General features: G+C 48.0%; 8 protein-coding genes across 12 annotated transcripts; 4 read left to right on the top strand and 4 right to left on the bottom strand.

Annotated features, from left to right (window-relative positions):
• Positions 1-12,807: 12,807 nt before the first annotated feature.
• On the bottom strand, positions 12,808-62,262 carry MED20 (mediator complex subunit 20). 2 transcript variants are annotated; one of them, XR_014326532.1, is made up of 6 exons: positions 62,181-62,262; positions 58,968-59,122; positions 54,941-55,194; positions 52,933-53,203; positions 19,166-19,239; positions 12,808-12,849 (listed from the first exon to the last, which is right to left on the bottom strand). XR_014326532.1 is itself a non-coding variant. In XM_082848640.1 (4 exons), the coding sequence occupies exons 1-4, from the start codon at positions 62,192-62,194 to the stop codon at positions 52,988-52,990; spliced, it is 639 nt and encodes a 212-aa protein (XP_082704766.1). In that variant the 5' UTR covers positions 62,195-62,262; the 3' UTR covers positions 51,321-52,987. The 2 variants fall into 2 exon arrangements, 1 of the variants encoding a protein (XP_082704766.1); XM_082848640.1 differs by lacking the exons at positions 12,808-12,849; positions 19,166-19,239 and having other exon boundaries at positions 51,321-53,203.
• Positions 62,263-62,706: 444 nt separating this feature from the next.
• Positions 62,707-72,273, top strand: BYSL (bystin like). The gene is made up of 7 exons (XM_082847346.1): positions 62,707-63,004; positions 66,225-66,375; positions 68,971-69,109; positions 69,437-69,570; positions 70,161-70,321; positions 70,427-70,529; positions 71,028-72,273. Exons 1-7 carry the CDS (start codon positions 62,737-62,739, stop codon positions 71,371-71,373), a joined length of 1,302 nt encoding a protein of 433 aa, XP_082703472.1. The 5' UTR covers positions 62,707-62,736; the 3' UTR covers positions 71,374-72,273.
• A 758-nt stretch (positions 72,274-73,031) lies between these two features.
• CCND3 (cyclin D3) lies at positions 73,032-154,777 on the bottom strand. Of its 3 annotated transcripts, none has more exons than XM_082849164.1 (5): positions 154,717-154,777; positions 78,914-79,129; positions 75,434-75,593; positions 74,702-74,838; positions 73,032-74,240 (listed from the first exon to the last, which is right to left on the bottom strand). In XM_082849164.1, exons 2-5 carry the CDS (start codon positions 79,082-79,084, stop codon positions 74,073-74,075), a joined length of 636 nt encoding a protein of 211 aa, XP_082705290.1. In that variant the 5' UTR covers positions 79,085-79,129; positions 154,717-154,777; the 3' UTR covers positions 73,032-74,072. The 3 variants fall into 3 exon arrangements, with proteins under 3 accessions (XP_082705290.1, XP_082705289.1, XP_082705291.1); XM_082849163.1 differs by lacking the exon at positions 154,717-154,777 and adding an exon at positions 79,997-80,276; XM_082849165.1 differs by lacking the exons at positions 78,914-79,129; positions 154,717-154,777 and adding an exon at positions 87,876-87,950.
• Positions 154,778-156,102: 1,325 nt separating this feature from the next.
• TAF8 (TATA-box binding protein associated factor 8) lies at positions 156,103-173,637 on the top strand (the record flags this gene model as incomplete). The annotated part of the gene is made up of 9 exons (XM_082847302.1): positions 156,103-156,147; positions 156,924-157,080; positions 159,415-159,513; positions 159,866-159,928; positions 161,304-161,428; positions 163,690-163,837; positions 165,280-165,422; positions 172,334-172,473; positions 172,778-173,637. The coding sequence occupies 9 exons, from the start codon at positions 156,103-156,105 to the stop codon at positions 172,788-172,790; spliced, it is 933 nt and encodes a 310-aa protein (XP_082703428.1). The 3' UTR covers positions 172,791-173,637.
• Positions 173,638-191,213: 17,576 nt separating this feature from the next.
• LOC309967787 (uncharacterized protein C6orf132) lies at positions 191,214-214,786 on the bottom strand (the record flags this gene model as incomplete). 2 transcript variants are annotated; one of them, XM_082848642.1, is made up of 6 exons in its annotated part: positions 214,562-214,786; positions 204,835-204,941; positions 197,255-197,330; positions 193,650-195,194; positions 191,963-193,454; positions 191,214-191,331 (listed from the first exon to the last, which is right to left on the bottom strand). In XM_082848642.1, exons 1-6 carry the CDS (start codon positions 214,704-214,706, stop codon positions 191,214-191,216), a joined length of 3,483 nt encoding a protein of 1,160 aa, XP_082704768.1. In that variant the 5' UTR covers positions 214,707-214,786. The 2 variants fall into 2 exon arrangements, with proteins under 2 accessions (XP_082704768.1, XP_082704767.1); XM_082848641.1 differs by having other exon boundaries at positions 191,963-195,194.
• Positions 214,787-214,808: 22 nt separating this feature from the next.
• CIMIP3 (ciliary microtubule inner protein 3) lies at positions 214,809-232,239 on the top strand (the record flags this gene model as incomplete). The annotated part of the gene is made up of 2 exons (XM_082848408.1): positions 214,809-214,898; positions 231,910-232,239. The coding sequence occupies 2 exons, from the start codon at positions 214,809-214,811 to the stop codon at positions 232,237-232,239; spliced, it is 420 nt and encodes a 139-aa protein (XP_082704534.1).
• Positions 232,240-239,744: 7,505 nt separating this feature from the next.
• Positions 239,745-245,760, top strand: LOC309966838 (guanylyl cyclase-activating protein 1; the record flags this gene model as incomplete). The annotated part of the gene is made up of 4 exons (XM_082847161.1): positions 239,745-239,945; positions 244,669-244,818; positions 245,180-245,273; positions 245,588-245,760. The coding sequence occupies 4 exons, from the start codon at positions 239,745-239,747 to the stop codon at positions 245,758-245,760; spliced, it is 618 nt and encodes a 205-aa protein (XP_082703287.1).
• Positions 245,761-249,124: 3,364 nt separating this feature from the next.
• GUCA1B (guanylate cyclase activator 1B) lies at positions 249,125-258,409 on the bottom strand (the record flags this gene model as incomplete). Its single annotated transcript, XM_082847717.1, has 4 exons — positions 249,125-249,252; positions 249,961-250,081; positions 251,467-251,616; positions 258,203-258,409. 4 exons carry the CDS (start codon positions 258,407-258,409, stop codon positions 249,125-249,127), a joined length of 606 nt encoding a protein of 201 aa, XP_082703843.1.
• Positions 258,410-263,736: the final 5,327 nt, after the last annotated feature.

Here is a 263,736-nt window from a genome sequence, read left to right on the forward strand (position 1 = left end):
GTGTGGTTCTTATTTAGATCCTGATTTGAACAAACCAAATATAAAAATACATTTTTGAGAAAACTGGGAGAAATGTTTTAAAATACTGTTTGCCTCTAGCTATACCACTATATTTTTTAACAGTTTCGTTGAGGTAGAATTGACATACAGTGAACTGCACATATTTAAAGTGTACAACTTGATACATTTTGCATATACTTGTGAAATCAACACAACCAAAATAATGAACACATTGATCACCCCCAAAAGTTTCATGCCCCTTTGTAATCCTTTCCCCCAGCCTCCCTCCCTTAAACCCCCAGTCCAAAACTTGAGAAATTTAAACACAGACTAGGACTGCCCTGGTGGCGCAGTGGTTAAGAATCCGCCTGCCAATGCAGGGGACACGGGTTCGATCCCTGGTCCGGGAAGATCCCACATGCCATGGAGCAACTAAGCCCGTGTGCCACAACTACTGAACCTATGTGCTGCAACTACTGAAGCCCGCATGCCTAGAGCCCGTGCTCCGCAACGAGAAGCCACTGCAATGAGATGCCTGCGCACCGCAACAAAGAGTAGCCCCCGCTCGCTGCAACTAGAGAAAGTCCACGCACAGCAACAAAGACCCAACGCAGCCAAAAAAATAAACACAGACTAAGCATTAGCTAATATTAATAATTATTAGTTTAATGTGACAATAGTACTGTGGCTGTATTTTTTCAGTCTTCATATGTTAGAGATACCTCTGAAGTATTTACAGCTGAAATATTACGACGCATGGAATTTGCTTTAAAATACTCTAGTGGCAGGAAGATAGATGAAACAAGATTGTCAAAACGTTCATAATTGTTGAAGCTGATTGATGGGTGCATGGAGTTCATTATACTATTCCCTTTATTTTTGTGTGTGCTTGAAAAGTTCCCAAAAAAATTTTTTAAAGACAAAAAGCAAACAATATACTCTCTGATAGCAAAAGAAAACCTTGAGATATGAACCATTCACAAATCAGACAAATTATGAGACACCTTTCATCTGTCATTTTACCATCATATCTAGTCTTACCTTGAGATGCACCCTCCCTACCCCTCAAGACACACCCAACCAAAGCAGTGCAGTTTTTCTTGGCAGTGTTAGTCACAGAGATTGCTTGCATAGTCCTTTGGTCTGGGCCTCAAGTATACCCTTTAGACTCAGGTAGCAACTTCTTTGCAGCCCCCCAAACTTTCTTTCAAAAACTTCACCAGAATTTTGCCCACAAAAATTTCCTGAGGATGTTTCTCTTTTGGGGGCACAAAGCCACTTTAGTTGATCTGTTGAAATGTTCGTGCTTAGTGTAATGTTTTCTCTCTTTCTGAAACTTCCTCCTTTATTGGGAAGGAAAATCTCTTTAATTTTTTTTTTTTTGGCAATTCTGCTTCTTCCTCACTAACTCTGATTATCCAGGTGGCAAGGAGCTCATCCTATGCCTTTCTGAATTTCACTGTAGTCACAGCAAAAAACAGTAGCACAAAAATTATATTAAAAAAAAAATTCCTGGGGCTTCCCTGGCGCAGTGGTTGAGAGTCCGCCTGCCGATGCAGGGGACGTGGGTTCGTGCCCCGGTCCGGGAGGATCCCACATGCTGCGGAGCGGCTGGGCCCGTGAGCCATGGCCGCTGAGCCTGCACGTCCGGAGCCTGTGCTCCGCAACAGGAGAGGGCCACAACAGTGAGAGGGCCGCATACCGCAAAAAAAAAAAAAAAAAAAATTTCTGTTTCTCTGACTCCAGTCAGATAAAGGTCACTCCCAGTCCATGTGATGTCTGGGGAAGCGAAATTTGGCCACAAAGATCCAATACAATATTCACAAACATCAACCAACAGGTTGTTTTCAGCTGAGACTTTGGAATATATTTTCTCATAGAAGCAATGCTACAAATAGCACTTGGTCCAGTTAAAAAGCTATTGAGCCCATCATGTATCCTTGGTGTCGTAACAGAATACTAGTGCTACCACTACGGAAGCTAACTATCAAATGCATTATTCTGAGAAAATTAATGCAAAGTTTCAACTTAAAATGCCAAGAACTGCTTTCCCAGCTGCAGCCCAGGCAGTGAAATTGGGAATCTCCCTCCTCCCGCTTTCCCCACATGGCTAAAGAGGGCTTTCCACACATGGCCATTTGTATGGAAGACACATATATATGTTAGGAACTGCCTGCAGAGGAAAAGAAGGAACAATTTCTGTGGACAGAAAATAAATCTGACTAGAATTTACAAATGGATCGTCAGGATTAGTTGGTGATTTCAGTGGCTGCTCTAAGGAAAGGAAACCCCATCTTCCTGATGTCCTGTTTCTTAAAAGGATAGTAGTATATTTAATCCTGTGCCTTCCCCAATAATATACCAAAGCACATCTGTCAGGATGGAGGTCCATCATATTTTGCATAAATGGAGACACAACTTTTAAAAAAATGTATGTATGTATTTATTTATTTTTGGCTGTGTTGGGTCTTTGATGCTGCGCCTGGGTTTTCTCTAGTTGCGGCGAGTGGGGGCTACTCTTCATCGCGGGGCGCAGGCTTCTCATTGCAGTGGTTTCTCTTGTTGCGGAGCTCGGGCTCTAGGCGCACGGGCTTCGGTAGTTGTGGCATGCGGGCTCAGTAGTTGTGGCTCGCAGGCTCTAGAGCACAGGTTCAGCCCAGGCTTAGTTGCTCTGTGGTATGTGGGATCTTCCCGGAGCAGGGCTTGAACCCATGTCCCCTGCATTGGCAGGTGGATCCTTAACCACTGCGCCACCAGGGAAGTCCCAAGACACAACTTTTCAGCACTTTATTTCAAGAGCAAAGAAGACAGATGTCCAAAGAGAAGGGGCCAAATACAAAGCGGTATTTGTTACATACATACAAAAGGAGAAAACCTGAAGCTACAAAGAAAACACTCAGGCACTTTAATTGAGAACAGGTTAAATAAATTATAAATTGGCCATATAACCTGTAGTTTTTTGTTTTGTTTTCTAAAGAGGCAGGCCTCTGTGTACAACAATTCAAAATACAGTATGTGAAAAAGAAAAGGGGTAAAATAGTGTATATAATATGCATCAAGACTAAAAAAACTACACATGCAGAACCTCTCTCTCATATGCAATTAAGAAGATAAACAAGAAACGGGTAACACCACATGCCCTGTAGTGGCAAACAGGGGGTGTAGATGAAAATGAGAGAGTCATCAACATTTGTACCTTTTGGGGAAAAAAAATCATGTATTATCTATTTTCAAAAAGGATACAGCACTGAGGAAACTGTTTCAATAATCTTAAAAATTCAGGCATCAGCAAGATGGCTGAAGATAAGTGCAGGGCATATATGATTTACTATGCTTTTATTAGAAAATAATATTTAGGGACAGGCAGTCTGATGATATTTATGGCATATGGAGAACCCAAGGAATTATATTCTAGTAGCACTAATCACTGCAAAAAGAACCCCCCACTTGTTTTTCCACAAGCTTATGACCAGCAAAGTGCAGACCTCTTTGGCTTATTGCAGAGGGGCTTATATAGCACAGCCTCAGTCGGTCGTGTCAATCATTTGAAATTTCATATCAGCCAAGGTACCAAGGTAATTTCTACTCTGCTTCCCCAGAGGCCACTACCGAAAATTGTCAGTAGAAGGGAATCCTGTAAGCAGACCCTTCCAACTCTCAAGAGATCTTCATTTCCTTCATGGACAGCTCCTAACACTATTCCAGTGTACCGGGCAGCAAAATCTCTCTCTCAACACACAACCAACCTCTCTGAAGGAGCGTGGGTGTGAGAGTGTGGGTGTGTTTTGGGATGGTGAAGGCAATCAGCTGAATGATGGAGGACCACCCCACACACAAATCATTCCAAGTATAAAAGTATACTATAAGCCTCAGTTTCTCAAATCTATAAAACCGGAGAACAATAATACCTACACTTCAAAGAATTGTTCTGAGGGAGACTCAAATGAGATGGCCACGTAACTGCGTTCTGAAAGTGACTGACTCTAAACAAAGTACTGGCTGACTTGGCCACCTTGTCACTCATTCCCAAAAAGTTATTTTTACTTCCACAGGGCTTAGAGTCAGGCTGGCTAATTGAGCAGCTTACAGTAACTGACTACCTGGTCTTGACTTTACCCAGATAGCTTCATCTAATAAGGCCTTCATACTAAAATATTCTTAAATGAGAAATTAAAGGATACTTTTATATTAAAAATGAGAAAAATCACTATCTTTCCAAAACAAATTAAAAGGTTTTATTATTTATTATCTATTTTTCTTAGGTCTTTAAAAATTGTGTTTAATAGCAACACAGAGCAAGGCTAGTAAAAGCCCAATTAAGATGCTAAAAACAAACCCAGAGCACCATAAAATGCTGTTGAATTAAAGAAGCAGAATCAGGCTCAGCTCACACTCGCCAACAGGGGTATGCCCATTGAATACTTACAGGTCCAACAGAATGTGCTGCGTGGCAAAAATATAAAAGGGGCCTTCTTTCAAATAAGGCATAGAAGGCATTTCAAAGACGTGAACTGTGCATGAACCCTCATCTCTCCTTAAGAATAAAGCAGAAGTACTTCTGGGAACTCAACTATAGTGAGCTGGCACAAGAGAATAGAAGGCCAGTGCACACCCAGGCAGCGAACCTCATGTAGTTTAAATCCCACAAGTCCCAGCCACTTCTCCTATTTTAAAGATATCAGCCTCCTGGCCTGCCAGTGAGTCCCACCACTTGGATTAAGGGACTGACACTCTCATTAAAGGCAAACAGAGAATCTTATAAGGGAAACACATAAAGCCAATCAACTGCTAATAATTAAGCGTAGATTAATTTACCATAGCAGGAAGCAGAAAGCTGGGTGCTAAGGGGCAGGATACTGCATAGCTAAATGCAGTGAGGAAGAAACTAAAGAGGGAAAGAAAAATATGAATCACTGACTGAGACCCTGTAGAAGGGAGACTTGAGCCTTAAGGAGTATTGGACAGCAAGGAGGGAGATCCCTAAAAAATGGTATGAGAACAAAAAAATAAGCCTCACTGACTTCATCATTTTTTTCCTGCATCCTTCCCATGTTGCCTGTGGTAACTGTGCTGAACGTTGTCCATACCTATCAAGTTATAATATCAGTGAGGTATAATGAAACAAGGTAAATATGTGATTCATTACGTGTAGCTTTAAATACATATGAATAACTAGAAAAGTAATTATTCTAAAGTTAAACCTTTCGTTTCTGAACATGCACTTCTGAGTCTGACATCTCAGTAAATTTCAGTTTGTTATTTTTAAGTTACTGGTCACTAACAGCCTATAGCCAATGGTAAAGTCCCCATCAAATCACCCAACTCCACTACAGCCAATTTATCAAAACATATACATTATCACTATACCTATCACTCACACAAGAACTTACCAGAATTAATAAGAACTAAACTGCTTTGAAGGAACTATCAGGAAAAAAAATCATATCTAATATTGGCAGAAGCAAAATAATAAACATTACATATTCCAAGAGACCAATCAACAGACTTCTAAGGGACCACTTAATACTTATTCTAGGAGGCCAGCTTATGAGTCTGCCAGTAAAGGAAATATCTCATAGAATTGTTCCAGATATGACCTAGACTTTAGTGGAAAGTGGGGCAGAACCCATTAAGGTGCTGATGTCATTGAACAGGTTTAAGAAATAAGGAATCCTCACTTTGTGTCTGTACATGTCAATGACATAGAATGTCTCTAAAACTGCAGATGAGGCTTTATCTTCTGAGACTGAAGTTCAAAAGAAGAAAAATGTAGTGGACGCAATAATCCATCTGTTAAAAACACCAAAATCCTGAGGTCTGAGTGACTGCAGAGTTCTGGGGACCCCCAAACCCATTTATGAAAAGCGCATGGTTAACATCATACTCAATGATGAAAACTGAAAGCTTTTCCTCTAAGATCAGGAACAAGGCAAGGATGCCTGCTCTCACCACTTCCGTTTAACATAGTATTAAAAGTCCTAGCCAGAGCAAGTAGGCAAGAAAAAAATCAAAAGGCATCTAAACCAGAAAAGAAGAAGTAAAATGACCTCTGTTCATAGATGACATTATCTTATATGTAGAAAACTCTAAAGGTTACAAACACACACACACACACATACACACACAGAACTAATAAATTCAGCAAAGTTGTAGTACACAAAAGCAACATACAAAAGTCAGTGTGTTCCTATACACTAAAAATGAAATCTGAAAAGGAAATTAAGAAAACAATTCCATTTACAATGGAATAAAAAAGAATAAATACTTGGGAATAAACCTTACCAAGGAGGTAAAAGACTTGTATACTGAAAATTACAAAACATTGCTGAAAGAAATTACAGAAAACACAAATACATGAAAAGACATCTCATGTTCATGGATTGGAAAACTTAACGTTGTTAAGATGTCCATACTACCCAAAATGATCTACAGGTTCAGTGAAATCCCCATCAAAATTCCAATGGCATTTTTTGCAGAAATAGGAAAATACACCCTAAAATTCATATGGAATCTCAAGGGACTCCAAAGAGCGAAAACAATTTTGAAAAAAAACACAGAAGAACACACTCATACTTTCCGATTTCAAAACCTACCACAAAGCTATAGTACAAAACAGTATGGTACTGGCATAAAGACAAATAGACAAATGGAATGGAACAGACAGTCCTGAAATAAACTCTTATGTATATGGTCAAATGAACTTTAGCAAGGGTGCCAAGACCACTCAGTGAAGAACTGTCTCTTCAACAAATGGTGTTAGGAAAACTGATATCCACATGTAAAGGAATGAAGCTGGACCCTTAACTTACACCATATACAAAAGTTAACCCAAAATGGATTAAAGACCTGACCATAAGACCTAAAACTATATAATTCCTAGAAGAAAACATAGGGGAAAATCTTCATGACATTGGACTTTGCAATGATTTCTTGAATATTATACCAAAAACACAGGCAACAAAAGCAAAAATAGAGAGGTAGACTACATCAAACTTAAAAACTTTTGTGCATCAAAGGACACAATCAACAGAGTGAAAGGCAACCTACAGAGTGGGAAAAAATATTTTCAAATGTATCTCATAAGGGGTTAATATCCAGAATATATAAATAACTTCTACAACTCAACAACAAAAAAATCAAATAACCCAATTAAAAAATGGGCAAAGGACCTGAACAGACATTTCTCCAAAGATGATATATAAAATGGCTAACATGCATTGAAAAGATGCTCAACATCACTAATCATCAGAGAAATGCCCATCAATGGATGAATAAACAAACTGGTACACACACACACACACACACACACACACACACACACATACACACACACACACACACACTGGAATATTATTCAGCCTTAAAAAGGAAGGAATTCTGACACATGCTATAACATGGATGAACCTTAAGGACATTATGCTAAATGAAATATGCCAGTCACAAAAAAAGACAAACACTGTTATGATCCCATTTACATGAGGTATCTAAAATAGTCAAATTCCTAGAAACATAAAGTATAATGGTGGTTACCAGTAACTGGGGAGAGGAGAAAAAGGGTATAGAGTTTTAGATTTACAAGATGAAAAAGTTCTGGAGATCCGTTTCACAACAATGTCAATATACTCAACACTACTGAATTGTACACTTAAAAATGGTTAAAATGGTATTTTTTTTACCACATTTTTACCAAAACTGGTTAAGATGTTAATTTTACATGACTTTTCCTTTTTTTTTAAAGAAAAAGCATTAAAACATTTGTTCAGCACAAATGAGACCTGTGATCTCAGCATTTTCAATCTCACATGGAAGATGAGAAGTAAACACAGAGAACCTGAGTAGGTAATGGCCTCTTATTAGGCTGCCAAAGCAAACACACTAAAAGCTTTACTAAGAAGCAAGGTAAACTACAGTTCAACTAGTATTTTCCTGAATGTGCTTCCAACTGATATGACTGATGCAATCACTTGGGAGTTCATTCTATCCCAAGGTAATTCCTCCTAACCCAAACAGGATCTAAACCCACCAGTCCAGATGAAGGCATTCCCCAACTACTCTTCAGACTCATAATTCCACTGGCCAGGGTAAGATTCCTATCTGTTTTGTTCTTGGGAAACACTGTTCTTTGTTAAGATATTGTATCTCTCCATGTTCTTGGTGTTAAGTGCCCTTTCTCTTACGGCGATGATAACAGTAGTTTGGGTTGGCATACACGTGTGCACGCAAGTGTGTATTTTGTTTGCTTGTTTTTGTTTTTTTTGCGGTACGCGGGCCTCTCACTGCTGTGGCCTCTCCCGTTACGGAGCACAGGCTCCGGACGCGCAGGCTCAGCAGCCATGGCTCACAGGCCCAGCCGCTCCGCGGCATGTGGGATCTTCCCGGACCGGGGCACGAACCCGTGTCCCCTGCATCGGCAGGCGGACTCTCAACCACTGCGCCACCAGGGAAGTCCTGCAAGTGTGTATTTTATAGATCTATGAAATTAAAAAAAAAAAATCTGGGAACCACTGTTTTAGATAAAGTCCTCTTGGACCAAAGCTTTGGAGAGTCTTTTAACCTTATGAATCTATGATTCTAAAGGTCACAGTCCTCAGGACTTCCCTGGTGGCACAGTGGATAAGACTCCATGCTCCCAATGCAGGGGACCCAGGTTTGATCCCTCGTCAGGGAACCAGATCCCACATGCATGCTGCAACTAAGAGTTTGCATGCTGCAACTAAGAAGCCCATGTGCCACAACTAAGGAGCCCACGAGCCACAAATAAGGAGTCTGCCTGCTGCAACTAAGACCTGGCTCAACCAAATAAATAGATAAATATTTTTAAAAAATAAAAATAAATGTCACAGTCCTCTAGAGAAGGGTTTCTCATGGTAATTGCCAACATTGGTGTTGGCTCTTGGCTACAGTTTTCTTTTGCATAGCATTATTTCCTTATTAAAAGTACTTTTATTATTTTATTTTCTACTTCTTATAACTCTGTAAAATAGTTATGGTACATATTTTTAATGTGTCATTTACAAATAAACTGAGAGGCAGTATAGCATAGTGTGATTAAAAGTTCAAGCCAAGCTGCTGGGTTTGGACTTCTAGCTCTGTCCTTATTAGTTATATATGGTCTTGGGAAAACAATCTCTCTGGGCGTCAGTTTCCTTATCTGTAATATGGGGACAATAATAGTTTTTACCTCATAGCGTTGTTGTGAAAATTAAATGAGTTAACGTATGTAAAACGCTTAGAGCAATGCCCGGCACAAGTCAGAGCTCAAGAAATGATAGTCATTATGTAAAGTGAACCTGTGACTTGCTCCACACCACACACTGACCCTGCCAGCAAAGTTAGGATTATGACGAGGACTATGCTCTCTGCTGAGATCCTTCAACCTGACCCACACAAACTCTTCTTCCCATTGGTCCAATATTATAAAGGTAATGTACAGGTATTTTGGGGCAAATTACTGCTCTGGGCTCTTCTCAGTCACCTTACATTAGGTTCCTGGGCCCAATTCAACATGTGTGCGTATGGAGGCTTCCCCACTCCAACAGGCAATTCCTGGACGCCATCAGGGTGCCTCAGAATTCAACTCAATTCTGACACTACCCAGAGATAGAATCAGATTCCACAGGCTCAGTCCTACAAAACCACCTCCGCTTCAGACACCAGTCACAAGCCCAGTTTGTTACCTGTGCTTCTGACCAACTGGCTATAAACTAGAGGTTCCCATGACTCCCCCTTTGGGTTCAATTAATTTGCTAGAATGGCTCACAGAACTTAGGAAAACCTGTTTACTAACTAGATTACCAATTTATCACAAAGAATATGAATCAACAACCAGACAAAGAGATACATAGGGTGAGCTCCCAAACAAAGGGACCTCTGTTCCCATGGAGCTGGGGGCCCAGCACAGTGGCACATGGAAGCATTCTGGTTCCCCAACGTGGAAGCTCTCTGAACCTCATCCTTTTGGGTTTTTATGGAGGCTTCATTACATAGGCACAGTTGATTAAATCATTGACCACTGGGGGTTGATTCAACCTCCAGCCCTATTCCCAACCCCAGAGGTCAGGGGGCAAACTGAAAGTTCCCACCCTCTAATCACATGGTTGGCTTCATTGGCAACCAGCTCCCATCCTTAGGTGCTTTCCAAAAGTCACCTCATTAACATAACCAAGGACACCTTTATCATTCAGTACTTAGGAAAGTCCACGGGTTTTGGAGGCTGTGAGCCAGGAACTGTGGACAAAGGCCAAATATATATGAGAAATATATTTTGGTCATCTGAATGATCAAATATTATTTCTTATAAAACACAATATGGCACACCTCTACAAGCAGAATCCGACTGTTGAGTCCCTCCCAATCTGACCCTGCCATTTCAATGCTGCAGGTTTGTTTACAATCGAAAACTGCCTTGTTTCAGACATTTTTCAGATGGAAAACGTTTGCACAACTCGAAACTTGACGCACTTAACGCTTTAAGAACTTGTAATATTAATAAAGCTCTACCACTTTCAGTAGCCTCTCTCTCAAGCATGCTTTCTGAAATGCTCAGCTTCGCATTCCCAAGTAGCTGCTGTGTGATGAGCTAAACAGAGATAACCCAAGCAGAATAGGAAAAAGAAACACTTTGAAGACACACTAAAGCAAGACTTAAAATGATACAGCACCACTGGGGACTCAGAGAAATCACAGCGGCAGATAAACCTAGGGAGCATTGATGAGCACCTGGAGTATTTCTTTCTGAAGAGAGGATGGCAGGTGCACACAGTGCCAAACTCAGCACATGGAGGCTGCAGCTGCAAATCACAGGCCAGCGTGCACAGCTGGTGGGGACCCGCTGGCTAGATGGTAATTATTGGTCAGTCATCTTCAGCTACAAAGGCTAAGGTGTAGCTCATTACATCTGTATTCTTCAACCGGTTATTTATCTCGGTGCTAAGGTGACAGTTAGCCTAGAGGCATGTTTACCCATCTGCCTAAAAAATAAAAATAGAAAGAATCATACACAAAGGGCTTAAGAAAATTTGTATTGAGTCCTATGATAGATTGTCTCTTCGCAATCATCTTTGTACCTTACCATAGAAAAGTCCCTTAAAATCTGAGAGCAAGGTTGGATGCGCTTTTATGAAGTCTGGAAGTAGGGGCTGGTCTTTTTGTTTGTTTGCTTTTACCCTGAGCAGCCACTCTTCCTCGATAGGGCCATGTGCTTCGGGAGAAGCACTAGGTCCAGCGGTGGGTCCTGTGAGGTCTCAGCCAGTTTGTGCATGGCACCCCCTGGCAATGGTCACAAGCCCAGCAGCGGGCATGTGGCCTAGGCTTGCCAATCAAATCGAAGGGAAGGGATAATCCATGTGTAGGGGAGAGGTATTATCTTAGTGTTGGCATCTGTTGGTTATCTTTTCCCCGTTAGTTGAGTTTTCCTGTAGGTTGAATCATTTTGTACTGTATCCTGCACATTTTTAATATTACAAGACTATGAGTCTTGCTTAAATCCTAAGGAAAATGTTAATATTTGTTTTGGCCAGCAATCAACCTGGTTGGATTCAAATCACAAGTCCCAACCAAGCCTTCTGTGAGGTATGGTTTAAGTATCAGTTCCACGGTCAAGCCTTTGCAGAGGTATTAGGATCTGTCTGGCATGAGCGCTACCCAGTGGCCAGTCTAGGCCCCGGACAGAGATTTATCTCATAGTCGATTCTAATAGTTTTTGGTATGCTGTTCAGGATCAGATCCATGCATGTGCGGTTGAGGGGTGGACCCAGGAGTTCACAAATAATTCTACGGGGTTGCTTTCCTGAGCTCCTCCTTCTCCACTGTCTCCCAGGTACTTTTCAGTTGCTTGGAGCTTCCCTTTCTGTCTTCTAGCCAGAAAGCTGAGGCTTTTGTTATCCCATTCTATCACATATTTTGAGGGCTAGGCAACAAGAAGACAAAGAGAAAAAAAAAAACTGAGGGATCCTTTTTAGGACTATAGCTTCTCCAACTGGAGAGGAATGTTCCTCTCCCTTAAGAGTTTTAGGCATCTGTGGCTCTCTGCTGTTGTCACTGCCAGCACCAACATCACAAGATTGCCTGGCAGCTGGGGCCTGAGAGAAGGGAGGGAAATTTTTTAAAGGAGGAAGTTTCTATCCCTCTTTCTCTGAGTGTTAGAAGAGTGTTCTCCTCTCCCACTCAAGTCAAAACTGGAGGGTTTCTCCTGGAGCTCTCTCTGTCCATGCCTGGTGCCCACATCCAGGTGTGGGCTACGCTCCGTCCAGGCCAGGGGACACTAATGGCGGTACTTCAAATCCTGGTCTTCTCTAATCCACCTGCTACTATTGACTTTTCAGAGTCCTCAAATTGCTGTTCCACGAGTTCTAACCAGGTTTTTAGCTGCATTCAGTGGGAGACACTGGGCCAAGTGTGCTTACTCTGTCTTATGCAGAAATGGAGCTCTCCAGAGGTAAATATTTTTGAACGTAGTAGTCATATATGATTATAATTGTGTCTTATAGAAGAATAGAAAATCCATAACTCCATAGATATCTTTTAGGGTGAGATTCAAGTAGGCTTTTAGGTTAAAAAAAAAAAAAGTAATCTGGTTCACAGAAAAATATTAAGTAACTCTACAGGTGTTACTGGAATGTGGTAAAAATCATGCAGTGGTATCCAAATGTCAGAAGTTTGAGAAATACTTATCTACAGGATAGAAGCCACTTTATTTTTAGAACTACTTCTATATAGTTCTATTTTTATAATAGCATTATTATTTTTAATTATAAATAAATATAAACTACATATGAACCTGCTTATATTATTTGTTTTATTAACTGACCTTATAGTTTTGTCCTTCCGGCTATTATAGTCTACAGAATCCTGGGAAAGAACAAAGAAGGTCATTCAGGGACCTGTAAACAAAGCCGTCCTAGGGAAGATGGGTCTGAGGGATTCCCAAACGACAGAAGGTAGAAGGGAGTGTTACACACAGATTAGGCAGTAAATGAAGAAGGCATGGATTCAGAAGTTACCTTCTTCTTTTAGAAGTTTGCCGAGGGAGCAGGTGTTGCTCCTAGCCTGTGTTTGGGCCCCAGGCCTCTTAGCCTGGATATTTGTACCTGAGCCCACCTGGCCAATGCTGTGGCCACCAGGATGTCTGGGCAATTCATGGGCATCAGGGAGGGCCATGGTGACAGATGACGGCAAGGAGCCATGCAATCTACCCCAACTCTTTCACAGCTTGACTGTACATTAATTCAACCTCCCTAACAAAGTCTTCCAAAATATGAATGGACTCTCCTGAGACCACATTCTCCTTCACTAATGTTTCACTTGACAAGGTCCTGCTAAGTGTTATCAGAAAATCTACCCAGTTTCACTATTACTATGACATCTGAGGCTGAAGAAAGTGATGAAACTGTCTAGACTATCCTCAAGTTTACATACAGTGAAAAGTACCCAGATGAGGCATCCCTCTAGGAAATATTCTCCCAGAAAAATCTAGAAGATAATGATGTCTCAGACATTAAAAAGAATTATTAGCATTACAGGCAGAAGAAAACCTTGGTATGGTGATGATCTCTACTTTAGTGACAGCTGTGCAAGAAAAATTAAATGAAATGGCAGATCAAATAAAAACTATAAGAGAAGAAGAAAAGAAACAAAAAGAAAAAGAAGCAGAAGCAGCTGAAAAGCAATTATTTCATGGCACTCCTGTTACAATTGAGAATTCCTTAAGCTGGAAGGCCAAGTTTGATGTAGAACTCTTGGAAATTAAAAATGTTAAAATAATCTTTAGGGACAATTTTTGGCCATTCACATTTTGCATGTCAGTTTCTTTTCCCATTAATATTCTAATGGTATTCCCAATCGTCTGCGTTTGGAAATGGCTGAAGTTGTGAGTGATACAAGAGATACCCAGCCGCTGAGCAGGAGTCTGATGGCCACATTTGTTAACCTTCCAGCCATTATTAAATGACTCAATCTAATGAGCCAAGTAATCTGTTTCTGTATAAAAGTCTATTAAACAAATTATAGGGTCTTGGGTGCAACTCACCAGCCAATGAAAATCTCATGCATATATGAACATTTTTCTTCAAATAATAAAAAACAATTAGAATAAATTTAACATCAGTTGGTATTGAATTGTTTTAAAAGTTAAACTTTTTGACAAAAGTGGCACTAACTTTGAAAACAAAATAAGATTAAAACAACCACAACAAGGGTAACTGGATAGGCCCACCTTTATTGCTATATTGGGGTTCCAGGTAAGATTTGAAAAATCCCAGACCATTTGGTGCCCTTAAAAAAAAAAATCACAAAACGTCAAGCAGTTCCCACTCTATCCTCAGCACTTAGCCATTGAGAGACAGCAGTCAGTGTTCAAGCTCCACAGCAGCTACGCTACCATGAACTCTGAGACTCCCCTGAAGAGGGAGCTGTGACTATGGCAAAAGACTCAAAGGCTGGGATGGAAGCTCTGTGAGGGTAGAGGTTTTTTTGCTTTCATTTTGTTCACTGACTTATTTCCAGCCCTAGCCCCTAGAACAGGATTGGAACATCATAGATGCTCAATTAATATTGAAAAATAAAAGGCTGTCCTGAAAGGTCCTTTTGGTCCTCCCAAAGTTGGGAGCAACCGATACAAAGAACATTCTGAATTTGGTATATATCAGTGGGGTCACTGATTGGCAAGGTTGGACAGTCTTCCTCCTTAAAATCAAACCCTCCTTTCACCTTTAAATGCATATTTCCATAGCTCCTTATAATCTGGAACATACCCTCTAGCACAATTAAGAAACATGAACAGAATATTCACTTTTCTAGACTGGGAGACAGCCGCAACCAATCAGGATGTCACTAGAACCTACAAGGAGGCGCTGTGTGGCAGGCACAGTCCGCCCAGTCACTAGAGAGAGCACCATGACTTTCTGGCCCACGTTGGGGTCATTGTAATGTTCTAATGTAGAGATAAACCTCAGTAATTCTCATTGTAAATCTAATGAGAAGAGTGGCCTTATTCTACATTTTTACAAATGTTTTTAGTGTCTGGAATAAGGAAGAGAGTCTGAATTCAGTTGATTGTACATCATGAAGTCTTTGAAAAACTCCACTGCATACTCATACACAAGTATGTTTTAATATTGTTATGAAAATAGCTTTGACTCCCAAAAGGGTCTCAGGGGCTCCTGGGCCATAATTTAAGACATTGTTGTAAAAGACTTTGCCTTCCAATGTGGGTTCCATCCCTGGTCGGGGAGCTAAGTTCCCACATGCCTCGCGGCCAACTCATGGTCAAAAAAACCAAAACATAAAACAGAAGCAGTACTGTAATAAATTCAAAAAAGACTTTAAAAATGTTTCACATCAAAAAAAAAGATATGTACACTAAGAGTACACTAATGTTCATAACTCTGATGAACATTCAGAAGGGATTCTCAAACAAGGAAAGAGAGTTCAAGAAGATGGAGAGAGGAAAACATAACTACCTGTAGCCACACTTTACAGTAAAGCCAAAACATTTTATCAGCATACTCGCTGTTACTTTAAATGATGCTTACTCTTTGTACTTTACCATATTTCAACAGGAAATGAACTGTTATTTGAAGAAAAGAAAAGCCAGTATTTCCCTCTGACAAGACAAACCCCAGAACAAAAACCATGCAGTATAACTCCTTCCAGTTGCTATATAAATGTCGATTGTTAATTTACATTTACTTTTTAGACCATCACTTGTGACATTCTAATTATAAGACCTGTAAGTCACCTTTCTCCTGCTTTTTCTTCTCTTCAACAACTTCCTGCTGACTGTCATTCAAACCAATCAGTTCCAACCTGCTGCACAGTTCAGTCTTCTGTCTGCATGTTTCTACCAATAGAAATTAAATGGTAATCTACAAATCAACTCAGTTCTAAGGATGTACTGTTCCTTAGCTAGATTCAGGTGATTTCTATCTACTACAAACAATTCATAAAGATGTAAAACAGTTGTATTCATTTAAGTACGGTCAAGAAAAAAATAATTATTTATGAATCTCACATCATCTCACATCATTATTTTTCCCAAATTTAAGAAGACACACGATTTCAAATTTTCCTTTCCACAAGCAAGCAGAAACAGTATTATGGTGACTTTTTCAGGCAATATTTGGCTTTATTATCTTATTATTTAAATCCACACCCACCTTAGCAAACCTAAGTTTACTACTAGGCCAGCACCCCACTGATCAACAGCACATGCTCTGGAGCAGAGGACCTGGGTTTGAATCCTGAAGCTGCACTTGCAACGTGACTGAGCAAGTTACTTAATCTGTGCCTCACTTTTCTCAGCTTTTAAAATGAAGATAATAACAGCATCTGCCTCATAGTGGATGACAGGATTAAATGAGATAATGAATAAATGAGTAAAGCACTTAAAACTCTGCCTAACACATAATAAACAGTCAATGTTAACTTCTGTTTTTGTATACTTGTCTTCTAAAATAGTCACAGCAGGGACTTCCTGGTGGTCCAGTGGTTATGAACCCACCTTCCAATGCAGGGGACGCAGGTTTGATCCCTGGTCGGAGTACTAAGATCCTACATGCCGCGGGGCAACTAAGTCCGTGTGCTGCAACTACAGAGCCCACGCGCTCTGGAGCCGGTGCACCACAACAAGAGAGAAGCCCGTGCACTGCAACAAAGAGCCCGTGTGCCACAACGAAAGATCCCGCATGTTGCAACTAAGACCTGATGCAACCAAAAACGAATAAATGAATTTTTTTTTAAAAAAAGAAAGAAAAAAAGTCACAGCAGACAGAATAGTCCATAATAAAGAGCCCCAGAACAATACAGGAGGAAAATATTAAAAAGAGATGGCTGTTTTAGCGTCCTTCTTTTTTTTTAAAAAATAAATAAATTGGGGCTTCCCTGGTGGTGCAGTGGTTGAGAGTCTGCCTGCCGATGCAGGGGACACGGGTTTGTGCTCTGGTCCGGGAGGATCCCACATGCCGCAGAGCGACTGGGCCCGTGAGCCATGGCCGCTGAGCCTGCACGTCCAGAGCCTGTGCTCCGCAATGGGAGAGGCCACAACAGTGAGGGGCCCGCATACCGCAAAAAAAATAAAAAATAAAATAAAAAATTTATTTATTTATTTATTTATTTATGTCTGTGTTGGGTAGTTACTGTGCACAGGCTTTCTCTAGTTGCAGTGAGCAGGGGCTACTCTTCATTGCGGTGCGTGGGCTTCTCATTGTGGTGGCTTCTCTTGTTGTGGAGCATGGGCTCTATGTGCACGGGCTTCAGTAGTTGTGGCACACAGGTTCAGTAGTTGTGGCTCTCGGGCTTAGTTGTTCCACGGCATGTGGGATCCTCCTGGACCAGGGCTCGAAACCACGTCCCCTGCATTGGCAGGCGGATTCTTAACCACTGAGCCACCAGGGAAGTCCCTTTCCTTCTTAAAATAGGTAGTTGTCTGTATTACCTAAGAAAGTGCTGACAAGTCATAGAAAAGATAGCAAAGACATTTTCAAAACTATTATGATTCTATGAAGGAAGAAAAAAAGAAACTCAAGAAGACTTGTCCTTCAAAATAAAGGAATCTTTACAGAAAATGTGACATCACTATCTAGAAACAAGAGAATTGTGCATCCTTTTTGACATAGATATACTTTTATGGGTAAGATGAAACTATCATAGTCCGAAGACAGCTGTTTATTCATACATACCTGTAAGCATCATTTACACCGTAAGATATGTAGTAAGAGTTGAAGGTGTATAACACTATTCTCACACATAGTCTAGCAGCATATTCTGAGAGAAATGAAGCTCAAAGCCAAAAAGAAAATATTCATGAAAAAATTTAAAAATCCTTGCCATCAGGGTTGACCTTATTCAAAATGGTTTAACTCTTGCAGTGTATCAGAAAAAAATTTCATCTGTGGAAGGTTGGTACATAAAAATGCTAACTGGGATACATAAGAAAATTATAGCTAACATTTACTGAACACTCACTATGCTCTGGGCATTATTCCAAGTTTTTATATAGATTAATTAATCTTCAACATCACTATGACATAGGCATTTTATTGTCCCCACTTATACCCAAGGAACTGAGGCACAGAGAAATTAACCTGCCCAAACGTCAAGTTAATAATGGCTAGTCAGGGACTTCCCTGGTGGCACAGTGGTTAAGAATCCGCCTGCCAATGCAGGGGACACAGGTTCGATCCCTGGTCCGGGAAGATTCCACATGCCGTGGAGAAACTAAGTCTTTGCGCCACAACTACTGAGCCTGCGCTCTAGAGCCCACGAGCCACAACTACTGAGCCCACGTGCCACAATTACTGAAGCCTGCTCACCTAGAGCCCGTGCTCTGCAACAAGAGAAGCCACCGCAATGAGAAGCCCCTGCACCACAACGAAGAGTAGCTCCCACTCGCTGCAACTAGAGAAAGCCCACGCACGCAGCAATGAAGACCCAACGCAGCCAAAAATAAATAAATATATTAAAAAAAGAAAAAAATAATGCCTAGTCAAAAACAGTCTGGCTCCTAAGCCCAAGTTTTTAACCAGCAGGCAAAGAAGAAGACATAACATACACTTATATTATCTGGGAGGGGGGGCTAAGTTTCAGATAGGCTTTGGTTATCTATAATGTTTGAATTATTGACAATAAGCATGTATGGACTTATGTAATTTAAAATTTTTATATCTCGTAAATTTAGTTACACCTTTTATTGGATTTTCTGTGGAATTCTATTTGATTATCACCTGACACACAATCTGCACTTGGTTAAATGAACAGGATCCCCAGGGTGAGCCTAACATCACAGCAGCTGGCAATATCTGGAGAGCGAGAAGGGGTTGCTAACACTCTTGAGAGGTCATGACAGACATAATCTCTATCCAACCACCAGTAAGCTTCAAGACCTACCCTAGACTTGTTTCAGTATAGGTGCTGGTCTCCAGGTCCCATCTTTGTCTTCAAATATAGCTGTGTCCCCTCTTAGCTTAAGTAATTCATAGCCCTCAGAAATTCACAAGGGTAAGAAAGGTGGTGAAAGCTCAGAAGGGCAATAAAACAAAGATAGTGACTGATCACTGATCACTCACTCTAATAGTACACCAACCTTGGCCACCTATTACAGACTGGTCATACATAATACTATCCTGAATAGTTTTCATGAGTAACTTTTTATTATAGTTTTATTTCTTACTCATTAAACAAGTTTTTTCCATCTTCTTCCATATTATTCCACAGTCATTGGTTAGGTTTCCTCTTCTCTATTACCTACAGTGGAAAAAAAATCTGTAAGGTCGGGCTGATATATAGTAAGAGAAAAGCAATTTCATGAATTTTATTTATAAATTCTAAAACACGATCAGTGTATTACAATGCCATTTAGTGAAATCCCCACAAGTCCACAAAATTGAGGTAAAAGAGTAAAAAAGTAAAAGAGTAAAAGAGTAAAAAAGAAAAATAGCTGTGATCTTTTTTTCAGCTAAGAGCAACCAGACAGTCATTTATGAAGAGGCTGATGGAAGTACGAAAGGTTTACTTCCTGAGAAATGCACTTCTGCATTTGTTTTAGGTTTTAAAGATTATACACTGTCTTTGCATATAACTTGAAACTGTCAGAAAAACCAAAACAAATTCATGGCAACAAAAATAATTGTGTTTCAAAAGCCAAAATTCTTTTTGTATAAGTGAAATATGTTAATAATGAAAGATGCCAGGAGGTGACATCTTTGTGTTAGACGGGTTCATGGCTTTTAGGTAAGCAGCATGCATTCTATACGCAAGGACACTGCATAAGTCAAAGTTATCTAGAATGTAGAATTTGGACAAATTACATGTATAATCAATTTTTAGGTTTCTGACACTTTATTGAGGAGGCAGGACTCAATAAGCTTGAGATTAATACACCGTCTGCCACCATGTAACAAGGTGAAAAACTCTCTATTTTGCTATCCTAATAACTAACACAAGAATTCCTCTTAGAAGAAGGCTTCTTTGTAAAAATATGTTCCCTCATAGGGTCCCCCACCACTCATGTTCCCTTGGGGTGGACGGTTCCCTGCAGAATGCCTGTCAAGATCCCAGAATGACTGTCAAGAAAGGGAAATTGCTTTACACTAGACAAGGGGAAGAACTTCTTATTTTATTTCTGAAAGAGAGAAGGATGATGAGGAGAGGGAAAGGAAGAGGAGAAAAGAATAGTTAGTACAGTGGAGCAAAGCTGGGGTTACGTGGGGGTGAAGTTCTCCAGTCAAGGGAAGTCTGGAACATTTTCAGAACAGGGATGCCTTAACAGAAGTTGTATTAATGCAATATAGGGCTTACCCACCTCTATTTTGCCTCCTTTCTTCAGTTAGGTGTACTAAAAACACAAATGCCCTCTATGAATAGGGCCTTTCTGAGAATCAGAGAAGGAGCCAAGTATCACATCTGAGGGCACCATGGTGCACATCAGAGGCACAAAGCAAGAAAAATAGGTGCCTAGGAGGCAGAAGCAATTGCAAGATGATAAAACCCAGGAAATGCACAAATATTTTCAGGAAGAGAAGAGCATATAACTTCCACATTCTAGGTTGGGGGTTTGAGGCAACCTCATCCAGGAAGCTAAACTGACATTGTATGGATGGGTGTTTTACATCCATAAAATTTCCCTCTTTACCTTTTTTTTTGGGGGGGGGAGGGGGCGCGCCACGTGGCTTGTGGGATCTTAGTTCCCAAGCAGGGATTGAACCCGCACCCTCGGCAGTGAAAGCACAGAGTCCTAACCACTGGACCGCCAGGGAATACCCCATAAAATTTCCCTCTTTCCTATCCAAACAGCCTTACTTTCAATATGAGAACACCAAACCATTAAAAGTTAACTTAATTACTTTTAAATCCAAGTTATTTGAATTAATTCTGGATGTTCTCCAAAAGCTGACCAAAATAATCAGTTCTATACTGAGCACCTAGGATACATTAACTACACAGAAGTTAGGCTTAAAAGCCCTATGAAATAGCTATTAATTTGAAGAGTAATGACTTCAATAATTATGATGGTGATCTTGAAAACTGGGAAATTATAATAGGTCAGCTTAATTCTGCAAACTTAATAAGACTACACACAAATATTTTCCATCTAGGTCCCACTTATATTATTTATACTACTGTAATATACTTTTGAATGGGGGGGATGGAAATTCAGATATATAAAACAAATCACTGCAGCAGGAACTAAAAATGTGGATGACATCCCTTTAAACCATCATTAGAAATAAAGTCCCTAACAAGCACATTCCAAGTGTACCTATCATGAGTGAAACTTGCTGAACTCTCAGGCTTTGTGGCATGTGCAATGCAAGAGTATAGGATGTAGAGTAACAGAGACCAGTTACCATCACGGTGGCCATACCAGACCTTTTGCAAGTAATTTAACTTCTCTGAGCCTGTTTTCTCATCTACTTCAGAGCACTGGTGTAAGGATTAAATGAAAATGCAGGTAAAATGCTAGCATGATGCCTGGCACGCAGCTGATGACTAAAAACTGTTTAGTTTCCTTCCTTTATCTTTCTACCTTTAGTTTAGAGTAATTTTCAGGGATTGAGGAGAAAATCCATTCCTGAAAGCTTTACTCAACTTACTTTTATTCTGCCAAATAACAATGATGATGATGATGGCTGCTGATAACACTTATATAGCCTTTAATGTGAGCCAGACACTCATCTAAGCACTCTAACATATATTAACTCATTCAATTCTCACAATAACTGTGAGGTAGGTATTATCTTTATTCCCATTTCACAGACACTGAAACGGAGGTACAAATAAGTTTGACAGCTAATAAGTGGCAGAGCTAGGATTCAAACCCAGGTTTCTGCTCTTAAGAAATACTAGCATCGGGACTTCCCTGGTGGCACAGTGGTTAAGAATCTGCCTGCCAATGCAAGGGACACGGGTTTGAGCCCTGGCCTGAGAAGATCCCACATGCCGCGGAGCAACTAAGCCGGTGCGCTGCAACTACTGAGCCCACATGCCACAACTACTGAAGCCTGCACGCTCTAGGGCCCGCCTGCTGCAAATACTGAACCCACATGCCTAGAGCCTGTGGTCCACAACGAGAAGCCACTACAATGAGAAGCCTGAGCATTGCAACGAAGAGTAGCCCCAGCTCACTGCACCTAGAGAAAGCCTGCGTGCAGCAACAAAGACCCATCTCAGCCCCTCCCCCTCAAAAAAGAAAATCTAGCATCAGCGACTAACATCAAGGGGACGGCAGCAATGCCCTTTCTTTAAGAGATCTCTAATATTAATGTAGTCAGGTAGGGAATGTTCAGATGACTTACCAAGTAGAAAAGATCCATATTTTACGTAATTAAGGTTATCTAAAATATATATATTTTATATATAGTTAAAATACAGATTTATATTATATATCTCAAAATATTTTAATATATTACATATTTCATAGTTTTAAAAGTTTAAAAAGTTGAACAAGAGAATATTAATAAATTTAAATCAGATAAAAATTTAACCAAGGGACATCCCTGGTGGTCCAGTGGTTAAGGCTCTGCACTTCTCTGCAGGGGGCACAGGTTCGATCCCTGGTCAGGGAACTAAGATCCCGCATGCCACATGGCAAAAAAAAAAGGAAATTAACCGAGACTGTACCTTTTTCAGCAAGGTCAGCCATGTGGTACATTCCAAAATATAAACATTTATTATCCTTTGTTGTATCTTGTCTGTAACTGCCTTCCCCATAAGCTCCTGGAGGACAGCAGTAGCATCTTATCTAACTAACTGTGAACAACAGTGATGTCTAAAAAAGTGCCTAGTGCTCACTAGGTGTTCAATATTGATGAAAGAATGAAAAGACTGGATATCAAACAAAGAAAAAGTTTTCAAGTCCATCTGTTATTTCCATTTACATTCTAAGGCACTAACACTCTAGGCTTATTTCCCACCACCCATTCACTCCTTAATTTTCCTACCAGCAAGTCCTTGCTGGATTTAAGTGTTTCCCTTGACCCAGTCACATCTTTGCTCATATTCCAATTTATGAGCTCATGTAACAAAATGTCTTATGACAAAAGGTCTCAAGTATACAATTAACCAGAAGACTCATGCATGAATGCATGCACGCAACATATTGTTATGGCACTTTATGGTTTTCAAAGTGCTTCCCCACATATCTCTCAGATGCCTCAAGACAACCCTGAGAGTAGACAAAGCAGGTGTGATAATCCAGGAAGCTACAGCTAATGCTGATTGTTTTGGAGTGAAAACATATTCTCATTGTCTCTGCCAAACAGCCAGTGGCTCAGAACCTGAGTTAGATGCTTTCTCGGTAATTGGGCAGAAAGTCTATGAAATGACATATTTTTAAGTCATAATGTCATAAATAATTTTTTAAATCAAAAACGATCAGTCATATCTAATTAAAGTAAAAACAGGCCAAAAGGCTTGGAAAATACAAAGGCAGAGGAAACTCACACAACTAAATAAGGCAAAAGTTTACATGCATCCACAACTAAATAAAGAGACCTCATATCGAATTTTAAGAAGAACACAATTAAATCTCTCTTGGCCACTGAGTTAGGAAGCTCAGCATAGACTGGTGGGAAGAGAGAGAGTGAGATTAGGTAGCAGGAAGTCTGGGTCTCAGTCCACACTCTGCCACTGAAGAGTTATGTGATCTCCAGTCCCACTCAAATTTAAAATTCTAAAATTGTGTACATATCACCAGGGTAATAATGCAAAAAGAAACATAAAACATTGTGCAGTATGGACAGCATGAACAAGGGCGTAAGATCTGCTGACTTTACTGTTCTGAGATTCTAAGTTATTAGTTTGCCATGGGTTTTACCCATTAATGGCTCTGAATAATGTTTTAAGTTCAAATTCAGGACCTCTGAACAGAAACTGCAAAACAGACAGATTTACGATTTTCTGTGAAACACAAAGGGTGCTAGGACTGCATTTATACACTTTGACCTTGGTTCAGAATAATCTAGGTGGTAAATTCTAAGTTCACTTGCCAAATGAATCTTATAAGCTATTTATTAAAATGCTTTTTCAAAAAAAATGCTTTTTCAGCATTAGACAGAAATGCGGTCCATGGGTTTATTTTTTTTAAATATTTATTTATTTATTTGGTTGCGCTGGGTCTTAACTGTGGCAGACAGGCTCCTTAGTTGCTGCTCACCAGCTCCTTAGTTGCAGCATGTAGGCTCCTTAGTTGCAGCTCCAGGGCTCCTTAGTTGCAGCCCACCGGCTCCTTAGTTGCAGCAGGTGGGCTCCTTAGTTGCTGCTCGCCAGCTCCCTAGTTGCAGCTCACCAGCTCCCTAGTTGCAGCAAATGAGCTCCTTAGTTGTGGCTCACCAACTCCTTAGTTGTAGTAGGCAGGCTCCTTAGTTGCAGCTTGCTGGCTCCTTAGCTGTGGCATGTGAACTCTTAGTTGCGACATGCATGTGGGATCTAGTTCCCTGACCAGGGATCGAACCCGGGCCCCCTGCATTGGGAGCGCAGAGTCTTATCTACTGTGCCACCAGGTAAGTCTCGGTCCATGGGCTTATGAAGCTGTGTTTTACAAGTGTAAAAGTTCCCTATGTGATCCTCCCTCATGTCCCACCCCAGGTTAAACACTGTCCTGATTATTATCAAGAAAGTTAGAAATTTGCTTCTCTTTATTATGTTTCAAATAACATTCTGGTCTTAATTAACTACTTAATACGGAATAAAGAAAATACAACCTTAGCCAGATTGGGAATTCCTCCTCACCAAAAAATAAAATGACCTAAAAGCAACAGCATAATATGCTTACATTCTCACTTATCCACGATAAATATATACAAACAAAAGCAAGACCGAATCCCATTTAGTTTGTAGAGGAGCAGTGTCAGCCACAAAAATGACCTTCCATATAGCATGTGCTGGAGTTGCTATTTCATCACTGTGCTTAAATATAATCCTGTTTTTTATAATCTCCACATACGATTAATATTACTAATTGGTAGAGTTCAGTCTGCCAGCATTCATTCAAGCCATTTTTAAAGCATTAATTTGGTCATTACCAAGCACATTTTATAAATACCATACAACAATTTTGTCAGCACAGAGCAGCAAATTATAATGGGAAGAGAACATTTACAAACATTTATAATACTTTTAGTAGATACCATGCTGTGTGAGGGGTTTTCATATATATTTGCTCAGTTAATTCTCACAATGAGGTAGACATCAGCAGCATTTTACAGATGAAGAATGGATACTCAAATGGTGATTAGATGACTAGTCCAGTATCATACAGCAAGAAAACAGCAGTGCCTAGGCCCAAGATAATCGCTTTAAGTTGCCAGTAACTCCACATCAGCGGCAAACAACATGAGGTTTATTTAAGTAAAGTTTTGTGCCATGGTAAAACTTAGTTGGCAGATAGCAATATTCTAAGGCACTTTATATGCCTTGTTAGGAGCTACTGAGCTGTAAATCTGTACTCCTTCTACAGAAACAGTATCTAATTTTAAAATTGAAACATAAAGACTTGTCACTACAGCTAGCTGTTTTTAGAGAAAACACTGTAAAGGAAACATTAATTCACTAAATAGAGTCAGTAACTGTTGTATAAAGAAGCTATCTCTTGGTGACCATATCTAAACAAGCGCCAAAAATTACTTGTGTCTTACAAACATAAAAGTATATTTTAAAAGAATTTTGAAATATTATATTAGAAAATGCTTCCTATAATCAAAGCTCTTCTTTTAAAATTTTAACTCTAAGTGAAATATCACTATTCATTACACTACAGATGTAAGTGATATTATTGGTTTTCCCTGAAAATTCCCATAAAAAATAACATTTATAAAATAAACATTTTAGGAGTGCTCTGAAATGGACAATACTAAACATATAATAAGGTTTAGATAACTTGATGGACTGTATATCTGTGTCAAGCAATGAGAAGATATTTGGTCAAGATCTAACGCCTGCAGAGCTTTCCAACTCTGTATTGTTCTAGCTTGTGATCTGTAACGTTAGAGTATTCAAAGATACAAAATAGATGCAGATATTAAAAATATAAAATTGCACCAAATAATAAGACAACACCCTAATTAGGTGTAGTTAAGAGAGCAGGTTTAGGACTCAGATTGGCTGGATTAGAATCCCAGGGGGACCAAATTCCTAGCTCCATGACTCGGTTTCCTCACCTATCTCATACAATTATTAGGGAGTTACAATGTGTACAGAATTCAGAAAACTCAGTGGCATGAGGTAAGTGATCAATAAATGTTACCTATTATTTTTCTAGTATTACGTTGTATAAAACATAAAATATACGGGCTTCCCTGGTGGCACAGTGGTTAAGAATCCGCCTGCCAATGCAGGGGACATGGGTTCGAGCCCTGGTCTGGGAAGAACCCACATGCGGCGCAGCAACTAAGCCTGTGTGCCACAACTACTGAGCCTGCGCTCTAGAGCCCGTGAGCCACAAATACTGAGCCCGCGAACCTAGAGCCTGTGTTCTGCAACAAGAGAAACCACCGCAATGAGAAGCCCACTCGCGGCAACTAGAGAAAGCCCGTGTGCAGCAATGAAGACCCAATGCAGCCAAAAAAATAAATTAATTAAAAAAACTATATATATATATATATATATATATATATATATACACATGTAAAAAGACTAAAGGCCTTTCATTACTGGGCTATTTTTCAAGTTTAGAAATTTAAAACATAATAAAGAGAAGCAAATTCCTAACTTTCTTGATAATAGTCAGGACAGTGGTTAACCTGCGGTGGGACATGAGGGAGGATGATGTAGGGAACTTTTACACTTGTAGGATGTTACTCCAGCTTTTGTTTTACTAGTGTTTAAAATGTACATATGTTTTAAAATGTATTTCACGTATGTCATATTTCACAATTTTAAAAAATTGGAAAAGTAAAAGTTAATACATTTCTAAAGAATAATAATGAGAAAGCATTATTTAACCTTAGGAGAGGATGAGAGGAAAAAAACAACAACAACAAGAAAACAATGCTTTATCATTCTAAGTGTTCCAGGTACTTCAGATTATGTATGCAACAGTTTAGCTCAGTCAAGGAAAGATTTCCATTGGATTCCACTCAATCCTAAGAGACATTTTTCTCTGTGGGTCAGTTGTTTTAAAGGGTGTCATTGATTCACTAGGAGCACCTCTTTATAATCATGAAATCTGGAGAATGTAAGGAAGCTCACAGGGCTTCTATTCCAACTTGTTCACTTTCCAGTTAAGGAAACATTAGACTCCTTAGCATCCAAACAGGCTTTCCCCACTCTGCTCCCAGCTGTTATTACTAGTCACCAACGTGACACAAAGCAAGGGGCAAAGCCCATTCTTTCAATCGTCTCCTAATAGTGACTGGAGAAAAGGTGAGTTTTCCCAATCATCAGCACCTGTCAGTGTCCTAACATGTACCCCAAAGATGCTGGGACCTACAGAGGAACCCAATGCCTCAAAGAAGGCACTCCATAAATATGTGTAGAAGTGAATTTATTCAAAAGTATAAAGCAGGGTTTCTGCCCCCAAGAATTTTACATATAAATGAAAATCACCAAAGAATCCTAGTCAACATACAACGAATTCGGTAGTGTTCTGGGGCAAACGGTGCAAAGTACAAAATATAGGAGGGAAAGAGAAATAAGACAAAAGATTTATGTCATGGGGTAAAATGCAGGAAGGGGTCCTGGAAGAGGAGAATTGAAAATTGAGTTTTGAAAAATTGATAGAGAAAGCATTCTAGGATTTCTCCAAAGAAACTTGACATTTTTACAAGAGTTTCCTTTTTCCACATTATTTAAACATTTTAACAGGGATATTAATTTGTTCTAAATAATTTTATCTGCTATAATTACATTCAGGAAAGAGTTTCTGCCCTCCCTGACAAAGAACTTTTGGAGGCCACTGAAAAGTGAATAGTAGGAAGAAAAAGGAAACCTTTTAAATGCTCAATATAAATTCTTCAAAACAGAAACATCTTTAAAAGGGTAAGACACAACTTTTCTTGAGTTTTAAAGTTCACCCCAATAAAACCAGACCCCAATCTTTAACAGGAAGAAGAACATTAAAAAAAAGAAAAATTCCATGACTGCAACCTAAAGCCCACACTAAACTAACAGGACATTTGGGTGACATAAGCCATGATAAAGGGCTCCTATTTCCAGCTACTTTAATGAGAGAAGACAGAACCACATTGGCAAGGAAAAGAACACTGGGGAAGAGACTCAGTTCTAGTTCAGGACAGATAAGTGACCATAGGTAAGCCACCTCTGCCCTCTGGGTCTCAGTTTCCACATCTGAAAAAGGAATATTTAAGTTACTTAATGACCTAAATTTCTATTACACTATCTGCAAACTTCCCGAAGTCATTTAGATGTCATTCTCTTACAGCAAGCTATAGGCTAGGCATTTATCCAAAGGGGTAGCAAAGACCAAATGAATTTATATCTTGTACAATTCTGTTACTGTAGCAAAATTTTTCAACTGCTATAAACCATCTACCTATTAAGTAGTGTTGAAACAGGGCATCAAAGAAATAAATTTGGATCTTCAATGAAAATTGATGCATTGAACACCTTCATTTACCTCTGCTCTCTCCCTAACTCCACTAAAATGGCATTAAAAACATGAAATTCATAAGGACAAAGACTAGGAAAGGAAACAACTACAACAAAGTTTTTGGAAGCTGAAAAGCAGATTGATTAGCTATTTGATTTAGCACAGTAAAGAAAGCAAAAACTAAGAGCATGTTAAGGGGAAGCTCAGAGCAAACTGAATTGTGCTGGGAAACACCAGAAAAGCTCAGAATGATCTAAAAGTGGGAACAGCAGGCAGGGCTGAATAAAGGAGCACAGGGTGAAAGTTCTACTCCAAGGTTCCCACCCTGACTCCAAGCAGCCACTGGTCAGAGGAAGGGAATTTACTCTCTGGAAACTAAAGAGACTCTGGACTTGGGCACAACTAGGGGCAGGCCGACCAGTCTAAAAAGATGGGGATTCAAGGAAGGCTGAGATCCTGAAAGGTAGATATCCCCAGCTCCTTCCCCACTCAGCTCCCCAGATGTTGAAGGCAGGTGTGTAAGCCAATGGTTGGAGCATTCTCTCTGGGGAAAACCTGGCTAAGAGAAAAGAAAAACACCTACAAATACTGACTGCTGGAGGTGACACCCCCCCCACCCCCCCCCACAAAATTGGGTTCCTGGCTAATCACCTTATAATGAAGACCACCATTTAACTTTTAGAAGCCCCCACTCGGGCAAATTCAGCTTTCAGTTTTTCAGTAGCTCATTCTGGAAAACGAGTAAGATGGCCAAGGCCATACATTTAAGGAAATTCCCTAAAAGAAAGACCGAAACAAGTGATCAAGTAAAGGTACTTTAAGGAAAACAGAGATGATACTGGAGGCTGCAGAAAACTTTTAAAAATTGTAACTAATATAAACAGAGAAGAGTTATTCCATCCATGAAACAAAAATAGAAAACAATAAAAAGCAGCATTCAGAGAAAAACCTCTTGAAAATTAAAAATGATAGAGAAAATATAAAATTAGAAGAGTCTGAAGATGAAGTTCAAGACACATTCCAGAAAGTAGAACAGAGACCAAAAAAACGGGAAATAGAAAAGATGGTAAAATTAAAGGACTCATTAGTCCACAAGTTTCAAACACAAATAAGTGTTCCAGAGAGAAAGAATAGGAAAACGGGGGGCAAGGGGGAGGTTGGTTATAATTTAAGAATTCAAGGGACCTGCCTGGTGGTCAAGTGGTAAAGAATTCACCTTGCAATGCAGGGGACACGGGTTCGAGCCCTGGTCAGGGCAACTAAGCCTGCGTGCCACAACTACTGAGCTGGCGCGCCTCAACGAGAGAGCCCGCGTGCCGCAAACTACAGAGCCCATGTGCCCTGGAGCCCGTGTGCCACAACTAGAGAGAGAAAACCTGCATGCCACAACTAGAGAGAAGCCCACGCGCTGCAACGAAGAGCCCATGCCACAAGGAAAAGATCCCGCATGCTGCAACTAAGACCCGACGCAGCCAAAAGAAAAAGAAAAAAGAATTCAAGGAAATCTCCCAGAACGGAAAAAAAATCTGTTTCCAAACTGAAAAGGCTCTCAGTGTGCCCGGCACAACAGATAAAGCAAGTGAGGCAGATTATCACAAAATTTTAGAACATCAGGGACAAAGATCAGATCCTAAAACCAACCAAGGAGGGGGAAAAAAAACAAGAATCAGAACACCACCAGCCTTCTCATAGCAATAATAGAAGCTAGAAATCAATACAGCAATGCCTCTTAAACTCAGAGAAAATATTCTCCAATCTAGAATTCTAGAGCCAGGTAAACTATAAATCAAGTATGAGAGAAAATGAAGACATTTTCATACATGCAGATTTACATCCCATGCACCCTTTTCTTAGAAAACTTCTGGAGGAATTGCTTAATTAAAATATAAACAATGAAGGGGGAAGATATGGGGTCCAGGAAACAGGGAGTTCCAACATAGGGAGGTGAAGAAAATACCTAGGCTATTCAGGAAGGCAGATCCCAGGATGAGAGCTGTTCAGGTCTAGAGAAAACCCTATACAGACTTTTAAAAACAGCAGCTTAACCTACTGTTTAGAAAAAATGGCATTAAATACCAAAAGAACTGCTGGAGGAGTAGAAAATGGAGGTCTCTGGAGAGGCAGAATGTTGGGGAGGAGAAAAGCAGGTAGTACACTTTTTATGCTATATTCAGACTTAGTATTGATAAATATTAAATTTTAAAAGATTCTTGAATAGGTTAAAAAGAACGTTTTAAAATCACATCTAAAAATATAATTTTCCAAGCAAGATTTCTGAGGAAAAAAATAATGAAAGAAAAACAGTAATTTTCAAGGCAGAGCAAAATCAAAGTACTTGGGAAACTCTACATCTTAGCATACAGTGTGGCTTAGTTTGAAAAAAATTAAGAGCAGGAAAAAATGTTTTGCTGATAGAAACTTACTCAAAAGACATAACCACAAAACTAGCAAAAAGAGAAAAAGGAGTAATTTGTTTTAACATATTATGGTATTATTGGGAAAAGTTCATGGTTTATGGCTACGTCAATCATGTCACAAATTAAAATTCCTTTTCCACTCAGTCAGGCAGATGCTAAACCAAAGTCAACATAACGATTTGATTGTATCACATCTTGGTCAGAAATGAAAACACTTAAAAACTGCATTGCTTCCTCAGGAAAGGAAAGTACAAATACTGCGAACCTGTTTGAACAAGGAAAGGGCATTTTAAATCAGTCACTCCTCCTTTCCTGAGACCTGAAATTAACAGGAGTGAGATTCACATGCAAATCTGAAACGGCTGCCCAACTTTCTCGAAGACCCTGAGAAGTGCCATCTCAATTAGGAAATATGCTGTTCTCTATCCACAAACACTTTAAAAACCAAAACATCCATATTTTCTATTGCCCTTTCATAGAAAAATGAGGAGTATAATATGGTATCTGTTCATCATTTTTGATATTATCTGCTTATATTCAATGAGTGCTAAGACGGTTCTCCTCGATCAAGTGCTGGGCTCTTCATGGAAAGGCAAGTTAGAGAAGGTGCTGCCTGGTATTTACTCAGTTTCCTGACATCTAGGGAGACTATAAACAGGGAGAAGCAGCTGGATCTGATTTTTTTGATAATCGTGTACTGGTTTTTGACCAGGGGAGATTTTCTTTTTTTAACTAACACAATGAAGCACTTTCCCACCGAATCTACTCTGGCAAAAACACTTGCTCTCCATGTTTAGCATACATGAAGACACTGCGAATAGATCAGCAAGATGCTTTAACTGTAGCATACTTTATAGCTTTTAAGTTGAACACTTAGAAAAAAGTTTGTTTCATCATCTCTTGGGATCAGGAAGAAAAACAATACTTTAAGATTCTGCATAAGGATGATATTCTTCCCTTTTTGAAGCTTGAGAAAATATACTAATATCTTACAAAATACAATGCATAACCGAAAGTTCCTCCAGCTTGAAAAAAGTTAATAAAATACTACGTTCAATCTTTCATGCTTATTTCACAGAAGGGAAATTGCTAACTTGAATATGAAGAAATGCTCAAACTTACTAGTAATTAGAAAATACAAATTAAAATGAGACATTATTAAATGGCCAAAATTAGAAATGTGAACAATACCACGCATTGGGGAGGTGGGGAATGCAACGCCTGTGGGGTGTAAAGTGATACAACCATTCAGCAGCCTGACAATACTTATGCCACAATGCCACTCCTGAGTCTGTATCCCAAAGAAATTCGCAAACGTGTCCATAATGGACACGGACAAGACTGTTTATTGATAGCATTGTTTGCGGTAGCCTAGGCATCCATCACTATGGGAATGATACACACCACAGAATACCATGCTGAAGTTAGGAGCAATTAGCTAAAAGTACATCCCAATACGCACAAACAGATCTTAAAACAGTGCTGACCAAAAAAGTAAAACCTAGAGTAAGATCTACAGCATTTTTACAGGGAGAATTCTATAGCCAAATTCTATGCCAGCGTGGTATAATGAGCAATTTCAGAATTAAAGATACACACACACACACACACACACACACACACACAAATCACTAAGTATCTTATAAAGATGCATATAGAATCAAGGACATATGTCAAACACATTTGAGAGGGTGCTTGTGGGGTGGGAGAGGAAAATGGGCATGAAAACGGGAGCTGAACAGAAGGCCTTTATACAGCAATGCTAGGCTGTGCCCAAATCACAGAGTATAAAGTCCAAATTCAGAATATTTTTCATTCATACATACATTAATTTATTCAATAAAAACTTATTGAACACCTCTTAAGTGCCAAGTGCTGTGCTTAAATATAAACTTTTGTTATTTCAGCTGAAGATTTTTTTAAAAAACAACAAAAAGATATGTTTTAAGATACGTTTTAACTGAAAGTGGAAGGGGAAAATAATTTACATTAGAATATATACTATAAAATGAGAAATTCACCATTCTTAAAATAGTTTTATCAATATTTTTCATCAAATGTAAATATACCTTGAAGTTCTTTAAATAACAAACTTAAATGAAAAATCGAAATACGAAAAGAACTCACTTTAAAGCCGTAAAAAATTATGTCGTCACATCTTAGCCCACAGGTAAAACAACTTTTCTCGTGGTTCGCAGTAGTGAAACAATTTCTTTTTGGTAGAAAATTTTCTTCTACTTTATTTTCCCCCCAAAGATATTTCCACTGCTCAGGAATACTTCTCGCCAGATTTCTGTTTTCTAAAAGATTTCACAAGCAGACTGCTGGCTGCCAATGAAGGTGCTGTAGCTAATATGCTCATTACATTGCATTGCTAACAAAAACTGATTAACACATTCGGTGCAAAGTGACATATCTATTCCATATCCCATGGGCGCAGAAAATGATGTTTCCCCCCCAAATTACCTGTTCCCCTCTTTTTACAAGCCCCAAATGTTAGCTAGTATACATGCTAATATTGGTAAACAAACCCAATAGCAACTGGTAGGACATCATATGTCTAAAGCTCTAAAATTGTATTCAGATTTCAGTTTTCAGATTTTGATACTAAGTGTTAGTAGGTGGGAGGATCAAAGGTGAAGACTAGGAATGGTTAGGCCAACCACCAATACTACTGGAAAAAAACCCAAACTACATGTCTGTCAGTGGGGTTAGCAGAATCATCACCACACACAATAAAAGACAACGCATTAATTTATTCTGGCTTACAAAAGATAATGTATTTTCACTCAATAATAATAGCTAACATTGAGCACTTACTATGTGTCACTGTTCTAAATATTTTATATGCATTATTTACTTCAGTCCTCACAATAACCCAGTGGACTAGGTATTATTATCATCTCCATTTTATAGATCATTTTTCAAATCAAATGCAAGCTCTTTATCACTGCCTTTAAAATCTCCACCAAATGTTCTCAACTTCCACTATATCCCCTCTTCTTGCCATTCCAGTCCTCATTTCTTACTTAAAAACTTGACTGATATATCTCATATATCCTTTCTCATATGAAACGAGCAGTTTTCTTCTCTAGCCAGCTTCTTTCTCCTCCCTTACTACCACAGAAGTTTCCTTCATGAAAATGTTCTCACTTAACCCCTTCCTCACGTGCTTATTAAAAGTGACCACTATAGAAGTACATATAGTAAAAAGTGAGTACCTACCCCCAAAAAAGGGAACACCTCAACAGCACTCCTTAACATTTTACAAAAATACGAATATTCTATATTTATTGTCCTATAACGTGACTTTAAAAAAAGTTAACAATGGACATCTTTCTACATCAGCAAATAAAGATTCATTGCATTCCTAATAGCTTAATGGTATTCCGTTGTATGGACCCACCATACATTACTTAACCAGTCCCTAACTGACAGACATCATTTTTTTGCAGGAACAAACAATGCTATAATGAAAAACTGTACTCATATTTTTCATGCACGTGTATAAATATATCTATAGGTCAAATTTCTAGAAGTGGAATCTCTGGGTCACTGGGTATGCACATTTAAAATTCCAACAGACATTGCAAATTTACCTTCAAGGGAACTTACGTTCCCATCAGTAGTGTGTGAGAATTCCAATTTCCCCACATCCTCATCACTACTAGCTATCATCAACTTGTTTACTCTCTTCATCTAATAGGTAAAAAAGTGGTACTTATGCTTTATGTTATGTTTATTTAAATGAGTAGAATTAGAATTTATAGCTTAAATAGGTTTGGAACTTATTATTAGCTGTAGGCTAAGCTGAATGGCCTATGGAGAAAAAAAATAATTCAAGAAGCACATTAACAGTATAACTAGGGAGACTGGTAATGTTTAACCAATTTGGGATTTTAGCATGGAGTGGACAATGACGCCATCACAAATGAGTTTGATCTCTTCACTAAAGCACGATCCTTACCTTTCACTTGAAATTCACTGCTATCAGTTCTTCACATTATGCCATATATTTTAGAAATGTTTCTTTTAAAAGAGTATATTCAACTTCCTAGTCATACATTCACTTTCTTATTTTTACTTTCTCACAACACCCCTGTGTGATCAGGCCACTTTGATATTTTACTTTTTCATATGTTGTTTATTAATCTGACCTTTGACCTCTTTTAGATGTTAAAGCACAAGAGTGTAATCAATATCTAACCATGAACATCCAATATAATTAAGACAATTGATACAGGTGGTTAGAACATAGAAAAAGGAGAGTAAAAAAAGTAAATGTTAGCAATGGCCAACCATAGAAACATTCTACATTCTAGATTATGAAAACAAAACACTAACAGAGCCCCACATACTCAGTGAATGCTAACATAAATGAGATGCCCTCTGTTCATGAACGCTGATTCACTGTCAAAGGCTAGATGTCTATGATTACAATGCTACTAGCAACGATGGTTGAACTGAGCTATTCACACATTTTCTCACCTGATTTTCTTTGTGGCCACCTCCAGGTAACAATTTTTGTCAGGGAGACTCTAATTAGCTCTATCAGGGATTTTGACCTTATTATCCCGATAAATTAGTATCCATAACTGAAAAAATAAGTACCACAAATTATCTAGCATTCTAGAAAGGTTTTGGCTCAGAACTGATAAATCAGTAAACCCCTCTCTGCCCTTCAATTCTCAATTTAAATTTATATTCTTCACAGAACAAACTGATACTTAAGACTTTATTTCAAAGTCAAAAGCTCTTGCTACATTAACATGCCCACATGGCCTATCTGAGTGAACACATGACAGATACTACACATCATCTTTTCCATGTCAGAGACTGAAAGACAGAGACAGAGTGGGGACAGGAAAGAGCAGAACACCAATGTGACAAAGTGCTAAAGGCAAGCTGTAAATTGTCTTTTGGTCACTCAGGCTGCATTTTGAAAAAGCTGACGGAAAAGTAGGGCCTATCTTTCCTTTGGAGAGAATCAACTGTCATATAAAAGCATCTTCCTAACTCACTAGCAACAGTGCTGCCCTCCCACCCCTCACATAACTTGCCCAGCAAGAGAAGCGCTGCTGGTTTCTAAAGACAATGACAAAAAGCTCTGTATTCTGTCGATGGGAGGGAGCAGCGAAGACCAGCTTCCTGGGCTCTAAACTATGCCAGACTGCCCTGCTAATCCCCCCTAAATCCCACAGTGTTGGGGTGGGGGTGGGGGTGAGGGTGGGAGACAGAATAGAAAACAATCCAAAGTTGAATCAAGGGCAGTAGCTCTGGATTATAAGAGGTCATAACATTTCTGTTTGAATGAGGGAGGGAGCGGGGGACGGTGTGGCAGGGGAAGGGCAGATACAAAAGCCTGTATGTTTATAAAAATACAACACAAAAATAAATTTTATCCCTGATCCTTCTGATATGCTAACCAACATCTGCCCCTGATCATTTGCCAGCCCAGGCTGCATAGAAGGCACAGAGTAGCAGGCATTTTCACACAGCGAGGCTGAAAGAGATGTTACTAGAGTGTAAATTACTAATTAGCTCAATAGAAGAAAAGAGAGAAAATACCTGTCACAGAATGCTGTTTACAACTTGACACATAATAAAAACAACCCTGAAAATTTCAGAAGAGTGTCTTACTTTTCAGACTTCTATTAACATGTAAATGGCAAAGGAACAGTATTATAGTCTTTAAAAACTGCCCATGTCTCAGGAACAATAACACACGACTGGAAAGAATGCTTTCCAAATAATCTGTAATTTTCTCATCCTATGAGAGCAAAGTGTTTTTCATTATTACAATCAGCTTTAATACAGAGCGATATTTCATAGCTTTGATGATCACCTAACGGAGGAGGGGAGGTGGCTTCAACTGCTGTATTTTACATTTGTCGGAATCCAGTTAATAATCCTTTCACTGAAATCAGACAGGCCTCATTCTGCAGGTCATGCCTTTATCAAACAGACAGGCCACCATTTTAATAAAGACCGAGGATGAGCTGGAGGGGCAATGGGAATGGGGGTCAGTGAAATCTCCTTATATCACGACAACTGAAAAGACTCCACAAATTTCTGTTAATTTTGGGGGGAGGTAACAGAATGTTAAGATATTTATATTCGTCTCCTTACCATAAGGCAAACCTACTTGTATTAATTGCAAGCAATATTCCTCAGGCAGTCTACTTTACACTTAGATCTTTTCCAGTTCCTTGAAGCAACATAAGGATCTTTAGGTAAAATATGTATTTTACCTACATATGTCTCAGTCATGATGTTGAACAGCGCTGTGGCTCCTGTTTTCACATAATAATCACCCATACATCATCAAGAGCTAGCATATACTGAGGACCCACTGTGTGTGACCACATCATGCCAGGCGCTAAGGAGGTCCCCTACAAAAGGGCAGACCACGACAGTTTTTGCTAATGAGGGATGTTTTTCAAAATACAGTGAAGACAACAAACCATAAAATGACAAAATCTACTCCAAATCCAACCTCGAGATTCCTTTGCTTCACATGCGTGACTAAAATCAAACACATACCAACTTGCTGATATACTCAAAACAGTCTTCCCTTCTCTTTTTAAAAGTAAGGCCTTGATATTCATTTTTTTTCAAATTTACTTGTTTAAATATATGCACATGAGAGAAAATGATAAAGCAAATGGGGCAAAATAAAAAGCAATTCGTGAATTTGAAGAAGGGTATATAGAAGTTCCTTGTATCATTTTTGCAACTTTTCTATAAGGTTTGAAACATTGTAAAAAAAATCCAAAGTCAGAAAAAAATTGAGTAGTAACAAAAAAGCTTTCTGCTAGGGTTGTTTTGAGTTTCAAACAATTTACCTACTTAGCTCATGCTGGGCACTTGGAAATCCTAATTATTAGTTATTTTGAAAAATGAGTGGGTCGGGGCTTCTTTGGTGGCACTGTGGTTAAGAACCCACCTGCCAATGCAGGCGAGACGGGTTCAAGCCCTGGTCCAGGAAGATCCCACATGTCGTGGAGCAACTAAGCCCGTGCGCCACAACTACTGAGCCTGCGTGCCACAACTACTGAAGCCCGCACACCTAGAGCCTGTGCTCCGCAACAAGAAGCCACCGCAATGAGAAGCCCGCGCACCGCAACGAAGAGTAGCCCTCACTCTCCGCAACTAGAGAAAGCTTGCGTGCAGCAAAGACGACCCAATGCAGCCAAAAATAAATACATTAAAAAAAAAAAAAAAGAGTAGGTCAATTGTAATAAATGAACCACTTCGATGAGGGATGTTGATAACGGGGCGGGGGGAGGCTATGCATGTGTTGGGGCAGGGAAATCTCTGTACCTTCCCTTCAATTTTACTGTGAACCTAAAACTGCTCTAAAAAAATTAAAGTCTTAAAAAAAAGTGAATCAATTATTTAAGCAAATTAAAGCATGAATAAATAGTATTTAGTATGTTGCTTGCATAGGCACACATAAAGAGAAGATAGAAAAAATCAGCAAGAGTCTGAACAGATTTTGCCTATCGATAGCCACACTGAAATCTGAGTTCCATTTTTTCCTCAATGGGCAATAATCTCTCATCTGCAAACCTGTATGGACTTGTTATATATCATACAGGTTTGCAGATGAGAGACTGTTGCCCACTGAGGAAAAGTCCAGGGCCTTTTTCTAGCTAAAAAGGTAATTCATTAAACTGTGATGCAATTAGGCATTTTATTGATTTGGGGTTGTTTTGTTTTATAAATACAATTTTGCAACAAAAAATTACAAGCATGTAAGAACCGTGATGTAATCTTTGCATGAAATATGGCCCTTATTGGTATCTGTCCCAGGTTCCAATCTAGGAAGGAACTGAGAAACAGTTAATAACAGAACCATAGGGCTAATTTAAGGATTGGCAAACAAAACTGGTCAGGGTTAAAATAATGTGGAGAAAAGCATGGTGGGGGATCATTTCACAACAGTCAAGCAGAGGTAATACAGAAGCAGACTGCCCACAAAATGCCAAGGTTCAAATCCCATCCCCACCAATGTATCATTTAGTTACTACTTGACAAAAAAAAAACAGCATTATCTGTACTATAAGATTATCAACTATCAAACAAGTAGCTGTAGAAAGGTCTGAATATAACCCCGGCCAAGTCATTTAATCTCAAGGAGCCTGTATTTCAACACATGTAAAATGGGAACAGTAATAGTGCTGGCCTCATTGGATTGCTGTAAGAAGTAAGTGAGTTACAATCTGCAAAGAGCTTACAACAGCGTCTGGCACAAAAGCACTATACATGGGTAGCTACTATTACTGAGTTTACAAAGAAATAGGGTCTTCTTAATACTATAGTAAGCAGGTATTTTTACTCAAAAATCGAGAATGGGGCAAGAGAGAACAAACAAATATTGTACTGTGTTATGCTTAGACAGAAGACACTGTCCTTATAGAGAAAATAATTAAATGCTGGAAAACAGTACCTACAAAGGTTGCCACATTACCTGTGAAGATTTACACAAATAGGATACATTTTTATCTACCTGGAATGATTTAAGTGGGATACTGACTGAAGTTGAAGGATAAATTAGAGGTCCTTTCAAGGTCTCTTCCCATCCAAAGAATCTACAATTAACCAGAAAAACATTTAATTATGTACAACCTACTTGTTGAATATATAAACTTAAAAGTTTTTGGCGGGCTTCCCTGGTGGCGCAGTGGTTGGGAGTCCGCCTGCCGATGCAGGGGACACGGGTTCGCGCCCCGGTCCGGGAGGATCCCACATGCCGCGGAGCGGCTGGGCCCGTGAGCCATGGCCGCTGAGCCTGCGCGTCCGGAGCCTGTGCTCTGCAACGGGAGAGGCCACAACAGTGAGAGGCCCGCATACCGCAAAAAAAAAAAAAAAAAAAGTTTTTGGCTTAGGGACTTCTCTGGTGGCGCAGTGGTTGAGAATCTGCCTGCCAACGCAGGGGACACAGGTTCAATCCCTGGTCCCGGAAGATCCCACATGCCGCAGAGCAACTAAGCCCATGCACCACAACTACTGAGCCTGCATGCCACAACTAGTGAAGCCTACAAGCCTTAGGGCTCACATACCGCAACTACTGAGCCTGCGTGCTGCAACTACTGAAGCCCATGCGCCTAGAGCCCATGCTCCGCAACAAGAGAAGCCACCGCAATGAGAAGCCCGCGCACCACAACAAAGAGTAGCCCCCGCTCGCCACAACTTGGGAAAGCCCACGGTCAGCAACGAGGACCCAATGCAGTCAAAAAAAAGTTTTCGGCTTAGCAAATAAGATTGTAGTCAAAATAAAGTAAATTGAGTAGAATTCTACTTGATGAACAAAAGCTTAAATTTATCACTGGATTCCTTATTGATAAATAGCATTATTTGTACTAAAAGACTGTCCATTTTCAATTTTAGAAATATCAACTGAGGGACTTCCCTGGTGGTGCAGTGGTTAAGACTCCACGCTCCCGGGGCTTCCCTGGTGGCGCAGTGGTTAAGAATCCGCCTGCAAATGCAGGGGATACAGGTTTGAGCCCTGGTCCGGAAAGATCCCACATGCCGTGGAGCAAGTGAGCCCGCGCGCCACAGCTACTGAGCCTGCACTCTAGAGCCCGCGTGCCACAACTACTGAAGCCCACATGCCTAGAGCCCGTGCTCCGCAACAAGAGAAGCCACCGCAATGAGAAGCCCACACACCACAACGAAGAGTAGCCCCCACTCACTGCAACTAGAGAAAGCCCACGGGCAGCAACGAAGACCCAATGCAGCCAAAAGTAAATAAATAAAATAAATAAATTTATATATATATATAAAAAGACTCCACGCTCCCAGTGCAGGGGACCCAGGTTCAATCCCTGGTCAGGGAACTAGATCCCACATGCACACTGCAACTAAGGAGCCCATGAGCCACAACTAAGGAGCCCACCTGCCACAACTAAAGACCCAGCCCAACAAAATAAATAAATACATGAATAAATAAATTTTTTTTTTAAAAGAAATATCAACTTAGAAATAACCACTCACAACAAGAAGTGGTGATTTAACACACTATGGCAGCATACAGAAACAACAGATAAGACCCAAATGGACTTTCCCTTTGTTTAGCTTATAGTTTATATTTTCTTCTTCATCATTATCAAATAAGTCTACAATAATTTATGTAAAGATATCAGGTACAAAACAATTACATTATAAAAATGGCGGGACTTCCCTGGTGGTCCAGTGGGTAAGACTCCACGCTCGCAGTGCAGAGGGTCCGGGTTCAATTCCTGGTTGGGGAACTAGATCCCACATGCATGCCACAACTAAGAAGCCTGCATGCCACAACTAAGAGTCTGCATGCTGCAACAAAGACCCGGTGCAGCCAAAATAAATAAATAAATATTTATAAATAAATAAATATGGCAATACCACACACAGAGCACAACCTACTAGCAATGCCAGACATACCTAGAAATGAAGGGAACATGCGCACACATCTCACAGAAACAGATGCCTCATAGCAAAGTTACTCTTCAGCTTGAAAGTTAACATTTCAGACTAATCCTCTTGAAACTTAGAAGGAAAAATAGTAATTTTTTAAAATCCTGTTAAACTGCTAAATCAATCTAGTCACCCTGAACACCTCTCAACAGAATCTAGAATCCATGAACATAGCAGCTGCATCCAGAAAGATTTAAGATCCTAAATTATTAAAATACATTAATAACCAATGTCTCTGATATCCACTAATCAAAATCTAATCTTTGCTAACTATCACAGATGCTATCAACCATTTGATCTTTGCTGTTTATACAAATACCCACAAAACAGCAGCAATCCAAAATTTACACAACTTGGAAGAAAAAGCATCTTTGTGTAACTGAATGTACACTAACGAAATAACCTCAAATATGTCTCGAGAATAGTTTGTATTTTTTCCTTAAGTACATTATATGCTATCTTTACCACCATCAAATGCAAATAATCATTCATATTCTTAGCTAAATGTAAAAGCTTCAGGATAAAAATCATCAAAACAAAATACTTGGTTAAGAATAACCTAAATTTTGTCCCAAATTTCTTATCTTCCTTTTAATTTCTAAAAGTGTCTTAAAAATCAAAAGCTTCTTCTAGAAAATATTAATCTTTTTCATTCACAACTACAAAACAGGAGAGGCAGTGGAGCTGTCCAAGGCTCCAGCTTGCATTATCTTAGAGGTTTTTTCATGATAAAAATTACCCATAAACCCATTATTTAACCTAAAAGGTAAGTCCCACTCTAAAATCCTCTACTATTCTAAACCTCCCTTTCTTTACTCTATTTTTGTTAAATGGGTGAGTTCCCTACTACAGTATAAAGAGTCCCACACAAAGCTAAAGGTAGCTTAGGAACTAGGTGTCCTCACTGCCCCGATTTAAATGTCATCCCCGGCAAACTTCCCTGGTTGGCTATTCGCCCTTCTCTGAAATGATTTCTCAATATTCTCCAGCCATCAAAAACAATTAGGCAGAAATCTGGTTGATCAAACAAAACAAAAAGATTTTCATCTTTCTCTATCTCAACAACAGTGTGTTCCCCAACGAAAATGAAAAGGCTATCGATAAAACACTGCCCAGTGCTTGTCATTTATCACACTGCTACAACACAACACTGTCACACCAGACAGGCACAACCACACTGGAAATACAACCCATTTCCCCATTATCACAACACTGGTGAAATGCAGAGCTTCTCGGCACCCAGTTGATGCTTCATCATTCATACAAGAACAAAATCAAATCAAAATGGGTCTCATCTTTTCAAAGTGGACATGAAAAGTCGATTTAAAAAGCCATGAAAGGTGGAAGCAGATTCAAGATTCCCTGAAGAGAGAAAGAGGTTTCTGGAATATCCTACTTTCATGGACAAAAGGACTTACAGTTTCAACACACTCACAGTTCTCTTCTCAACAAAGAATTCCTTTCCTTCACCCCCTACCTCCACTGTTACTTTTTGGTTTTTGCTCCTATCTCTAGGTCTCTTTGCACTCACCATGGTTCCTCCTCTTCTGCACCAAAGGCTCCCTACACTTGATCCTTCACTACAGCGTCTCTGCCCTGATCCACGAGGACCTTCTGGAGCATCTCCCCCAACTGCACACTTAATTCCCACCCCTGTGCAGTCTACCCCAGCTCTACATCCATCAGGCTTCCCCAAGCTGCCCTTAACCCTGTTCTCTTCCCTCACTCCCCATCTCATCCTTTAAATCCTGGGGCCCACCTCTTCCTTGCTCCTCTGCTGGTCCGCTTTACACCCTGTCTCTTAACCTCCCTGTTTGTACCTTGGATCTTGCTGAACCTCGTCAGTTAACACAATTCCCCAGTTACCCTGTCCCAGACCGTCATCACTTCTCACACCCTCACCCTCTTCTCCTTTCAGCTTTCTGGTCCCCGAATTGTCCTACAAACGCCCCATCTCTCATCTCTATTTCCTTTCACCCTTCCACTCCCACCGCACTTATTCCTAACTCCACCTGGTTCTAGCCCAGTGTCTCATTCCCCCTCCCTCACTTTCAAGAATTTACACCCACTGCCCACCCACTAACCCATACCTTTCTCAGAACCTCGCAGTTCCCACCCACCGCCGGTCCTAGACCTTCAGCTCATCTCGCTCTGCACTAGTTCACACCCTCGTCACGTCTGGCTCTTAATCACTCTCTCTCCTCTACTCCCAACTACTACCCCAGCTCTGCCCGTCCTTGCCTTCCACTTGCAACTCTTACCCCAGTAACCCTCACCCCACTACCATCCCCTTCAGAGCTTTCCCCTCCAAACCCCTGCTCTCACACCTAAGCCGAGGAGCCGTCTTCCTAGGCTCTGTCTTCCTAACCTCACTCCCGGCCCGGCTTCCTTATCACCCACCCTGGGTTTTGCCTCCTTCCAACCTCCTTGGCTGGCTTTTTCTCACTCCTCTCCCTGCCTTCTAACCCTTTCTCCCCTTAATCCTCCTCGTCTCATTCACAGACCCGTCCCCCCAACCGTTCCCAAGCCTTCCTTCCCTTCTCCCCTCAAAGCTTTTACCCCAAACCCAGCGGTCGCCCACCCCGCCAAAATAAAGGGCCGACGCTCCCGGACAGCCGGCTCTCGCCTCCCGCCGGCCCTCGCCCCAGGCGCCCCCACTCGCCGGCGCCGCGGTCCCGCCCCCTGCCGCCGCTCCTCCCGCCCGTGAGGCGCGCGCCGCCTTTGTCGCCCCTCACCCGGTGTGTGAGGTTTTGCTTCTTTAAAGGGGAGGGCCAGTGTGCCGGAGACTCCTGTCCCCGCCTCCGAGTCTCAGAATGGGCTCCCTGGCCGTCGCACCCTCCCCGGTCCTCGTCCCCCCACCCCCTAGAGCTATCCCCTTTGCTGCCTCCCCACCTCCTCCGCCCCCTCCCCTGACCCCCCTCTATTTACCGCCATCATCAGCACGCGCGAGCTGTCACCAGGGCGCGAGACAACCGAACCCGGCCCCGCCCCCTGCCCACCCATTGGCCCGCCCGCCGGAGCCCCGCCCCCGGGCCCCGCATTGCGCCAACGGCGCAGCGCTGGGCCCTGACCCGACACAGACATCCCCTCCGAGGGTTCGCGCCGCGGCTGCCAAGTTTAGGGTTAGCCACCGACGCGCGGCCGATTTGAGCCCGCCGTAAGGGGCGGCGGCGTAGAGGGGCGTTGTGAATCGCGGGTCGAAGTTTGGTTGAAGCACAGGAGGGTAAATAAGGAGGTTTCCAGACAAAGAGACTCTTAAAGGTACAGAGTCTTACGCCTGTCCCTCCTCCTTAAAGGGCCAGAGACTCACCCGAGCCCATCTCCGCCCCCTTCTCCCCAGCCCATTAGCCCGCGGGAACGGTAAAGGAATTTTACGATAGCTCCCCGCACTCCTTTTGGATGGAGCGTCTTTGACATCGCTTCCCAATGCCAAGGGGAAAAGCCTTTCTCATTATCCCGTCTAGGTTTTTGTTTTGTTCTGGTAAAAGACTATTATTTTTCAGTGTCCGAAAGATGCAGCTTCCGAACTGTGGGGTTTCCTGAGGCAGCTTTTGCAAAAGTTACTATTGGCTCCCAGGCGAGTGAGCACGTGTCTGACTTTTGCCACTGATGACCCAGTCGGAATTCAGCTGTTTTATGGAAATCCCCCTAAGAATTTCGCTGCTGTAAACTGAAGTTCGGCAGATCGTGGGGATGGAGACCCCAGGTAAATAGAACAGCGGTTATTTCTACAAATCTTCTCAGTCTAAGAAAAGGCTTCCTTCCCGAGCAGCCTCTTGGGTGCATTGCCCTGACACAGCTTGGGATGGGGGGGGCTTCCTCCAAATAAGACCAACAGTTACATCACCCAACGCAAGGCTAACAAAACAGGTAAAGGCTTACGTTTAAGTACAAGGGCAAGGAAAAGAAATAAACATATGTGTTACCACCTACACTGGCTCAAAGCTACACACCTGTAAATATGAAATAGAGAAACAACAAAAGCCAAAGAACAACAAATAAAATTAAGAAGGGGGAAACAGCATGTGCACGTGTAAGCAAGAATCTACAATGCCCGGAGCCAAACCTGTGAAAACATTTCCAAACTTAGGCTTTTAAGACTTGATGAAAGGAGAAGACCTAGTGGTTGACTGACTGATTTGGTGAGGATTTGCCATGTGGTTCAAGAGCTCAGAGTTAGACCTAAAATTTAGCATTCCCTTTGCTGTCTAACACCTTTAACATAATTTTCTTTAAGGAATTCTTATCTTACATTATAACTCATCTATTTTCTCCTCTTACTCCCCAGCCCCTCGAGAAAATTCTTGGAGAATAAAGATTGGATCTTATTCAATGTTATTTCCCTAACAAAGTACGTGACACCATTATAGGTGCTTTTTTGAGTGAAGTATTTTGGAGCCACTTAAGACTTCTGAAGGAAGGGGTGCTCTCAAAATAGCAATGGGGGTGGTGATTCTCAGTGCTGTGAGTATGTATTAGACCAGTGGTTCTCAAAAGTGTGGCCTGCGGAGCCCTGGTAGCTACAGACTTTTTTCAGGAGGGTCCCTGAAATCAAAACTATTTTCATAGTAATAAGATATTACTTGCCTTTGTCACTGTGATGACATTTGCACTAATGATACAAAAGTCACAATGGGTAAAATTGCTGCTGCCTTATCACAAATCAAGCCAATGGCACTAAATTGTACTAGCAGTCAAGGTATTCTTCACTGCCACCCATTCACAGGAAAAAAATAATATCTGTGTCACTTTAAGGAAGTCCTTGATGAAGCACTAAAATAAAAACTATTTGTTTTATGTAAGAACAAATTTTTTCAATAATACTCCTCTATGTGATTAAGTGGATGTAGGCATAAAGCACTTTTGTTCCTTACAATGTTTTTCTTGAGGAAAAGAACTTGTGCAATTTCTCTGAATTTTGAGCTGAAGTAGCAATTCATGCAATACCATTTTTACTTGGAAGAACAGCTAACAGATAAATTACAGTCATTCAGCCTTGGGTATCCGAAAGATACTTTCTCAAAAATAAACAAATGGAGCCTGTCAGCATTGATCAAACTCAAGCTCTCAGGCAAAACTTAGAATTCTCAAAAACATATCTGCCACTGTGGGCTTAACAGCTTCCCAAGACTTTTCTGATGAGATTGCTGGTGATATTAATAGATATGATTGTTTGATATTGCAAAATGAAATGTGTCAACATTTAAAAGATCTGCAGTATTTCCAAGATGACCAATGCATGATGCTACAAAATTGTGTATGGGTAAAAGATCCCTTCAAAGTGCAAAATAAACCAATGAATGTTAATATAATAGAGTACAAAAAGTTCACTGATAGAATTTGAGATTCCACATTGCAACTAACCTTCAGCAGAGCTGTGATGTAGTATCAAAAAACATCCACAATTATCGGAAGACGGTATCACTATACTTCTCCCTTTTTCCAACTACACATCTGTGTGAGGTTGGATTTTCTTCATATTCTTCAACCAAACAACAAATTTCAACACACTGACTGCAGAAGCAGATATTAGAATCCACTGTCTTCTATTATGTCAGACATTCAAGAGATTTGCAAAAATATAAAACAATGCCACTCTTCTAAATTTTTTCTTTGGAAAAAAAGTTATTTTTCATTAAAATATTTTCCTTATGTTAACATGTGATGTGTTTATTGTTACTTTTAAGTGAATTAATACTTTCATTTTTCATTATAAATGAGTTTTAATAAGGTAAGTACCAACAAAAGCTCTCTGGGGTACTCAGTAATTTTTAAGAGCATCAAGGAACCCTGATACCAAAAAGTTTGAGAATTGTGTATCAGATGGAAGCAGAAAGAATAAGAAGGCTATTTCAGATAATTCAAATATGAAAAGGCTGTGCAAGATAGCTAACAAAAAGGTTTTATTGTAGCTTCAGAGTTAAGAGCTTAGGTGGTTCATCAATGAGGAATGGAAAATAGAATCAGGAACACTGAACTTTCTTTAGACACAACTTTCTTCAGTCACCATATACACTGGCACCCAAAAAGCAGTTCAGAAGCAGGCACAACTAAGGCTTGGGGGTTGAGGGGAGACAGGGATGGATGTGTTACACAAAGAAAATATAGTCATTTCTACCCCACTCTTGTTTTTTTTTTTTTTAAAGCTCAGCTTCTTTTCCGTTAGGTTGTAGGAGAACAAGTAAAATCCCAACACTATGAGTAAATATTAAAAATATATTTCCATGCTCTAGAAATGGTCCCTACAACTGTGCTCACTGATCTCACTGATGACAAAAATACACCTGTATGATAGATACTTTCTCTGGACTCTCTCTCCACATTGCTTCTTCTCTATTACAACTATTTCCTTTGCACTGGAGGAGAATTTTAACCTGCTACCAAGCAGTAATAACCCTATAGCTTCCCATCTCAAACATCCTAACTATACACAATACCTTTAGCACCATTAAAAAGAAGCAAGAGCAGAGACAGCATCACCTTGCCTCCAAAGCACTCTTTACATCTATTCTCCCTTGAGCCTCTCAACAAGCTTATGAAGTACAGAAAGAGGGCATCATTACTCCCACTACACAGATGAGATCCAGAAAGGCCAACGTGATTGAAGTTACCTGGCAAGTTAGGGACAGTACTATGGCTAGCACCCAGACATCTGTCTCCTAAAGCAGTGTTCTCTTCCATTTAGTAGGCTGCCTCGAAACACCTGTCACCTCCACATTCCTAGCCTTGCCTTTCCCACACAACAGATGTCCCATATTGACTTCTGCCTTTGGGACAATCTAGGATATACAAATGTGGTCCCTGAATTCTTTTTTAAAGCCTCCAAAGAAAACTCAGTAGAATTCAGATTAACCTTAAAAACAGGTCTATGCCATCTGATGGGATGGCATAAGGGATGTGTTAGGGAATAAAACAGAGACTACAAGAGAATTAGGAATCTTTGCCCCGAGAGTTCCAAGAATCCTTTTTTTAAACTTGCTAATTTCATCACAGAGGCAAGGAACTATTTCTCTGCCTCATCAATCACACCATCCTGAAAAATGAAAACACGCTCATTAAGCAAAATGCCACTACCACAGGATAATTTTCAGATCCCATGGAGTGTGTCATAATGGAAGAGTAACTCCTGGGGCCACAAAAGAGTAGTATAAAGATTGCTTCACACATATTTGCTCCTACTCATTTCTGAGAGGTTGTGTGTATGTATATGTAGTGACAAGATGAGAAGCAGGAACCTATAGGAAAGAAAAGAGCAGGAACACAGTCCAGCTTCCCAGAAACTGACTGAAAGGCCTGAAGACCTATAAAATGAAGGAGGGAAATCCCGAGATGGGACCCGAGGTGAGGATTCAGAAGTCAGTGGAAGGTCTCGCTTGCAGTAAGTCAGCCGGATGTATGTCACACCTGATTTATCTTTGTCTTCCTGCTCTTTCCCTTCACAATGTACTCCCTTTAGAGATTCTTTTTTTGGGACCACCGATCTTTGAAATACTCTAATGAACCCTATAAATCCTATTCCCAGAAAACTGCACGTATATACAAAGCCGTGTCCACTTTCAAGGCATCTTAGGCCTCCTGAAGCTCCCCTAAGGGGCTGAGAACCCACAGTGCCTTGAAGAGTCATGGCTTGCGCATACTATAGCCCTAACTAATGGTCTACTCCCTCATTAAGTACCACACAGTCTCCACAACCTGCAAGGGAAAGGACAGGTATGCTTTGCTTTGCTTTTTGTCTCAGAGGTAATGACAAAAATGAAATACACGGAGAACAGACTTCCCTAGATGAGGCCAAGTTAATGCGGCATGATCTCTGGGAGGGATGGTGTAAAGATGTGAATACTGAATGATGGTCAAACTGTGTGACCTCAAAGGTCCCTTCTAACCCAAGAGACTGATTTTGGAATGCTCTACACAATGGCAGAGTTCTCACCTTGGGGGAAAATCCCCTCCACAAGTGACTGTTTGAAGGCCAAAGACAGCAACTCCCCAGGAGAGGACCAAACTTGTAACCCAGCCGGTCGCCATTCCGCACAGCAACTGTGACCGGGGACTGCTGCCCAAGGCTCCCAGACAGCAGCAGATATGGAGAGGGAGGCTGTGGTGAGGGAAAGGCCACACATCATCCTGCCTGGCTCTAAATCCACTGTGAATGTTCTCGAAATGTTCAGCCTAGAGCCCTTCCCATATTTTAAGTCTCAACTTTTGACAGCTGGAGGACACGCTTCTGCTCCCCGCACCCTCCCTCCAGGATTCGGAGAGAAAACTTTTCACTCATCCTGAAGCCTGAGGAATGAACACTGGACACAGTGGGTTGGGGCAGAACTGGTGGTGGGGAGGAGTGGCCAGTCCCTGGGTATTCCCTCAGTGGAGCAGTGACACCAATACACAGTGGGGGACATGTGACAACTTGGTATTCAAGACCTGAGGAAGGCAAGCGGGAGGCAGTGTGGAAACAGGTACAGAGAATCAGAACAGCACAGGAGGAAAGAGCAGGAACTATCAATGGATACACGAAGTGGACGAAACTTAGTGTTTCCCCAAATTCTAGCATCCTCCTTCCTCCTCCAGATTTTGCCTTTTGCAGGTATCACCTGCACTATAACTTAACAGTTCCCTTTAAGCGGACTCTTCTTAAAAAACTTATTTACCCTCATCCTAAGACATGAAGTGCCAGTTATACTTTGCTCTGATGTACATTAGAATATACGGCATAAGTACGGAAACAAAAATGTATTCCACATTCCACCTGGCACCACACAGAGGTCCAGGCGCCACCCTCTGTCACACGCTGGGAGCCACGAGTCCTGAGTCTGAAGTTTGGTCCTGACTCCAGCCTCACCTCTCAGCATGACCGCCCTGGGAGCCACCGCCTCCCCATCTTACAGTGAAGGAGAACCAGGTAAACTCTAAAGCTGCCCTGCATGGTTCTGACAGTCAAGGTTGGCAGGTTTCTATGTGACTCTGACAAAGGTACCCACCAAGGTGACATGTTAGCAGAATCCCAGAAGTGTCCTGGTTTCTGCTCTTTTGGGGTAGCTACAGACAGGGAGAGGGGTAAGGCATCCGGAAGCAAAGGAAGGAGTGACAGGAAGACAGTCTAGTGTAAAAGGAGGAATGTCAGATTTGAACCCAAAATACAGCATCTCCATTTACTTAGCTGAGTTTAAGTTTTTTTCATTTTTAGAATGAGGATAACCATGCCTCTTTTCCCTTTATACAAATGCTCCTCAACTTTCATTCAACCTGAACTTTCAAAAACTATACACCGACAACGCTAAACTACTCTTGAAAGCCCCATTCAGACTTACATACAAAAGCTGGATGACATTTGGGCCCTTCCCACTAGTTACCAGTTCAGTTTTGGCAACTTTGCTAGCAGAGTTGAATTTGCTAATTAAAAAATGTATTGCATTACCCGCCTTTTATAGCAATAAGTTTTCTTTAACTGACGCAAAGGACAACGATGGACAAAAAGTGGCAATTCTTAAAGCCTGATCTGGTGTTTACTGGACTTAAATCTTGGTCAAATGTGTGCTCAAAATAAGGGAAAAGAACAAAAGTGAAGTATGCTGGAAATTTATGAGTCAAGATTATGTCTAAAAGGCACAGATAGTTAGGGAGTTGATACTACTTTTTTAGTTTTTAAGGAACCCCTCCTTATAATGCATAAGTCTGGGGTTATATTTACCACACTCAATTTCTATATATTTTCGGGAACACATTATGTTCAAAATGCTATCTCATCTCATAGAAAATTTGAGGCAGCCTACAGAAAAATACAAATAGATTAATCTAGACAAAAGCAAACATAAATCAGAAGGCCAAAAACATAAAAAAACTCTGCATTTTATTATGTGTAAATAATATCTAAAACATACCTCCATTTAAAAAAGTAAAAACAAAGCAAAGAAACAAACAAGAAGCCAGGGGAAGGTTAGAACAAGAAACACAAATGAAAGGTCCTACAGTTAGAAAGTTGAATTGAGCTTCCTGCCAGCCAAAGCTAAAATGGAAACATGACCACTGCATGATTCTTGTTACAGAGGCTTTAGATCTGAGCACTTAGATCTGAAAACAATTTCTCTTTAGGTGCCTTCAATGAGGGACAGTATCCTTGAGGACAATACTGCAGTATGTACATTAATACATTTCCTAAGACCATCTCTGTGTATCTCAATGCTAGCTGGACTGAACATTTCTGCAGCAGGAGTGGGGTAAGGAGACAATGTAGGTCAAATGAGCAGCTTGGAGGCTCAAATGAGATGAGGAGAAAGAGCTCAGGAAAGCATGAAGCACAGTGTGAGTACGAGGTCAACTGTCTAACCCTAAGCTCTGGGCGCATGAGAACTGGAGAGGTCTTGATGCTGAGACTTAGGCAGGGGGCGTGGAAGTGACTTCCCGTGTGACTAATCCAGCTAAAGTGGCTCTCGCATCAGCCCTATCACAGTCCAACTCATAAACGAATGGCTTGCTTACAGGGGTACTCTCTGCAAAGTAACAGCCAAGAACATTCCTGGGCACATCCATTGAGCTCCGTGTAACAGAGGCTACTAACTGGGTCCCCACATCCATTTTCTCCTTCGTCTTTTAGTCACAGAACCCCCAGCGTTTTAACTGGGCACAAGACCACCCAAGTAAGAGGCTCTATGTCCCAGAGTTCCTTTCAGCAAGATGTGGCCAGAGTGATTTAAGCAACTCCAGGTCATGTCCTTTAAAAAAGAAACTGCTTTCTCTCTCTCTTTCCCCAGTGGAATGTGGACATGGAGCCAATGTCTACTTTGACTCACCCAAGGACAACACCCTAGGGGTGGCTAAACAAGACAGAAGGAAACCAAGTTCCTGATGACCCTGTGGAGTTCAATCTGCCCTGGACCATTTGATTACCTCTGTACTATTAGAAAAGAGAAAAATAAACTTCTAAGAGCCACTGTACTTTAGGTTCTCCTGTTACAGCACCTTAGCCTGTGCCTTAATATAATTCACAACAGAATGGAAAGATGTCCAGAGGAAGACTTCAAAGGACTCAGGCAACACCCTAGAAAAGTGAACTCACAATTCACTTCAGCAAACAGGTCAGAAAATGATAACCATCAAGTAAGCTGTGCCTCTTACTCCTTTTCCAGGAGGGGCCCAGCCACATCCTTTGAGCAGAGGGAGAAGCCTTTATTACAGCCCAACCCAAACACAACCTGCAGCCTGTCCACTGTGGGCCTGGACCAAATCCCCAGTAGTTAGCAATACAGACTGCCTTCCCCACCCTCACGAGGCAGGGACACCCCCATCCTATCTTTTCCCCTAAAGCAGGAAAGCTCCAAACTTCTCCACTCTTCGTAATTACTGTTCTTGAGGACAGGCCAAGTCCAGCTGAAACACCTGTCGGGGGGCTGTGTGTGAGGGTCAGGGGAGGGGAGTCCAGAGCCCCAGAACAGAAGCCACAGCTGGGAACTAGAGAGGGAGGAAAACCTTCCCGTTTGCCCTGGGTTTCTGGGGTCCAGAGGCCTGAGGGTGCAGCACCTGCTCCTCCTGTGGAGTCCCCCTGGCGACAGCTCAGCCGGGCAGCTGCCAGCCACTAACGGATCCCCGCCACCGGCACCTGCTGCTGCTTGCGGATCTTGTTGAAGAGTTCCATGTACTGGACCATGGTGTCTGCTGGGCTGTAGACAGCGTCGTGCCTGTTCCCAAACACAGTGGGAGCCCCTGGGGTGTGGCTGCCTAGAAAGCTCTGCAGGAACTCGAGCAGCAGGCTCCAGCAGTCGCTAGCTACCACACAGGGGCCATACTCCACCTGGGGACCAGAAGAACAGAGACGGAGGGTAAGCGAGGGCCAGGACAGGTCGTCTGCTTCTCGTGCGCCTCTTGCCCCCCGTGCCCCTCTTCCCCAACCCTGAGGCAAAGACACACACCTTCTAGCACAGGGCTGCCCCGCAGGAAATATCCAACCCAAACACCAGGGATTCGACACACCCAGCATAGTTCCCTTTAGGCTCAGATAGTCTCATCTTGGGGTTATCAACCCACAGTCCTACGCACAAGACCCAGAAGCAGATTTAGGACCCTTTGAATTATCTCAGAACTATATAGTCCCAGCTATGCTGGATGCAGATTCATGGAGAGCTCAGGAAAATTCTGAGAGAGAAAATGAAGAGCAGGAGACAGAGTGAGTGTGTATGAGTGTGTGTGTGTGTGTGTGTGTGTGTGTGTGTGCGTGCGCGTGCTGGGGGGATTAGTAGGGGGTAAAGTAGACACATGCACTCATAAGTCACTTCAAGACCAAACAATACTCCCTAAGTAGATAAAACCTGGGCTCTGACCCTAAGAAATAATTTCCCAACCCATGTGACAGGGGCCAAAGGACACATATCTTAGGCTTTCTCAGTTTCCTCTCCTAATTTTTCACTGGAGAGATGGCCGGGGAAATTACTGGTAACCATAAGGAGAAACAAGTAAAGAAACAGCCAGGCTGTGTTTGTACTCAAAAGTTGGAAACGTGAAGGATAAACAGACTGGGTTTCCAGTGGGTCTCGGCAAATGCAAGGCGTATCACAAATGAAAAGGGTCAGGAAATCTTGGCTCTAGAGGTCCCTGGAGTGTCATAGCAGTAATGACCACTAACGCCCTTTTCTTTACTTGGGGTGCTCCTTAGGGCTGACCTATCCCCGGTTTCTATATTTTAAGTCCCTCCTTAAATGCTACTCCTGCAGGAGGCATCACAATCCCCAAAGTCAGCAGTGCTCTCTTTGGCCTGAACTCCCAGAGCACTCTGTGCCGCTTTTATGGCATTTCTTATAGACTAACTTCAAAAACAGTTTGTGTGTTTGGGCCTTGCTCTTTTACTAAATCGTCAATTTTCAAAAGGCAGGCCCTGTAGCTTACTTATTATTTTGGGGGGGACCATGGTAGATTGCAGACTCTCACTGGTCCCAAAGCCAGCTACTGACACACTCCGTCTTTGTCATTTTCAGTGCATACGTCAAAGATGAAGTCATCACACACACCATGAGAGTAGACAGCATGTCAAAGGGAAAGGCACATCTTTGCTTCACAACTTTTTTGGCCGTGGCGGCTTGTGGCATCTTAGTTCCCTGACCAGGGATTGAACCCAGGCCCCAGCAGTAAAAGCACCGAGTCCTAACCACTCGACCACCAGGGAATTCCCATGCTGCACAACGTTTCCACCTCCCAAAAGTTAACTGCACTGAAAGTTGCCCTGGTCTGCTCCAGTCCTTGTGATGGGTGACTGGTCCCTCCACATCAGAATTCACCTGCTCCCACCGCACTCTCCGACCATCCCTCCCCTTCTCCAGCAAGTCAGCCTTCCTAAGCTCTCTACCTGCTGAGAACCCAGCTTGGGTTAGAGAGTCCCTGAGTGATTAAAGAAAGGGTAAAAGACGCAGGGAGAGGAAGCGCAGTGGCTCTGTGGACAGGAATCAGGTAGGTAGAAACATCTGTTTGCTCAGGGGCCGTGGAAATCTGCAGAGCCAGCCCCTTCAGCACACATGCTCCTATTTCACTGAGGTCTTACCTCCACGGAGATGCCTCGGGCACTGGGCCCCATTGTAACCGTGCCCACCTTCACTAGGAAGTCACAGTACTGGTAGCGGGTGCCCCGGGTCTCAATCTTGCTGGCCTTGGCACTCTGGAAAAAGCCCTTGAGCTTCACCATGAGCACATCAAAGTTGGTGTCAGCAACAAGGCAAGGGCCGTTCTCAAAGAGGGCGAAGCAGCTCAAAGGGTACTCGGAATTGTGCATCACATACATCAGCTTCCCGGCCTGACCTGCGAGGGACGGAGATGCTACTCAGTATCAAGACCTTCGTCAGCAAACCGCGGAGCAGAGTCCAATGCGCTGAACAAAGCCAGGTGGCAATCGAGCATCACCTCAACGGTCCTGGCGGGCAGTGGAGGGAAGCCCCTCGCCAACAGCCATTTCCAGAGAGGAAGGGAGAGGAAAAGGTGGCATGTGGTATAACCCACCTGCTCTACAGAAAAAGGTGAGGGGCACATGGGGAACTTCGACAGTGGATAATGGTTTAATTCTTAAGTTGAGTAATGGGCTCACAGATGGATGATTAAGGATGATGACTAATACCTCAGAGGATTTACATATGGTCTTTTGTACAGACAGGTATCACATATTAAGGAAAATATAAGTAACAGCATTTGAGCACACCAAACGAAGCAGCTGCTCTCTTTTCTGTCCATCCCTACCTTCCTTGGCCTCCTCCCTCTTTGAAACATAGGAAGTGGCCCCACAGAAGAGTATCTGAGCACGAAGCTGGAAAGGGAGGCCAGAGCCTTCTCTTCCATGCCCAAGTTCATTTAAAAAAAATTTTTTTTTAACATTTAAAAAAATATATTTATTTGGGGCTTCCCTGGTGGCACAGTGGTTGAGAGTCCGCCTGCCGATGCAGGGGACACGGGTTCGTGCCCCGGTCTGGGAGGATCCCGCATGCCGTGGAGCGGCTGGGCCCGTGAGCCATGGCCGCTGAGGCTGCGCTCCGCAGCGGGAGAGGCCACAACAGTTAGAGGCCTGTGTACTGCAAAAAAAAAAAATATATATATATATATATATATTTGTTTTTATTTATTTATTTAGGCTGTGCTGGGTCTTAGTTGAGGCACACGGGATCCAGGATGCGGACTTCTTAGTTGCGGCATGTGGGATCTAGTTCCCCAACCAGGGATCCAACCCACAGCCCCTGCATTGGAAGGCAAAGTCTCAACCACTGGACTGCCAGGGAAGGCCCTGTGCCCAAGTTCAGACTTCACCCTGAAGGCAACGGGGAGCCTTTGGAGTATTTTAAGACATCTAGCCAGCTTGGGAAGCAAGCAGCACAACTACAGCACAAAGAACTCAGGATCTAGAATCACAAGATCCAGTTTCAAATCCCAGCTCACCCATTCCAGTTTCTGAGAAATGAGTTTTCTCACTGATTACTATAGGTTTCCTGCAAGAAGGAAGGGAAGCTGTATAGATTTTTAGTTAAGTAGAAAATGGAAGAAGGCAAAAAATGGGAAGCAAGGTTTGTTCACTACAAGAGTTAATGGACAGACTGCCACAACCCCAAATATTTATTAAGTACTTAAACTATCCCCAAACCCTGTGTGCCAGGGTTTAAGAGGCACACAAGCAGAGGGCTTGGCCCCTGGCCTCAAGAAGCTGACAATCTCACTAAAGATAGGTGGAAAACTCTTTAGAAGACCATAAAATGAAAGTGCTTGCCTGGGAGAGACCAGAAGTCTTGAGAAGGAAGGAAAGACTTCAGAGAAGGAAGTGATCAAAGTGGGCAAGAGTCAGCAGGAAAAACTTTCATGGAAAAACCAGGTTATGAAGAGAGGGTGGGATTCAGGCAGGGATGAGAGCACAGCGATGGGCAAGAGTGAGGAGACAGGTGGGGGCCGCTGTGACCTCTACACAGGCCTCCACTGTGCTGCCACTTCCTGAACACACCAGGCTCCACACCAGCCTCCCCCCACGCCCTCCCCACTGCCTGCTGCAAATTCACACCTTTCATCTGAGAAATCCAGTTCAAAACATTTCAACCCTCCAGTAAAAAGACATCCGAAGCCAAATGGCATTCTGTTCCTGTGCAGACTCACTGTGATTACATGCTTCGTTCATACTACGGGAGTCTGCAAGTGTTCTTACTGTCTCGAAAACAGTCGAAAGGCAACTAAAGATTTGGGTCCCAGATCAGCAGCACCAACCACCACTTGGGAACCTGTTAGAAATGCAAATTCCCCGCCCCACCCCCTACCTACTGGGTCAGAAACTCGTGAGGGGTGGGGGGGTCGATCTGAGGGCCTTCCCACCCTCCAGGTGATGCTAACGCTAGTCAGTGTGAGAACTTCTGACCTAAAGGCACGGAACCAGTAAAGCAGCAGAACTGGAACTCCAATCCAGGCCTTCTGAGCTCCTTCCGTTCTACCCCACTGCCTGCTGAGAATGTGCTGTTTCTCCACCTAGACTGTAGTTCCTTGAAAGTAAAGGTCTGATGAGGAAAACAGAGCCCAGGCCAAAGAGCTTCTCAGAAGTAGCATGCTATCTTATGTCTATATACAAGTGTTTTGTTTTCCAAATGCTTTCACAACCGTTCTCTCTTTTGATTCCTTGTATTCTTCCTATTGCAGTCAAAACAAATGTTAACACTGCAATTTTACTGATGATGAAATTCAGTTCAGTTCTTAGCTACCATTTACTAGACATTTATTCCATGACAACCTTTGTTCTAAGTGCTTTGCATGTATTAACTTATTTAATTAGCACAACAACACTAGGAGGTAAATACTGTGATTATCTTCATTTTGCAGATAAGAGAACTGTATTGGGAAGGGTGCAAAAAACATAGCCCCCACCAGACAGTTTCATTAGAGGGGATTTAATACAGGGAATGAAGTACAGGGGTTGGAATAACTGAAAAATTGAATGGAATGGCGAAGCCACCCAAAGATTAGCAACACAGGGAGCCACTACCATCCCTAAGGCTGGAAGAAAAAAGAGAAGATGTGCTGTTAGGAGAGCCAGGAACAAGGGCTGCTGAACAGGAGCTAGAACCAAGGAAGAAACAACAGCCAGAGACACAGCCCAAGGCAGAGGGAGAGGGAGAGAGAGACTGTGGACTCTCTTTCTTCCATCCTCGAATCTTCCCCCGTGCCTCTCACTGGCCAAAGATAACTTACAGGAGGCCTTGCAAATGTAGTTTGCAGGAGAAGTGCAGGGAATGGATCCCTGGGGAAACAGGCAAGTGACCAGCATAAGAACAGTCACAGGTTGCGGGAATAACCTAAAGTTGCAGTTAGTTGTGGCAGAGCCAGGACTCAGTTGTCCGGTTCCATGACCTAGGCTCTTAGTTACTGTGCTATGGAACCGTCCAAAATCAAGTTACTACAGAGCCAAGACTAAGAGAACCCAGGTTCCCTAATTCCTATCCAAAAATCCTCTTTAAAAAATCCTCCCTAACATCACCAACCACAGCCCATCTCACCCTGAAATGCATTTAAAACAAAAGCTGTTTCACTGATCAAGGTTATGCTAAGGAGGTAGCCAAGGCCACTGGCTAGGTGTGGGAAACAGGAAGCCTTCTACAAAAGTTCCCAAAACTCTAAAGCTCCAAGAGAATCATATGCAAAGCCTTCTGAGCCTCAAAGGAGTCTTTCTCAATTTTAAGGGTGCATGAAGACCATCTGTGGGGCTTATTATAATGTAGATTATGACTGATTACCAGTCAGTCGGTAAGCGGGGGTGGGGTGGGGTGGGGGGGGGTGCGCCAGGAACCTGCACCTTTAACAAGTAACCCAGAGGATTCTGAGGCAATTCGTCGGTGACCAACACTCTGAGAAACACTGTTTTAAAAGTGCAAAGTGCAAAAAGACTACAACACAGGCCCAGTCTAAGAGATGAAGCCAAAAATTAATGAATTCAGAAACTCATCTGCCACATGTCCACGAATACCACCCTCAGCATAAGAGCAGAAAGGTTTCAATGAACATGAATGTCTATTAACTCCACGCCAGGTTCCAGCCATCCCACAGACCAATCTCTCACTGACCTTGGCTGCCAAGGGTAGAGGCAGCCGTGTGGTAGGTCTCACAGTCCACACAAAATGTTCCTTGCTTCTCTGCTCCAAGCATCTCCAATTTCCGGGTGAGGAGCTCCACGGTCTGCTGGACACTCTTGCCCTCGGCCACGGGCATCTGGGACACACTGGAAGGGAGAGGACCAAAATCATCATGCACGTGTACTCACTGAGTCACTCACTCACCCGCAGAATCACAGCTCATCAGGGCCAGTAGTTACCTTAGACACCATCAACCCAGACCTCCTCATTTTAAAGACAGGGAAACAGAGGCCCACAGTCCCTGAGAGCTTTGCTAAGAACCAGAGCAGGTCTCAGGACTCAGGTCTATGGCAACAGCATTTCCCGAGTGTGGTATGTGTGTCAATGTTCAAGAGAAGATTTTAGGTGGCATACAGACTGAGCATGCAGTAACACTGAATTATACGATGAGAAAGGGATTTCCTCTGCGTTTCTTTCAGCTCTGACTACATCAAAGACAAAGCCTCAACTTGGGGTTATTATGTTTTTACCAACTCTCTAACACTTCGCACGTGGGCTGTCCAGCACAGTAGCCACAAGCCACATGCGGCTATTTACACTTAAGTGAATAAAACAAAGTAAAACTTCAACTCCTCAGCTGCACACTACCCACATTTCAAGGGTTCGACAGCCACACATGGCTGGGGGCTAGTGTACTGGGTAGTGCTGACACAGAACATTTCCATTGATGCAGAAAGTTCTAAGGATCCTGGGATCAAAGAGAAAGCAAGCCTCAAGTTTCTAATCTTTGGGAGTGAGAGGCAACAGTACGTACAAGAATTTAACCAAAACAATGAAACAAAAAGTTATTTCCAAGATTTCCTTCTATGGTGAGTGAAACTAGCTTCCCCTTCAAAGCGGTAGGAAACAATCACCAAGCACCAACTATGTGCCAGGCAGTGTCCAAAGGCCTGTAGATAAATTAACTCTTTGAATCTTCACATCAACCTTATAAGATATAATATTATTATCTCTTCATTGTCAATGAGGAAACTGAAGTACAGAGGGGTTGAATAACTCACACAAGGTCACAAAGCTTGGTGTGGGGTGGCGTGACCAAATTTCAAAGCCAGGCGAGCTGGCTCCATATCTGTGCTCTTAACCAGTCTACCAGAATGCTTCCCCAGGAATATAGTTGTCTGTTAAAATACTTCTAAGGAAAAGAAACAGAATCCAAAGAAGACATTAATAAATAATAGTTCAGGGGATTTCCCTGGTGGCACAGTGGTTAAGAATCCGTCTGTCAATGCAGGGGACCCGGGTTCGAGCCCCAGTCCGGGCAGATCCCACATGCCGTGGAGCAACTAAGCCCATGCACCACAACTACTGAGCCTGCGCTCTAGAGCCTGCGAGCCACAATTACTGAGCCCGCGTGCCACAACTACTGAAGCCCGCGTGCCTACTGACGCCCACGTGCCTAGAGCCCGTGCTCTGCAACAAGAGAAGCCACCACAATGAGAAGCCCGCACAAGGCAATGAAGAGCAGCCCCCGCTCATGGCAACTAGCGAAAGCCCACGCGCAGCAACGAAGACCCAACGCAGCCAAAAAATTAAATAAATAAATAATAGTTCAAGTGCTACATGACTAAATAAAAATCATAAATACAGTCATACGTGGCTGAATTTGGGGAGACACTGCATTGCTTTATGATCAATCATAATCAACTAAATGAAGCTATAAAAATAGAGTCCTACTGTTGCTAAAAAACTGTCACTACTCTCCATCAGAAAAAGCACTAACAAGCAATGATGATGATGCTTATGTGCCTGATTTTGAAATAAAAGAGAACCCCTGGGACTTCCCTGGCAGTCCAATGGTTAAGAATCTGCACTTCCAATGCAGGGGGCGAGGGTTCGATCTTAGTTCTTAGGGGAACTAAGATCCCACATGGCACAGCGGAGGCCAAAAAAAAAAAAAAAAAAGAATCCCTAAGGTAATGCTACCGGGGTCAGAAGTCCTAGAAGGCTGAAAAACTTGAGAAGCATCCCAACCGACAGAGAGCCCTTTCCCTCTGTCTGCCTTCTGCACTGAAAGAACAGGGTTCCATGCCTCTGTGCAGCAAACTTTTTTTTTTTGGCTGCGCCCCGCGGCATACCAGATCTTAGTTCCGCGAACGTTCCGCAAACAGGGAGGCGCGGAACTCTTAGTTTCCTGCAGTGGAAGCGTGGAGTCTTAACCACTGGACCGCCAGGGAAGTCCTCAGCAAACTTTTCATTCACGTTCCTCACATCCTTCTTACACTAAAGGACTTCGAAGGAAACTCATGATGTCAACTGCAGGAAGCAAATGTGCAAGTCCCTGACAAACCTGCAAGACCTGGTCTACCAGGAGGACGAGTTCCCACAGGCTCTTATATGAAAAGCCTAGAGCCACTGACTTCAGATACCCTGGCCTCTAGCCCTCTCTGACCAGAAGGATGCTCAAGATATATATATATTTTTAAAGCCCTGAAATCTAGCATTTTGGAACTAATGCCTCTAAGAAAATTAGGCCCATATCTTTCCCTGCCACACTGACTTATAACATGTTAGAGATAATAAGTGCATAGAAACTAAACCAACCATGTAATTAAACATAGTAAGAAACAGGTCCTAAAGACACTGATGTGCCTGGAATCCCAATCTCCTAATTCCCAATAGCTTCTTTTTTTCCTCTAGACCCAAGATCTTAAAAGGGCCAAACTAGGACCATACACAGGCTGGTGTAACCGCATTTAGTGGCTGTAGGGAGGGGCAGGCGAAAACCTTAAAAAGATACTGTCTGCCTGTTGCCTATCCCCCACCATTCAGCCCTGCCTGCAAATGGGTCCTAGTCCCGATATCCTACTTCCGACCCTAAAGTTCCACCCCGGGCAGTACTATGGCCTCACGGGCAGCAAAACGTACCAAGAAAAAGGGAAGGAGGTACACGACAATTGATGGGTTCTTAAGATAAAACCTTTTACCTGCCGCCTTCCAGGAGGAAGGGGCGCATCTCCGAGGGAAAAGTCCCGCAGATTCCGCAGCCCTCACGGTGGCCCCCTCACCCACACAACACGAGGACATCTTGCTCAGCTCCCGGGGGGTGGCGGACCCCGGTCCCGATCCTCCTCCCGGGTACACTGGAGGTTCCGAGGGCCTTCAAGACCGCAAGCCCCGCCCCCACAAAATCCCTTGAAGTCCTACCAAGTCACTCCCATGGTGTCGGGCCAGGATGATGGGAGGATCAAACAACTGAAACGCAGTACTCTCCGGCAGCCCACACGAGGTGAAGCAGCCCAACTAACGCAAGCTCCAGAGCAGGGAGACGCTCCGGAAATAACGTAAAAACAGAACGCCCAGTCGTCTGGCTCACGAGGAAAAGGGGCGTGTCTAGGCGCCCCAGTGACGTCACTGCCTGACACCACCACCACCATTACCCCGGCTTCCCGTTCGGGGAATTTCCGTTCGACTGGGAACACTGCGCCTAGATCCATGAAGCTAGGAAAGCGTGGCTCGGACTGCCACCACTTAGAGAAGCCAACATTAAATGCAATGAGTTTATTCGGGAGTCCAGCTCCAGGACCCGTGAGCTCTTTTAGGCGATAGGGCGGCGCTGGTGGCAGTCCCGGCCTCCCAACGCGAGGGGGCGCTGTGAGCTCCGTGTGGCATCTTGGGCGCTGGGAGGTTACTGCGCAAGCGCATTCAGGGCTTTTTCCTCCATCCACACGTGTGAAACTTCCCGGCAAGGCTCTCGAGAAAAATGCCCAAATTGAAAGCGGCTCGCGGGGCCGGGGGTCAGGAAAAGCATGCGCCCTTGGCCGAGCAAATCCTGGCTAGGGACGCGGTGCGGGCAGGGGCCCGGGAAAAGCGACGGGGTCGTGGAACCGGAGAAGAGGAGGAAGAGTACGTGGGGCCCCGGCTGACCCGACGGATTTTGCAGCAAGCGCGGCAACAGCAAGAGGAGCTCGAGGCCGAGCATGGGACCGGGGGCAGGCCCGCGGCGCCGCGGGAGCGCACCACGCGGCTGGGTGAGTGGCCGGGGTGGGTACGAGGAAGAGGGTGGGTAGCTGGGGTGGATGGCTGAAAGGTTCCGGAAGGGGAATAGCTTGGAATAGAAAAACAGGGGGCCGTATTACACTCTTGCAAAGGTAATGGAATGGGACACCCAGCCCTGAGGCGGAATGAGGGTGGCCAGTGCCCTCCGCTCCCACTCCTAGTTTTAGGCACTCACTTTTAGGCACCCCCAAGGTTAGGCCAACAGGATGTGGTTGCTCACGCCACTAAGTTCTGCTAGTATTTATCCATTTGTTCTCTAAATACTTATGGGATGTCTACTATGTACATTCCACTGTGCTAGGAGTTTAGATGGTTTAGGTAAAAAAGTAAACAAGATAGACGAATACCTGACTTCAGGATCTTACAATCTAGCCCAGGAGAGAGACGATGAAATGGACAATTAGAATAATGCACTCCGTGATAAAGTGTAGTTTCTCTGATAACAATTGCATTAGTCTTGGGGATCAGGCTTCCCAGATTGCTTGGCCTTTGTGCTAAGACCTGAAAAGTGGGGAGTGCTCTGAGCACAAAGAACAATATTGATTAGGGGCTAAAGAGGGAGAGAGATTAATTAAAAGGTGGTCAATTTTTTTCTTATTAGGCTGGGAGTGTTGACCTCCAAGTTGCTTAATCTGTTTCTCAGCTCTCATCTTTCATTTGTCCTGTGAGCAGTATTCACAATGGAACACTAGCCTCCTGACTACAGTATCTTTACTTGACTTCTAAGACATCACATACCTGTTTTACAACTTCCTCACCTCTCAGTAGCCTTTGCTGGCTCCTCTTTTGCCACCAACCTCTTGCAGTGGCATAGGGTTCCATCCTTGGACCTCTTGTCTTCACTTCTGTTCACTGCTCTGGTGCTATCATCAGTTTCCAGGTTTAAATACCATGTATTTGGTAACTGCTTCCCAGTTCATATTCTAGCCCTGATCTTTTCCATGAAACCCAGATTGTTATATTTCAGCTACCTCTTCAGCCTCTCCAGTTTGAAGTCTGAGACATCTCAAATTTCACATGTCCAGAACAGAAATCCTGACCATCTTGCCAAACCTCCACCCACAGTCTACTTCGTCTCAGTTAATGGCATGATGTCCTTCCATTTGCTCCAGACAGAAACCTTGGACTGCTCTCTTCCTCACTCCACGTCTGATCTATTAGGAAGTCCTGTTGACTCTCCCTTAAAAATATATCCAGAATCAGATCACTTCTCACCATCTGGGAACAGCATGCTGTTCAAACCACCATGATCTCTCACCTGGATGGTTGCAGTAGCCTGCTAATTAGTATCCCATACCTGCTACAGTCCACTCAGCTCCACAGCTCGAGGATTACAGTGGTCTACAAAGACCTGTGTGATCTACACCTTTTGTCAGTCTGACCTTTTCTGCTTCCCCTAGGCCTGCTCTGAGCACTCCATTAAAAATTGCAACACCCCCACCCCTGTCTCCACACTCCAGCTTCTCTCTTCTGCTACGTTTCTTTTGTCGTGGCGTTTGTCTTTTTTAAACGTAATATACGTCATATTAGTTCATCGTCTGTTTCCGCCATTAGAATGTAAGCTCCGCCATTAGAATGTAAGCTCTATAAGGGCAGAATGTTTTTGTTTCTCTTGTTCGCTTATATTCCAGCACCCAGAACAGTGCCTCACTTATAGCAGGCACTCGTTTGCTGAATGAATGATGGTGAGGTAGGTCAGAGCGAGAGCTACAAATGACTTGTAGGCTGCCCTGAAGACAATGGGGAGCTACTGGAGACTATGGGGACCAGTTAGGGGATTGTCGAATTAATCCAGGCAACAGGTGATAACTGACCTAGGCTTTGATGGGGGCGTGAAGGCTTTAAGAGGGATTCTGTGAGGTACAATGGAATAGGACTTGGTAATTGATTGGATGTTTTGAGTGAGGGCAGGGGACAAGGCAGGCCTGCTGCCCAGGCTCTGGCTTAGTATTGGCTGGATGGTGGTGCTATTTACTTAGATGTGGAACACAGTGAGTAGTGTAGACCTAGGAGGGAAAGGGAGTGAGTGTGGTTGATGACAGGTGAAGGTTGAAGTGCCTGTGGGTCATCCATGACCCAGCTCTACAGGAGGCAGCTGGAGTTAGGGTCTGGAGCAAAGGGAGGTCCACCTACAGGTACAGATTTGGGAGTTGTGAGCATGTGGAGACAAAAGATCTAGTACGTGTTCCCCTCCCCCCTTATTTAGCTTTTATCACACAGTCTCTGTTCTTAATGACCTGTTCATATGTGGCGTTTTATCTCCCCACTTAGATTATTACCTCCCTTTTCAGACGCCCAGCCAGCTGTAGTCTTCCAATAATCGGTTATTCAGATGGGTTGGTCTGTTGAAATCTGAACTCGCTGCCCGGCCTCACTTTACCCATCTAGCCTTATTTCTTGCAACTGTCTACACTCTTGGGTTTTTTTTTTTTAACCATTGATTATACACTTTTAAAGTTTTATTTATTTATTTATTGGCCGCACCATGCAGCTTGCAAGATCTTAGTTCCCTGATCAGGGATTGAACCCTCGCCCTCGGCAGTGAGAGCGTAGAGTGCTAACCACTGGACCACCAGGGAATTCCCAACAGACACTCTTGTAACGAAGCCCTCTTGCCAGTGTTGTTACCCAGGTCTGGAAAACACGCCTTCATTTCCCATATTGCCTATCCAGCGCCTAACCATCCTCTGCACTCATCATCTTCTGGGTGCCTGTGGTATATCCCATTTCTGCCACTCATTTTGGCACATAATCAAGCCCTACCATGCGTGTAAAAGAGGTGAAGAATGCACAGTCTAGACCTAGATTGCCTGCCTTAGGCAAGTCCCTTACCTTTCCTGCGCTTCAGCATCCGCATCTGAAACTGGGTATAATCATAGTACCTGTTTCGTGGGTTTATGATGGTTACGTACAGTGTTTAGAAGAGTTTGTGCTATATAACTGAGTATAGTGTGTTAACTATTATTTACTACTATCACTGTCTCATTGGTTCATATGTGTACATTTTGTTTCTCAAGCAAGATTGTGCGCCCCCCAGGGACTGGAAGGTAGCATTTGCATCACCTGTTTCACTTTGCACGTCTGTGTCTATTACAAGCCAGCCCTGGACCATATACATGATGGTTAATCTCTGAATTCCTAAGCCATCGCTTACCTTGCTCACCCATTCCATCTCCCCTCTTCTGAGTCCAGGAGTGCCACAGGATGGATCAGATGATGAGGAGTGGCCCACTCTGGAGAAGGCTGCCACCATGACAGGGCCAGACTACCACGCGGAGGTGGTTGTGGACCCCGAGGATGAGCGGGCCATCGAGATGTTCATGAACAAGAACCCTCCTGCCAGGTAGGGCTGGCATGGCCTGGGATTTGGGAGAGTGGGTCCTGGTAGCAACTTTATAGAGAAGAAACTTTATATGCAGAGAAGCGTGTGTCCTGGCAGTGTTTCGATTCCGCACCTTTGGGAAGGGCCTGAGCATTGCGAGTTGTGGGGAACCGCCTTGACAAAAGTGGCCCATCCTCAAAGGACTGTTCTTAATGAGAATGACCCAGACTCAAAATACCTCCTCCCCGCTCTGTCTGCCTGCCTTAGAACTGCCTGGATTACCTGGGCAAACAGTTGCAGGCCTTGTTCTCTCTCTGGGTGATCTGTCTCATTGCATTTGGTCTTGGTATGCTCAGTTTTCTTAGTGGTGAGCTCAGTTTCCTTGGCCACATCTTTTTCATACCCTAAGCTTCATTTTATCCAGGGTTTTCCAGCCCCAGCACTTCTGCATTTTGGGCTGGATAATTCTCTTCTGTGGAGGCTGTCCTGTGCAATTTAGGACGTCTAGCAGCATCCCTGACTTGTATCCACTAGATACCAGTGGTGACCGTCCCCCCAGCTGTAATAACCAAAAATTGTCTCCAGACGTTGCCAGATGTCCCCCAGGGGGCACCCCACAGTTAGAACCACTAACTCATTCTCATCTGTAGTAAATGCTAGGTCCAAAACATGCAGGCTTTTAAGCTCCTGTGTTCAAACTCCGGAGCCCGTGGATTTTGGCCCAGGAGAGGGGAGTCTAGGATAAGGGCCCTCGACCAGTTCATTCTGACCATGTGATGTTAATGTGACATTGTTCTTGGTTCTTCAGGCTCTTGGGTTCGTGCATGTCTCATTGCTAGTAATACTGTGGGAAGGCAGGGAGGCTGAATGACAAGTTCCATGGCCGTGTATTTGAGAGGCAGAATGAAGCCGTGAGCCCCTTTCCCAGTGTGATGCGCAGCAGCTGAGGTGGATGTTACAAAGTGTGTGCTGGTCCCACCAGAGAGCCTCTCAGGTTCCCACCCAGCGGCTGTAACTCCTCTTTCGCAGCCCATTCTGACAAGCTTGGTAAGATGGTTTTCCAGCTTGTTGTCAACAGAAAAGTAAAGCTACTAGGAACAGGGGCTCCTGACAGTCTTGAGGGGTGCCAGCTGGCATCTTCAAAGAGCAGGCTAGATCCATGTGAGCTCAGCAGTCAGAGGCCATGTAGTTTGGGGGCACATATGTACTCTAAGGTGCCTGACCTTCAGAACCTGAAAGACCAGGCTTTGACTCTTTCCCCTACTCGTGAGCTGTGAGACCTTGGGTGAGTTACTAACCCCTCTGCATATCGGTTCCCATGTCTGAGTAATGGGAATAACAATACCTCGCGTGGGTGTCACACGGACAGTGTGAAGGCACATCTGGAAAGTCCTGCCCTTGGAGGACAGGAGCCATGTTTGTTTTGTTTTAATTAATTTTTATTGGAGTATAGTTGCTTTACAAGGTTGTGTTAAATTCTACTGTACAGCAAAGTGAATCAGCTATATGTGTACATATATCCCCTCTTTTTTGCATTTCCTTCCCATTTAGGTCACCACAGAGCATTGAGTAGAGTTCCGTGTGCTATACAGTAGGTTCTCATTAGTTATCTTTTTTTTTTTTTTTTTTTTTTTTTGCGGTACACGGGCCTCTCACTGCTGTGGCCTCTCCTGTTGCGGAGCACAGGCTCCGGACGCGCAGGCTCAGCGGCCATGGCTCACGGGCCCAGCCGCTCCGCGGCATCTGGGATCTTCCCAGACCGGGGCACGAACCCGTGTCCCCTGCATTGGCAGGCAGACTCTCAACCACTGAGCCACCAGGGAAGCCCTAGTTATCTATTTTAAGGAGCCATTTTAAATAGACTTCAGCAGACCCTGAAGACACCTTTATTGCACCAAAGCCCAATGTAATGATAATTCTGAATCATCACGGTCTGATTGTGCTTAAGGAGGCTGGGAAAAAAAGATCTTTCATCTTGGACCTCTTTCCATAAACTTTAATAAATTAAAAGGGGGATAAGTGTGTGCCATCGTCTCTCCCTAATGGTCCCAGCTACCAGAAATCTTGGTGTATAATTGAGGTGTGTCTGGTACTCTGGAGAGGTCAGACCAGGGTTTTCTAACTGGAGAGTCCTCAGCACACTGGCAGCATGTGATGGATGTGTTTGAAATAGGAACACTTGTCACAAACTTATTACTACTATCACTGATAGTTCCAGGTAGAGTACGTACGCTAACTTTTTTACTCCTCATGTTAACTTTGTGAGAGTAGGTACTGTTATTATCCCTGTTTTACAGGGGAGGGAGCTGAGGCATAGAGAGGCAGAGTAGCATGCCCAGGGTCATGCAGGGAGCAGAGGAGCCAGGACCTGAACCCAGGCAGGTTGACTTCAGAGGCTAGGTTCCTCGCCTCCACACACGACTGTCAGCTCCATCCTGAGCTGAATGACTGACTGCCAGGTCTTCTGTGCTGGGTTGTTGGGCCCAGAGGGGACTGAGGTCACGTGTCCCAACAAGATTGCAAGTTTATTGGGGCTCTCAAGGGACTGCGTGGGGAGTCAAGAGCTTCCTGGACTGAGAGCACGGCACTCCCACCCATTCCCTCCCTTTCTCCCAGACGCACCCTAGCTGACATCATCATGGAGAAGTTAACTGAGAAGCAGACGGAAGTCGAGACGGTCATGTCCGAGGTGTCAGGCTTCCCTGTGCCCCAGCTGGACCCCCGGGTCCTGGAGGTCTACAGAGGGGTCCGGGAGGTAAGAGCTGAGAGGAGAGCTGTGATGGGACTCCCTCACAGGGGCTTTGGGTGCCCACATCTCTCGTAGAAATAAGGCCTGGTGGCTGAGAGCGGGCTCAGGGGTCAGAGTGCACGGCTTCAGGGTCCTGCTCTCCTGCTTACTTGACTCTCTGGTCTCAGTTTCCCCACTGGAAAATGAGGATGATAATAGCACCTCCTCACAGGGTGGTTGTGAGGATTAAGTGAGTTAATGTATGAAAGGCACCCAGACAAGTGCCTGGCACCCGGCACCTGGTAAACATCGTGTATGTTAATGACGATGATGATTTTGTTCTCTCATCATCAGGTGTTGTCTAAGTACCGCAGTGGAAAACTGCCCAAGGCATTTAAGATCATCCCTGCCCTCTCCAACTGGGAGCAAATCCTCTACGTCACAGAGCCTGAGGCCTGGACCGCTGCTGCCATGTACCAAGCCACGAGGTAGAGCAGATGGGGGTCAGGGCTGCTTTGGGTCTGTAGGGAAGGGCTGGGTGTGGGAAGGACAGGCTTCTCTTCCCTTTGCCATTACATCCTAGCTTTGCCCCCACAGCGCTGTCTTATGCTTCTTTATGTCATCATTTTCCCAGCTCTTTCTGTTTCCTGTTTTGGAGCCGAGACCCTGTTAAGAATATCCTGTGATGAGTTTCCAGGGGAGAGGCTCAAAACGACAAGGATACAACCCTAGGGTGTCAGGGTGGCCTCAGAAGTCTGTGGCTCCCCAGGCATGCACAAGTCCCTGGTGACAGCAGGACAGAGGGGACCCATGATGGAGAGGGGATGGTGAACAGCTGGGTACCTGTCTGCCTGGGAGAGCTCTGGCTCACCCCAAAGACAGACAGTGTTCACCCTGTTTGGGTACATCTCGTAGCCCCTCCTGTTCCCTCTCTCATCTGACCTGGGTGTTGCATGCACCCAGCTCGCTTCACACACCCTCCGATCTCTTGCATGTACCATCCACATTGATATTTAAAAGGCGAGCTCCAGACTATCAGGTGATCTGGGATCTCCCCACTTTCCTCCAAAAACACTAGGATTTTCGCCTCTAACCTAAAGGAACGTATGGCCCAGCGCTTCTATAACCTGGTCCTGCTCCCCCGGGTGCGAGATGACATTGCTGAGTACAAGCGACTCAACTTCCACCTCTACATGGCACTGAAGAAGGCTCTATTCAAGCCTGGAGCCTGGTTTAAAGGTGGGAACCCAGGAGGCACTTACGAAAGGGAGGGGCTGGAGCTCCTGCAGTACCTCCTTTCTCTCACTCTGGGCTTAGAGTGACTGCCCCTCTGCCCCTCCCCAGGCATCCTGATCCCACTGTGCGAGTCGGGCACCTGTACCCTCCGGGAAGCCATCATCGTGGGCAGCATCATCACCAAGTGCTCCATCCCTGTGTTGCACTCCAGGTAGTGTCGGTGGGGGTGGAGGACCACTGGTTGGCGGATCTCCGCACGGCAGAGTCCCAGGACTGGGGATGGGGGGTGGGCAGAGTGGGGAAGGAGCTAAGCATAGCCCTGGGTTTGCGGCTCATTTAAGCCAGTGGGTGTATCGTTACTCCACAAGAATGTCAGTCCCACAGGAACAAGGTCCCAGGGCCTGGCACATGGTAGGTGCTCAGTAAATAGTTGAATGAATGAAAGAATGGGGAACATGGAAAGAAAGTAAGTTAGGGGTGGAGATCTCAGGACGTTTGGACCTATTCTAGTTGAATACTGAGACAAGCAGTCTGAGCCAGACGTGGGGATTTGGCGTGAGTCAGCGTAGTGCTGGTAACTGGAGTCCAGGGAGTGAGATAGGGGAGGTGAAAAGAATGCCGGAGATTCCCCCTTTAGGGATAGCACAGTGTAAGGGCCAGAAAAGGAGAAGCCTTCCTCCAGCGTTTCCCTACCTCCCTTCCCCAATAGTGCAGCCATGCTGAAAATCGCAGAGATGGAGTACAGCGGTGCCACCAGCATCTTCCTGAGGCTGCTGCTGGATAAGAAGTACGCGTTGCCCTACCGGGTGCTGGACGCCTTGGTCTTCCACTTCCTGGGTTTCCGGACGGAGAAGCGTGAGCTGCCCGTGCTCTGGCACCAGTGCCTCCTGACTTTGGTCCAGCGCTACAAGGCTGACCTGGCCACAGAGCAGAAGGAGGCCCTCCTGGAACTGCTTCGGCTGCAGCCCCATCCCCTGCTGTCCCCCGAGATCAGGCGTGAGCTTCAGAGTGCCATCCCCCGAGATGTAGAAGATGTTCCCATCACCATGGAGTGACGGAGCAGTGCTCGTCCTGGTCTGCAGGGCATGGGAGGACACCAGGATCCCTGCTGCTGACTAAAGGTGACACTGAGCCTTTATAGCTGAAGACCCAGTCCAGGGCCACGAGAGGTCACGGGCCTCTGATTCCCCAGTTCCTGACAGGGCGAACTGAGTCTGGCCGGCTCTCTCTTCCATTCTAGGCCTGCACCCCTGCTCAGTTCTGGGACCTGACTTGAAACTCCACAGCCTAACAGTCCCACTTCCCAGCTGGGGGTTGGAGTGGGTACTTTCTCTCAGGCTGTTGTGTCAGTTCACTGGGAGGTAGATAAAAACAAAAGGCAGGTATTTATTGAACTTCAGTGTTTTGATGTGGTGGATGGAGATCTTTCTGCTTTCCCTCTTTTGTGGAGGTGGGCACTGCATCCCTGCTCCTGTGTAGCAGTGGTTTCTTCCCCGGTTTACATGGGAGCCGTGCCCCCCTCAGACAAGTTTGTTTCTCGAGGCTGTACCCACCCTGCCAGCCCCTAGAGGGCACAGCCTTTGCCTTCCCCTGACACAGGCTACTTTGAGAGAATGCTAGCAACCAGGAGGTTGTTCACAAGATGGTCTCAGCTGTGGTTGGAAGAGCTAGGAGAAAGCACCTAGAGGAAAGTGGAGATACAGAGGCGAGAAAGGCCAAGCTCGGGGTCACCACCAGACCAGTGCCCTAACTTTCTTAGCTAATGAAAGCTTTAGACCAAGGGTTGGCAAACCAGGGTCACATGCCTGTTTCCTTATGGCCCGTGAGCTAAGAAGTTTTACATTTTTGAATGGCTAGGGAAAAAATTGAAAGAAGGGTATTTTGTGATAGGTGAAGATTATATGAAATTCAGATTTCAGTGTCCATAAATAAAGTTTTATTAAGATGCAGCCACACCCATCCATTTCCAGGTTCTCTCTGGCTGCTTTCATGCCACAGCAGCAGAGGCGAGTACAGTCTGGCTAGAACCCTTGTTACGTGCTTTGGAGAATGTGAATTTGTTCCAGCCTAATTACTGTATTTGGGAGGAATTTGATCATAAAGCAAATTTCACATTTATATGCAGTTTTGTCTTTGAGAAACACTAGGTGAAAGCAGAAAACTGTACCCGGCTGAGCTGAGCCAGATGACACACAGAACGCACATACCTCAGACATGTGCGAGCGACCCCAGTTCACCTTGCGGGTTGGTACCACACCCACATCTGGTGTTACAACCCGCCTTCCACATCCTTCCGACCTCCACTTCCACAGCAGACTTCAGGTGTTGTTTTTCAAGATAAAGGGCCATGTTTCTTGCAGTATGTGTTTTTAACCATTTAATGGGTAAAAGCACTATCTTTCCTTTTTTTAAAAGACAAGGATCCCTCATTAAGTATGAGTATAGTGCCTCAAGCCCCATTTTCCCCATAAGCCCTGTGGTTTTTATTGTGCAATTCTGCATGGTGCGGTGATTTTTAGGAATGCATAGATCACATTATGAAGCAAAACTGACTATATCTGGGGCAGAGACCATATGGCCCACAAAACCTAAAGTATTTACTCTGGTCCTTTACAGAAAAGGCTTGGCGACCCCTACTTGAGACACTGATTTCCACCCTCTAGATATTGGCTTTTGCCCACACTGCCATCCAATCCAAGAAGCCAAAGAGAGTTTTATTTCAGAATCTTTATTAAGGTAGCATGATGGTCCTGGGCCACCAGCCTGGACCTTGTGGCCTCGGGAAAGACCTGTGTCAACAGGGCTTGCCTCCCTCTCCAGACAGGGGGCTTGGTCACCTCCAGGTCATCGCTACTTCATCCCCCAGCCTTGCAGGATGGAGCAGAGGGCCAGAGGGAGAGGAGGGCGTGGCCCCACCCCAGGCTGTAGCAGCTCCTCGGCCATGAAGATCCTCTAGCGGTAGGATAGGGGAGGAATGCAGCAACCACCAGGGTCACCACCACTCAGGGTAGATGGGCCCCACCACACCCTCTGACAGCTGTACTCAAAGCAATTAATAAATTAAAACAACCTCTTCCTTCAGCACTGCCCCTCCACCCCCCAATCACATAGGAGAAGCTGAGCAGAAAGCAAAGCGAGGAGGTTGGTTCCTGCCCCTCAGACAGAGGCCAGGGCCCCTCCCTCTAGGAGCAGCTGAGAGCATGGATTGTGCAGGGGCCTCCAAGTGCACCGAGAGGAGATGTCCACTCTTTCTTCTCACATGTGTCTAGAACATGTGAGGGTTCTTCAGAAAGACCCCAATCCAAATGCAGTAACTAGGGAATTCCCTGGCAGTCCAGTGGTTAGGACTCCGCGCTTTCACTGCCGAGGGCCCGGGTTCAACTTTGGCAGTTGAGAACACGAGAGCCCCAGAGATAAGGGGGCCCCCAAAAGGAATGCTGGCACATGTATTCTACAGACTTCAATTTCATCTCTGGCCAGCCTGGCCCGCCCCCAGCTAGGACCGGGATGGGGCTGAGCTGGTCAGATGCAGGGAGGAGGAGGAGCCTGACTGGCCACCTGCCGCAGCTGGCCAGGCCCCTTAGTGCACACTGCAGGGACAGGTAGGACCCGACCCCTTCGGCTTGCGACAGGCAAGTAGGAAGGAGCCCCCTCGGGCTTCAGCTGTGGCATGGTTCGTTCCTGCAGGCAGGGAGGGGGGTGGCAGTGTCCCCTCCTCTGCTGTCGGTGGCCACTCGAGGGGGCCTCGCCAGGGCTACAGGTGGATGGCTGTGACATCTGTGGGAGTGCTGGTCTGGCTGGGCCCCTGGCTGCTGGAGCCCCTGGGGGCTTTGGGCGCTGGGCTGGGGGAGGTCTGGGCGGCTTCCCTGAGGCTCTCCCTGAGGGCAGCTTCAATCTGCTCCTGACAGGCCCGCAGGCAGTCCTGGGAACAAGGGGGAACGGTGAGGAAGGTCCATGTCCCTCCCCCCATAGCATGTGGCAGCAGGTGCTGGAGGACACCTCCCAGCACACAGGGAAGTCTGGGGAGGTTAGGCCACAGCCCAACCCCAGGAATCAGCTTTCAATTCTCAGAAACTGGCAAGAGGATGTGGCAAGAGGGTGTGAGAGCAGCCCAGCATCTGACACCAAATCCCCCACCCCCACTCCTGCACACCGTTTGGCAAGAAAAGGGTACCCAGGGACAGTGCCCTTCAGCCCGCCCAAGACACTTGCTCTTCTCCAGACCAAGGAAGGAGATAAAAGGCCACAGAAGCCCCAAAAGCAGGGCACTCAAAACCAGGAGTGGAGACGGGGCCGGGGGCGACAGCTCCCTCTGCTGGAGGCTCAGGGAATATAGCGCTGCCTCGTGAACTGAGGCCACTTGCCCAGCTGCCCAGCACTCACCACTTCAGTGCCTGTGATCCCTGCCAGCAGCTCTGTGAGCTCATCCCCAGATGTGGAGCAGGCACCCAGGCCTTGCACTGCAGCTCCAATGCTTCCCGTGGCAATCATGGATGGCGGGTACATGGCAAAGGTGTAATCTTGGAAAGAGAGGGGACCATGAGGCAAGGGTGGTTTCAAGGATAACAACCAGCACGCACCCTCTATTACCCAGAAGTGCCAGGCCGTGTGAACAGAACAGGGGTCTTCTTGAAAACCCCAGCAGCGAGTGGTGTCAGATAGCAGCAGGGGAGAAAGGCAGGAAAGGGGCTCTTTCCTGGAGAGGGTCGGGTCCAGGGTGGTCTGTAAGTGATCCTGGCCAGGGACCAGGGAGTGAATGAGTCTCTTCCTGGTGTGGACACAAAATCAGGGTTAAGAGACCTGGTTTCTGCTCGCAACTTAGTCACTGTAAGACCCTGGGCAAGTCACTTCTCTCTGAGCTCTCAGTGACCCACCTACATACTTGGGGGGGGGGGTGGTCTCTTGAGATCCCATACAGCTCTGCTGCTTTTCTGTATTGAGACTGGGGGCTCAGAGGGAACAGAATTTTCACAAATAAATTTTGAGAAGAAATTTAAGAAACCAGAAATCTGTTCCAAGATTTCAGTTCAAGAAACCAGAATCTCCTGGTTACCGCTCACCCTTCCAAGTCTTCTGATTTCCCTGGCTTGGTAAAAATGTGTTTAGGACTCTTACCTGTAGCACAGAGGGCCAGAAAAGTCTGGGCGTGCTTCTTGACCAAGGCCTGTCGGTCACGGGGCAGAGAGAGCCGGTGCAGAATCAGGGCCAGGAAATCATGGGCAATCACGGCAGCCAGGTCCCACTTGAGCTTCCCCAGGACCAGCACCTCCCAGTCCTGGAGGTTGAGGAAGAGGGTAGGGTCAGTGGCTAAGGAAAGGAAGAGGAGGGAGTAAAGCAGAGGTCTCACAGGGAGGGAAGCCCATCACACTTGAAGGTCAGGACCCCAGTTCTGCTTTTGAATGTAAGGACTGGCACTGTGGCAGGGAAGAGGTGGGGGCACTTGCTTTGAGCCCTATTGATCATTTCCTAGATGCCAGAACTACATGCTTTACATGAATTATCTCTTTTAATCCTGCTGGGTTATCTTTTGGGATCCAGTAATCCAGGCCTTCTCCTGACTTCCTGCAAGGCTCTGAGCACTTCTCCAGCCAGGGTTGAAAGAAAAGACTGCAGCAGCAGATAACCACCACCATCACCATGAACTTGAGGCTCCTCTGGCATGAAGCAGAAAGATTCTTCATAATCCCAAGGATCTGTGAAAGGGGAGATCACTAGCCTGCCCCCAACTCAGCATCCCATCCAAGTCCACACCTCTTGAAGCAACTGGGGTGAGCATGAGGCCACACCTCCTGTGACACAGCTGCTGAGCCAACCCTGAGGTTCCTCAAAGTGGAGGTTGCCCAACCCAACCCACATCCCCTTGGTGGGACATTGGGGTGTAGGGCTGAGATAGAGCACCCCACTCTACCTCTTTGGCTGGAACCCATAGTGCCTAGTGCCATTTGAGTCTTAGGAAGAGAAGTGGAGGCCAAACCAAACAGGATGGGTCCAGATGATCCCTGAGGGATCAAACCATCTCTCTGCCTGCCCTAGCCTCTATACCACTGCTAGGTCCTGGAGGGAGGCTGGGAGCCCCACCCCAGTCCACTCATCTGGGGTTCCCAGCCCTGGCCCCATTTCTGAGTTGCACACATGAGGATTTCTTCATTGTTTTATCTCAGGAAGGAACTCATGGGTTTGACCCCTTACTGAGGTAGAAATGGCAACCCCATCCAACCTCTTTTAGGCCCCCAGTCACACTGTCCCTCTCCGGGCCCCCACCTAGGTGTCATCCTCTTGAACCTCTCACAGAGCCCCACAGAAAACAGCCCAGCCTGGAGCGGGAAGAAGTTGGGCAGAGAAGCTAGCATTCTACTCCCGGTGCTTGTCCCAGTGGTCAAACTCCTAACTCAGAAGTGAACAGAGGGACTTGCCTGCTGGCACAGTGATTAAGAATCTGCCTGCCAGTGCCGGGGACACAGGTTTGAGCCCTGGTCCGGGAAGATCCCACATGCCGCGGAGCAACTAAGCCCATGCACCACGACGACTGAGCCTGTGCTCTAGAGCCTGTGAGCCACAACTACTGAGCCCGCGTGCCTAGAGCCTGTGCTTCGCACCAAGAGAAGCCACCGCAATGAGAAGCCTGTGCACCACAAGGAAGAGTATAACTCCTGCTCGCTGCAACCAGAGAAAGCCCACATGTGGCAACGAAGACCCAATGCAGCCTAATTAATTCATTTTTTTTAAAAAAAGAAACCTTTAGGGAAAAAAAAGAAGTGAACAGAAAGCACCTAGCATCCAAGGAAACATCTAGAAGGCAACTTGGAGTGGGGCTTTCCCTGTGGGGAGGCATAGGGTCCTGCGTGAGGGAGGGCAGCCACCTTACCCTGTATCAGGGCAGCCCCTGAGAATCTCAGCCCTCACTTGGCCAAGAACACACCCCTGGCAGCTTCCATCATGTCCCTAACCTCTAAGGCCACCTGAGTGCTAGAACATCCAAATTCTCCTCAGCCTCAGTGCAATGCTGAGGCAGGACCTTTCTTTCCTTCCTTCTCTGGGCCCCAACCTTCTCTGTGGCATGAGGATTTGGACTGACTGGAGCTCTCTGAGGTCCCTTCCAACTCTGACCTTCTAGGAAGTCATTGATCGGCACACTCCACCCCCCAGCTCAGGCATGGGGAGGACTTTTGGCCTGTTCTGAAAAGCTCTCCTCACATAAAGGCACACACCCCATCCTAATCTTTTCACAAAAAGGAAGTCCCCTTCTACCTTCTAGCCTAAATCCCTCCAAACACATCTTGCTCATTAGCCCTGAAAACCAGCTCCACTGGTTTGCCAAAAACTACCAAAAACTAGACTTGCCAAAAACTACCAGATTCATCACAAAGAGCTGTGGGGCCTCCCGGATTCCCAACTCCGGCCTCCTACTCCCATCTCCGAGAGCTACTTGGCAGGAAGAGGAATCCCGTTCCTCGACAAGCAGCACTCGGGGGCCCCAGTACCCTGGCTTCTTGGCCAGCCAATCACAGCAGCCTGCACGCTGCCCTCCTCCCCGGGAGATGGGGCCCAGAGACTCCTCTCCGGGTCAAGAGAAGACTGGGCCGCTGTAGAGCAAGGTGGAGGAAGGTGCCAGCTCACCCGTCTCCCCCCACCCCCGCCCCTCGGGAGATGATCTGCACGCCCTAAATAACCTCTTCCAGATCCAAGCAGCTCCCCCACCTCCTCTCCAGGCTCAGTGAGGAAAGAGAACCGGTGTCTCCCCTGTCCTGCCTCGGGAAGAGCCCAGCCCAAGTTCCCAGCAAGAGGCCCAGGGAGCCACTTCCCAAACCACAGGAGTGACAGCAGCTCCCCACAGTGTTATGAAAGACCTTGGTCAGAGTGGGTGGGCCAGGGGACAGGGCATCATTATCACATCGGAAGCAGCTGCAGCTCAGCCCCAGTCTGTGCCTCAGCTCTGGCCTTTGGCTAAAGAGGAAAAGAAGAGATGATTCCACAGGCCTGAAGCAGCTGCTCAAGTTTCCCAGAGTGAGGCTAGCGAACGGAGAATTAGGAAGAAGCTGTTTCTCCTGGGATATACAAGGAAGGAAAGAAGGTGGGATGAAACGCCTTGGCCCTTCCTTACAGCAACCCTGGCTATAATCTGCTCTGGGAGGCTTTTCGATCACAAAGTCCACACACTGGGATAAAGACTCAACCAGGGCGGCCCCCCTCCCCCACATGAAGCACATTCCACTCCCCCACTCCAGGGGGGGTGCGTAGGCATGTCCTGCTGCTGCCAATAAATAACTCATGGTGGCTGTGTAAACCCAGAGGCAAAGTACTAGTGAGTGTAGACATGCAGTTTGACTTGTTGCTATCTGGGGGAAAGACCAGGAAGGAGTGGCACCCACTGGAGGTCAGGAGAACGGGTTTGGTTCACGCTGGCAGTGCAAGCCTGGGCTTGGGGCTACCCTGACTATCACACCACACTGTCCCATCTCTTATCAAAAAAAAAAAAAAAAAAGGCCTCTGCTACCCTCCCCAGGGACAGAAAGCCTCTTGAGGGTCTTAACTTTCCTTTTCCTGGTAAGTGAGGAGGCAGTGTGTGCTGGGGGGTGGGGAGGATTATGCACGCACCCGCAGCTGGCGGGGAGAGACAGAGTGGTCGGTGTAGATGCACAGTTTTTCGATGGTCAGGGGCGTAGTCTCGCGCAGCTTGGAGGCCAGCAGCATGCAGACCGCACCCAGGAGCTGCAACTGCGCCTTGCGGGTGGGGACGCAGGACAGGTAGCGATCCAGGTAGTTCATGGCCAGGGGGAAGACTTCCTCCTCACAGCGCTGCTCCTCACACACCTGGGGGAGGGCGCACAGTCACTTCTCGGGCAGAAGCAAAGGAAACGCAGCAGCACTAAAGGGGGGGGGGCGGTGCGCTGAAGGGAAGTGGAATAGGGAGCAAGAATCGGGAGGGGGTAGGTGTACTTACAGTGACAAGGACTAATACGCAGGATGCGCCTTCCCCAAGGTGTCGTCCCCCCTCCACTTCCTCTGCGGTGCCTCCTTCCCCCCGGGGGTGGGGGGAAGCGGGGTACGCCAGAGGCTTCCTCCCTTAAGGATTCCAAACTGAGACTGCCCCCCCCCCACCAATACCGAGGGTGAGAGGGGACGGAAGAGTCACCCACGGGAGCCAGAGAACTGGGACCTTAAACCCCATTACCGCCACCCAGTGCACACACCCAAAGGGAAGGGAGGAGACGCCAGCGGCTGCCTCCCGCACTTTTCATTTCCCTGACTGCCGGAACAGCGCGCCACCCCACCGCCTTCCCCGCCAGAACCCCGCGACACACAGGAACCGGCTCTGCGGCGCGGGCGGCCGAGCCCAGGGTTTTCCAGGCGCGCTCTCCCTAGAAGACCGGGCGGGGGAGCGAGGCGGGAGACGCTGAAAGAAGCCGGAGGGGAGAGGGTGGCCCTTGTCCCGCTTTTCCGGCCCGAAGAGAGGGTTACTTGGGGTGCCAAACAACTGGCAGTCAAAGTCAGGGTTGGAGAAGGGAAAGAAAGGGACACCAGGGAGGCAGCCGGGTAGGGTGCACGAGTGAAAGGAGTGAAAGGCCAGGCCCCGAGGATCTGCGCCACAGAAACATCTTGCTGATTGTTGTTGGGACCAGGATGTCCCAAGCCGGGGACGCCGGGGTGGCGGGGGAGGGGAGACCCTCCGGGCGGTACCTCCAGCATCCAGTACGCCAGCATCTTCCGCATGTGCGGCTTGATCTCCCTCTGCACACACTGGAAGTAAGAGGCGCGGGGCACGTAGCGCTCTTCCAGGCGGAGCAAGCTCTGCAGGACACGCTGGTCCCCCAGCAGCCGCGGGTCCGGCCCGGCCCGGGGCGCGTGCCGGGTGCCCTCGCAGCACAGCAGCTCCATACTCGGGCAGCGCACGGGCAGGGCGGGAGTGCGGGCTCGCGAGCCAGAACGCAGGCGGCGGGCCGGAGAGCGCGGGGCGCAGGTCTAGTGCTGGCGCTGGCACTGCGCGGCGGAGCCTCAGCCCGCCCCCGCCGCCGAGCGCGCCGCTTCCCTGACAGGCGCCCCGCCCCTCGCGACCGAGTAGCAACCGTGGAATGCTCGGACGTCGCGACGTTCCAGGGGGCGGGGCCTCCGGCGCCCAGACGGAAAGGGCTGGCGGGCGCTCCCCCTCCCCCCGGGCGACTGCATTGGTCCCCGGGGCGCGGGCCGGCCGGCTTCCGGGCGCTCCGGGTCCTTCTGACCACCCGGTGGAGAGAAGTTCTTTCGAGGTGGGCCTCTTCCCCACCTCCGACCCCTCCCATTTTGCTTCTCTGACTCCAGTCGCCCAGGAAGGACTCCAGAGTTTATTCATTCATTCGTCAAACCGTGCTTCGCCCTTGGCTCTAGGGAATATAAATAATAATAAAACAGCTAGTTCTTAGTGAAGAGTGTTCTAAGCACTTATTAAATCTTCACGAAAAAGCTATGAGTTAAGTCATACTGATTCTGCGGTTGAGAAAACTGAAGTACAGTAACTATGATAATAGTTTGTCTGCAGCAGAGCTAGGATTGGGAAGCTGACGATCTGGCTCTAGAATCTGTGCTCTACACCATTGCTACTTAAACTGATCCCCAGACCAGCAACATCTTCATCGCCTGAGGGCTGGTTAGAAATGCAGACCCTCAGGCCCATCCCTGACCTGCTGGATCAAAATCTGCATTTCAACAAGATCCCTGGTGATTCCTGTGCATATTAAAGTGTGAGAAGAGATAGTCTAAATCAGTACATTTTAGAAATACAACAGGGCGGAAAGGCCATGGCTTCAAGGCCTCACCTTGTCATTAAATTGGCCGTGTAGCCTTGGACAAACCCTGAAGTCGGCCTTAGTTTCTGTTTGAGGAAAACATGGGCAGAGAAACTAGCTCCTTTTTTTTTCAATCTATATATATATATATTTTTTTTTTTTTTTTTACCAGTTTCTTTTTTAAAAAATAAATTTATCTATTTTTGGCTGCGTTGGACCTTCGCTGCTGTGCACGGGCTTTCTCTAGTAGCAGTGAGAGGGGGCTGGCTTCTCACTGTGGTGGCTTCTCTTGTTGCGGAGCACAGGCTCTAGGCATGTGGGCTCAGTAGTTGTGGCTCGCGGGCTTAGTTGCTCCCCAGCACGTTGCATCTTCCTGGACCAGGGCTCGAACCTGTGTCCCCTGCCTGGGCAGGTGGATTCTTAATAACTGCGCCACCATGGAAGTCCAAAACTAGCTCCTTTTTGGAGGAGTTTCTTGCTCAGACTCTATATAAAATCTTCCAGTTGCCATTTCTTCTACCTCCCAAACTTTGGGACTTTGCAGTTTGTCCAAAGCTGGATTCCACATGACCAGGAGGCAAACCACAAGCCTCCAGTAATGCTCCAAATGGGAGGAGGCCTTGGGGATCCCTGCCTCTCCTGGGGTCCTCCAAGGAGAGGAGACGCTAAGGAAGCGAGTTACTAGAGAAATGACACCCTATATAAGAGGCAAGCTCTCGCGTTAAGCATTTTCTCAATGAATTGTTCTTTTTTATATAATAATTTTTTGTTGTTTTCATATCATGGAAATATTCATCTGCATTGTAGAAAACAGAAAATACTGATAAGTCACACAAAAAAGGAAATAATAATTACTCACAATTGCACCATCCTGATAACCCTTTAAAATGTCAATGTTTATTTTTCTAAAATTATTCTCTGAATAAACACATATATTTTTAAAAATGAGATCATTCTGCAAAGTTTTGTAAGCTGTTTTTTCTCACTAAAAAGTATACTGTCAACACATTTTCCATCTCATTAAATATTCTTCAACATATTTTTAATGACTTCCTAGTATGCCATTGAGTGAATAGATCATAATGTATTTCATCAAACCTGTATTGTTGGCAATTTAGATAGTTTCTAGTTCTTCTCTATTAGAAATAATACTGTAAAATATTTTTGTGGTAATATCTTTGTGCACACTCATGATTATTTCTAGAAGTGAATTAATTTCTAGAAGTGGAATTTCTCAATCAGAGGTTATGAAACATTCTAAGGCTTTTGATACAGTTCTTATTACCAAATTTCCCTGCTGAAAGGCTGAACCAATCTAATGAACAAACATTAGATATCTACTTAAAAAAAAAAAAAGCACCTCTACCAACTGGCGAGATGAAAAGTGGTTTATTAGTAATCTGCATAAATTTTAAATTCAACAGCTCTTGTTGTGTCAGCGTGAATGTGTGCTGTGTACCTTGTCTGATCTTGCAAGTCATCTACTCTCTTCAAAAATACAAACAAGAAGTTCCTTTAGTTAACTAATCATTGCATTGCACTCTTTTGTTAAGGAGAACAATGAATCTAAAATTATAAAGATTAGATATGAAGTTATGGGGAGGCAAAGATGTTGAAGTGTAAAGGGCTTTTAGGGGAACAAAAAAATGTAGCTTTTGAAGTTAAATACATAACCAGAAACCAGATCTGTCCTGAAGGAAGATGTTTCTTTACTTTCAGAATTATTGAGTAGGACTGTTCAGTTAAGAAGATTGTGCATCTTTGATGAGACAGTAAATCACCAGTATTTTTTACTTTTTTCAGAAGTATATTATTATTTCCCCACATTTTACAGAAAGGGAAACCTGTACTCAGAGTGGCTAAATAATTTGCCCAAGGTCACAAAGCTAATAAGTGGTAGAGGCATGATTCAACCTAGGGAGTCCGCCTGCAGCATTCATGCTCTTAACTACTTTATTCTACTGCCTCTTGTGCTCCTTCATGAGTGCAAATTGACTTATTAGTTGTTGGTTTACTGAGGAAGGGGAACACCTGCACCCTGTGGAAGGTGGCTCCTGGTGAGCAGGGCCTTTTGAAGGATACCTCTGCCTCGCCCCTAGCTGGGACTGCCATGCCCAGAGCAGAGTCATCCTGGGCCTCCAGGCCAAGGTCAGCTACAAGCCGGCTGTCCTACAAGGAGGCAGGTGAGCTCAACACAGCGCCTAGGCAGAAGAGTTTCTGGAGGGCTGGCTGATCTGCTTGGGAACTTCACCAAGCACCTCCACCTCAAAGAAATAGGGGCTCCCCTTGTATTTTTCATAAAAGAAGAAAAAAAAAGACAAAGCACTGACCAGGGCCAATATGGGGAGGAGTTTCTGCCCAGGTGCATTCAATTAGAAAAAGTTGCTCAATGAAATGGCAAATTAGAGGGGTGGGAATGGAATGTCACAGGCCAGATGAAAAGCCCCAAGGAGGAAGGATGCAATGCTTTCTTCCTCTTCTTCCTTCTCCCACTCCTCCTCCTCTTCAGCATTGAAATGTCCCCATTTGAGAACTGAGGGGGTGGACAAGGTGACGGGTGAGGCCCATCACCCCACAGGCTACATTCTATAGCTGTTACCTTCAGACCCATTGAGATGACAGGTAGAGGCAAGGCAGCCTGGGTGGGGGGCTGGGGCAATGCTGCGGGGTCAGGCTGCTTGTGTTCAAAGCCTGGCTCCACCGTTTGCTCTTTGGTCCAATGAAGATAATAATAGTTTTACCCCACACAGGGGTTCTGAGGACTAACCAGGCAGAAAGCATCTTGCCTGTGCCTGGCCCATATGAGCATTCAAAGATGGTAGTTTTGCTGTTGTCGTTGTTCCCTCTTTCAAGGAGTACCCTTTCTCCTATGAACATACACCCGGAACCCCTCAGAGAAAAGCAAAATTTGAGGACCAGAAGCCCTCCTTCTGGAATGGCAGCTCCAACAAACTTAGATGATCCAGATCACCGTGTGAAGTACATGGTCAGGGGGTTGGTGGTGAACACTGCAGGGCCCGGGGACACACTGCTCTGTCACTCCACCCTCCCTGGCTGTGTGACTTTGGGCAAATTATACCACCTCTCTGTGCCTCAGTTTCCTTTTCTGAAAATGAGAATGATAGTAATGAAACCGTGCTTATGTTGCAGGGTTTTGTTGCTAAGCAAGGCTGCTCGGTTTTGCAACCCTGCTTTCTTAAGTGATTATTAACTTACAGGGGTCTCCCATACTTTTTTCTTTACTTACAATCCCCTAGTGGAATTAACTATCAGTAATACCTCCCCTAAGTGTGGTTGGGAGGATGAAATGCACTCATTCGTGTCAAACACACAGAACAGTGCCTGGCATATGGTGAGCCATTAGAAAAAAAAAGTTCATGGTGATTGTGGAATTTACAGGCACAAATTTCTTTATCTATAGGGACTATTTATGATAATAAATGTAATATGATGGATGTGGAGGCACCTGGAATATATAAAATGCCAGGGATTACTGTAGTGGTGGGAAAGATTTGGCAAATTCTTTGCTTCAGAAGGGATGAAGACGACAAGTGTTCTGGTCAATGAAACAATCCAGTATATGAAAAGCGGTCTAACATGCCTTTATCGGATTCCTAGTTTTCCGAGAACTGGAGAAACTTATATGAATACTATTTCCCCCCAAATTTTTACTTGGAAATATTTCAAAACTACAGGAAAGCTACAAGAATAGCACAGTGACCACTAACACACCCTTCACCTAAATTCCTACGTGTATTTTGCTGAACTATTTGAGACCTAATTACAGACATCATGACTCCTTACCCTTACGTTTTTCAGCCTGTGTCTCCTAAGAATGCAACAGTCTCCCAGTAACCATGAAACAATGATCCCAATTAGAAATTGCATACTAATACAATACCACAGACAATCTACATACAAAGGTCCCCAGTTGTTCCAGTAATAGCCTTTCATAGCTTTTTGCTTTCTCAACCCAAGATCCATTCGAGGATTGTGTTTGCATTGTTACCTCTTTAATCTCCTTTACTCTAGAACAGTTCCTCACCCTTTTTTAAAGTCTTTGATGGACTTCCCTGGTGGTCCAATGGTTAAGACTCTGTGTTTCCACTGCAGGGGGCATGGGTTTGATCCCTGATGAGGGAACTAAGATCCCACATGCCACGCTCTGTGGCCAAAAAAAAAAAAAAAAGTCTCTGATAACACTGGTATTTTGGAAAGCCAATTGTTTTAATTAAGCCTTAAACCAAACTGAACAACATTTTTTTTTTTTTAGGATTCAGGAGACACTTCAGGGCTTACAGTAATCCAGGTCACTATTTTCAGCATCTGTTTTAAAATATTTCAGATCAGTAATCTCCAAAAGTTTTTGTTCATCCATTCCTCAGTAAAAACTAAGCATACTCTTCCAATGGATACAGAATACTTCATTTATAAACTATGTCCAAACCTGCTACTCTAACATATTATGTACATTATAGAACATACAAAGAAAATGTAAAGAGTAAGACAAAAATACACAGAATAGAATTTTTCACATTTTCTTCCCACTCTACAGTGGAATGTCTTACACCCAGTGTTCGCCATTATTTGTCTATCCAGCTCCCAAGACAGGTTTCACTGTTGATCAAGAAACTCTCTCCCACTGAGCCTGAATGGGTCTTAAAAATTTTAACACCGGGGACTTCCCTGGTGGTGAAGTGGTTAAGAATCCGCCTGCCAATGCAGGGGACACAGGTTCGAGCCCTGGTTCCGGAAGATCCCACATGCCACGGAGCAGCTAAGCCCGTGCGCCACAACGACTGAGCCTGTGCTTTAGAGTCTGCGAGCCACAACTACTGAGCCTACGTGCTGCAACTACTGAAGCCCACGCGCCTAGAGCCCGTGTTCCGCAACAAGAGAAGCCACCGCAATGAGAAGCCCGCGCACCGCAACAAAGAGTGGTCCCGCTGGACGCAGCCAGAGAAAACCCGCGCGCAGCAACAAAGACCCAACGCAGCCAAAAATAAATAAACAAATAAATAAATTTATTTTTTTTTTAAAAAGTGTTAACACCGGGACTTCCCTGGTGGTGCAGTGGTTAAGACTCAGCGCTCCAATGCGTGGGGCTCAGGTTTGATCCCTGGCTGGGAACTGGATCCCACATGCATGCCGCAACTAAGGAGCCCATATGTTGCAACTAAGGAGCCCACCTGCCACAACTAAGACCCAGTGCAACCAAATAAATAAATAAATAATTTTTAAAATAATTTTTTTTAAATGTCAACACAGCACTCTGGACAGGGCTACCAAATCAGAGCAGGCACGTGAGTTGACCTGTTTTCTGTTTCTGTTTTACACAGGAGGCTGCCTTCTCGGCAACTCCACACAGATGTCCAATAGGCACTTTCAGACTCAACTTCTCCAAAACGGATATCCTAAGCTTTCCCTCAACAAACCTGCTCCTCGCACCAGCTTCCCCTTATCAGCACATGGTAACTCCATCCTTCCAACTGCTCAGGCCAAAACACTCGGTGTCATTCTTGACTGTGTTCTTTCAAATCCCACATCCATCCATCGGCAGGGCATGGATCATCTACTTTCAAAATATCTCCAGAATCCACCCTCTTTTCTTCTCTTCCTCTGCTACCTCCCTGGTCCAAATTCAATTCTTTGTCCTAACTGGCCTCCCACATCCAACACATCACCCATTTCTGATTGGTTCTATGTCCAAAACACATCTCCAATCTTTGCCTTTTCTCTATTTCTACGGCTACCACCCTGGCCTCAGCGGCATCATCTGTTGCTTGGATTGGGGTGGTGGCCTCCTGACGGGCATCACTGGTCCACCCTTGCCCCATCCAGTCTAGTCTCAACCCCCCAGGGCTCTCCATTCACTCGTGTGATTATCTCTCACTCACTCTGCTCTGGCCACCCTGGTCTCCTTGTTACTCTGGGAACATACCAGGTGTACATGTCCCCTTTGTATTTGCTGTTTCATCTGCCTGCAGTGTTCTGCCCCTTGATGTCCCCAAAGCCCCTCCCTCACTGCCTTTGGGCTTTAACTCAGTCACATTTCTCATATAGCCTTTTCTGGCCATCCTACCCCAACCCTGATTCTCCCTGGGCCCTTTCACCGCTTTATTTTTCTGCTTACCACTAACCACTAACATACACTATACTCTACCTTCATGTTCTGTTTATAGTTTGTCCATTCCCTCACCACCCCACCGAAACCAAATGGTGCCTGGTACACAGTAAGTGTTCAAAACATCTTTTTTGCATGAATGAATGAATGCATGAATGAGACAAGCTGGACGTGAGAAAAACACCAGCACAAGTTGCATGATAAATGGCAACTCACTCGTGGTCAGTGAGGAGCTCTAGAGCACAGGGTCAGTGGGGAGGGGTGGGGCTGGGCCCAGTGGACAGCATGTGTTCCCCCCACAAAGCCAGGAGTCTCTGCTTAGCCCCAGCCTTTTGCTACACCATGGTAAGGAGCCATCCAATTCCTTTAGTTTCCAAGGCACACACATGCTCTATGGGCTGGATCTGATGGGCAGGGAGCAGTTTGCAATCTCTAGTCCATATGTTGCTTGTGAAAAGAAACCTCAGGTACTGGCCTGAACCCGTCAAGTCTCTCCTTATCATAAAATGAGAAGACAACCTATATATTCACACATGTGCTTTTTCTCTCTTGTTCTGGCTGCCAGGGTTCTGAATAAATGAGACCTTCCTGTTTGATATTCCTGTTCCACAGCTAAGGGTGAGGTGAGATCTGGGCCTCAGGTTTGGATGGGTAACTTGCTACAGCAAAATACCTGGCAAAGAGAGACTGGTCTTTGCACTTCCAGCTGGGAAGCAAGGAAGCCAGTATTCTTCATTCTAGGCACGAGATAGCCCTGCACCAGCTTAGCATCACGAAAAGTAAGAGAGGCTCTGGAGTTAGGTTGCTGTTTGCCGGTTGTGTGATCTTGGCCAGGTTACTTAACTTCTCTGTCCTAGGCTTCTCATCTGCAAAATGGGGATAGTAATAGCACATACCTCATAGGGTGGGTGCAAGGATGAATACAGAGAAAGTACCTACAACAGCCCCAGGCTCATAGTAAGTGCTCAATAAAGGTAGCAGTGATGGTTAACAATCCACACTTACTGGAACGTGCTGGACCCGAGTCAGAGATGAGAAGCCTCCGTTTTAAGAGCTTCCAGTCCGGACTGGATGACCGTGGTGATCCTGCATCATGGAGAATCCCAAGATGTCATTAGGACAGAAGACTTATTTACCTGGGCATCTGCAACTCCCATCAGAGGCAGGCAGCGTGATCTGTGTGTGATGGGCAGGGTGGGCTGCAGTGGGAGTGGTAGGGGTGGGGTGATCCTGGGCACCTGAATTCCATGAGGCAGCCTACGGCGGAAGAAGTGGGACTGAAGGAGCTCAGAGGGTAGGTGGGGGCATCAGAGGGGAGAGGCAAGAAGGGGGCACCCAGAGAAAGTTTAGCTCCCAACTGTGGGGCACCTACCCACAGTTGGGAATTTTAGGTAGTAATAATAGTAGTACATCCCACTTGCTAAGCACTTTCTCTTAGCCAGGCACTGAGAGCTTTACCAAGTCACTCTAAGAGGCACAGGTGCTCTTATTACCCTCCTATAACAGATGGGAACAGAGAGACACAGGGAAGTTAGGTAACACCCAACACCAGACAGTGAGCAAGTGGTTGTCTTAGTTTGGGCTCCTCAGAAGCCGACTCTGAGACAAGGATTCAAGTGAAGTAATGTACCTGGGAGGTGATTCCAGGAAGCACCTGAAAGAGTGGGGAAATGAGACCCGAGAGGAAGGAAGCCGGTAAAGAATGCATCATTGGGTCAGTTACCACTGTGGGGTAGTGGCACTCAGTCCTTCTGGGAACTCTGGTAGATGGTGAAAAGCCCCATGCCTTGGGGGACCTGCTCCTGAGGGGCAGGGCGAGGGAACAGGGACACCTGTCCATCAACTCCTAACAGCCATGGTTGAGGGCTGCTGGGGATGGAGGTGGGTCTGGAATTAACCAGCACTTCCAGCTTTCCTGGGTGGTGGTGGGCATGGCAAGGGGGCCGACAGCCAGAACAGCCATCAGGCAAAGTCACAAGGCTGGGGCTTGGAAGGGGGCTGCTGCACCCTAAAATGTGAGGTCCACGGGCATCTGGGTGGAGAGTGTGTGCTACCTCGTCAGAGGTGGGATTCGAACGCAGGCGCCAGGGCAGGAGTTCTAATCCTGAATAAAAATATTTTTAACAGTTTTGCGCTCATTCAAAAGTTGTATGTGTACCAGAACATCAAACCTGGGGCTTTACCACGCTTCCTTTTTTATTTTTTTAAATTTATTTATGTTATTTATTTGTTTTCGGCTGTGTTCAGTCTTCGCTGCTGTGCACGGGCTTTCTCTAGTTGCAGTGAGCGGGGGCTACTCTTCGTTGCGGTGCGCGGGCTTCTCATTGCAGTGGTTTCTCTTGTTGCCGAGCATGGGCGCCAGCGCGCGGGCTTCTGTAGTTGCAGCACGTGGGCTCAGTAGTTGTGGCACGTGGGCTCAGTAGTTGTGGCTCGCAGGCTTTAGAGCACAGGATCAGTAGTTGTGGCGCACAGGTTTAGTTGCTCCGCAGCATGTGGGATCTTCCCGTACCAGGGCTCGAACCCGTGTCCCCTGCATTGGCAGGTGGATTCTTAACCAGTGCTCCACCAGGGAAGTCCTATCAAGCTTCCTTTTAAGATACATTATTTAATGAAAAACTGTTAATTTTGAAAATATGAAGTAGACAATAGCAGAGGAGGCACATGGATGTGGCAGCTGTGAGGACAGCATGTAAATGACAGACAGTTGGGAATTCGTGGAAGAGGAATAAAAGGGCAGAGTTTGGGGAATTCCCTGGCGGTCCCGTGGTTAGGACTCCATGCTTCCACTGCAGAGGGCATGCGTTTGATCCCTGGTCAGGGACTAAGATCATGCATGCCTCGTGATGTGGCCAAAAAAAACCCCAAAAGGCAGAGTTTTGAATCTGAAGACCTCAATTTAAGTCCCAGGACCCAGCTCTGTACCAGCTATAAACACAGAACCAAGCAAGCACCTCAACTCTGGGAGCCTGTTTCCCCATCTATAAAAGAGGATAACAAGAGGCCAAACTGCTTAGACAATGGTTCCGAGACCAGATGTGATGATGCACGAGTTAAAAAGCATGAAGTAAACTGTGAAGTGCTAGGCAAATCTGAGGAGTGATTCCAAGGAATACTGTGGACAACAGTAGGGATGGGGACTCCTACTCTGCCCCTCTTTGTGCCACGCGCAAAGTCCCCACTGTCACCACCCCAACTTCGGCCTCGCAAACAGAACCCAGATTTTGTTGTGGTATCAGATGGTTGTTTCAGGGGAGGCCCGACACTCCCCTGTCTCAGAGGTTGAACCTAAATTCTTCCAAACCAAATCATGATAATTCCACAGCTGGTTTAGGAATGGGCAGTTGTCATATTCTGGCCATAAGGTGTGAAGTAAGTCTAATAAGGGGGCTTCAGTAAGTGGGGTGCAAGAGAAAAATAGATTCATTTCTGCCTCAGGTGAGAATGGAGTAAGATGTGCTAATATTTATTGGATGCTTACTATGTGCACTATTCTAAGAGTTTAAAAAACTAATTCATTTAATCCATATAACATTAAACTTCTGAGGTAAAGCACTACTATCATTCCATCTGACAGAGAGGTTAAGCAATTTACCCAATGTCAGATAGCTATGGGATCTGAAACCAGGTTTGGCTACAGAACCCACACTCTTAACCATGTTGCTGTGATGCCCAGGGTAGCTGCACCCATCTTGCCATAATGAGAGAAGGAGCTGACACCTGAGAATGACAGCTGAACGATCAGAACAAATTTCCCTCCCTGATGTTGTTGAGCGGCTGAATTAACCAATCTTGGAACCACCTACCTCTGGGCTTTTTGTGATGTGTGAGATAGTATATTTTCCTTATTGCTTTCAGCTACTTTCACTCCCCAAACAAAAGTTCCTTTCTCTACTATCCCACGTGATAGGACAGCCTTTGATAGCAAACAGGCAAAGAACTCCACCAGACATTCAAGAAAACAGTAATTTCAATCTTATACAAACTCTTGCAGAGAATGTAAGAAGAGGGTTCACATCTCAACTCATTTTTAGTGTAACTTTGATTCCAAAACCCAACGAATACAAAATGAGAAAAGAAAATTACACTTATGAACATGAATGTAAAATCCTAAGCAAGATATTAGCAAACTGACTCCAGCAATACATAAAAAGGGGAATATGTTATTGACTTTATACCAAACATGCATGGTAGGGGCTTCCCTGGTGGTGCAGTGGTTGAGAGTCCGCCTGCCAATGCAGGGGACACGGGTTCTATCCCTGGTCCGGGAAGATCCCACATGCCGCGGAGCAACTAAGCCCGTGCGCCACAACTACTGAGCCTGCGCTCTAGAGCCTGCGAGCCACAGCCACTGAGCCCATGAGCTTCAGCTACTGAAGGCTGCGCGCCTACAGCCCATGCTCCACAACAAGAGAAGCCACCACGATGAGAAGCCTGCGCACCTCGATGAAGAGTAGTCCCCACTTGCCGCAACTAGAGAAAGCCCTTGTGCAGCAACGAAGACCCAACACAGCCAAACTAAATAAATAAGGTAAATAAACAAATAGAAAAAAATTTCTTTTAATGCATGGTAGTTTATTTTGAAAACATCGATATAATTCATCACACTAAAAGATTAAAGGGGAAAAAAATCATATGATCACATCAACAGAAGCCAAAAAAGTTTTTGATAAAATTCAACATCCATTTACAATATGAAAAAACTCTTGTCAAAGAAGGGATAGATGGAAACTTTCTTAGTCTGATATAGGGCATCTAATAAAATCCTACAGTAAACATCTTATTTAGTAGTGATACACTAAAAATAAACCAGGCAAAGTGCCAAGCATGCCAGGCCACTGGACAGAGCTTTGAGGGCCTTAGCAAAGGCAGGGAAAGACCAAGGGTTACTGCTTCCTCCTCCATGGCCATCCTAACCAGTCCTTTGTTCTCAAGGCCACCTGTGCCCAATGTTCTCAAGGCAGACCATCATTTCCCACCCCTCTCTTAACTTGTACATTTTTTAATGAATAGCATCACCTTTCTTCAGAGTCCTCAGATTTTAAGCCATCTTGGATTTCTTCCTTTCTTGGGTTTCCTATATCCAATTAGTTACCTGGCCCAACAAAACCATTCTCTGAAGCTCACTTAGATCCCACTCTTCCTATTCCTCCAGTAGGCTTTTAACAAATTTCTCAAAATTTTCCACCAAAGTAAACCCCCTTGACAGCAGAGAGAATTCATCTCTCTGAGGAATCTGGTTGCATAATCTAAAATTGCCTTCTGCAAACCTTAAAGTCTAATATTCTGCCTTAAAAATGTATATACATTTCGCATGTGGTCCATCATACAGTCATAACTCTTATAAAAATAATGGTTTAAATTACTTATGGTTAGGAAAATGAAACTCCATGGAACCCATGTGTATCATAAAACTAACCGAAGGAGTCTCAAACCCTCTTTTGAAAGGCTGGGCCTACATTACTATTGCAGAAGCCTCCCTGAGAGGCCCTAGGTCTTCACCCTGCTTCCACACAGATCCAGGATCCGTGGCCCAGAGCCATCAGATTAATCTCTCACAGACATGCCTTTCATCTCCAGTCCAAGGACCTGCTTATCAGGTCAAATTTAAAAGTCAACCAGCCTGGCTTTTAAAGTTCTCCTTCAAGAGGGCCAAGGCACCCCATCCCATTTTATCTTAGCTGGAGCACTCCAGCCCACCTCAGGACCTTATCACCCACCACTGGCATCCTTTCTCCAAATCTAGCTCCTTCCTTCAAGGCCTAGCTCCTGGCCCACCAATTCCAGGAAACTTGCAGGGTTGTAAGATTGAAAGACTCAGGGAAATTTTAAGACAAAAGGATTGTTGATGCCCAAAGAGGGGAACTGACTTGCCCAAGGGCACACAACCAGTGAAAGGTTGTTACAGACTGTTTTCATTGTTTCCCCAAAACCTGGAAACTCCTGGGGGTAGGTACCACATCTTTTTATTCCCCAAATTTGTTAACCTCCTGTAGGATAAAGACATGGCTGTGGTTCTGGACTCCCTGCTCAGGCAACTCCCCTGCTTGGAAGGCCTTTCCTCCACCTCTGTTCAGTCATTCACACTTGCAAAATCCAGTTTAAGATCCCTCTAATTGTCGGTTATTCACTTTTTCCCTTTTAAATTGTCATTAGTGTTGTTAAAACACTGAGCAAAAAAATACATTTTTAGAAAAGATCCACATTTCCCCCAAACTCACAAATCCAAGCCAGGTGACTTTTTCTTTTCTTTTTTTTTTTTAACATTCCCTCCAAGAGTGTTTGAATCATTAATTCTCTCATTCATTTATTCCACAGATCTTCATTGACATGCTATCAAATGCCAAGATCCTCCTGGGGCCATGAATACGAGGACAAATAAGACAGCTCTTTTTTCTTAAAGAAAATATAGTCTCCTGGGGGAAACAAAATGTACTTTGCTTTCCTTTTTTCTTTTTCTTTTTTTTTTTTTGCTTTCCTTCTTAATAATTTACCTTTGCTTGATTCTTCAATTGACTCAAGTATGTGGGTTTTGGGGCTTTGACTCATCCTGTGGCCAGAAAGTTCCCTGAAATCAGGAATTGAAGCTTCTAATCTTTTTGTATCTAAGTAGAATATGTTCCAGTTAATACTGGTTGTCCTGATATAATTATTAATGGTGCACCCTTTCACTCTCAAAAGTGCCCAGTTTGGAATAACACGTGTTGGTGAGGATGTGGAGAAATTGGAGCCCTCCTACACTGCTGATGGGAATGGTGCGGCCACTTTGGAAAACAATTCGGCAGTTCCTCCAAATGTTAAACAGAGGGACTTCCCCGATGGCGCAGTGATTAAGAATCCAGCTGCCAATGCAGGGGACACGGGTTCGAGCCCTGGTCTGGGAAGATCCCATATGCCACGGAGCAACTAGGCCCGTGAGCCACAACTACTGAGCCTGCGCGTCTGGAGCCTGTGCTCCGCAACAAGAGAGGCCACGATAGTGAGAGGCCCGTACACCGCGATGAAGAGTGGCCTCTGCTTGCCACAACTAGAGAAAGCCCTCGCACAGAAACGAAGACCCAACACAGCCAAAAATAAATAAATAAATAAATAAATAAATAATATAAAAAAAAAAAAAGAATCCACCTGCCAATGCAGGGGATACGGGTTCGATCCCTGGTCCGAGAAGATCCCACATGCTGTGGAGCAATGAAGCCTGTGCACTGCAACTACTGAGCCTGCGCTCTAGAGCCCGTGGGTCACAACTACTGAGCCTGTGTGCCACAACTACTGAAGCCCACACGCCTAGAGCCCGTGCTCCCCAACAAGAGAAGCAACGCAGTGAGAAGCCCGCGCACCTCAAAGAAGAGTAGCCCCAGCTCGCCGCAACTGGAGAAAGCCCACGCGCAGCAATGAAGACCCAATGCAGCCAAAAGTAAATAAATAAATTTTAAAAAGCATTCCAGATTGGATTAATAAATTATATGATCACCTTTTACCTAGGGTGGCCTTAGCATGAATGATTGACAGCATAAGGGCTTTTGAGTTAAACTTGGGCTGAATCCCACCTCTGCCACTGACTTCTTGTGTGACCTGGGAGAAATGATCTGATTCCTCGTCTGCAAAATAGGGTAGTAATATCTGCCTCAGAGGCCTGTTGTAATGTAAGTAAGCTTATGCGTGAAAAGTGCTGGGAGCCCCCCAATCCCATATTCAAAGTACTCAACTCTTAGTAGATATTTACACTGGAAAAGTCTGATCCAGAACAGATGGATGGACCAATGGATGGAGCAAGCCTGAAGCAACTCAAGATTCAGGGAGCAGGTTATACCCACTCCACAAAACGATATGTTCTCCTTAAAAAGGTACTCAAGGAGAAGCAGCAGACCAAGTTCCCCGCTGTCATCCATTCTGCTTGGTCATTCAGCACCCACATCCGGTGCCCTACAGGGTGCAAAGCCCTAGGCTGAGCTTCCTGGAGGATAATGGGGAGAGATCAGGATACCCACTTTCAGAAGTTTCCCCTCAACAGCGGGAGGCTGGGCGTGTGCAGAGGAAGAAGGCAGCCGGCACAAAGGCCACGTAAACAAGTCCAGGCTGACCGGAAGCACCCCTGGTCTGAGTGCCTCTGAGCAGATAACCCCGACTAGGTCAACCGTGTGCTCTCCCTGAGATGTGCCCTCCATCACCTACCATCGAATGCTGAGGTGTGTCAAATAGTCCCAGTGATGCCTTAATCAAAACCCTCATCCACAGCTCCCCTCGCTCCTCCAGACTCCATCTGCCTCTAGAACTACAAAAACATCTTCCAGGGCTTAAGCCCAGGCCCTGGTTTTCTCCTTCACGTACACCTCTGAGACCTCACCCTATTCCTTCAGCCTCAGCTTTCATGTTTCTCCAGCTCTAACCTTCATCCCGAACTCCCAGCCCACACCCCCACCTGGATGTCACACAGACACCTTGAACACAAGATGCTCGAAACCTATCTCTCCTTTTTTTTTGCATTCTGTGTTGGTTAACCATGATCCACTGGGTCACCCAAGATGAAAACGTGGACATTAGTCTTTCTCAGCTCCTCTGGATCTGAGTTTCCACATCAATCTATAAGCAGATCCTGTCACCTCTACTTCCAAAATGTCTCTGGACTCTGGTCCCTCCATTCAAGGCTCCGGTACTCCCAGCTAAGCCTAGCACTGCTGCAATACTCTCTTCCCATGGTCTCTCTACCTCCATTCACCCTCTCCAGCCTGTGTTCCCCAGGATTGCCCAACCACTCTTTCAAAACTTCAGGAATGCACACGTGCTCCCTTTGCTTCTTTAAACCTTAAAATCTCTGTGTCTACAGGGCAAAATCCAGACCACTTATCCGAAATGGATGTGTAAAGTCGGCCATTAAAAAAAAAGGCTGCCATGATCTACCCTAAATTCTCCCTCCAGCTTTATCTCCCCTCCAATCCCCCCACCCCTTCCGACCTATACTCCAGGGCCACTGAGTGTCCAACACGGATGCTCCTACTCAGCCCACACATTGCTTTCTGCCTAAACCCCACATCCCCACCACTCTTCAAATGCTCCATGTCCTTCAAGGCCAGCTCATATATCACTTCTGCAGAGACGCTCGCCTCAGTTTCTCTGCTGAAGTCTGAAGGGAGCTGTGGGGTGAGATACAGGGTCCACAGAGGCCACCCTGACTACTGACCAGGCAGGAGGAGTGTGCCTTTGCGAAGTCATCATAATTCAGGGTCAGGTCCTCAGCTTTGCAGGAGAAAGTGTGTTTCTTGAGGCTGCCCGTGGAGTAGACACAATCTAATTGTCTCCAATAAAGGCCGTGGAAAGAAACGGAGAGACAAAACAGAAAAACAGAGCCACAGGTGAAGCTCAATCCCAGCTGATTCGCCCATGCTGTCATTGACACGGGAAGTCAAAGTCCAACCAGAGTGTGGCATGGTGAACAGAGCAGCCTGTCCTCAGCCAAGGCGCCCATTGTTCCCACAAAAGACCGTGTAGGGACTTCCCTGGTGGCACAGTGGTTAAGACTCCGCGCTCCCAATGCAGGGGGCCTGGGTTCGATCCCTGGTCAGGGAACTAGATCCCACATGCATGCTGCAACTAAGAATTTGCATGCCATAACTAAGACCTAGCACAAATAAATAAATAAATAAATAAAAAGACCGTGTAGAGCAACAGTCGACATTGTGAGTCAAGAGTTACAGAACTGGCTGGGGGCTTCCTGGTGGCGCAGTGGTTGAGAGGCCGCCTGCCGATGCAGGGGACACGGGTTCGTGCCCCAGTGCAGGAAGATCCCACGTGCCGTGGAGCGGCTGGGCCCGTGAGCCATGGCCGCTGAGCCTGCGCGTCCGGAGCCTGTGCTCTGCAACAAGAGAGGCCACAGCAGTGAAAGGCCCGCGTACCGCAAAAAAAAAAAAAAAAAAAAAAGAGTTACAGAACTGGGGTTTGAAACCCAGCGTGGCCACTTACTCTGTGACTTTGGATGACTTAACCTAGACTCTTGCCTTCCTCATCTGTCAAATGGGGCTAGTGATTCCCTTTGTCCTGGCTATTCCATCTGCCTGGACCACTCTTCCCCTAGATTCCCACACAGCACCCTTCCCCCTTCTCTCATGCCTCTGCTCACTGGTCACCTTCTCAGAGAGGCTTTCCTGACCTTTTTAGATAAAATGGGAGCCACTTCCCCTACCTCTAGAATTCCCATCCTCCTAACCCTGCCACATCCCCAGTGCCTGGACCAGGGCTTAAGGGAAGTGTTCAACAAATGCAGCAGAATGGATGAGTGAAGCAAACGGATCTCACAGAGGTGTGAGGCTGTAAACTGTACAGAACTGTGCATGGCCCACCCCATGCAATGTTACACTTTATTAGGAGAGCCTCCTACTGAGAGCCTGCCACATACCAGGCACCCAGAGATGCCCAAGGGGAGCTGGGGGCTCAGAGTCCTGTTGGAAAAACAGATGGAAACCTCGGGAGAAGGGCACCTGCTCCAGGCTGTGTGTGTGTGTGTGTGTGTGTGTGTGTGTGTGTGTGTGTGTGTGTGTGTGTGTGTGTGTTTATATGGTTTTTCTCCTAGTGAAGACTTAGTGAGGCTTAGTGAGGTGCAAGGACCAGGAATATTTGGTGTGTGGTTCAGCACTGCCAGCAGGTAGGGCGCAAGACAGGATGGTGGCAAGAACGGAGGCCGGACAGAAGGCAGGGCAGATCATGAAGGACTTTGCGGCTGCAGCAGAATCTGAGCTGTGCCCCAAAGGCAATGGAGAGCTATTAAAGGGTTTTCATCTGCACCAGAACCTGAGTACATAAGCATCTGGAGTTTCAGGAAGAGTAAACTAAGTGAGCAGTTAAGAGGTTCTTGTAATAACTTAGTGAGAAATTCCAAGGGCAGCTTATGATAATAGAAGAAATGCAGGAGACAGAATCACTGGAACTCGGTGGCCGTTTGGATGGTGGTGGGGAGAATAGTCCAGGCCGACTCTCGGGAGTCTGGCTTCGGCAATTTGGAGGAAGGTGTTTCTGTTTCCTAGGATTAGGAATCTAAGTGGAAGAACAGATTTAGGGGAAAAGATTCTCTGTTTCACAGGTTGCCGTTGAAGTGTCCACATTCAAGTGAAGTCCCACACCGGCCAGACATAATAAATAGGTGTCATTTATAGAGTCCTTACCGTGCGCTTGGAATGCCGAGTCTATTTTCATTCTCACAACAATCCTCTAAGGTAGGCATTACTATCCCATTTCACAGGTAAAGAGACTGAGACTAAAAAAATAACCTTTAAGGTCCACAGCCAACATGGGCCCCGCTGGAGTGTGAGCTCTGGCCCTGGCTGCAGACACCCTCCCCTCTCTCGGACCTTGACCTGGATGCCTTGAGCCTGGATGACAGGGGTATGCACGCACCTCTGAAGTCCTCAGCACAGGCAACCCAGCCCCGGACTGGATGCTGCCACCTAGGAAATGTGTGAGAGCAGAATACAGAGATCACCCACATCCAAGGGGTAAGTGGAGAAAGAGGGGCCTCGGAAGGGAACAACAGCCCGAGAGGTGGGGAGAGAAGGGAGAAAGCTGAAGCAAACAGCTGATGCCAGATCACGATGCCGCCAGAGGTCAGCAGCGCCAGGACCCCTCTCTCAGCCCAAGCACCCCCTAGCCCCACTGACGCATTCTTTCTTCAGATACGTTAACAGAGGCCAAGGGTTAAGGTCGAGCCCTCCTTGGCTCTAGAAGCCTCTGTGTCTCTTTAGATCCGTTTGCCTATTTTTACTCTGACCCATTATGTATCGATTTTATAGTTTACCTCAGAGCAGAGGATCTTAATTTCAATTTCTGGGAAGTTTCTTCCAGGCTGACCTCCTGCAGTGTGGAATGTAACAAAAATATTATCTATTAGGCCTGTAGACTCAGATCTAGATTAAAATACAGGCTCTGCTGTGTGACCTTGACCCTCAGCCTTCTCACCTATAAAATGGGGATCATATAAGCTGCTTGTAGGGGTGGTTCTGAGGGAGAGAAATGCACCTCCAACATCCAGTTTACGGTATGTGTTGTAATTATTACGTTGTCTCCATTTACTGCTTGGCTTCATTCCTGATCACTTGGTGAACTGGTGAAGAATCCTTTTTTTTTCAGCGGCGCCACGTGGCTTTCAGGATCTCAGTTCCCCAACCAGGGATTGAACCCGGGCCATGGCAGTGAAAGCCTGGAATCTTGACCACTAGGCCCACTAGGCTACCAGGGAACCGCCGAGCTTATGAAGAATTCTGATGCCCCTACTCCACTCCCAGACCGGGAGACCAGACTCTCCAGGCCTGGGGCCCAGGTTCTGTATGTTTATCCCCAGGTGGTTATGAAACACGTCCAGGGCTGAGCCACAAGTCCCACTCCAGCAAGGAATTACTCCCTCCTTCCTATATATCTTCATGCTGAATTTCTCAGTCTATTCGTAAACTACCTCTTAGAAGGAAGGTCTGTCTCTCCTAAGATCGTACATTCTCAGAGGGCCACCCCCTCCCAGGATGAATGTGGTTATTCCCAAACCAACAATCTATTGAGTCATGTCTCCTATCCATTTACAAGAATTTCATTGTCAAAGGGCAACCAGGAGCTTTCTAATTTATTCATATATTCCCTCATTTGCAGTTGCCCCTTGAAGCTCTCTGCAACATGGATAATTGAGAATTCACACACATTCTGGGGTGAGGTTGGAACAAATGGAAAGAGAAGAAGTTTAGCACAAGTTCATCCAAGTCTCCTCCAGGTATGAATATCTGCTTCATAATTAATGATAACAAGAACAACAGAAACAGTTATATATTCTGTGTGTCAGGCATGGTTCTAAATGTGTTACATAAATTAATTATTTTAATACTCAAATTTATTGTTATCCCCGCTTTACAGAGGAGGAAACTGAGAGGTCCAGGATCTGGATTTAATGATTTAAGGACAAGCTAAGGAGACATGGACTGGGCAAGCCCCCAGCGGCCTCAAACCAGAGACCACTGGAGAAGAAAAACTGACCTTGTCCCCAGGCCTGGGGAGGATGCAGGAGGAGGAGGGCTGAGTCCCAGGAAACCAGACTTGGGGTCACAGCTGACCACAGGCCAAAGGCTTCCTGGATTCCCTAGCAGAGGAATGAGACACATGAAAGGGAAATTCCTCCAGGAAAAGACAGCATTTTTGAGGGTTTTTTGCCCTCATCTCTGATTTCAGACCCATGGTTTCTTTGCTGAGTCATGGAGGACATTTTGAAAGGGGTGGGGCGGTGGCGGAGTATCAAGTCCCGGCTCCCAAGGCCGGAGTCGCTAGGGGCCTCCTGGGCAGCCCAGCTCCCTGCCCCTGGAAGGCTGACACCACCCAGCACCTGTTCTAAAAATAGTTCACCAGGAGGAAGTATATTCTACTCTCTTCTTCCTCATCTTCCCCTGAGTCTCTTCAGTGAATAAATTAAAACACGAATGAATGCTTGAATGAATAATCAAGTCAATAAGTGATGGGACAAACATTTACTGATCCCCTGCTGAAGGCTTTGGAATCAGATACCCCTTGGATTCCAGCTCTGCCACTCATGACACTAGGCAGGCGACGGAGCCTCAGTTTCTTCACGTGCAAAATGGGGGTATTTGTTTCAGTCTACAAGCTTGAGGGGAGGGCCAAGGGAGGTAAGAGAGGCAAAACTCTTGGCACCCAGTGGCATTCCATAAATGGTACCTCCTGTGTGCCAGGCACCGAGAGGGGTTGGATATCAAAGAGGAATACACCTGCTTCTCTAGTTCACAGCCCAGTGGGAGGGGAAATAGAGATACAATGAATCAACACAATGGATGAGTGCTAGAAGACAGGCCAGGTCCCAAGGCAAAGGACACAGAAGGGAAAAAGACCAGCTTCCAAGTTGGGATGGGGCACATCTGGAAGTTTCTGCTAAAGTCTCTGGTCCAGGGCTTCTCAGACAATCACCTGCACAGAACCACCCAGGACTTCGTGAAAATGCAGACTACGATTCAGCGGTTCTGGGTGGGGCCTGAGATTCTGCACTTCTAACTAGCTCCCCCAGCAATTCTGAACCAGGGATCACACTTTGAGTCCACAGCAAGGCAGCTGTCGGCTGTCCTCACACCCACAAATTTCTCTATTACTCTTTGTATCCATTTTAGGACACCTGCTCAAAGTGACTTGCAGAACCTGGTAACTGGGCAGCTACCTGAGCCCCTCCCCAGATCCCAGAATCAAAGTCACAGATACACCCTGGTGACTCTGTTGCCCACTAAGGTTCATGTCCTTGAAGGTAGTTATTTATTTGCTTCCTCCAGCCTTCCCCTTTCTAGGCCAGATCATCCAAATGCTTCAAATATTTTCACATCCGGTATTTTGTAATGAATTCCCTTTAAAAGGTCATATATTTAGGAGAAAGGAGTTTAATTATGAGTCTTTTATTAATGTAAACCATCTTCATTCCATATCAAGGGGTAGGAGAGGGGAAACCACTGGAAAAGATTAGAATTTTTTGCTGATTTTGATAAAACAGTGGTTATCAACAAAGATAACATTGAGCTGACAGCAAACAGGGTAAGATGTGTCACCAATTCAAAGATTATTTTAGATAAATCACTGCACCAGAAAACAGAACTTGCCCTAAAATCTTATGGTTCACATACGGCGGGAACTTTGATGGAGTTTTCCCCAAATTTGACAACTATCCTAATATTTATATTGATATCACCAGTCACTTGTGAAGCTGGAATAAACTTTTCTAAACCATCGATAATTTAAAAAACCTCCAATCAACCATGCTAGATAACACTGGGTTATCTTTTTTATTTTCTCTGTGGAAACTGTCATAAGAAGATACAAAGAGGATGCAGCCAAAAGATGTAGGAAAAAAGTATTATAGAGGAGAATCAAGTAGATAACACAAATATTCTGTTATTTTTCTGGATTTGGTGACATTTGTGATATTTTTCGTGTTTAACATTTTTCTAATATGTCGTGATTTCATTTCAAAATCTAATAAATATTCACTTTTGTACCTTTTATATTTGGGATTTTGCAGTGTTTTTCTTAAAGAGGGCCCCCCCAAAATTGCCTAAGCTTTAGACCCAACAAAATCCGAATCTATCCTGGGGCAGAGCGGAAAGCTCATGGGCTTTGGCGTCAGTCCTGGGCTTAAATCACAGATATATCCCTTGCTGGCTGTGTGCTGTGTGGCCTTAGACAAGTAGCTTAACTTCCCCTGAACCACAGTTTTCTCCTTTATCTAAAATGGGATGTAATATCTATCTCACAGGCTTGTCTCAAGGATTAAACAAGATGCTGCATGTAAAGTGGCTATCATGTGGCCATCTCAATGACCTTGTGGTAAAGAGAGAATTGAGACAGTGAGAGGTTCATTTGAGGTCACACAGCTGAGGACACGTACTTTAGAAAAAGAAGTCTGGATTTCAAGTTTATATTAACAATCCTCCTTCCTCTCTATCTCCCCCACCCCTTTCAAGACAGGAAGTAAAAAGCAATCCCATGTTATCCGTGAGCCCAACTAACTCTAACCCATTCCTCTTCACCAAAGAGAGGTCACAGAGCCATTTCCCACCGCCAGCACAACCCGCCTCCACGTGGGGAATATGGAACGAGCACCCACCCCGACAGCGCCTGTGAGAAATCATGAATCAGATGAAATTAAGAAATACTTGGCCTTTTGTTGAAATCATATATTTGGTTACCAGTTTTATGTTCTCTTTTTTCCACCAACTCAGACAACCCCAAGTTTCTTCTCCTCTTTCCACAAACTTGTGCCAGTTTCTTTACAAGCATTATCTCATTTCTTTCTTACCGTGGCTCCACACGATAAGTAGTTATTACCCCCATTTTGTGGATAAAGAAACTGAGGCTCAGAGAGGTGAAGCACCTTGCCTGGATATGAATCCCAGTCTGTCTAACGGCAGAGGCCAGGCTCCTAGTCATCAGACAACATTGTCTTCCTGCCAACTGCCCCCTCCTGTGTGTCTCAGGACAGTGGAATCGGAACTCAAGTGTGTGCTGGAGTCAAGAGTGGACAGTGAGAGGACCCTCGTGCCTCCATAGCTCCCCTGAACCCCAGCATTACCCAGCGGTGCCAAACTACTCCTACCTCCCCTCAGCTTGCCTACTGACTCATCCTTTTGCTCCCAATCCTCCCTGCAGAGTAGAGCTAAGAGCTGCCTGCCTCTGGAGGAGCTATGGGGTGGGCATCAGAAGACTCTGGTTCTAATCTGGTTGGGCCACCATCTCACCCTTAGGCAAGTTGGTGGATCTCTCTAGACCTCATTTGCCACAATTTAAAAATAAGTTAGGGGGGCTTCCTTGGTGGCGCAGTGGTTGAGAGTCTGCCTGCCGATGCAGGGGACATGGGTTCGTGCCCCAGTCCGGGAAGATCCCACATGCCGCGGAGCGGCTGGGCCCATGAGCCATGGCCGCTGAGCCTGCACGTCCGTCCGGAGCCTGTGCTCTGCAACGGGAGAGGCCACAGCAGTGAGAGGCCCGTGTACCGCAAAAACAAACAAACAAACAAAAATAAATAAAAATAAGTTAGGAAAACAGACTCCCAGGATCCTTGGCAGTTCTGACATTCTCCAAGTGAGCCCCCCTGGAGTACATATATGCAGGTTATTGAACGTGTTCTTGCTGATTTTCTGAAGATTGCCCCCACTCAGAGCTAGAGTGTTCTCTGTTTATAGTGCATCATGAAGGCTGCAAGGTAGATATGGTGGTTAACACGAGGTGGCTGTGGAGTTTAGATTAGCCTTGGCTCTGAATCCTGGCTCGCCCAGACCCTGGCTACATGGTCTTGGGCAAGTCCTTAACCTCCTGAAGCTTCCTTTTCCTCCTCTACAACATGGTGGTCTCATAGTGATCCCCATCCCATAAAGCTGTTGTGAGGATAAGAGAGATGGGGCCTGGAAAGCACTTAGTGCCAGGCTGAGGACTCAACCAAGAAGGCCATTTACGATCATTACCATGTGTGATGTCCTCAGGCTTCCTTGTCTATTTTTGGGGGGGGGTGCTGCATTGGGTCTTCGTTGCTGCGGGCGGGCTTTCTCTAGTTGCAGCGAGTGGGGGCTACTCTTCGTTGTGGTGCGCAATGGCTTCTCTTGTTGAGCAGCACAGGCTCTAGGCACGCGGGCTTCAGTAGTTGTGGCACGCGGGCTCAGTAGTTGTAGCTCGAGGGCTCTAGAGCGCAGGCTCAGTAGTTGTGGCGCACGGGCTTAGTTGCTCCGTGGCATGTGGTCTCTTCCTGGACCAGGGCTCGAACCCATGTCCCCTGCATTGGCAGGCGGATTCTTAACCACTGTGCCACCAGGGAAGCCCTCCTTGTCTATTTTTGACCTGGTATATAGACACTGAAAGGGGTACCCTGGAAGGAAGACTGAGTTGCAGAGGTGCAGAAGAAGCAAGAGACATGGGATGGACAGATGGTGCAACTCCGGATGGCTGCACCTGGCTGATCTGGGAAAGAGAAGGGCCTCACCCTCTGTCCAGCCCCACCCACGTGTGTCTGGGCAACGTCAGTGAGATGTTGGGCTGGAAAATGCTGGAGAACATGAAAATATCCAAAGTGGGAATGACAGATATTTCTGAAATGCATTCCAAATTTTCTATCTCAGCAGGCAATGCCAAATCTCTGGGCTCAAGCATAGAATCTGTTCTTTCCTTCTCTCCACATTGGCACCATTCCTAATCAGAATTTCATTCTCCATTCAAGCAGTCAGCTCGAAGCCTCCAACTCTTCCAGCCTCAGAGAGCTCAGCCCATCTGCTCTAAATCCTTTAAAACAAACAAATAAACTGGTAAAACAAACAACATTCCTACCATTTCTCTCTCTTCAAAAAAAAAAAAATCTTGGCATTTATTTAAAATACTAAAAAATGGAAACAACCTAAATGTCCAACAATAGAGGATTCATTAAATAAATTATAACCTTAAAAATTTTTTTAAAAATTAAAAAAAATAAATTATAACCTTACAATAAAATATTATACTATAATAGAATATTATACTATATTATATATTATGGTTGAATACCATAATATCAACCACGGATGTAGAATAGAGTGGTAGTTATCAGTGTGACCCCTGGAGGTGGACTGACCCCATGTCTGCCACGTACCAGCTGTGTGGCCTTGACAAGTCTCTTTCTGCCGTAGGTGTGCATCTGAAAAATGACAATAATAATAAAAAGAGCTCTAGACTCTGCAGTCAGACTTCCTGCCTGGTTTAAATCCCAATTCTGTCACGTTCTAATAGCTGTACAATCTTGGACAGGTGAATTAAGCCTTCTGTGCCTCAGTTTCTTCTACTGTAAATGAAATCTACCACGGGGATTTTGGGAGGTGCGAATTCAATGAGCTAACACATGTAGAACCCTTAGAACAGCTAATCTGATATTATCTTTCCCCACCGCCACCCTGCCTCTAACCCCCCTCCCCCGCAAGTGATTTCTAAATATAAATGCACATCCAAGTCACTTGGAACGCACCACCTCGAAAAGGAACACCTGAGCTACTCCAGCTGGGCCTGCATCCAGCTCAGGTGGGCGCCTTGGCAGGGGCGTCCGTCATCCGTAAGAGCTGGCTGAGCAGGCGCTAACCCTCATCCCTTCCCCTCTAACGCGAGCAGCTGGGGGTGGCTGGGGCCCACTTTGGTCCGGAAAAACAACAGTCCGAGCTCAGGGTGTGGTGAGCCACGTGATGGGGCGCACTGCCCTTGAGCTGAACTGGAAGCTCGATGGCTGTCTGCAGCGGGCTCCTGATGGGGGGTCCCAAGCGCCCTCGTTACCCTCAACAACAGCCCAACTCGGCCGGCCAGGGTCACAGGGAGGCAGCCACCTGCTGAACCACAGCACGGTTCAGTTCCCACCTTGGCTCTTCCTCTGCGTAAACCCGGGCCCTGTCATCAATTTAACCCTGAAAAGGGGGCGGGGGGTGGGGGCCAATCTGCTATTTCTCTTGAGCTTAACTGTCTATTCCCCACGGTTCTGGGCTCCCAGCAGAATGACGGTAATTCATATGGCATATTATACTTTTTCAGAGTTTACACACACATGATCCCATTTTAAAATGATCGTCGTTTATGTCTGTACAGTGCTTAACCATGTTAGAAAGTGCTTTCTCCTCCACTAACTGATTTCACCCCCTTTTTTTTTTTTTCCGGCCGTGCAGCTTGGCTTGGGGAATCTTAGTTCCTCCACCAGGGATCCAACTCGTACCCCCTGCAGTGGAAGCGCAGAGTCTTAACCACTGGACCGCCAGGGAAGTCTTGATTTCATCTTCACAGGAACACTGGGAGCTGAACTGGAGAAACTAGAGCGGGGGAAGGGACAAGGCATCGCCTGGGGAGGTGGCTTCAGGGCCACCCGGGCAGCGTGACCTTAGCGAAGGCACCTCATGCCAGACCTACCTCCTCAGCCTCTAAAATCTGACCCGCCAACATGTTCAGAAGGGCCCCCACTCCTGGGGGGACTCCAGGTAACCAGCAACCTAAGACAGCTGTGCACCCCACACAGCCAAGTATTAACCGACAGTGCGAGACACAGCTGCTGAGTGGACTGGACAGAGGCACCCAGGGGCCTCCGGTCAGCACATTCTCTCCCAGTAGGCCCTTCCCCAGGAGGGACCAGAGGGGAATCAGAAGGGGGCTAGGTGGGTATGGGGTTGAACTAAGGGAGGGGCCACAGGGTTCCAGTGTTGGGGGCACAGCCCGAGTGGTGACTCTTTTCACAATAGGGAATAATCACTAGGTCAGGCCCCCTCTCCACTCAGTGACCTCTTTCCTCTTTTAAAAAGTATCCAGGGCTGGGAATTCCCTGGCAGTCCAGTGGTTAGGGCTCTGTGTTTTCAGTGCTGCCCCGGGTTCGATCCCCGGTCAGGGAACTAAGATCCCACAAGCTGCGCAGCATGACCAAAAAAAAAAGTATCCAGGGCTAACGGACCTTTCTTAGAAAGTAGATGGATATGTTAGTTTCCTGGTCCAATGACAATTAGGCCTTGTTGGTCTGGAAGCCATTCTAGTAACTCTGCACTCCTGTGCTCCATCCATTCTCTTTTGACCCCATGTCTACCGCTCAGAGTCTGATTCTGCTTTCCAGCTGTGGATGGAGGTGAGGGAAGCAGGGAGAGATACATCACTGAAGCTGTTAGATTGTATTATTATTCCTCTTATTCTGATTTTATATATGAGGAAACTGAGGCTCTGAGAAGTTGTGAAAACAAAGCTGTCTTCTGCACGTGAAAGATATCAGACTATCAGCTCCTTGGGGTGGAGATCCTACTGGACTGACCTGGACAACACCTCCTGGCACCGCAGCACAGCACAGCACAGAGCCTCCCCGCCAGAAGCCTTCCTCTTCCACTTGCCAGTTCAAATGTGAGGCTGTGTGCGGCTGTTCCCTGCTCAGGGGCCACAGGGCAGCTGTCCCTAAAATAGTCTGACTCTCTGCCAGGAGGGTATATTCGAGGAACTAGATGACAGTTGTAGTGGCAGAGCTGTGTGGCTCCAATCACATCTTTACCCAATCCCCCCATCTCAAAGCTCACATTTGCAGAATGACTCACTGACATGAGGGGTCCAGCCTGGGCCCTGAAATGAGAGAATCTTAGGGTCAGAAGGGGAGTCAGGGGCACCTCATTGAGCCTAACCAAATTATTCACTTTCCCCACAACTCTAGTTCCCAGAAATTTACATTTCAGAGACCAATAAAATTTCCCCCAAAATTTTGGAGACCAAAAAGTAAGACTGTTGTCAAGTAAGGTTATCAGGGAAAAAACCTAGTCTATATATACCGTATTTCATAAAATAAAGAATACCTGAACACCAAACCCTTTGAGAGGGCTCAGAATAAAGGACAACACCTTTAATGTAATGAATCTAGTTATGTAAAAAACCCAGTACATCCTCTGATGAAAACTAGTTTGCAGTCATAGTCCTGTACCTGCCCCCTTATGATCTATGCAGCACTTGTGGGAACTTCTTCAATGATGGGAACTCACAATTTCTGAGACAGCCCAATCTATTTTCAAAAAAACTTTAACGGACTTCCCTGGTGGCGCAGTGGTTGAGTCTGCCTGCCGATGCAGGGGACACGGGTTCGTGCCCCGGTCTGGGAAGATCCCACATGCCGCGGAGCGGCTGGGCGCGTGAGCCATGGCCGCTGAGCCTGCGCGTCCGAAAACTTTAACTACTAAGATTTCCTTAAACTGTATAATGTACAAATATATTCTTATAAAAATTATATTCTTGGGACTTCCCTGGTGGTGCAGTGGTTGACAATCCACCTGCCAATGCAAGGGACATGGGTTCGATCCCTGGTCCAGGAGGATCCCATATGCCGCGGAGCAACTAAGCCTGTGTGCCACAGTTACTGAAGCCCGTGCACCTAGAGCCTGTGCTCTGCAACAAGAGAAGCCACCGCAATGAGAAGCCTGCACACTGCAATGAAGAGTAGCCCCCGCTCGCTGCAACTAGAGAAAGCCTACACACAGCAATGAAGACACAACGCGGCCAAAAAATAAATTTAAAAAGTTTTAAAAAAAGTGTAAAGAAGAATTAGATCTAAACTATTAGGAATAATGCTTCAATAACCTTTGTCTACCCACTCCACTCCAATACATATTCTGCACCCACCTTCAGCACCAATTCCACTGAGGCCAGGTCCCTGGGAGTAACAAGAATAATAGCTAATATACTGAGTGCCTACTATGAGCTGAACACTGCTCTCTCTAAGTGGCTAATACATATTCACTCAATTACTTCCTAGAACAACTTTATGTGGTAGGAGGTACAATTGTTATTCCTATTTACAGATTGTAAAAAAGCACAGAGAGTAATTTGCCCAAGTAAGTGGCCAAGTTCGGATTCAAACCCCAGCAGCCTGGCCCCAGGGCACATCCTCTTAACCAGGACACTCGTTTGTGGTAAGGCTTCCTATGTATCCAATTCAAAGGCAAAAAAATACATTTTCCACTTCCCTCCTCTTCCCATGGCCCCTGCCCCAGTTCATCCTCTCCTATCCCTACCTCCATTATCTCCATCCAAAATACCCCTCCAATCCTGGACACGTTTAAGTTGTTAGTTTAAACTTATTCTCACTATAAAATTAGTTATGTTCAATTAAAGAAAATTGGAAAATATAAAGAAGTAGAAAGAAAAGGAAAGAAAACCAATCTATTTATAGTCTTACCAACCACTGAAACCATCTCTATTAAACATTTTGATAATGTTCCTTCCAGTTTCTTTTTTTTTTTATACATGAGCCTTTTGTTTTCAGACATGAGATTAAAAAACAAAACAACTTGTCTCTAATCATCCTATACCTAAAATTTTAGTGAAAATTATCTCATGGGCATTTTTCATGTTGTTAAACATAGAATTGTCAGTGTAAAGTTAAGCTCTGATCCTATCAGTTATTGCTCAAACATTTCCAATAGTTCCCCCCATGCCTAGCAAATAAGTTTCAAATTCCTTAGTTTGGCATTCAAGGCCCTCTATGATCTATTGCAGTGTGTTTTATCTCCTATTTCTTCCATACCCTGGACCCTGCCCCAACACATACTTTTGCCTTTGGGGATCTCCATTGCTTGAACACTTCCTGCACTTTTTCATACCCCCTGGGTCTTCGCTGACACACACGTTCTAGATTTTAGAGGACACCACCCAACGTTGATTGGTCTATGCTTAAATTCAACTCTTTGTTTTGTTTTCGGCTTATAACAATACACATTCATTATCTCATAGTTTCAAGTGAGTCAGGAGATTAGCTGGGCTTTCTGCTCAGGGTTTCACACAACTGCAGCCAAGGTTTTGGCTGGGCTGCATTCTCATGTGGAGACTCTACTGGGGAAGAATTTGCTTCCAAGCTCATTCAAGTTGGCAGGATTCATGTCTTTGGTGATGTATTAGGCCCTGGCTTCTTACTGGCTGTTGGTTAAACTCAAGTCTTATTTTCCTCCCAAACTTATTTCCACTCCCTACCCCAAACCCAGCTCCACATCATTTGCTCAGGACAAAACTCTTGGAGTCATCTTTGACTTTTCTCTTTCTCACGTATCACATCTAGTCCATCAGCAACTCCAAAGGGCTTTGCCTTGGAATATCTGCTGGGAATCCTGACACTTTTCAGTACCTGCCCCATGACATCTCAAATCCAAGCTGCCTGTATCTGTCACCCATGCTAATGTAATAGCCTATATCTAGACCTTTCTGCTGTACTCTGGCCACCATGCAGACTGTTTCCAATGCAGCAGCCAAACTGTCTTTTAAAAAAGTAAATTAAAGCAAACCATTTCTGGCCTTAAAAGTCACCAATGGCTTTCCATCACATTTAGAATAAAATCCAAAATGCTAGGCCCTGACTATCTCTTGGACCTCATCTATTACCACTCCCCCCATCCTCTACTCCCCTCCAGCCACACCTGCCTCCTAGTTGCACCTCAGACTCAAGAATTTTTCGGGTCTTTTGCTCATAAAGCTCTTCCTCTGTGCTGGCTGATACGGTGGCCACAAGTTTCTACTGAGCACTTGCAATGTGGTTGGTCTAAACTGAGATGCGCTTCTGAATGTAAAATACACACCGGATCTCAAAGACTTAGTACAAAAGATGTAAAATATCACACTAATAATGTTTTATATTGGTTACATGATGAAATAATATTTTCGATGTATTAGATAAATTAAAATTATTAAAATTAATGTCACCTGTTTCTTTTTATTTCTTAAATGAAGCTACTAGAATTTTTAAAATTATATATGTGGTTTGAAATGCATTTCTATTGGACAGAGCTTCCCTAAACCACTGGTTCTCTACCCTAGCTGCACATTGGAATCACCCAAGGAACTTAAAAAATACTGGTGCCTGGGTTCCATCTCCAGAGATTCATGTTCAGATGGCCTGGAGTGTGGACTGGGATTCTTTTTTTAAACCTCTCCCAGGTGATTTTATGTCCAGCCAGGACTGAGACTCAGAACGGCTCTAGACTTTCCTATAGCTCCTCACTCAGGTCTCAACTTTAATGTTACTGCCCTCCCTGACCAGCCCAATTCAAATGGCACCAACATGCCCAGGAAGGCACTCTCCATGTCCAGACCCTGTTTTCTTTTTCTTAATTCTTTCACTGTCAGACATATTACATATTCATTTGTTTAGATGCTTATGGTCTGACTGCCCCATCAGAATGTAAGCTCTCTAAGGGCCGGAAGTTTGCCTTCTCCGTGTAGTATGTTCAGCACCTAGAACAATGCAGAGCAAGAGAAGGCGCTCAATCATATTTGTTGAATGAATAAATGAATGTTCAAGCCACGGACCCATAAAGCTGAGGGCGCCAACCTGCTGGAAGGAGCCACCAGCCATCAAGCTGGCCACGTCTCAGCAAAGTCACCATGAATAATGGCCATGTGCTTTTTCCCTCCCTCCTTCCCTCTCACACTCCCTCCCCGCTAAAATATTACCTTTAGAGTGTAAACTTGATATGTTTCTGGAAGACAGTTGGACAATAAGTACCAAACTTTTTTTTTTTTTTTTTTGGTTGCACCATATGGCTTGTGGGATCTTACTTCCCTGACCAGGGATCGAACCCAGGCCCTTGGCAATGAAAGCTCCGAGTCTTAACCACCAGACCGCCAGGGAATTCCCCAAGATTTTTTTTTTTTTTTTTTTGCGGTAAGCGGGCCTCTCACTTGTGGCCTCTCCCGTTGCGGAGCACAGGCTCCGGATGCGCAGGCTCAGCGGCCATGGCTCACGGGCCCAGCCGCTCCGCGGCATGTGGGATCTTCCTGGACCGGGGCACGAACCCGTGTCCCCTGCATCGGCAGGCGGACGCTCAACCACTGCGCCACCAGGGAAGCCCCCCCAAGATATTTTTAAAACACTCATATTCTTCTAGGAATTTGGTCTAAGAAAGCCAGAGAAGGATATAAATATTTACATATACTTGGATAATCATCCCAAGATTATGCAGAATTTTTAAAGATATGGAAAAATATTCACTATATTAAGTCAGAAAAAAAATTGAGTAAAGAAAGAATGTTAAGATGGTTAAAAACAAGAACGAATAAACAAACTTGGCTAGAGAAGATGATTCTGACTATACTAAAGTATCAATGCATGATTGGCGGGGGGGGACTGACATGTTCTATCCCTTGATCTGGTGCACTGTGCTTGTCACATGACATCTGTGATTTGTGCTCCTGTTTTATGCCCAGAGAGGAACATTCTAAAACATTACTATTGGGACTTCCCAGGTGGCACAGTGGTTAAGAATCCACCTGCCGATGCAGGGGACTCCGGTTCAATCCCTGGTCCGGGAAGATTCCACATGCCGTGGAGCAGAGCAACTAAGCCCGTGAGCCACAACTACTGAAGCCCTTGCGCCTAGAGCCCATGCTCTGCAACAAGAGAAGCCACCGCAATGAGAAGCCTGCGCACCGAAAGGAAGAGTAGCCCCCGCTCGCCGCAACTAGAGAAAGCCCGCGCACAGCAACAAAGACCCAAAACGCAGCCCAAAAGAAATAAAATTAAAACATTACTATTGGTCATCTCTACATAGTGGAATTATGGGTGATCTAAATTTTTTCCTTTAAAAATGTTCTTTATTGTCTACAGTAACATGCTCTGTTTCTATACTTAAAAAAAATGAAAAAAAAAATTAAACCTCACTCCAGTTAGAAATGATCACCCCTTATTACAGGTCTTTTAGAAAGCAATTTATCAACAGGTATCAAGGCCTTTCAAAATATTCAAACCAGGCATAGAAAATGTCTGGAAAAATCCACAGCAAGAAATTAATAGTGATCACTTCTGTGGAGTCTTTCTGGTGAAGGGGGTTGTTGGGAAACTTTTACTTCTTTATTTGGTCTATTTCTATCCAGTTTATTTATTTAACAATGAGCATGTACTACTTTCAGAATCACACACACACACACACACACACACACACACACACACACATCAAACCCATGACCAGGAATCCTACCTTTAGAAATATATCCTTAAAAAAATTACTAAAGGACAATCTAAATAGGCCTATGTATATTAAAGAAACCAAATCAATAACAAATAACCTTCCAAAACAGAACACATCAAGCCCAGATGGGTGTTAATTTCTTCTTTCTACCACTTAAAGAAGAAATTAAATTCTCTACAATCTCTTTCAGAAGACAGATACAGAAGGAGTATGTCCTAACTTATTCCGTGAGGCCAGTATTACCCTAATACCAAAACCAGACAAAAGCATTATAAGAAAAGAAAACCACAGCCCAACTCTCTCATGAAGATAGATGCAAAAATCGTCAACAAAATATTAGCAAATTGAATCCAATAATACAGAATTATACACAAATTATACACCACGACCAAGTGAGATTTATCACAGGTATGCAAGGCTGGTTCAACATTCAAAAATCAATTAATATAATCCATCCCATCAACAGGCTAAAGAAGAAAAATCACATAATGATAGCAATAGATGCAGAAAAAGCATTTGACAAAATCCAAAACCCATTCATGATTTTAAAAAATCTCTCAGTAAACTAGGGATAGAGGGGAACTTGATAAAGAACATCTACCAAAAACCTACAGCTAACATCATATTTCATGGTGAGAAGCTTGAAGTTTTCCCCCTAAGATCAGGAAGAAGGCAAGGATGTCCCCTCTCACCACTGTTTTCAACATTGTATTGGAAGTCCTAGCTAATGAAACAAAACAAGAAAATAAAATAAAAGCTATAAAGATTGAGAAAGAAGAAATAAAACTGTATTTGTTCACAGATGACATAATTGTCTATACAGAAAATCTGAACGTGTCAACAACAACAACAAAAACCTCTGGAACTAATAAGTGATTATAGCAAGGCTTCAAGATACAAGGTTAACATACCAAAGCCAACTCCTTTCCTATAAACTAGCAATGAACAAATGGAATTTGAAATTACCATTTACATTAGCACCCCCCCAAAAAAATATTTATTTATTTTGTTAGATGTATACCTAAGTACAAATCTAAATGAGGAAAACTACAAAACTCTGATGAAAGATATCAAAGAAGAACTAAATAGCCAGAGAGATATTCCATGTTTATGGACAGGAATACTCAAGATTATCAAGATGTCTGTCCTTCCCAACTTGATCTAAAGATTGAACACAATTCCAATAAAAATCCCAGCAACTTATTTTGTGGATATTGACAAACTGCTTCTAAAGTTTATATGAAGAGACAAAAGACCCCAACTTGTCAATTCAATATTAAGGAGAAGAACAAAGTCAGAGGACTGAAACTACCCAACTTCAAGACACTGTGGTATTCACAAAAGAATAGACAAATAGGTCAATGGAACAGAACAGAGAGCCCAGAAGTAGACTCAGCATAAATATAATCAACTGATTTGTGACAAAAAAGGAAAGGCAATGCAATGGAGCAAAGATACTCTTTTCAATAAATGGTGCTGGTACAAATGGACATCCATATGCAAATCAATCAATCAATCTAGACATAGACCTACACCCTTCACAAAAATTAACTCAAAATGGATCATAGACCTAAATGTAAAACACAAAACTATAAAACTCCTAGAAGAGAATATAGGAGAGGGACTTCCCTGGTGGCGCGGTGGTTAAGAATCCGCCTGCCAATGCAGGTGACACGGGTTTGAGCCCTGGTCCGGTAAGATCCCACATGCCGCGGAGCAACTAAGCTGGTGAGCCACAACTACTGAGCCTGAGCCTGCACTCTAGAGCCCACGAGCCACAACTACTGAGCCCATGTGCTGCAACTACTGAAGCCCGCGAGCCTAGAGCCCATGCTCCACAACAAAAGAAGCCCCCCTCGCCGCAACTAGAGAAAGCCTGCATGCAGCAACAAAGACCCAATGGAGCCAAAAATAAAATTAATTAATTAATTTTAAAAAAAATAAAAAGAGGGTCTTCCCTGGTGGTTAAGAATCTACCTGCCAATGCAGGGGACATGGGCTCGATACCTGGTCCAAGAAGGTCCCACATGCCATGGAACAACTAAGCCCATGTGCCACAACTACTGAGTCTCTGCTCTAGAGCCCATGTACCACAACTACTGAGCCCGCGTGCCTAGAGACTGTGCTCCGCAACAAGAGAAGCCACCACAATGAGAAGCCTGCGCACCACAATGAAGAGTAGTCCCCACTCGCCACAACTAGAGAATGCCCATGCACAGCAATGAAGACCCAATGCAGCCAAAAATAAATAAATATATTTAAAAATTTTTTTTAAAAAAGAGAGAATATAGGAGAAAACCTAAATGATCTTGGGTATGGTGATGTCTTTGTAGATACAACACCAAAAGCATGATCCATGAAAGAAATGATTAATAAGCTAGACTTCTTTAAAATTAAAACTTCTGCTCTGTGAAAGACAATACGAAGAGAATGAGAAGACAATCTACAGACTGAGATAAAATATTTGCAAAAGATACATCTGATAAAGGACTGTTATCCAAAGTATACAAAGAACTCTTAAAACTCAACAATATGAAAGTTAACAATTTGATCAAAAAGTGGGCAAAAGTCCTGAACAGATACCTTACCATGAGAAGACATACAGACGGCATATAAGTATATGAAAAGATGCCCAACATCGTATGTCCTTAGGGAATGCAAATTACAACAAAAATGAGATACCACTTGTATAAGAAAAACCTTACAGTCCTCCTCCTGTATGTCTTTCTCCTTTACTCTCACACTATCACCACGCCACAACACTTCTGACATGAGATGTGTGTGGGTTTTTTCCCCTAACCCAAGCAATTCTCTGACACCAACTCAGTGTCCTACAATTCAACTCAATTCTGACACTATCTACCTAGAGGTAGCGTCAGATCCCACAGATTAAGGGCTCAGTCTCACAAGACTGCCCCACACTTAAATGCCAGTTGCAAGTAGTAGGTCTCCAGGTTACCCACAACTTCTGTCCAACGTGGCTACAAATCAGAGGTTCCCATGACCTCCTCCCTCCTTGGATTCAATTCATTCACTAGAGCAGCTCACAGAACCCAGGGAAACATTTACTTAAGTTTACCAGTTTATTAAAGGATATGATAAAGGATAACAAATGAACAGCCAGATGAAGAGATACATAGGGTAAGGTCTGAGAGCGTCTCAAGGGGAGGTGGTGTCCATCACCTTCCTGGTACGTGAACATGTTCACCCTCCTGGAAGCTCCCCGCCCCATGCCATTGAGATTTTTAATGGGGGTTTTCTCATGTAGGCATGATCAATTATTAACTGATTTCCAGTCACTCCCTCCTCTCTAGAGAATGGGGGAACGGGGCTGAAAATTCCAAGCTTCTAATCATGGCGTGATCTTTCTGGTGGCCAGCCCATATCCTGAGGCCATCCAGGAGCCCACCCAGAGTTGCCTTATTAGAACAAAAGACTCTCCTATCACCCAGGAAATTCCAAGGGATTTAGGAGCCCTGCATCAGGAACTAGAGTCAAAGACCAAATATTAGAACAAAAGATGCTCCTAGTGCTCTTATCACTTAGGAAATTACAAGGGTTTCCTCTGTGCCAGGAACCCAGGGCAGAAACCAATGTACATTTTTTCTGTTATTTCACACCCTATATACCTATTGGACATCCAGAACACTAACAACACCAAATGCTGGTGAGGATGTGAAGCAACAGGAACTCTCATTCATTGCTGTTGGAAATGCAAAATGGTGCAGCTACATTGAGGACAGTTTGGTGGTTTCTTACAAAACTAAACATACTCTTACCATATGATCTAGCAATTGTGCTCCTTGGTATTTACCTAAATGAACCGAAAACTTATGTCCACATAAAAGTCTGCACATGGATGTGTACAGCAGCTTTATTCATAATTGCCCAAACCTAAAACCAACCAAGATGCCCTTCAGTAGGTGGATAGATAAATAAACTGTGGTACATGCAGACAATGGAATATTATTCAGTGCAAAAAAAAAAAAAAAGGAATTATCAAGCCATGGAAGACATTGAGGAATCTTAGATGCATATTACTAAGTGAAAGAAGCCAATCTGAAAAGGCTACATACTGTGTAATTCCAACTATATGACATCTTGGAAAATGCAAAACTATGGGGACAGTAAAAAGATCAGTGGTCGCCAGGGTTCAGCAGGGAGCGAGGGATGAACAGGCAGAGCACGGAGAACTTTCAGGGCAGTGAAACTACTCTGTATGACACTACAGAGGTGGACACATGTCAAAACCTACAGAATGTACAACACCAAGAGTGAACCCTAATGTAAACTGGACTTTGGGTGAAAATGATGTGACACTGTAGGTTCATTGATGATGACAAATGTACCCTCTGGGGTGTGATGTCAAGAGTGGGGTCGGTAGTGGAGGAGGTTGTATACGTGTGAGGACAGGGGTTATACGAGAACTCCGTGCACTTTCCGTTCAGCCTTGCCGTCAACCTAAAAAATAGTTTATTGGACTTCCCTGGTGGCGCAGTGGTCGAGAGTCCGCCTGCCGATGCAGGGGACACGGGTTCGTGCCCTGGTCCGGGAGGATCCCACATGCCGCAGAGCGGCTGGGCCCGTGAGCCATGGCCGCTGAGCCTGCGCATCCGGAGCCTGTGCTCCGCAACAGGAGAGGCCACAACAGTGAGTGGCCCGCGTACCGCAAAAAAAAATAATAATAATAAAGTTTATTGATTTAAAAAAAGGACTTATGCATAGGAATGTACAAGGGCTATTTAAAATAGCAAATTTTTGTAAACAAGCTTACAGTCCAATGGAAGGAAATGACCATATGAATTATATCCACAATCACTCAGTTATATTTACAAAGCATTTATAACAGCAGGGCAAATGCTGAGAAGTTGAAAAGAGCAGGTATGTATCATTGTATGAATGGAATGAAAAAATTGTATATGGCAAATAACTAAGAGGATAACACACTGAAAGGTTAGCCTGAGTTGTGTTTGGGTTTTAATATTTTGTTTTTATGAATGTATATTTTTAAATTGTAAAACTCATGATAGAAAACTTAAAAATACAGAAATGTAGGGCAAACAAAAATCAACTATAACCCCATTATCTGGAGATAAGAGATGTCGCCTTGAAGAGTGAGACCGGGGATGATTTTCTTTTCTTTCTGTGCTCTAGTATTTGTAGATTTTCTAGCACTGGTAAAAAATTAAATATACTTTAAAAAAATCCTCTTCATGACTCCGTTCTAAGGCTACCATCAGCCTTTTCATGGAATCATCAGGAACCTCCAGTTTAAATGGATCTCTCATCCTTGTCTATACTCTGATTTGTATCTGTGCTAGCATGTGACATAGTTTACTTTGTATGCTTATTAAATGGGTACTTGCGTTTGCCTCACTCCTGGAAGGCAGGGATAAGTCTAACCCATTTTTATATCCTTCCCCACCCACTCCAGCACCTAGCTCTGTGTCTAGAAATCTTGATTAAAGGTCCCTACCATGTTCCCCTGCCAGGTCTCTGCCAGTATCTTCATCTATCCCCTCCCCAGCCAACAGGATGGAAGCTCGGAGAGGATGTCTTCTTTCAGGGAAGGTTGATGGCCTTAAATCTCTCCAACTTCCCAGCTGGAAAGCTGTCCCACCTCTCCCTCCCACCAACCAGGACACAAAGGGTGGGGCATTTTCTCGAGAAGGGCCCCAGTCATAATACACCTTTGTATGAAGCAGCAACCTTTGCACCATCCCCAGTGAGTACTTTCAGAGCAATCCTTTTATCAGATTAACTAGTTGGCACTGATGTGCACCATGCGATCCTGGGACAGAGATCCAGCAGAACTAAGATGGGGTGGTGAGGGGGTGGCTGAGGGAAGATCTGGGTGGTGGGGAAGAGTGTGAGTGTTCTGGGGTAGAAAAGGCAGACTGGGGGCAAAACAGGCAAGGCGGGGCAGGGATTGGGCTGGGGCAGCCTGGACTTAGGAAGCCCTTAAAATAAATGTCACCTGCTTTACCAAATAGCTTAGAGCCATGGTGTGAGCTGAAAACCAGAGGCAGCACAAGAATCCAACTGGACACCAAGAATCACCATGGTGCTGGGGATTAGACACAGTCCCCGCTAAGGGCCCTTCCAGTCTATCATTTTAGGATTTCTTACGACTACTTCTCTTCTGTCCCTAATGATGACAACATCCACAATTACATAGCGCTTACATGGGGCCAGTCACTGGTCTATGCTTTTTATTACATTAACCTGCTTAATCTAAAAACCAGGGGAGGTAGGTATTATTATCTTCATAGTACAGATGAGGAAACTGGCACAAAAAGATTAAGTAACTTGTCCGGGGTCCCACGGATAGAGGTGGCCAACTAGACTGTGAACCCATCAGAGTCTGTGCTCGGCCACGCTCTGCGGGCTCCCAAGTGCCAAGAGGGCACAGTGAAAGCTTCCCTTCCAGCTCCAGTCCCTTGGGGCCTCTGCTCAGCCTCCTCACTTTTCCTTTCTGATTCTACGGAAGGAAGCAGCCACGCTGGAAAGCCTCTAGCACTGAGTTGTTTTCATTTGCCTTCAGGAGCAGTTCAGCTGTGACCAATAAACAACCTCTTAAAAAAAAAAAAAAAAAGGAGGTCCTCCCAGCCCTGATTATGAAGCATTCAAAAGCTCCCTCCTCCTTCCCCTCCCCTGTCCCCCTCACCCCCTCACTCCCTCTCTCTCTCTCTCTCTCTCTCTCTCTCTCTCTCTCTCTCTCTCAGCCCACCCAAGTGCTCAATTTAATTTACACTTTTAAGTAACCTCCAAGCAATTCCTAGAGCTGAGAGAATTCACACACTTAAAAAATACTTCTTGTATACCTACTATGTGCCAAACACTGGTCCGGGTGCCAAAATAACCTTTTCTCAGCTGGAAGGATTACTAAAGTGTACAAGACGGCAGAAAAAAAGTTGTGGGTCTTATCAAGCTGGGACTGAACACCTGGGATTACTGAGGTGATGGCCCTCTGCTCTGTGGCCCAGGCTTTCACAAGAGCAGCAAATGGAGCAACTCAGGAGAGGCTGCTGTCAGAGATGTCTCTGAGGCAGCTATGGCTAAGACCGGTTAGAAGCCCACCAATCGCTTTTCCTCTTCCTGGGTACACAGGGAAACTACAATTCCCAGCTTCCCATGCAGTTAGGCTGCGGCCAGCCACTGGGTCTGACCAATTAATGTGGGCAGCGACGATGATGCCTCTTCAGGCACATAGCACACCTAGCACAGCCCTCACACTCTCTCATTTAGAGTAGGATGCAGAAGCAGCTAATAAAGGACTTCTAGAACATGAACCCTGTGTCATCAAAAGAAGTAAGAGCCTGGATGCCTGAGTCACTGATTGGAAGTTATGAAATGAAAAGAGCTGTTTAATTTTATGAAAACCAGTCTGTTATATGTTGGCAGAATGATAGACAATGGTTCTGGTATGTTTGGTGGAAATGGGGAAATGGGCTTCCCCTGGTCTGGGAAGCTTTCCCCGACTTGGCCACCCTTGTCCCCAAAGGGCTCATCTCTTCTGTAGAGTCTCCTGAAGCACTTTGTATGGATTTCTACAATGGCATTTCTAGCAAATGTTTTAGGGTCAGTCTTCTATTAGGCGGTGAGCTCTTGAAGGATAGGGTTTGACATAAGCCGATCACTTTGGTGCTCAAGAAGCTGAGAAGATTTGGTGGGGATAAAGGATGGAGAATTTAGCTTTAGACAGAATGCTTCAAAAACACAGGTTTGAGCCCTGGTCCGGGAAGATCCCACATGCCGTGGAGCAACTAAGCCCGTGTGCCGCAACTACTGAGCCTGCACTCTAGAGCCCTCGAGCCACAACTACTGAGCCCACATGCCACAACTACTGAAGCCCATGTGCCTAGAGCCCGTGCTCCACAACAAGAGAAGCCACCGCAATGAGAAGCCTGTGCACCGCAACGAAGAGTAGCCCCTGCTCACTGCAACTAGAGAAAAGCCCGCATGCCCAGCAATGAAGACCCAACACAGCCAAAAATTAATTAATTAATTAATTAATTTTAAAAAAAAAGAACTCTAATAGCAGAAGAGATCCTCAAGATCACGGTAACCAGGCACAGTGCCAAGCTCTTTTCATCATCATTTTACATCATTCTCAGAACAACACTATGAAGTAGTTATTATTATTCTAGCTTCAAAGATGAGGAAGCTGAGGCTTAGAGAGGTTAAGGAATTTGCGTATGGTCATACACTGGTAAGTTGAGGAGCTAGAATTCAGGTAAAAGCAAAAGCAACATCATAATCAAAATCATAAAAATATTGAGTTACTATTTATGGAACACTCACTATGCCCCACATAATTTAGTACTTTTAATACATTTAATCTTTTTTGAATTTTTTTTATGCAGTAGGTTCTTATTAGTTATCTATTTTATACATATTAGTGTACACATGTCAATCCCAATCTCCCAATTCATCCCACCACCACCACCACCCCCCAATACATTTAATCTTGCAACTGCCCTATGAAATAGTATTTGCAAATGCAAAAGCATGACTCTGTTAACCAACTAAGCTCTTAACCACTATGGCTTTAAGCAAGCTTTTGAGGACGCTCATTGTTAGGTGGCTAGGACAATAATTTGCAGAATACTTTAAAGTTTGCCAAGTGATTTCACATATCTTATCTCATTTGAATCTCACAACACTGGTGAAGGGGAGTGTGCAATGCAAATATTCTTACACCCAACTGAACGATGAAACTAGAACAGAGGTCTTCTGATTTCTAATCTAGGCCTCATTAAAAGCATTGATAGAAAAGAAATAATATAGAGAGAGGCTGAAAGTTAAATGATGGAAAAAATATACTTAATAAATACTAACTGAAAGGAAGCTGACGCCAAGTAGTAACATGAGATAAAATAGGTGCTAAGGCAAAAAGCATTGTAAGAGATAGTCACTATAGGGTGACTTGAAAATTTGCTACGATAATATTGCTTACTAGAATGATATATAATAATTCTAAATCTGTACATCCCCAATAACAAAGGTTCAAAATATATAAAGCCAAATTTGACAAAGCTATAAGGAGAAATTGATAAATCCACCATTTATCAATTGGGGTAGGAGATTTTAATATCAATACAACTTTTTTAGTAATTGATAGATCAGACAGACAAAAATCAGAAAGGATTTGGAAGATTTGAACAATGCCATTAACAAGCTTGAGACCTCTATCTGTATGTATGTATCTATATATTTGTATATCTATTTATATATGTGTATGTGTGTGTATATATTATCAAACTTGTTAAATAAATGTATATATGTATGTGTGAATTGAAAAATACATATTCTTTTCTTTTAATAGTTATTTATTTATTTGCACTGGGTCTTAGTTGTGGCACACGGGATCTTCATTGTGGCATGCAGGATCTTTAGTTGCAGTGTGCGGGCTCTTAGTTACAGCATGCAAACTCTTAGTTGTGGCATGTGGGCTCTTAGTTGCAGCATGCATGTGGGATCTAGTTCCCTGATCAGTGATCAAACCCAGGCCCCCTGCATTGGGACCGTGGAGCCTTAACCAGTGGACCACCAGGGAAGTTCCCATATTCTTTTTAAGCACAGAAATTTACAACATAAGTCATAAAGCAAGTCTCAAAACACTTCAAAAAATGAGTGTTATAAAGGCAAAATGCAATTAAGTTAGAAATCATCATCAACAACAAAAAGTCCCACACGTGGAAACTTAAAAACACACTTCCAAATAACTTAAAAGTCAAAGAAAAAATCTTAGTGGAAACTTGTTAAGAACCAGAACTAAATGATAATGAAAATATCACACGGTAGAACTTATGGGATGCCTACACTAAGACTCAGCTTCTCTACTTGTAGGTGCCTACCCAAGAGAAAGGAAAGCTTTCTCAGATGAGGGAAATATCCTAGATCTTGATCTGGATGATTGTAACGTGCGTGTTTACTGTGCCCAAACTCATAAAACTGTATACTTAAGATCTGTGCATTTTCTGACAAGTATGGTTAATAAAGAAAAAAACTTACAGGATACAACTTAACACTTATAGGGAAATATATAGCCTTAAGTGCATATATTAGAAAAGAAAAAAGAATTCAAAATTGATAAATCAAGGATAGAAGTTAGGAAGTTAAACAAAGAGTAGCAGAATAAATCCTAAGATTTACTAGCCCAGGCAAACCAGAATGCATATGGTTACTTTACATATAGCCATAAACAAAATTTGAATCAGTACTTTAAGATCTTCCTACAACCCAGAAGGTTTTATAGGAAAGCTCTACCAAACACTGAAAAAAAACGATTCCAATTTTATACCACCTTTTCTTAGAAATTTAAAAAGGAAGAGATATTTTCAACTTATTCAATGAGGTTAGTAAAACCTTAATTCCAAGCTAGACAAATATAATACGAGAAAGAAAAATTACAGCTTAATATCACGTAGGAGCATAGATGCGGATATCTTGTTCAAAATATAAGCAAATCAAACCCAGCAGTATATAAAAAAGATAATATATCATGTTCTGATTGAATTTATCCTGGAAATGCAAAGAAAGTTTAACATAAAAATATTAATGTAATTTATAGCATTTATGATGAAAAAGAAAGCCCATAAGATCATTTCAATAGATGTACAAAAAGCATTTCATAAAAACTTTTTTTTTAATTAATTTATTTTTGGCTGCATTGGGTCTTCGTTGCTGCGCGCGAGCTTTCTCTCGTTGTGGCTAGTGGGGGCTCCTCTTCGTTATGGTGCGCAGGATTCCCATTGCGGTGGCTTCTCTTGTGGAGCGTGGACTCTAGGCACGCAGGCTTCAGTAGTTGCATTACGCAGGCTCAGTAGTTGTAGCTCGCGGGCTCTACAGGGCAGACTCAGTAGTTGTGGTGCACAGGCTTAGTTGCTCCACGGCCATGTGGGATCTTCCCGGACCAGGCCTCAAACCATGTCCCAGGCGTTGGCAGGCGGATTCTTAACCACTGCGCCACCAGGGAAGCCCTCATAAAATTTAACAATAAACTAGAGATAAAAAGAAACTTCCTTAATCTGTTTAAGAGCATCTGCCAAAAACCTACAGCAATCCTTATTATTAGTGGGAAAACATTAGAAGCATTTCCTTTAAATTCAGGAAAAAGTCAAGGATGTCTGCTATTCCTGCTTCTAGTTGACAGTGAATTGGATGTCCTAGCAAAAGCAGACACCAAAGGAAAATAAAGGTATAGAATTGGAAGGAAACAATGTTATTGTAGATAGATGATACGTTTGTCTAGCTATAACCCCTTCAAATTTACAACTTATTAAAATTAATTAGGAGAATGATAAAATAAACAAAATTTGGAGTATCTCAGTGGGGTCTGTTAGACGGATTATGCAAAAAGGGGGACACAGGAAGCATTCATGGAATTGGTGATGCTGTATTTCTGCTTTATAATTTATATATATACACACACATATATTCATATATATGCATTCATGTTCTTTCAAATCACATAATTCATAATTCAATTTAGAAATTTAAAATAAAATGTATTTTTACTTTCTATATTACTCATTTATTAGTGATGTTATTATTTTTACAATGAAAATGTAAAAATGTCTGTATGTGAAAGAAAAAAAGATTAAAGAAAGAAAAAAAACAGGGCTTCCCTGGTGGTGCAGTCCGTCTGCCGATGCAGGGGACACGGGTTCGTGCCCCGGTCCGGAAGGATCCCACATGCCGCGGAGCGGCTGGGCCCGTGAGCCATGGCCGCTGAGCCTGCGCGTGCGGAGCCTGTGCTCCGCAACAGGAGAGGCCACAACAGTGAGAGGCCCGCGTACCGCAAAAAAATAACAAAAGAAAAAAACAAAAGCCAATGAAGGGAGGCTGGAATTTCACGAAGGGTTTGATGGATGGGCTGGTGGGTGGCAGTGAGGATGGTTAACAAGGCCAAGTTCAATTAAAGTCAGGACAAGGACTTAGTCAAGGACTGAGAAGAGGCTGGTAGATCTGGAGGGAAGACTGACAGCAGTGACCTTTAAGAGGGCAGTTTTTATAGGCTGGCAGGAGGCGGGGCCCAAAAGAAGGGGGTTAAATCATGAATGAATAAATAGCAAAAAACTGGAAACCACCCAAAGGCCTAACAATCAGGGCCTGGTTAAACAACCATAGTACCATTCAGAGAAGAAGATGCTGTGCCCATACACAGACAGGCTTACAAAATTAGGTGACGTAAAACAATTTCAGGACACAAAATAGCATTTGTGCAGATTACAATGATGAAAGGACATGCGGGTGCAGTGAGAAGCAGATAGGACTGGACCAGATCGAGTCCTGTTTGTGGACGCTGTTTTAAGGCTATGAGATTTTTTTTTTCTTCTTTGGAATGCTGGCCATCGGCAAACAAAAACATGTAATGTTTCTTTAAAATCAAAAGAATGGCTCTTGAAGAAATGGAGGCAGCAAGTGCAGGCCACTCAGTGGAGAAATCTGACGGTGACAGGAAGGAATGAGACGGCACAGCAGCTGGAGGAGTGTGGAGGGCTTGGGGCAGCAGCTGGCGCAGGCGAGCCAGGGGCTGCCAGAAAAAGGGTGGAGGAGAAGGGGAGGCCATCTATTTCCTTTAATGCCTATGTTTCCTTTTTTAATTAAAAAACTAATAATCCTCCTTTTAACAAATTCGAACAGTCCAGTGTGTGTTTGCGTGTGCAGTGAAAGACCCCTCAGCCCTACCTCCTACTTCCTACTGTTAATAGTTCATAGTACAGCTTTCCAGAGCTGTGCCATTGTCTATTATTTGCAGTTCACTGGCTTTTGAAAAAATATTTTAATGTGATTGGAGTATAGTTGATTTACAATGTTGTGTTAGTTTCAGGTGTACAGCCAAGTGATTCAGTTATACATATACATATACCCATTCTTTTTTAGATTTTCTCATATAGATTATCACAGCATATTGGGTAGAGTTCCCTGTGCTATACAGTAGGTCACTGGCTTTAAATTAGAGTGAGATAGGCTTGTTAAAATACAGGATTAGAGAACATAAACAGTGAGATCTCCCATGTTCCTGAGCTAATTTCTGTTGGCCGTCTGGAAAGGGTCCTTCCAGACTTTATTTTTGTCTGAATGCCTGTAAATACTTATGTATATATTCATTTATAATTTTATGGTAGGTGGTTTTTTACAAAAGCCGGAATATTTTCTACCTAGAGTTGAGCAGTTTCACTCTACACTAACGATGTCATGGTAGATCACCCCTACGTCACCACATAGAGATTAAATTCGTGATTTGAACAGCTGCCTGATATCCCATAGCAGATAGTTGAAGGGTAAGCTTCAGAGAACACAGGGGCATCTCTTTCCCTACAATTGGCAGGGAAGAGGATATGGGAACAAAAGATCCAAGATGGCAGGAGGCATCACTTAGAAGGGGACTGGCCATGGGAGTGAGGAGAAGGCAGACAGACAGGGTCTTCTTTCTGTCCTCTTCTCTTAAGCCACAGTCCCATCCAAATTGAGCTAAATCACACAGAACTGCAAGGGGGGAGGGTTGTGATTTGAGCTTCAGTGATAAGGTCACCGCTGGGGGCCCAACTTCCCTGAGTGACCTGTTCTCCCAGCGGTGGCTAGGCAGAGCCCACTTATCAGAAATCCTAAGGGGAGCCCTAGAACACTGGTTCTCTAAGTGCGGTCCCTGAGCCGGCAGGAGCAGCACCAACTGGGAAACAAATCAGAAATGCAAATTCTCCGGCCCCATCTCAGTCCTGCTGAATCAGAATCTCAGTTTAACTAGCCTTCCAGGGGATGTGGATGTACACTCAACTTCAAGTACCTTTGTTCTAGAATGTGGATATGAGTCTGATTCCCCATCACTACCAGTCTCATTCTTTTAGGAGACAGGGAAGAGTCTGCCCTGAAGGGAACAGGTTGGCCAACTTCAAAATCAGCCTTCTTCAACGCCTTAGAGGCCATAGGTAAAGTCAGCAACCCAGGCCCGGGAACAGCCCTCCCCTCCTTTCCTAAGACACCACTTCCCTCTCTCCACCTTTCCTTCTTAAAAAGACAAAACAAAACCCACCAGAACAGAAAGGGAGGTGGCAGTGCAAACCTACTGCTTTCCACTTTCCCTTAACCATGTCCCCTGCCAGTTAAAGCAACCGCTCCCCAGGGGTTGCTGCCCTTTGATGTATGGAGGGTGGATGCGTAGGGGGAGAAAAGCTTTTGAATGTTGGGGAGGAAACTGGATGTGGCTTCAGGGTGGCTGCGTTGGAGGAGGGAGTTGGAGGGAGAGGAGAAAGGAAAGGAGAGGAAGGCTGTCCTCATTTCACCCAGCTGCTTCTGCCTGCACCTGTTCAGCTAAGGCCAGAGGAAAGACACCAGTAAATGAAACACAGCCCCACCCCGTCTAGAGGGGCCCCTTCCCACACTGCCCTGCGGCCGGGTTAACTGACAGGAAAACTGTGAATGGGTTCAGGTGGCTGAACAGAGGGGCGAGGAAACAGCTGGGCTCCTCTGGGGGTGTGGAGCAACTGTCTCCTGTTACCCCCAGGCTCTTACAGTTTTGGGCAAGGGGTCGGGTGGGGTGGGGTGGGGGGTGGTGATGTTGGAACCAGGTCAGGGACCTGCCGATTTCCCTCTGATTCTGATGGGACACGCTGCAGAGAGGGAAGTTTGAGTAGAAATAGTCCCTGCCCACCATACACTCTGTTTTTCAGTCCTACAACCTTCCACAACATTCTTTAGTTACTCTGTGGGCAATAACGTTCATTAAAAAAAAAAAAAAAAGAATAGACTTTATTTTTAGAGTAGTTTTAGGTGACAGAAAAATAGATCTGTGAAAATTGGCAGGAAAATCTTAAACTTTCCTCTTGGTCTGTGCCCCATAGAAACACACCTCCGCTGTTCATCCAAGCAGTCAGTGGGTCAGTCAATCCATCATTTTATAATCATCCGAAGAGGGCTTTCAACAGCAATTCTCAAACTTGTAAGAATCACTGGGAAGTTTATTAAAGAGGCAGGCTCTGGGTCTCCCCACCAAAGATTTTGATTCAGGAGATCTGGAGAGGGTTCCTGGCTTGTGTATTTTTCACACACCCCACAGATGTTGATAAATTTCGTACAATTTCACACACTGGGCCCCACTCTGAGAAACTCAGGCTTGTTTAAGGTACAAGGGGCCAGAGGCTCCGGTGGGAAGGGAGGAAACAGTGAACATAAAAGACCCGAATCCCATCCCCCAGCCCTACCAGAGAACTGAGGACCCACAGTATGGATCAGTAATATACTGAGGCGGTGGGGGAAGATGGGCACTCTCAGGCCCTGACCATCTCAGAGAGGGAGGCCACTACCTACCTATCAAAAACATTGACGTCATGAAAGACAAAGAAAAATTAAGGAACCATTTCAGGTTAAAGGAAACTTACAGAGACATGACAACTGAATACAACATGTGATCTGGGACTTTTTTGTTTTTCGGCTATAAGCTTATCACTGGGACCCTTGTGACATTTGAATAAGGTCTGTAGATTAGATACTAGTATTGTATCAGTGTTACTATCCTGGATTTTATCATTCCATTCAGGTTATGTAAGAGAAGACCTTGTTTTAAGAATACACACTAAAGTGTTTAGGAGTAAAGGGACATTATGTCTTCAGTTTACAGTCAATGCATGTGTGTGTGTGTGTGTGTGTGTGTGTGTGTGTGTGTGTGTGTGTATGAGTTAGAGAGATAGAATGACAAAACAAATGTAATAAAATGTTAACATCTGGGGAATCTGAGTGGACTATATGAGGATCTTCTGTACAATTCTTGCAACTTTTCTTTATCTGAAATTATCAAAATAAAATGGTGATGGGGGAAAAGTCCACTGACCAGCCCAAGGCCTTCCTGTTGAACTTTTTTTTTTTTTTTTTAACCCTCCGAAGCTTCTGGAGCCCAGATCTGGACACCAAACTAAAGTGATGAGTGAAAGAGTTTTTGGAACTTCTGATTCCTGCATGTTGAGATTCTACTTATACCCTTGGTGGTTGTTGGCTATTGTGGAAATAATATGTGGCTGATGTGGAATTCTCTATGTTACAAGTTATATGCAGACAATCCTTTCTTCTTCTCATGGACAGTATGACCTGGAACTTGAAGGAGCCATATAGATTAAATCCAAGCTTCTACCAGATTCGTTATATCCTCATATATATCCTGAGACAGGTGGATCCAGGCTCTTTTTGAACACTTTTGGAAAGTGGACTCTCATCCTCTCTCACAGCCCATTCCATTACTGGTCAGTTCTGATCACTAGAAAATTCCTCAACCTGCTGAGTTGAAACCTACCCTCTGGAACCTCTACCCACTGATTCTGGTCCTGTCTTCTGGATGGTGTTATAGCACCTCTACTCTCACCCCTCCATGATCTTAGCTATTCTACCCTGAATAAGTTCACGTTTGTCAGTGTCCTACTGGAATGTAAATGCAACACTCCAGTTCCGGCTTGACAATCAGAAGCAGGGGGAACACAGCCTCTCTAGTGCTGGGCATTCTGTTCACACAGCCGCAGATGGAATTAGGCTTTCTGGCAACTGCATCACACAGTTGACTCAATGAATTTAGATTCAACTTAAACCACAGTTCTCTTGTGAACCATGGTTCACGGCTCTTGGTTTCAGCAGTTATCACCACCCAGTATCACATTACGTCTCTGAGTTTGCTCAGTGTCAGTCTCTACCCACTAGATTGTAAGCTTCATGAAGGCAGGGGCTTTGGCTTGTTCTGAATTCCCAACACCTAGGACAAGTCCAGGCCCACAGCGGACATTCAGTAAATACATGCTGAATAAATGAGTATTTATAACATATAAGCCATATCTCACTTATCCTGTACTTGTGTAATTTATCGGTCACACCCAGTCTACTAACAAGAGGGATTTGAGATAACTTGCTTTGCAGAGGCCTTTTTAACCTCAGAGCCAACTTTGTTTTTGTTTATATTTTATTAAATTTGTATCATTAGTTACAGCCTGTTGAGATCTAATTCCTGGCTCTGGAAACCAACATATTGGTTATCCCTCCCAGTGTCCAGCCATTCATTCAAGAATGACTCGCCACTGTGGCCACACTGGTCTTACTATTCCTCAAACACTCTAAGAGGCTCTAGTGCCGGGGTCTTTGCTTTGGCTGTTCCCTCTGCTGTTATACGTCCTCCCCCACCCCAGATAGCTACATTGCCAGTTCTTCACCTTCAAGTCACTGTCTGTTTTTTTGTTTTGTTTAGCTTTTGGCCATGCCACTCGGCATGCAGGATCTTAGTTCCCTGACCGGGGATTGAAACCTTGCCCCCTGCAGTGGAAGCGTGGAGTCTTAAGCACTGGACCGCCAGGGAAGTCCCTTCAATCACTGTTTGAACGCTTCCTTCTCAGTGAGACTGACGCTGTCATCCTATATAAAACTGCAAAATGTCCCCCTCTCCAATACTATCCTCCTTACCCAGCTCCATATTTTTGTTTTGTCCATAATGCTTATCACCTTTTAATGAGCTTTGTAATCTAGCTTATTTATTGCATGTACTGCTTGCTGTCGGCCCTACCAGTCCCACCCCTTGCTATACAAGGGAAGGAATTCTGGCCCGTTTTATTCACTGATGTATCCCAAGTACACAGAACAATGCCTGGCACATAATGGACACGTAATAAATATGTGTGGAATGAATGAATGGACAACTGCTCTGGACCCAGGAATGTATGTGACACCAAGATGAATAAGACACAAAGAGGTCAGCTGATCACATGCCACCTGTGTTATCTCCCAAGTCACTGGTGAAAATATGCAATGGGACAGACCTCCCTCCCTCCAGAACAGTATCAATTTATTAATTAACCTCCTCAGTGCATCGTCTTTCCATCAGTAAAACAAAGTGAAACAAAATACCATTAATAACCCTATTTCAAAAAATATTTTAATGGCGTTTAGAAATGCTCATCTTATATACAATCAGGTCAGTGGAGGATATAGTGTAGCACGTGGTCAGTAATATAGCCCATGGTTCTAATTATAGGAGGATAGCCGTCTACATAGAAACAAGATTGAGGGACTTCCCTGGCGGTCCAGTGGTTAAGAATCCGCCTTCCAATGCAGGGGACGCAGGTTCCATTCCTGGTCGGGGAACTAAGCTCCCACATGCCGAGGGGCAGCTAAGCCGGCACGCTCTAGAGCCCTCGTGCCACAATTAGAGAGCCCACGCACCACAACTAGAGAGAATCCGGTGCATCACGATGCAAGATCCTGCATGCCGCAACTAAGACCCGATGCAGCCAAATAAATAAATAAATTGATTGATTAATTAATTTTTAGAAAAAGAAACAAGACTGAGAACAAATATACCAAAATGTTAACAGTGATTATTTGTGAGTAGTGGGATCATGGTTCATTTTCATTTTTTCCTTATATTTTTCAAAGTTTCTACAATAAACAAGTAGTACTTCTTTTTTTTTTTTTGCGGTACGCGGGCCTCTCACTGCTGTGGCCTCTCGCGTTGCGGAGCACGGGCTCCGGACGCGCAGGCTCAGCGGCCATGGCTCACGGGCCCAGCCGCTCCGCGGCATGTGGGACCCTCCCGGACCGGGGCACGAACCCGTGTTCCCTGTATCGGCAAGCGGACTCTCAACCACTGCGCCACCAGGGAAGCCCAGCAAGTACTTCTTTTATAGGGAGAAGAATACTGACATACGGCTACCTGTTGTCCTTGTTGTCGTACCATTATCTGGACTACTCAGCCACTCGTATCCTCATCAAGGCAGTGAGAACTCAGGTGACACCTTCCTGAAATTGACCTAGCCCTCAGAAAGTTTCCAGTCTAGTTAGTATCAGTACACACACACACACACACACACACACACACACACACGGTACCATTATCATTTCCATATTATAGATGAAGAAACCGTGGATCAGAGAGATTAAAGTGACTTGCTCAACGTCACTTACTGGAGTCCGGTCACGGATCTGAGCCTAGATTTTGAACCCACGCAGTCCAGCTCCAGAATGGATGTTCTTAACCACTCTACCATGTTATATAAACTCAAACTAGCACAAACCGAGGAATGATGGTACAGAATGATGGTGCTGAAGGCTCTAATGGGGAGGGTGGGAGTCAACATTCATTGAATGTACCAGGTGCTTGATACGCATTACCTCATTTCGTTCTTGCAGCTACTCTGGGAAAAAGATATTATTTTCATCTCCGTGTTATAAAGGAGGACACTGAGACTCAGACAGGGTGTGAATTTCTGCTGTGACACTTCGAGCTTATTAACCCCTTTGGCCTTCAGTTTCTTCCTCTACTCCATGGGGATAATAATCCCCACCTCACTGACTGTTGGCAAGTATTAAATGAGAAAATAGATTCAAAACACTCATCATAGTGCTCATTACTGTTAAATGCTTCATACATGGCAGCTACTGCTGCTATGATTCTTGATTCCAAAGTTCACACTCTTTCCACTGCAACAGGCTGACTTGCTAAATGAGCAAAGGAGAGGAATCAGTTCTGAGCGCTGTCATCAGGAAATGTGTGATGAATGAATGAAGACAGAGGAGATGCCATCTGAAGGGGCCTTGACGGAGCAGGGTCTCGCCAAGGGGAGGAGGGCAGGGGCACGCCCTGGAAGCACAGAGGGGCACGGTTTGTTCGTTCCTGTCCTTCGCCCTGGCTCCTCCCTGCCCTGCACCCTCTCCTCTCTGGCGTCCTTCCTTCCAGTTCTCCCTCCCCCTCTGCTCTGGGTCCCTTGCCTCAGCTGTTTCCATAATCAGGGCCCTGCAGCCTCTGCAGCAGGGAGTGGGAGCCCCTGGCCCTGGGATGGCCCCTGATAAACAGCTGAAGCCCTTGTTTGCAGAATCTGTCGTGTCCAAGGGAAAAGTAGGAAGAAACCACCGGGGCTGGGAGGATGGCTGATAATAAGTCACGTCACTGCTGGGGCCCCTCCACTCTGTCCTCCAGCCTCTGCATCTGGGACCTCCCACTTGTCCTTCAAGACCCAGCGTAGCCATGTCTCTTCTCCACAAAGCCCCCCTTGACTGCACCCCCAGCCCCGCACCTCTTGCAAGCTTCTATTGCAAGCAGCACAGAATCCAGTCCAGCCATGTATTCATCAAGTGGAAACTGCTCAGGTATTAGGGACCCAACCAGCCTGGGAGCTCCAGAGGGCAGACAGTTTGTCTCATGGGCCTAGCACAGAACTTACGAAAGGTCTGCGAGAATTCTACGAAGACTGAATAAAATATGGGTGAACGGTTATTCAAAAATTTACATATTGACATTCAAAAATTTACATATTGGTATTCAAAACTTTACATATTGACATAGAAAAAACTGTTTCTTAAAATGGTACGTAGGTAGAAGTCAAGGTCTGGGAATTTTTAATTTTTCCAAAATAATAATTAACGTTTTATATTTTAGCCATAAAATGTTCACTTGAGAGGTCATTTTCATTTCACTTGAGAGATTTTAGAGTAATAACTTTTTCCTTTAGTTTTATATACCCAAAACAAAATTTAAAAGGTAGCTCCCCTTCCTTTTATTTATTTATTTTTTCCTGGCCACGCCGCCTGGCACGCAGCATCCTAGTTCCCTGACCAGGGATCGAACCCGTGCCCCCTACATTGGAAGTGCAGAGTCTTAACCACTGTACCACCAGGGAAATTCCTCCCCTTCCTTTTAAAAAATAGTTTAACTAGATATAAATGTTAAGTTTTAAAAATCATTTTAGGGAATTCCCTGGCAGTCCAGTGGTTAGGACTCCGCACTTTCACTACGCAGGGCCCGGGTTCAATCCCTAGTGGGCGAACTAACATCCCACAAGCCTCGTGGTGCGGCCAAAACAAAACAAAACAACAACAAAAAAATCATTTTGATTAATCAATGGGATATTTCAGCCATGTTCTAAAATGTACAAATGAGATATTCCTGTGTTTTCAGGCAAACTACTCCATATTTTCAAACAGTTGTAAATTACAATCTATAACTGTATCATATGTAATGCATTAAATAGTATGGATTCATTTTGCATAATGTCAGATACTTACGTAAATTTAGATAGCATAAAAAAATGCTGTTATAAAAAGGATATACAACATTGGGCATGCAAAATTACCTTAACTTTGTAAAAAGAAAAATAATTATATATGAACAGTATTCTATGATCTTATTTTAAATGAATAAAATTGAGTGTATATGCACAGGAAAAAAGGTTCAAAAGGACACATACCAGCTCTTAACACTGGTTTTCTCCAGGAGGATGGGGCAGAATTTGCACCTTTATTTTCTTCCTGTCTACAATACGTTTTTACAATGACAAAGTTTGTTTTACTTTCATTATTACATTTCTTACTATTCAATTGAATGAATTTCCCTTAAAAATTAAATATAAAAATTAACAATTATTTAAATAGCTGCTTAAATAATTGCATGACAATTATTTAAATAATAAAGAGAGAAGGCTAGAAGGAGACACACAGAATGTAAACTAAGGCTGTCTTTGGGTGGTAAGAACTATGAACGATTTTTCTAGCTTTTTCCTGTTTTTCTATATTGTCCAAATTTCCTATATTGAGCAAGTATTCATTTTATAATTTTTTTAAACCTTAAAAATAAAGGTTGAATGAATGAATGCATGACTTTCCCAAGCCCTGCTCTGTGCCTGTATCTGACCCAACATGCAGGAGACGTGGCTGTCTCTCTGTCCTCCTTCGCTTCATTACATGGATCAGGTCCTCAGAAGGACCTTGTCCACAGATGTGCATGGTTCAAGCCTCTATCCTCACTGCCCTCCCCAGATCTGGACACCTGCATGATCGTGAGGGCCTGAAGCAAGAATCCCGGGCTCAGGTCAAGATGCTCCTGCCCTGCCCTTGCCTCCATCTCCCAACCCTCCAAACTCTACCTGTTCACTCCAGAGACTGCTCAGCTCTTCCGGAAGCCCTCCCCTCACCCCCAGCCTTCCCTGGTCTCCCTCACCTCCGAATGCCCACAGCATAGAGAAATTGTACCCCAAGACTTCATTTGTTGGACCAGCATTTATCGAGAAGGTATCGTATGCAGGGATGGGTACCATTAGAGAAACAAGGACAGGAGCCCAGAGTCATCAGGCACAGCACCCTTCATATGGGCTAAATGAATGAATGAAAGAAGATGGAAGCCAAGTAAGATGCAGACCCTGCCCTCAAGGAGCTCACGGTCTAGTAAGGACAAGAAGCTGCACCCATCCACACCCAACATACACTAGGATGTGCTACCCAGGAGGTGGGATATGTGGCGGGAGCAGCTGAGTGGATTTAAACCGGGCCTTAAAGAATGGCCAAGTTTGGACAGGCAGGGGTGGCTGAGAGGAGGACAAAGTACATCCCAAGAAAGGGGGACAGTATGAGCCAAGTGATGGAAGCAGGGACACCCCAGGATGTATCAGCACTCCTGTTGGCAGGAATAGAGTGATAGAGGTTGATTGTGGGTAAAAAGGCTGGAAGGGTGGGCTGAGCCCAGATGCCAGGAGAACCAGAGAACCATGACAAGTCGAATGTGATTTCACAGGGCCTGGGAAGGAAGCCTCTAATGGTCTTTGAGCAGTGATGTCATGGAAACACCCAGTAATCCAGGCAAGTCTCACGGAGGCCTGGGGTAGGCAGGCAGCCACAGGAGCAGAGAAGAGGCACACTGGGGATATTGCAACCCTTGTTCCCGAGTGGAGAGCCTGTCCTTAAAGGAAGAAAGTCACACCCACAAGCCACAGGGCCCTCTCCCCACCTCACTTTCTTCTACACTGTCTTTTACGTTTGCTAGCCTCTGGCACTATGTTGCTTCAGTACACACCAGCATGAGTGAATGAAGAAACGGATGAACAAATGACTGGATCCCAGGCTGGCAAAGAATGCCTCTGGGCACACATTAAAAGGGTGGAGGTGGGGAAGGGATGGGAGTGTAAATGGAACATAAAACAAACAATCGTTTTGTTACCACTTCCTCTGGGGCCGGGCCATGGTTTTTAACGGTGTGCAGCAGGCACACACGGTCTGGCACGCGCACATCCACACAGACACACAAAGAGCTATTAATTTACTTCCTTTGTGAGGAGTAAATAAAGATCAGGCCAAAACAGGCTCCCCCAAACCGCCAGGGGGTCTCCCCCAGGTGTTGGTGCAGCACTTGGCTTAGAGGAGTCACAGGTGGCTGCCTGCTCGTGTCACACCACCTCCCTTTATGCACGTGTGGGTCTGGTGTTCACCAGGGAGGCCTCATGTGCAGTGAGGAAGTAGCGGAAGGGGGAGGGTGGCAAGGCAAGGCTTCCTCACCCCTCCTCCAGTGCAGGCCAGGGCAGCAAAATTCACCCACCCACCCAAGAGAGGCAGCAGTGGTACAGCACGGACGCTGGAGGGCCGTGCTGGGCCCAGCAGCCCAGTCTTAGATGCTGAATGCTGCGGGAGAGGGCTGGGCCCAGGGGCATCAGGTATATACCAACCTGTGTGGAGGTACAGTCATCCTCATTATTCATGGATTCTCTATTTGTGAATTTGCCTACTCACTAACATTTTTCTGGCACTCCCAAATCAACGCTCCTGCCGCTTTTGCGGTCATTCGAGGACACGCACAGAGCTGTGAAAAATTCAAGTCACCTGACGTGCATGTTTTCAGCTGAGGTCGAACAAGGCGACGCTCTGCCCTCTTGTTTCAGCTCTTGTGCAGTAAACAAGTGTCTTTTTCAGTCTATTCAGTGCCACCTTTTCAGGATTTTTGGCCTTTTTGTTGATTTCACTGTTTAAAATGGCCCCCAAAACAGTGCTGATGTGCCAACGATCCTGAGTGCAAGAAGGCTGTGATGTGCATTAGCTAAGCTAACTTCAGGTGTGAGCTATCGTGCCCTGGGCTGTGAGTTCAAGTCAACAACAGATATTAAATAAGGTGTCTTTAAACAGAAACACACATAAAACAAGTACACTGGTTGGCTGATTTAAATGTTGGGACCACAGGCTGGAAGGACCCAACCCTGTGTTCCCCTAGGAGCAATGGCTCAGGATTCACTAATTCAGTATTCACAGCGACTTTATAGAACATGACTATATGAATAATGGAAATTGACTGTATTTCAATATTACGATAATCAGGCAGCCATATCTCTGGCTTCCTGTGAATGCCAGTCTGCATCTACTCATCCATTCACCACTCACACCTACTGAACACCTGCTAAGTGCAAATCTTACATTAAAAGCCAAAAATATATTGGGGCTTCCCTGGTGGCGCAGTGGTTGAGAGTCCGCCTGCCGATGCAGGGGACACGAGTTCGTGCCCCGGTCCGGGAGGATCCCACATGCCGCGGAGCAGCTGGGCCCGTGAGCCATGGCCGCTGAGCCTGTGTGTCCGGAGCCTGTGCTCCGCAACGGGAGAGGCCACAACAGTGAGAGGCCCACGTACGGCAAAAAAAAAAAAAAAAAAAAGCCAAAAATATGGAATGTAGACAGGACCCCTGTCCTCCTACTGACCATCTTAACTGCAGAGATGGGGGCATGTGACTCTGAAGGTTTTATTTATTTATTTGGCCTAAATCCCTAGGTTTATATACCAGTGTTGGGGCCTCAAACTTTTGCCAAGTAGTAAGCGTGCATGAAGGGACACTGGGAGTCCACTCAGGGTCCAGGCAGGGCCTGAGCAAGGCCATGCCTTAGGGAATAAAATGAGAGAGGCCAACGTGAGTAGGCGGACGGCAGGTCTGGGATGCACTAGGAGAGGAAGCAGCGGGCCAGCCAGCCCTCTGCAGAGGCGAAGGCCTGCGGCCTCTCTTCCTGGACTACCCGGAAGGACTGCAGGGCCAAGGGGGCCCAGAGAGGAGCTCAGAGACCAAAGGCCCCAGAGAGGAAGTGTCCCCACATAGATTTCCACTTCCCACGCCACCCTCTTTCCTGGGATCATAGGTAATGGGAGGAAGGATCCCACCCAAACTGGAGCACTGGAGGAGGGGCTGAGAGGAGACACGTGCCCCAGGCACAGGAAGAGAAGTCACCAACCTCACCAACTGAGAAAAAGCAATCCCACACCTAGAATGTGAGAGGGAAGTGGAACCGCCACTCCAATGCCTGCTCTGCCCCCCATCCAGCCCCCGCCCAGCTGCCCCAGGACGGCACCCAGGTGAGGCCTGTCATGTGCTTTCAGGGGCTCCCTTTGGGCCTTTCGAGCTCTGAGCCACAAGGGTGGCTCTCAGAGCTGCAACGGCCTGGCGTGGCCTCTATGGGGAGGCAGAAAGGGGACAGGGAACACGGAGGGCTTGTAAGCTCCATGAGGCCAGAGGCTTTGCCTGTCTTGTGCTTTTCTCTTTCACCTGCACTGAACACAGCGCCTGGGGCATTCGAGGCAGGTGCTCACTACAGAGACACTGAATGATGAACGAATGAATGAATGAGCAAGCAAACAATGGGCCCAGAAAACTGTCCGTCAGCATCTAGAGATTCACATCTCCAGAGAGGAGAACCACTTCCCGTGTTTTGGACAAAGCTCAACCTCCTGCCTCAACTCTGTGTACTTTCTGTCTCAGAGACTGAAACACGGCCCTGAGAGCCCCGTAACTCTCCACCTCCTGAGGCTTAAGATGGTCACGTCTGACCACTGAGGTGAGGGGACATGATGCTTTTCTACCCCATCTGAGAACAGCAGGGCCACCCAAAGGGGCAAGAGTGGTGTCCTTCAATGAGCCTCACCCCATCCTACAGTGCACCTGGGACAAGGGCTCTGAGGACATCCAGGGGGCTTCTGGTCAGGGCGAAGGAGAGTCAAACCCTCTACCTTTGACTAGAGATAAGGCGGGGGTGCTGGCCCCTCTGCCCTAGGCCTCCCCCAGAGAGAAGTCCATCTTAGAACATTTCTCGCACAGGTTCCATGTAGAAAAGCCATCCTCACACACGTGACACAGGCTCTCTTGGTCCCTGCCTATCTAGATCCTGGGGCAAAGGCTCCTAATTGTCCCGCAGCACCCATTTCCCCTTCTTATACCTTTCATACCAGAAGCTCCACTATGTATGATCCCCAGACTCCCTTGCAGCTAAATGTGGTGGGGGACCAACTTTTGGCTAAAGGGATAAGGGATCTGGCAACTTGGGTGTCATGTCCTGAAAAGGAAGGGTCGTGCCCCCTCCTTCCCTTCTCTCCCTTCCCACTGGCTGGGTCATGGACCCAGGGGATGTGGTGGTGCGCTGTCTTCAACATCAAAGGGCCTGGACAAGCAACAGCCTGGGAGGAGTGTGGGTCCCCAACACACAAGGGGTCCGATCGCCTACCAAGGCTTGTAGTGAGAAATTTCCCTTTTGTTTAGGCGCCTGGTTTGGGGGGTCTCTATTACAACAGTCTAACCTCTCCCAATGCCTATCACAGTCCCTTCGTTGGTGCCAGGTGCCAATGGGTAAAATGTGTAAGAGGGACTTTCCTCATCAGCATCTTCAGCCCTTCAGCTCCGCATCACCTCACTCCATCAGGTCTGCTTTCCCAAGTGTCAGAGAGGACCTTCCAGGTAGACAGGACACCTCCTGGAATGCCACCCCAGCTAACACAAAGGAGGTGAATGTCTCCCTCACTCACAATACATAATTCATTCCTCCCGCGGACTGACCACTTCTCAAACTCTCTCCTTGGTGAGAAAAGACTCTTCTATGCTCAGGGACCACTGTACCTTATCAGGCCAACTCCGTCCTACGGGGAAGGCAATGAGGAAGGGCAGCAAACCTATGTAACCTTGGACAAATTTCTTAGCCCCTCTGAGCCTCGGTTTCTTCCTTTATAAAATGTGGATAATAATCATTGTTTACAGGTCTGTGGAGAGAATTCAAGTTTATATATCTATAAAGTGCCTAGCAGCGTGGCTGACACAGAGTGGGTGCTCACTAAACCACGGCTGTTACTGCTATGGAGCTAAATATTGAGGACACAGCTGGAGGAGAGCCCTGAGTGACCTCCCCAGTGGAGGGTGGCTGGAAAGGGAGTGAAAGAGAGAGTTGGGGAGAAGAGACCACGGCCATAAAGAGGAAGAGAGAGGCAGAGGTGGAGGTGCTATCAGCGGAGAGGAGGGGAAAGGGCTCAGTGATGCCCACATTGGACGAGAGGGTGGAGGCCACAGCTGTGGTGTCTATCAGCTGCCTCTAGCTCACACAACCCCTGGGCCCATCTCACACGGTCTCTACCCAGCACTTCTGTCTGGGTTGGCCACCCTCACTGCCACTGCCATTGTTGCCGCACTGTCAGCTGCTGCGTCTTGCCTCATCTTCCTTCCTGTCCCTGATAGGACAGAAGAAGGGGACGGGAAGCAGCTGCCTTGCCCAGCAACCACTCAAGCCCTGTGGGCTGGAGCGGCCCAGGGTGGTTAAGAGCCAAGGCTCTGCAGACAGACAGGCTGGATTCTGTCCCCCACTCTAGCCCCTAAGAGCTGATGACCTCAGCAAGTTATGTGGCTTGTCTAATCCTTCAATTTCCTCGTCTGCACAAAAGGGATAATAGGGCTGCTGAGAGGAAGGAATGAGATCATGCGTGGTGAGCACCCAGCACAGGGTCTGGCACCATAGCAAGTGTTTAATGAATGGTAGCGACCCTCAGGCATGTAACCCACGCAGGCACACAGAGCCCTGCACTCAGAAAGGTTCCACCCTTGGTTTAATGCTCTCTTGCCACCATCTTGAAATTCTTAATAATTTTTGAACAAAGGGCTCTGAAAATTATGTAGTGGGTCCTGGCTAGTATATACACTGAGTTGGCTGGCTGTGGGTGACTATGCAAGGGGGGGGGGGTTGCCCATCAATCTGCTGGAGATGTGGGACATTAGAGGGCTTTGGTGACCTCAAGGGAGTCATTTAAGTGGAGTGATGTGGGACTCTGCCAGGTTGCCTGCAGTTAAGGACTGAGAGGGTGGTGCAACCCCCATGCACACCCTCCCTGGGCATTGTGGTGGGTAGGGGTGCCCTCCCCTCAGGCAGCCAGGCCAATGGGCAGCCTGGGGAGCCCCCCACTACCTTCCTCTTTCAATCATCCTCCCACCAAGTGCAAAGGTGCCCGATGAACGTCAGGGCCAACACCCACCCATCTGCCCCCCTTGGTTTTATCCTTTGTAGGGGAGGACAGAGGCCACGTACAAGCTCAGGAGGATAGGAGTTATGTCCAGAGTCCCTGCATCTTTGAGACATGGAAGTACTACGTGGTGGGAACCAGCGCTAGCCTGAAGCCCCTCAGCGCCCAGGTCCAGCTGAGTCTCACTGTGCAGGTTGGAACTGGAATGTGGGTGACATAGAAGGATGTTGATGACTCCCGGTGGCCCGAGGGGTTAGCCCAGCCCCAGGAGAGAGAAATATCTGCTCCTTCTAGCTCCTTGATTTTAAATCCCAGGTTAGCACATCTATCAAGTGGTCTGGGGTAGTAACTTGAAACCTCAGGAGACAGGGAGACTTGCAGGGGGTTCCGTGGAGCTGGGGGTCCCCCTGGGCACTATGGTGAGGAATGACCCCCTCAGGCGGCACATCTTGTACTTGCTGTCTGTCTCCCCTACTGCACTGTGAGCTCCTGGAGGGTCGGGCTCACCCACAGTGAGAACCAGATGTTGCAGACCCGGCCATCAGGACCACTGCCATGCCCTCCTCCCATCCACCCCACACTGCCTCAGGTCCTGCCTCAGCTTCCCCAGACTCGCCACCACTACCACCACCACCCTCTTCTGCTCCTGGGCCTTCCTGGAGTAGCCCACGTGTGAGTCTGAGGGTGGCCCAGTCTGGCAGGTGGAGCCCGGCCCTGGATGAGGCCTCTCTTCATCCGCCTCCGGCCACCTGTCCGGGGCACTCACTCCCTTCCAGACAGCTGGAGAGCGGCCCTGGAGCCTCTGGTTAAGGGAGGGGAGTGAGTGTGGGAAGTTCTAAGGGACCTAAGCCAAGGCTGCGGGGAGGCCCTTCTAGCCGACGGGGATGCTGAGTGTGCATATGTGGGGTGGGGTGGGCGAAGGCACTCGGGAGAAGTGAGAATCGGGGGTGGGGTCAGAGAATGGAATGTGGAGTTCATTCTCCTGGGGGCACAGCTGTGTATTTTGATCTTCTCCGTCAGCTGCAGCATATTCCTTATCTTGGGGCTCAATCCAGACTCCACCCCCTTCTCTGTTGCTGAGCTGCAGAAGGCAGATACTGTGGGATACAGCCGGCACCCTGCTCACTACCTTAGCTCCCCGCTGCTCCAAGCTGCTAAAAGGGACAAGGAGCGAGCAGCACCCCCGCCCCAAAGAAAGACCTGCTGCCTACTTCAGATCCATCCTGTGCCCGTCCATGGGTAAGTGGATCTTGAAAGTCAGTCATCTCACATTAAGACCCACCCCCAAATGCCATGACAACCCAAGTTGTCACCCCAGAGTTGCCTGGATATTTCAGCTTTATAGGTGCCATAGAACTTGAAGGGTCGGCAGATAGCGCTGCTCAGCTGGGAACTTGAAGCAAAGGCAGCTGTCAACCTCCCAGGCCACACCAGGCCGTCCTCCGGGCTGTCACACTGCATTCCTTGTGCCAACTTTTTATGTGGCACCTAATGTCTCCAATGAGATGCTGTGAAAATAATAAGACTGATTTTCTATATACTTATGGAAACACAACTCATGACTTTTTTTGCATTTCTCTTGTTATTGCAGAACTGGAACATTTAGAAAAGGGGAAAAAGTAGAAAAGAAATCACCCATAGTTCTACTGCCCTCAAAAAACAACTGCTGTTCACATTTTGGTATATTTTCTTCCAGTCTTTTCTCTATGTGTGTATATGTGTGTATGTGTGTAAAACATACAGTTGTAAATGTATTGTATGTACGCTTTTGCATCCTGATTTTTTTCCTTAACATTAACATATAGGTAATTTCTGTGATACCACATGTTTTTGCAATTGGACGTTTTTAATGGCTACCTAATATTCCATTTACTGGATATAGTATACCTTGCTTAACCATGCTCTATTGGGAGGCATTTCAGTTGTTCCCATTTTTTGTCACTGTACATAATAACACCCTGATGAAAATCATCATGGACAAAATTTTTTCCTACATTTAGAATTACTTAAATTAGGATAGAGCCTGGAAAGTAGGATTTCTAAAGCAGAGGGTCAGAATATTCTGGAAGCATTTGATTTGATACCTTTAGCCAAACTGCTTTCTGAAGGGAGAATTTACCACATGGCAAGGTCACCAACAGGCAAGAACACAGCCATTTAGATCTACCATCGTGTAGGGCCACCACTGACTGTTAGGTATCTTTTTATGTGCCTAAGTCGTGCTCCCTTTTGTGGACTATTCTTTTCTGGCTGCTAAATACACGGTCCCCTTTCCAACAGCACTGTCACTGCCTTTCAGGAGGTTACCTCTCCCCTAGTGCAAATCCAGGAGCCAGCCCGGCTGACCTGCAGCTCAGAAACTGGAGCGGCCGGCCCGTCCATTCCCACCATGCTGTCCGTCCTTCTGCCCAGCCCTCAGGCACTTTGTCATTTTCTGCTCATTTCCAGTTTTCCAGCCTTTCTGGTGAGTCTATGGGTTCCCAACCTTCTTCCAATAAATTCCCTCTGCCTTACATGGGACAATCTGTTTGTGTTGCTAACAGAACCTTGAAAATACTGATACTTGGCCAACTTAGCGTTTTTCATATTGCAAGTCAGGATGCTTTACTGGGTCATGAAGTCATAAAGCTAATCTTGACCAGCATTTAAAAAAAATGAAACAACAGAATAAAAAAGAAAATATCAAAAAGTACCTCCTCTGGAGTGAGGGGAAGTATTGCTTAGTGAATGAAACTTGTTTTACGCATGTGTGTTTGTGTGCAATCGTATGAAATAGGTTAAAATGAAGACATTTCTAATTTTGAAAAACACTGCCCTAACTGAACTTGAGTTACTTGCGAATAAAGAACAGTCAAGACCAATCTGTCCTAGATGTTTTTTATATTTCTCCCCAAATCTTTAGTACCTAGGAAAATGGACTTCTTTGCCAAGAGAACAGTATATTTCAAGGTCCACCCACTATTTTCTCTCTATTAATAGCCTGACATCTCCTCCCACCCTTTACTTGATGATACTTAATGATAATGGACATCTTTTCCTCTTGGTCTTTAAATTTCTCTTAATAGCACCAATATTCTGCCAGCCCCGCAGGCTGAAATATCCTGGGGTAGTCCTTGAATTCGCCTCCATTCATTTACTCACCACCTACTGTAGCCCAGTAGGAGAGAAGGCGAGCTAGCAGTAAACTACAATAGATGGCAACATACTTCATCTTAGAAGTACACATGGTAGCTAACAGGGGAAGGGCAGGGCCATTTCACAGGGCGGATGACTCTTCATACCTTCCTACCAAATAATTACTAAGTTCTGTTGCTTCTACTTTCAAAATATTTTGCAAATCGCCCCCTTGTTTCCATTTCTACCGCGTCACCCTAGTTTCAATCTTTTTTATTTTATGTAGACTCTCTCTTGCCTACTGCCCTAGAAATCAGTTCTGATCATGTCTCTTCTTTGCTCAAAAGTCTTCGATGGCTCCCACTACCTCCTAAATAAATCCAAACTCCCCAACCCAACACTGTTGATTTGGCTCCTCCACCATCGCCCCAAATTTTCTTTCCAGCTCTATGTCCCACTATGCCCCTGGAACAGGTCCACAAGGTCCTCTCTTCCCAATCACCTATCTGTGTGTGGCCCGATTTTCTTCATATAAATTGACCAAAACAACATATTGCAACAGACTGAAGTAGAAGCAGACAGGAGAATCCAGCTGTCTTCTATTAGGCCAAGCATTAAAGAGATTTGTGAAAAATGTAAAACAAGGCCACACTTCAATTTTCTTTTCTTTTTTGGAAAATATAGTTATTATCTTATAAAATATATGCTGCTGTGTTAACATGCAATGATTATTTTATTGTTACTTTAAAGGAATTAATAACTATGTTTAAAATTTCTCATTTAACATATTTTTATTAGAAATCAAATGTCAATAGCTACAACTTTGAAAAGTAAAAGCTCTTTGGGATCCTCAATAATTTTTAAGGATGTAAAGTGTTCCTGAGACTAGAAAGTTTGAGAACTACTGCCTGAGATCTAACATGTCAGTTAAAGCAGACACAGGGTCTCTGAAATGCCCCTGCCCTCTCCCCTTTCTCATGTTTTACTTCCCTGCCCCAGTGTGTTGCTGGTGATTTTAAACCATTAAAGAAACAAGAAGTGGTCATATGAAGAATAATTATTCTTTTTTTTTGCGGTACGCGGGCCTCTCACCGTTGTGGCCTCTCCCGTTGCGGAGCACAGGCTCCGGACGCGCAGGCTCAGCGGCCATGGCTCACGGGCCCAGCCGCTCCGCGGCATGTGGGATCTTCCCGGACCGGGGCACAAACCCGTGTCCCCTGCATCGGCAGGCGGACCCTCAACCACTGCGCCACCAGGGAAGCCCAAGAATAATTATTCTTATAGAAATAATAGTCATTATAGAAACAGCCGCTAGTTATTTTAGAATAATAATAATATAAAGAAGAAATAAACCTAGGGAAATCCCTGGCGTTCCAGTGGTTAAGACTCCACGCTTCCACTGCAGGGGGCACGGGTTCAATCCCTGGTTGGGGAGCTAAGATCCCACAAGCCATGCAGCACGGCCAAAAAAAAAAAAAAAAACCAGAATAAATAAGCCAAATAATTGCCATAGAATTAAGAATAGAAGAATGATTACATCTATACGATGGCTTTCAGTAAAAAACCAAACCCTCAGATATTCAGAAAAGTAAAAAGATGCAAAAGCAACCACCATTTAAAATTGCTCCTGAATATTCTCCCATCAAATCCACTCCTTTTTCATTTTCTCAAATGGCACCTCCAGGACTTTCCTGGTGGCGCAGTGGTTAAGAATCCGCTTGCCAGGGGCTTCCCTGGGGGTGCAGTGGTTGAGAGTCCGCCTGCTGATGCAGCGGACACGGGTTCGTGCCCCGGTCCGGGAAGATCCCACATGCCGCCGAGCGGCTGGGCCTGTGAGCCATGGCTGCTGAGCCTGCGCGTCCGGAGCCTGTGCTCCGCAACGGGAGAGGCCACAACAGTGAGAGGCCCGCGTACTGCAAAAAAAAAAAAAGAATCCGCCTAACAATGCAGGGGACATAGGTTCGATCCCTGGTCTGGGAAGATCCCACATGCCGCGGAGCAACTGAGCCCGTGTGCCACAACTACTGAGCCTGCGCTCTAGAGTCCGCAAGCCACAACTACTGAGCCCACGCACCGCAACTCCTGAAGCCCACGTACCCTAGAGCCGGTGCTCCATAACAAGAGAAGCCACCGCACCGCAACGAAGAGTAGCCCCTGCTCGCCACAACTAGAGAAAGCCCACGTGCAGCAACGAAGACACAACTCGGCCATTAAATAAGTAAAAATGGCATCTCTGAGGAGAAATTCCTGGTTCCATCCACAAGCAACCGCTCCTTCCTCCAGATTCCCACAGTACTGTCACTCAAACCTTTCTTGCAACCCAGGGAGCCCATAAGAGCCCATAAGCGAATGCATACTGAATTCCTAAATGTGCACATTTAACTACCGCAAATCCAGTATTATCTACTGGAGGAGATACCAACCAGCCTCAGAAACTCACGTATTGTTCATACAATGTGGGCCCTTCCCCAAGCTCAGCATAATCTTCCACCAAAGACTCTGCCACCTGTCCCAATGAAAACTGGCTGTGCTGGAGATCCTTAGAGATGGGAGAGAATGCCCAAGCCATGCATACTGTGTTTTAGGAGCAGTTTAAGGAGACTTAAATAGTAATGTTGACACGTATTTTGTTTTTACACTGACTGTGAACCCAACACAGCATAAAATGTGGCTCTACTGTAAATGAGGAATGGACAAGACCGCTGAGGCTTATAGATGTTGTTGGAGGGATATGCCAGGTGGGTGAACTCACAAGTCCCACATCTACACAGTCCTGTCCTCTGGGCAGGGTATGTGGCCTCCACCCCGGGCTGGAGCTGCTGCCCGTTTTGGGATGGAGTATCTAGAAGGTAAAGGTTGCAGGCCCAGCACCAGGACCCAGCTTAACCACCAACTCCAGAGGTGTGCCCGCAGCCACTGTCCTGGTGGCACACCCCTGCAAAGGAAAGAAAGGAAAGGAAAATGAGCGTGGAGGGGGGAGGGGAGGGAACTGGAGGAAAAGCTTGTTTGCACCATGTTGCAGTTAAGGCAGCTGTGGTCGGGCTGATTCATCCAGGGTGCCCCAGAAAGGTCAGGGCCCCAGCCCCACCTAGCAAAGCTCACATCGCCACCACCCACTCCTGCTTCCTGGGTAGTGTGCAACACCTGACCTGCCTGCTGGGGCAGGGCAGGGCCCTCCTTGTTCCTTCCCTGCCGTCTTGATTGGCTTAGGAGACAAGCCTGCAGCTCCAGCCAGGAGCACTGAGGGATAGAGGAGGCCCCGGGCTTGCCTGGGAGATGCGTATCCACACCATCACACCTCCACACAGATGTGCAGATCATACACAAACACACTGTCACACACAGGCAGTTCGGGGGCCTACCAGCCTGCTCTCCCCGGTCCTGATGCTGTGTTCAGGACATCTCAACAGGGAACTTGGGGTCCCCTCACACACCCCCTGGTGGGTGGGCACTCCTAAGTGCACATGCACACACATGCACACACACACATGCACACACACACAGAGTACGCATGAAAAGTCTGACTCCAGTCAGGGTTCTTTCAGCACTGGGCTCTCAACACTGGCTGTATGACCTTGGGCAAGTTACTTAACCTCTTTGCCTCAGTTTCTCCATCTGCAAAGTGAGGAAACCTCGGAGGATTCTTGTGAGGAGTAAATGAGAAATGAGTTAATAAATATGCTATTTATTATAAACTTATTTACACATAGTATATATTATACGTAGGCACTTTCCACAGTCACCGGCACATGGAAGTACTGTGCAAACACATGCGCTTATTACCCCCAACGTCTTCACTGCCACCTGCCTGTGAAGAAATGAGGGCTCGGAGAAAATCCACACAATAGATTCCTACAAGGAATACCAAAAATGACTCCTAGAAGCTGCGATAGAGGAGAAGCAGGGGAGATGCAAGACTTTTGAGGACCACCCAGGAAGCACCAAGCTCATGTCCAATGGTTGGAAAGAGTTTTGAGTTAGAACCCAAGAGGCTGGGCCCCGGGCAGAAAAGGACTTGGAGACCAAGAGACCCAAGAGGAAGAACTCAGCCTGGTCCCAAAGGTAGAATTCTAAGAAAAGGTGGTGGCTGCCCCTAAGACCAGCAGGTACCAGCTGACCGGAAAGAAAAAGAGAGAGGGCCTGGGAAAACTACTAAGATGTTCTACATCCTGGCCTACGCTCAGCCATCCAGTACATCTGAGAGTTTGTAACCCCAAGATCCTTACTCACTGGGATGAAAATAGATTCCACCTCTGAACAGTCTCCAAGTTTGTGGTTCTGTAGTAGATACTGCTTAGAGAAAAGGGAATAGGGCTGGAAGGAAAGGAAAAAGCAGCCCTGACTCTCAGAGGCCTGGTGTTGGGAGGAAACAGCACTCTTCCCCTCCATAATCCAAAGACAGCTTGTGATATCCACTTGCCAGAGAAGAGTAAATCCTCCCCGGCGTCTTATTCCAAGCTGATTCCTCAGCACCCAGCAGAGTGAGCTTAATAAACCAGAGCTCAGAAGAAGAGTCTGTTAAGGACAGACAGGGGAAGGCAGCCTCGGGGCCTTCTGTGCCCCATCCTCCCGTCCCCTGGCCAGTCCTCTCCTCCTCCCACAGCCTCTAACACCTCCAGCTGGAGCCCAAGTTGGAGCCCAAGGTCTGCATCTGTCAGAGGCCCTGCTCCGGCTTCCTTTCCCAGGGCTCGGGGCCCCCAGAGGAGGGGCCAGGAGACGCAGCCTGGAGGGAAGAGAACAGAGAACAGAAGGCAGGACGAGCTGCAGCAGACGGCACTGGGGCCAGAACTGGGAGTTTCTGTCCCAATTTCAACTATTCTGTCCAGTTGTCTGACCACAGGCCAGAACTGGTGGGTCGATTTTTATTCTAGAAAAGAGGATGAGATGAAGTCCTTGGTGGGATGGTGAGGAAAGAAACCAGGGCTACCCCCTTGTTTTTGGATAGCCCTCCACGCCCAGCCCCAGGAGCTCAGTCTGCGAGATGATCGTGATGGTGATATGATGGCGACAGAGGTATCACGTATAAGGGTCTATGACCTGTTTGGCACTTGTCAGGGCTTTGAGTGTATTAACTCCTAAGCCTGGTGCAGAGTGTGGGCCCTGAAGCCTCGGCTCCTTACCCTGTGTATCCACTCTGTGCCTCAGCTTCCTTGTCTGTAGAGACCTAATGATAGTACCTCTCTCACAGAGCTGCTGTGAGGACACAAAAATTTCACACCTGGCAAGGGAATCCCCTGGCAGAGTCCAATGGTTGGGACTCCACGCTTTCATTGCCGAGGGTATGGGTTCAATCCCTGGTCAGGGAACTAAGATCCCACAAGCCACACGGTGCAGCCAAAAAAAAAAAAGAAAAAAAAAATTCTACAGTGAAAAAAGATCACAGCTGGCATATTGTAAGCACTCGACGAATATCAGTACGATTAATCCTCACAACGAGCCAGCGAGGTAGGGACTACAGCTACACCCACTTGACAGGTAAGGAAACCGAGTTTCACACAGCCAGGAAGAAGCTGAGCCAGGACTCAAACCTGGGTGGTTTCTGCACAGAGCACAGGCCCTCTGAGCCACTCCATGAGAGAAAGCACGGATTAGTGGTCATGTGTACAAACTTTACAGCCAAATGGCCACGTCAGACTTCCAGTTCGGCCACTGTCCTTCTGTGTACATGGAAGCCACCTGCTTAACCCTCGGTGCCTTGGTTTGCTCTTCTATAAAACGGGCCTCCTGCCTGACAGGGTTGTTTTTGGCGGGTGGTGGGTAGTGAGTTCCTAAGTGCTTGAAACATGCTGGTTATGGCCTTGCTCTCTGGGCCTGGCCTCTATGGCGCCCTCTGGCCACAGGGCTTGGAACTGCACTCTCTGTCCTGGCACACGCAGGGCCCTGCCTGCTGTGCCCCTGGGGCCCCAATGGCCCTGGGCCTTTCTTTTTTTTGGCCCTGGGCCTTTCTAAGGGGCGGCGAGGGTTGGAGGGGGGCAGAGAACAGCAAGCAGATCTGAGTCAACAAACGAGGCACCAGGCAAGCCCTCTGCTGCCCCTCCTTCCTAGGGACAACGTCTAGGCCCCTGCTGTCTCTCCTTAGGAGTGGCTGTCCTGGGGTTGTTTAAGCAGGGTGGGAGAACTGGTCAGGCCGCTGAGGGCAAATAGTTTCCGAGAGGTGCGGCTTTCGAGTATCTTAAAAGAGATGACATGACATGGGTGTCATGCCCTCGAATGCTAGGAAAGGCCATGCCCATGAGGGCTGCGGGTCTTACCCTCTGTTCCTGACACAGATCCTTCTATTTCAGAGCAAAGGAAGGTCAAGGAGGGGGAAGCGAAGGAAGGGAGGGTGGGGAACCCTTGACCTGGGGAAGGGAGACTGCCCCAGGGGCGGAGGCCTGCTTGTTCTGGCCTGAGCCCAGAGGAAACCTGAGAGCGCATTTTACAGGGGCTGTGCTGGGTCAGAAGTGGCTCTCTGGCCCCTGGCGTGTAGATTGCTGAGGAAGGGGTGGGGGATAGGCCCCAGGAAACCAGCTGGTGGCTGAAGGACCAGGTGGCGCTCTTCACCCCATCCAGCAGCCCTGGAGCCACACACTGGGCAACAGCTCCACCTGGTGGACAGATGGGGAGGGAAGCCGGTCAATAATCACATGGGAGGCTTGGAGGTGGAAAGGGCTCTGAGGCCTTACTTGTTCACAGAAGCCCCTCCCAGGCATGTGCTCTAGACTCCCCTAGATGAGGAATTCACTTCTGCAGAAGGGGATTAGGCAATTATTTGTTAGAAAGTGCTTTTGTTTTTTGGAAATCTGTCTCCACCAGTCCCCTAATTGGGGGCTACCAAAGGCAACCTTTCAAATGTTTGAACACAGCTACAGTATCCCTTCCAAATCTTCTCCCCATTTGCTTCAAAATTCCAGTTTGGCCTTAACCTTTCACCCACGACATCTTCCTTTCCCTTGGGTATCTTTTTTTAATATATTAACTTCCAGAGAATCTCTCTTCCAATTCTATACCCAAACCACTCCCCACACACACTAGTAGCACCATTTTAAAACATCTTTGGATCTCAACCTCCTATTGTGCAGGGTCTGATATGTTGGGGAAGTTGATGCTCTAATTTGAGAATTAAATAGATGTCAAGAGCACAGCCTCTGAAGTCAGATAGACCAGTGTTCAAATCTAGGCTCTGCCACTTATTAGCTGTGTGACCTCAGGCAAGCTTCTAAGCCTTTCTGAGCTTGTTTCCTCATCTATAAATTGGGAATAGAGGCATTTACTACCTGGAGTTATGGTGAATATCAAATGAGATAAGGCAGGTAGAACACTTAGGACAGCTCCTGGCAACATCATTCAGCTCCTACGTGGCCATTATAACCACATTTTTCTCGTGTTTGGGGCTGTAGGGAGCGCTTTGGGGAAGAGTAAGGTGAAAGGGCAGAGAGGAGAAAAGAAGACTTTGTGGAGTTAGCCTTTCCCATCTAGCACAAATCCCAGGTGAAATCCAACAAATGAGTACCTTGTTGCAATCCCATTTCCAGGGGTGTCTGCCCACCTCCACACCCTCACCGACCCACACATAAACACACACACACACACACACACACACATGCATAAACACGGGCAGGCCTTGACAGTTCTTTGACACTCAGAGGGTTTAAAATTTAAATGTCTTTGAAGGCAAGAGAAACACACCAAAATAAACACACCTCGGGCTCAGCAGAGAAAGGGAAACTTGGCAGGGGCCCCAGAACTTTCCCCACCCCCAGCCCTCCCTAAACTTCCTCTTGTGGTTTCTCAAGAGTACAACCTGTTCTCAACCTAGAGAACAGCGCCTGGGGCAGGGGGCTGGGGCTTGCTGAGGCTTCCATCGCACCCCACCCTATGATGAGAAGGAAGGAGGGTGTCTGTGTAGAGGACTGGCCTAGAGGTCCACATAGTTCTGACCTTCACATCCTGCTTACCAGTGATATCGGTGTGGCCGCCCTCTACCCTCAACTCCCAGCAACAACACCCATCCCCCCAACCCACACCCCTCCCTCAAAGGCAGAGGCTAGAGGTAGTTTGACTGCGGGCAGAGAAGGACAGCCTCTGGGCCTCCCCAGATCTGTTTAGAGGGCTAATGTGAGAAATCTAGAGTTTCAGAAAAGTAGTGGGAAAATGGCTGGAATCCATGGAACCTCTGCCCTGTGGCCCGGCTGGCATCATGGGCAAGTCCCAGTCTGCCTGGAGGGATGGGGTCAGATGCGTGGATGCAGCTTTGGGATGCAACAGCTGTGAGGAAGTAAGGTGTGCATCTTAAGATTGCTTCTACTCCCTGACCATCTTCCTTACTCAGCTACAAAGCTGGATTGTTCCCCTTGGAATCTAGAATATGAGGGTCTCTGCTCTTAAAGATTCCCAGCAAAAGAGGTATCTTGGTTTCCCATCTCCCCAGATTCTGGCACATCACCTCCATGCATCTTTCTTGCATGAAACTTTGGTTTGTTCCTCTTGGTGACTGAGGCTTACTCAGGAGAAAACACACACACACACACACACACACACACACACACACACACGGCCATTAGGAAAGGATACCAGCTCTGTGTAGTCTCCACAACTCCAGGCCTGCTGGGGCTCCCTGTAAACCAGCACCAGTGCCCACACTCAGCTAACAGATTGCTCTCCTCTGTATCTCCCGAGACACAGGACCATAGCCTCCCTTTTGGAAATTCCTAAGCCCCTGGCTCAAGGGCACATTCCATGTGGTCAGTCAAGGAGGCAGTCTAGCCAAATGGTTAAGAACAGGGTCTCCCAAGTCAAGTGACCCGGGTTTAAATCCCAACCCTGTCCTCTTTATGAAAATTATCTCCTCCATGCCTGAGTTTCCTCATCTATAAGATGGAGATAAGCCTAGTGCTTACCTCATAGAACTGTTAGGAGGATTAAATGAGACATTACGCCTAAAACATTTAGAAGAGTACCTGACAGTGCTATATAAGCCTTAGCTAGTATTCTGAACCTTTGAAGGAAGGAAATGGGAAAGAAAAGACACTTGGGATCATGGAGATCATGGTCTCAAGGACGGATCCTGCTGGAATTCTCAGATACGCTTTTGCTCCTAAGTTCCAGGGGAGTAGAAGCTCTGACTTGTTTACCATTATATCCCCAATATTTAGCCTGTGCAGACAGTGCAGCCACAGCAAACAGGTGGTGAAAGAATTCACCGTGTCAGCCATCTCACAAATGAGCCTGGGAATTGAAAGAGCAGAAGAATCTTCAGGAAAGCAATGGTAGATCCAGTTCTTTTCACTCATGTATAGTTCCAAAGAGAATTGAGGTGGGGGGGGGGGGGCAAAGAGCAAGGATTTGTTAGAAGAAACAGTCCTAGCAACCAGGGATGGGGGGCGGTGCCCCAGGATTGTATGACTGTTACATCACCCTGGGGTAGACTCTCCCAGCTGCACCTAGCTGGGAATTTCTGGGGTCTTTGGGACCAGCCCAGAAACATGCCTTTCCCTGAATTCATCCAGTTCATTCCTATCTCTTCTTCAGGTCTAGACAGTGGGTTAAAGAGAGCAAGAGCTGTTTCTGGGTCCCTATTGTTTCCCAACTCCCAACACCACAGTCAGGGTTCAGTCCAGCTCTGCAGAATAAGTTCCCACAAAGACTTCCCCCCACTTCTCTGCCTGGTGACTATTCATCATTCAGAACCAACTCAAATGTCCTCTTCTCTCTGAAGCCTTCCCAGCCACCCCAACGTGACACTTCGTCTCTGTTGTTCTATGACTCAGGCGAGATCACTGTGGATGAATAACATCACTGCACGCTCAGCATCCCAACCAATCCCACACACAGTAGGTGCTCAATGTTTGCACATGAATACATTAAGGCTCCCTCAGTAACAGCAACCAATTTCTTCGGTTATTCCTCTTGTTGACACATTAAAAGACACAGAAGAGGGTAAGGCCATCAATTGCGTACCCATCAGACACCAGAGGGACCGCCACTGAGAGGTCCCTCTTTCCAGTCCTGTCCTCTGGCCTCCTCCCTCGGCCCTGGCTGGCAGGATGACCCCAAGGCTCCCTGCCCACACGGCTTCTGCCCTCCTTCCGCCTCCCACCCCATCTCTGAGGTATGAAGAATGACAACAGACAGCCCAGTGAGGTCACTGGGCTTCCAGATCAGCTTGGAGGGTGGCTGTGCAGACACAGAGGAAGCTCAGGGCTTTGGGGGGGCTTCTCCGCCCTTCAGCCACGTGCAACTCAGAAAGAAACTGACCCGAGCTTTGAGAGACAACCGGGAGGTGACGAGGACACCATGACCTCCTTAACCCCTCCACCTCAGACACCCCGCCCAGGTGTCCAGCCTCAGCTTGGAGGCCCCAGCGAAGAGGGCAGACGCTGACACCCATCTGTCTTGGCTTCTCCAGCCCTCGAGCCTACCTCCTCGGCAGGTGAGCCCCCCGGAGCACCGACTGTGGCTGCACACACTCTCTCCCGCCGCCTCTCGCTTCTGTCTTTGGGGACATGGGGAGGGGGTCGCCACCTCCAGCCACCGCGAGGGGCGTGCACCCCTCCCCCAGGCGCCCCAACAAAACCAGTTTCCACCGCCGCAGGCGCGGCGTGTTTACAAAGTCGCCGCCGCGCCGCCAATCCCGAGTTTAAAGCTGGGCAGGAAGTGGGGAAGAGGGGGCGGGGGAGACAAAGGGGCTGGGTGCTCCGCTCAGCTAAGGTTTGGGCCCCGACTCCTCCCGGCGGCTCAGCCTGCGCAGCGACCCCAGCCCGCACATCCCGCTGCACGTTCCCCCGGTGAGGGGCGGGGGTGCCCCCCAGCCGCAGGTGCGCCCCGCGGGCAGGCGCGGCGCAGTTTTCCAGACATCTGCCTGTGAGCGTTTTCCACTCATCCACTCGCCTCTCAGGAAATAAATAACATTAGGCGCTGCTTCTTGACCTCTTACTCTCCGTCTGCACAGTGATAGACCCTTTGAGTGTATTAGCTCATTTTACCCCCTGCTATCCATCCCATCCCAGTTTCGCAAAAGACGAAACCGAGGCACAGTGAGATTAGGTAATGTGCCCGAAATCCCACAGCTGCCGAGTGCTGGGATTCAAACCCAGCTTCTGCGTCCTGCCAGACACCCGCAAACGGAGACGAATAGGCGTGGTGCACGACGGACTCCCATCCGGAGAGGCTGACCCGCGAGTAAACCGCAGAAAACCACATGCACCACGTTGACGCAACGGCCTGGGAGTAAGGCGGGCAAGGGACAGCCTCTTGCCGCCGGCGCTTCCCGGCTCGCCCGGCAAATACCTACGGAATAATACACGGCGAGAAGGCAGCGGGATGCGTTGGAACACCTGGATTGGGTGGCTGTTGGGATCTAGTTCCAAGTGGGCTGAGGGGCCGCCAGCACAAAACAAGGTTTCCCCAAATTTACCGCTCAGAAGAATCACCTGGAGGTTTTAAGAATACAGAATCCCAGACTCCTCCCCTAGAGAGTAAATGATGGGGACCCAGCGGGACCCAGGCAGAGGTTGCTATCAGGCACCTTTGGAGTGTTCCAGGGATGTGCTTTTTACGAAAAGCGACTTCATTTCAAAATAGGTGTAAAACCGAGAGCTCATTTTCCTGGCCACTTCCGGGGCTTACTGAACGCACCGCTCACAGAAGGCCAAGTGAGCGGGGTCACCCAACACACCCTCCCGACCCCGCTGGGCCTAGGAAAGCCCAGAGGGGCGCGTGTCGCCCCGCCCCCTAGCCGCTCCTCCCCGCCCGGTGACTACAAGCCCCATCCTGCCCTGCGCTCATGCACATTACGCCAGAGCAAGATGGCCGACGCGGCGGCCACTGCCGGGGCTGGCAGCTCCGGAACGGTAAGGGCGGGAGGCGCGAGGCCGAAGCCGAGAGAGTCGGGGCATTCTGTAACTTTCCCCTAGCCTGGGCTACAATCTTATACCCAGAAATCCAGCCCCACCATGAGCTCTAAGTGGAGGAGGGTCTTTCAGGTCGTACGTGACCCCCTTCTCGAGACTCGGCGGTTGCCTCCTGAGTTGGTGGACTTGTATACTGATTGGCCCGTTCTCTGTTGGGGGTTGGGAGCCCGGAACACCTCCTGATTGGTGCAACGAGGCCGCTTTCGCCTTCTTATTGGCTCGCTAAAGTTGGGAGGGATTCCCGTTTCAAAATACTTCCTACCTGTAGGTTCTCTACTTAGCATCATGTGTTGTTTGTTGTTTTAATTTTCCTCGTTAGCAAAGTGGTGTGGAGGTGGAAGGAACAAGAGAGAGGTCACTTTTTTTCCGGGAGATGGATATGAGTTCAATCCCATCGTGCGTGTTTCTTCAGCTATATATTCTGATAATCTGCTAAAATAGAAAGTAGAAAACAGCCGTTTTGTTATTGGAATTGTAAGTATTAGGTAGGCAGAAAGGCTGTCTCCGAATTTAGAGCCCCCGGGGTGCTCAGTTATTACTCATTTGGCCAAGAGCTGTAAGTCTAAACATCAGGGACTACTACATCTTATTAAGCACTAATAAATAAGTATTTAGCAAAAGAACCTTAGCTTGCCGTTGGCAGTATGTGAACTCTGTGATTGCATCCTTGTCCTCTGGATGAAAACGTTTTCTCTTTCTGGGCTGCTGATTCACAGAGATCAGGAAGTAAACAGTCCACTAACCCTGCTGATAACTACCATCTGGCCCGAAGGCGAACCCTGCAAGTGGTTGTGAGCTCCCTGCTGACAGAGGCAGGGTTTGAGAGTGCTGAGAAAGCATCTGTGGAAACATTGACAGAGATGCTGCAGAGCTGTAAGTACCAGGAAACAATAGGCCTTCCTCGAGTCAACCAAACATCTGTTCTGTGTCCTGCGTTGTGATAGTGTTAGAGAGAATTTAAGAAAAAGAAGAACATTGTTACGTGACTTACAGGCTTTAGAATCAGATAGACCTGGGTGTAGGTCATCACTCTGCCACCTAATAGCTTGGGTTAACCACTCAACCTCCTGAACCTCAATTGCCTCCTTTGTGAAAAGGAATAATAATTTGTACCTCCTGGAGTTTTGAGTATAAGTGAGATGTATATGTAAAACAGTCAAAGCTGGGAACGTTGTAAGCTCTCGATGACTTGTAGGTGCTGTTATTATTGCTGTTTGTTCTCTATGCTCAAAGAACTTACAGTTTCATTGGAGAGTCAGGATTAATTCCCGTGAAATAGATGCTGCACATTATATAATCAAATGCTATATTATGTGATACAAAGAGTGAGGGTGAATAAGTTTTAGAAAACGGAAAAAAGAAAAAAACACCCTTTTAAAAGGAAGTATCTTGAGGTTTAGGAGCCTGGAACGGTCTCACATAGGCTTGTGCATGTACACTGTATTTCCCTCTTTGGGCCTTTGGAGGGGAGGGGAGGATGGAATGAGGGTTGTGGGTGTTTAAGGTGTTTGAGGGCAGAATCAACCCTATGAATGGAAGTGAGAGAAAGGTTTAGGCAGAGAGAGAAGTTGAGCTGCAGTACAGGCCAAACAAAGAATTGGCCAACTCAGTGGGGTGCTCTGGAGCAACTATTGCCCATCAGAGTATCTGACATCAGTCCCCCAAAGCCCTGCCTTTGTAGTCTGGTCTTGATCAGTCACTAGATGTGGGCTGCCCCAGGAAGGCTGTGATCTGGGTTGAGGTGACTCTCTGCAGCTGTTGTTTGGAACTTCAAGATACCAAATGTTTTCCTAAAGCAGCCATCTCAAACCCCATTAGGCTCTTAAATATTGAGGACCCCAAGGAGTTTTGTATACATGGACTCTATATATAGAGATTTTTGTCACATTAGAAAATAAAACTGAGAACATTTTAAAACATAAGAATGCACAAGCACACATTCCATTATCCAGCAGAGCCACGATGTCATCATAGGTGACATAGCCTCCGGAAAACTGCATGAGAGAATGAGACTAAAAAAGTCAAAGGATGTCTCATTTTATTATGAAAATGGTTTTGACCTGTGGACCCAGCCCAGAAAAAGTCTCTTTTGTATGTAAAATTCACAATTTCAGAATTTTCCTGGAGCTGCCCATCCACCTCTGAAACCCACTCATGGAGCCCAGCTTCATGCTTCCCCTTTCCCCTGAAGGAGTTTAGCATGGCTGAAAAGAGGTTCATCTTCAGGTAGAAGAAACAAAAACTTGACAACCAGATAATAAGACCTTTTTTTTTTGTGGTGGCACAATGTACATATCATAAAATTACCATTTTAATTATTTTTCAGTGTACAATTCAGTAGTGTTAAATATACTCACAATGTTGTACAACCATCAGCATTATCCATTTCCACAACTTTTTCATCATTCTAAACAGAAACTGTATCCATCAATAGTAACTCCCCATTCCTCGTTCCTCCCAACTCCTGGTAACCCCTAATCAATTTTTTTGTCTCTATGAATTTTTTTTTTAAATAAATTTTATTTATTTAGCTGCGTTGGGTCTTTGTTTCTGTGCGAGGGCTTTCTCTAGTTGCAGCAAGCGGGGGCCACTCTTCATCGCGGTGCGTGGGGCTCTCACTGTCGTGGCCTCTCCTGTTGCGGAGCACAGGCTCCAGATGCGCAGGCTCAGTAGTTGTGGCTCACGGGCCCAGTTGCTCCACGGCATGTGGGATCTTCCCAGACCAGGGCTCGAACCCGTGTCCCCTGCATTGGCAGGCAGATTCTCAACCACTGCACCACCAGGGAAGCCCTGAATTTTTTTTTTCTAGATACCTCATATAAGTGGAATCTTAAAATATTTGACTGTCTGGCTTATTTCATTAGCATGATATTTTCAACGTTTATTCATGTTGTAGCTTGTATCAGAATGTCATTCCTTTTGAAGGCTGAATAATATTCCATTATATGGATAGACCACATTTTATGTGTCCATTCATCTGTGGATGGACACTGGGTTATTTCTACCTTTTGTCTACTGTGAATAGTGCTGCTATGAACATGGATGCACAAGTAGTGCTGCTATGAACATCATGCACTCTGTTTGAGTCCCTGTTTTCCCTTCACTTGGGCGGATATCTAGGAGTGGAATTGCTGGCTCATATGGCAATTCTGTGTTTAACTGTTTGGGAACTGAGAGTAAGACTTTCTGCCTTTGATCCTTTCCTAGACATTTCAGAAATTGGGAGGAGTGCCAAGTCTTACTGTGAGCACACAGCCAGGACGCAGCCCACACTGTCAGATATTGTGGTCACACTTGTCGAGATGGGTGAGTACACCTCCAGTTACCGTTTCTTCAGTGCAGCTGAGTTGGAGGCATGAGAGAGAGAGAGAGAGAGAGAGGAGTCCCCAGGAGGCAGCCCCCTCTCCTGAGCATTCTTAAATCCCCTCATGAGTCTCCTGGTTTGCTTTTTGCTTGAGAGAGTTATCAAAAGAGGGTTCCTCTGAGCCCCTTTAAGAGGCCTCCTAACTCCCTCTTCGGGGATTCTGCTGGAGCTTCTTTTGAGTGGCAGCAAAGCTCTTGTGTTGGGAGTTTAAACTATTTCACCACAGTATTACTTCCCCTTCCATGTTCAGTATCCAGTGGTCTGGGCAGTGATTTTTGTTCTCCTGTTTCTTAGGTTTCAATGTGGACACTCTCCCTGCTTATGCAAAACGGTCTCAGAGGATGGTCATCACTGCCCGTAAGTGACTCTGAACTGAGGTACTCAGGAGTGCTCAGTTAATGCTGGTGGAATGAATTGGTTGACTAGGGCAGGGATTGGTGTGTAGCTACTGCCTCGTTGCAGGCTCCCTTCCATTATTTGGGGCTACCTACCATGTAATCGTTATTTGGGCTAGTCAGATTAGGATGTGAAGTTCAGTCACCAGAAAGGTAAACCATCTCAATGCTACTTGAAAAATGTGAGCATGCTTGTTCTTCCTTAGATCAAGGGTCAGTAAACTATGGCCTGTAGGCCTAACGTGGTCCACCTCCTGTTTTGTAAATAAACTTTTGTTGGTACACAGCCAAGTTTACTTATTATCTATGGTTGTTTTCATGCAATAATGGCAGAGTTAAGTAGTTGTGACAGGCTGCACAGCTTGCAAAACCTAAAATATTTACCTCCTGTCCCTTTATACAAGAAGTCTGATGATCTCTGCCTTAGATACACTGAGTGCCATAAACTGAGTTGATTGGAGTAACTAGTTTGGGTTTGCAGGACCTCAGGAGAATTCACTAGATTTTTTTTTCCATCACTCCTTTCAGGCTGGCATCTTTTCCTTTTTGGCTGTGTTGGGTCTTTGTTACTGTGCACGGGCTTTCTCTAGTTGCGGCGAGCGGGGGCTAATCTTCGTTGTGGTGCATGGGCTTCTCATTGCGGTGGCTTCTCTTGCTGTGGAGCACGGGTTCTACGCGCGCGCGGGCTTCAATAGTTGCAGCACGACACAGGCTCAGTCGTTGTGGCTCGCGGGCTCTAGAGCGCAGGCTCAGTAGTTGTGGTGCCCGGGCTTAGTTGCTCCGCGGCACGTGGGATCTTCCCGGACCAGGGATAGAACCTGCGTCCCCTGCATTGGCAGGTGGATTCTTAACCACTGCACCACCAGGGAAGCCCAGCTGACATCGTTTTAAGATGCTCCTCTCAAAGTGGTAGTGAAAGGTGCCATTTTCAACCCCTCTTGCTCTCGTTGGCCCTCGCTTAACTTACCCTGGCTCCGTGTCTGTCTTTGTTACCTGGGTTCTTGAAAGGAGTTAGCAGCCCACCTAACTTCCTTAGGTCCTCAACCTGCTCTTTATGTGGTTAGCTTGTCTCAGCCCCGCACTCACCGCCCTAAGAGACATGCAGTCAGGATTGTTGTAGATGGGAATGTCACCCCAGGTCATGCCGTGCTGGGCGTTGTTGGGGGGCGGAGGTGCCTTTTCAGGTCCTCAGGCCATTAAAGGCCTTTTATTGGTAGAATTACAAAGTGCCTGTCGCATAGAACATTGAGGTCCAGGATTTACTTTGAGAAAAGGAGGGTGTGGGTAGAGACGCGAGGCCTTGGGTAGAAGAGTAACCGCCGGTGACTCTGTTGCAGCTCCAGTGACCAATCAGCCGGTGACCCCCAAGGCCCTCACTGCAGGACAGAACCGACCCCACCCGCCACACATCCCCAGCCATTTTCCCGAGTTCCCCGACCCCCACACCTACATCAAAACTCCGGTGAGTGACAAGGCCACCCTGGGGGCTATGACTGACGCAAAAGCAGACTCCATTTTCCTGGCTGTCAGGCTGGAGTCCAGAAGTTTGTTGGTCACAGGGTAGTTCAGAACTCACAATGTCGTTCCTCACTGGAAAACAATTTGGCAAAGGAGAATTATCTTCTCCAGTTTGCTGGCGAAAATATAGTTAATAAATGAACTGAAAGTGGCACCGTTTCGCCTGTCCCACAGAGGAACCTAGCCACGTAGAGAAGAGACACATTCCACAAAATGCTAGTAGTAATTCTTGGTGGGATTATAGGTAACTGTTGTTTTGTGTGTGCTTTTCTGGGTTTCCCAAATTTTCCATAATAGCTAAGAGTTATTTTTGAAATCAGGGAAAGAGTTACTTAAAACATACTTGGGGGAATTCCCTGGCAGTCCAGTGGTTAGGACTCCGTGCTTTCACTGCCGAGGGCCTGGGTTCAATCCCTGGTCTGGGAACTAAGATCCCACAAGCTGCATGGTGTGGCCCCCCAAAAAAAAACAAAAAATAAAACTTGGTAATATGAAATGGAACTTATCACAACTGTGAGCTCTGGGTCTGTGTGGGACAAGTCTAGTTGTCCTCCTTAGTTCAGATGTCCTCCGAACATGTCCTCCGTGTTCCAATTTGCCTTCTAGCGATTTCACCTTCCTTTGGGAAGGTACAGTGTGCATAGGAGTCCCCAGAGGCTCTTCTACTCGCTTCCTGTGTCCCCGCCTCCACACTGCGTCCCGGTGCAAATATGGCCACGATGCAGGGTTGGGGCAAGTCCTCCAGGAGATTTTTCCACACCTCAGGATACGGGGCAGAGGAGCAGGTGGTCAGCCACCATTGCAACGCAGCCATTGCTCTTGACCAGGATTTTCTGTATTAGTGTCCTAGGGCTGCTGTAAAGTGCCACAAACTCGGTTCCTCAGAAAAACAGAAGTGTATTATCTTGTAGTTCCAGAGGCTAGAAGTCCAAAATCAAGGTGTCGGCAGGCTCCCTGTGAAACCTTCGCCCAGCCTCAGGTGGCTTCTAGGCAGTTCGTGGCGCCCCTTGGCTTGTAGGTGCGTCACTCCAGTCTTCCTCTTCACATGGCCCTCTCTCTGTATCTCCGTCTTCACGTGGCCATTTCTTATAAGGACACCAGTCACATCGGATTCTTACCACCCTACTCATATGACCTCATGTTAACTGATTACATCTTGCAATGACCCTATTTCCAAATGAGATCATATTCTGGGGTCCTGGGGGTTAGGCCTTCCACACGTCTTTTTTTTAGGGGGCTATAATTCAACCCACAGCAGTCTCTAACTCTTTTGTAGCATATGTCTGTCAGTATAGTATTAAGCACATGCTTCAGTATTTGTTTGCTCATTTACGTGAATGTTATAATGTAACACAGTATTAAAACAATGTACGTTGAAAGATCATCTGACCCTTATTAAAGGTTCAGGAAACTGGTGCTCCTTTTTAGTGGCAGCCACGTTATAGCCTCAGCTTTTGTATTTTTTGAAATCTTGGTTTAATACCTGGTGGAATACGAAGTAGGAGGTCTGGTGCTAAGTTCAGTTTATTTTGATACTTTAACAGCTCTCATAGTTGAAAAAGGTACAGTACAAAGATAGGTGGGATCTTAGGCTGCCCTTAATAAATCATAAAATAATTTTTTTCATTCTCATCTACCAATTATTTGAAGACTTATGTTAAAATTTTCTTATTAAATTTCCAACTTTTTAAATGTCAAACGGTTATGTTAAAAATAATTGTAAGATCTTGCATTTTAATGTTTTTAACCAGCATGTTCAGAATCCTGTTAAATTCTTCATCTTGGGAAGACTTTAAACATGTCAGAAAGTTCTGTTGTCATGTTACACTGAGGGCCCCTGGGTGGTCCCCGGCAGGGCTTCCCTGGCAGGGCTTCCCCGGCAGGTGTGTGGGGCTGAGAATTGCCACTCTCCCTTCAGGATGTGTCTCTTATGCCTGAGTCCAGCTGTTGCTGGAGCTAAATGAAGGCCCGGGATCACGTAAATGTAAATGTTTGTATATTTCTTAACTTTTAAGATTCAAAGTAAATGTTAATCATAGTTATATTGTTTCTTTCTGCCCTTCCTCTGCCCTTGGGGATCTCTGCTCTCAGTGACGGTAGGGGTCATTTAAAGGGTGGGAGGACAGAGCAACAGCAAGGCAGGAACCCGAGGAGGGCAGTGTAGTCATTGGTATTTCTCTAGTGTCTTTGCTGTTCTCCCTTTAGACGTACCGTGAGCCTGTGTCGGACTACCAGGTCCTGCGGGAGAAGGCCGCGTCCCAGAGACGAGACGTGGAGCGGGCACTCACCCGTTTTATGGCCAAGACCGGCGAGACCCAGAGTCTTTTCAAAGATGACGTCAGCACGTTTCCCTGTGAGTGTCTCCCCTCTGTGGACCCTGGCTTGTCCTTTGAGATCATCGCCCCATCTTCCCTCTCTCTCAGTGTCATTGGAAAAAACGAATAAGCTTTGTCCTTGTCTTGTGGGACTTGTTCTTCATTTCTGGCTCCTTTTTCTAGGTCTTAAGGGCCTGTCCCTAACTGATGACTCCAAAACAGTAATGGCCTCTGTTGGGATTGGGCACTTGAAGTGCATTGAGTTGAGGTTACCTCGAGGGTGACTGAGCCCCAGGCATCAGAGAGGCTCATTTAGCAGAAGGGGCAGCCCTGGTGGTAGAAGGACCCTGGTGGCGGGGGGCAGGGCAGTTAAAGAACCTCTGCCAGACTTTGCCTTCACCAAGTCCTCTCACAGGACTCACCATATAATTTCTCATCTCAGCACTATCGTTTCACTGTGTGACCAAGTGTCTTCCTCTCCACAAGCCTCAGTGTTTCCAAAGGGGAGTGAGGGAGATTGGTTTAGATGATTCATTCAGTCAGCAAGCTCCTGTTGGATTCTCGCTGTGTGCCTTGGCCCGGAACCACAGCGGCTAAGTTATTAAGTCCAGACACTGTGCTACTCACCTTCCCTACGTTATCTCATGAACTCCTCGAGTGAGCCTCTGAGTTAGGAACTGTTACTTCCACCATTCCAGGAGCCAAGGCTTAGAGAGAAGAGAAATGAAGTAATTTGCCCAAGGTCACACGGAGAGTAGATAGCATTCAAACCTAGCTCTTTCTGTCTGCAGAACTCCACATCTGAGCCATGTTAAAAATAACCTTAGAGTGTCTCCTGATAATGACATTCTACCATGGAAGTGTGCACAGAGACTTTCTTTTTATTATTTATTTATTTATTTACTTACTTATTTATTTACTTGCTTACTTTTATTTGTTTATTTATTTAATGATTTCGCCTACTCAGCCTCGGTGCTTTTTGGAGGAATTGGGTCACTCATGTACCTGAAGTGCCCGCTAGCTCAGTGGATATACTTCCACGCAGAGAGTTCTCAAGTCTGCTGTTGGGACGTGAGTCCTTCAGGTTGAAGGGATCCACATCCCTGCTCTAGTAATGAGGCTGGGGGTTAACTGACCTGATGCTTTGCTAGGATTCAGCCCCAGTTCTCTCTGATTTTAGTGGTACTTGGTAAAAGTAGGCTGTGCAGTCATATTGCCCGAGTTCAAATCCCACTCCACCACTTCCGGTGTGCTTGAGGAGGTCACGTAACCTCTCCGGGCCTCAGGTTCCCCATCTGTAAAATGGGGTTGGTAATTGTACTTACTTAATAGGGTGGAGGCGAGAATTAAAGATAACACGTGAAGCCTGTAGGACACTGCCTGGCCTGTGCTAAGCGCTCGAGCGTGTTAGCCATCACTGTCATTCGCTGCTGCTCGCTGATCTGTCATAAGGCTCTCGGCCTCTCTTCCAACCCCCCAGTGATTGCTGCCAGGCCTTTCACCATCCCCTACCTGACCGCTCTTCTTCCGTCTGAGCTGGAGATGCAACAAATGGAGGAGACGGATTCCTCGGAGCAGGACGAGCAGACAGACACAGAGAACCTCCCTCTTCACATCAACACGGTGGGTCCTGCCTTCTGCCCGCTTCAGCACGCCCCCCGCAGTAGCCCATGCTGCTCTCTGCCTATCACCCTGGGGATTGGACAGGACCTACCTCAGGTCTCTGGCCCCATGTTAGGGACTTGCATGATGGGCCTGCGGTGATCCAATTGCGGCACGATCTCTAGCTCGAGGGATAAGTCTGTGTCCTGGGGATCCATTCATTCATTCAACAAATATTGAATGAGCACCTGCCAGAGTCAGGCAGGTGCCAGGTGCTAGGGAATTAGCAGGAGGCAAGATAGGCAAAATGTCCTTCCCTAAAGGAGCTAAGGAAAAGTGAGAAATTAGGAGATGGGAGTAGGTACGGGCCTGGGGGATGTGGTATTAGATTGGGTGACTGAGAAGATGACAGGTGAGTAAAGACCTGAAGGGAACAAGGCTCGCACGTATCTGGGAGTAGAGCGTTCCCCACAGAGGGAATAGCAGATGCGAAGGCCCTGAGGTGGGTGCTGTTGTGCTGAGGAATGGCAAGGCCATCAGGGTGGCCAGTGTGGCATGAGCAGAATGGGGGGGAGGAGAGCAGGGGACGAGGTCAGAGAGCTCCTGGGGAAGTCAGGTCTTAACGGTACGTAAGCACTTGGGCTTCTTGTCAGTACGATGGGAGCCCCTGGACATACTGAGCAGAGGAGGGTCTCGGGATCGGTGAGGTTGCTGGGTCGAGGGTGGACTACAGAGGGTGAGGGCAGAAGCAGACCGGTCGGGAGGCTGGTGCAAGAAGCTGAGAGATGGTGGTAGAGGTGAAGACACAGGTAGATTATTTGGTCAGATTCTAGATTATTTTCGGAGCAGAAGCGACTGATGGAGTGGATGTGAGAGAAAGAGAGTCAAAGATAAATGCAAGGGTTTTTTCCTGAACAACAGGCAAGATGGAAGTTCCCTCAGCCAAGACAGGCGAGACGGTTGGGTGGAACAGGTGTAGGGGGGAAGCCAGGAGTAGAGGTTTACACGAGGTAAGGTTGAGATGCTTATTAGACATACGGGTGGTGGGGTCAGGTAGGAAGGTGGATAGGCGCATTGGAGTTCAAGGAGCTTTTGGGCTCAGGAGATGCAAACCTGGGAGTCCTCGGCATGTAGATAGTGTTTAAACCACGAGACCAGGTGAGTGCCTAGGGGGCGAGTGAGGATAAAATAGAGAAGAGGTGCCAGGGCTGAGCCCTGGGGCTCTGCGCTGTTCAGAGGGTGAGGAGATGAGGAACCGGCCAAGAAGACGGAGAAGGCACAGCGGGAAAGGTGGTGGAACCGGGGAGGGGGTGTGTGTGGGGGGGCTGCGGCGTCCCGGAGGCCAAGGGAAGAAAGTGTTTCAGGGAGAAGAGGGTGATCAGCTGTGTCTGAAGCTGCAGTTAGTTCCAGTCATCTGAGGACTGAGATGTTGCCCATTAGATTTGGCAACAGGCATGCAGTTTGTGACCTTGACAATGGCAATTTCAGGAAGAATGAGAGCAAGTGAATTCAAAGAGAAAGAGAAGAGAGGAACTGGAGTCGGTGAGTGTGGACTTGTGTTGTCCGTTACAGTGGCCAGTAGCCACATGTGGCTATTTAAGTCTGAATTGATGTAAATTAAGTAAAACAAAAAAATTCAGTTCCTTGGTCACACCAGCCACATTTCAGTGGCCACCTGTGGCTCGTGGCTACCCACTGGGCAGCACAGATATGAACAGTTAAATCATCACAGAAAGTTCCATTAATGTAGACCATGGTTTCAAGGAAATTTGCTGTGAAGGGAAGGAGAGAAAATGGAGCGGTAACTAAAGGGGGAGAATTAAGGAGGTCAGAGAGGTGTTTTGTTTTTTATCTTTATTTTTAAATTTTATGTATTGATTTTTTTAGCCGCACCTTGCAGCTTGGGGGATCTTAGTTCCCCAACCAGGCATCAAACGTGGACCCCCCCACGGTGGAAACGTGGAGTCCTCACCACCGGACTGCCAGGGATGTCCCTTATTTGTTTTTTAAAATAAAAGAAATAACAGGATGTTTGTATGCTGATGAAAATGATCTGGTAAAGTTGATGCAGGAGAGAAAGAAACATTTTGGAATGATGATCTTTGGTGAGGGAGAGGGCATGGGATTTAGTGCCCAAAAGGAGGGGTTAGCCTTACTGTGGACATTTCAGAGCCAGGATAGGAGATAAAATGTGTGGGCACAGAGACAAAGGTCGGTGGGGAGGTGTGCTTGTTGAAACTGGTGGGTGTTCTTTTCTGGTTACGCTGTATTGTACTCAGCAAGTAAGAGGATAAGACCCGCTCTCGTTCCTGCATCAGGGGAGAAAGTGCCAAGTAGACTCACAGACCTGCTGAAGCTCTGATGCCTTTAAAGCTTACAGGACCCTAAGAGTCAGGTTACCACATTCACCCATCCTTTAAGGTTGGCCCTGGCTTTTAAGCAAGGGATGGCTCAGTGATTGTAGCTGGACTGAGGGTTCCTCGTGTTCTCTGAGGTGTGAGGCCCCAGGATGCAGGTGCAGAGTGCCAGTGCTGACTCTAGTATTTGCTGAAGGTCTCCCGTGCCTGAACACACATTTCTTTAATGTTGAATTATTCCTTTCAGAATTAGGGCTGGGAGCCCATGGCTCTGCATAGAGCAGAGGAGCTTTGTTATTCTACACTTCTGTTTTGGACTCAGTTAATTTGGTCTGAGATATGGTGATTGTGGCACAGACTAAGATGAGGTTCACCTTATGAGAAGGCGGAGTCTTCTAAACAAACGTCACTGTCCCTTTATAAGTACAAAGCAGCTAAAGGGCTTGCAGATGTGTTATCTAAAACTCCGGGTAATGTAATGACATAGGTGAGGTCATGGCGGTGAGTGAACCGAGGCTGAAAGGATGCCAGGAACTGCCTGAGGCCAAGCCAGACAGGAAGATTAGAAAGATCTGAGCCTCAGAGTCAGACTGGCCTGGCCTCAGATCCAGACCAGGGTACTTTCCAGCTCATGACCCAGCATCTGAGTCTGTTTCCTCACAAATGCAAATAGGAGTAGGAACACCTACCTCAAGGGGAAGTGAGGAGCCTGAGATAAAATGAGCTCATCCATATCAGGTGCCTGGCACATGGCCGCTCATGGTACCCACTGCCCCCCTCCCCCTGCCCCTGCTGTATGACCATATGCTCTTCTGTACAAAATAAATAAATAAAAAGACTTCAAGAAAAGGATTCCAGCAACAATTTATGACAGTCAGTTGGGCTTGTTATTTCGTTGGACTGGCAAATACAATCATATGTTTAAGACTCAGAATGTATGAAAAGATATATGGTGACAGTCTTTCACCTGTCCTTGTTCCCTGTCATCCATTTTCCCTCCTACAAAGCAACCAGTGTCACCAGTCTCTTGTGAATCCTTCTAGAGATGTTTTTTAATTGTTATTTTAAGCACAAACAGTTCTTTCCCCTTGCTTGCTTTCTTTGTGGCGATATCTCGGTGGTCGTTGCACGCTGTATGTGAGGACCTGCTTCATCCCTCCGCATAGCTTCTTCCTGTTGCATTGTGTGGACTTAGTGAGCCAGTCCCCTGTGGATGTTTACGTTGTTTTCTGTCATTAGCATTTACAGACATTGTTACGGGAAGTTCAATAACTGGTGTTTTAAATTGTTCTTTTATCTATCAAGGTCACAGCTGTCAAGGACTGTTGCTAGGTAGTTACTTTGTTTAACTTGGTTCTGGTTACTCCATCTAGGAACATGAAGGGGCTATTCATTTTGTTTATTTATTTATTGGCCACACTGCGCAGCACGTGGGATCTTAGTTCCCTGACCAAGGATCAAACCTGCGCCCCCGGCAGTGGAAGCGTGGAGTCTTAACCACTGGACCGCCAGGGAAGTCCCAGGGCTATTCATTTTAAATTGGCGTATCAGAGGATTCTTTTCTCATACATTTCAACGAGCTGCCTTCTGCAGGCAACCCCAGTGTCTCAACTTTTACTCTTTTCTGAACAGTGTACCATTCATGTCCTCAGCAAGTGTTTGTTTAGTACCTGGTAAGTGCCAGATACTGTTGTGAGTGCTTGGGACACATCAGTGACCAGAACAAAGACAACAGCTGCATCTCGGGAGCCCGTGTGTTGGCAGTGGGGGAATGACCATAGACGTAATACATAAATGCATCACTATATAGTATGTAAAAGATGAAAGTGCTACGGGGGGAAAACTGAGTAGGGGAGGATCCAGGGTAAAGGGTGGAGGTTTCAGTTTTAAATAGGGTGCTCAGGGTACACATCACAGAGAAGGTGACGTCTGAGCAGAGTCTTGAAGGAGGTGAGGGAGTGAGCCATGTGGATCTCTGGGGAAGAGTGCCCTGGAAAGGGAACAGCCAGTGCAAAGGCCCTGGGGAATAGCACAAAGGAGAGTAGAGGTGTGACTGAGGAAGGTGGGGCCGGGGGAGGGGAGGGAGAGGTTAGATCAGGCGGGGCCTTGTGAGCAGTTTTAAGAACTGTCTTTTCATTGGATGAAGTGGGAGTCCTGGGAGGGTGTGGAGCAGAGGAGAGGCAGGTCTGAACTTCTCCAAGGAGCACTGGCTGCGCTGGTGAGAATGGGACAGGCAGAGGAGGGACTGTGGCGGGAAGCCAGTTAGGAGGCTGTTGTCCATCTGGGTAAGAGACACTGGTAGGTCCTACCAGGTGGGTCGCGGAAGAGATAGTGGAAGTGGTCAGATTCTGCCTGTATTTGGAAGATAAGGCCAAGAAGTTTTCCTAACAGATTGGCTGTGGGATGCCAGAGAAAGAAAGCAAGCAGGAGTGACTGCAGAGTTTTGGACTTGGACAGCTGGGAGGACAGGACGGGAAGACAGTGGGAGAAGCTGTTTGTGCTCGTGGTTTAGTTTTAGGCACGTTGAATTTGAGATGCCTGCTTGCCTGCCACGTGGAGATGGCGGGTGGTTGAGCGACAGTGGCCGTGCAGGCCTGGAGGTCAAGGGAGATGTGAGGGCTGGGGAGGTTCAAGTGGGGGATGCTGCCGTGGAAGTGGTGGTAGAAGCTGTGAGGCTGGATGCAGTCACCCAGGGCGCATGGGGTGCATGAGGGGCGTGCATGAGGAGCGTGCCCTGAGTCTGGCCTTTCCCGGCCCAGGTCGCTCCTGACAGACCTTTCTACTCCCACCTGTTTTTACAAATCTCAGTCGTTTTAGTACTTTACTTCTTTTGTCTACTCCTCCTGTCCCTCCCCATCTCAAGGCTCCCTGTCCCCAAAGACAGCAAAGAAAGTGGCATTTCCAGAAGCTCTCCTTGGGCGTAGAGAAGCCTGTTGTCCCATGACTCGTGCCCCAAGTCCTGGCCTCATGCGGCATAGCGAGCTGAGTGGGAGGAGCCTCCAGCAGTGATCCCAGGGCACCCCTGACTGGGTCCCCTCCACCCTAATCATCTCAGGAAGCACTTAAGGCACAGTTGAACTTCCAGTAACTTTGAAGGTTGGGCGTTTCCTGTAGAGAGATGAGAGGAGGGAGGTAGGGGTGAGCTACTAAACCGAGCTGTTAAGAACTTCAGAAAGGTCAGAGCCTGGTATCCAAAGCAGGTCTGGGTGTGGTCAGACGTTGTGTCCGGCACCTAGTCTGGCACGAGCCAGCCAGGCTGATCTTGGGGTACTCGCTTTCAAGAGAGCCTCCGGGAGGTCCACAGTGACTCTGGTGCCACCGGACTGGGTGTTGGAGAGGGAAGGCACAGGGGCCCTGGATGAACTGGGCCTCTGGGGAGAACAGGGCTGATGGGCAGTGAGAGGGCACGCAGCCGAACCTCAAAGTCATTGCTTTCTTTAGTCTCGTTGAGCCCAGACTGGCGCCGCCGTCCTAGGCCAGTGGTCCCTATGGGAGAGCCTTCCATCTGTCCACTGTCCCGCTGTCTTCTGACAGCATAATCTCCTGGTTGAGGTCAAGTCCTCTTTTGCCTCAAGTTACAGAACGGGAATCCCAGTGACAGAACCACTGGTCTGTCACCAGGGGGCGCAGCCCAACCAGCTGCTTCTGGTCCCTTATAGCCCCTTGGGCCTGAGCTGCTTCGTGTGATTTTTATCCCCTTCGCCTGCAGCTTCTGCTCATTTTAAAGAACTTGGAAAATAGAAGAGCGTGTAAAAAAGGAAAGGAGAATCAATCATCCATATTTCCAGAAGCCGTTTGTAAAACTTCTACATATTACTGTTTTCTGTGTCTACATCCCATTGTGATTTTTTTAAAAACTGTTTAACTGAGATCATATTGAATATATTCAAACTTACAAACTTTTCTCCAAAATCACTTTCCTCAAAAAACGCACAGCAAAAGGCCTGATCCCGGGGCTGCAGGTGGAGGTTTGGGATGATGTTCCTGTGTGGGTGCCCGCACGTGCTGCTTTGCCCTCATGGGAGCTCGCAGGGCTTGAGCAGTTTCTGGCCTCTGCTGGGATATGATCATTTGTACCATGTTGCAAGTACCAGATATTTGAGAATTTGCGGGAAAACCGATCATGATTTACGTGAGTTTTGGTCCGGGGGTGCCCTGTGCACATGATTTGTTCAGTCCTGTACCTCTCAGTCCTGCCGGGCATCGGGAGCCACTTCTCTTTTTCTTTGACTCCGCACAGGCTGGGCTTCCTCCCTGAAGCGTGTAAATTGTAGCCCCTGACTCTGCCCCTCCCAGTTCTCTGTTCCTTGTAAGTCCTGTCCCTGCCTCTGAAGAGGTTCAGGGTCTGGTGTTCTGTGTTCCACTGTGTCAAAGCTGGTGCTCTCGCCTTCCTCTGATAGCAGCCGCTGCCTGGCCTCCTTTCGTCTGGGGCAGAGAGAGGCACATTAGCCAAAAGGTGGTGCTTGGGCTTCTAATTTCTCAACGAAAGGGATGCTAACAGTAGTTCTTACCGTGGGCATGATCTCTTTCCTTATGCCATTTGGTATTTTGCTTTATTTCGGCTTTTGCTCAAAGGATGATTCTGGAGCCGAGAAGGAGAACACCTCTGTCCTGCAGCAGAACCCTTCCTTGTCGGGGAGCCGGAACGGGGAGGAGAACATCATCGATAACCCCTATCTGCGGCCTGTGAAGAAACCCAAGATCCGCAGGAAGAAGTGAGTTGGAGGCCAGGGTGCAGAGAGGCCTCCCTGGCCAACCGCGGTGGCCTTCTCTGCTCCTTGGCAGAAAAGAGAGGCTCACCGGTGGTTCTGAACCTTGGGGAGAGCTACTCTGATGAGAGGGGAATGTTTTCCCCTTTCCTCTCCGTCCTCATCTCCCGCATGTACCTTTTGTTGCATGGAGGTTGAGCATCCTGCAGCCCAGGGACCAACCCTCACAGCCCAGCAGTTGTTCCCCCGCAAGAAGGAGAGCAGCTGGGGCCCCCACCAGGCGGGCTGCATGGATTCCTCTTCTTTCTAGGTCCCTCTCATGAGCTGAGAAGGAAGCCTGCCTTGTAGAGAGACGCGGATGCCACCCTCCTGGGGGAGTTAAAGCCACTCGAGGGAAGAAGAGGGTGGCCGCCTCGGGGACAAGCCGAGGCTCTAGGGTGTGACCGGGCATGATTTTAATAGCAAACTCTCTATTAAGATTACCTGTTTTCACTGGATGTTTGGGTTGACGAAGATACGATGGTAACAATGAGGCTTTTTAAATCAGCCGGGCCATACCGTGGGGCACAGGAGCAGCCAGTGACTTCGTTTATAGTCATGGAACTTGATTCCTTGAAACCTGGGAGACCAGGGAAGGTGGCAGGAAAGAAAGGTCTCTTTGCCTGCTTTGCTCACTGCCGGAAAGACTTTGCTTAGTTTGTATTTCAGGATATCTTGACCCCTTTTATTGACTGATAGTTTGTGGCGCCTATTTTATCATCCTAGAACCTCCTTACTTCTCACCTCACCTGGGCTCCACGTGCCCCGTAGAGCTGATCGAAGGTGACTTTCCCTCCTTTAACATGTTGGAAACAGGAGGCCCACCCGTCGCAGCCTCAGTCTGGGGCCGGCAGGAGTCAGGAGGCATAAGCAGATGCGTGTGGAGTAGAATGAAAGGCAGTACTGACTCTCATCGGCATCTGATGAAAGCTCCCTAAAGCAGGGCAGCACCCTCTCCTGAGGGGTTTATCATTTACTGTCCCTCTGTGGACCATGTGCTTGGGAACAACCAAGTTGTGCCCCATCCTGGGAAAAGAGATTTTCTTTGACAAGAGCCTACATCAGTGGATATGTTACACTGTGATTTGATGGAGGAATCACTGGTTTTATGCAGTAGGAAAAGGATTTGCTGGGGGGGTGGGAGGTGGCGGGGATGAGATGTTGAAGGCCGGGCTTAGCCTCATGTTCTGAAAGCTGAGAAACCTGTTCGGTCTGCTGGAAGTTGGCATGGATGGAAGGCCACGTGCCCACCTTATGGCAGAAGTGGGCCAAGAAGAGCCTGCAGGTCTGAATCTGTCCAGCCTCTTTGCCTCTTTATCCTTGATGTGCCCTACAAACCAAAAAAGAAAGATGCTGGGCAAGCTGGTACCTTTTGACTGTTCTCCAAAGGAAGAGGTTTTAAAACCAATTTGGAGGAAGAGAAATGCCAGTGACACCTGGAGGTTAACATAGGGTAAAGGAGGAGAATCCTGGGTTAGTGTCCTAAGGTCCACACTGAGCTCTTCTGATACTCGGCTTCCACAGTCATCTCTTAACCTTCCGTCCTCTTGGTGAATTTGAAAACTCGAAAATCCTGGTGACTTGACAGCAGGCTCCACGCTCCTCTGGCCTCACTGTTCTCTCAGCATTTCATCCCACTGGCTGGAAGGAAAGTGCTGCTCGTCAGCACCTGAAGAGAGGATACTGAGTGAGAAAATCGGATTCCCCAGCTCTGCACCAAATAAGAGTTTTTCCGGTTTGTAGTGACCTGAGACTCCTCCAGTTGAAAGTAGCCAGATCGGGCCTCTGCTGACCCCCTCTGAGCTTGTCAGTTGGCTCTTGGTGATTCTTGGCCTGTTGAGTTTAAATATAGCTCCAGGTTTGAGCCATGGCACGTGCAGGGCTGAAACTTTCCCGGCTTGCTGTTCTCACCCGCTCCCGGGAGCAGTCATCCCAGCAATTCCTCCTGCTACTGTCCCAGACAAGCACCTGTTGAGTGCTGTAACACTAAGGGATGAGGTGGGATTTGGAAAAGAATTTCCCTTTCTGCTGTTGAGATTTCAGAGGGCTTGCTGCTGTAATTCAGTTCTGCATGAGACACTGGGAGATGGTCGGACAACCTGAAACATTGACCTGACTATCGTGTAAGAACTGTGCATAATCCTCAATGGATATTTATAAGTTTTTATTTTTTATAACTTTGGGGGAATCATGGAGGGAAAAAGTAGTCAACAGAACCAGACTAAGCGTGTGATTTATGAGCTCTTAATAAAAGGTCATAATAAAAACTGTAAATGAAACAGAATTATAAGCTTTGAACTTAATTTGTATGCAAATGTTATAGCAGTGAGTAAAGTTGTATACCAATAAGTAAGGCTTAGCCCTTATGTTGGACAGAGTACCCTTTTCAACTGTCTAAAACTGTTTTTATTTGGGAAGTCTGCAAACACAAAACTAGGAAGGAAAGTATATATACTTTCCCTATGTATTCTTCACCCAACTTCAACACCTATCAACATCTTTTCTGTTTCATCTATTTCTTCTACTTTTTTCTTTTATTTTTTATTCCTAGAGTGTATTTTAAAACAAATCTAAGAGCTATGTCATGTAATCTGTAAATATGTTGTTATGCATCTGATAGACTTTTTAAAGTTTTTTTTGAGGTAATTATAGATTGAGGATGTTGCCCAAAAAAAAAATGTTCAGGAAGGTCCCATGTACCCTTCACCCAGTTCCTTCATTGGTAGCATCTTGAATAACTGTAGTATAATACCAAAGCCAGGAAAACGACATTGGTACAATCCACAGGGCTTATTCAGATTCCACCATTTCGTGTGTGTGTGTGTGTGTGTGTGTGTGTGTGTGTAGTTCTATGCAATTTTGTCATGTGTAGATTCACAATCAAGGTATAGAACATTGTGAGGGGGAGGGATAAATTGGGAGATTGAGACATATACACACTATACTATATATAAAATAGGTAACTAATTAAGGCCTACTGTATATAGCATAGGGAAGTCTACTCAATATGCTGTAATGACCTATATGGGAAAAGAATCTTAAAAAGAGTGGATATATGTATATGTATAACTGATTCATTTTACAGCAGAAACTAACACAACATTGTAGGGACTTCCCTGGTGATCCAGTGGTTAAGAATCCGCCTTCCAATGCAGGGCATGCGGGTTTGATCCCTGGTCGGGAAACTAGGATCACACACGCTGCAGGGCAACTAAGCGCGCGCGCCACAACTACTGAGCTCACATGCCTCAACAAGAGAGCCTGCGTGCCGCAAACTACAGAGCCCATGCACCCTGGAGCCTGCACGCCACAACTAGAGAGAAGCCTGCACACCACAATGAAGAGTCCGCACCGCAATGAAAGATCCCATGTGCTGCAACTAAAACCCGACGCAGTCAAAAAAATAAAGAAAATAAATATTTTTATAAAAGAACAATGTAGCAGATAAACTTATTTAAAAAAAACTAACAACATTGTAACTGTACTCCAATAAAAATTAAAATATATATAGAACATTTCCATAACCATAAGGTTCCTTCATGCTGTCTCCTTATAACCACATCCACCTCTCACCTCTTCCCCATCCCTACCCCCTGGCAGCCACTGCTCTGTTCTCCATCTCTATAATTTTATTTAAAAAATATTATATAAATGGAATCAAAGTTTGTGACCTTTTGAAGTTGGCTTTTTTCACTTAGCATAAGCGAGTGAGAGCCATCCAGGTGGTTGTGTGTGTCAGTAGTTCCTTTCTTTTTATTGCTGAGTAGTATCCCAAGTATGGATGTACCATGTCTGTTTAACCATTCACACAAGGAGGGACATTTAGGCTGTTTCCAGTTTGAGGCTATTACGAATAAAGCAGCTATAGACATCTGTGTATAGGTTTTTATGTAAACATAAGTTTTCATTTCTCTGGAATAAATGCCCAAGAATGCAACTGCTGGGTTCTGTGGTAACTGTATGTTTCATTTTAAAAGAAACTGAAACTCTTTTCCAGAGTGGCTGTACCAGTTTGCATTCCTGCTAGCAGTGTACGAGTGAGCCAGTTTCTCCACATCTTCGCCAACATTTGGTGTTACCTTTTTTTTTATTTTTTAATTTTAGCTGATAGGCGTGCGGCAATACTCATTGTGATCTTAATTTGCGTTTCCCTAATGGCTAGATGTTAAACATCTTTTTTTCTTGGCTGTGTTGGGTTTTTGTTGCCACACGTGGGCTTTCTCTAATTGCGGCGAGCGGGGGCTACTCTTCCTTGAGGTGCGTGGGCTTCTCATTGTAGTGACTTCTCATTGCGGTGGCTTCTCGTTGCGGAGCATGGGCCCTAGAGCACACAGGCTTCAGTAGTTGCGGCACGCAGGCTCAGTAGTTATGGCGCACAGGCTTAGTTGCTCTGCAGCATGTGGGATCTTCCTCAGCCAGGGATCAAACCCATGTCCCTTGCACTGGCAGGCAGATTCTTAACCACTGCACCATCAGTGAAGTCCCTAGATGTTGAACTTCTTTTCATGTGCTTTTTTGCTGTCTGTGTATCCTCTTTGGTTAATTATCCATTTAAATCTTTTGTCCATTTTCTAACTGGCTTGCTTCTTTGTTTTTAGATTTCTTTATATATTCTGGATACAAGAACTTTGTCAGACGTGTGGTTTGCAAATACTTTCTCTACAAGCTGGTCTTTTCATTATCTTCACAGGGATCTTTTGCAGAGCAATAGTTTCTAACTTTGATGAAATCCAATTTATTTTTTCTTTTATGGACTGTGTTTTTGGGTTGAGCCCTACGTCCTGCAGATCTTTCTCTGTATTTTTTCTAATATTTTTATAGATGTATGTTTTATGTTTTAGGCCTTGATCTAGTTTGAGTAATTTTTTTTTAAGGTTTTTGGGGTTTTTTTGTTTGTTTGGTTTGGTTTGGGTTTTTTTTGGCCAAGCTGCTTGAGGGATCTTAGTTCCCTGACTAGGGATCAAACCCGGGCCCCTGCAGTGGAAGCATGGAGTCCAGGACCACCAGGGAATTCCCTTGAGTAAATTTTTTTATAAGGTTGGGGTTTAGGTTGAGTTCACTATTTTGCCTGAGGATGTCCAGCACCCTTGATCAAAAGTTACCCTTCTTCCATTGAACGATGTTTGTACCTTTGTCAAAAATTAGGTTTTTGTATGGGGGGCATATTTATGTGGGTTGATTAAGACTTTCTTTTTTTAACATAATCACCATATCAATATCACACTTAACAAATGAACAGTGATTTTATAACATCCCCTAGTATCCAGTTCATATTCGGATTTTTCCAGTTGTCTCAAAGATGTTTTTATTTTATTTTTTAATAATTGGCTGGTTTGAATCAGGATCAAAATAAGATCCACACATTGCACTGGGTTTTCACATCTCCTAAGTGTACAGCAGTCCCTCCCAGCTCCGGCCTGGGGATGAGGATGCCCCTTTCCTTTGTTTCTAACCACGAGGCAGTTAAAAGGTGATGAGTGCAGTTAACTGAAACACCAGTAACGAAGTGGCCTGGCTTTGGGGGCCGGGGGCTGGGGTGGGGGACAAGTGTAAAAGGAACTGACTTTCCTGGGCTTTGTTTTTGTTGAATCCTGAAGTCGCTCAACTTAGAGGCATGTGGTTCAATAAAACAGGACTCGGTGCCATTGGTACTTATGGCCCGACCACAACCTACCAGCTATGAGATCTAGGGCAAATCCGTAAGCGTCCAAACCAGTTTCCATAAAATGAATACTGATGATACCTCATCAGGAGGATTTAATGAGAACGTCTGTACCTGTGCCTTATAAACGACAACGTTATTCCATTGCCAGACTTCTCCTTTTTCTTTTCTGTTGTCTTGAAAATCATACACAAGCTAATACTAATTGAGAACTTAACCCTTGCCAGTCACTGTTCTAAGCGTCTTACACACATTGACTCATTTAATCCTCACGATTACCTCAATGTTCTTACTGTCCCCACTTGCAGTTGAGGACCTGGAGACCCAGGAGTTCAGAACCACCTCGGTCCGCTTAGCTGCTGAGGAGCAGAGCTGCGGTCCTGCCCCCAGGCATCCTGCTCAAGTCCACGCCTTTTACCTTTCACACTCTTGCTTCGAGACCGCATGATTCTGTTCCTCGAAGGCATTGACACTACTGTGTGCAGAGTGGCTTCCGCCGCACACCCACACGGTCTCTGGGAAGGGAGCTAGAAATGGAACCAGTACGGAGAGAGTGATGGTGAGGCTGCTAATCACTGTTATTCATTCCTTGAAGAGTTGTGCGTGGTTTATGAATGACTCTGTAATAGTGGCTCATCTTCCTATAAGCTCCACCTTTGTCCCCCGACCCCCAGCCCCGCACTAGGACTTGTAGTTCATCCCTACTGCTCTCCACGCAACTTCCAAACTGCCCAACCCGGCTTTCCAGGTCCTCTACCAATTCACTGTTTCTTTTGGATAACTCATATCTTTCCTTCATCTGACAAGTATGGATCTAGTGCCTTCTATGTATGTCAGGAACAGTGCCAAGCTCTAAGGATACCATAGTGAACAAGACAGACATGGCCCCTGCCCCCAGGGAATCCATTCTAGTCGGAAGACACACAAAGAAAACATAGACCAAAATCACCAGACCGTGAAGCGCTAGGAAGGACAGAAACAGGTTTTTATGCCTTGAGGGTAGGCGGCACCCTCATCACCACTGCCTCCTGTGCCTTCATTTGTGCGCTTCCTCCCCATCGCCTCCTAAACTCTTGCCTGTCCTTCCAGCCTCTACATCCTCTCTCCAGATGACCTCAATCCCTCCCTTCTTCATTCACTCATTCGACAAATACTTATTGAGCTACTGTGCGCAGGCGCCGAGTCAGACGTTGGGCTGCAGCAGAGGATAACTGAGCCACTACATTCTCTGACCTTCTGGTCTCTTTGGGGGCCAGACAGCTCACAAACCATAGGCATGTAATGGGTGGTGAATTGGGGGCCTGAAAGAAAAGCCACGGTATATCCAAGCTGGATAATGTGAGGAAAATTTAATAAAAGGGTCACCTCCAAGGGTGTGGGCCAGGTATAGGGGAGCACAGCATAGGTAGCCAGACCTGGGTGAGTGAGAGGGAGGGGAGGGAGCAGTTACTAGAACCTGGAGAGAAGCCGAGGTGAGACCCTTCTGCTAAGAGCTGAGGCTGTGGCCATTGAGGGGCCAGTGGGCGGCAGCCACCCTGCAGGGAGAGAGCCAGTCCGGGGATTAATGCCCTGGCCTCCTGCCCCCTCCCACCTTCCAGGATCCTGCCTGTTCTCTGCTGAATGGAAGCCAGAGGGCGTGGGGCCTGTCCCTGCAGGCAGAGCGGCCAGCCTCCCAGGGCCCTGTGCAGGGTGGAGAAGTGGTGAGTGAGCGGATCTGGAGGGGCAGGTGAAAGGGGCTGGGTACTGAAAGGGTACCATTTTAGAAAGGGTGGGGAAGGAGAGCTGTTGGAGCAGGGCCCCGCGTGCATCGATGGGACCAGCTGCGTGGAAGAGCATTCCAGGGAGAGGGAAGGGCCAGCACAGGAGCTCTGAGGCAGGGTGTGGGCTCCTCAACCCTGGAGAGCGGTGGGAGAGGGGGCCGGGGAGGAGCAGGGCCCAGTCAGTGCAGAGCCTCCTGGGCCTGAGTCAGGGCTTTAGGTGCTCTTCAGAGAGAGATGGGTAGCCAGGGAGTGACAGCAGTTGACTTAGCTTATCAAAGGGTCATTCGGGCCCCTGGGTGGCATTCTGGCCGGAGGGACACCATTTCTCTTCAGTAATTTTCACATAGTCTGGCACTTAGCAAACATGATGGAACTGGGGGTAGTGAGTCTCCTCAGTGAGTTGGAACTGGGGGGAGGTGCGTTTCCTCCTCTCCCCACAGGAGAGCCAACAAGGCCAAGAGTGACTACTCCCTGCAGACTGAGCCCTGTATCAGTACCAAGGGGAGAGGAGGAAACACAAACACACGGATAACTCCCTCCCCCTGGGGTGTTCGTCAGGGAGACAGATAAACACTGGAACCTGTTTAACACCACTTACCAAGACGGAGGAACCACTGTCAATAGAGGGTCGAGTTGAGGACTTGAGGGATAAAGGTTGTGCTGAGGTCTGAATGGGGAGTGCTGAGCAATGAAGCTTCTGAAACAGGTGAGTAAGGACAGGGGAGGGCGGAGATGGCTTGAGGGAAGGCGGGAGGGCAGGTGGCCCAGCGCCTGCCCCAGCACAGCCCCTGAGGCCCCCGTGCCCTCCTGTTGCGGTCTGGTCTTCTCTTGTGAGGATACTTTGGTGTCAGCAGTCACCAGCCTTCTCCTTTTAAAGATGGTGGAAGCCCCCTCCGTGGTATTGGCCCTCAGATTGAACCCCTGCTGGGCAGGTTGGGTTTTGGAGCGCGTCTGCCGGCTCTGTACCAGGGTTGCCCCAGGAAAGGGGTCATTTGAGCTGGTGGGGTCCAGGGCTGAAAGGGGCCCTGGCCCAGCTCCTTTACCCAGGTGAGTTGCTGATGATCTGAGAAGCTTTTAAATAGAAGGGCCGGGATCCGCAGAGGCTCTTAGAAGTGTTTGCATGGGGACAAGAGGAATGACCCGAGCCTTGTCAGTTATTTGTCATCACTAAAGAGCCCTGGGGCCCCAAATTTTAGTGGTATTTCTTTTGGATTTTGTTAGGCATTCATTTATGAATTTTCTTCAGCCACTGATAGTGGGGTCTATCATTCTTTGGTTTTACCCAGGCTCGTACTGAAGCAAGTGTCTAATTCTCTGAACATCACCTGACAGTGCCTGGGTACAAGTGGGGAGCAGCTAGCTGGCCTGAGGGTAAAGATTTCCCATGGGCACTCTCACTCCTGGAATCAAGTTCAAGGTAATTTTCTTCCTCTTGGAGCAGGGGGCTCACCGTCATCTCCATTTTATTACGGTTTTTTTTTTTCCTACTTTACTAAAAAGTTATTTAATTTTGGGCTTCCCTGGTGGCGCAGTGGTTGAGATTCCGCCCACCAATGCAGGGGACACAGGTTCGTGCCCCGGTCCGGGAAGATCCCACATGCCGCGGAGCGGCTGGGCCCGTGAGCCATGGCCGCTGAGCCTGCGCGTCCGGAGCCTGTGCTCCGCAACGGGAGAAGCCACAACAGCGAGAGGCCCGCGTACCGCAAAAAAAAAAAAAAAAAAGTTATTTAATTTTGAATAGATAATATATGTACACAGTATAACATTTAAAAGACAGAAAAAGATATAAGTAATAACTAAGCATCCCCTCTCTCCCAGACTCTCAGTTCTCCTCCTTGGAGGCCTCCAGTATGTTGATATCAATATTATCTTATGTATTTTCCCAGAAATAGTCTATGCATTAAACACAAATGCCCGTATATACTTTCTTCCCTTTTTATATAATGGTAGATACTATCCATGTATAAACTATCCACGTTTTTTATTTCCCACTTCTCAGAGTATATTTGGTGATAGTTCCATGCTAATAATAAGAAGCTGCTTCTGTTTTATGGCTGCATCGCGTCCCATTGTATGGCTTTACTGTAGCTTATTTATTTAACCTGCTCCTGGTGGATGGACACTTAGGTAGTGTCCAGCCTTCTGTTCTTTCAAGTGTCGATGCGATGAGTGACTTTGTGCCTCTGTGATTTCACTGCACGTGCCTACTAACTGGACAGATGTGCAAGCAGGTGTGCCTTCCACAGCCTCTTTCCACCCCCATGCTCAGACATCTCTGACCACCTTCACCAAAGCCTGCTCCCTAGTAGTCATCACGCTACAGTCCTTCAAAGTAAAAGCAGCTGAGGGACCAGGCTCTAAAGCCAGATTACAGGGTTTCTCAACCTCAGTACTACTGACATTTTGGGCTGGCTTTGCTTGTTGTAGGACATTTGGTAGTAATTGTGACCTCCACCTGCTAAATGCCCTTAGGAGCCTCCCAGGTCTGACAAAAAAATGTCTCCAGACATTGCCAAAGGTGCCCACCCCCATAAGAACCACTGAGTTAAAATCAGGCACCAGGGCTGCGTGTTCAGGCACCAGTGAGAGGCCTGTGGAAAAGAATTGGGAATAGTAGATATTATTTTTCCCTCTCAAATCAGAGTATATCTTCTTCAACTGTTTCCTTTGTTTAATTTCTTCACGGCTAGACCACAGGAATGTTCTAGAAGACAGTGTGTGTAACACTTCAGAGCTTGCATAGGAATCCTGGCTGTGCAGCTTGCTAGCTCTGTGACCTTGGGCAAGTTACTTAGCCTTTCCCTCTGTTTTCTCATCCATAAACTGGGGATAATAAAAATACCTACATCCTGGGCTGTTGGGAGGGTTCCTTGAAATTATACGCGTGAATGCTCGGAACAGTGCCTGGTGCAGAACAAGCTGTGGCAGGAGGGGTTCCCGGGAGACTGAGATTTGTGTGCAGGACGTGTTTGGGGAGGGCCTTCAGGAGGCACACCTGCGGGGTAAGGAGGGGAGGCGGCGGGACAGAGTGAGAAGCTGGGCCGCACCGGGGAGCCCTGGAGCTATGAGGCATCTTCAGAGTTGTCCTGAGTTGGAAGGAGGGACCGTCGGTGAATGTGGGCCACCCCCAGGGAGCAGGCGTGACCTTGGGTGAGCTGGCTGTCTCATGGAAAGAGCAGCTGCATGGGGGGGGGGGGATCAATTGGGAGATTGGGATTGACATGTATACACTAATATGTATAAAATGGACAACTAATAAGAACCTGCTGTATAAAAAATAAAATTCAAAAAAAAAGCAGTTGCATGGAAAGGACGGTCCTTGAAAGGACCCAGGTGAGCGCAGTCAGCCGCTGCGGGTCCTGAAAAGGGAGGGGTGTCAGGGCAGCAGCACGGCGTCCACGGTGTGAGCGCTCATTGGCCAGTATTGTGAGGCTACATTCCAATAGAAGCAATAGTGCTTCTACACTGCGGACACCAGGAGTGACAGCCAGCCTAGCAGCACCGCGTGCCTCCTCTCAGTACCCTGCTTACCCCTACCCTGCTCGCTCCTCTTACTGCCCTCGCAGGAGAGGGGCTCATAGCCACCCCAGCCACCGTGCCCTTGAGGCAGAGGGCAGAGCAGCCCGTGCTGGTTGGCTCTTCCCCATTCTCCAGCTCTGTGGCCTAGGCCAAGTCACTTGGCCTGTCGGGAATGTAGCTTCTTCACTGGTACCTGGATGCTGCCTGCCCAGAGCGGGGTGGGGTGATTAAATGGGATACTGCACAGCAGCAGTTCTCAAAGTTCGGTCCTTGAGTCATCAGGACTGGCAGCCGCATCTGGGGACTTGTTAGAAATGTGAATTCTGAGGACCCACTGCGAACTCACTGAATCAGGAGCTCTGGGAACGAGACCCAGGGATCTGTTTTCAAAAAAGTCCTCCAGTGTTTCTGATGCACGCTCTATTCTGAGAAATACTGGCAGACGGGGCAGCACTTAGCTCCGTGCCAGGATCCTAAGGGGACCCCTGTCAACCTCAGTAGAATCTGAACCTGAACTCCACCTCCTGGGCTTGAGGTCAGGCACCTGTGAGTAGAGTGCCACCTGCTGGTTACAACCTGTCTCGCGTGCACACACGAGATTCACACAAGGGATTCAGGCTAGACCCATGGGGCAAGGACAGCAGTGCTCGACACCAAGGTAAGTGACACAGACGTCCTTTCCTCACTCTCCTCCACTCTCCCTGGAGAAATCAGGTTAAAGTGAATGTCAAGGGCAGATTTAAATGGCCAAGAGATCACCAAAGATATCAGCAGTGTGTGTGTTTGTGTCAGCAATAACAGGTACCCTTTCCCAAGGGTTTGAGTGTCAGACACTGTAGGAGAAACAGGCAAACAGACAGCAGCCCCCCTTCCTCTGCACGCTTGTGCATGCACTCCCTCCGGGGTCACAGCGCTCAGGGCAGCCTTGATGACCTGGTCACAGGCCAGCAAGGAGGGCCAACCACAGTGCTGAGCCAACAAACGGTGTGTCCCATGTGGTCACCTGCTCTGTTTGACCACCCGGCTCCCCTGGGTGGGAGAGCTTTGAATTCTCCTGCCTTATATTCCAGTTACGTGTGTGTGTGTGTGTGTGTGTGTGTGTGTGTGTGTGTGTCTCCTGCACTTGACTGTGAGCCTCTTGCCTGGCTCCTGGCCTTGCACTGGGTGCCCCCCGCCTCACTGAACTGTGGGATTGAATTGATAGAGGTTTGTGCTACCTCAGATATTTGGAACAAATTCTGGAAAGTTTTGAGCCAAAGGGCAGGAAGATCACAGATAGGGTAGGAAAGAGAGAGACAGACAGACAGACAGGAAGCAGGAGACTAGCAAACCCTCTCTGAGTGGCTCAGGAAACAAATGACAGTGACAAGAAGTGGCAGGAGATCAACCGCTGCTGTGAGGAAATCTTAAAGGAGACCGGAGGCTCAGTCTGGAGAAGACAAGATTGAAGAAATACAGTTTTCAGGAATGAGAAGGGAGCATCCTGCAGTTCGGGTGCCAGTGGCATCCCACCCCTGAGAACAGCACTGAACGCGTGCTCCCACACTAAAGTGGGAGAAATTGAAAACAGCAAGTCTGCTGGGTCCCCACTCCGTGCATAGATCCCTCCTAGGCCCTGAGAACCCTGTGCAGGGAGCTTGCTGTTTAACAACAACAACAAAAACCCCAGGGACTTCCCTGGTGGCGCAGTGGTTAAGAATCCACCTGCCAATGCAGGGGACACGGGTTCGAGCCCTGGTCCGGGAAGATCCCACATGCCGCAGAGCAACTCAGCCCGTGCACCGCAACTACTGAGCCTGAGCCTGTGCTGTAGAGCCCGTGAGCCACAACTACTGAGCCCGTGTGCCACAACTACTGAGGCCTGAGTGCCTAGAGCCCGTGCTGCGCAACAAGAGAAGCCACTGCAATGAGAAGCCAGCACACCGCAACGGAGTAGCCCCCGCTCTCCAAAACTAGAGAAAGCCCGTGGGCAGCAACAAAGACCCAATGCAGCCAAAAAAAATTAATTAAGAAAACCCCTAGAACCATAAGGCTTTCTCCTGAGGGAGGGCTCTCCAGGTGGGCGGGACAGTGAACAGGTTGGTCCTAACTGGCTTCTGCCACCCTGGCCCCCAGCGGTGCTGTTCCTTCTCGTTGTGTGATCCACATTTGACAGAAACATTTCCAGTGGCCCCAGTAGCACAGGAACAAGCTGGAGAGCCCAAGCAGGGTGCTGAGGATGGAAGGAGATCAGAAGAGGAGCAAATGTGGAGTGCAGGTCGCTGGGCTGTCTGGCACTGGCAGCTCCGGGAGGCACAGGGGGAAGTGGACCTGACCTGATGATACGAGGGCTGCCCGAGGCCCCCATGCCTAGTCCTGTAAGGACCAGATGGGCCGCACCTGGTACCATCACTGCGCAGCTCCTTGTGTCTCCCCTTATTATCTTTTTTTGGCCGCACTGAATGGCTTGCGGGATCTTAGTTCCCTGACGAGGGATTGAAGCCGGGTCTACACCAGTGATAGCGCTGAGTCCAAACCACTGGACCTCCAGGGAAGCCCCTCGTGTCTCCCCTTAGAGGACATCAAGTCTCAGCCCATCAGGCAGGAGCCTCTTCAAGGCATCTTGACGCCTTTATGATGAAATGCAAGAGGCCCATCCCTAAAACCATAACTCTGTGTCACACAGGAACCTCAGCATTAGATCAGGTCACACACCTCTAGAAACAAGAGGGTTATGTGGTCACGCGTCCAAGGGAGACATGGCCTTTGCCCTCAAGGAACTTAAATAGTGCGTGACAGCATTTGATTAAATACTAACAGGTGGTCATTCAGCAAACACATATTAGTACCTGCTGGTGCCAGAAGCAGCTCTAGAGGCTGGGGATACTGTGATGAATAAGACAGGCAGCCCATGAGTTGTGGCGCATACAAGCTGCTGAGGGAGGGAGATGTGGAGCAAGTAACACCACGCGAGGGGGACTGGGGGCCTTTAACAGGAGCTGATGTGGCAGAGGGGGTGAGGGATGTCCGGCTGCGCCTGAAGGATGAGAAAGAGCCAGCCGCGGTAAGTGGCTGCAGCTGCGTGGAGGGAGGGGTCTCCAAGCAGCTCAGGGCTGGGGTGGGCTTCCCGCAGGAGCTGATTTATGTTGGGCTTGAAGAGCGAGTCAGCCTTGAGGAAGCAGAGGGGCCAGAGGAGTGAGGCCATCAGTCTGGCTGCTCTGGCCTCAGGATCCTGTGAGAGGGAAGTAAGGGGAGAGGCGAGGCTGAATCTGAGTGGCTGGCGGGGATCCAGGTGGAAATGGCCGGGAGGGCACTTTCAAGTTAGAAATGGGGAGCTCAGGTACAGGTGAGACGGGGGTGAAACTCAAGTCTCCTGAAAAGGAAACTATGGAGAAGGAAGACTGGGCGGAGAAAGGGAGCCAGGCTGGAGGACAGGAGACATCAGAGCACGTTCTGTAGAAGCTCAGAGAATGGTTCTCAAGGAGGGGAGGGAGGGGTGGCTCTTCTGTGCCAAGTGTTAATGAAGCTTCTAGAGCTCTGAGAATTGGGCAGGGAGCACAGGATCATCCAGGTAAAGAGGGAGCATTCGCAATGCGTTGCCCTGGTCACCGCCCCTCTCCCAGAAGCTTACCGTTTCTCACCTTCCTGGCCAAAAACATCCCCTGAGGCCCCAGCAGCGGGTCTGCAGCAGCCGGCCATCCCTGTGCCGTCAGAGGGAAGAAGCCCAGCTCCTCTGCCTGGAATCAGTGGCCGCCCATCCTGGGCAACTGACTCATGGTGCAAAGCCAGCATCGCCTTCGAGCTGCAGAGATGAAAGCGGCCACAGCCACTGAGGGTAGGCAGGTGGTGGGTGAGCAGGCAGGGGCAGGCCCGCCTGACATCTGAGCACTTAGGAAGCTCCTCCCTTACGCCTCCCAGGTGGAAGGCACCTCTCCCATGCAGCTTCCTGCAGGAGTGGGAGGAAACCTCTCTGTTTCAATGAAGCCCAGCCCTGGAGAAAGCTGTGCTCCTTTTGGGAGAAGAGGACCCTTCAAGTATTGCTGACTGCAGGCCGCAGGACCTGCCCCCGCTGCTGCTTTGGGCTGGGCCTCAGAGAGGGGTTCTAGCCACTGGGGCTTGGGCCACGTCCAGGGAGCAGTGAGGACGCTCCAGAAACCAAAGTGCAACCAACTTGATCCAGGAATACCTGTGCCACCTACACCCATTAACTTTTTGTATTAGCTTTTCCCTCCTCAGGCCTTCCTGCAGCCCTGCCCTGATAGAAAGGTATAAAGTTCAGGGGCGGTGTGATTGGGAGAGGAATGAATGGGTGGGAATGGATACAGCTAGAAGGGAGGCAGCTGTGAGGAAGCAGACAGAGTTTGGAGTCAGGTGGGCTATTCTGAGCAATTCACCTTTCTTCTTAATTTTCTCATCAGCAACATGGAATTAAGAGCATTACAAGGCCAGCACATTTCAGAGGACTGTCGTGAGTAAACGAGGGAAGGAACGAACTTTCCAAACTGTCAAAATTAAGCGTTGGTCGTTACCATGACCACCGTTGCATCAGGAGTGCTCAGTGTGAAGTCCACGGAGCCCAGTTTGGGGGGGGGGGCGGTCTGTGGAGTGCCTGAAATAATGTGTAAAAATGCATGTGGGGTATCTTTCTGGGGTGAGGATCCATAGCTCTCGTCAGCTTTTTTTTTTTTTTTTTTGTGGTATGCGGGCCTCTCACTGTTGTGGCCTCTCCCGTTGCGGAGCACAGGCTCCGGACGCGCAGGCTTAGCGGCCATGGCTCACGGGCCTAGCTGCTCCGCGGCACGTGGGGATCTTCCTGGACCAGGGCACGAACCCATGTCCCCTGCATCGGCAGGCGGACTCTCAACCACTGCGCCACCAGGGAAGCCCTCCCCATCACTTTTGAGATGAGTTAGCCAACACCCAAGGTCACACAGCTTGTCAGAGGTAAGGCCAGATGTGGGACCCTGATGCCCCAACCCTCCGCTCCCGCTGCCCCTTCCTTGTCAGGCGAGGGGAAAGAAGAGTTAGGAGGGAACAGGGGTAGGGCTGGGGGCGGAGGAGCAGCCAGAGGCAGGGCCCCTGTCCTCACTGTTACCAGATGAGGGCCTCACAGTACAGGGCAGGGGACGCTGAGAGACAGAACAGGGAGCCCCAGGATGGGAGAGGGAGGCCCCTCCTGGAAGCTCAAGTTGCTGAATAAGTGAGTAGTCCTCCCAGCCTCCCTTTCCCAACAACCCCCCACAAAAGGCTCAGACACAGGAAACACAAGGAACACACTCTCCCCCTCACACTGTCTTGAGATGACCTCTGGTTCTCAGTTTCCTCTTCTGGGAAATTTAAAGATGCCACGTCAAAGCTTTACGGAAAACCGTGAAGGGCCACATGCAAACGTAAGGTAGTCATCACCCAAAGATGCAGTTTCCTGAGCGACTCCTGAGTACCAGACACGTGCTGGATGCTTGGCCTAAATCGGCATAAACATCACCCCTTCAAGAGGCCTCCCCTGACCAGCCGGTCAAAGTAAATCCACCTCTCTCCCACCCTCTAGTTATTCTCATAGTGTCTGTTCCTTCCCTTCCTACCACTTATAATAGAGGCTGTTCCTGTGCGTTCCTTCCATCCTCTCTCCTCCACGAGACTACTGTCTTGCCATGGGCAGGAGGCGTGTCAGTGTGTTGATGGCTGTATATCCGTGCTAAGCACAGTGCCTGCCATCTAGTAGTCACTCAAATCCTTGTTAAATGAACGCATGACTGTCTCTAGTCTTCACAACAGCCTTATGAGGTAGGTTATCACGCTCACTGTACAGAAGAAGAAACTGAGGTTCAGAGCGTCAGAGACTTGCTTAAGGGCACAGTTTGTTATCACCAGACTTCAGCTCTGCTCCTTCCCCTTGAAGGACTTGGAGAATGAGAAGACCTAAGGGTCAGAGAGAGAGTTGGGTCCAGCATAATGGCTCCAGTTCAGCCACCACCCTGTGCTCAGCCTTCCCCCGCTGAGCTCCCCCAACCTCTGATCATATCCCAGTAGCTCCCAGTCATCAATCCATAGCCACAGAGCTGGAGGCCATCCAAACTGGCCTGTTTATTTCCCAAGCCAAGAGAGAATCAGTCCTTCCCTGCCCACCCCAGAGCAAGATACAGTTGGGAATCCACACCCCACCCCTCAAGCCTTAACACAGCAGATAAATTAGTGAACTCTTTTATAAAACATTGTACAGGGAAAATACATACATATATATAGAGCCAGTGCTGGCACTGGGGTGGGGTTCGCTTCTTAGGCACAGGTAACCAGACCCTGCCCCATCAGGGTGCCCACCCACCCCTGCACTCTCTTTCCCTGAAGTGGTCATCTGCTATCCCCACACCCCGGTACCCTGGCTGGTTAGCACAAATCGTAGAGGTCCATCATCGTGCCCCCAAAGGGAACTGCTTCCTGGATGTCCCTACCAGCCTGCTCCTCTGAGGTGGGCACCCCCTGCCCCTCCTCCTTACCCAGGTAGCCTTCCTTGGCCTGGCCCCAGGAATTCGGCCCACCAAGACCTGAAGACAGAAGATTGACCAAAGAATATTGCTTCCTGATATGTCTGGTGAGCATATATTACCTAAACCAGGACTGTTTTGAAAGTGGAAGGGGTTCTCACTCACTGGAAAACAGGCGTAAACCCAGACTTCCCAGCAAAGTACAAATGGTCACCCTACCTGTAGGGCTCCCCTGCTCTGAACTGGCCCAGTCCTGCCACTCTTGACTTTCTAAAACACGTTCCATACTTGCAGCAAACTCCTCTCAGACCTCTATTCCCATCTCTGTCACCTTCTACTCTACAAGGCCTTCTGGCATCTTGGTTACACATTCTAAGGCCTCAGTAATATTGGAGACCTGTAGTATTGGGGTTGGGAGGGGTGGTTGGGAATGATGCCCCTCCAAATCCCATACAGGGCCTGGCCAGGTAAGGCCTTTGGTGTCAAGCCCCAGGCTTTCTGGCTCCTTGGGCCCGATCCCCCAAATCATGGCTGCCTGGGTCTGAAAAGAAAAGCAAGCCTTAATCCTCTGTCTTCCATCCCAAACCTGCCATGTCTTCTCTCTCTAGGGCTTCCTGTAGCTCAGGGCCAGGGAGAAATGAACCACCAGTACCCCTATCCCCACCCTTGGTCAATGCAAAGCACTTTGTTCCAGTACCTTCTCTACATGTTATGTATGCATATTCCTGCTCACACCTCAACGTGGCTTCTATGCTAGGAACCCCAGGTGTCGCCTCTGGGAGTGGTAAATGGTGGACTGGTGGACTGGTGGAGGCTGAGGAGGTCAACCTGTAGCACCCTGCACCCCCAACCCAGACAGGGCTGGGCCTCAGCCCCTCATGAGGGCCTGACCAGCAATCACAGCCATCTTGATGGGTTCCCTTCTGAGCGAGCGCTCCAGCCCTTGCTTTCAGAACCTGCTCAGTAGGCTTGCTTGGAAAACTGCTTTCAATAAGCCTTGCTAAAGCAAACAGTACCAGACAGTGAAAACTCAGGCTCCAGCTCCTTAAAGGTCCCTCCTCTCCTCCCTCCTTCCCCCTCCCACCCCCATCTGCAGACAGTCCACGGCCACACCAGTGCTTTGGGAAACAGAAGTTCAATCTTACTGGGCCCACTGCTTCACTCATTGTCCCCCTGTCTGTCTTTGGGAAACAGACTCCTCTGTGTCTCAGTGAGGCTACTTAACACCTGCTGCGTCCCTCCCACCCCCACAAAAACAAGTGCCTGGATCCGACCCCTTGGAGAGGAACTGAGAAAACCCTGGGCTCAGGATGGGGCCTTCCGATGGGCCCCCAAGTAGGCATAGGAGATGGGGTGGTGGGTCCCAGGCCTCACGGTGAATGTGTTGATGGAGCTTCCATAGTGGGGGTTGCCGTGGGGAGACCTGGTGGGGAGCAGGAGAGAGATGAGGTTAATATCTGGCTAACCAACACCCCTTCCATCTCCCCCAGGGCACAAGAGGAAGGACGTGGCTCAGTGCGATGGAGCTGCCCCACAAGCTCAGGGCTCACCATCCCCAGAGTGGGACCCCAGTATTGACTCACCAGACACAGGGCTTCCCTCCTGTCTAGGCCCTGATGCCAGAGTACATGCCTCATACCCTTCTGCTCAGAACCCGTCCCTCCTAGCCTGGCTCTGGACGCGTCTCTGTGATGGGAAATCCCAGCACCCAAGGACCACTCAGGTCTCCCCCCACCCCGCGCTGGGGCTCCAGGGAGTGGGAGAGAGGAGAGAGAAGAGGGAGCTGGTGGGGAAAGCCGGAGGAGGGGGAAAGAGAAAACAAAGGAGATAACGGGATATAAGGAAGCAGATAAAGGAAGCGCCAAAGGCGCCCTCTCCAGGCGCAGTGTGCCTCCCTCCCCCTTCTCTCTGCCCTGAGAGCCAGAGGGGAGAAAACCAAATGTCCCAGACTGATGGCCGTGGCCTGGCCAGCTCCCCCGTGGTCCAGGGGAGAGCCTCCCTCTCCCCTGGCTTCCCAGCCCAGGCTCCCACCATCACCCTGGCCCGCAACTCACCTGCGGGTAGCCGGGGCGCAGACGCAGTCGCCGCAGTTGCCGCCGCCGGGCGCTTTGTACTTGGCCTCTCCGCGGGGGCCGCCCTCCAGGGGCATATTCCGCGCGTGCAGGCCGGCGGGGGGCGCGCGGCCCGTCGAGTTGACGCGCCGCATCTCCGGGCCTCCGGGCGCTGCGAAGGGTCCTCTGGGATGCGGCCCGAAGCAGCCAGGGGAGGTCGGGCTGCGGCCACTGCCGCCCCGGGGCAGCCTGGGGCTGCGGTGTGTCTCCCCGACGACGTACAGGCGCTTCTTGATAAGCGAACGGCCCGCGCCCGAGAAACGGCCCAGGCCCATGGCGGCCCCGGCACTGGCGGAAAAGCGCGAGGAGCCGCGAGCGGGGCCCGCGTCCGCGAGCTGCCCCAAGTCTGAGAAGTTGTTCCGGGGAGGGGAGCCCCGGCGCCCCAGATACTGCAGGGCGCGGGGCGGGGGCTCAGGGTAATTGCTGAATTCTGGTGGCGGTGGGATGACCTCAAAGTTGAACTCCTCCTCCCTCTTGTGGGAAGGAGAAGGAGGGGAAGAGGAGGACTTGGGCAGCAGGCGGCCCTGGGGGAGGCTGGAGGGCACTGGTCTTTCCCAAGCCACGGGGGCCTGCGGCTCCGTCTTTGTCCAGCTGTACCCGCGGCTGGGCTCCGTGCCCTCTGGGTCTCTGCGGGGCTGGGGCTTCCACTGACTGGGTACCTTGGGCTGTCCTGGCAAGGTTAGCTGGGGGTCCTTCTCAGTCTCCCTGGGTACCTTGGGGACCACTGTGAAGGAGTTGGGCTGGCCGTCGTTGTAGAAGATGGTGTCAGAGCCTGCCCCGGGCTGGCTGTGGCCACGGAGACTCCCTGGCAGGGAGGACTGGCCCAGGGCAGCCCCTCTGGACCTCCCCTTCTGTGCCCTCTGCCTGGCTGCAAGGAGCAGAGCCATCGGGGAGCCCTGCTCCACCACCTGCCCTGTCACTGGATGCCTGAGGAGTTCCTCAGCAGGCTGGGCTGAGGCAGGGGGGTTGGCTGGCAGCCTCCGGGGCTCCTTCACTTCCACAGGCTCCCATGACCCTACCGCCTCTCCTCTGGACAGGGTGGGCGTCACCACGGCCACATCTCTGCTGGGGATGTTCTGGCTGCGATGGGGCTTATAGAGAAACGGCACCTCTTCTCGGCCAGAGGATGTCTTTGCGGGGAGGGCTGGAGATGAGAGGGCTCCCTGTGTAGGCTTACTGGTCTCTGAGGAGCACGCTCCTGCCTCTGGCTTGGAGGGCACTGCAACGTCTTGATGTTCTGGCTTCTCCCACTGCCCAGCTGGGACTAGGTTCTTCTCTGCTATCAGTTGGGATGATGTGGTGGGCAGAGGTGTGGCCTTGAGTGGTGTGGCTGGTCCAGGTGTGGCTGGCTCCGGTGTGGCCTTGGGTGGTGTGGCTGGTCCAGGTGTGGCTGGCTCTGGTGTGTCCTTGGGTGGTGTGGCTGGTCCAGGTGTGGCTGGCTCCGGTGTGTCCTTGGGTGGTGTGGCTGGTCCAGGTGTGGCTGGCTCCGGTGTGTCCTTGGGTGGTGTGGCTGGTCCAGGTGTGGCTGGCTCCGGTGTGTCCTTGGGTGGTGTGGCTGGTCCAGGTGTGGCTGGCTCCGGTGTGTCCTTGGGTGGTGTGGCTGGTCCAGGTGTGGCTGGCTCAGGTGTGGCCCTGGGTGGTATGGCTGGTCCAGGCGTGGCCTTGGACTGGAGTGGTGTGGTTGGCAGAGGGGCGGTGGACAGAGGTGGCAGATTCTTGGCCGCGGGCTTGGAGAATTTGCCATTATCAGCCCTGTTTTCAAAGATTCTTACCCCTTCTAGCTGAGGTTTGGGAGGCAGAGACCCTCTGCTGGGCTTGGCTTCCTTCTCTGCTGATGAGGAAAACTGGGCTTCCAGCTTATTCCGGATCTGCTGGATGCTAGGAGCTGGCGAGTCTTGGGGGATGTAGTCCAAAGGAGGAAGGGTCAGGCTGGCGGCAGCCTTCCTCTCTGGCTGGCTGCAAGGACTCTCCTCAGGAACACTTGGGGGCGCCTCCTTCTCTGGCAGGCTGGGGCCCTTCTGGCTCTCCTTTCCCTGAGAGGATGCAGTTGGGCCTGGTCTATGACTGGCAAACCGGTCCTCTCTCTTGGAGCCACAGAGATAGGCTGACAGCTCGTTCCGCAGCTTTGCCATCTGGCTGGGATCCCACCAGTCCACGGACTCTGAAGAGGCTGTGTCCTCTGGGCTGGGGGGGTCAAGTTTGGGTTTGGGAGCAGGAGAGCTGGACTTGGGTCTTTTCATAACCCCAGCCGGGGGAGGGGCTGCCTTCTCAGCAGATGGCAAAGGAGGGGCAGCTGGGGGCAGGGGGGGGGCCGGGGGAGGGAGTGGGAGTGGAGGAGGGGGCGGGGGAGGGGCTGGAGGTGGAGTCTCGGCTTGTTCGCTTGTCCAGGCCTGGGACTGGCCCGGCCTCGGACGGGCTGGTGCCGTAGCCCTGGGCTCCTCGGGATGGTCTGGTTCAGTGGCCCTGTCGGGGTAGACCTGGGACGCGGGGCGGATGTGGAAGCTGGGAGGCAGTGGGAGTCGACTGGGGGCCTTCTTGGTGGCCTCTCTTTCCTGAGGAAGAGCCCCTTGTGCTTCCTGAGAGGAGATGGATGAAGTCCTGACTGGGGTTGGGGGAGGCACCTTGAGCGAGCTGGGGAAGGTGAGGTGGGTCTCCGGTCCCAGGAGGCTCCCCTTGGGCTCAGCAGGGCTCCCGGGGGGGCTGCCTCTGGGGACCTCTGGCTGCCTGTCACTCAGCGCTACCTCTGATTTCCACTTGGTGACACCCGCAGCGGGGAGGGGGTGAGTCCCCGGTGTACGAGGAGACACTGGAGCTGGGGGAGCTGGGGCTGGCGAAAAGGGTAGGGGGGGCGCAGGGGGAATGAAGTCGGGAGGGGTGGGTGTGGATGGGGAGGGAAGGCGGGGTGCGGTGGATAGGGCCCCCATCACTGGGGGCAGAGGTGGCGCCATGCTGGGCGGGGACGGGGGTTCCGGCAGCAGCGGGGGAGGCGGGGGAGCCGTGGCAGGTGGAGGTGGTGGTGGGGGCTCCTCCTGAGGCTGCGGAGCGTCTGGGGGTGGTGCCGGTGCTGGGCCCGGGGGTGGCGGGGGGATGAGCAAGTCCTGGCCATAGTGCCCAGGCCTCAGGTCCCCCACGGAGCTGTATAATCGGAGGTTGCCATTGATAAGCTTGCTGGTGCCTGCAAGGAGGGAGAGGCAGAGATGAGAAGGGCGAGAAGGCAGCCGGGCTTGCCCATCTCCGAGTGCCCAGGGCAGGGCGGCGTGGGCTCCTGAGGGAGAAGCTGGCCGGTGTCGTGCCTTTCCTTTTGAACAGCACGTGAGGAGCAGCCATGTCTCCTGGGAGTGACCCTCTTCTTTCTGGGGAGGGGCCCCTGCCTGTCCCTGGCACAGCCTCTGGAGCCTGTGCTAAATCTTCTCCACAGGCTCCCGAGCCTCTCCCTTCTCTGCCCCACTCACAGTCCTGTATATCATCCCTTTACTAAACTCTCTTCAGTTAGGCCCTTCAAGGGCACCAAGTGTTTCTTACAGGTGCCTTGGCTGCTACAAAGCCAGAGAGGCCAGGGTTCAAATCCCAGCTCTTCCACTTACTAAATGTGTAACCTGAGACACACTCATTAACCTTGCTGAGCCTCAGTTTCATCATCTGAAAAATGGGAACGATGTCAGCACTTACCTCATAAGGCTGTTGGGAGGATTAAGCAGGAGAATTCATGTAAATGCATGGCAAGAGCTTCTCGGGGCGAGGCCCGCAGTAGGCGCTTAAGGAATGGTAACTGCTTTGACGACCACCACCTGTGCTTACCTCTTCATTCAGCCGCAAGACAGACAGGGAAGGTGGCAGAGATAGGAAGTCATGGATGGGGGTGGGGGCCTGGAGACCTCAGGAAGGAAGTCTGGGTGAAAGTTTGGGAGGGAGAAATTTGCATGAGCACCTCCTGCTTTCTAAAGATCCTGAATCTACCAAGAACCCAGCTTTCCACCTCACAGAGAACTTCTGGAACAGATTCTGGACTGCAGGATGGATGGGGGTCTGCGGAAATGAGGTGACCTGGACGACCGAGGCACCAGAGAGACGCTGAGCCCCCCTGGCCCCGGCGGCTCACATCCCTCCCTTCTTGGCCCCAGCCCCTGCCCCCTCCCTATCGTCTGCAGGCCACCAGGATGCCCTGATTACTTCTCTCTGAGGGGTGGCTGTCCTTCACCTCTCCTCCTCTCAATTTCTAGGGCGGAGAGAAACACACCTGGGAATGTGCAGCTCTGAAGGGCTCCTCCCAGCTGTCTGACTTCAAAACAAACGCCAGACAGAGAGTAGGGAGGGGGAAAACCAACATCCATTGAGCACATTGAATAAAAGACAAACCAAAAAATAGTCAAAATACTGGCTCTCGCGGAGCTTGCGTTTTAGTGGGGCCATGAGACAGGCAGTAAACATAATATATTAGTAAATTACTACCACATTAGGTGATGAGTAATATGGGGGAAACCCAGGAGGGGTGGCAGGGGTGCAGTGTGACTAGGGTGGTCAGGGAAGACCTGGCTGAGAAGGTGACACTGGAGCAAAGAGGAGAAGAGGGAAAGAGGGAGGCGAGAGCTGTGCACACGTGCAGGCGAAGAACTGTCAGGGCAGTGGGAACTGCAGCGCAAAGACCTGAGGGTGGAAATGTGCCTGGATATTGAAGGAGCAGCAAGGAGGCCGGGATGGCGGAGCAGCATGAGACAGGAAAGCCAGCAGGAGATGAGGCCAGGTAGGGCCAGATTCTGGCGGTCCTGGCAAGAACCCTTCCACTGGGTGACAAGGGAAGTCACTGGAGGGTTTTGAGCAGGGTATGACAAGAAGTGACTTGCATCCCATCCAGTACTTAGTTTACTCTTCCAGAACTGGAATTGTCTTGCCCGTGGCTCACTGGAAGATACGGAGTGCAAGGGGTTAAGTGATTTGCCCCAGGGAGCGAAGCTAGTATGCAGGGGAGCTGGGACTCGAAGCCAGGTCTGCCTGACTCCGGGGTTCTCTCTACCACTCACGCTGAACTTGTTCCTGCTCTGGCCTCGGCCCTCACCATCCTTCCCCCACTGGGCCTTAGCCAACCGTGGCTCTCCTCATCTCCCACCCACGACAGCCAGCAGCCAAGAGGCCCGGGGACTCCAGCTTTCTCACCAGCTGGGGAGGGGGGACCAGACGCTTGGGCTTAAGGAGGAAAAAAAGAAAGATGGACAAGCCCCAAGCCTATGGTCCTCTTACCTGTCATTTGTTGGTCTGCAAAGCTGTCTGGGACAGAGGGGGTGGGCACAGCCAGTCCATGGTTCTCCTGGGCATCCTGAAAGAGAGCAGAACGGTTAGGGGACAGGGAAAGACATATGGTTCTTAAATCGCTACTCCGTGAGGCCATTTTATTGCTGGAAAATCCACAGTGATGGTTGCACAACCTTGTGAGTATACTAAAATATAAAAGGGCTCATTTAAAAGGGTGAATTTTATGATATAGTCGAGTCTTGTTATTCGCGGTAGTTAGGGTCTATAAAGTTGCTGCGAACACTCAATTAGCAAAAACTGGATCAAAATGCCCGAGGGAAATACAGGGTTAGTTCCTGTAAACCTTGGTCAAGGCACCTTCATCAGCTGATCAATACATAACTTTGTTTTATGCGTGTTTCTGTTTAAAGAGACCTTATTTAATATCTATTGTTGACTCACTGACACTGAACTCATGGCCAACAGCACCATAACTCACACCTTCGGAGCTTACCTAACGCACGTATTTTCTCTGTTAAGGCGCCTCACCTAGCCTCCTCGCGTGTAGGGATGTCAGACGGCACATCAGCCTTATGCTTGGGGACCATTTTAAATAGCAAAATCACCCACAAAAAGCAAAGAAATATGAAAAAACATGGCACTAAATAGAAAAGGATGCTTATTTACCGCATGAGGGCTGAAACAAGAAAGCAAAGTGTCTTGTTCGACCTCAGCAGGGCCCGTGTGCATCAGGTGACTCCAATTTTTCACCTCACAGAGGGGTGCAAACCAGATCCCCAGCTCAGTCAAGCAGCCCTTTAAAATCCCTCACAGACTCATATATTGAAAAGTCACCCAGCAATGATTAGCTGGCAGGGAGGCTGGGGGCAGAAGTGCTGTTCCAAGAATATTTATATATATCTTCTTCCTTATACTTGTCTCTATTTTCAGTTCTTAACGATGAATTTCTGTTTCCTTCATAATTTAAAGAAGCACACAGTACATAGTTTTGGTTTTTTTTTTTAATTCTTGTAATCAAGAAGAAAGAGCATGGATTTTATAGGCAGGCAGACCAAATTGGCTTTTTTTTTTTTTTTTTTTTTTTTTTTTTACCACACCGCGTGGCATGTGGGATCTTAGTTCCCACACCGGGGATCAAACCTGTGCCCCCTGCACTGGAAATGTACAGTTTTAACCACTGGACAGCCAGGGAAGTCCCCAGATTGGCGCTCTTAATTTAACTCCATCATCTCAAAGACAGAATCGGACACAAGGTCAGTGGTCGGGAAGTGTGCCCCCCTCTCGCCTTTTGAGGCTCAGTTTTCTCATCTGTAAGATGGGGTTGATCCCACCTCCCTTAGGTTTGTTGTGATACCCCACACCTAAATAGGTCCTGCAGAGAAGTACTCAAGGAAGGGCATTTCCCCGGGCTCCTGGCCCTCAGGCCCTAACAGGGCTCAGTAGGTGAGCAGTGGCCTGAGTCCATGGACACTCTGCCTGGGCACAGCTCCCGGGATGTGTCTGCCCAGCTGGACCTGAAGAGATACATGGGTGCTTCCCCGTAGTCAGGGTCAGGTAGCCGGGAATCTCCTACTGCCCTTTCAACCACAAACATTTCAGAGTTGAAGAGAAGGAGGGAGGAAGGAAAGAGGAAGGGAGGAAAGCATTCACTATTCAGGATAAGGTTGTCTCCCCTTAATGTTACAGGGGGTCAGAGCCCATTGCTAGCCCCCTGCTGCACCACCAAGGGCTCAGGGGACAGCCTTACCCCACCGATGGGCCCAGCCCTGCCCCCTTGGCCTCCCTGGGACTGGGACACACACATCCTCATGCCTGGGATTCTTCAGAACCCAGGCAACCCCCAAGGGTGGGTCACCAGGAGCTTGGCCAATGGGCCACACACGGTTGCCTTGGACACAGGCCAGCTCGGTGCCTTACTGACACATTGTGGAATGCAAACTTCCTCACCAGATTCCTCCAGTAGCCTGGCTGGGGCACCTCAGGGTGAGGTGTGGAGCTGCAGGGGGTGAGGGAGATGACCCTGAGTCAGAGTCAGAGCCAGGCACGGCTGGGGACACTGCTGTAGGCTGGGGGAGCAGGGGGACAGGCCCCCAGAGTGAAAGCCACAGGAAACCCCTCCAGGCACCCAGCGTCCCCAGCGGGGTGAAGCCCAGCCGGTTAGTTGTTTCCTGGCTTTGCGGGGCAGCGTGAGGGTACAGAGTGTGATCCCCACACAGCAGCTTCTCTGAAGCTGGGAACCAGTGAGCGTTAAAAAAGAAGAGCCCCGGGGCTTCCCTGGTGGCGCAGTGGTTGAGAGTCCGCCTGCCGATGCAGGGGACACGGGTTCGTGCCCCGGTCCGGGAAGATCCCACATGCCGCGGAGCGGCTGGGCCCGTCAGCCATGGCCGCTGAGCCTGCGCGTCCGGAGCCTGTGCTCCGCAACGGGAGAGGCCACAACAGTAAGAGCCCTGCATACCGCAAAAAAAAAAAAAAAAAAAAGCCCCATTACTTCCCCGCCCTGCCCTCCACCCTCTGCCACAGCTCATACCCCCTTCCTGGGGAACAGAGAATTCTACCAACAAGGCCGTCTTCCTCTGGACCAGCCTGCCATCCCAGAATTGCTCTTAGACCCTCGTTTCAGGGTCCTGCCCTGGACTCTGAGCTACAGAGGGCCCTGCTCTGGTTCCCTTTAGGGCAAGGAGTCCATGGGATCAAAGGGACATGCCCTAAGAGCCCACAACACCCCGTTCTTGACCCTGCTCCAGGCACCAAGGTCCCTAGAATCCCCCATTTAAATGGCCCTGAGCCCATTTCTAGAGCTTCTTTCCCAGTCAGTCCTGAGGGCAGCCCAAGCTGGGGGTGCACATCCCTGAGCCCAAGGGGTGGCCATGTGTGGATAAGGATAAGGGTGTGGGTGGAGCTTTGGAGGTTCAGGCTGAGACCTCCACCACGGAGGAGGAGCCAGGTGGGCAGAGGCGGGGGTGGCTACGGTGGGGAGAGGGTGCTCCATCCGTACACTGGCTGCAAGCTTCTGACACCCCCCCCCCCAGGAACACATGGAGCTTCCCCCACCTGACAGCCCTCCCAGCTAACGTCAGCCACGCGAATCACTCGAAAGCCAATAAGGACTGCCCTTCCCAGCTCACCCTAAGGAGCTCAAACCCCAACCCCAAAGGGAGCCTGGGCCTTGAGTTCAGAGACGAGCTCCCACGCGGGGGATGGGGTAGAAAAGTGGGAAGGAGAAATCCGGCTGACTTGGGCTGCATCTTTGCGTTTCAAGGAGGGCAGGGTCCAGACAGTCAGGCTTCCTGCCCGGAACCCAGGCTGACACCTCCCCAGGCACTGCCAGGCCTGCCTGACTCAGAGGGTGGGGTGACCCAGGGAGCTCTCACCGCCTGCAGCAGCCCAGGGGACCTGTCCAGCCAGTTTCCCCATATTTGCCACGTTGGCATTTAATTTTTAATTCCTCATATGCATCGCCCTGGAGGTGGCTGGGCTCAGACTAGGGTAGGGCAAGAGGCAGCCCCAGAGAAAGTATGACCTTCTTTCCACCAGTTGTTCCACCAGTCAGCTCTCAAAAGCTAGGGACAGGCTCTGGCTTGAGCTCTGGGCCGGGCTCCCCCTTGGAGGTAGAAGGAAGTGGGGAGAAAGGATCCTTCCCCGACTCAGCCCAGGCCCACGTGGTGTAGACAGGACTGAATTGAGAGGAGGAGACCTGGACTTGGGTCCTGTCTCCACCTCCTTTGATCTGTGTGGCCTGGGCAGGACCGTCCCCTCCCTGGGCCTCAGTTTTCTCATCCTGATGAGCACTAAGGTCCGCCCCTATCCCAGCTCTGAAGTTTGCGATTCTAATCCAGTTCCTCAGAGCTTGCAGAGCAGGAAGTGGGGTGGCCCTGGTGACTGAAGCATGTCCTTTTCAGAGGGCCTGGAGTCTCTGGGGGGCTCCAGGGAGCTGACCCCACCTCCTGCCCCTCTGTTAGCAAGTTATTTTAACACAGAAAGTCACAGCTGAGGAGACCCTAGTGGACCATCCAGTATAACCCCCGCTGGTGGGTGAGGAGCCAGCGGCCCTGGGAGAGGAAGGGCCTGGCCCTCAGCCACCCTGCAGCCCAGTGGCAGAGCGGGCACTGGTGCCAGTTACCTGAGGATCAATGCAGATCCCATCCCAGTCACTGAGGGACCCCAAGGTCCTCTTCATAATTGGCCTCCGGCTGCCGGCTGCCTGGAAAAGTATTTCTTTGTTCTCTGCACTTTCACCTCAAACAGGGCAAGGAAGCTCCAGGAAGGGGCCAGTAGCACCTGCTGTGGCCCTTCTCCGCCTCATCTTGCCCTCCCCTCTCGCACCAGTCCCTCTGCGGGCTCCTGAGAGGTACTGACAGCGACAGTGCTCCCAGAAGACGGTCCGGCCCGGACGGCGCTCAAGGAAGAGCATGGGCCTGTCATGGGCATCGCCGCCTTGAGCCTCCCCTGCCCCAGGGTGGCCTGGCCTGGGAGGTGCCCCCTGAGTGTGGGAAGGGAGGAGAGGGAGGGGCAAGGCCCAGCTGGTTAGGACAGTGTCAGGCAGGGCTTGGCCTCGACCCAGCTCCCCACCCCTGCCCCAACTCGGTGGGGCTGGGGGCCAGGGTGTGCGCACGTGTGTCTACGTGTGAACCCACAGTTCTGTCCTCCTGCCTCTCATTCTCCCGGCCTCCTGCCCCAGCTAGAAGAAAGCAAAGGATCCAGCCCAGAGCCTAAGGGAGAAGAGTCGGACTCCCCTCAACCCAGGAGCCGGTGATGAAGGATATCGGGGCTGCTTTGTATCTTACAACCTGAGTCAGGAGTAAAACATGTCCCCGGGATACGGGCCACCATGCCCAGGGTTCCTCATCTTAAGATGCATCATAGGTGGGCTTCCAGGGGCCTGAGATCCCTCTGTTGGAATTGTAAGCAAAATTACGTGTACGTGGCTCATAGCCTCATCATGCTCTCAAAGGGGTCTATGACCCTACAGAGGCAGAAGCCCTGGTGCCCAGAAAGCCCTGGCTGCCAGGCAGGGGTTCAGAGAGGCAGACACGGGAGATGCAGGCGGTGCTGTGGGCTGGTGCTGGGAGGGAAGAAAAAAAGCTTCTGGGCCGTGGGTGGAGGGGAAGATAGGACGGCCTGAATAGAACTCGGAGCCTGGAGCCCGGCTACAAATCCCAGCTCTGCCACTTATGAGCTGCCTGTCCTTAGGCAAGTTACTGCCCCATCCTGTGCTTCAGTTTCTCTACCTGTAAAATGGGGATTCACAGCAGCATCTTCCCAAGAGGGTGGCTCCAATGACTCTGTTAACACAGGCGAGGCACTTGGGATGGTGCCTGACGCACGGTAAGTGTCCCCCACGTGTCAGCCACGATCTCATGGCCCTGCCACTGGCTAGGACCACACAAGCCACCCAGCCGGCACCGACGGCATGGAATGACCTTCCCTTTCTGGGTTCAGTTCCTGCCAATGTAAAGTGAGGCTGGTGTGGACCCGACGAGGCCCCTTTCAGTTGTGGGTTCACAGTGTGTTCATTCCCTCGCCTTCACCAGTGAGGGGCCGTGAGTTTGGTGGCGAGAAGCCCCATCTCCTGGGACTGGGTCTGAGGCTTGCCCGGAAGGACTGCTCCCAAGCCAGTACCAGCCAGCAGTCCCTAACCCTGTGCAGCACCCCCAGTCATGCTCGGCTTGGCCCAGACCAGATCCAAACCAGAGGACCCAAGCCAGAAAGGAGGAGAGCAGAAAGGCAGGGACCTGCACTGATCACTGAAGGGGCCCAAAGTGGGTGGGTGGGTGGGAGCAGGGATACAGGATGCCGGCCCATCAGAAGAAACTCAGCTGTGCTGCATTAACCCTTTACTTGCTGGTGCAGATCTGAGGGAGGAGCCAGGACAGCAAGAGCCACTCAAGGGGAAACAGCCATTTATTTAAATATTTTAACAACCAGAACAGGCACTGGTGTGTCAGCCCTGGGCGCCCACCACTGTAATTCTGAGTATGTGTGCTGGGAGTAGGTGAAGGGAGAGAATCGAATTCACTTCCAGCGATGGAAAATCTCAAAATTATTTCATCTGCATGTATGGGTGCGATAACCCCGTAACAGTTTTATGCATCTCTGGAAACAAAGTTAGGGGTGGACTCATTTGCTTTATACCTTTTTGTTGTTGGTGGTGTACTCTCTCTATTTGTCTGTGATGTCCGTGAATTGCTTTTGTAAGCAGAAATAAATTACTTAAAGTTGTATTCCCAGAGGTCTGTGTGCTCAGTCCTCCACATACAGGCCTTGGGGTCGCAGCAAGGAGACTGTAAGACTCAGTGCCTCTCATAGAGAATCTCGGGGTCTGGTTGGTGAGCTTGGACAACCCAGAAAAAATCGGTGATGGTGCAAGGGAGATGGTTGTGCTGGACAGAACTTGTGGGTGCCCCAGACTGAGGCATGGGGTGCCGTGAGGTCTAACAGGCCCCTGAGAACTCAGACCAGGATTAGGTGCCTTGTCAGTCGAGGTATGGGATGCTGTGACCCCAGTGACTGTATTGTCTCAACCGGGACCCAGGTCTCACAGACAGTAGTGAACCTGGAATTTATGAGGCTGACAGTTTAGGCTCTAAATCTGGGCTGTCGCACACGGTAGCCACTGGCCACAAGTGGCTATTGAGCCCTTGAAATGTTGCTAGTCAGAAGTCAGATGTGTGCTCTAAATGTGGCACACCAGATTTTGAAGACTTAGTATGAAAGAAAGAATGTAAACTACCTCAGTAGTATTTTCTACATTGATTAAACGTTGAAATGATCATCTTTGGACTAATTTTACCTATTTCTTTTTCATGTAGCTACTAGCAATTATAAAATTACACATGAGGCTCACATTATACTTCTATTGGATGGCGCTGGTCTAGGCTGTCCCTGAAAACCCAGTCACAGAGCAGTTGTTTTGAGTGTCTTTCCCTTTAGAGAACAAAAGCCCAACCACAGGATCCAGAAGGGAGTTTTTGGTTTCTGGCAGTTTCAGAGCCACAAACAAATCGGTCCCAAATGCCCTTCTCCCAAGGGTCACTGCTATTTGACCTTTGAGACAGTTCAGGTGCCACCTCTTCCAGGAAGCTTTCCTTGATCACCACCCTGTAGCTGGATTGGCCACTCCTGCTCTGGCCTATATTCTAATAGTCTGTTTACTGATTCATCCCCTGCACTGGGCAGGGAGTTCCTTGAGCAATGCTGGCTCAATCATCTCTGAATCCCAGAATCCAATGCAGGGCGTGGCACAGAGCAGTCAGCCATCGGTGATTGTGGAATATGAATCCTGCTGAGCTGGAGGTACCCACTGCTGCATTGCCTCTGCATGCAACTTCCCCATAACCTCTCCTTAGGTTTCGACTCGGAGGAGCTGACACCCCTAATCCCAGCCTTTCTGCCATGAGCCATGCCTCCTCCCAGTAGCCACCCTGGGTTGGCATCAGGACGGAAGGGAATGGACAGAGGGTGAGGCTGATGACCACTCGGGCCAGGGCAGGTGGGGCTTCCTCCCCTATGGCAGCCAAGGTGGCCCATCCACAGCAGACCCACAGACCTCAGGGCAGAACAGTACTCACCAGTGGAAGAAAGGTCAGCAGGGGCCGGACTCTTGGCCGAGCTTTCAGTGTGGCGGTTCCCGACTCACTCACTGTGTCAGCTCGGTTGTCTCCAAAATAGATCCCATCTAGAGGAGAAAAGTGAGGGGTGACCATGAGCTGGAGATCAAAGGCACAGGGGCCAATGGAGTTTAATCAGGAAAACTGAGTTTAATCAGGCCCCGCAGTGGCCCCTGCTGGACCCAGCCCAGCACCTCTTACATAACAAGATCCTACGGGTGGGGCGTGTGCTTTTGGGACCAAGTGAAGCAGGATTGGGAGGGACTCCAGGGGCGGTTTCTTGGGGTCTCCTGAAGCTTTCAGCCACCAGCAGTCCTCTCTCTCCTCATCCACCCCGTACAGGTCCTAAGCCTTCACTCGCACAACAAGTCCCTCCTTTTTGGGCCCTGAGAGCTTGATCAAGGCCCCAGCTAAAGCTTATCTCTGAGAGAGGGAGGAAAACAAGCTGGCTTTTCGCTTGAGTGTTTGAATTTCTAATCTGGAACAAGCAGAGCAGATTAGGCCACCCAGTGGCCCAGCACCCACCTTCTGGACTCCTCTAACCCAAGATTTCTTTAGCTCCCAAACCATCAATGGTTGGGGGCACGGCTCCATCTGACGCACCCTTGAGGACAGAGCAGAAATAGGACAGTAGGGTCCACCTGACTTAGTACAAATCCCAGCTCTGCCACTGACTCACCATGTGGCTTAACCTCTCTGGGCCTCAGTTTTCCCATCTGTACAACGGGAACAATGACAGTGCCAGCAAATGTGGTCCCGTCCTCTGTAGGAAGACAATACAGGACCTTTCTCTTCCTCTAGGTGCTGGACCTGTGCTCTGGGCTGTTTCTACAAGAGTGGGAACTATTGTAGAACATTTTCTCAACCAATCTCCCTCATAACTCTTAAGACACATTGATGAGAATTTCACACACTGTCACCTCTGAGAGGCAGGGGTCACTGTGGACCTCCTACTACATGGGCCATGAGCAAGGAGGGCTTTCTCCATTTACTGGGGCCAAGGGACCTTCTCTTCCTCTATAGCCAGAGGGGAAAGAGAAGAAAGGTCAAAATTCCAACTAACCAGAATCCTACTAACTGGAACATTGGATGAATGGTGGTTACTTTGCCTCTTGCACATGACTTTAGGAGAAAAGTGCAAGAGTTTTAAAGATTCCCACATAGAGGGCCTTGACTGTGACATGGAGGCTCCGGGGAGCACCCCAGAAATGGGACACAGAGTCCTTTATGTGCTGCCCTACCTGGCAGAGAGTCGGCTGGCACATTCCAGATTCTCTACCTCTCAAAGGAGCCAAAATGGCGAGTTTTCCCCATGTCTCCAGAAATTTTAGTTCCCCGCGCTGCCCCGTCCCGTCCCGTACACTCTGGGCAAACATGATTCCCCAGTCGTGGCTGCCAGGCTCCATGCCTAAGGCTGGAGACCGAGATGCCAGAGGGTGGGTGGGGAGGGAGAGGGGGGTTGTAAGAGTGCAGATTTGGCACAATCAGAAACAAGAAAAGTAGAAATAACAGGACACCCCCAACAGCTACCACTAAAACCCACCCAATTCTCACTGGCTTCTAAGCGTCTGTGTGTTGACAACAGGATTTCCTGGGACATTCTCTAGATAGTGCTGTTCTGATCACCAAGACGTTATACTGGGGGTGGGGCGGGGACTAACACAGGCACGCTTCCAAGCAGACCTTCTCTCTCATTATTTTATTTAATCTCCGCACCAGTGTTGGGGTCTAGGGAGCAACCTTTCTGCAGCTGAGTTACCACAATATGAATAGTTCCTCTCATCGTGTGCCTAGGAGTTTTAGAAGCAAGCAATCTGGCAGGTTGATCACTATAATAGCAGTAATAATATAAGACTAGGCAGAATTTATTGAACACTTGTAATGGGCCAGGCACCCTTCTAAGCATCTTATACCTTATTAATTCATCTAATTCTCAAAACAGCCCCTTGCAATTGGTATGATCACCATCCCCGTTTTACAGATGAGAAAACTGAGGCACAGAGAGAGATCTAATAACTTGCCCAAAGCCTCAGAGTAAGTGGTGAAGCTGGGGTCTCTGCTCTAGGGCTGACCTCTGAACCACTATACTGTACACACTGCTCCCAAAGTGGGGAATCCTGATCCCGCCATTTATAGGATGTGGATGGGAGGATGGGGGTGTGAGGGGCAGGGGTGCTATTGGAGGGTATGGGAGGCTTGGCTGTAGCCAAGAAGCAGTGCTGGGGAGGGGTGGGAGGTGAAGCAGCTTGCCCAAGGCCCACACGCGTTAGGGCAGAGCCAGATCTGAGCCGGGGCCATCTGACCCCCACATGCTCCCACTCTACACACCTCACAGATTCCACGACTCAGCCCTGATTCTGAGCCACTGTTGTCTCAGTTGGTCTGTGGTTGTTTTGAGCAGGGGAGCCCTTTCTAAGAATACGACTGTTCTCTGGAATACCTGTGGAAGGCGAGCAGCTGTGGTAGAGACAGAAGTGGAAGGCCTGGGTGGCTCCCTCCCAAGGGGGCACCTCTTGGAAATGCAATTTGATTTCCCCATTCTAAGAGGTGTGGCTGGGAGTCGGGGGAGGAAATGTGTTGAGAGAAACAGAGTCAAAGTGGTGTGATGTGAGAAAGACTCGGCTGGCCACTGCCGTGTTTGAAGATGGAAGGGGCCACGAGCCAGGGAGTACAGGCAGCCTCTAGAAGCTGGAAAAGGTGAGAAAACATTCTTCCCTAGAACCTCCAGAAAATAACACAGTGTTGCTGACACTTTCATTTTAGCCCAGAGAGATCAGTGTCAGACTTCTGACCTACAGAACTGTAAAATAATAAATGTACGTTATTTCAAGAAAAAAAAAAAAGAGGTGTGTCTAGAACCTGACAGAATTTCCCTGGGCCCCTCATACCTGGGCTCAGTTCCCAGTTGGTCAAGGCACACCAGCAGGTGAGTCAAGTGTGGCCACTACCATAAGCGGGGTTCCCCAAGAGTTCAAGGTCAGGGCTGGGGCTTTCTGAGCCTCACGGTCAAGGTCCAAAACTAAACAGAAAGACAATAGAGTCCAACCTTGGGGATTTTCCTGTGGAAGTAAATGAATGCTGCTAGGATCAGTGTCAGGGATACTAGAAATGGGCCTTCCTGGGAAGCAGCCCCCTCCTCAACTGAAGAGATTAAAGGAGGGCCTCTTGGGCTTCCACTGCTGCTGCTGGTGGCGCAGTGGTTGAGAGTCCACCTGCCGATGAAGGGGACACAGGTTCGTGCCCCGGTCCGGGAGGATCCCACATGCCGCATGCCACGGAGTGGCTGGGCCCGTGAGCCATGGCCGCTGAGCCTGTGCGTCCGGAGCCTGTGCTCCACAACGGGAGAGGCCACAACAGTGAGGGGCCCGCATACCTCAAAAAAAAAAAAAAAAAAAAGGAGGGCCTCTTGAAGAAGGAATGGACAGTGAGGAGATGAAGCCAGAGACAGACAGGAGGCTGGACAACCCTACCCATGATGGGGAAGCCACTGGGAGGTGGGTGGCCCTTTGCCCTCTTGTCAGGGAGAGCTCTGAGTCTGGACGCTTGGGGCTGCCCCCTTTGCCGATGGGGAGACTGAGGCCCAGAACAGATGGGGCTGGTCCAAGGTCTCAGAGCAGTGGTGGTGGTGCCAGGGCTCAAACGGGGTCCCCAAATTGCAGTTCTGGGCTCCAGGCACAAATAATGGGGTGCCTTACACATGTCGCGTGGCTTGCTGCCTCTCCCCGAACAGGCTGACCTGGTTCTCTCAGTCTGGGGCAGGGCGTGTGTGTGTGTGTGTGTGTGTGTGTGTGTGTGTGTGTGTGTGTGTGTGTGTGTGTGTGTTAAGTGGAGGGGGGAACAGCCAGCTTTAGGGGAGCTGAGGGCTGGGCACAAGTGGCTGCCTCACTTCCAGCCCAAAAGCTGCCCATGGATCTCCATGGAGGCTGAGCTCTGAGACAGTTATTGAGCTCTTTCCCCAGATCCTAGACAGGTCCAAACTAGAGAGGAAATGAATGATAAAAATGTAACTTTCTGACACCTGATACGCCATATTACGAGCTGGGCACCATTCTAAGTGCTCTTTACATCCCCCTTCACAAACCTGTGCGGGGCTTCCCTGGTGGCGCAGTGGTTCAGAATCCGCCTGCCAATGCAGGGGACACGGGTTCGAGCCGTGGTCCGGGAAGATCCCACATGCCGTGGAGCAACTAAGCCCATGAGCCACAACTACTGAGCCTGTGCTCTAGAGCCCACAAGCCACAACTACTGAGCCCACGCGCCGCATCTACTGAAGCCCACGTGCTCTAGAGCCCGTGCTCCGCAACAAGCCACCACAATGAGAAGCCCACGCACCACAACGAAGACCTAACACAGCCAATAAGTAAATAAATAAAATTGTTTTAAAAACAACCTGTGCGGGAGGTACTCTTATTATCCTCGTTTGGCAGATGAGGAAACTGAGGCTTAGAGAGGTTAAGTCCCCTGCCCAAGGTCCCACAGCTGGTGAGTAAAAGGGGCCAGGATCCAAGCCCAGGCAACCTGACTCTAGAATCCAATTCCCTCTGGTCACAGCCAGGACAGCAAGGAAATCACACAGGGATTCAGCATCTCTTTCCTTGGTCTCCTGTTCTTCCAGAGTGAGACTGGAAAGTTGGTGAGGTCTAGAGGAGACAAATGCATCTTGGAATCAGATCTGGGGTCACAGCCCAGCTCCTCCATGTAGCACCTCAGGCTGGGTTTCCCCACCCGTCAAATGGGGATCATTTTGGGAGAAGCCTCCCAAAATCAAGGGAGACAAAAAAGCTAGCAGAGGTGAGAGGAAGGCTGGGGTAACGGGGGGGGGTCCCAAATTGCCAGGACCCCCCCAGATGGCCCCAGGAGCACTGGCCACAGGTCTCATCAAATTCCAGGTGCTTAAAAGCGGTGGTGTTCTAGCTTGGGAGAGTTTGCTACCTTGACCAGTGTAACCCAGAACCCAAATACAGACCCTCACCTCTACCCCACTGAAGTGGGTTATCTGATCCTTGGCCACTAGGGGAAGCCCAGCCTTTCAGGGAAGCAGCAGGGGGCCCCAGGTGAATGTAACCCACAAATGGCTGATGAGGCCCTTCCTTGCTAATTAAAAGGAACCTGAAAAGGCTGGTCTGTCCCAGCAAGCCCCAGCAGGTCTGACCTGGTGCGCCGGAGAGAGGCCTTTGTCCAAGCGCAGAGGGGACTCCAAAGGTGTTACTGGGCTGGGGCCACAGAGTGCGGGGGCAGGCACAACGGGAGGAGCCTTGGGGTTGGGGACTGGACGGGGGAGGAGTGCAGCAAATAGGCCCTCCGCTACGACACGCTACCCAAAGTATGGCCTGTAGACCTGCCGGACTTCACCTGGGAACTTCTCAAAGTGCATCTGAATCTGATCTTAACAAGGTCCCAGGTGATTGGATGCACTTTAATTTTTCAGCTGCCTTGAGCTGAAATGCCTTTGAGTCATTCAACCTATCTGAGCCTCTGAGTGTAACTGACAAAACATAGTTTTTAGTATAGTACCCGTTTCAATAAATAACTGATAATAATAATGCTGTTATTATTGTTATTAATTTATTGGCTGGGCACCCTGTAGCCAGTCTGCAGTGGTCAAGGGAGGGCCTGGCTTTCTGAGCTGAACTACAGGAACAAGAGGAGCTTATATAATGGGACAGTAGAGAGGTGTGTGTGTGTGTGTGTGTGTGTGTGTGTGTGTGTGTGTGTGTGTGTGTGTGTGTGTGTGTGTGTGTGTGTGTGTGTGTGTGTGTGTGTGTGTGTGTGTGTGTGTGTGTGTTTGCTGAGCTGAGCTGCAAGCAAACCACAGCACACCTCCAGGGGACGGGAGTAAACAAAAATCTCCTTCACACCCCTGCCATGCACAGGTCAGCTTTTCTTTCGGTAGGCTGGTGCCAGCCTGTCCCTGGCCAGAAATATGTGCTCAGCCCCTGGGGTTCATGGCTTCCTACCTGTTAGCCTGGCCTGAGACACCAGGGCAGGGGACCCCAGAACGAGTAGCCACCTTAGGGAACACTGGGGTTCTCCTGGATAAGGAGCTGGGACAGTCCCTATACATTTATTTAGAACTGCAAAAAGTCCTCAGGGGAAAGAGAATGGCCCAGCTCCATCTGGGGAAGGAAACCCCAGGATTCTCAAATATTCCCATATAAAAGAATCACCCAGGAGCTGGTGAAAAGTCCAGAATCTGGGTCCTAGTCCAGTGATTCTGACTTCATGTACCCCAGGTGGGCCCCCTGGATCTGCATTTTAAATAAGTGTTCTAGCCAGTGATTCTGACTTCATGTACCCCAGGTGGGCCCCCTGGATCTGCATTTTAAATAAGTGTTCTAGGTGGTTGGGAGGAAGGTGATTTACATTTTGGAGGAACAAGAAAGAAGGGCCCCCAGCGATCAGGGCGTCCTGTTGGTGGGGTGGGGTGGTGGTAGATAAAGAAGCTTGGCTCAAGTAACCCAAGAGGCAAGGGAGGAGTCCTGAGCGACTAGCAGCCTTGTCTCAGGCTGCAGCAAGTCCCTTATCCTGAGATTTGTAAAGATCCTCATCTCTGCTTTCTCACGTACTTTAAAAGCAATTGTGCAGCCTTTTAAGACCCTTGTGTGCGCTCACAGGAGGCTTAATTAGGATTGCAATCGCATTAAGTGAAGCCCTTCTAATAGTTACTGGATAAATGTTAGGGAAATCCTGTAAAGAAAAATTTACCTGTCACCACCTTCACATGACTGTTTGCATTTTACCTGCTGCACCCAGCCTACCCTTGTGCAAACAGATTTTTACATGACTGTAGCCACAGAGCAAGTGGTTACTCCTTAATTCCCTTACACACTCCCACACTGATTCTTCCCCCTCCATCCTACCAGCTATTCTCCAAGGGCTGGATACCGCCAGCATCTCAGAGAATTTCACAGACTCAGGGACCCTGTGAAACTAATCCCAACCCCTTTGAGCTCTTATCATGGCCTCTACATGCCTCAGCTACAGGAACTGAAGCAGGAAGTGCTCAGAGTTGGAAATGCCCTGATAATAATAAATCATGCAGGAGTCGACAGATTTTTTCTGTAAAGGGCCAGCTAGGAAATATTTTTGGCTTTGTGAGACATACTGTCTCTGCTGCTGTGACTCAACTCTGCCCTTAGTAGCATGAAAGCAACCACAGATGATATGCAAATGATGGGCATGGCTGACTGTGTTCTAATAAAACTTTATTTACAAAAACAAGCCATGGGCCATAATCTGCCAATCCTTGTTTTAGTGTTTTTCCTTTTAATGCTCTTCAAAGCTCTGTCATATACCAACCTCAAGCAGTCATTCTGTAAGCAGTCTGGACACCAGCCCCATTTAACAGAAGAAAAAAACTGGCCCAGAGAGTGGCTAGGCCCCCGCTTATTGACAGAGGTGGACTCCAAAACAGGTCTGGGATCTTCATCACATCCCAGAATCCCCAACACTGGTCCTTCCCCTCCCCAACTCCGAGCACATGTCCTGTTCAGCAGGAAGACCTCTGCTACACCCACTGGCACCCTGAGGAACACCCCAGAAACACTGGAGAGCCATCCTGCTGGGTGCACATTGCTTCCCACCCCTCCATGTGGTGCAACCAGGCTGAGTCAGATGGAGACTTAGCCCTGCCCTGGGGAACGGGAGGAGGTGCCTCCCTGGGCTCCAGCCCTGCTGGTGGAGGCAGCAGTTGGCTAGAGGCGACAGGGCACCACACCTGCACTTCTCTACTGGAGGGACTGAACCCCACCTGCAGTCTGTTCAGTGCAGGCAAAAATGCAGAGAAGTATGTAAGGCAAAAATGTACAGAAGTGTGTAAGGCATTCCCCTTAGGGAAGGAGTTGGGGGGGGTGAGGGGGGAGGTGTTCTCAAGCAGATGCCCCTCCAGTCAAATTCCCCCTTGATTACCTTCCACAAAGTCCACTCTGCAAGCCGGCTAAGAGTGTGGTCTCTGGAGCCCCACTGCCTGGGTTCAAATATTGGCTGTGCATCATGAGGGAAACTGGGGGGTAATGGAAATGTCCCAAAACTGAATTGCACTGACAGTTACGCAACTTGATAAGTCTACTGAAAAAAATCAGTGAACTGGACACTTGAGAAAACCCTGGCTCCGTCATTTAAAGCTGTGTGATCTTGGGCGTGTTACTTAACCTCGCTGTGCCTTGGTTGCCTCACCTGTCAAACAGGATCATAGGCTAGGATTCAACAAGTCAACAACACAAGGACTTTAGAACGGTACGTTGCACCTAAGAAGGGGTCGATAAACGTTTGGGACCCAGGCGAGGAGAGGCGTTTAGGCCTCACAGAGTTGTACGTGGCAGGACATGTGTGTTTGTTAAGGTCCTAAACCCTGCCTCCAAGCCACCCTGGCCCTCGTAGGCTTTGCTCCTGCTGTTTGCTCTCGTAGTGCTGGGTGCCCTTCCCTCTCAGCTCACATGCTAGTTCCAATCAGAGGTCATCTCTCTCTGTTCCTTTTGCACTTACTCTTTTATAGCAAAGACTCAGAAAGGGCTAAACAGCATTCGGTCAGCTCTGTTCACCAGCTGGTCTGAGATCCTTGGGCCAGAGAGAGGCAACGTCTTGTTTGCCCTGCTCCTGTCAGGGTGCCTTGTGTCCCAACTGTGACAACTTGGGTGCTGAAGTGAATCCAATAGCAGGGGCTGAGGCTGTAACATCCTCTGTGGGTCCCCACACAGTGGCCATAAAGGTCAGTGAAGGTAACGGGGTGACAATGAAGGCAGGTGAGGTAAAGCAGTGATGGGTGACCCTCCTTGGGCCCAGAAGCTCAGATCATACACAAGAAGTGAATTCCTGTCCCCACCCCCTGGATTCCCCCTCAGTTATACAGGGTACAAACTGCAGAAAGATGAAGTGATAAGGTGACCCACAGGCAGAACCCCTTTAAAGGCAGGGTGGGCATGGTGTTTTCAGATGCCTGCAGACACACCACCCTGACGCAGGGGCCAGGGGCGGCTGGCAGTCAGGAGGGGCTTCCTCAGCCTCCCCTGTCGGGTCTGGGGCTTCTCCCTCTGACCTGACAAGAGCCTGTGACCCCAGTAAGTGACTTGGTGTCTGGCACAGGCTGGTATCCTGCTAGCAGTGACTCCTGTGGATTTTTCCTGGGCCTCCCCAGGGCAGAGCCAAGTGTGTGGGCACGCAGATAGCAGCTCCCTCTCTGCCTGTGACCCCGGGCCAGGCGAAGCGGGGCTGGGAAGTGGGGGTGGGGGGACGGCGGAAGCGGAAAGAGTGGGGGGTTGAAAGGACCACCCTCAAGTCCTCAGATCCAGGGGAACCCTTTGTACTGGACAGTACTGCTGGGGGAAGGGTGAGGGAGGGCACTGCAAACCGCGGGAAGCCTTTCTGGCAACAATAACGCAAATATAACTTCCACAGAGGAGGGAAAATAAACACCTCGGAAGAGGGACTAAGATCAGATGCGGGGACCCCCGCAAAGGTCTCCGACCTCGCTGTGGAAAGGGGCCCCTCCTTCCCTTTCCCAGAGACACCTCTCTCGCCGGAGGCTCCTGCCCGGCCAGCACACAGGTTCAAACGCGTTCCTTCCCCTCTGCGCTGCCGCGTCTCCCGCCCTGGAGGCCGCGGATCTCCCGGAGTCCCGGGAGGGAGGTCGCCCCCGGGGTGGGGGGACCGCCCGGCAGCCCTGCGCCCTCCGGGTCCCGGGCACACTCACCGAAGTCCCGGGTCTCCTCCGACGGGGCCTCCTGGGTGAAAATCCAGGGGGGGTTGGTGGCGTAGAGGGAGGTGGCGGGAGGGTTGGCGTGCTTCTTGCCGAAGAGTTTGCTGAAGGTGCCCTGCACCGTCGGGTTCTTTTTCATGCTGCCGCCGTCCGAGCAGGCGCCGGGGAGGAACGTTCCTCCGCCTCCTGCCCTGCTCCGGACTGGACTCCTCACCGTCTGCCCAGGGGCCTCTACCAGGCCATGCCCCCGCGCCGTCCTCCCCGCCCACGCACCGGGAGACAGGTGCTGCGGGCGCCGCCGCTCGCCGGGAAATGCGAGCTACCTGGACAGGTAAGAGGCTGCGGCTGCGACCCGGCCCCGCCCCGCGGCTGCCGCCGCCGCCGCCGCCGCCCCGCCGGCCCGCCGCCCGACTCCCCCGGCCGCATTCCTGCCGCCTCCTTCCACAACTGGCCATTGTTGGCGGGGCCCGGTGGGCCCGGGACCTCGCCCAGCCCACGCCCAGCCGCGGAGACGACCCGTCCCCTCCCCCGGGTCGCCTCCCGGCCCCCCTCCTCCACCCCTCGTCCCCCGGGGAAGGGAGGGGGCAGGCCAGTTCCCAGCTTCTCAGGAGGTGCGTGACCACGTCGATCCGGAACTTCGGAAACGACTCTTGCGCCCAGCACTGGGGAAGTGGCTGGACACAGCGCGCGCGCTGAAGGGTTCTAGGGGCCCTCAGAAATGTGGGCCAGGCATCTTCCATGCCTGTAAGGAAATGCCCATAAGAAAAAAAGGTAAAAGCAATAAATAAAAAAACTAAAAAAGCAAAAAACTAGTGTCCCGATCTGATGACTAGGGCGGAAAGTATTCTCATTGACAGAGCTCCCAAGAGCATGTAGGAGGACTAAATCTTGGCATTTTTTTTAAACACCAAATTCATTTTCTTTTCTCTGTGAAGCTAAGTGAATATATATTTTACTAGTCTTTCAGATGTTTCAGGATGAAAAGTTGAAGGGAAAATATCTGGTACAAAGAGCAGTGCCACCCCAACTGTCTGGGAGAAAGAGGAGGAGAAATGCAGCGGGGGTTCTGATTGGGTAGCTCAGGGGAAACACTCTATCTGTGACTTGATCGCCCCCCACCCAGCCTTCCACCCCTGCTGCCCAGAAAGCATCCAAATCTAACTAGAAATATAGTTGAATTACAACATTATATTAGTTTCAGGTGTACAACATAGTGATTTAATATTTTTATAGATTATATACCATTTAAAGTTATCATAAAATATTGGCTATATTCCCTGTGCTGCACAATATGTCCTTGTAGATTTTTTATTTTATACATAGTAGTTTGTGCCTCTTAATTCTCTACCCCTATTTTGTCCTTCTTTCCTTCCTTCTCCCACCTCCACTAGTTTGTTCTCTATATCTGTGAGTCTGTTTCTGTTGTGTTATATTTATTCAGTGTTTTAGATTCCACAAATAAGTGTTAGCAGTCAGTATTTGCTTTCTCTGTCTGACTTATTTTAATAAGAATAATACCCTCTAGGCCCATCCATGTTGTTGCAGATGGTAGGATTTCATTATTTTTATGGCTGAGTAGTATTCCATTGTGTGTGTGTGTATATGTGTGTACACATTTATATGTATATATATAAATGAAATATCTTCTGTATCCATTCATCTGTTGATAGACACTTAGCTTGCCTCCATATCTTGGCTATTGTAAATAATGCTGCTGTGAACATTGGGGTGCACGTATCTTTTGAATTAGTTTTTTCATTTTCTTCGGATATATACCCAGGAGTGGAATTGCTGGATCATATAGTAGTTCTACTTTTATTTTTTTGAGGACCCTCCATACTATTTTCCATAGTGGCTGCACCAGTTTACATTCCCACCAACGGTGTACAAGGGGTCCCTTTCATCCTCTAAGTGGATGTAATTTCTAAAAACTCCAGGTGGGTCAAGCCCACAGAGGTTCAGTTCATTCTCCAGGGAGATGAGCTGTGAACCTTTAAGTTGCTTCAAGTTCTATACTAGCTAGGCTGGGGGTGGCTGTCCACCAGGGGAGGTCCCATCAGATGAGGACCCGGGAGACTGTGTGAAAGATGCAGAGAATAGGGGAGAGTCAGTCCAAGGGGTTAGATTTGGATGCTTTCTGGGCAGCAGGGGTGGAAGGCTGGGTGGGGGGCGATCAAGTCACAGATAGAGAGTTTCCCCTGAGCTACCCAATCAGAATCCCCGCTGCATTTCTCCTCCTCTTTCTCTCAGACAGTTGGGGTGACACTGCTCTTTGTACCAGATATTTTCCCTTCAACTTTTCATCCTGAAACATCTGAAAGACGAGTAAAATGACCACCTGTACTCACACACACACACACACACCACACACACTTTTCATTTTCTTTTTACTGACAGTTGAAAGGTGTGGATATCATGGCATATCTCCCCACACCCACCACTACTTCAGTATCCACTGCCTAAGAATAAGGACATTCTCCTAAATGACCTCAATATGGTTATCACACTCGATAAATTTAACATCGATACACTAACATCTGAAATATACTCCACATTAAAAATTTCCCAATTATCCCCCCAAGATGTCATTTTAGTTTTTGATTTTTTTCCAGTCCACAGTCCAATCAAGGTTCACAGATTGCATTTGCTCGTCATGTTCCTTTAATCTCTTAATTTAGGGAAGTCCCCTGCTTTTGTTCGTTTTTCATGACAGTAACATTTTTGAAAAGTCCCCCCGGTGTCAAGGGACAGGATGAGAAGGGCCCTCAAGCCTTGTGGCTGTGAGGTCATTGTTTTCCCACCAGGAGGGGAGGGACTGAGGAAGAGATTGGGGGACAGAGCATCTTTAAAAACACTCGTGTTTCCCAAATGTTCTTCGTTGGTGACACGCCTGTGGTCAACCTTGTCCTACCCCACCCACTCCTGTGGCACTCCTGTTCATTCAAGGAGTATTTGTGGAGGCTGTCCCAGTTGCCTGGTGCCGTGCTCAGGGTTTGTGATAACTGGGGATAGAAGAGAATTATAGAAGTCTTATTTCTACCATGGAGGATCTTAGGGTCTCACCAGGAAGCTGGGTTTACATGATTCAAGGTGGCGGACCATGATGACCAAGTACAGAACAGTGACTGCTGTCACTAATACACACACAACAGGAATTAGAGGAGGGGAGTGCTCAAGACACTCAGGCATGAGATAGGGGCTTCCTTCTAGGAGACCTCTGAGGTACGAGGTCCCTCGCACCTTGGGTTGCTCCTGGGCTCTTAACCCTGAACCACCCCAGCAGAGCCACCATCCAGTGGCTCCATTCATGTACAACTTCCACCATATAATTAATATTCTTGAGAACCGCTGTGTGCCCAGCTCTGGGCTGTGAAAGATCCAGAGAAATCAAAGACATGGTTTCTGAGTTCAAGTTGCTTTAGTCTATTTGGGGAGACAGGGAGAGACACATGGAGAGATGAAGGGTGGGGAGGCCAATGATGAGGGGGAGACTAACAAAAGGAGGAGCAATCAGGGTGGGCTGGAGGATCAGGGCCGGGGGGGCATGTAGGAGGAGCAAAAACTTTTGCAGGGACTTAGGATAGTGGAGCTGGGAATTGGGGGATGGGAGAGAGGTCACAGCAAGGTTGGCCAGGGTATGATGGGCTGAAAAAGGCCAGCTGGTAAAATCGGAAACAACCCAGATTGTCCAGCTAACAATGACTGGTTAAATGAATTATGGCATATTCACACAATGGAATAATAATGCAACTCTAAAAATGAATGAGTCAGCCGACTGTGTCCAGTTATCTACAAGATAAACTGATAAACTGTTAACAAAACCGTGTCTGTGTGTGTGTGTGTGTGTGTGTGTGTGTGTGTGTGTGTTACCATTTGGGGCAGGATAAGTGTGATCATATTTGCTTGTATTTGCACAGAGAAACTATGGAAAGATACATAAGAAACTAGTAAAAGTAGTTACTGGGAGGAAGTGGGGGGAACTGGGCAAATGGAGTGGGAGGGAGAATTTTCACTGAACACCTTTTTACAGTTTCTAATTTTCAAACCATGGTAAATATATTTGCTGTTTAAAAATTAAAGAAAAGGGGCTTCCCTGGTGGCGCAGTGGTTGGGAGTCCGCCTGCCGATGCAGGGGACGCGGGTTCGTGCCCCGGTCCAGGGGGATCCCACATGCCGCGGAGCGGCTGGGCCCGTGAGCCATGGCCGCTGGGCCTGCGCGTCCGGAGCCTGTGCTCCGCAGCGGAAGGGGCCGCAGCAGTGAGAGGCCCGCGTACCGCAAAGAAAAAAAAAAATTATAAAAGTAAAAATTAAAGAAAAAAATAACTCAGCAGAAGAGTTTAGTCTAGAAGTGTGGACCACCACGAACCAGCAGCCTCTGCATCATCTGGGGTCTTACTAGAAGTGTAGGATCTCTGGCTCCATTCCAGACGTTGGGTAACCTCTCTGGGTCTCCGCCTGTTCTTCTGTAAAACAGGCTATTAATTTAAGGCCGTTATGAGATTCAGTGATCTGTTGCATTAAGGAACCCAGCAGAGGATCTATACTTTAACAAGACCCCCCAGTGATTCAAGAGCATGTTAAGGTTTGAGAAGCTCAGGCCTAGAGTCAGTGGTTACCAGACAACAGAGTAGGCAAGGGTGACTGGTGGTAACAGCTGTGTATAAGGATCATCTAGCAGCTGGATGAAGGGCCAGGAGAAGGAGAAAGTGTAGGCTCAGGGGCTAAGAGAGGCTGCGTAATTGATCGGTTAATTGGTTCATCAGTTGGTATTGATTCAAGCAGGAGGGGATGTGGACACCATGCCGGTGGTAGAAACGGAAAGTAAAGTTGTTAGTTTGTGGGACATTTCTTAGGAAGAAAGGAAGGGCCTGGTAAACAGCTTGCATATAGGGAAGTAGAGAAAACGTCAGCAAGAACTCTGAGCCCGTTTCCTCATCTGTAACATGGGAGTAATAACAGTACCCCCGTCTGAGGGTTGTTAAGAAGATTAAGTGAGATAAAGGATGTGAAGTGCTGGCACAGGGCCTGGCACCCAGGGGCCACTCCCCAAGTGTTCGTTCATTTCTCCTCCTTCTGGTCCCCTTGCTTTTGGGGTTAGTTTTGGTTGGGGATGGAGGGAAGGGGGGAACGAGAGTGACCCACGAACACCAGAAGGGTTTGAGGCTGCTGAGTCTGGACAGCAGGGCTCTCCCTGCCCTTACACCACCCATTTCACCCAGATTCCACTCCCATGTTGGTGCGTGAGGGGTGGGCAGCTTTGGAGGCTGAGTTCTCTGGAGCAGGCTTGGGGCCTGATTCTCTGTCCAGCTCAGCCTCCCAGACCATGGTAGCCCCGCTCCATCTAATGACAACACTTCACACCTGCTCCCCCAGGAAAAGAAACAGCCAAAAGCCCAATCCTGTGATTAAATCTCGGCTCAGCAATGACTTAGTCACCTCCAAGAGCCAACTTCACTGGCCGGCTCTGGAATGTGGGGTGGGATGAGGGCCTGGCAGGTGCAGTCTCCCCAGAGACCCAGCCAGGCCTTTGTTAGAGCTGTGGTCTCTCCTCCAACAAAGCCAAACACTCCTGGCTGGGGGAGTGCACTCTGAGTTGGGGGAAGGCAGGCTGAGAGACCCTGAGAGTCACTTCATTCCCCGACCCAGGTCTCTGCGGCTAGCTCTGCAGGGGCAAAAGTCAAAACTCCCGTCATAAAAAAAAAAAAAAAAAAAAAAAACTCCCGTCATGCCAACTCCTACATGCCACTGAGCTGCAGCTCACCTCGTCCAGCCCCGTGTTCCAGGCTGGAGACACCTTCTACCAGACCAGCTCCTGAAACTGTCCCCTTCAGCCTGCAGGGCAGGGTGGGCTTCAAGCCCCCCAACCTTGGCCTTCCTCTGGGCTGGGCAGGTGCCAGGAGATGTGATCAGGCTGAGAGAAAGTCTGGCTGGTGTGGAATCCTACATCCTGAGAAGGGGGTCAGGGTCATTACCTGGTGCCTAAGAGTGTGAGGATCCAAGGTCCAGCCCTGGGTAGGGAGTGGTGTGTTAGGGGGTGCTGGGGAGAGACTCATTTCCCTTTGTAACCGTGGGCTCTGTGGATGGGACCATGGCACAGTGGGAAAGACCCTTGCTGGGGAATAGGTTTGAATCCTGACTGTGCTGTTTAGCAAGGGTGTGACCTTGGCTGAGTTACCACCTCCCTCTCTGAGCCTCAGTTTGTTCATCTGTAAAACAGGGGCTATTAATGCAGGTTTTTACGAGATTCAACAAGATAAAGGGTTAAGATACCCAACAGAGAGTCTTGACTCGTGGTGATTACTTAGTACCTACGTGCTCCTGCCCCGGTTCCCTACCCTGACTTTGGGCATGGAGATGCTAAACAGAGAAGAGCAAAGACAGAACAGAGGCCCTGAGAGTCTGCACAAGAGCAGTACCAATTCTACAAAGAACCTCAAGAAGGAACATTACACCGGGGCCCAGGAGACAGGGTGGGGCAGGTGTCTACAAGGTTACCTCGAAGGCCAGACCAAAACATCCCACTGTAAAACACATCCCACCATCTGAAATCATGTGTCTATGTTTAAAAAAAAAGATTGTTAAGTACAAAAGCAAAAAACAAAATTTCATGTAGATTGTGACTACAGGTAGATAAAGTGTATTTGTGAATGGCCAGGGGTTAGCAGGAAACAAGACTGTGGAGATGGCTCAGGGGGAATGCCAGGATTACATGTGGGATTTTTACTTTTTAGTAATGTGCTCTGTTGGTAGATCATTTGTTTTAACTTAAAATTCTACAAATAATAAAGAACATAATTTAGCACAGAATACATTTTCTTTTTTAAAAGAACACTGGATGGGGGGGTGGTGGTGTGTGGAGATGTGGAGTCTAGTGGCTCTTCTGCCCCTAACCTCCCGTGAGACCATGGAGCCTTCCTGAGCCTCAGTCTCTCCATCTGTAAAATGGGATGGCGGGCTCCAATACTCAGGTGTAGTTTCTCATCTCGTTAAAGTGCTCATTGGCTTGCAGAGCAGAGGCAGAACAGCATATGAGGCTGTCTGGCCCTCCTGTATAGGGCGTCTCTGAGGAAAGTGAGGTGAGCACTGGGATACAGGAAGCATTTCCTGGGCATGGCTGTCTCCTCTGCACCAGTCCTGTGCTCTGATGTGGGAGGTCTAGCCTTCAAGATCAGTCCCTACCCTCTAGGAATCAGCACAGACCTGCAACACTTTTCACTTGTTCTGGAGACCAACACTTGAACAGGGACTTTGAGCCCTGGGTGCGCTTCCATGCGACCTCTCCTGGGTCCAGCTTTTGTGTGTGTGCGTGTGTGTGTGTGTGTGTGCGTGTGTGTCCTTGAGACCTGGAAGGATCAGCAGCTGCAACTGCCATTCACTGAGCATCTTTTCTGTGTCAGACACGGGGGCCGAGTGGATTACATGCATTAAGCCACTACCATCAAGTCAGCCCTGCAAGAAAGGGGCAATACACCCATTTTATGGATGGAGAAAAGAAGATTTCAAATGACGTCTACTCATACTCTATGACCAGTCAATTCTGTCTTAGGAGTAGGCCCCAAAGAAACCTTCACCCTGGTCCATAAAGGGACATGGATGTGATGTCATTGCAGTGCTGTTTGTGGGGATGGGGAACTGGAGACACCTGGGTGGAGAAGGGATACACAGCATTTGGAAGCAAGTAACTAGATAGCAACACAGATGGATCTTAAAAAACAGATTGTAGCGATCAAAGTAAACAACAGAATGAGATCTAAAACACACAAAACCACTTACATAAATGAACACCACTTGCACACAAAACAACAATATATATTTTGCGAACACATATGAAAAAGAAGATACTCATTAAGCACATTTGAATGGTTGCCTCTGGTGGGGGTGGGTGGAGAGCATGGCTGGAGACTGGGGATAAAGAGGGAAAATTAATACAACAAGAGAGGAGGACTTCATGGACCAGTGGTGCTAATGCACCATGAAGTGAGCTGTAGGAATAATTCAGCCACCTGTACTTGAAGTCCAGCAAGGGAAACTCAAGTAAGGATCAGAGAGGTTAAGTAATTTGTCCAAATCACACAGCAGGTAAGGAGGAGTAGAGAGGATGTTTAAATAAGCAGGCTACCTCTAAGTAGCCTGCAAGGCAGTAGCAGGACCCTGAAAGCCACATGCCTGCACCTCAACAACAGAGGTGTGTGTGTGGCAAGGGGTGGGGGTGGTCTCTGGATCTTCCTGGGCTCCACAAGTCAGCCCTGAGTCTCACTAGCTCTCCCCATGCTTCCCAAACACCCACTGAGCGCTGTGGGGTACAGATCACAGTCCTTACCTTCCAGGAATTTTTTTTTTTTTTTGCGGTACGCAGGCCTCTCACTGTTGTGGCCTCTCCCATTGCGGAACACAGGCTCCGGACGCGCAGGCTCAGCGGCCATGGCTCACGGGCCCAGCTGCTCCGCGGCATGTGGGATCTTCCCGGACCGGGGCACGAACCCGTGTTCCCTGCATCGGCAGGCGGACTCTCAACCACTGCGCCACCAGGGAAGCCCACCTTCCGGGAATTTTGATGAGGAATAAAATGATCTCACGCTGGGAGTGCGGCAGAGAAGTCAGAAAGGGTGGGCTTCCAGGAGACAGGACTGATTCCGTGCTGTCTGCGGCTTAGAAATGATAATAACAATATAACTCAGCACCTACCATGCAGCAGGCCCTGCTCCAAGCTCCCGTTCCCTCGTTCCCACCCTCTCCCAAGCAAGATATCATCTGCCCAGAGCCTTGGAGATCCCCGAACAGAGGCTCTGGCAGGGCTGCTCTTCCTCCCCTTCCTCCCTGCCTGCCTCCACTCCTGGCCTCTCCCAGCGTCCTCAGAAATTAGGGGTCATTACCAACAGGGCTCACACCTGATGGTCATTACCTCAGATCTCACAATCTGAGCAGAGCGCACAAGTCATCCACACCTCAACCCCCAATCTGCCTGTGGGTCCCAAAGCCTACCTCGTGCCCGACAGTCAGTGCTGACACAGTTCCAGGAAGGAAACAAGCCCTGGGCCCAGCCCAAGCCAGTGGGCTGAGGGCAGGAAGTCGCCAGCTTACTTGGCCTCTGCCACCCTGGGCCTCCACCTTTCCTCCCCCACTGACCCAGGGAGAAGCCCAGGGCACTCCTGCATTTCTGACACATTCCTGGAAGGCGCCCACCAAGTCTGGTGTTGGGGAGACGGGACCCTAAGGAGGTGTGTGTGGGGAGGGGTCAGGTTTTGAAGATGGGGAGAGGACAGCCCATTCAGCCACCTACCCCTCAAAGCAATTACCCACCCAAACATAATAAAAACTAATAGTTATTGAGTGTTCACTCTGTGCCAGGTACTGTCCTAAGTGTTCTGCCCAACTCTATTAGTTAGGGACCTTTAGCCCAACCATTTTACAGATGAGCAAACAGAAGTACAGAGAGGTCAATTACTTGCCCAATGTCACACAACTGGTGAAATGGTAGAGCCAGGATTCAAGCTCAGAAAGTCTGGCTCCTGGGCCTGCAATCCCATCCTCTATACCACAGCAACCCACCATCGATCCACTCATTGACCATCTGCCCATCCACTCAGCCATGGCCACCCCACCCAGCCACCTGTCTACTCACCTATCCCTCCATCCCTTCATCTCCTAACCCCCTGTTTGAAGTGGTCCAGGAAAGGGAACAGCAAATATTGAATACAAAGGCTTAGAGGGGAGAGAGCAGGGCATTTAAAAAATATATTTATATATACATTTATTTAGGCTGCACCAGGTCTTAGTTGTGGCACGTGGAATCTTCGTTGCGGTATGCGGGATCTTCAGTTGCCATGCAGGATCTTCTGGTTGTGGCATGTGAACTCTTAGTTGCGGCATGCATGCGGGATCTAGTTCCTCCACTAGGGATTGAACCTGGGCCCCCTGCATTGGGAGCACAGACTCTTACCCACTGGACCACCAGGGAAGTCCCAGGGCATGTTTAAGAAAGTAGCTACTGCATAGAGTGATGAGAGATGAGACTAAGAAGGTGACCAGGGCTCAAATCAGGAGGGTCTGCCCATCCACCATCTATCCACCTGCCCACATCCATCCACCTGCCCATCCACTCTCCCACTCCTTTGTCTGTCCATCCATGGGTTCATGTGTCCATCCATCATCCATCCATCCATCCATCCATTCATCCACTCATCCTTCATCTCTGTACTTTTTTTTTGTTTTTTTGCGGTACGCGGGCCTCTCACTGTTGTGGCCTCTCCTGTTGTGGAGCACAGCCTCCGGACGTGCAGGCTCAGCGGCCATGGCTCACGGGCCCAGCCGCTCCGCGGCATGTGGGATCTTCCCGGACCGGGGCACGAACCCGTGTCCCCTGCATCGGCAGGCGGACTCTCAACCACTGCGCCACCAGGGAAGCCCCATCTCTGTACTTTAGAAGGCAGATAGAAAGAGAGGAAGAAAGGGAATGGAGAGCTGGCTGGGTACATTTATTCCCCGTCAGTGATTTCTTGTGAAATCATGAGAAACCTGAGGGTGCCTGGAGGAATATTAGGACAGCTGGAGGCACCTGAATAACTAGGATGCTTTCCTCCTCTCTCCACTCACCCCACTACCCACAGCTCAAAGGTCCTGGGAATTGTGGGAAGAAGTAAGTGCAGAGTGAGTCAGTATCAAGGTTGTAAGACCCATCCAGACCTTGAAACTTCAGCCCTCAGCACTGCCCCTGTATCTCCTTAGGAAGATAGAAGGAATTGTGTTGTCAAAGAGGGGTCACAATGCCCCCAGCCCCATATAATTCTCCCTAACTTGGCATCCCAATACCCTCTCAAGAGTCCCTGAAAACCTCTGGAGCCCCTGGCCACCAGAAATTCCATCTCTTCACCAAGGAAGGCCCTGGTCAAGGATGTCCCAGGTAGGATGACATCACAGTGTTGGATTAGGGCAGCCCAAGGTCACAAGAAGTTTGATTGGCAGAAAGGAGCATGAAGGCCCCAGCCAGGCCCACCTGTGAGGCTGGGAGCTGAAGGCCTCTTACAAAAGGCTTAGGTGCCAGTGACACTGCCTGACTCTTGTTCCCTAACTGTGGAGCTGTCATTGTCTCCCGGGAGGAGGGGGAGGCAGGCAGGAGTGGGCTACCATCAATTCCTCTGGTTCCTGCCCCTTCACTTCCCCGAGAGGCTTCCTGGACTGTTAGTTTGCACGGCCCCACCTCCTAGGCAAACTTGTGACACGTAATAATGCTGGCAAACATTTACTGAGTGCTGAAGAGGTCTAGGTACCTTGCCGAGAATATCTCATTAATTCATGGTAACCCTATGAGATAGATTCTCTTGTTATTCCCACTTCATAGATGGGAAAACAGGCACAGGGGGAATTCCCTGGTGGTCCAGTGGTTAAGACTCCATGCTTCCCGTGCAGTGGGCACGGGTTCGATCCCTGGTTGGGGAACTAAGATCCTGCACTCTGTGTGGTGTGGCCAAAAAAAAAAATTTGCGGAAGAGCTGGTACCCAGTGGGTGGTGGAGCTGGAATTTAAATTCCAGGCCGTCCTGCTACAGGGCCTCCTGAGGGAGCTGAGACCCCCGCTAGGCCTTCCCATTGACTCCCTTCAAAGTCCCCCTTGTCCCCACCGCAGGCAAATATGTGCTCATAAAGGTTCAGGGGAGCGTGTCGACACCTCGGTGTAGGAGCCGGACGAGGCTGATGATAATTACCATTTGCTTTTACAGCTCCCGAGATTCATCACCCCCGCCCCCCGCCGCACCACAAGCTGGTGCAGTAGATAGCCTTATTAGCCCCATTTTGCAGATGAGGCAAGTAAAACTCAAAGAGGTTCAGCGACTTGCCCAAGGATGCCTGACCTGCAAGGGCAGAGTCCGGTCCTGAGCTCAGCCTTCAAACTTCAAAGGCCAGGCACATTTGCAGTACCAGGTGCCCTGGGAGCCTTCACCGGCTGCCTCACCCAATGCTGTTGGCACTTTCTTTTTTTTTGCGGTACGCGGACCTCTCACTGTTGTGGCCTTTCCTGTTGTGGAGCACAGGTTCCAGATGCGCAGGCTCAGCGGCCATGGCTCACGGGCCCAGCCACTCTGCGGCATGTGGGATCTTCCCGGACCGGGGCACGAACCCATGTCCCCTGCGTCGGCAGGCGGACTCTCAACCACTGTGCCACCAGGGAAGTCCTGTTGGCACTTTCACAGGGCACAGGCCTTCCCTGAAAAAGCGAGGTGTTAATGGTGGAGTGTCAGGCATGGGCTAGGCCAGCAGATGGGCAGGGGACCTGAAGTATTTGGGCGGACAGACATATCACAATGAGGTCTTCTTGCCCTATTCAGAAAGTGGCACCCTTGAGTCTCTCTCTTCCCCATTCTACATCCTGGTATAAGGGGAAAACATATACACTGTATATCTAAAAGGCCTTGGTGGAAGTCATAGAGGGAGGGGGTCAGATTCCTTCTTTTGGCTCTAACTCAAAACCCAATTGAAACAGGGTAGTGCGATTCAGAAGGGAGGGAAGGGGCTGGTGGGACCCTCTCCTTACCCTTTAAGCTTCATTGTCCCACCCCCCATCCCCCATAGAACAGGAGGAATGGGAGGCTTAAGGCTGCAGGAAGCAGATAGGGGAGATGGGGATCTTCCTTCAACCTCTAAACCCGTTTTCTCAACCTTGGCACTCACTACCGACCTTGTGAGCTGATCATTCCTTGTGGGGGCAGGGGTGGGGATGTGTGGCTGTGTGCTGACCTGTGCAGTGTGGGATGTTTAGCAGCGTCCTGGCCTCTAGACACCAGTAGCACCCCCCAGTAGTGACCACCAAAAATGTCTCCCGGCATTGCCAAATGTCCCCTGGGAGGGGGGAATACACCCAGTTTTGAACCACTTCTCTAAGTCTCTCTCTCACACACACACACACACACACACACACACACACACACACACACACACACACACACACACACACACACACGCTGTGCATTTGACAGGGAGGACCTCCAGAGAGGGGAGGAGATGGTTAAATGAAACCAGATGTTAACCTGGAAAATATGCAGTCAGGCCCCACCCTCCCTCCTGGGCTGGCCGGATGGGGTGTTCTCAGCCCTCTGAGCTTAGTCACCTGGAGCCTGGCTGGGCCCCCGGAAGGGGCAGGGCAAGGCTAGGACTGCCTGGAACTCCTCCTCCCCCCTTCTCCTCCCTCCCCCTCCCCTCCCTCCCTCCCTCCCTCCCCCTCCCCCTCCCTCCCCCCTCCTCCCCCCCATCCACCTCCTCTTCCACTCTCCCTCCTCCTCCTTTCTCTCTTCCTCCTCCCTCTCCCCTTCCCTGGGGCTGTCCCTCTGCCCCGGTTTCTGTGTGGGTCTAGTCCCTGGATGTCCTGGGGGTCCTGGGTCCCCCTAACCAGGGCCCCAAATGTAGGGGCAGCAGCAGCAGCTGGGGCATAACTGACGGGAGACCCAGGGCCTGGGCTGGGGTAGAGAGGGAGGGGAAGGTTCAAATCCCGGTTCCTGCACTAACTGGTCACTAGTCGTACGACTTCTTCAAGGTTCTTACACGCCACTCACTAACTGTGTGAACTTAGGCAAAGTTTAGATTCCTCTGAGCCTCAGTTTCTGCATTTGAAATATGGGAGTAACATCTCAAAATGGCTCTTCTGGGTTTTTGCAGAGCACAGTGGTTAGCACTTGGTAGATTCTCAATCCTGTTAGCAAAGAGCGTTGCCCTTCCCCCTGTTGGAGGATACCCCCTCCCCCGACCAACTCTTCTGAAAGCACATGCCTCTGTCACCCCTCACACCAGCTCCCGAGCCTCAGGTGCAGGGTCCAGGTGGCCAAGACTGCTGGGGAGTAGGGGCTGGTAGGGGGTGGGGCCTCTGCAGTTCCTTCACCTCTGTGGCCACAGGATGAGCCTTCCCGGGGTGTCAGGTGGACCAGAACCTCAGAATCATGCTTTTTTTGGGGGGGGGGCGCTGTGTTGGGTCCTTGTTGCTGCGTGCGGGCTTTCTCTAGTTGTGGTGAGTGGGAGCTACTCTTCGTTCCGGGGCACGGTGTTCTCATTGCGGTGGCTTCTCTTGTTTCAGAGCATGGGCTCTAGGCGCGTGGGCTTCAGTAGTTGAAGTATGCAGGCTCAGTAGTTGTGGCGCAGGGGCTTAGTTGCTCCACGGCATGTGGGATCTTCCTGGATCAGGGCTCGAACCCGTGTCCCCTGCATTGGCAGGCAAATTCTTAACCACTGCGCCACCAGGGAAGTCCCCAGAATCATGCTTAACATGGAAAAAACCCAAGCCACTTCTGTGGCCCAGGTAAGGAAAATTCTGCAGGGCCAGGCTGTCAGCCTCAACACTGAGGATAGAGAAATTGTCATGGACTCTATAGCAGTGACTCTCACTGCCCTCAGGAGGCACTGGCAATGGGAGAGACATTCTTGGCTGTCACAATTGGGAGGGGGGGCTACTGGCATCTAGTGGGAAGAGGCCAGAGCTGATGCTAAACATCCTTCGTTGAAGGACAGCCCCACAGCAAAGATTTATCCAGCCCGAAGTGTCAGTGGTGCCGAGACCTGGGAACCCTGCTGCCCAGGGTTTCATATTTGTGTTCACATGTGTAGTGTCTCTGTTACTTCCACACCCAGAGCCTGGTTCACAAGAGGAGTCAGGAATAGTTATGCATGAAAGGATGGAGCAACTGCTGTCACATCCTCAGCTGCACTAAGAGCTAATTCACAGAATAAACCTCACATTCGCGGTGTGTCATCCTGTCCATGCAGGGCCCACAGACCCGGAACCAAAATCCAGCATTCAAAACCCGGAGTGTCCCTGCCAAACTGAGGCACTGGGCTGCCCTCTCTCACCAGTGAGCCTGAGGGCTGGGGAGGGGCTGCCTTGACTGCTCGCCTGCCGCCCAGCACCCCTGGCAAGGGCTCAGCAAGGTGACAGAATGAGAACAGAAATGAAGCGGCAGGCCCTGCCCCACAGTGCTGTGGATACGGCAGTACACGCTGTGGAGTACAGGGTGTGGTCCCTGGGGTCAGCCAGGCCTGGGTTCCCATTGCAGCCTGGCTCCTTACCAGCCACGTGACCCTAAACACGGGAATAACCTCCTTATTTCAGTTTTCTCAATTACAAATGGGGCTAATAATATACCTTCCTTAAAGGGTTAATGTGAGGAGTCACTTAAAGAGTTTGGCGCAGTGCTCATAAATGGCGGTGAAAAACGATCGTTGATTATCACTGTCATACCTCATTTCCGGTGCTTGCCCCTCTGCTTGTAATCCTGCGTCCCAAGGCTGAGCCTGGACGAGTCTGGGAAGACTGCTGATGGCTCGTGCACCCATCCCTCTCTCCAGCTTATCTCTGTGCCGGCACTGGGTTAAGCCCCAGGGACGCAGGTGAATAGGATGTGGTCCTGACCGCTGGGAGCACTTTACGGGCTGTTGGGACATTAGCAAGAGCCCAGAAGGACCACAATTTGGGATTAAGATGAGGCAAGCACGGCACCTAGGGCGCAAAATATTGTAAGGAAACACCCACCGTGCCCTTGCACGAGTCCGAGTGTGAGTACCTCCTTAAAATGTACACCCTTGCCTCACCCTAGTCCCAGCCCAGCAAAGGACCACATCCCAAGAGGAGGGCCTGACGGCACAGAGGAGGGTGAGATGGGGGCAGAGACTGCAGCATCTGAGGCTTCCTGGAGGAGGTGTCATGAGGGCTGCTGGCTTGGAAGGATAGGGAGAATTTTGAAGTGCAAAGCTGAGGGCATGTATACTGCTGGGTAGGAAACTATGGGAGCAGAGACTGCCTTGGAGAAAAGCCCTGGGCAAGTTTGAGTTGGGCAAATAGTTTGTAAATTAAATGCAAAAGAATGTACACTACGACTTGGGTATAGGGGGTTTCTTTTGTAAGAAGGCAGGGGTTCAGCTTCTAGTAGCTCTGCAGCTAGGGATTCCCTCCCAGTTCCCTGGGGCCTCAGCAGAGAGAAGATGGGTTCCCCTGAGATTTGTAGCCTGGGGGAGTGGGACAGAGCCACCTGACACTCAGGCGTCTCATCCTTTGGGTTGGACCGTCACGGCTATGAAGATCCCTAGTGAAGGGTATCCAGTAGCTGGGAGATCGTGTGGGGAGTTCAAAGGTAAGTACGATGATTCGGTCACAGGATGGCCAAGGTGTGTGGTGGACAGAGGAGCCAATAAATGTCAGTACCATGTGATAAAGGTGGCCATGGGGCCCTCCTAGGAGGGTGGACCTCCATACCCAATCAACCGAGAGTGGTTAAGTAGAGCAGGCATTGTTGGGTAGGAGACACACTCTGTAACAATGAGAGGTGTTCTGGAATAGAATGGGCTGGCTGGCTGCTGGGAAGGCCAGCAACCTCTTACTGGAATCCAATTATGTTGAACCAATAGTTATCGAGTGCTCACTCAATGCCTTGGCCTGGAGTACGAGAAGGAATAGGATTTTAGAGGCTGCTATGTCAAGGGTAAGGGTAAGAGAGCACTGCTTTTTAAGGGGCTCAGGGCTGAACAGGAAAGAGTTTCCCTGATGGGTGGGAGTGAGGGCACACTAGTCTGGGGGGACAGCCTGAGCTAAGACATGACGCCTGGAAGGACCAGATGTGACCAGGAAGTCACAGGCAGACCGTGACTGAATACAGGATTGGGGGAGCCCTGTCCTTACAGGTCTTGCCTTCCAGGGTGGGGGCCTTGGCTTTTATTTTCTGGGCAGCAGAGAGCAAAAGATGCTTTGAGGACAAGCCATACGTTCTGGCCATTAATATAGAAAGATTAATTCGGTGTGAGTGTGAAGTGCAGGCTGAAAAGGCAAGAGATGAGGAAGCAGAAGCCTTGGTAGAAAGCTGGAGTAACCCTGTGGGAGAGGGGATGGATGCCTGATGGAGCGGTGGCAGAGGACAGGGAGAGGAGGATGTGGGGGACATTGATGGACAGACTGGATGCATGGGAAAGGAGTTCCCTGGTGGCCTAGTGGTTGGCTCAATCCCTGGTTGGGGACCTAAGATCCTGCAAGCCTGGCGGTGTAGCCAAAAAAAAAAAAAAAAAAAAAAACGACTGGATGCAGGGGGAAGGGGCAGGGGCTGGGGGCAGTGTGAGGAATAACTCCCAGGTTCCCAGCCTCTGAGCTGGCCTATGTCTTTAAGAAGCAAACTGAGGTCTGTAGAAGCAGGGTCAGGTCAGTGGACCTTGAAGGCCTTTCCCTACCTGGAGGTGTCTGGCTCCAGGGCCAGCAGAGCTCCAGGGCGGCTCTGTGGGCTTCTGACCAGTGCCCCTGTCCCCTCCCTCCTGCCTCTGGCCCTCGCGGTCAAAGTCCCGGTGTCCGATGCTCCAGCTCTCCCCTTCTTTCCTTCCTCCCAGGACTCACAGAAACCCTCAGTACTCAGCCATGGGCCGAAGATGCCATCAGGCAAAAAGGTGAAGGCTCCACGCTGTCCCCTGTCCAGGTCGTGGAAGCAGGACCATGAACAGACTCTGGCGGAGGCCTATGTGCCGGTGGTGGTGGACCCCAGGGGGCAGAACCCGAACAAGTTCAGGTTCAATTTCTACACCTCCCAGTACTCCAACACCCTGAACCCCTTCTACACCTTGCAGAAGCCTACCTGCGGCTCCCCGTACCGCCGGGACACCGACCACACCCGCAAGCGCTTCGACGTGCCTCCTGCCAACCCGGTCTTGTGGCGCTCGTAGACCTGTGCCAGTCAGAAGCCCCCTACCCTGCACCCTCACCCCCATGATCCCGGGTCCCAGAGGGGAAGGGCTGCTCCCTCCTGGAGGAGCAGAAAGTGCCTGGGCTAGAACGGCTGTGCCCTGCCCACTGTCAACAATGGCAAAGGAGTTCTCACTTCTCAGCAGCAATTAAAGTTTGTCCTGCCTTTCCCTGGCATCTGAATGGGTGGCCGTGGGTGGGTAGACTGAGGCCACAGGGGTGTCGTAAGCAATGTTATGTCCAGAGGTGCCTGAAGACTTGGAAAGACTTGATTCTCATCACCTCACCTCAAGAGTAACCCCAACTCCCCTCCAGAGCCTGAGTCCCAAGCAAAGTCCATACTGGCCACGCCCTCCCCGTGGCCCAGGCTTGGCAAGCCATCCAACAACAAGAAAGAGATACATCAACTGACCATGACAGGGGGTTGGAGCAGCCCCTGGAGAATGGGGAAGTCCTGTAGGGAGCAAACCCAGTCTCCAGGGGGCCTCCTCTCCAGCCCTAGTTTTACATAAAACCGCCTCTTCTGACTTGTAGTTTGTTGGCGAGGGATGGATTTCCCATCTCAAGTCTCACCTCTGGTCCAGCAGAACTGACTCTGAGGTGAGGTAGGCTCATGGGCCATGGTTCATGGAGAAGGGGGATGAAGCCAAAGGGCACTTGACTCATGGCCTGACTGAGCTCTGGTCACTGCCACCCAGGCCTGGATCCGATGGCCTGCCGGCACCAGCTCAGACCAGCCTGTGACAGCTGACTGTGGACATCTCCCAACTCCTCAACCAGTGACTTCCTGCTGGTAGCTTGAAATCAGCCGTGGTGGAAGTGTTTACACCACGGAAACCAGCAAACACCTATAAACTGGGGTTTCTTTTTTTCCAGAGAGTCAGTGGTTAAATTCACCACTGGGTGAATCCAACTGGTTTCATTTCTAGGATTCACATCTCCTTCTAGGTAGCGTGGCATATTCAGTGGAGCATCCTTCTAGAGCACAAGAGGCTGGGGCTGGTGTGGGGTGAAGGGACAGGATGCTGAGGACCCAGACCAGCAGCCAGTGCTTGGCCAGGCTTCCCTGGATACCCTTCCTAAAAAGAAGATGGTAAGTGGAGAGAAAGGGCGAGAGGGCCTCCTAAATATCACCTAACAGCGAAGAATCCAGTTTCTTCTGTGTGTTCGAGGTAGGCTGTCTTTCAAGGTGGAAGCTTTCCTCCAATGTCTGGTGATCCTAGGCTGGAAGCAGGCCGTTTGACATCTGTACCAAGTCTCTCCTGCCTGGTTGTCCTTCAAGGAACCAGTGTGAGAAGGAGCTTGCGGGGGGCGGGGGGGGTGTCACTTTTCATCAACCCTTAACGTCCCGGTTTCCAGAGCGGCTCTTCTCTCTTCCTGAGCTGGACATAGAGGCTAGGGCCTCTCCAGTTCAAAACTCCAGAATAATCTTCCACCAGGGTCAGGAGATAGACGCCTGGAGATGTCAGTTCCGCTGCCTTGAGGAGGGCATCCGGGAAGCCAGTCGCTCCTGACACAAGCTTCCCACCGTCCTCCTATTTCCGCCACACCTGTCCTGCACCCCAGCCCCCAGGGCACCTTCTGCGCCCACCTCGCGGAGCCCGCGGAGCCCTGCGGCAGAAACAGGCTTTGTGTCTGTGCCAGCCTCCACGCCCTCCTGCCCTTGGACAGCACTCGGCTTTCACCTTTGCGCACTCTGGTAAGACACCACTTGTCCGTCTGCCTTCTCTTGTCCAAAATTTTATTAGAACCTCTCATCTACTGTCTTCTTTTTCTTGGTCTCTGTGGATTTCTTTTGATAGCTTTTAGAAATGTATTGTCATTTCAGGGCGCTTTTGAAAAGAGGCAGAGATAACATGCAAGTTTTCAGTCTACATACAACCAAAAGTTATACCTCCTATCAATCATCCAACAGACACTGGGTGAACACCTAGTGCGGGCTGGGTCCTTGGGCTACAAAGATGAACAAGAATCACCTCTGCCCTCCCAGACCCGACAGCCTCGCTGGGCGGGGGCGGGGCCAGCATCTTCACTCCCCCAGCTGACGCCTCCTCCTCTCTCCTGGAGAAGGTCGCCGCCTTGAGGTTCACCTTGGTAGAGCAGCCTCCATGGACGCTTCCTGGGAACCTTCAGAGAAGCTGGCCCAGGTCCCAGGTCGGTCTGGGCGGAATAGTCCCAGGGGACCAAGAACCTGTGCTCAGGGCTCTGTTGTGTTTCTGTGGAGGTGGCTAGTGGGCAGACGGGCAGCCTTGGAGGGGTTTACCACCCCTCCCATCCCTTCTGGGCACGGCTTCTGCCTCTGCCCCTGCCCCACCTGCCTCCTCTCCATGGCATCATTCAGCCCGGTGGATCCTCTGACTCTGGCATGGCATCTGTCCCGGGAAGGAGTCCTGCGGACAGAGCAGCCAGGGGAGGCCACAGACCTCTCTCACGGGGCCACCGCATGAGCTGTCCGCTCCGCCCCCCTGTGTCCCTCTTGTGTATTCACCTCTTCCTGGATGCCTCGCTGTGGATCCCAATCCTGCGTGTCTTTGGGGGAAGGATGGAGAGCAGGACTGCTAAAGCCACCGAGCTCTGGGGCTGGGGAGCCGAGGGATTCCATTCCCATCCTGGGCTGGAGTCCGGAATGGCGCCCCACACCCGACGGGAGTGAGCTCCCTGTTGATGGGACTGCTCTGGGATTGCTCAAGCAGAGGGGCCACAGGGGAAGGTGCTGGCCTGAGGGGCTTACAGGGGCCTCTAGCTCCAGTCATGCTTTCCCCAGAGATTTAAAAACTTAGGCTAAAAGCAAGATGAGGAGGAGGAAAAACTTTGGTGCCACCACTTAAAATGTTTGTGAACCTCAGAATGGGATTTTTCTGCCTCTAATTTCTCTCGTCTCCCGTGGAAATAACAACACCCACCCCACAGGGCTGCCATGAGCTTATTCATCGAGCTTAGCATGGTGTCTTACACCTAATAGCTCCATCCTACGTTAGCTCTCTGTAATCCTTTCTTTAATCATGCATAATTCATTCATTCAGTCATGTTTTATTGAGCTCAAGCCCCTGTCAGTCAAATGTTATCTCAAAAAGGTAACTGGGGAGAGTTTAATGAGGGGACTATTTGCAGAGAAGCGGGCACAGTTAAGGGACTGGGGGTATGCCCAGGGGGTGGCACAGAGGGAGGCCCTTCTTACCCCTAAGCCTGAGGGGTAGAGGGAGGGGTTTTTGTCACAGGAGCTTGGAGACCTTCTGGCAGGAGCTGTAGCTGAAGGTCAAAGAAGACAATTGGGGCCCAAACTGTGACCCAGCAGGGAGGGAGGAGAACAGACACCAGCTTCTGTCTCTTTCCATCCTCCAGTCTCCTTCCAGTACTTCTCAATGGGCGAATCCAGACTGAAGCCAGAGGGCTGGGGAGCCCAGGTGATCCAGTCCACGGGAGTCAGCCTCCTGGCGCTCAGCGCAGACCCAGAAAAGTGGAGAAGGAGTGGGGAGGGGCAAACCGAATAACCAGCACACAACCATGTGGAATCCGTGGTACTAGGTGCTGGGAGGTTTTGAGAAATGAGTAAGACAGTAGTCTCTACCCGGGGAACTTGCTGGATTCTTGAGGGCAGGTTGGCAATAAACAGCTGCTTATAATTCCAGAAAGAAATGAGTGTTGTGTCTATGTTATCGTAGAAGTGTGACTGTCATAGACTCTAAGGTGATGTCCAATGATCTCCACCTCCTGTTGGTCCTGCCTTTGTACAATCCCCTCCCTCTGTGACTTGCTTCTACTCTACAGAATATGGCAAAGCTGATGGGTGTCACTCCCTTGATTAGGTTCCATCATATAAAATTCCATTTTAGCAGATTAGAGGGAGATTCCCCTCGCTGGCTTGACAAAATAAGCATCTGTGTTGAGGAGCCCATGTAACAAGGAAATGTGGGCAGCTTCTAGAAACTTTAGGCAGCCTCTAGGACCCGAGAGTGCCCTCCAGACAATATCTAGCAGGAAGCCAGGGCCCTCAGTCCTAGAGCTACAGGGAATGAATTCCACCAATGACCTGAATGAGGTGGGAGTGGATTCTTCCCCAGTCAAGCCTTCCGATGAAAACATAGCCCAGACAACACCTTGATTCCAGCCTTGTGAGATCCTGGACAGAGGACCCCATTGAGCCAGGCTTGGACTCCTGGTCCTCAGGAACTATGAGGTAATAAATGTACATATTTTGAAGCTGCTGATTTTGTGGTAGTTTGTTATGTGACACAGAAAACTAATGTAACACGTAAGCAAGACATTAGTGTGCTGAGGCAGGAAAGACGAATTCTGCAGAGATTCAGAAGGCTTCACAGAGGAGCTGGCTTTTGTGCTCACACATAAAGAATGAGGAGGATGTAAATAGGGAGAGATGGAAAGATGAGCTGCCATCTCCTCCTTGACCTCTTCGTTTCAAACCCTGGGCCTGAGAGGACTCTTCAATGACACAGATTCCAGCCTGGGCCCCAAGCAAGTTCAGTGGAGGAGCCCTCCCGCCCCCAAGCCAACCGCCCCCCCCAAAAAAAAACATGTTCTGGAAAACTTGATCAAAGTAGGCAGATCTAAGCCCTCCCCTCCCCCCGCAATGCACCAAAAATTGATCACTTTAGGTAGAAGAGAAGTAAAACAGTCCCATTTGATTCTTTTTTCAAAAATAACTATCCTCTGGTTATGTGAGCAACATATGTTCATAATAAATAATTTTTTAAAATACAGATTTTTTTTTAAAAGCAAAGATTAAAAAATCACTGGTGAGGGCTTCCTTGGTGGCGCAGTGGTTAAGAATCCGCCTGCCAATGCAGGGGACACGGGTTCGAGCCCTGGTCCGGGAAGATCCCACATGCCACGGAGCAACAAAGCCCGTGAGCCACAACTACTGAGCCCATGTGCCGCAACTACTGAGGCCTATGCGCCTAGAGTCCGTGCTCTGCAACGGGAGAGGCCACCGCAGTGAGAAGCCCGTGAACCGCAACGAAGAGTAGCCCCTGCTCGCTGCAACTAGAGAAAAGCCCACAGGCAGCAAGGAAGAATCAACACAGCCAATAAATAAATAATTAATTTAAAAAAAAAAATCACTGGTGAGACTTCCCTGGTGGTCCAGTGGGTAAGACTCCACGCTCCCAATGCAGGGGGCCCAGGTTCAATCCCTTGTCAGGGGAACTAGATCCCACATGCGTGCTGCTGCAACTAAGAGTCCACATGCTGCAATGAAAATTCTGTGTGCTGCAACTAAGACCCAGAGCAGCCTAAATAAACAAATAAATAAATAAAAAGAAATCTTAAAAAAAATTAAAAAATAAAAAATCACTGGTGATCCCATGACTCAGAGATGAGCCTGTTAACGTTTTGGTGGTTTCCTTCTCATCATAGGTATCATGTACACAACAAGTGACAGGGACAACAGTATTAATATCACTCTTGTCTCAGTCTTTCTCTCTCTCTCTCTGGTCTTGTAAGGAGCATTCTTAGCTCTGGGCCCTTTAGATGAACTTTCTCAGGATAATGGGCAAAAAGAGTTATAAAACTGGAAAGGAGGCCACCTAGTGGTTTCTATGATGGAAAGGAAGAGAACTGCTCCTGGGGGAAGACCAGGTCTGAGAAGGCAGACCTTGCCCAGAGCACATAGCCCCCACCCGCACCTCCAGTTATACCTGGCAGATGCCACATAAGACAGGGCCAGAGAAGCAGCCCTCCCAGGCTCCTCTAGTTCTCAGGGAACTTTGTCTCATTCCATCTGGAGCACCTCGGTCAAAGAGGGAGATCCCTCTCCAGGTGTCCAGGGTTCTGCTTCCAGTGGTTCCTCTGTGCCCTGAGCTGTTGGAAGGGGGTGTCCACTTGAGGAAGAGCTTCTGGGGCTGAGGAGTATCTAGGCACACTGACCCCATCACTCCGGGCTCCTCCCTCTGCCCAGTCAGTGGTCACAACTATGGATACAGAGGACTGAGCCCTAATGGCTGGAAGGCTGTGACTGCCCTTCCTCTACAGAGCTGGGCCATCTCTCTGAGCTGAACTTCTCCAGGCCCTGGTCCTCCTTCTGTCCAGTTCTCAGGAAATGCTCCTAAGATCAAGAGCCTGACACTCTTCTCACAAAATTGCATAAAAACCACCATCTTCCTGTTGCCTCCATCCCCAAACTGCCTCTGAGGGTTCTAATTTGCTTTTTATTTAAATAAAGATGGGGTGGTCCACATAGCAGAGGAGGGAGGGAAACAGGGAAGGGTCAGGACAGAGCGAGTGCTGGCTCTGAGCTTTCCCAGTAGCATTCAGCTTAAGTGCACTTAAATGTTGGCTCCAGAAAAGAACAAGCTTTAAATTCTATGGCTGGAGAGCATCCCACTAGGGGTCAGAGAAAGATATTGCTGCATAGATGGACCCCTAGGCTTGGCCTGGGAGCTTTCTAGGACCAGCAGGTAGGAGCACACCCGTGCAACTGTGTGCCTGCACTCTCTCTCACACACACACACACACACACACACACACACACACACACACACACACACACACACCCAGGCCGTTAGGCACACGCTCAATGTCCCCTATCCCCATGCCCCTGGGTGCTGATGGTATCAGGTTTAGGGTCAGATGGAGGGCTGAATTCAAGCGTCCCAGGATGGGAAAGATGCAACCTCCAGGAATATGAGAGTGTGGTCAGAACAGGATCTGTGTGTGTGTGTGTGTGTGTGTGTGTGTGTCTATGGATATTTGTGCAGTTTTATGTAGGAAGGGGTTCCCTTTGGCTACTTAGGACTCATCTTGGAAGCCCACAAACTCTGCATCACCCAGACACTCTCATATGTTAGCCATCCGTGGTGTGACCTGAACCCCTCGGTTGTGACAGCCAAGCAGTGCACAGCCTGGGTAACTATACACAGCAGCCCTACCAAGGGCCCGAATTTGGCCCAGCTCTGGAAGAAAACCCAGCTCTTTCTCATAGGTACCTCAATGCCGTGTCTGAGGGCAGGAACCAGAAACATTGAGGACCCGTTCAAAATAGGAGGAGAAGGCAGAGGAAGTGACAGGATCAGAACAGCTGCTGGCTGGCCACCCACTCTGTCCTGGTAAGAAGGGATAAGGAGATTGCATACTGGGTAAGAAAATCCTCTCACCTCCAGCTCAGGGCTGTAATCCTGGGCCTCTGCTCCTCTAAGCTTTGTTCTATTTTCACTCCTCTTCCCAGGGAGTAGGTCTCCATTGGCTGCCAGGATTTAGTGGGGACTTTTAACGCGAGTTCTCCAGCAGCCCCTGGATTTGGGTGTAGGTTTGCACAGCCCCCATTACCTTCTCCCTTCTGCTCGTTTCCTCCTATCATTTCCCTGCACTTTTTGATTCACCAGGCCCTCCCTCGCTCAGATCTGCGGGACTCAGGCCTGTGGGAGAGGAGGGCCCAGTGTTAGGAAGCCCAGGTGCGAGGCCCGGGTGCGAGGAGCAGCAGGGAAAAAAGAAGCAGTCCGTCTGGGGCATCAGCCTCCCGTGGGCCTGAGCGATGGGGAACATTATAGACGGTAAGTCGGTGGAGGAGCTGAGCAGCACCGAGTGCCACCAGTGGTACAAGAAGTTCATGACCGAGTGCCCCTCCGGCCAGCTCACCTTCTACGAGTTCCGCCAGTTCTTCGGCCTCAAGAACCTGAGCCCGTGGGCCAGCCAGTACGTGGAGCAGATGTTTGAGACCTTTGACTTCAACAAAGTGAGCAGGGGTCTGGGTGGGGAGTGCTGGGGGGCGCCCCCGGCCAGCATGGGGGTGGGGAGAAGAAGGCGTGAGAATGGCTGGAGGAGTGGCTTCATTTATCTGGGAGGTCGAGTGTCGCCATCAGGGATTCCAGTTTTCTAACGTTCATTGAGCGCCTACTGTGCGTCAGGCACTGGGGGTTCAGAAAGGAATCAGCCATCGTCCCTGCCTCACTCTCCAGGGGAAGACAGAGGCCCCCGATCAGTGCGCCCAGAGGCCAAACCTATTGGCTTCCTCTGCCTCTTCCACATGCACAGTTTATTCCAGAACAAATATGAACACTTACAAGACAGTCATTGAGCACCTACTAAGTGCTTGGCACTGGACGTGGTGCTTCTGCACAGGCCATTAGATGCTCACGGGATGCAGGAGGAGGAAGGGTGGAGGGCAGAGAGCAGGGTGATGAGCTTCAGCCCGGCTGGTCTGGGATGGGCAGGCCCATGTCACTTGGGTCACCCATCCCATGATGGCCTGTGGACACTAGAACTGGGGACAGTCAGGGTTGCCTGGTCACTGGGGAACCCAGGCTACTCCAACTCCCAAACACCTGGTGACCTCAGTTCATCCTAAGAGGGATTAAAGGTCTGCGCAGCTGTCAAATTATATGTCTCCCCAAGGAATCACCTGGGTGCATTGGGTAAGGACTTCCTGATGAGACAGAGGGGCACTGTGAGTTTGGGCCCCCAGTTTTCATCAGCTGGGTGGCCTGGAGCCCATCTCCCCCCCTCTCCGCCTCAGCTTATTCATCTGTATCTGTCATGGAGGTCGGGAGCATTAGTTGAGGTGTTCCTTGGTGTTTCATAGCAAATCCTCTATTTATCTGGAGCAATTCAGTCAAGATGCAGTGGTAGAAGAACGTAAATCTACACACCCATCTCCCCACCCCTGCTGGTCCCCACCCCGGCTGGTGTTCCCTTGAAGGTGAGGACGTGATGCTGCCATATGTCCAACTGCACACCAGGGAGAGGTCGCCCAGAGCTTTCCCGGCTCCACTCACTGCCCATAGGGGCCCAACATCATTGTAGGCGGGGCTCCTAGGGAAAGCCGGGGTTCAGAGGCTATTTAAAACTCACTAATGTTTAGGATCAAGGGGCCAAAGCAGATTATGGGCTTTGAGTCCCAGCCTCAAGGGCAGCACCATGGTGCCCAAGGGCTTTCCTGAAAGGGATGCAGGGTCAGAGTACTGGAGCCCAAGGTATGGAGACCCAGAGGGATGGCATCATCAGGCTGGTCCCCCAAGATGCTCCAGAAGAAGTGATCTTCCCCGAAAAGGAGGGGGCAGAGTCCACGGTTGAGCCTAAACACCCTGTACCCAAATGCACTGAAATAGCTCAGCTTCTTGCCTGTTAAGGAAACCTTCAGAAGGACCCCCTAAGATTACATGTATGATACCAGGGAGGGGCAACCCATCAACCCTGTACTTGCCTAACCGGAGTCATTCATATGCCATCTCTTGTCACATGTAAGCACCACCTATACTGTCCCTAACCTGACCTCCTCAATTCCACACACATCCCCACCTTCGGGCCTGGGTGCTGCCTGGACTCTCTTCCTCCAGAATTCTGCTTGGCTCACACCTTCCCCTGCTGCAAGACTTGTTCAAATGTCTCCTTCCCACTGACACCTGCCCTGATCTCCTGATTTCAACCCCATTTAACTAGGACTAGCCCCCGCCGTAGCATTTCCTACTCCTCCACTTTTCCCCCAGAGCATGTCTCATCTTCTAATACATGACACTGAATAACATTTAGTTGCTATGTTTATTGTCAATTTTTCCTGCTGGAATGTGAGCTCCATGAAGGCAGGGATTTCTGTCTTTCCTGTTCATTGCTATAGCCTTTGCACCTAGAACAGTGCCTGGAACACAGTAGGTGCTCAATCAATACTTTTATTTGAGTGAATGACTATATGAGAAATTATGAATTTTATGAAATAGTTATATATTATATAACATACACTAATTTAAATACATACCTTCTAATTGTTAAACTGAAGAGCATCTTTGTAACATCTAAAGTGCCTTGTACACACCAATGGGATAAATCACACTTCAGGCAACATTGCTTCCAACCACTGTCGCCAGCATAAAGCAGTAGGGCAGGTTAGTTACGAGACGGGACACAGCACTGGGAAGTTTTGATACAGAGAGAAGTTAAACAGGGCAGTGCAAACAATAGCCCATGGGTCTATTTTTGTAAATGAATTTTTATTATAACACACCACACCCATTATTTTACTGATTGTCGAAACTGAAATATGTGCTATTTGGCCCTTTATAGAAAAAGTTTGCCAGCCCCTGAATTAGAAGAGAGCTGTATCCTAGGGTACTGCACTGGGTGCGCAGGGTTTGGGGGTATAGCTGTGAGTGGGGAGTGTGACCTGGGTAACCGCCATATGCTTCGTTGACTTCAAAGTTTTGCCTGGGCTTGGCTGTACCCGGCAATCACACAGGTGCAGACAAATCAATGTAAATCTTCCATACCTGCATCTGAGCGCTGGGTGGCATTTAGGAGACTTCAGTTTCTAGGAAAGGCTTTGTCATTCACTAGTGTGTGGCCTAACCTCTTTCAACTTTAGCTTTTCATCTGAAAATGCGGACAAAAATACCCAGGGGTGGTTGCGAGATTAAATGAGTAAAGTGAGTAAAACATCATATGAAGCATGAAAAAAAAGTATCGCTGTAGTCTTATTACTGACTGACTCTAACCCAGACCACAATCTTGAAAAGCGCATACTGTCATTCCCATCTCAGAGCTGAGGAAATGAGACTTGCAGAGGCTACGGGACTTGTCCAAGGTCACACCTCTCCTAAGACATGGTTTAGGTCTTTCTGGCACCAGTGCACATACCTTTCCATTGCCCCTTTTTAGCCATTTTTTTAAAAATTACAAAAAATTCCAAAATTAAAAACTATTTTAATTACCAAAAACTTACAGCTCATTGTAAAAGTTTCCAACAATATAGAAAGATAAAAAATGAAAAGCAAAAGTACCCTCACCCTGTGTCCCCTTGCCCAGAGGAAACTTCGATAGCAGTCTTCTTGCTTCTCTGAGCGTAGCTGCAGGGGCGCCTGGCTCCATCCTGACAACGATCCTGAAAGGAGGGTTGGGCAAGGACTGATTGACCTAAGGCATAAGGGAAAGCCCTTAAACACGGGGAAGCACTATGCAAATGTTCACTATGAGTGTGATGCCTACCACGGGGCTCAGGTGGTTAAGGTCTCACCTAAGGCCAAAGGGCAGCACACAATCGTGAGATCTCAGAGGCCTTCATACCCAACCTCTGCCACATCCCTAATAACGTTACCCCAGCCTCTGCTTGCACACTTTCAGTGACAGGGAGGTCATTACTGCACGAGGCTCATTCCACCACGGGCAACCCTGCCTAAGAGTTCTTGATACCGATTCCAAATCTGCCTCTCAGTAACTTCCTGGTTCCAGAGTCATGGTTGTGAGTGGAGGAACAGGGACTGGACTCCAAGTCATGTGCTCTGAGTCCAGTGCTCCTTTCCTTACAGTACTCAGCCTCTCTGCATGACAAGGCTTCCCTCTCCCAGCTTCACTTGGCTTGGGGGAGGTGGGCAGAAGCAGGCCTGTGCTCCCTGCTTCTCTGACTGTATTGGTAGGGCTGGCAGGGCCAGGCAGAGGGTCAGCTGCTGAACATTTGGAGGGTCCTGGGGAAATATCCCGCAGGACTGTCTTACACCACCTTCCCCCTTGGCCAATCCCTCCAAGACTCAATGAGGGCAGCGCCTCCCCCAGGAAGCCTCCCTGCTGCCCTTGCCTGGGTGCTCCCCTATTCTGTGAGTCCATAATGTCCTGTCCAGATGTGGTGTCACTGAATATACATCACGATGGCACAATGATCTCTTGATAACAATAATAGTAATAATAATAACAGTAATAGTATAGTGGTAATAACAATAGCTAACATTTACTGAGTGATTACTATGTGCCAGGCAGTGTTGAGTGCCTTACACTCATGCACTCATTTAAGCCCACAACAATCCCATGCAGGTGGCAGCTGTTATAACTATTACAGATGAGGAAATCGAGGGCCAGAGACATATTGAATCCTTTGTCCCAGATCCCACATATTTGAGAGGGTGAGGCCAGGATTCAAACCTGCGTCCTCAACATTGCGCTCCCATCAGGACAGGGTTCTATCTTACGGAGTTCTGAATCCTCAGCCTATCACAGCACGTAGTAGGTGCTCGGTAAGTTTCAAAGAATAAAGGGAAGAATGAGAAAGGCGCTCGGTGCCTCCCCATCTACCTGTACCCCTTATCTCGGTTAGTTAGAGCTCATCCAAACCACGCCCCCATCCCTGGGGAGTCCTTGTCTCTCCTCCCACCTACACACTCTTACACCCCACCCCCCAAACTGGAAGGCTGAAATTTGAGGATCACAGGGAAGCAGCCAGTGACGTCTGGAACCAAAATACCTGTGAAGGGATAGCATAAGCCATTCATACTCTAGGGGCGACTGGTTTATCAAATTTGATAAACCATCCTGCGGCACGTAGGGTGAGCTATAACGGGCGTCCAGGAGGGCGTAAGCCGGTGGGCGCCAAGGCGGCGGGGCGCGGGTCCGGGCCTGGGCTCAGCGTATCCTGGGGCCCCGGGGGCTCCGAGGGCGGGGCCCAGGCAGAGGGGGCTCAGGCGGCCGTGCCCCTCACACAGGACGGCTACATCGACTTCATGGAGTACGTGGCGGCGCTGAGTCTTGTCCTCAAGGGGAAGGTGGAACAGAAGCTGCGCTGGTACTTCAAGCTCTACGACGTGGACGGCAACGGATGCATCGACCGCGACGAGCTTCTCACCATCATCCGGGTAACTCCAGGTGCAGAGGGCCGGGCAGGGGCGGAGCCAGAGCTGAGAGCCTGGGGCTGGGTCTTAAGATGGCGGAACAGCGTGCTAGGAAGGGGATAGGATTGGGACTGACTTCCCCTGGGCGGCTCGGCCTTCACCAGCTGCGTGACCCGGGCCAGGTTTCCTCTGCTCGCTGGGCTTCAGTTTCCTAATCTGTACCAAGATATGTCGAAGCACAGTCCCAGCTCTGCCTGAGGCCTCAGGCACCTTGATCTGTACTCACCTTACACACACACGCTGTTGGGAGCCTGATGTGCTCGCTCTGCCCCTCTCCTACCGCTGAGACTAATTAGGACGGGTCATCTCACTTCTTCCCTCCCAGGCCATCCGAACCATTAACCCCTGCAGCGACTCGACCATGACCGCAGAGGAGTTCACCGATACAGTGTTCTCCAAGATTGACGTCAATGGGGATGGTGAGGCCGCGCTGGGGGTCCCCAGGGGAGGGGTCACTGGGGGTGTCCCCAGGGTCCCCAGGGGAGAGGGCAGAAGGGGAGACGGAGGCACAAAAGGGCCGCTGCTGGCCACTTCCTCTGCCTGCCTCCGCCCCGACCACAGAGCTGGCTTTTGGGGATGCCTGCACCAGACTGGTCTCTGGCTCCTTGGCCAGCCCCAATCACAGCCACTTCCTCCAGCCTTGGTTCTGTCCCCCTTACAAGACTGCAGCTCTGGGCCCCAGACAGCAGATGTGAACACCTCCTGCCCATGATGCCCTTTCTCTCTATCCCAGGGGAACTCTCCCTGGAGGAGTTCATGGAGGGCGTCCAGAAGGACAAGATGCTCTTGGACACGCTAACCCGAAGCCTGGACCTTACCCGCATTGTGCGCAGGCTCCAGAATGGAGAGCAGGATGAGGAGGGAGCTGGTGGCAGGGAAAGTGAGGCAGCGGAAGCAGCCGGCTGAGCCCACCGCCCTGCTGTTTCTGTATGGGGGACGGGTGTGTGGTGGTGCCTGGTGTCTCGTTGTTTTAATACTAGATGGAGTCTTCTGAACTCAGAGGCTCAGCTCACCTGCTTGGGGCACATGGTGGCAGCAGAGGGGCAGGGGTGGGGATTCAGAGCAGGGGACGGGGAAGGAGGGTTCCTGAACTCTCTGTGCGACTCAGCTGGTGGTGACCGCTCCCTGCTGGGGGAAGCCTTCGACCTTCCTCAGGCTCCTCCCCAGCCCCTTCTGGCCCCTCCCCCAGCTTTTACCAGCTCTTCCACTGAGCTTCTCCAGTTCCACGCTCTTCTGGACAGAGAAGCTTTGATGCAGAGGTGGGCTTTCCCGGGACGCTAATGGGATCACACAGATCTGGTGGCTGCAGCCTCCATCTGGGTGCTGTATCACACACCCATCCTGCCCCCAGCATCCCAGAGTGTACTTGTGTGGTCTGTGTTGATTCGTTCCTCCCTTCAACAAGCATTTATCGAACACCTACTTTGTATTAATGCTAGATGTTAGATGTGCAAAGAAGATGACAGTTCTCATCTTCAAAGAACTCACAGGCCAAGCATCATTATAATAAAATATGATACTATAGACAGTGCTCCTTTATCCAGAGGAAATCCATATTTATTCAGAAGTGACTGCACAACACCCTCGTTCTTCCCCTGCTGGCCCCTCGGTGGCACATGGGGCCACATGGTTCCCCACAGGATTATGACTCAATTGTTTATGGCAAGTGTCCTGACCATCCCTGATCTAGCCTAAATCCCTCTTGCTGCAGTGACACCTGACAGCCAGTTGGGAAGTGGAACAGTCTGTTATAGGTGGGCTCTATCCCCATTCTTTGCACACCCCAACTTTAGGAACACCTGTCCAAGAACCTGGGGAGAGACATAGGCTGGAGCAGTTATGACCATTTTTTCAAAGATGCTCTTTCCTTCTGAACTTTGAGTCTTCACTTCAGTGGGGTGTGGGCGAAGTTCAGGGAGTAAAAAAAAACCCAGGGGTGGGAAAGAGCAAACAAGCGGAAACAGGGGTAAATCCCCAGCTTGCAGAGAGCCCCCTGGGCGGGGAGGAGAGGATGTGTTTCGCTCACACCGTCCTGTCCATCACGTGAACCACTTCAGACTGGGAAGTCAGCCGGGGGCTGCCAGCCTGAGCACAGACATGGAGGGAGGGTGGAGCTCAATGCCTGGGGCAACCTGGAAAAAAAGGGAGTTGACATTGCTGCTTCTCTTGGTGGCTGCCTCTTGGGAAATCCTGGAGGTCAAAGCTGGGAGGGTATTTGGATAGAACTGGGACATATCCCCAACCTCATTCACATACCATCTTCATGATTTGGGGCATATCTGTGTCCCAGCTGGATTACTATTATTTTTTAATCAACTATTTTTTTTTACCTTACATTTGTTTCTAAAGGAAACTTTATGTGAATATAATGCCCATGAAATCACAGGCTCTACAAGTTAGTTTTATTCTTCATACAACACAGAAACATATCTAGTCACATGAGTTCCTTTTCTGAGTTCCTCGGCACCCCATGCAACCAGAGTGACTGCCTTTTATTTATTTATTTTTGGCTGCGTTGGGTCTTCGTTGCTGCGTGCGGGCTTTCTCTAGTTGTAGCGAGAGGAGGCTACTCTTCGCTGCTCAGTAGTTGTGGCGCACGGGCTTAGTTGCCCCGCGGCATGTGGGATCTCGCCAGACCAAGGCTTGAACCCATATCCCCTGCATTGGCAGGCGGATTCTTTTTTAAATAAATAAATTTATTTATTTATTTATTTACGGCTGCGTTGGATCTTCGTTGCTGCGTGCGGGTTTTCTCTCGTTGCTGCGCGCACGCTTTCTCTCGTTACGGCAAGCGGGGACTACTCTTCGTTGCGGTGTGCTGGCTTCTCATTGCGGTGGCTTCTCTTGTTGCAGAGCACAGGCTCTAGGCGCGCGGGCTTCAGTAGTTGTGGCGTGTGGGCTCAGTAGTTGTGGCTCGTGAGCTCTAGAGCGCAGGCTCAGTAGTTGTGGTGCACGGGTTTAGTTGCTCCACGGCATGTGGGATCTTCCCGGACCAGGGCTCGAACCCGTGTCCTCCTCATTGGCAGGCGGATTCTTAACCACTGCGCCACCAGGGAAGCCCCAGAGTGACTGCCTTTTAATCTAGTTTATGTACTGGGGTTGCACATAGAGTTTGTATAACAAAAGTAATTCCACGTCTAGAGAATTCCCTCACGGTCCAGTTGTTAGGACTCCACGCTCTCAGTGCCAAGGGCCTGGGTTCAATCCCCGGTCAGGGAACTAAGATCCTACAAGCTGTGCAGTGCGGCCAAAAGAATTCCACATCTAAAAAAATAATAATCTGAAAACTGCTTGTCTAGCCCAACCTGCTCACCGTGCAGATGAGACACCAATGTTAGGGAAAAGAAATGGCCGTCTTGGGTCACACAGCAGTTGGAGGCAAAGCCTGGCCTAGAACCCAGGTTGGCAGGCCCCAGTTCTCTCCAGAGACAGAGTAAAGTTTTCTCCATCCTTTAAGGAGACACATTTGGCTTGTGGGCCTGTGACGGGGAATTGTGGAGGGTCCATTCTGGGGGCAGGGGTTGGAGAGGTGAGTGTGAGGGATGAGGGGTAGGGAGGGGGAGAGGAGGGTTGGGAGGGGTTGGCAGCAGGGGCTGGGGGAGCAGCACCAGGGCAGTGCTGAAACAGCCCCTTTAAGCACAGCTGACCCCCTCCAAGGGCAGGAAGACCACGGCCTTACTTGTTGCAAGTTTCCCTCCTGACACCCTTGGCAAGGACAACTTGGAGAGGAAGAGGCAAGAGTCCTCCCATGAACATTCCTCAGGATCCTGGGGTGATGTAATTATTATCCATCCCTTCTCCCCGATTATTATCCATCCCTTCTACCTTTTCTTCAGAGTCAACAACACCTGCCAGCCCCACCCTTCTGCTAGTCAGTTTCACACTGTGTGGGCATTCTCATTGCTAATTTCATCTACGGAACCCCTACCCCTCAGTTTTCCCTGCTTCCAGCTATGAACCACATAGGAGTTTGTGGAAACCCCACAACCACCTAGCCAAGGCCTAGCTTTCCCAGGAGCAGCTGAAGGGGGAGAGGAAGCCTGTTCCCTTCACCACCCTGTGAATTCTCCCAATGGACCGGGTCCTGTTGGCCACTTGAGACCAACGGCCCCTCCCCTCCCCACTCCGCCCCACCCCCTGCACAGGGGATGCCGGGAAGTCCAAGCCAGGATGAGAGTGGGCATAAGCAGGCTGAGCCAGGGACCCTCCCACTGCTCTGGAAACCTGGTGAGCCTGGAGTCTTGGAGCGGCTCCCAGGACGCCGGAGCCCTCAGAACACGGCACTTTTCCGCCTCTGCTGAGAGATCCAGCTACCGGGATTCACGTCCATCTGCAGCATCTTCATCACCCACTTGTCACGACGGGCACCTTCAATGAACTCATTCAGGGACAGCTGGCCTGCACAAGGGGTAGGAGAGACGGTCACAGGGGGAATGGAAGAAGTGGGGTGGGGGTGAGAGGTGAGGCCTTCTCTCCTTGGGTGCGCCTACACCTTGTCCACAGATGAGCCTGCGGCCTCAGGGCCTAAGCTTGGGCCTTGTCGATTCCCTGATTCTCCAGGAGTCACCTGGAACCTTCAAGGGTTTCTTTAAGGGACTTTATTTGCAAGTGAGTTTAAGTTTTACTTCTGCCCGCAGTACCCTCAGAATGCTCTCGAGGGCTCTTCTGGGTGTGTTCCCAGCCAGCTGCCTCCCTGTGCAGCCTGGGGCTGGGGCTCTGAGCTACGGCGAGGAGAGCCCAAGTAGCTGGCTCTTAAGTACATGACCCCATTTTTTCCTTTCAACCGTTCTTAGCCCCATTTTCCAGGTGAGGAAACTGAGACCAGGCTGAGAGGGTAAATGTAGCTCCCTGGTCCGCCCGACTCCAAAGCTTCTCTTCTTCCACTGCGCTTGCCTGGCCTCCATCAGCAACTCCCACAGGAGTTTTAATCACTCTTACAAACGTCACATGCTAGTGACACCCTTGTTAGTTTAGGTATTCCCCTCTACACCCATCTCACTGTCAGGAGGTGAAGGGCCTCGCCTAAGGTCACATGGATAGAAAGTGGGGTGATCCAGGATGGGTGCCGTGCCCGCCACCCGCCCCACCATCCTCTCTGCCCATTACCATCTCCGTTCTCATCCACCAGAAGGAAGATCCTGTCCACGACCTCCTCAGGTGTGAGCAGCTTGCCTTGCCACTCAGCCTCCATCTCCACCCTGCAGGCTTTCTTCAGCTTGTAGATGGACTGTGGGAGAGAACCCGGCGGTATCCACAAGACCCTGCACACCCTGCCCTCTCCCCAGGACCCACATCCCTTTGCAGCTTGTCCCCAGCGCTGCCCCCGTCTGTGCGTCGGAGGACCACGGGACCAAATTAAAAGTGACCCGTGGGTCCCATTGTTCCCTCAGGGTCCCATTGGCCTAATTCCAACCGAGGAGTTCCCGGCTTCACACACCGCCTCTGCCCCACGCCTTTGGCATTTCCACTGGGAGTGTCAGAGCTGACACCCAAAACCTTTAAGGAGGGATGTGGACGGCACAGTGATGGTCTAAACTCCACACTACAGAGGAAGAAATGGAGATTCAGAGAGGAAAAGAGATTTTAGTGTATTTATAGATGTGTGTGTATGTGTGTGAAATAGGATGACGGGAGAGAGAAAAGCACAGGTGTCTCCCTTGCCCTGTTTCTGGCAATGAGGCAACGTTTGGAAGTGAAACGGGGAAGAGACAGACAAATGTGAGGGTTATCCTTAGTCCTTGGTTGGGGCTCTGAGGACAGAGGTGTGCCTTCTGGGTCCCCCCTGCCAAGTGCAGCGCCTGGCACAAAGCAGGCCGCCCTAACGGTGCTGGGAGGCTCAGGGGTTACAGGCAGCCCAGCACCTCCTGGTGGATGAACTTGGGCAAACCACACAACCTCCACGGGCCGATTTCCTTACCTGTAAAATGGACCAACAAGCCCCTCCTCGGAGTGCAGTTCTGGGGAGTAATAGGCTAATGCAGGTTTCGTACAGAGTCTGAGCTGTAGTACTTTTTTTTACCCCTTGCTTGTTCTTGCTAGTAGTCAATCAGCTTTGTTAGTCTTTTCAAAGAACCAACTTTTGCTTTTGTTGACTTTCCTTATGCATTTGTGTTCTGTTTCATTAATTTCTGCTTTTTATTAGTTCTTTCCTTCTGCTTTCTTTGGCCTTAATTTACTCTTTTTTCTAATTTCTTGAGCTGACTTCTTGGATCATTGAATTTTCAACCTCTCTTATTTTCTAGTATATACATTTTAAGGCCACCGATGTTTCTGCAAGTCCAGCTTTAGCTGCATTCCACAAGTTTTGTTATGTTTGCATTATTATTCAGTTCACAGTACTTTGTGTGTATGTGTGATATTATTGTTTTGATTCACAGAGTACTAGGAAGTGGATTGCCTAATTTCCAAACACATGGGGATTTTCTCATTCTCTTTTTGTAATTGATTTCTAGCTTAATTTCACTGTGGTCGGAAAGCACACTCTGAAGGATTCCAATGCCCCTTCCCAGCCCCAGCCCCAGGGGCCCCCACTTCAGCAGCCAGCACTCACAGCCCAGCGGGGCCACATGCCCAGGTGCCTGCCCTGCACCCCAACCCTGAGTAGACACTGACCTCCACGATGTCCAGCAGCTCCAGGCGGTCAAGGAAGCCATTGCGGTCCTTGTCATAGATCTTGAAGGTCCACTTCAGCTTGTGCTCCAGGGTGCCCCTCAGCACAAGGTTCAGGGCTGCCACATACTCCAGGAAGTCGATGGTGTCGTCCTGCATTGGGAGTGGGAGCTGTGAGGCTCCCTCCCGCCCGCTGCCCTATCTCCGTGGAGCACAGGTGTGAGCCCTAATCTAGGCCACCATCCCTGTAAACTCAGGGCTTTGCCTCCTCCTTGCATTCCGTGTGCCTCTGCATCTGTGCTTGTGCTATTCTCAGCCCTGGGATCTACTCCCAGTCTCCATGCTCACCCACTCCTATCTGTCCTTCAAGGCTCAACTCAAGGGTCCCCTCCTCCAGGAAGCCTTCCTTCTCACACCACTTCAGCCACAATGATCTCCCTCTCCCTCTTCCGACACTCCCAGCACCCACCATCTATTCTACCCTTAAGTGTTTCATGTGTCTCATTCTCTAGCTACAGTCTATGCTCCGGGAGAAAGGAGAGGGGTTTACATTGCTTTTATCCCTCCTCCATGCTTAGCACAATGCCACTTCCACCCAGAGTCTCATAAATATTTGTGAATCAATGAAGAAATGATTAAGTCTGAATTTCAGACTAACATAGTTTTGACAGGAAATTAGAAAGCAGGACCTCACGTATTTCAGGGTCAGGATCTCAGCCCTCCAAATCAAAAATTGGAATTGTCATCTCTCCCAGGAGTGTCTGTCATTCCCATGACTTTGTTTTTTTTAATATAAATTTTTAAAAATTTTTATTTATTTTATTTATTTATTTTTGGCTGTGTTGGGTCTTCATTGCTGCGCGCGGGCTTTCTCTTGTTGCGACGAGCAGGGGCTGCTCTTCGTTGAGGTGCGCAGGCTTCTCATTGTGGTGGCTTCTCTTGTTGCGGAGCATGGGCTTTAGGCATGCGGGCTTCAGTAGTTGTGGCACGTGGGTTCAGTAGTTGTGGCTTGCGAGCTCTAGAGCACAGGGTTAGTAGTTGTGGTGCACAGGCTTAGTTGCTCCGTGGCATGTGGGATCTTCCCGCACCAGGGCTCGAACCTGTGTCCCCTGCATTGGCAGGCGGATTCTTAACCACTGCGCCACCAGGGAAGCCCATTCCCATGACTTTGTAATCAGAAATGGCATTGCTGGCCCAGAGCCCCACTGTCCCACTGGGTCAGGTCACTCAGCCCCGGTTCAAGGGGTGCCTGGGTGGGCAAGGTTTGAGCAACAGAAGAACAAGGCCCCAAATGAGGGAAACGGAAAAAGCCTAATGAAAAACCAAGAAAATAAGATGAGCCTACCTGAAGAGTTTTATTCAACATCCTTTATATAATTCCTTCCGGTCCTCCACACTCCTCACAATGTATTTACCTAATTGAGGTTAGACTGTAGCTATAATTTTAGTTCCTGGATTTTTATTTAAAAATTTCCCATGCCTTCAAAATTATTTTAAATCATACCTTTTCTTCTTCTTTTTCAGAGGAATACTGGGAAGTCCCTCTTGCTGAACATGGTTTTGATATTTTATGTGACACAATGAACATCTTTGTGCATATGTATTTTTTCTTATGTCTCTGGTAATTTCTGTAGGGTAGATTCTTAGCGGTTGCTGGGTGTTCCTCGCCCCACACCAGTAGTCTTTTTTTTTTTTTTGGCTGCGTTGGGTCTTCGTTGCTGCGCGTGGGCTTTCTCTAGTTGTGGTGAGCAGGGGCTACTGCGGTGGCTTCTCTTGTTGCAGAGCACGGGCTATAAGCGTGTGGCTGCAATAGTTGCAGCACGCGGGCTCAGTAGTTGTGGCGCACAGGCTTCGTTGCTCCATGGCATGTAGGATCTTCCCGGACCAGGGCTCGAACCTGTGTCCCCTGCATTGGCAGGCGAATTCTTAACCACTGCGCCACCAGGGAAGCCCCTCTATGAATTTTTTAATTGAAATATAGTTGATGTACAATATTATATAAATTCCAGGTGTGCAATACAGTGATTCGTAATTTTTAAAGATTATGCTCCATTTATTGGAGCATACAGTATTGGCTATAGTCCCTGTGTTGTACAGTATATCCTTGTAGCTTATTTCATATGTAATAGTTTGTTCCGCTTAATCCCCTACCCCTGAATTGCCCCTCCCCACTTGTTCTACAAAATTTTATCACGTGTAGATACGAATAACTCTCAACACAAAGAAACTCTCTTGTGTTACCTCTTAAGGGTCACATCTTTCCCCCAACCGTAACACCTGACAACCACTGATCTGTTCTCCATCACAATAATATTTTCACTTTGAGAATGGTATATAAATAGAATCATATAATGTGTAACTCTTTTTTTCACTCAGCACAATGCCCTGGAGATTCATCTCAGTCACTGCATGCATCAACAGTTCCTTCCTTTTTATTACCGCATGGTGCACCATTGTATGAATGGTCCCTAGTTTGCTTTCTGTTTGCTCACTGAAGGTTATTTGGCTTGTGTCCAGTTTTTCTTCCCCAGCTCTACTGAGGTAATAATTGCAAAATAGCCTTTTAAGGAACTCTGTGTAAGATTAAGGTGTACAATGTGAAAATTGGTTGTTCTTTAAAAGGCTATTTTCATTAGTAATTATTATTTATTAAGCTTACTAAAAATAGATGTTAGGTTTCTTTTAAAATAAGAATTGGGTAGGAAAATGTGTGCAAAACGGCTGGTAGGGGGCTTCCCTGGTGGCGCAGTGGTTGCGAGTCCGCCTGCCGATGCAGGGGACGCGGGTTTGTGCCCTGGTCCGGGAGGATCCCACATGCCGCGGAGCGGCAGGGCCCGTAAGCCATGCCTGCTGAGCCTGCGTGTCCGGGGCCTGTGCTCTGCAACGGGAGAGGCCACCATAGTGAGAGGCCCGCGTACGGCAAAAAAAAAAAAAAAAAAAAAAAAGGCTGGTAGGGATCATCTGTTTTACATACATCATCTCCCTCAGGTCTGTCATCCCCATGTTATGAATGAGGAAACAGAGACTCAGAGGTTGAATAAGTTGCCCAAGAAATTCCAACCCAGCAAGTGGCAGAGCCTTTCAAGCTACATGCCTTCTCCAGTTCATCAGGTTGGGAGAAATGTCTTACTCCATGCAAGGTCTATTACTGTCTACAAAATGAACCTTGTGTCTAGCACCAAGGGGAGAACAACAAACAACAAACCACGGACAAATCCCTACTCTCCAGGTCTCTAGATTCCCCCACATTCTTTGTCTAGAACCTTCTGTTCTCGTAACATCCTGTCTCGCCATGATACGGTTTCCACAAAGACCCCTCGCCTTACCTGAGGCCCACTGTAGAGCAGCCCCTTCCTGACAAGTGATCTCCCCTGCGAGTTTACTTCAAACCCCCCCACCCTAGGGACTTCCCTGGTGGCACAGTGGTTTAGAATCCGCCTGCCAAGGCAAGGGGCACGGGTTCGAGCCCTGGTCAGGGAAGATCCCACATGCCACGGAGCAACCAATCCCGTGCGCCAAACTACTGAGCCTGTGCTCTAGAGCCCACGAGCCACAACTACTGAGCCCATGTGCCACAACTACTGAAGCCCACGCGCCTAAAGCCTGTGCTCCGCAACAAGAGAAGCTGCCGCAATGGGAAGCCTGCACACCGCAACAAAGAGTAGCCCCTGCTCGCCGCAACTAGAGAAAGCCCGCACACAACAATGAAGACCCACCACAGCCAAAAATAAATAAATAAAATAAAAATAAAAGAAATAGAAAAAAATTTTAAAAAAACACCTGCCCCCCCGGACCAGCTCTGGAAAGCTTCCAGCTGGGGCTAATCTCATGAATTGCACACGAGCTCTCATCAGCTTCAATTACTCACAGGGGCCCAAGATGATGGAAATGCCTGTCTACTCAAGAGCTGGAGCAGAAGTGACAGGAACGTGATCTGCTCTGTGGGATTACCTGTGTCGTTTCTCCCTGAACGGGCTGCACTGGTGAACCAACCCTGACCCCCAACACTCCTTACATAAGGATCCCGAAGGACATTTGAGCTTCATCCTCCCTTTTCTTCCATCCAGTGCATCACAGGCAAGCACCAGAGACGAGTGTTACTACCACAACCAGGAGGGGGCGTAGCACCAGCAGAGACCAGGTAGGTACTCCTACCTCCTTGCCTCCACCAAAACCCTGTTTCCACCACCTCAGATTTTGACGTGTGAGCAAGATCTATGAGCTCTTTTGATTTTATTTGCCCCAGAAATCTCAGACCAACTGCCTAGAAACAAGACTTGCTGATACAAAGACTGTGCCAAGGTGGAAAGTGGAGTCGGGTGGAGGTTTGGAGACACAAAGTGGGAAAAGAAAAGAAAGAAGGCTCAGTCCCTGACAGAGGAGCTGAAAACACCTGCCTGGAATGCTCTTCCTTACAGCAGGAGGCCAAGTAATAAATAGAGAAGGGACAGTGGAGTTACAAAATTATCAGCTGAGGCCAAACCCAGGGGATAAGCACTTGATGAGCAACAGGAAATTTACTTAGTCTCAAAGTATCTCCCTATAAGATGCTTATAAATTACAAAGGAAAAAGAGTCACTTTACAGTGGTGGAACCTGGCAGAACACCATGTATCCAAGTGATCGAAGTGAACCACTCCACTAATGGGACAAACCAACATCATGTGCCCCCTGACATGATGCACTCAGGAGGACACAGCATCTCTTCTGGGGCATTTCTGCCAGAAGTGTAACCTGAATCTCATCACGAGGCAACATGGGACAAACCCAAATCACTGGTCTGCAGTCTTTGAAAATGTCAGAGTCAAATAAGATAAAGAAAAGCTGAGATTAAAGTTTCCAAATTAAAGGCTAAGAAAGAGACAGGACAAGTAAATGCAATGTGTGATCAAACGGAAAAAAAAAAAAAAGGTTATAATGGATGTCACCAGGACAATTGACCAAACTTGAATATGGATTGTCGATTAGATAACAGAATTTATTACTGTTGAATTTCCTGATTTGATCACTTATTAGGTTAAGAGAATGCCCTTGGTCTTAGAAAATACACACTAGAATACTTGGGTAAAAGGTTGTGATGCCTATAATTTTCTCTAAAAAATATGTATGTATATGCACAATATACACATATATGTATATATTATGTGTATGTATATATACATAAATACATAATACATTACACGGAGAGAATGGTAAAGCAAATGAGGCAAAATGTAAACAGTTGGAGAATTTGGATAAATTGTACATGGGAATTAATTGCACTATTATAATTTTTCTGTAAATTTAAAATCATACCAAAATTAAAAGGTTGTTTTAAAAACAATTGATGAATATTATATGCTGATTTATAGGAGAAGATTAGGTATAAGAGGTCAGCCATATTATTCCCAGGGGCTTCATAATCCCTTTGAGATCTTGAATTGTTATTATACTGAATTTTAAATGAATTTGAGGAAGATGGATAAATCTATGATAGTGACTCTTGCTATATATAATCTATTTATTTACTTTTCTTGTGACATTCAACACTTAGAAAAATCATTTTCTCTCTGAAAAAAACCCAACAAACTGCCTTCTGGGCAGGAGCACTTGCCTGGAACTCAGGACCCCTGAGTATATGATCTTGGTCAATCAATTCACTGAATTTGGAATAACAACCTCTGCCTGTTCCCTCCCAGGGCTGCTGCTGCCTCAGAGGCGCCTGTGGAGAGGAGCTTTGAGAAGGCTGAAGCTCACTCTGGGCCCCGAGATAGGGTTCATCTCCAAGGAGGTTTCTGTTGCAGGGAATGACGCTGATCCCGCCCCCCCGCCCCCTACAGGCGATGAGGAGATGTGCACTGACCGGTACCAGGGTCAGTTTGGGACCCGAAGAAGCGTTCCCAGTGACTCTCTCTAGAAAGTGAAGCTCACCCCTACAAAGTGGGATACCCACCGCTTTCTCCAGATTAATTATCTAGGTCCAACCCACCTCCCCCTCAATTTGGGGGACTGAAATAGGTATCTGAGGCAAACCTAATGGTTTAAAGTACTGCGGAGGCGCTGGACTGGATGGCCTTAAGTAATGAAGGGATTTCAATGTTTGAATTCAATTCCCAGGTGCGCATTTACAAAATATATTATCTTCTTAGCTCCTGGTGCCATCCAAGGGCTGGAAGAAACCCTGTGGATGGATGATTTCATGACATCTTTTATGGCTTGAAGAGTAGAAAGGGGCTTTTGCAATAATCCGTCCAACTTCCAAGTCCAGGAAGGAGCCTCCTCCAGCTTTCTGCGTGGGAAGACCTGACCGGTCTCAATTCGAAGGACCCCAACAAGGGGGCGCTCACGACCTGTTCCAAGATAGCTCCGCCCATTTAGGGCAGCTCTGGAGCCCCTTATCTTTACAGCGAGGGGTGCTCTGGTGGGTGCGAAAAACCAGGTCCTCCGGCTACGGAGCCCCGTCCATAAATACACGCAGAGAGGGCTGGGCCGTGCGCCTTTCTGTAGTGTCTCCCCTCAGCTCTCAGGAAGGCCAGTCACATGAGAGCGGAGAGGTGGAGGGGAGGAAGAGAAGACGGAAAGAGGAATGATGGGGAGAAGAGTTTGGGGGAACAGTGAGACAGAAAAGGCGAGAGGGGATGGAGACAAACGAAGAGCAGAGGAAAAGCAGGAGGACTGGGGAACTGAGCTCCCACGGAGGATGCTCCTTTAGCACCGGGATGAGACCTGAGCCATCGGTCCTCCCCCTCAGGGCGCCTTACCCCGTTCTTGTCGAAAGCTCGGAACATGCCCTCTACATACTGGGAGGCCTCCTCGTTGCCCGCGACCTTGAAGAAGCGCTTAAACTCGTGCAGGAAGAGCGTGCCGCTGGGGCACTCCTCCAGGAACTTCCTGTACCACTCCTGCAGCTCCGCCACGTCCAGCACGCCGTTTTTCTCTGCCTCCTCCCCGCTGAACTGCTGCCCCATCCTGGCTCCCGGGGACGTCAGGGAGCAAGAGTCTATGCTTCCTCCCGGGCTTCTGCCAATGGATTCCTTAGGCGAGGGCCCTCTTCCTCCCTTTCCTCCTCTTAGCCAGGCTCTTCATCATCTCCTAGCCAACAGAACAGGATGGGCAGTGCAGGGGGCTGGCAGCGAGGGGGTGGGACCAGGCCAGCTAAGCGCCCTAAGATCATTAGAAGATTCCCCTGGAAGGTCTGACCTCCAGTCAGCTAAGCTCCCCCAGCCTCACCCCTCCCTTTAGTCTCATCAACCACTCAACTAAGCTGCCGGGCAGATTCTGAAGAGGGAGAAGGGGAGGACACTGAGAGGTAGGCAGATGGAGTGGGAGTTGGGAAGACAGGCTGAGACCCTCCCATCTCACACGTGCTCCCTGTCCCTTTCCGTTGGGCACCATGCTGCTCCAGGGAGGCCCATCTTGGAGATACAGGAGACTCTGAAGTCCAGAGAGGAAGTAAGGCCAACTCCTAGCCCATAAAACAGAATTACTGGTGAGCTGGGGCTTGCCCTTCACTTGGCCTAATGAGAAGCAGCAGGATATATGATGCGAAGGGCTCTGGGTGAGCACCTCTGTCCCCAGACTAACTCAGTGCCCAGCACGATATCTGAAGCTCCTTTACAGATCACACCCTTGAGTCTTGGAAGTTCTCCATCTCCCAGTTTAAAGTACAAATACTTCCCTCCTACACCCTTCATCCAAGACCTATCAGCAGGGCTCTTCCCACTTTTTCTCCAAAGTATAAACACATGAGAAGGATCTGGGAGCGTGGCTTAACTTATCTCTGAAGGCTTTTACTTTTTTTTTTTTTTTTTGCGTTATGCGGGCCTCTCACTGTTGTGGCCTCTCCCATTGCGGAGCACAGGCTCCAGACGCGCAGGCTCCGGACGTGCAGGCTCAGCGGCCCAGCCGCTCCACATGTGGGATCCTCCCGGACTGGGGCATGAACCCGTGTCCCCTGCATCGGCAGGCGGACTCTCAACCACTGCGCCACCAGGGAAGCCCCGGCTCTTACTTTTATATTAAAGGTTCATGCGAATTTGGGTTTGAAAATTATTTTTATTTATTTATTTTGGCCGCGCCGCTAGGCATGCAGGATCCTAGCTCCCCAACCACGGATCGAACCTGCATCCCCTGCGTTAGAAGTGTGGAGTCTTAACCACTGGACCACCAGGAAAGTCCTGCGAACTTATTTTTGAATCAGTTATATACTCATGCTTATGTTAATGGAATATAAAAATGACACCTCCAAGAAATCAGAAAACCTGGAGCACTAATTTTTTTGAGATTTTAGGGGCAGTCCTTCCAGTGTGTCTCATAATCTCAGGCACAGCACTGCCTGCCTCCCAACGGATGTTCATTCCTGAATTGCTTTGTACATTCCAGTCTCTCTCTCTCTCTTGCTCGTTCTCGCTCGCTCTCACTCTCAGCTCCCTGCCTCCAGACGTCCCTAATCTCTCAAAGTTCTTCTAATTTCCTTGCCATCCCTGAAGGTGGAACCCCGCTTCCTCTGTCATCCTTTCAAGTGCCGATGGGTTTTTCTCCCAAATCCCACGTGCCTCTGGATCTGGAGATTAAGGCTGGTCTCCTCCTTGTTCAGCTGTTGCCTCTACCTTTCCTCTTTCCTCTTTTCTCCCTCAGAAATGCCAGCGCCTTCGAGGCCACGTCTGACCCTCCCACCTTGTCCATACTTGTCCATATTGTCATCATTCACTGGTGACGTCACCATTCATCCCAAGGCATCAGGTGGACAGCTGGTCCCTCCCACTCTGGCCTCAAAGGTTCTTATCTCCCCAGTTCCCAAGAGCTTTTCTTCCACCCCACCTTGGCCCCCATTCACTGTGGTCCCTGGGCCAGCAGCTGCAACATCTGGGAGTCTGTTAGAAATGCAGATTCTCAGGCCCTCCTCCCCTAGTGAATCTGGAACTTGGGGTTGCGGGGCCACAGTCTGTGTTTTAAAAAGCTCTCCAGGTGCTTCCACGGCACATGAAGTCTGAGAATGTCTACCGGAGGCCTTGCTACCATGAATTTCTCTACCGATGGTCTGAAACATTCAAACACCATCATCGCCTCTCCTTCCACTCACTTACACTAACAGCTTCACTCCAGCAACTCACCAGCACTGTTGAGACTTCCAACCCATCTATCACTATGCTTTTTAATATCTGTCACATTCTCACTTTCTTCCTTATCCTGACGCACGGCCCAGAACTCTTGTCATTTCCTTGCCATGACCTTGACCTTTGCGCCCCTCTCTCCCTCTAACTACTCGCTTGGCAAAACCTGACCCTGGCTACAGCTATCCCCTTAATTAGGCACTAACACTTCATCTGCACCCGAGGCTGAACACAGCTGGAAAAAGTCAGAAAATCACACTGGCCGCACACACTTCAAATAATGCCGGACAGTTGTACTGCACGTTCTCCTCTGCTGACTTGAGTCCCTTCTCCCCAAGATGATTCTTCCACCACGCTTCCTGCCCTCAAAACTTCCCCTTGCTCCCACGTTCAACTGATGACCTTGTCACATCCTTCACTTCACAGAGAAGCAGATGCATCTGACAACCACCTCATCCTCCCATAGCAGACACACCTCTCTGCAGCTGTGCTCACATACCCGGCCTCTCTTCCTGGTTCGATGGATGCAGCGTCCCTTTCCCACTTCTCCCCCTGTCAGCTCCTCCACTTGGTTTCTAGATGTCACCTCCCTTTGCCTACTCAAGCACTTCATGTCCACAGTAATCCCTTTCTCTTCTGCACCCTCCATTTATCCTTCTCTAATGGATCATTCCCGTTTGCAGATGTGCTTTAATATCACCTTTATGAAAACAAGATTAAACAAAACAAAAATTCTTCCTTGATCCCACATTCAGGATCCCACTGTGACTTTTTTGGGCCTACCCACGTTTGCCTTCATGGGTCACAAGATTAATATTGATAATTAAATATTAAATAAGAAAATATTAAAAGTGCTATTTTATCATTCATTTGTAAAAAGATGAATATAATCCAGTCCAGTCTAGGTTGCATTATATTCTTTCTTTCTTCTGGTTTTGAAAATTAAAACACTTAAAAGAAATTAAAAATATTGTGGGCCCGGGGACTTCCCTGGTGGCGCAGTGGTTAAGAATCCACCTGCCGATGCAGGGGACATGGGTTCGAGCCCTGGTCCGGGAAGATCCCACATGCCACGGAGCAACTAAGACCATGCACCACAACTACTGAGCCTGCACCCTAGAGCCTGCGAGCCACAACTACTGAGCCCAGTGCCACAACTACTGAAGCCCACGCACCTAGAGCCTGTGCTCCACAAGAGAAGCCACTGCAATGAGAAGCCCACGCACCGCAACGAAGAGTAGCCCCCACGTTGCTGCACAGGCTGCACGTTGCTGCGTGCAGCAGCGAAGACCCAACGCAGCCAAAAAGAAAATAAAGAAAAATAAATATTGTGGGCCCTAGGTACTGTGCCTACTGGATCCACTGGCCCTGCCGACTCCTACTCCCCTCCAGCCACTGTCCTAACTTTGGCTCCTGTGACAACAAAACCCCTTGTGGAAGATGTTATTTTCCGAAACTGGCACAGCAGTAGGTCTGGTCTTCCATGTTCCTTCCATCAAGGGGAAGAGTCTATTTCTCCCTCTCTTCAAGCTGGATGGGACTTTATGGTACTCAATGAAGAGAATGGGCAGAAGCGACACTATGTGACTTCCGAGACTAGGTCATCAAAGGCGACAGGGTTTGTGGCTGGCTCTCCCTCGGGACTTGCCCGGGGAATGCAGCCACCATATTGTGGGGAAGCCCAGAGCACACGCAGGGCTTCCAGCTGACAGTCAGCCTCAACCACCAGGCTGAGGGAGTCAGTGAACCTGTAGATGCCTCCAGGCTTGGCCTTCCAGCACCCCAGCTGATACCAAATGGAGCAGACAGTGTTCCCAGACTGCAGATCTGCATGCAAAGTAGATGTTGTCATGAAGCCATGAAGTGTCGGGCATTTTTTAAGGTAGCAGTAGATAACTGAACCTGTTTTGCATCCTCTCCATTTCTTATTCTCTCCTCAACTTACTCCAATTGGATACTCATCCCCATCACTCCATGGAGAAGGCTTTACAGTGGTCACCAATGACCTACTTTTCCTACTCAACCTGCCAGCAGATTCAGCACAGCTCACCAAGTGAGTTCTTCCTTCAAACACCTTAGGTTTCAAGGACCCACATGTGTCTGATTTCACTCCAATCTCACTGACTGCACATCTCCTTTGCCAGCACCTCCTCCTTTTAAACAAATCTCTTCATGCTTGGGCTTCCCAGGCTTGTCCTCAGTACCATTCTCCCGTCTACTCACATGCTCTCCCGAGAGAGCTCATTCACCCTCAACATTACATACCATTTGTAGATTCCAGATTCATGAGCCCAGCTGTCTACTGGACAGCTCAACTCAGATCACAAACTTAGCAAGGCCAAAGCCAAAGTACTGATTTCCTTCCCAAATCCCTCCTCAACCCTTCTCAACCTCAGTCACGGCATCACCATTTTATCCAGCTGCCTAGGCCAAAAATGAGTCATCCCTGAGTCCTTTCTTTCTCTTAGATCTCATTTCAATCTATTAGTAGGTCATTCCATCAGCTCCACCTCCAAACTTATTCTGAATCCAACCACTTCCCATCCCCTCCATTTCTGCAGCTCTGGTCCAGGCCACGTCCTCACTGGTCCACTGCAGCAGTCCTAACTGGCCTTCCTGCCCCCACCTTCCCATCACCTCCCTCCTTCCAGTCCACACCCAGCAGCCAGAGGAGTGTGTTCTAAAGCGTAAATCAGATCCTATCACTGTCCTGCTCCAAACCCTCCCATGGCTTCCCAATGAAACTCAGGATAAAATCCACACTCCTTCCCATGGCCGTGATGCACTATAGGATCCTCCTACTTCATCTTCATGTTGCTCTGCCCTATCCACAGACACACCACACTCACTGGGCCTTAGCACTGATGGGTCCTGCTGCTTGGAATGCTCTTCCCCAGACCCTCACATGGCTGCCTCCTTCTTGACATTCTCCCCTCCTCAGAGAGAACTTTCCCAACCTCACCTCAAATAGCTACTGAAGTAATTCTGACATTATCCTACTTTATTTGCTTCATAGTGCTTAACTGCTTATGAAATGATCTTACTATTATTTTTTCCCCTAGCATGTCTTCCTCACTAGAATCTAAGGTCCTTGAGGAGAGGGACTTCAACATACACACTGCAGAATTTCCAAAACCTAGAACAGTGCTTGGCACAAACAAGGAATTCTTGGCAGAAACAAG

Source organism: Leucopleurus acutus, assembly GCF_964270905.1.
Source record: "Leucopleurus acutus genome assembly, chromosome: 10".
In the NCBI taxonomy this organism is placed as follows: Eukaryota; Metazoa; Chordata; class Mammalia; order Artiodactyla; family Delphinidae; genus Leucopleurus; species Leucopleurus acutus.

What these genes read in the sequence shown, in the direction of transcription:
- MED20 (XM_082848640.1), bottom strand. An exon ending in CTCTACCCTTGGCAGCCAAG is followed by an intron (nt 55,195 to 58,967) that starts GTCAGTGAGAGA and finishes CGTCCCTCGCAG; the next exon opens with GTCAGGCCGGGAAGCTGATG. An exon ending in CCCGAGGCATCTCCGTGGAG is followed by an intron (nt 53,204 to 54,940) that starts GTAAGACCTCAG and finishes TCTGGTCCCCAG; the next exon opens with GTGGAGTATGGCCCCTGTGT.
- CCND3 (XM_082849163.1), bottom strand. Translation starts at nt 80,194, where the DNA reads ATGGAGCTGCTGTGCTGCGAGGGCACCCGGCACGCGCCCCGGGCCGGG. An exon ending in TGGCGTACTGGATGCTGGAG is followed by an intron (nt 79,130 to 79,996) that starts GTACCGCCCGGA and finishes GCCCTCCCCCAG; the next exon opens with GTGTGTGAGGAGCAGCGCTG. An exon ending in GGATCACAGGCACTGAAGTG is followed by an intron (nt 74,241 to 74,701) that starts GTGAGTGCTGGG and finishes CCTTGTTCCCAG; the next exon opens with GACTGCCTGCGGGCCTGTCA.
- BYSL (XM_082847346.1), top strand. Translation starts at nt 62,737, where the DNA reads ATGCCCAAATTGAAAGCGGCTCGCGGGGCCGGGGGTCAGGAAAAGCAT. An exon ending in GCCATGTACCAAGCCACGAG is followed by an intron (nt 69,571 to 70,160) that starts GTAGAGCAGATG and finishes CAAAAACACTAG; the next exon opens with GATTTTCGCCTCTAACCTAA. An exon ending in GCCTGGAGCCTGGTTTAAAG is followed by an intron (nt 70,322 to 70,426) that starts GTGGGAACCCAG and finishes GCCCCTCCCCAG; the next exon opens with GCATCCTGATCCCACTGTGC.